The 215,246-nt window shown below is 39.2% G+C and overlaps 1 protein-coding gene and 2 pseudogenes across 1 annotated transcript; all 3 read right to left on the reverse strand.

Annotated features, from left to right (window-relative positions):
- Positions 1 to 25,410: 25,410 nt before the first annotated feature.
- Positions 25,411 to 196,079, reverse strand: Acyp2 (acylphosphatase 2). Its single transcript, XM_052199226.1, has 4 exons — positions 195,805 to 196,079; positions 169,446 to 169,462; positions 168,119 to 168,228; positions 25,411 to 26,969 (listed from the first exon to the last, which is right to left on the reverse strand). Exons 1-4 carry the CDS (start codon positions 195,935 to 195,937, stop codon positions 26,855 to 26,857), a joined length of 375 nt encoding a protein of 124 aa, XP_052055186.1. The 5' UTR covers positions 195,938 to 196,079; the 3' UTR covers positions 25,411 to 26,854.
- On the reverse strand, positions 118,555 to 120,236 carry LOC127696230 (RNA-binding protein 8A-like; annotated as a pseudogene).
- Positions 196,080 to 203,218: 7,139 nt separating the features above from the next.
- On the reverse strand, positions 203,219 to 204,025 carry LOC127696819 (chromobox protein homolog 1-like; annotated as a pseudogene).
- Between the last annotated feature and the right edge of the window lie 11,221 nt (positions 204,026 to 215,246).

The raw sequence follows: 215,246 nt of genomic DNA on the forward strand, positions 1-215,246 counted from the left end.
AGTTCCATCCATATGTCTAAGAATTCCATGAATTCATTCTTTTTATTAGCTGAGTAGTAAGCATTCCATTGTGTAAATGTACCACATTTTCTGTATCTGTTCCTCTGTTGAGGGACATCTGGGTTCTTTGCAGCTTCTGGCTACTTTAAATAAGGCTGCTATGAACAGAGTGGAAATGTGTCCTTATTCCATGTTGGAGCATCTTCTGGGTATATGTCCAGGAGTGGTATATCAGGATCCTCTGGTAGTAGTATGTCCAGTTTTCTGAGGAACCTCCAAACTGATTTTCAGAGTGATTGTACCAGCTTGCAACCCACACCAGCAGTAGAGGAGTGTTCCTCTTTCTCCACATCCTCGCCAGCACCTGCTTTCTCCTGAGTTTTTGATTTTAGCCATTTTGACTGATGTGAGGTGAAATCTCAGGGTTGTTTTGATTTGCATTTCCCTGATGACTAAGGATGTTGAAAATTTCTTTAGTTCTTTAGTTACTCAGTCATTCAGTATTCCTCAGTTGAGAATTCTTTGTTTAGCTCTATACCCCATTTTTAATAGGTTATTTGGTTCTCTGGAGTCTAACTTCCTGAGTTCTTTGTTTATATTGGATATTAGTCCTCATTCAGATGTAGGATCAATAAAGATATTTCCCCAGTCTGTTGGTTGCCATTTTGTCATATTGACAGTGTCCTTTGCCTTACAGAAGTTTTGCAATTTTATGAGGTCCTATTTGTCAATTCTTGATCTTAGAGCATAAGCTATTTGTGTTTTATTCAGGAAAATTTCCCCTCTGTCCATGTGCTCCAGACTTTCCTCCACTTCCTTTTCTATTAGTTTAACTGTATCTTGTATTATGTGAAGGTCCTTGATCTACTTGGACTTGAGCTTTTTACAGGGAGATAAGAATGGATCTATTTGCATTCTTCTGTACCCTAACTGCCAGTTGAACCAACACCATTTGCTGAAAAGGCTATCTTTTCTCCACTGCATGGTTTTAGCTCCTTTGTCAAAGATCAAGTGACCAAGGTGTGTGGGCTCATTTTTGGATCTTAAATTCTATTCCATTCATCTACCTGCTTGTCACTATACCAATACCATGCAGTTTTTATCACCAATGCCCTGTAGTACTATTTGAGTTCCTGGACACTGATTCCTTGAGAAGTTCTTTTATTGTTGAGACTAGTTTTAGCTATCCTGGCTTTTTTGTTATTCTAGATGAATTTGAGAATTGCTCTTTCTAACTCTATAAAGAATTAAGGTAGAATTTTGATGGGGTTTGTATTGAATTTGTAGATTGCTTTCAGCAAGATGGCCATTTTTACTATATTAATCCTGCCAATCCATGAGCATAAGAGATCTTTCCATCTTCTGAGATCTTTTTCAATTTCTTTGTTCAGAGACTTGTTCTTGTCATAGAGATCTTTCACTTGCTTGTGGTTAGAGTCACACCAAGGTATGTAATATTATTTGTGGCTATTGTGAAGGGTGTCATTTCCCTAATTTCTTTCTCAGCTTCTTTATCCTTTGAGCAGAGGAAGGCTACTGATTTATTTGAGTTAATTTTATATCCAGCCACTTTGCTGAAGTTGTTTATCAGCTTTAGGACTTCTCTGGTAGAGTTTTGGGGTCACTTAAACATATGATCATATCATCTGCAAATAGAATTATTTTGACTTCTTCCTTTCCAATTTGTATCCCCTTGACCTCCTTTTGTTGTCTAATTGCTCTAGCTACAACGTCAAGTACTGTATTGAATAGATACAAGGAGAGATAGATAGATAGATAGATAGATAGATAGATAGATAGATAGATAGACAGACAGACAGACAGACAGACAGAGAGAGACAGAGAGACAGAGAGACAGAGAGACAGAGAGAAAGAGAGAGAGAGAGCAGCCTTGTCTAGTCCCTGATTTTAGTGGGATTGCTTCAAGTTTCTCTCCATTTAGTTTGATGTTGGCTACTGGTTTGCTGTATATTGCCTTTACTATGTTTAGATATGGACCTTGAATTCCTGATCTTTTCAAGACTTTTAACATGAAGGAATGTTGAATTTTGTCAAATGCCTTTTCAGCATCTAATGAAATGACTATGTGGTTTTTTTTGCATTGAGTTTATTTATGTAGTAGATTACATTGATGGATTTCCATATATTGAACCATCCCTGAATCCCTGGGATGAAGTCTACTTGATTGTGGTGAATGATCCTTTTGATGTGTTCTTGGATTCGGTTGGCAGGAATTTTATTGAGTATTTTTGCATCAACATTCATAAGGGAAATTGGTCTGAAATTCTCTTTCTTTGTTGAATCTTTGTGTGGTTTTGGTATCAGCGTGATTGTGGCTTCATAGAACGAGTTGGATGGTGTTCCTTCTGTTTCTATTTTGTGGAATAGTTTGAAGAATATTGGTCTTAGGTCTTTTTTAAAGGTCTGATAGAATTCTACAGTAAAACCATCTGGTCCTGTGCTTTTTTTGATTGGGAGAATTTCAATGACTGCTTGATAGGGATCGTGGGACTGTTTAGATGGTCTATCTGATCCTGATTTAACTTTGGTATTTGGTATCTGTCTAGAAAACTGTCCATTTCATCCAGATTTTCCATTGTGTTGAGTATAGGCTTTTGTAGTAGGATGTGATGATTTCTTGAATTTCCTCAGTTTCTGTTGTTATATCTTCATTTTCACTTCTAATTTTGTTAAATTGGATACTGTCTCTGTGCCCTTTCGTTCTATCTTGTCAATATTCTCAAAGAACGAGCTCCTTGTTTTGTTTATTCTTTGTGTAGTTCTTCTGTTTCTACTTGGCTGATTTCAGTTCTGAGTTTGTTGATTTCATGCTATCTATTCTTCTTGGATATATTAGCTTCTTTCTGTTCCAGAGCTTTCAGGTGTGCTGTTAAGCTATTGGTGTATGCTCTCTCCACTTTCTTTTTGGAGGCACTCAGAGCTATGAGATTTCCTCTTAGCACTGCATTCGTTGTGTCCCATAAGTTTGAGTATGTTGTGCCTTCATTTTCACTAAATTGTAAAAAGTCTTTGATTTCTTTCTTTATTTCTTCTTTGACCAAGTTAACATTGAGTAGAGCATTGTAAAGCTTCCATGTGTATGTTGGCTTTCTGTTGTTTTTGTTGGTATTGAAGACCAGCCTTAATCCATAGTGATCTGTAGTGATCTTAATTCCGTAGTGGGATTATTTCAGTCTTCTTTTGGCTATTGAGGTCTGTTTTGTGACCAATTATTTGGTCAGTTTTGGAGAAGGTACCATGTGGTGCTGAGAAGAAGGTATATTCTTTTGACTTAGAATGAGATGTTCTGTAGATCTTGGTTAAATCTATAAGGTTCATAACTTCTGTAAATTTCACTGTGTCTCTGTCTAGTTTGTTTTCCTGATCTGTCCATTGATGAGAGTGGGGTATTGAGGTCATCCACAATTATTGTGTGAGGTGCAATGTGTGCTTTGAGCTTTAATAAAGTTCCTTTTACAAATGTGGGTGCCCTTGTATTTGGAGCATAGATGTTCAGAATTGAGAGTTCTTCTTGGTAGATTTTTCCTTTGATGCATATGAAGTTTGCTTCCATGTCTTTTTTGATGACTTTTGTTTGAAAGTCAATTTTATCTGATTTTAAAATGACTACCCCAGCTTGATTCCTATGACCATTTCCTTGGAAAATTGTTTTCTAGCCGTTTACTCTAAGGTAGTGTTTGTCTTTGACACTGAGATGCATTTCCCAGCAAAATGCTGGGTCCTGTTTACTTATCCAGTCTGTTAGTCAATGTTCTTCTATTTGGAAATTGAGTGCATTGATGTTGAGATATTAAGGAATAGTGACTGTTGCTTCCTGCTATTTTTGAAATCATTTTTATGTTTGTGTGTTATCTTCTTTTGGGTTTGTTGAAAGACAATTACTTTCTTGCTTTTTCTAGGGTGTAGTTTCCCTCCTTGTGTTGGCATTTTCCATCTATTATCCTTTGTAGGGCTGGATTTGTGGAAAGATATTGTGTAAATTTGGTATTATCATGGAATATCTTGGTTTCTCCATCTATGGTGACTGAGAGTTTTGCTGTGTATAGTAGTCTGGCCTAGCATTTTTGTTCTCTTAGGGTCTGCATGAGGTCTTCTCAGGATCTTCTCACTTTCATCATCTTTGGTGAGAAGTATGGTGTAATTCTGGCAGGTCTGCCTTTACAACATACTTGATCTTTTTTCCCTTACTGCTTTTAATATTCTTTCTTAGTTTAGTATATTTGGTGTTTTAATTATTATACAACAGGAGGTATTTCTCTTCTGGCCAGTCTGTTTGAAGTTCTGTAGGTTTCTTTTATGTTCATGGGCATCTGTTTCTTTAGATAAGGGAAGTTTTCTTCTATAATTTTGTTGAAGATATTTACTGGCCTTTTAAGTTGCAAATTGTCACTCTCTTCTATACCTATAATCCTTAGGCTTGGTCTTCTCATTGTGTCTTGGATTTCCAGGATGTTTTGGGTTATAAGCTTTTTACATTTTGCAATTTCTTTGAATGTTGAGTCAATGTTTTCTATGGTATCTTCAGCTCCTGAAATTCTTTCTTCTATCTCTTGTTTTCTGTTGTTGATGCTTGCATCTATGGCTCCTGATTTTCTATCTCTACAGTTGTCTCTCTTTGTGATTTCTTTATTGTTTCTACTTCCATTTTTAGATCCTAGATGGTTTTGTTCAGTTCTTTCACTTATTTGTTTGTGTTTTCCTGTAATTCTTTAAGCGATTTTTGTTTTTCCTCTTTAAGAGCTTCTACCTGTTGACCCATGTTCTCCTGCATTTCTTTAAGGGATTTTGTGTGTGTGTGTGTGTGTGTGTGTTTCCTCTTTAAGAACTTTTATCTGTTGACCCATGTTCTCCTGTATTTCTTTAAGGTCCTTCTTGAAGTCCTCTATCAGCATGATGCGAATCTATTCTTAAATCCAATTCTTGCTTTTCCAGTGTGTTTGGTTATCCAGGGCTTGCTGTGTTGGAAGAACTATGTTTTGGTGTTATCAAGTAGCCTTGGATTCTGTAGGTAGAGTTCTTGTGCTTCCCTTTCACCATCTGGTCATCTCTGGTGTTAGCTGGTCTAGCTGTCTCTGGCTGGAGCTTGTCCCTCTGTGGGTCTATAAGCCTGTGTCCATACTCCTGGGAGACCAACTCTCTTCTGGCAGGGTCTTACACAGAAGGCTTTGGAGCTGCCTGGCTTCCTGGTGCAAATGACAACTGGAACACTCCTGTCCCAGCTGCTCTACTGATTGCATGCCCTGTGCAGTCCCAGCTCTTATCCTCCAGAGAGATATTGGAGCATTGGATCTCACCTCTGTGCTCTCAAGTGGACACACTTTCAAGAGATTACTCTCTCCTGGAGGGCTCTCCGATACTTTTAACATGAAAGGGTATTATATTTTGTCAAATACTTTTTCTGCATCTAAGGAGATGATTATATAATTTTTTTCTTTAAGTTTGTTTATATAGTGGATTATGTTAATGGTTTTCCATATATTAAGCCAACCTTCCATTCCTGGGATAAAGCCTACTTGATCATGGTGAATGATGGCTTTGATGTGTTCTTGGATTCAGTTTGCAAGAATTTTATTGAATATTTTTGCATTGATATTTATAAGTGAGATTGGTCTGAAGTTCTCTTTTTTGGTTGGATCCTTGAGTGGTTTAGGTATCAGAGTAATTGTGGCTTCATAGAATGAATTAGGTAATCTTCTTTCTATTTTATGGAATAGTTCGACGAAAATTGGCATCAGGTCTTTGAAAATCAAGTAGAATTCTGCACTAAATCTATCTGGCCTTAGGCTTTTCCTGGTTGGGAGGATTTTAATGACATCTATTCCCTTGTGCAATATAGGCCTGTTTAGTTTACCTACTCTTGGTTTAACTTTGTTATGTGACATTTGTCTAGAAAATCATCCATTTCTTCTAGATTTTCCAGTTTTGTTGAGTACAGGCTTTTATAGTAGGATCTGATAATTTTTTGAATTTCCTCAGTTTCTGTTGTTATTTCTCCCTTTTAGTTTCTGATTTTGTTAATTTGGATACTATCTCTGTGCCCTTTAGGTAGTTTGGCTATGGGTTTATCTATCTTGTTGATTCTCTCAAAGAACCAGCTTCTGGTTTAGTTTATTCTCTGTATTGTTTTTTATGTTTCTATTTGATTGATTTTGGCATTGAATTTGACTATTTCCTGCCTTCTGCTCCTCTTGGGTGAGTCTGCTTCTTTTTTTCTAGAGCTTCCTGGTGTGCTCTTGTTAGTGTAAGGTCTCTCCAGGTTCTTTACTAGGTCAGTTTGTGTTATGAACTTTCCTCATAGCACCGCTTTCATTGTTTCCCATAAGTTTGGGTATAATGTGTCAATATTTTCATTAAGATTTCAGGAAGTTTTTAATTTCTTTCTTTATTTCTTCCCTGACCAAGTTATCATTGAGTAAAGACTTGTTCAGCTTCCATGTGCATGTGTGTTTTGTGTAGTTTTAGCTGTTCTTGAAGATCAGCCTTAGGCTCTGGTGATCATGTATATAAATATATACTATAATTATAGTTGCTTTTGGAGAAGGTAGCATAAGGTGCTGAGAAGAAAACGTAGTCTTTTGTTTTAGGCTGAAATGTTCTGTAGATAACTGTGAAATCCATTTAGTTCATAACCTCTCTTAGTTTCACTGTGTGTCTGTTAGTTTCTGTTTCAATGACCTGTCCAATGGTGAGAGTGGGGTGTTGAAGTCTCCCACTATTATTGTGTGGGGTTCAATGTGTGTTTTGAGCTTTAGTAAACTTCTTTTATGAATGTGGGTGCCCTTGCATTTGGGGCATAGATGTTAAGAATTGAGAGTTTATCTTTGTAGATTTTCCCCTTGATATATAGGAAGTGTTATATATATATATATATAAAGTGGTCTTCTTCATCGCACTTGATAACTTTTAATTGAAAGTCTATTTAATTGGCTATTAAGATGAACACTCCTGCTTGTTTCTTGGGACCATTTGCTTGGAAGACCTTTTTGCCTCCGTTTACTTTGAGCTAGTGTCTGTCTTTGTTGTTGAGCTGTGTTTCTTGTATGCAATAAAATGCTGGATCTTGTTTGCATATCCAGTCTGTTAGCTTATGTCTTTTTTTTTCCTTACAACTTATTTTTTTCATGTATATTTTCTTTTTTATTTTATTTTCTATATTCTTTGTTTACATTCAAAAAGCTTCCCCTTTCCCAGTTACCCCCCCATATGTCCCATAATTCCTCTTCTCTCCATCCATTCTCCTGTCTTTCCCCCTCCCTTTTCTCTGTCCTGGTACTCCCCTACAATGCTGGATCAAGCCTTTCCAGGATTAGGGCCCTCTTCTTCCTTCTTCATGGGAATCATTTGATATGCTAATTGTATCTTCAGTATTCAGAGCTTCAGGGCTAATTAATATCCACATATCAATGATTGCATTCCATGTGTATTATTTTGTGATTTTGTTACCTTGCTTAGGATGATATTTTCCAGTTCCAACCATTTGCATAAAAAATCATGAATTCATTGTTTTTAATTGCTGAATTGCTCCATTGTGTATATGTACCACATTTTCTTTTTTATCTTAAATATATATTTTTTATATTTTTATTTTCTATATTCTTTGTTTACATTCCAAATGATTTCCTCTTTCCCAGATCCCCCCCTCTGATATGTCCCATAAACCTTCTACTCTCCACCCATTCTCTAATCACCTCTCTCCTTTTTCTCTGTCCTGATATTCCCCTCCAACACTAGATCAATCCTTTCCAGGACCAGGACCCTCTCCATACTTCTTTATGGAATTCATTTGTTATGCTATTTGTACCTTGGGTATTCAGAGCTTCTGGGCTAATTAATATCCACTTATCAGAGATTGCATTCCATGTGTATTCTTTTGTGATTGGGTTACCTCACTTAGGATGATATTTTCCAGATCAAGCCATTTGCCTAAAAATTTTGTGAATTTATTGTTTCTAATTGCTGAGTAGTATTGCATTGTGTAAATATACCACATTTTCTGTACCCATTGCTCCTCTGAGGGACATCTGGGTTCTTTCCAGCTTCTGGATATTATAAATAAGGCTGCTATGAACATAATGGAGCATGTGTCTTTATTGCATGCCGGGGAATCCTTTGGGTATATGCCCAGAAGAGGTATAGCAGGGTCCTCCGGAAATGTCATGTCGAGTTTTCCGAGGAACTGCCAGACTGATTTCCAAAGTGGTTGTACCATCTTACAGCCCCACCAGCAGTGAAGGAGTGTTCCTCTTTCTTCACATCCTCGCCAACACCTGCTGTCTTCTGAGTTTTTGACCTTAGCCATTCTGACTGGTGTGAGGTGAAATCTCAGGGCTGTTTTAATTTGCATTTCCCTAATGACTAATGATGTTGAGCAATTCTTAAGGTACCTCTCGGCCATCCGAACTTCTTCAGGTGAAAATTCTTTGTTTAAATCTGTACCCTATTTTTTTAATAGGGTTATTTGGTTCCCAGGGTTCTAACTTCTTGAGTTCTTTGTAAATATTGGATATTAGCCCTCTATCAGATGTAGGGTTGGTAAATATTCTTTCCCAATTTGTTGGTTGCCATTTTGTCCTTTTAACAGTGTCCTTTGCTTACAGAAACTTTGCAATTTTATGAGATCCCATTTGTCAATTCTTGATCTTAGACCATAAGCTATTGGTGTTCTGTTCAGGAATTTTTCTGCTGTGCCCATGTCCTCAAGGGTTTTCCCCAGTTTCTTTTCTATTAGTTGCAGTGTGTCTGGTTTTAAGTGGAGGTCTTTGATCCACTTGGAGTGGAGTTTAGTACATGGAGATAAGAATGGATCAATTTGCATTCTTCTGCATGCTGACCTCCAATTGAACCAGCACCATTTGTTGAAAAGGCTATCTTTTTTCCACTGGATGTCTTTGGCTCCTTTGTCTTAGATCAAGTGAACATAGGTGTGTGGATTCATTTCTGGGTCTTCAATACTATTCCATTGGTCCACTTGTCTGTCACTGTGCCAATACCATGCAGTTTTTAGCACTATTGCTCTGTAGTATTGCTTGAAGTCAGGGATACTGATTCCCCCAGAATTTCTTTTGTTGTTGAGAATAGTTTTAGTTTTCCTGGGTTTTTTGTTATTCCAGATGAATTTGAGAATTGCTTTTTCTAACTCTGTGAAGAACTGAGTTGGGATTTTGATGGTGATTGCGTTGAATCTGTAGATTGCTTTTGGCAAGATGGCCATTTTAACTATATTAATCCTGCCAATCCACGAGCATGGCAGATTTTTCCATTGTCTGAGGTCTTCTTTGATTTCCTTCATCAGAGGCCTGAAGTTCTTCTCATATAGATCTTTCACTTGTTTGGTTAGAGTCACACCACCATACTTTATATTGTTTGTGGCTAATGTGAAGGGTGTCATTTCCTTAACTTCTTTCTCAGCCGGCTTATCCTTTGAGTATAGGAAGCCAACTGATTTGCTTGAGTTGATTTTATAACCAGCCACTTTGTTGAAGTTGTTTATCAGCTGTAGGAGTTCTCTGATGAAGGTTTTCGGGTCATTTAAGTAGACTATCATGTCATCTGCAAATAGTGATAATTTGACTTCTTCCTTTCCAATTTGTATCCCTTTGACCTCCTTATGTTGTCTAATTGCTCTAGCTAGAACTTCAAGTACTATATTGAAAAGATATGGAGAGAGAGGACAGCCTGGTCTAGTCCCTGATTTTAGTGGGATTGCTTCCAGTTTCTCTCCGTTTAGTTTGATGTTGACTACTGGTTTGCTATATATTGCTTTAACTATGTTTAGGTATGGGCCTTCAATTCCTGTTCTTTCCAAGACTTTTAGCATGAAAGGATGCTGAATTTTGCATCTAATGAGATGATCTTATGGTTTTTTTTTTTGAGTTTGTTTATGTAGTAGATTGCATTGATGGATTTCCATATATTGAACCATCCCTGCATCCCTGGGATGAAGCCTACTTGATCGTGGTGGATGATCGTTTTGATGTGTTCTTGGATTCGGTTGGCAAGAATTTTATTAAGTATTTTTGCATCAATATTCATAAGGGAAATTGGCCTGAAGTTCTCTTTCTTTGTTGGATCTTTGTGTGGTTTTGGTATCAGCGTAATTGTGGCTTCATAGAACGAGTTGGGTAGAGTTCCTTCTGTTTCTATTTTGTGGAATAGTTTGCAGAGTATTGGTGTTAGGTCTTCTATGAAGGTCTGATAGAATTCTGCACTGAAGCCATCTGGTCCCATGCTTTTTTTTGGTTGGGAGACTTTCTATGACCGTTTTTATTTCTTCAGGTGTTATGGGACTGTTTAGATGATTTGATCCTGATTTAGTTTTGGTTTCTGATATCTGTCTAGGAAACTGTCCATTTCCTCCAGATTCTCCAGTTGTGTTGAGTATAGGCTTTGGTAGTAGGATCTAATGATTTTGTGAATTTCCTCAGTTTCTGTTGTTATATCTCTCTTTTCATTTCTAAGTTTGTTAATCTGTATACTGTCTCTCTGCCTTTTGGTTAGTCTGGCTAAGGGTTTATCTATCTTGTTGATTTTCTCAAAGAACCAGGTCCTGGTTTTGTTGATTCTTTGTATGGTTCTCTTTGTTTCTACTTGATTGATTTCGGCCCTGAGTTTGATAATTTCCTGCCTCCTGGGTAAAATAGCTTTTTTTTGTTCCAGGGCTTTCAGGTGTGTCGTTAAGTTGTTAGTGTATGCTCTCTCCATTTTCTTTTTGGAGGCACTCAGGGCTATGAGTTTTCCTGTTAGCACTGCTTTCATTGTGTCCCATAGATTTGGGTGTGTTGGGTCTTCATTTTCATTAAATTCTAAAAAGTCTTTAATTTCTTTCTTTATTTCTTCCTTGACCCAGGTATCATTGAGTAGAATATTGTTCAGTTTCCACGTGGATGTGGGTTTTCTGTTGTTTTTGTTGCTATTGAAGACCACTTTTACTCCATAGTGATCTGATAAGAGGCATGGGATTATTTTGATCTTCTTATATTTGTTGAGGTCTGTCTTGTGACCAATTATATGATCGATTTTGGAGAAGGTATCATGAGGTGCTGAGAAAAAGGTATATTCTTTTGCTTTAGGATAAAATGTTCTATATATATCTGTTAAATCTAATTAGTCCAAAGCTTCAATTAGTTTCACTGTGTCCCTGTTCAGTTTCTGTTTTCCTGATCAGTCCATTGAAGAGAATGCAGTGTTGAAGTCACCCACAATTATTGTGTTAGGTGCAATGTGTGCTTTGAGCTTTAGTAAAGTTTCTTTTATAAATGAGGGTGCCCTTGCATTTGGAGCATAGATGTTCAGGATTGAGAGTTCTTCTTGGTGTATTTTTCCTTTGACCATCAAGTAGTGTCCCTGAGAGTCTCTTTTGATGACTTTAGGTTGAAAGTCAATTTTATCTGATATTAGAATGGCTACTCCAGCTTGTTTCCTGAAAACATTTGCTTGTAAAATTGTCTTCCAGCCTTTTACTCTAAGGTAGTGCTTGTCTTTGACACTGAGATGTATTTCCTGTATGCAGCAAAATGTAGGGTCCTGTTTACGAATCCATTCAGTTAGTCTATGTCTTTTTATTGGGGCATTGAGCCCATTGATGTTAAGAGATATTAAGGAATAGTGATTATTACTTCCTGTCATTTTTGATGTTAGTTTTTAAATTTGATTGGTTATCTTCTTTTGGGTTTGATGAAAGAAGGTTACTATCTTGCTTTTTCCAAGGTGAAGTTTCCCTCCTTGTATTGGTGTTTTCCTCCTATTATCCTTTGTAGGGCTGGGTTTGTGGAAAGATATTAGGTAAACTTTGTTTTGTCATAGAATATCTTAGTTTCTCCATCTATAGTGATTGAGAGTTTTGCTGCGTATAGTAGTTTTGGCTGCCATTTGTGTTCTCTTAGAGTCTGCATGAGATCTGCCCAGATCTCCTAGCTTTCATAGTCTCAAGTGAGAAGTCTGGTGTGATTCTGATAGGTCTTCCTTTATATGTTACTTGGCCTTTTTCTCTTACTGCCCTTAATATTCTTTCTTTGTTTAGTACATTTGGTGTTTTGATTATTATGTGACGGGAGGTTCTGGTCCAGTCTGTTTGGAGTTCTGTAGGCTTCTTGTATATTCATGGGCATCTCTCTCTTTAGGTTAGGGAAGTTTTCTTCCATAATTTTATTGAAGATATTTGCTGGCCCTTTAAGGTGTAAATCTTCACTCTCTTCTATGCCTATAATCCTTAGGTTTGGTCTTCTCATTGTGTCCTGGATTTCCTGGATGTTTTGGGTTACAAGCTTTTTGCATTTTGCATTTTCTTTAACTGTTGAGTCCATGGTTTCTATAATATCTTCAGAATCTTAGATTGTTCCTTCTATCTCTTGTAGTCTGTTGTTGATATTTGCATCTATGTCCCCTGATTTCTTCCCAAGGTTTTCTATCTCCAAAGTTGTCTCCCTTTGAGTTTTCTTAGTTGTTTCTACTTCTGATTTTGGATCCTGGATGGTTTTGCTTAGCTCCTTCACTAGCTTGTTTGTGTTTTCCTGTAATTCTTTAAGAGATTTTTGTGTTTCCTCTTTCATGACCTCAGCCTGTTGACCAAAGTTCTCCTGTATTTCTTTAAGTGATTTTTGTGTTTCCTTCTTATTGGCTTTTGTAGTCTCCTGAATTTCTTTCAATGATTTTTGTGTTTCCCTTGTAAGGGCTTCTAACTTTTGATCCATTTTCTTCTGAATTTCTTTAAGTATGTCCTTCATGTGTTCCTGTACCAGTTTCATGACCAGTGATTTTAAATCCAAGTCTTGTTTTTCTGGTGTGATGGTGTATCCAGGACACGCTGTTAATGGAGAATTGGGATCAGATGCTGCCATATTGTCTTGATTTCTGTTAGTGATGTTCCTGCCATCTAGTTCTCACTGGTCTTGTTGTCAATGCTGAATTCACCAGTGCAAGCTGCCTCTTTCCAGTTGGCCTCTGGTGCACAGCTGACCTCCTGCACTGCCTGGAAACAGGGTGCTGTGGCCCAGGCTGTTCCAGAACCAGAGGCAGAGACCTGAAGGCTCCTGCCAGAGGCCTCAGGACTGGATCCTCTTCTTTGCAGGGTCGGACTCATCAGAGCATACTGACTCCTCCCAGCCGGCCTCCCAGTTGCACAGTTGGTCTCTTGCAGGGCCTGGAGATGTGGTGCTGTAGCCCAGGCTTTTCTGGATCCCGAAGCAGAGATCTGAAGGCTCCTGCAAGAGGTCTCAGGACTGGAACCTAAGCTCTGTGGGGCTGGACCCACAGGAGCAAGCTGTGTCCTCCCAGCCTGCCTCCGGGTGCATAGCAGGCCTCTTTCATTTCCTGGAGACCGAGTGCTGTGGCTCAGGCTGTTCAGATCCCGAAGCAGAGACCTTAAGGCTCCTGCCCGGGTCCTGATGAACTCACCAGAGCACACTGACTCCTCTCAGCCGGCCTCTCGGGTGCCCCTCTGGCCTCTTGCAGGGCCTGGAGATGTGGTGTTGTAGCTCAGGCTGTTCTGGATCCCAAAGCAGAGACCTGAAGGCTCCTGCCAGAGGTCTCAGGACTAGAACCTAAGCTCTGTGGGGCTGGACCCACAGGAGCAAGCTCTGTCCTCTTAGCCTGCCTCCGGGTGCACTGCAGGCCTCTTGCAATTCCTGGAGACCTAGTGCTGTGGCCCAGGCTGTTCAAATCCTGAAGCAGAGACCTGCAGGCTCCTGCCCGGGGCCTGCTGGACTCACCAGAGCACACTGAATCCTCCCAGCCAGCCTCCAGGGAGGTTTTTTATGTTTTGAATTTTCTTTGACAGTTGTGTCAATTTCTTCTATGGTATATTCTACACCTGAGATTCTCTCTTCTATGTCTTGTATTCTGTTGGTGATACTTACATCTGTAGTTCCTGACCTCTTTCCTAGGTTTTCCATTTCTAGGTTTGACTCCATTTGTGTCTTCTTTATTGTTTCTACTTCCACTTTTAGGTTTTTGATCACTTTATTCAATTCCCTCACTTGTTACCTGGGTTTTCCTGTATTTCTTTCAGTGAGTTATTGATATCCTCCCTAAAGGACTCTATTATCTTCATGAGATAGGATTTTAGGACAAATTCCTGATTTTCAGGTGCGTTGAAATATTCAGGGCTTGCTGTGGTTGGAGAACTGTGTTCTGATGCTGCCCTTGTATATTGGCTTCTTTTGCTTATGGTCTTGTGCTTGCTCTTCACCATCTGGATATCCTTGGTGTTTGTTGGTCTGGGTGACTGTCTGAAGATGTCCTCTTTTGTCCCTGGGTTGCTTCAGTTCTCTGGGTAGGCCTGCAGCCTTGGCTGTATGGGACCATCTGTGGGGCCTTCCAACTGGAGCCCCTTGAATGGGGCAGAGAAGCTGCTGATCTGTTGCCCTCACTGCAGTAGCTCTCCTTGGAGGCCTTTGCACTGTTGGGTCTTCAGTGGAGCAGTCAAGTTGTTGTCCAACTGTTTTGCAGCTGATCTTCAACTGCTGAGTGCAGTGGATCCTCAAGTGCCCTGAGTGCAGCTGGTCCTCAACTGCTCTGAGTGCAGCTGGTCCTCAACTGCTCTGAGTGCAGCTGGTCCTCAACTGCTCTGAGTGCAGCTGGTCCTCAACTGCTCTGAGTGCAGTGGGTCCTCTAGACTGGGTAAGGATACTGTGTCTTCATGGAGCAGAACATCTAGGAGTCTGCCCCCACAGAAGGAACCAGGCAGAAGGGGCAGAGGGGAGTGGTCTTTGGGAGGGGGAATTTGGTGGGTGATGGGTCCTGGTTCCACCAGTCTCCCAGCATCAGCTGTGTGACTCTGGAGGTGCTTGAAGGGGATTCTTACCAACTGCTCTGAGTGTAGCAGGTTCTCTGAGATGAGTCAGGATATTGTGTCTTCAAGGGAGCAGAACCATATATTTATATTTTAATTTCAAAAATTATCAGAACTTGATTTTATTCTCAATCACAAGCCATAGCAAAAATTATGGTTCAATCTGTTGGTTGACATTTTGTCCTTTTGACAGTGTCCTTTGCCTTACAGAAACTTTGTAGTTTTATGAGGTCCCATTTGTCAATTCTTGATCTTAGAGTATAAGCTATTGGTGTTCTATTCAGGAACTTTTCCCCTGTGCCCATGTCCTCAAGGGTCTTCCCCAGTTTCTTTTCTATTAGTTTCAGTGTGTCAGGTTTTATGTGGAGGTCCTTGATCCATTTGGTGTTGAGCTTAGTACAAGGAGATAAGAATGGATCGATTCGTATTCTTCTGCATGCTGACCTCCAATTGAACCAGCACCATTTGTTGAAAAGGCTATCTTTTTTCCACAGGATGTTTTCGGCTCCTTTGTCGAAGATCAAGTGACCATAGATGTGTGGGTTCATTTCTGGGTCTTCAATCCTATTCCATTGATCTGCTTGCCTGACATTGTACCAATACCATGCAGTTTTTATCACTATTGCTCTGTAGTAAAGTTTGAATTCTGGGATACTGAATCCCCCTGAAGTTCTTTTACTGTTGAGAATAGTTTTAGCTATCCTGGGTTTTTTGTTATTCCAGATGAATTTGAGAATTCCTCTTTCTAGCTCTATGGATCTTCACCAACCCTAAATATGACAGAGGGCTAATATCTAATATATACAAAGAACTCAAGAAGGTAGAAACCCAGAGAACCAAATAACCCCATTAAAAAATGCGGTACGGAGCTAAACAAAGAATTTTCACATGAAGAACTTCGGAGAGCTGAGAAACACCTTAAGAAATGTTCAACATCATTAATCATTAGGGAAATGTAAATCAAAACAACCCTGAGATTTCACCTCACACCAGTCAGAATGGCTAAAGTCAAAAACTCAGGAGACAGCAGGTGTTGGCAAGGATGTGGAGAAACAGGAACACTCCTCCACTGCTGGTGGGATTGCAAGATGGTACAACCACTTTGGAAATCAGTCTGGCGGTTCCTCAGAAAACTGGGCATGACACTTCCTGAGGACCCGGTTATACCACTCCTTGGCATATATCCAGAGGATTCTTCAGCATGCAATAAGGACACATGCTCCACTATGTTCAAAGCAGCCCTATTTGTAGTAGCCAGAAGCTGGAAAGAACCCAGGTGTCCTTCAATGGAGGAATGGATACAAAAAATGTGATATATTTACACAATGGAGTACTATTCAGCCATTAGAAACAATGAATTCATGAAATTCTTAGGCAAATGGATGGAGCTGGAGAACATCATACTAAGTGAGGTAACCCAGTCTCAAAAGATCAATCATGGTATGCACTCACTGATATGTGGATATTAGCCCAGAAACTTGAATACCCAAGACATAATCCATATATTAAATGATGTCAAAAAAGAATGGAGGAGTGGCCCCTGGTTCTGGAAAGATTCAGTGCAAGAGTATAGGGGAATTCCAGAACAGGGAAGCGGGAAGGGGTAGATGGAGGAACAGGGGGAGTGAAGAGGGCTTATAGGACTTGCGGGGAGTGGGGACCCAGAAAAGGGAAAATCATTTGAAATGTAAATTAAAAATATATATATAAAAAAAGAGAAATGGACAGGAAAAAAAAAGTATGGTTCAGTGGTAGAGAACTTACCTAGCATGCACATGGAATAAAACAAACAGAAAAATCAACATTCCTCATGAAGATCTGTGAGTTAATTAATGAAAAGTTACCTTCTATCCAGGATTCTAAATATTAGGAATTACTATGACTTTTAAAAACATTTAAATTAACATTTAAAATATTTAAAAATTAGCCACTAATTATATATTTGTATTTCTTCTTGCATAATTTCCAGCTTTGTTAAAATAAAAACAAAAATAAGAGAACAGAAAAATAACCTTGGGGACATGAGTCTTTATGGTGGCTACCACAAGACATAAGTATTTGTTGGCAAATTGCTTTTTGTATTGCATGCATGTTCATGATGAAAATGACTATGGTTGAATTTACATACCATGGCAGTCTGACAGAAGCAAAACTCAGAAAACACCTACATTACTAAGCCTGGTGTCTGGAGGTTAAGACTTTTCAAAACTGACTTTAATTATGGTTCTTTAATGTTTGAACCTCCATTTTAGCCAACCCACTACCAGAGGTAGGGGAAAAGAAATGTTAATAGGAAACAGGGATTGTGGACCTGATTTGAAATAGTTTTAGGGGGGGTGATTCCAATCTTTCTTTTTTGGGGGTGTGTGTGAGTCTTTCAATTTCTTAAAAGATATTTTAACATAGGTTTTAAATACAGGAGGTAGGAGTAAGAAAGACTAAGTTATACCTAAGTGTGGGGTATGGGATGCTCTAGGGAGGGTATATATATATATATATATATATATATATATATATATATATATATATATATATATATAAATATGTATATACATATATATATGTATATAAATATATAAATATATAAAGTAGAAATTAAGCATTGGTAACTATGTACCATTTTTTATACAAAATTATATAAAAATCATGTATGTATAATTTTTGATTCTCAATTGGTAAGAAGTTTCCTTATCCAAATTCCTGGATGAGAGCTCCTTATCTTTCCATTGTACCTATGATTTCCCACATTCCTACCATCTATTCCTATTCTCTTTCTTTTTCTTTTTTTAATTGAAAGAGGAAGTAGAAACATTTTATGATAAAATTGAAGATTTACATGGAAAATATTTCTGAAAAATTGAAAAATATAAAGAAAAACATGTTAAAATTGACAATTTTCATGGAAAGTTAAAGAGTAAAATGATAGACATAAAGAACATTGCTAAATTAATTGAAAAAGGAAGTAGAAACATTTTATGACAGAATTGAGGATTTTTGTGGAATTGTCAGCAGTCCAGTACACTAGCAAAACACCAAACAGGAATCAGCTGTGGCAGTCCTGTATACTCAGCCAGCATGAACTCAGTAGCAGCAGCTTGATCCAGAAGAAACCAAGAAGCTCCGCTGATTCTCACAAGTCCACAGAAGTGGCAAGAAGTAGCCAGAATACCGCTAAAAGTTCTCTGGTGTGTTTCTCTCCACGAAGTCATGGCAAACAATGCAAGAGTATTGTCCTTGAAGACCAGCAACAGGGAAACCCAATAATGACGAGTAAATTGTGGCAAGGGGAAAAAATGCAAGAATTTCTGTTGAGTTATATTTATACTCTTACCAAACATCATATGCTCTTTCACCAGGCAGCTTCCAGAACACCACGTGTCCGTTCTCATAAAAACATTCTCTCATGTGTCTGCTTCAGCAAAACATCCTCTCATGAGACAATTTTCAGAAAAATATCAAATGACACAAGTGGGTCTCCAAAAAAAACAGAAATTCTCACTTCAGATGTCTTTGGTGTTTTGGTTTTGTTTGCCTCTCTGAAGTACTGGAGATGGGGTTCAGGCCCACACATGCTGAGCAAGTGTTCTACCTGAGCTGCATCCCTCGGCCCAGGCTTGGCTTACAAAATGTCAGGTATAGTCCTAACATGTGGATAGGACAAGAGATGATGTTGCTCTGGTAAACCCTGATTAAAATCAGCCCAGGGACAAAGTATCAGCCTGTACACATCTTTGGCACAGGACTTCTGTAGATTCCTCTTATCACCCCTGTGTGTCCCCTGGCTCACCTGCATTGTAAATATGTAACTTCTGGACTCTGCAGCTGAGGATCCCAGGACATCGCTAACTAGTCACAGGCTGGGCCAAGAATGCAAGTCTCATGACTAAGTTGATCTCTGCATTTAGTTCACTGAATGAGTCCCAGTTATGAGGAATATTCCTTTTTACAGAGAAGTGAACATCTTTGATACAGGTATCTGCAGTCATGGGAAACTTAAAATTACACCATATTGGCCACACATATACTTCCAAAAATAATCATATGGTACATCAAGTAATAAAACAAAGCAGGATATAGGTTTAGAAAGGAGAGCAAGGGGATGCATGGAAAGGTTTAGAGTGAGGAAAGAGGGACATGATGTAATTAGTGTCAAAAATAAAATAATTTTTAAAAGTCATAATGGTCAGCAGATTCCAACAAAGTCAAATTAATGGACATTATTGCCTGTTTCTCCACTCTAGCTAATCCCCTCCTTTGCTGTGTATCTGTCTAGCTACAAGGTCCTCCTCTGATTTTGAGACCCAATGTTAGATGAACCTTGAGTTTATCTAAACCCTTATGATTTGGCACCCAATGCCCATAATAGAAGCAGCATAGAACTTTCTTCCTCTGCTCTTAGTTATTGCCTGTTAGGTAAGATCCACTCTTTACCATCTGTCCTCCTGTTAACAAGGTCCTACTGAGCTTCCCTTGTTTTACGTATTTGAGTGTTCTGTCTATGTCCATGGAACTGAAGTTACATAAGGTTGTGAGTTGTCATGTGTGGGCTGAGAGCTGAAACTAGATCTTCTGCAAGAGTACTACGTGCTGAGCTAGTGCTATGGCTGCAGCCTATTGACTGAGTATTTCTTAAAAGTAGGAACTTTTATATAAATATGAAAGCATTTTAATTCTCCTGTCAGTAAAAATGCTTGGGATTCTGGTTGCTTAAGGGACAGAGAGTGTGGATATGAGGAGTGTTTAGGCACCAGTTGACATTCACTGAATAAGCATCTTTCCCTTAGAACTTTTTTTAAATGTCTAATTCTGGCAAAACCTTTCTTATTATAATATTTAAATATTGTGTATATGTGCCCTCCCCAGACTTAAGCAGTTTTTTTCCCAGCCCTGAGCAGGCTGAATAGACCTTAAGAGCTTGCCAGAATGGACCTTAACGACCTACATGGCATCATCCACTTTGGTTGCACATGCAACTTCCTATAGGAATTTAGAAGAATAGACTGCCCACTGAGCTTGTTTTGCTACATTATACAACTGAAACAAAAGATGGGTTTTGTGGTTTTCCCTTTATAAGCTTGAGCTGCAGAATTAAACTTTGAGCCTTGATCAGAACCTCGTCCTGGCTTCATCTTTCACATCCCATCCTTTGTCCTTTTCATTTCCAGCCCCCCTTTCAGGTAAACCCAGTTCTTCATGGCTTCTGGATGGCTACATATACAAATTAAAAACCCTCATGGATGTTCAGTATGAAATTTGACAAATTAGAATTTAAGGTGTGTTATTTGATTTCACATTTGCATATTGCTTTATTCTATTTATCTTGCTTCTACCCATTTATATACACCTATTTATCAATCATTACCTACAACATTTCTACCCACTAATAGAGGATATTAATAGGTAAATCAATAGTATGGTGTACTTTGTGAAGATGGAAGATTGTTTCCACAAAATGTAATTTTTTAAAGAGTTAAGAGAACTGCTAAAGGATATAAATAAAAAGTCATGTATCATTGTCACATTTGATCATAGATACATATTAAAATTTGACAAGAACTTCAAGCCTTTGAAGAAAGAAATAGAAGATCTCAGAAGATGGAAAGATCTCCCATGCTCATGGATTGGCAGGATTAATATAGTAAAAATGGCCATCTTGCTGAAAGCAATCTACAGATTCAATGCAATCCCTATCAAAATTCCAAATCAATTCCTAGATCTAGAAAGAGCAATTCTCAAATTCATCTGGGATAACAAAAAACCCAGGATAGCAAAAACTATTCTCCACAACAAAAGACCTTCTGGGGAAATCACCATCCCTGACCTCAAGCTCTACTACACAGCAATAGTGATAGAAACAGTTTGGTATTGGTACAGACACAAGCAGGAAGACCAATGGAATAGAATTGCAGACCCAGAAAAGAATCTGCACACTTGTACAAAGTTCAAGTCCAAATGGATCAAGGAATTCACATATAACAAGACACACTGAAGATTATAGAGAAGTGGGAAGAACCTTGAACACATGGGCACGGGGAAAATTTCCTGAATAGAACACCAATGCCTTATGCTCTAAGAAAAAGAATCAACAAATGGGACCTCATAAAACTGCAAATCTTCTGTAAGGCAAAGGACACTGTCAATAAGACAAAACAACAACCAACAATTTGGGAAAAGATCTTTACCAATCCTACATCCGATGGAGGGTTAATATCCAATGTATGCAAAGAACTCAGGAAGTTAGACACCAGAGAGTCAAATAACCTTATTAAAAATGGGGTACAGAGCTATACAGGGAATTCTCAACTGAGGAAACTTGAATGGCTCTGAAGCACCTAAAGAAATGTTCAACGTTCTTAATTATCAGGGTAATGCAAATCAAAACAACACTGAGATTCCACCTCACACCAGTCAGAATGGCTAAGATGAAAAACTCAGGGGACAGCAGATGCTGGGAGGATGTGGAGAAAGAGGAACACTTCCCCATTGTTGGTATAATTGCAAGCTGGAAAACCACTCTGGAAATCAGTTTGGCAGTTCCTCATCAAATTAGACATAGCACTACCCAGGGACCCAGCCCAGAAGATGCTCCAACATGTAATAAATACACATGTTCCACTATGTTCATAGCAGCCTTATTTATAATAGCAAGAAGCTGGAAGGAATCCAGATGTCCTTCAATGGAGGAATGGATACAGAAACTGTGGTATATATACACAATGGAGTACTATTCAGTTATTAAAAACAATGAATTCATGAAATTCTTAGGCAAATGGATGGAACTAGAAAATGTCATCCTGAGTGATGTAACCCAATCACAAAAGAACACACATGGTATGCACTCACTAATAAGCGGATGCTAGCCCAAAAGCTCAAAATAAACAAATTACAAATCACAGACCACAAGAAGCTCAAGAAGGAGGACTGAAGTGGGGGTACTTTAGTTTCTCTGATAAAGAGAACAAAATACTCACAGGAGCAATAATGGAGACAAAGTGTGGAGCAGAGACTGAAGGAAAGGCCACCCAGAGACTGCCCTACCTGGAGATTCATCCTATAAACAGTCATCAAACCCTGACAGTAGTATGGATGTCAAGAAGTGTATAACGAAAGGAGCCTGTTATGGTTGTCTCTGGAGGGGCCTTGCCAGAGTCTTACACACGCAGAGGCAGATGCTAGCAGCCAACCATTGAACTGGGTATGGAGTCCCCAATGGAGGAGTTGGAGGCCAGACTGGAGGAGCTGAAGGAGTTTACAGCCCCATGGGAAGAACAATGATGTGGGCCACTCAGATACCCCAGGACTCCCAGGGACTAAAAAATCAACCAAGGGGTACACATAGTTCCAGCCTAAAGTGTATCAGAGGAATGCCTTGTCCAGCATCAGTGGGAAGAGAGGTCCTTGGTCCTGTGAAGGCTCAATAGATGTCCCAACAAAGGAAAATCAAGGAGGTGGGAGGTGGGAGTGGGTCGGGTGGAGGGGCATATACTTGAAGGCACGGGTGGGAGGAAGTGTTGGGAGTTTTCAGAGAGGGGGGAAACTGGGAAAACTTTTAGCATATGAAATGTAAATGAAGTTTATATTCAATAAAACAAACAAATAAAAACCTTCCTATGTATTCCAGCATTCCTAAAGAAGTACAGATCTTTATTCCAAACATGAAATGAAGATACATCTATCTTCCACTTTCTAAAGTAAATGGATCCTCAAGCTGTCTGCGAGCTGGGAAGTTGTCTGCTTTTCTTCATGTTTTGCATTCTTTCACAGAAGGAATACTCAAGATGCCCTAAGGTGAGAAAGCATTCAAGGTTGACTCTTCTTGTCTCGAGTGCATGCTGTGTAGATGCTCGGCAGTACTTTGGAGATAGCAATATTATTAGGGTTGGGAGTCCCTAATTGTGGCATGCCACTGATCCCCTCTGAGAGGTCACCATCCCCGCAGGTGCTTCAGGAAGAAAGGTGCAGGTATTTGTGACTGGGGAAAGGGCAGCCTCTTGGCCATTTCCAAAGTCTGAGATAATCCTTTGCTCCCTTAGATCTCAGCATTTCTGTTTCTCTTTTATCCAGTGAAGATCCAGCATGCATCTTCTCCATACCCATAATACAATGGGTGGATGTGGTTCCCTTAACTTATCTTAATGTTAGTTTCAAATAATAGGAATGTGTTTCTCAGAACACCAATAGCATACACTCTAAGATCAAGAATTGACAAATGGGACCTCATAAAATTACAAAGTTTCTGTAAGGCAAAGGACACCATCAAAAGGACAAATCGGCAACCAACAAATTTGGAAAAGATCTTCACCAATCCTACATCAGATAGAGGGCTAATATCCAATATATATAAAGAACCCAAGAAGTTATACTCCAGAAAACCAAACAACCCTATTAAAAAATGGGGTACAGAGTTAAACAAAGAATTCTCACCTGAAGAAATTCGGATGGTGGAGAAACATCTTAAAAAATGCTCAACTTCATTAGTCATTACGGAAATGCAAATCAAAACAACCCTGAGATTTCACCTTACACCAGTCAGAATGGCTAAGATTAAAAATTCAGGAGACAGCAGGTGTTGGCAAGGATGCGGAGAAAGAGGAACACTCCTCCACTGCTGGTGGGGTTGCAAATTGGTACAACCACTCTGGAAATCAGTCTGGTGGTTCCTCCGAAAACTGGGCACCTCACTTCCAGAAGATCCTGCTATGCCATTCCTGGGCATATGCCCAGAGGATTCCCCACCATGTAATAAGGATACATGTTCTACTATGTTCATAGCAGCCCTATTTATAATTGCCAGATGCTGGAAAGAACCCAGGTATCCCTCAACAGAAGAGTGGATGCAAAAAATGTGGTATATCTACACAATGGAGTACTATTCAGCCATTAGAAACAATGAATTCATGAAATTCTTAGGCAAATGGATGGAGCTAGAGAACATCATACTAAGTGAGGTAACCCAGACTCAAGAGATGAATCATGGTATGCACTCAGTAATAAGTGGATATTAACCTAGAAAACTGGAATACCCAAAACATAATCCACACATCAAATGAGATACAAGAAGAAAGGAGGAGTGGCCCCTGGTTCTGGAAAGACTCAGTGAAGCAGTATAGAGCAAAATTAGAACAGGAAGTGGGAAGGGGTGGGTGGGAGGACAGGGGGAGGGAAGGGGACTGATGGGACTTTCGGGGAGTGGGGGTCCAGAAAAGGGGAAAAGGGGAAATCATTTGAAATGTAAATAAATATATCAATAAATTTTAAAAAAAAGGAATGTGTTTCTTTTCTTTAAGGTTATATGGAAGGTCATTTTCCAACATTGCACTGTTATATGTCTATGTGATAATGTTATTATAACCCCCAAGTAAACTTTTCAAGCTAACAAACACCCCATGTTTACCTCCTTTTCTCAGTTCATACCATGTGGCATAGACAAGAGGCCTGGATATAGACTTGTAGGTACAGATCATGCCTTGGGCTATATATAGCAGTGGGATTTGCTTCACAGATAGGATGGTAGTTCTTTCTGTATGTCTTTCTCTTTTCTTGTTTTAAAAGTGAAATGGAAGTTTATTTTATTTTTAAATTTATTCTTCTACAATACATTATATCCCAATCAGTTTTCCCTCCCTCCACTCCTTGCAGTGCCCCCTCCACCTACTGTCTTCCCTAGATCTACTCCTCTTCCTTTCTCTTCAGAAAAGAACAAGCCTCTCAGGGATATTAACTGAGTATGGTATAACAAGTTATGGTGAGACTAGGCACAAATTCTCATATCAAGGCTGGATGAGGCAACCAGTAGGAAGAAGTGTCCCAAGAACAAAAAAGGAGTCAGAGACACTTCCCACTCTCACTGTTAGCAGTCTCCTGAGAACACCAAGCTACAAAACAATGACATATGCAGAGGACCTAACATAGATCCACACAGGCTCCATGATTGCCGCTTTAGTCTCTGTGAGCCCCTTTGAGCCCTGCAGAGTTGATTCTGTAGATCTTGTTCTCCTGTTGTCCTTGACCCCACTGACTCCTACAATCCTTCCTCCTGCTATTCTTTGGGATCCCCCGGCTCTGCCTAGTGTTTGGCTGCAGGTCTCTGTATCTGCTCTCATCTGTTCTAGATGAAATTCTTCTGATGACAATTGGGATAGGCTCAGACCTATGAATATAGCAGAATATCATTAGGAATTATTTCATTGCGTTTTTTTCCCTTCCTGTCAGTTGTGTTTTGTTCTATCTTGGGTCTCTGGTCTCTGCAGCCTCTGGTTCCTAGCAATCCATGGAGTATCCAGCATAGGCTCCCACTCACTGCTAGTGGGGGCCTCAAGTTGTAGCAGTCATTGGTTGGACACTCTCCCAACTTCTATGCTACCACTTCCATCTTCTGAAACCAGGCAAGGTTTTTACTGGTGGGAGTGGTGCATCAACCCAACCATGAAAGCTTCGATCTAAAATCTGTCATGCCTGCAAGATGTTCTAGGATGGTCATTTTCAACTTGCATTCCCAAGGGATTTGATGTAGATCAAAATACAAGGAAGGAGAGACTAAATATGAGGAACCTCTCCATTCCAGTTCAGTTACACCAATTGTGCTAAAACAAAACAAAACATCCAACAACCAACTTCTTTTATTTATTCAGTTCTTCATAAAGCAGTGTTTTATTGGAGGGTTCCATTGTTATTAAAAATGCGAAAATCAGGTCTATGGTGATAAAGGTACTTGAAGCCTGGGACTCAAGGAAGCAACATACAAGATAAGAAAGAAATGACTTATGAAAAGTTGTCCTCTGACTTCTATGCATAAATCATGATGCATTTTTGTATTCACACATAACCGCACATGCATATACACAATAAAAGTAAATAAAATTTAAAATACAAATCTGTTGTGGATGGCACTGGTGCTGTTGTATTTTGATGTTAATTCCGCTTTTCCAGGAGAGGCTGTCTGCAAATACTCAGGTGACTTTTTGAGAACCATCCTCTAATGAATAAAAGACTCAATCACTAGGCCAGTAGGTGGGACTTCTGGGTTGGATAGGGGAAGAGAGGAAGAAGGAGAGAGATAGGGTCCTTTTGGACTGGAATAATGAGAGGGCAAGATGTAGCTACTAGTGTCTCTCTACTTATGGCAAATCCACTAGGATTCACTGCCAGAGGATTTAGGTTTAATATGGCTTACAAGATTAGGATACTAGTTGTTGCACCCAGCAATATTCAATATTATAGTTCAATATTATAATTCAATATTATAATTCAATATTATAATTTAATATTTAATATTATAATTCCATGGTATAGAAATGAACCTTCTCTTCAATACTATGTAGCCTGGTTATCATTTGAAGATCCCCAAATGATAGTTCAAGTTTAGGTGATTTATTTAGACTCTCAGTGCTTTTAGTCATTGGGTAATAACTGAAGGGAGTAGATTAAAAGTTTCAAAGCTTGCTCTACTGAAACTAGCTCTTCTACCTGCCGTCACCAAGCTTGCCTATCCAGACCACAAAACAATGAAGTCCAGGATACAAAATAAGTCCAAATTTGTACTGAATCAGGTTTGAGTGTAAGCAGAATTTTACATACTCTCAATTGCTATTACTTTCCAATTATGTTGATCATCACACAAATTTATTTTAACTATTTTAAAGACTGATCACTCAACTTTAATAGTAAATTATTATTCAGAGGACATTAAAAGTCAGCCCATTAGGCAACATTACCCAAAGATAATTTTAGACAATTTTATTTTATGTCTAGCCAAATAACATATATAATGTAATATAAACAACATATATACTGTAATGTTTTCTGAAATGAATGACTCCATAAGACATGCACTTGAATGTTCATATCAGATAAATTATAATGACATTTTCTTTTATAATATTTAATTTATGCTTGCTAAAACATAGGTGAGTAAATTTTTTCAGCTGCAGACATTTCAGTAATGTATAATTCAAGAACAGAAACTTTCCATTTTTAACTCTCCTACTATTATACACCTAAGAATGTTTTCTATAATATAAGCATTGCAATTGATATTTTCTTCAACTAATATTTAATACTAAAATCAGAGTATTCCAGTTTAGATATTGTTTTTTCATTAGAAAATTCCGCCCGGTCGATGTGAGAACTAGGACTCCCAACCTTGCTCAGCCAGGACTTCCTATAAACAGAAACAAATAGAAATGAGTATATATAGTACACAGAGTTACTAAAATATGCCATAAGGAAGGTAACATTTGCGATGTAACTTTTGTATAAAATATGTTTTATAAATTGGCTAACATGTTGATGAAAATGTCATAATGAAATACATTATGCAATATACCAAACTTAATTAAAATAAGCAAATACATGTGCTTACATTGTATATGCTGCTCTCAGAATATAATATTAATAGTGTAATACATAGTTACACATGAACAAAGAAAGGAAATAATTTAAGCAACTTAGTTCATATTAGAATTATTCTCCCTGCCCCCCCTGCAAACAACAATAAACAAAACCTACCAATCAATCAAACAAACAAACTCTTCAAGGTCATTATTACCTAGCTCTTAATTTTCAAAATATTTTAATAAAGTGGTCAGTAGTAAAAGAAATTCACCGTTCTTTTCATTACCAAGTATATAGTAGACTCATATGTGTGTGTATGTGTGTGTGCACGCACGTATGTATGTATGTGTTTATACACGTTATTTATATAAAGAACATTATGAAAAAAAGACATAATTTCTGTAAAACATCAAATAAAATTAGATGATCTGTCTTTCATATAAAATACTGTTCTTACCATATATATTAGCAAAGTTATTATACTGCATTAAATAATCTAATTGTTCTGAAAACATTTTTCTGCTTATTCAGAGAAGTTGTTAATCCTAGCTTATTAGCAATACCTATGATTTAATTTGTGCATTTGAGTAGTGTGGACACATGACCTGGTCCTCTGATCTTACAGTCTTTTCATTCTGCCTTCTGAGATACTCCTTGGGCCTTAGGTGTACAGATTGCGCTGTAGACATGTCATCTGGGGATGGGTTCTAAAGGTTAGCTTATGTAACCACCTTATTCTGCACCAGCTTTTACTATCAGGCTCTGAGTGGAGACACTAGCATCCAGACTGCCAGGCCTGTTGGAAGAAACCTGCTGATCTTGGGTTGGCTTGCCTTGGCTTTTTGAGGTCTCTTGTTTAAGTGCCTAGTCCTGGCCTTTCTGGGTAACTGGGCACAGAGGGACAGAGGGAATGTTGAAGCAGGAAATAAATTAAAAGAAAAAGGCACACAAGAGAGAGAGAGAAGGAAACATTACCCTTTGATAGACTCTTTAGAAACTCCAAAATCTAAGTAATAAAAATGGAAAAAAAAGTAAGTTGGAAAAATTTATTGACAGAATGATGTTACTTGATAGCCATGTGTCTTCTTCCACTGTGAGGTATTTTAAGTGCTTTGTGTAGAGGTTTTTTTAATGAAACTAGTTTTTGTTTCTTTTTATCTATCTTTATTTCTTTACCAAAGTCACATTGGCTTTAACAATGACACAGTAGCAACAGAAGTATTTTTATTATGGATGTATTTTTTACATGTTTGATGAGGATTATAGATGTTGTGAAAAGAATTTTTAGATCTTGCATGAATGACTTCTAAGCACCTTCAGGCTTTCTTTGCATTATGAATAAACAAAACACAGTGTTGGTAAATATCAAACGATCATGGAAAGAGCTCTTTATCTAATACATTATAATATAAAATAATGCTATGTATTTATAATAATTATTATTATTATGTGTACATGCATGGATGTGTGTATATATTTGTGTGTGTATGTGTATGTCTATGTATTTGTATATGTGTGTGATGTGTGTGTCTGTGTGTCTGTGTTACCATTCAGGCAGTCACCAAACACTGTAGTTTCTGTAATATTCTCTGTGGCAGATGGTGGACATTTAGCCATCAGATACAGCAAGTGCCATACATTCATGGCCTTGGCAGCAACAAAGTAGCCATCTGTGGCCTTTGGAAATAAGCTTAGGATACTATTGACTTCCAAGGGTCAGTGTGAAAGGGCCTTGCTATGTAATAGCATGTGTGTACTTGATGATGTGCCTCCTTGACACGAGCATGCATGCTCTAAGACAGACTCGGTCTTGTTATTAGATTGTGATGTTATTTCTAGATAATAACATTAAAGGAATGAGTGAATGGCTTTTTCAGATCTATAGATCTCATGCTTGATTGGATATTCTAGGTCCTCTACCATCCACATGCAGAAAGAAACCCTGAGTATTGACTCAAGTTTGATTTTTATATCACTTGAAGCAAAAGCCTTTAAAAAGTACTCTTTGAAAGCTAAAAAGAACTTTTGCCCATGGTATTCTTCTATGAAATAACACAAGTAATGGGCATTGCTGTCCTCTCAAAGGTTTCTGGAGGTCTTGGAACCTGATTAATGACACCCATCTAAGCCTGTGAAACAAGGTGATTCATTGCAATTGGTTCATTTATTTTTAACAGCTCCTCCCATTTTTGTTCATTTATTGTGAGTTTACACAGAACAGAAATAAACACAGTGATTGGCTTTACTTGGTGTCCAGACTGATTCTCACAACATAGCAAGGGAAGCAAGTTCATTCTGATCAGAGGATCACATCCAGGACTGTCAGGCAGGAACCTTCCAGTTTCAGTCTCCAGCTTGGGACCAACCTCTGCCACAGAGTGGCTTATCCAGGTGGTGCAGGGAGATAGCTGACCACCCAGGAGTCCAGAGAGGCCAGAGACCACAGGTAGGACTACCCCAGGTGCTCAGAGGAATCAGACCGAAACCCTGAGGACACAAGAGCCTAGGAGCAGCCTGGGACAGGAGTCTTCCGATTTCCATCCATCTGGAAGAGCTGAACCTGGACTACAGAGCTACAAACACAAAAACCACCACAAGAGAGCTGGTCTTTCAGGAGTACCTACATACCTGTGTGCACAGAGAGAATGGGTCTCCCAGGTGCACAGATACAGAGGCTTGCAGAACAGATAAGCCACAGTCAGAGACAACAAGACCACCTAACAGCAGAGACAAACAGATGGTAAAAGGCAAACAAGATTGTTAACAACAGAAACCAAGGCAACATAGCTCCATCCAAACCCAGTTATCCCACAACAATAAGTCCTGGATACCCCGACATACTGGAAAAGCAAGATTTGGATTGAAAATCGCATTACATGTTGCTGATAGAGGACTTCAAGAAGGACACAAATAATTACCTTAAAGAAATACAGGAGAACGTGGTCAACAGGTAGAAGCCCTTAAAGAGGAAACACAAAAATCCCTTAAAGAATTACAAGAAAACACAAACAAACAAGTGAAGGAAATGAACAAAACCATACAAGATCTAAAAATGGAAGTAAAAACAATAAAGAAATCACAAAGGGAGATAACTCTGAAGTTAGAAAACCTTGGAAAGAAATCAGTAGTCATAGATGCAAACATCAACAACAGAAAACAAGAGATAGAAGAAATAATCTCATGTGTTGAAGATTCCATCGAAAACATTGACTCAACAGTCAAAGAAAATGCAAAATGCAAAAAGTGTCTAACCCAAAATATCCAGGAAATCCAGGACACAATGAGAAGACCAAACCGAAGGATTATAAGTATTAAAGAGTTGGAAGGTTTACAAATTAAAGGGCCAGTAAATATCTTCAACAAAATTAGAGGAGAAAATTCTCCAATCTAAAGAAAAAGAAGCCCATGAACATATAAAAAGCCGACAGAACTCCAAACACACAGACCAGAACAGAAATACTTCCCATCACATAATAATTAAAATACTAAATTCACTAAACAAAGAAAGAATATTAAGAGCAGTAAGGGGAAAAGGTCAAGTAACATAAAGGCAGACCTGTCAGAATTATACCAGACGTCTTACCAGAGATGATGAAAGTGAGAAGATCCTAAGCAGATCTCGTGCAGACCCTAAGAGAACACAAATGCCAGCCCAGACTACTATACCCAGCCAAACTTCAGTTACCATAGATGGAGAAACCAAGATATTCCATAATAAAAACAAATTTACAGAATATCTTTCCACAAATCCAGTTCTACAAAGGATAATAGATGGAAAACGCCAACACAGGGAGGGAACTACACCCTAGAAAAAGCAAGAAAGTGATTTTCTTTCAACAAACCTAAAAGAAGATAATCACACAAACATAAAAATAACATAAAAAATAACAGGAAGCAGCAATCACTATTCCTTAATATCTCTTAACATCAATGCACTCAATTCCCCAATAAAAGGATAGAGACTGACAGACTGGATAAGTAAACAGGACCCAGCATTTTGTTGCATACAGGAAATGCACCTCAGACTCAAAGACAAACACTACTTCAGAGTAAAAGGCTGGAAAACAATTTTCCAAGGAAATGGTCATAGGAATCAAGATGGAGTGGCCATTTTAATAACAGATAAGATTGATTTTCAAACAAAAGTCATCAAAAAAGATGCAGAAGAACACGTCGAAACAATCATTCACCACGATCAATTAGGCTTCATCCCAGGGATTCAGGGATGGTTCAATGTACAGGAATCCATCAATGTAATCTACTACATAAACAAATTCAAAGAAAAAAATCACATGGTCAGTTCATTAGATGCTGAAAAAGCATTTTCAGCATCCTTTCTTGTTAAAAGTCTTGGAAATATCAGGAATTCAAGGCCCATACCTAAATGTAGTAAAAGCAATATACAGCAAATCAGTAGCCAACATCAAACTAAATGGAGAGAAACTTGACACAATCCCACTAAAATCAGAGACTAGACAAACCTGACCTCTCTCTCCATACCTATTCAATATATTCCTTGAAGTTCTATCTAGTGCAATTAGACAACAAAAGGAGGTCAATGGGATACAAATTGGAAAGGAAGAAATCAAACTATCACTATTTTCAGATGACATGATAGTATAGTTACGCAAATGAAAAGCTACACCAGAGAACTCCTACAGTTGATAAACAACTTTAGCAATGTGGCTGGATATAAAATTAACTCAAACAAATCAGCAGCCTTCCTATACTCAAAGGATAAACAGGCTGAGAAATAAATTAGGGAATCAACACTTTTGACAATAGTCACATACAATATAAAGTATCTTGGTGTGACTCTAACCAAACAAGTCAAAGATGTGTATGATAAGAACTTCAAGTCTCTGAAGAAAGAAATCGAGGAAGCCCTCAGAAGATTGAAAGTTCTCCCATGCTCATGGATTGGCAGGACTAATATAGTAAAAATTGCCATCTTGCCAAAAACAGTCTATAGATACAATTCAATCTCCATCAAAATTCCACCTCAATTCTTCATAGAGTTAGAAAGAGCAATTCTCAAGTTCATCTGGAATATCCAAAACCCCAGGATAGCTAAAACTATTCTCAACAATAAAAGAACTTCTGGAGGAATGAGTATCCTAGACCTCAAGCAGTACTACAGAGCAATAGTGTTAAAAACTGCATGGTATTTGTACAGTGACAGGCAGGTAAATCAATGGAATAGCATTGAAGACCCAGAAATAAACCCACACACCTATGGTCACTTGATCTTTTAAAAACCATCCAGTGGAAAAAAGATAGCCTTTGCAACAAATGGTGCTGATTCAACTGGTGATTAACATGCAGAAGAATGTAAATCAATCCATTCTTATCTCCTTGTACCAAGCTAAAGTCCAAGTGGATCAAGGACCTCCACATAAAACCAGACACACTGAAACTAATAGAAAAGAAAATGGGGAAGAGCCTCGAGCACATGGGCACAGGGGAAAGTTTCCTGAACAGAACAACAATAGCTTATGCTCTAGGATAAAGAATTGACAAATGGTACCTCATAAAATTACAAAGTTTTTATAAGGCAAAGGACACTGCCAATACGACAAAATGGCAACCACCAAACTGGGAAAAGATCTTTAGCCCTGCATCTGACAGAGGGCTAATATCCAATATATCCAAAGAACTCAAGAAGTTAGACTCCAGAGAGGCAAATAACCCTATTAAAAATGGGGTATAGAGCTAAACAAAGAATTTTCAATTGAGGCATATTGAATGGCTTAGACGCATCTAAAGAAATGTTCAACATCCTTAATCATCAGGGAAATTCAAATCAAAACCCTGAGATTTCACCTCACACCAGTTAGAATGGCTAAGGTAAAAAACTCAGGAGAAAGCAGTGCTGGCAAGGATGTGGAGAAAGAGGAACACTCCTCCACTGCTGGTTGGATTGCAAGCTGGTACAACCACTCTAGAAATCAGTTTGGCTGTTCCTCAGAAAATTGGACATAATACTACCAGAGGACCCCGCTCTACCACTCCTGGGCATATACCCAGAGGACTCTCCAGCATGTAATAAGGACATATACTCCACTCTGTTCATAGCAACCTTAAATATAATGTCCAGAAGGTGGAAAGAGACCAGATGTCCCTCAACAGAGGAATGGATACAGAAAATGTGGTACATTTACACAATGGAATACTACTCAGCTATTTAAAACAATACATTCATGAAAATTTTAGGCAAATGGTTGGAACTCCTGAATGAGGTAACCCAATCACAAAAGAACATACATGGTATGCACTTACTGATAAGTGGATATTAGCCCAGAAGCTTGGAATACCCAACATACAATTCACAGAGTAAATGAAACTCAAGAAGAAGGAAGAACAAAGTATGGATACTCTAGTCCTTCTTAGAAGGGGGAACAAAATACCCACAGGAAGAGACACAGAGACAAAGTGTGGAACAGAGTCTAAGGGAAAGACCATCCAGAGACTACTGCACCTAGTGATCCATCCCATATACAGTTACAAAACCCAGACACTATTATGGATGCCAACAAGTGCTTGCTGACTGGAGCCTGATATAGCTGTCACCTGGGAGGCTCCGCCAGTGAATGACAAATACAGAGGGGGACACTCTCAGTCAACCATTGAACAGAGCACAGGGTCCCCAATGGAGGAGCTAGAGAAAGGACTCAAGGAGCTGAAGGGGTTTGCAGCGCCATAGGAAGAACAACAATAAGAGCCACCCAGGACTCCCAGAGCTCCCAGGGACAAAACCATCAACCAGAGAGTACACAAGGAGGGACCCATGGCTCCAGATGCATATGTAGCAGAGGATAGCCTTTTAGGACATGCGAGGGAGGAGAAGCCCTTGGTGCTGAGAAGGGTAGATGCCCCGGTATAGGTGAATAGGTCAGGGAAGTTGGAATGGGTGAATTGGTGAGCAGGGGAGAGGAAGGGTTAGGGGATAATTTTGGTGGGTCCAGGAAAGGGGACAACATTTGAAATGTAAATAAAGAATATATCTAATAAAAAATTAAAAGACTGTGCATAGCATTTTTGCAATTCTCTCTTCTCAATCAGGTTTCTTTATTCAGTTTTATATTTAGTATAAAAATAAATGTTTAAATGGTATTTTAATAATATGCCTCCAAATTTGTGTGTTGATTATCCAGAAAATCCCACATCATGTATAACCGACCTGAGACTAGATTCTTCATCTTTAAAATGAAGGTACCACTACTCTCATCACAGAGATCCTGAAAAGCCTGAAGAGGGTGTTTGATTGTGAATCACTTAATGGAACATCTATGTCACATAGTAGGTGCTTAATTAAGTCTTAGTGCAGTTAAGTGTCCCCTGCCTTTTCTCATTTATAACTGCTATGCCCAGAGTTACACACTTCTAGGGAAACTCCACTCTTAAGGCCCCTAGCCTTGGCAGAAGCTCTTCTCAGCTATAGTGTAGAGTGTCCCGTCACTCAACATCTTCAAATTAGTAAGTGTGGGAAAGTATCCTGGGATACTTCAGGTCAAAGTTCAAATTTCATGGAAATATCACTGACTGGAAGAGCATAAATTACATTTGAAATCTTAAGTCCAAGGAAAGCCAAAGAAATGTAGCTCCTAACTTTGTTGGATCTGAAATAAAAGAACAGCAGGAGTTTGGAAGTTGCTAGAAGTTAACATAAAATCATATGCTATGAGATTCAGAAGTACTAGATGTCTTTAGTTTGTTACTAGTGTTCAGTTTTAGTCTATAATTTTGCTGGAGCTACCTCCTCATATCTGAAGGAACACCAGCATTGTTGAGTCAGCAGAATAGAAGCAGAAACACACAGGTAAAGGAACTTCCAAATGCTGCTGGGACCAAGTAAAAAGTAATCTGAAACGTGGTTTGGGAACCTAAGCCAGAGAGTATCACTGATGTGGTTGAGGTGGAGACCAGGTTAGAACTGTTTTGGAGGCAAAACTGGAGTAAGAAATGGGCACAGCAAGAACAGAAAAATCCCTTGAGCTGTCTGACTGTAGAAGAGGAGATAGAACAGTTCCAGAGAGCTTCATGGTTCTGTGGATGGCCAGTCCAGTCAACCTAGATTTTGAATTCAGTACCTTTGGATATCCCTGAACGTCCTGTCTCAGAAGTGTACTGAGGAAGGCTGTTTTAAGGACACATAGTTCAGTATGTTCTCTGTCCCAGATACGTTAAGATCTATTCCTACAGGAAGCCAAATGAAAAATGAGTTGGCCAGAAACTCTTGTATTTTCACCCTTTATCCTTACTTTTCCATATCCCTTAAAAATGCTCTTAAGCAAATTGAGGCTATGCCATTAGCAGATGGAGAACATTAAAGAGTTTAGAACTAAGCACAAGCCCACGCATAGCCGAGGCCTACTGTAAGATCTTCATGGCCTTCTTCCTGGCTCGAACTTGTGCTCCTCCCTTATTGTCATTCTTAAGTGTCCTCTCTTTTGTTAGCAGTTTAATATGTTCTTATAAATCATTTTAAAATCTATAGGGACTGAAACATGGTATAATAAATATAATAAAACTGTGGTTGTTTACCTTCCCTGATACTAATTCTGTAACTTTCCTAATGGGAACTCCAGGAGAAGGGTTATCTATAGACTTGTGTTTTGCTACCAACTTTGCTAGAGACCCATTTCCACTAAAAGCAACACAATGTTCTTCCATTACAAAACCATGCATTTTGAGGAGAGTGGTCTCTGCAACTGCAGTCCAGTTCTTGGACTGAGATGCGGTCCAGCGAGGCTGAAGGCAGACTGGACTGACTTTCTGAGGGCTGTGCCTATGTGCACATGGGTGCATTCCCCTGGCAATCAATTACTCTGAAAACAGTTTGCAGACAAATGAATCAGAAGAAAGTTCAGGTGCCTTTGTGCACATCTCGCTGGTCCTTTACTTAGAATCTCATGTCCTAACAGATAGTTTGTATAAGATCATTATGTGCATACTTACTCTTTTATTTTCAATTATTCATTCAGCCCCAAATGTGTCAAGTATCAGGATAAATATGTCATATTCTGCCCCAAATGTGTCATATTCAGCACTAAATGCATGAAATAATGAAAACACAATTTAAGCCCAACATTGAGACAGCCGGTTAACATATGCTTCATTTCCAGGGAACCTTGCATCTCTTGGATAGAAATTATAAAGAAAAATACTAAAAATTCATAGCAAGATAATTTTAGCTCTTTAGGACATAGGATATAAATAAACATATAAACAAAAATCATAAAAAGGATGTTTGCTTGCCTTTCTTTCAACTCACTTGTTCTAAAAAAAAAAAAGAAAATAATTAGCTTGTAGGGTCTAATTACTATTTTTTATAACTCTTTTCAAATGCTTTTAATTGAATTTATGTAGTGGGAAAATACAGAACTTGTAGCATTTTGCACAATCAGTTGATTTTTCTACCAAAGCTCATGGTTTTCTCACCAGGCATTGTGACTCTCATTTGTAAGAGTATGGTCCTAATTTTTTCATTTTAAGCTTTAGTCCATAGTTCCATAGTCTAGAATTAACCCCCATATCACAAAACTGAGCAGAGGAGCTTCTCCAAACCCTCCTGTGACTTCTGCCACATACTGTCGTGCTGCTCTAGTTATAAGTGGAAGTCTCTAGCTTCCACTATCAATTCATCTCTACCTGTCTTAGGTACTGCTCATCTCATAGCCTATTCACCCACATAGTTATGTTCACATAAAGCCTATGAATGATGCATGTGTGAACCATGCATGTGCACTATGGTACCACCATTGATGTACTTTAAATATGCTACTTAATTTGATAAGTTGAATTCGTTTAAGTAAGAAGCTTTCTGAAATCTGAAGCATGAGATTTTTGGGAATTAAACTCGGACCTTTCCTTTTAAGTTGAATCGTCAAGGTTAATTATAACTAGACTCTGTGGTGCCAATGATCCTTCTTAGTGGGAGTTCTTTTTACTTTGCTGAGACCTATGGCTTAATTAATCTCCATCTTTACGCCCCAATTTAGCATGAAAGCTTTAGATAGATGTATGCCCACTGAGCCCACTTGACTGTTCAGACCCACCACCTCCACCTGTTTCCACACCTCTGCCCATCCACATACCCCTTACCCGTGTGTGCTCTTGCATCGTGGAACCTGGCAGGATGCCAGTAGTTATAGGTTGCTAGCCATCTTGCACAGCCCATCAACTTTGGTTTGAATTTTATTTGCATGCCTCTTTTCTTTTTCATCCTTATCACCACTTATGTCAAGCTCTTATCTGTTTGCCAGGAATACAAATTAAACTTGTTTCTTAGCAAGTGCTGTGGAAGATTTGAGATTTGTTTTTTCCTACAAAGAAAGCTCTGAACATCTTTTATTATTGGATCTCAGTGGGTTGTAGTGGAGTCTTAGAAATGAAGGAAAAACCATAATTCAAAATGTGTATATCATCTTTATTACAGTTAAAATTTATCTTAAAACAGCCACAAAAGATATATGCAAAAAGTAGTTTTCGTGTATCAAATGAAAACTACTTAACAAGAGTAATTAAATAACTATTCTGCACTCCACGCGGGGCAAACAAGGTAATGAGGAAGACTGCCCATCCCAGTGTTCTTTAGCCTGGTAGGAGAGATACATGATTATAATGTGACAAGATGACACAATAACAAAGCATGCCTGGCCTGTGGGAGCCCTGGGGACCATCCACCAGGTGCTCATCCTCAGGGCAGTAAGTTATGTTGGCAGATTTGTATATTGAGATGAAAACTTATGATCCCTGGAAAGGATAAATTAGATATTTGCAAACAAGGAGTATGTCTGGAGCATTTATGTTTGTAACCTCTTTAAAGGAATTTTTCTACATAAGGATGGGGAAGGAGAATTGTATAATCATTGAAGTTACAGCTTTCTCTTACAGCAAGGATGTATGCTGTATAAATGTAAATATAAGATATGTAATAAGCAATCTAGCAATTGTTTTATAAGCTTCTGTAGTATGTAGGTCTAAGGATATGCTTGATGTTGCATTTCACTGATTAAGTGTTAATAAGGAATTATGTTGTCAGAACTTACTTGCTCTTATCAAATGTTCTATTAGGCAAGCCAAGCAGGGCTCGGATGTTCGTTAACAAGCAGACTATACTGACACTCTGATCCATGTACACGGAATTCATTTAGTGTGTTAGATTCTATTCTTAGAAAGGTCAGTGTTCAACACTGAACCCACCCATACACTGACAGCTATTGGATTCTCTGGTAGCACAGTCCTAAATGTGCTGAAATGAAACACAGAATTTGCCACTCTAAAAAATATTCTATAATTTTAGGGAAAATTGAAAGAAATGTTTCTCTTGACTTAACATTGAAAACTAAAAGTCTAGTGGCAGTGTTCCACTAGAGTTAATAGCTGCTGAGGCTTATTCATGCCATTTTCCACTGTTTGGGGGAAGGCATGTTTGTACTATGATACCAGTAGTCTGGATCTTTTGTTTCTTGGTTCTGAGACAAAGTCTCATTTAGCCTAGGATGGATGGACGTTACGATGATGCTAAGGCCCACCCAAATTTCTGATTCTTTTGCTTCCATGTCTTAAGTGCTGCAGTTACAAGCATGCATCACCAAGATCTACCAAAAGCTTTCCCTTAGCAAATATAAGGAAAATGGCTACATTAAAGTCATCTAGTAGAGCTGGATCATTTCAAAGCACACTTGATTAGAGTACTTAGTAAAATCAAGTTATTTAGGTCAGGAGGTTCTGTTTTCTTCTTCATATCCTATCTTACAGAGAACTTTAAAAATAGTATTAGGGACCTTTAATATGGTTTAGAGAATTCTAGACCATTTCACTTCAGGTTGCCATGGTGTTATTTTTTTTTAAATAGCTGAGCCCTGTACTTTCTTTGGTACCATAAATAACATCAAAAAATATAAAACAGTACCATATTTTAAATACCTTAATACTCAGATTTAAATAACAAATTTTACTTTTCCTGTTCGTAGACAAGAATGTTTAACACATTAGAATGTGATACACAAATTTTAGCACGTAAAGCCAATTCTTTTTATTCCATTTCCTTTTTTTAATTTTTATCATTGTCAGATTGCTCTGAGTATTTCAGTTTGTCACATTACACTGAAAGCACCATCCCCATGGAAACACAAACTGGGTCTGTGATGTCACCCTCCTCTTTCGTATCTATGTTAGACACTGCTCCTAGCCTCTCTAATGCTTTTTCTTCCCACATATAAAGTGGCTCATATGAAACAGATTGACTCTTTATTGCTCTATTCACTATTATCCATCCATTTTACATAGGAACTCAGTAGGAAAAAATGATATCCTAACATTAGTTCACTTTCAACAAGAAATGTCTAAATCCCCAGGACTTTTCATTTCGTTTAGAGAACAAAGATTTTATGGTCTCAGTACAATGTTGATCTTTATAAAGTTCAAGAGATAAAAAATAAACCAAATCCAAGAACACATAAAAACGATCATCCACCATGATCAAGTAGGCTTTATCCCAGGGATGCAGGGTTGGTTCAATATACGGAAATCCATCAATGCAATTCACAACATAAACAAACTCAAAGAAAAAAAAACACATGGTCATTTCATTGGATGCTGAAAAAGCATTTGACAAAATTCAGCATCCTTTCATGCTTAAAGTCTTGGAAAGAACAGGAATTCAAGGCTCATACCTAAACATAGTAAAAGCAATATACAGCAAACTGGTAGCCAGCATCAAACTAAATGGAGAGAAATTTGAAGCAATCCCACTAAAATCAGGGACTAGATAGGGCTGCCCCCTTTCTCTTTCTCTTTTCAATATTGTACTTGAGGTACTAGCTCGGGCAATTAGACAACATAAGGAGGTCAAAAAGATACAAATTGGAAAGGAAGAAGTCAAACTATCATTATTTGCAGATGATATAAGATAGTCTACCTAAGTGACCCAAAAAACTCCACTAGAGAACTCCTAGAGCTGATAAACAACTTCAGCAAAGTGGCAGGTTATAAAATCAACTCAAGCAAATCAGTAGACTTCCTATACTCAAAGGATAAGCAGGCTAAGAAAGAAATTAGGAAAATGACCCCCTTCACAATAGCCACAAACAGTATAAAGTATCTTGGGGTGACTCTTACCAAACATGTGAAAGATCTGTATGACAAGAACTTCAAGACTCTGAAGAAGGAAATGGAAGAAGACCTCGAAAAATGAAAAAACCTCCCATGCTCATGGATTGGCAGGATTAATATAGTTAAAATGGCCATTTTGCCAAAGCAATATACAAATTCAATGCAGTACCCATCAAAATCCCAACTCAATTCTTCATAGAGTTAGAAAGAGCAGTTCTCAAATTCATCTGGAAAAACAAAAATCCAGGATAGCTAAAACTACTCTCAACAACAAAAGAAATTCTGGAGGAATCAGTATCCCTGACTTCAAGCAATACTACAGAGCAATAGTGTTAAAAACTGCATGGTACTGGTACAGTGACAGGCAGGGGGATCAATGGAACAGAATTGAAGATCCAGAAATGAACCCACACACCTATGGCCACTTGATCCTCGACAAAGGGGCTGAAAACATCCAATGGAAAAAAGATAGCCTTTTCAACAAATAGTGCTGGTTCAACTGGAGGCAATGCAAATTAATCCATCCTTGTCTCCTTGTACTAAGCTCAACTCCAAATGGATCAAGGACCTCCACATAAAGCCAGACACTATGAAACTAATAGAAAAGAAACTGCAGAAGACCCTTGAGGACATTGGTACAGGGGGAAAATTCCTGAACAGAACACCAATAGCTTATGCTCGAAGATCAAGAATTGACAAATGGGACCTCATAAAATTACAAACTTTCTGTAAGGCAAAGGACACCATCAAAAAGACAAATCGGCAACCAACAAATTGGGAAAAGATCAGATAGAGGGCTAATATACAAAACATACAAAGAACTCAAGAAGTTAAATCCCAGAAAACCAAATAACCCTATTAAAAAATGGGGTACAGATTTAAACAAAGAATTCTCACCTGAAGAACTTCTGGATGGCTGAGAAGCATCTTTAAAAAATGCTCAACTTCATTAGTCATTAGAGAAATGCAAATCAAAACAACCCTGAGATTTCACCTTACACCAGTCAGAATGGCTAAGATTAAAAACTCAGGAGACAGCAGGTGTTGGAGAGGGTGTGGAGAAAGAGGAACACTCCTCCACTGCTGGTGGGGTTGCAAATTGGTACAACCACTCTGGAAATCAGTCTGGCGGTTCCTCTGAAAACTGGGCACCTCACTTCCAGAAGATCCTGCTATACCACTCCTGGGCATATACCCAGAGGATTCCCCACCATGTAATAAGGATACATGCTCTACTATGTTCATAGCAGCCCTATTTATAATTGCCAGATGCTGGAAAGAACCCAGGTATCCCTCAACAGAAGAGTGGATGCAAAAAATGTGGCATATCTACACAATGGAGTACTATTCAGCCATTAGAAACAATGAATTCATGAAATTCTTAGGCAAATGGATGGAGCTAGAGAACATCATACTAAGTGAGGTAACCCAGACTCAAAAGGTGAATCATGGTATGCACTCACTAATAAGTGGATATTAACCTAGAAAACTGGAATACCCAAAACATAATCCACACATCAAATGAGGTACAAGAAGAAAGTAGAGGGGGCCCTTGTTCTGGAAAGACTCAGTGAAGCAGTATTCGGCAAAACCAGAACGGGGAAGTGGGAAGGGGTGGGTGGGAGGACAGGGGGAGAGAAGGGAGCTTACGGGACTTTCGGGGAGTGGGGGGCTAGAAAAGGGGAAATCATTTGAATTGTAAACAAAAAATATATCGAATAAAAAAAAAACTCAGGAGACAGCAGGTGTTGGCGAGGATGTGGAGAAAGAGGAACACTCCTCCACTGCTGGTGGGGTTGCAAATTGGTACAACCACTCTGGAAATCAATCTGGTGGTTCCTCAGAAAACTGGGCAGAAGATCCTGCTATACCACTCCTGGGCGTATACCCAGAGGATTCCCCAGCATGTAATAAGGATACATGCTCCACTATGTTCATAGCAGCCCTATTTAAAATAGCCAGAAGCTGGAAAGAACCTAGGTATCCCTCACCAGAAGAATGGATGCAAAAAATGTGGTATATATACACAATGGAATACTATTTAGCCATTAGAAACAATGAATTCATGAAATTCTTAGGCAAATGGATGGAGCTGGAGAACATCATACTAAGTGAGGTAACCCAGTCTCAAAAGATGAATCATGGTATGCACTCACTAATAAGTGGATATTAGCCTAGAAACTTGGAATACCCAACACATAATCCACACATCAAATGAGGTACAAGAAGAGCGGAGGAGTGGCCCCTAGTTCTGGAAAGACTCAGTGCAGCAGTATAGAGCAAAACCAGAACAGGGAAGTGGGAAGGAGTGGGGGAGAGAACAGGGGGAGGGAAGGGGACTTATGTGACTTTTGGGGAATGGGGGGCCAGAAAAGGAAATCATTTGAAATGTAAATAAAAAATTTAAAGAAGAACAAAAAAAAGAATATGAATGAAAAAAAAAATCCATGTGTGCTGAAATTCTTGATTTTAGTTCCTAAAACAACTGCTATAACTATTAGTGATACAACTCTTCCTTCCCTGTTTTCATTGGTTAGGGATGAAACAGATGGTTGGTATATGCTCAAGAACATTAAGGCATAAAGATTTAGCAATATCAAGTAATTATGCCTGAGATAAATTGTGTGTCTCCTAGGTACTGTGTACCTTCCTTTGGAATGTTTTTTGCATAACAGAAAAACATTCTGGGGTCTCAGGAGATGGCAATAAGAACATGAAAGATAAGAAGTGTATGACTGTTATAAGCAATTTGCAATCTTTAAGATATTTAGAATGCACATTTGGCATCTGGTTCAGTCTGTAAAAAATGGATTATGTTATTGAACTCTTTTATATATGCATATTAGGAAGATAAAGTGGCCCAGGTAAACCCTGTCAGAAGCATGACATAACCAGAATGTAGACTCTACCTGCTATTCTGGGCAAGCCATTTGTTCATTATCCAGTATTTAGATAATTTTGGACATGTTACTTAACCACTGAGACATCAAAGAACTGGCACTGTTTGAAGGCAAGGAGAGGGAAAATGCAGACTGCCCTCAGTACTGTCTTCTCTTAGATTTACTGAGACTAGGAAAGGAAGGGACAGATGCTCCTAGAATAAGCTGGCCTGGCTCCTCAATCATTTCCTAGTTTTCAACAGCCTTTAGCAAAATCCAAGGGCGATTGCCCTTTTCTAGTTTCTAGGAAATAAAAAGTCTGCCAGGTCACTGAAGTCTAGAGCCACAGCAATACACAGACACCTCAGTATTCCATTTCTTATGGCTTCTTCAGACCTACCATGGGCAGGCTATACCTGTTAGTATCTATTTCCTCAACCCTGATATTTAATTATTTCAATACAACAGCAACATTAAGAATCATTGATCATGGATCACCTTAACAAATGTAACAATAATTTAAAGACTGAAACATTTTAAGAGTTATCACAATGTGAACTAGGGCTGTTGAGATCTTTCAGTGGGTGAGAGCACTTGCCACCAAACCTAATGAATGAGGATCAGGATAGTTAAAAGAGAGAACCAATTCTTATAAGTTGTCCTCTGATCTCCACAAATGCACTGTGGCATGTGCATATATGTGCACATATACACAAATATAAATGTAAAAGCAAATTCAAAATGTCATACCCAGATACAAATATCCTTTGCACACAAAACATGCCATTGGGGAAATTGTGCTTATGGTTTCATTAGATGCAAAGGTTGACAAACCTCTAGTTCATAAAAGCATAACAAAATGGGGGATGTCTATGTACTTCATAGGCTTGTCATAAGTCTTGATCATGATGGCTTATATGGAATGCCCAGCATGGCACCTGACACACAGGTTAAGAAGGGTGCTTCATAGATGACCTCCTCAGGTAAGGGACTGACAGCCGCATGCAAACTTTCTGACTCTCCAGCCTATTATACTTTCCAGTACATAAACAAGGACCATAGCCATAAAAAGATGAGATTAAAAACATGATTATCTGCAGTATTCTGTGTCTAGAAATTCTATAGCATCTATTAAATTTATTAGCTTATGTGAAAGTAATTTCAGTATTGTGAATTTAACATAAAATTAAGGTCTTTATATTAACTACTATATAATACAATAAAAAGAATAAGAACAAATTCTTTTTAAATTATCAAAATAGGGGCTGGACAGATGGCACAGCAGTGAAGAGCACTAGAACTCCTGCAAAGAACTCAGATTCTGTTCGCAGCACCTCTGTTGTTCAGCATCCTCCACAATTTCTGTCCCAGGGGACTTGACACCCTGTTCTAACTTCTGCAGGCTTCAGGCCTGTATGTGGTACATACATGTATTTGCAGGCAAAATGCTTATATACATAATATAAAAATCAATCTAAATAGGGAGATAACCTACATATAATATTTATAAAATATTTCTTTAAAAATGTATGTGCTATATATAAGCAAAACTCAAAAGTTTATCAATTTTCATTGTGTTATTTACTACTTGTTAAATAATACAGTTTCACCTTAACAAAAAGACTGAGCTAATGTTAGTTTAGCAACTGAGAATTCTGACATAAAGCACACTAATTATTACAATAATTAAATAAGTCATGACTTATTTGGGAGGGCCAAAGGTAGATGCTTGCCTGGGAATGTATGAAATTGTGTTCAATCCCCAGCCTGGAGGGGTGGGAGACAGTATGAGACATGTAGAAATACATTTAGCATATGATCTCTAGTCATGACAATATACTTACTTAGAAACTGCCTAATGGCATGAAGGAGGGAGTTTAGGGAACAATTCTTTACTCTCTCTCTCTCTCCAAATGCTAGATACCCCACTCAAACACAAGTCTACAGATAGGTATGATCCTCTAATTCTTTTTGAGAAGCCAGGGCCAGAAGTACATTTGTTCCCTTTATTTAAGAGATGAGGGAAAAACTACAATAAACATTTTGATCTTCTGGAAATTTTAGAACTTTTTTGCCCTATGCTACCTCCTTTTTAAAGAGCATCACTAGAGATGAGAAAAGTTGTATTTCACAAATATTGCTGTAATGGTTTTTTAGGAGATCAAGGAAATACAAATTGGGGAAAAAAAGTCAGTATCACTATTTGCAGATGATATGATAGTATACATAAGTGACCTCAAAAATTCTACAAGAGAACTTCTACAGCTAATAACCAACTTCAGCTAAGTGGCTGGATATAAAATTAATCAAACAAATCAGTAGCTTTCCTTTTTACAAATGATAAACTGGTCAAGAAAGAAATTAGAGAAAAAAAACACCCTCCACAATAGTCACAAATAATATAAAACATCTTGGGGTAACTATAACAAAACAAGAGAAAGATCTTTATGGCAAGAACATCAAGTCTCTCAAGAAAGAAATCAAAGAATACCTCAGAAAATGAAGAGCTCTTCCATGCTCATGGATTGGTAGAATAAACATAGTAAAAATTTGCCATCCTACCTATTTTTGTTAGGGATTTACTGCTGTGAACAGACACCAGGACGAAGGCAGTTCTTATAAAAACAGCATTTTGTAGGGGCTGGCTTACAGGTTCAGAGGTTTAATCCATTTTCAAGGCAGCAGCATGGCAGCATCTAGGCAGTCATAGTGCAGGCAGAGCTGAGAGTTCTACATCTTCATCTGAAGGCTGCTAGTGGAAGACTATTCCAGACAGCTAGGAACACTGTCTTAAAGCCCATGCCTACATTGGCACACCCACTCTAACAAGGCCACACCTGCTCCAACAAGGTCACATCTCCAAAAAATGCCATGCCCTGGGCCAAGCATATACAAATCATCACACTACCAAAAACAATCTACAGTTTCAACTAAATCCCCATCAAAATTCCAACACAATTTTTCAAAGACATAAAAAGAGAAATTCTCAATTTCATATGGAAAAACATACACACAATTCGGCCATTAAAAACAACAAATTCATGAAATTCTTAGACAAATGGATGGAACTGAAAAATATCATCCTGAGTGTGGTAACCCAATCACAAAAGAACACACATGGTATGTACTCACTGATGAGTAGATATTAGCCCAGAAGCTTGGAATACCCAAGACATATTTCACATATCAAAGGATGTCCAAGAAGGAGGAAGAACGAAGTATGGATACTTGGGTCCTTTGTAGAAAGGGGAACAAAATACCCACAGAAGGCGATATAGAGACAAAGGGTGGAGCAGAGTATGAGAGAAAGATCATCCAGAAACTACCCCATCCAGGGATCCATCCCATATACAGTTATAAAACCCAGACACTATTGTGGATGCTCACAAGTGCTGGCTGATCTGAGACAGATATAGCTGTCACCTGGGAGGCTCTGCTAGTGTATGACAAATACAGAGGAGGACACTCTCAGCCAACCATTGAACTGAGCACAGTGTCCCCAATTGGGGAGCTAGATAAAGGACACAAGGGGCTGAAGGGGTTTGCAGCGCCATAGGAGGAAAAACAATATGAGTCACCCAGTACTCTCAGAGCTCCCAGGGACAAAAACATCAACCAGATAGTACACACCATGCTACACATGGCTCTAGAGGATGGCCTTGTTGGACATCAAAAAGAGAAGAGGCCTCTGGTCCTGGAAAGACTCAATGCAGCAGTGTACGGGAATACCAGGACAGGGAAGCGGGAGGGGGTTGATTGGGGAATGGGGAAGGGGAGATGGCTTATGGGCCTTTGGGGGGGGGGGCACAGTAAAGGGGAAATCATTTGAAATGTAAATAAAGAATACATCTAATAAAAAAAGAAAAATATTTTTAAAAAAGAAAAACAAAACATTCAGGATAGGAAAACAATTATTTTTTCTTTTTCTTTTTCTTTTTTTTTTTTTTAAATAAAGAACAATATTTAATTGGGGTGGACTTACAGGTTCAGAGGTTCAATGGACTTGTTGTCAAGGCAAAAGCACAGCAGTATCTAAGCAGGCATGGTGCCCACAGAGCTGAGGGTTCAGCATCTTCCTCTGAAGACAGCTAGTGGAAGACTTCACTTGCAGGCAACTAGGATGAGGGTCTTAAGTCCAAGCCACATACCTACTCCTACAAGGCCACACCTCCTAAGAGAGTCACTCCCTGAGCTAAGCAAATAGAAACCATCACAACCAGTGAATCAATTTCCGGACTTGAGGCAGTTTGCAGACCCAGAACCCTTTGAATAAGGTGTGGTCAGGTTCCCCTGAGGAAGGATCTTAAAAAGAAAAAAATCCAATACATTTTAAAAAAAAGGAAAATAATTCTTTGTTTTGTTTTGTTTCTTTTTTAATTTTTCTTTTTTTATTGGATATTTTATTTATTTACATTTCAAATGTTATCCCCTTACCTAGTGTCCCACACACACAAACCCCCTATCACTTTCCCCCTACCCCTGATTCTATAAAGGTGTTCCTCCACCCACCCATCCACTCCCACCTTCTGAACTTGAATTACCTTACACTGGGACATCGAGCCTTCACAAGGCCAAGAGCCTCTCCTCCAATTGATGTCCCACAAGGCCATCCTTTACTACATATACGGCTAGAGCCATGGGTCCCTCCATGTGTACTCCTTAGTTGGATGTGTGTGGATTTGTTTATGGGTCTTCAAAGGAGCTAAAACCACCCAGTGGAAAAAAGACAGCGTTTTCACCAAATGGTGCTTGTTCAATTGGCAGTCAACTTGTAGAAGGATGCAAATGGATCCATTCTTATGTCCCTATACAAAGCTCAGTTCCAAGTGGATCAAGGACCTCCAAATAAAACCAGATACACTGAGTCTAATAGAAGAAAAATTAGGGAAGAACCTGGAGCACATGGGCACAGGGGGAAATTTTCCTGAACAGAACACCAATAGCTTATGCTCTAAGATCAAGAATTGACAAATGGGACCTCATAAAATTGCAAAGCTTCTGTAAGGCAAAGGACACTGTCAATAGAACAAAACAGCAACCAACAGATTCAGAAAAGATCTTTACTAATCCTACATCTGACAGAGGGCTAATATCCAATATATACAAAGAACTCAAAAAGTTAGACTCCAGAGAACCAAATAACCCTACTAAAAGTGGAGTACAGAGCTAAACAAAGAATTCTCAACTGAGGAATACCAGATGGCTGAGAAACACCTAAAGAAATGTCCAAGATCCTTAGTCATCAGGGAAATGCAATGAAAAGAACCCTGAGAGTCCACCTCACACCTGTAAGAATGGCTAAGATAAAAAAAAATGCAGTGAACAGCAGATGCTGGAGAGGATATGGAGAAAGAGGAACACTCCTCCATTGCTGATGGAATTGCAACCTGGTAAACCACTCTGGAATTCAGTTCCAGAGTGGAGCTTCCAGAATAGAAGTCCTCAGAAAATTGGACATAGTATTGCCGAAGGACCCAGGTATACCACTCCTAGACATATACCCAGAAAATGCTCCAACATGGAATAAGGACGCAAGCTCCACTATGTTCATTGAAGCTTTATTTATAATAGCCAGAAGGTGGAAAGAACCCAGATGTCCCTCAACAGAGGAATGGATACAGAAAATGTGGTACATTTACACAATGGAATACTTACTCAACTATTAAAAACAATGACTTCATGAAATTCACAGGCAAATACATGGAACTTGAGAATGTCAACCTGAGTGAGGTAACTCAGTCACAAAGTAATAAACACAGTACATAATAAATGGATATTATCCCAAAAGTTCAGAATATCCAAGATACAATTCATGGACCATGTGAAGCCTAAGAAGAAGTAAGATCAAAATCTGGATGCTTCAGTGCGTTTTAGAAGGTTGAACAAAATATACACAGGAGAAAATATGGTGACAACATGTGGAGCAGAGACTGAAGGAAAGGCCATCGAGAGACTGCCCCACCTGGGAATCCATCTCATCTACAACCACTAAACTAGGACGTTATGGTGGATGCCAGGAAGTGCTTGCTGATGGAAGTCTAATATGGCTGTCTCCTGAGAGGCTATGCCAGAGCCTGACAAATACAGAGGTGGAAACTCACAGCCAGTCATTGGACTGAGCTTGGGGGTTCCTGATGGAGAAGTTGGAGAAGGAGCTGAGGGGGTTTGCAACCCTATGGAGGGAGCAACAGTGTCAACAGGCCAGACCCCCAGGGGCTCCTGGGGACTGGACCACCAACCAAAGATTATACATGGAGAGACCCATGGTGCTGGCAGAGGATGGCCTTGCTGGACATCAGTGGGAAAAGAAGTCCTTGGGTCTGAGGGTGTTTGATGCCACAATGTAGGAGAATGCCAGGGCAGGAGGATGGGAGTGGGTGGGTGGGGAAATATCCTCATAGAGGCAGGAGGGTGGGGGCTTGTTTAGGGGGTTTCTAAAGGGAATCCCTGGAATGGGGAAAACATTTGAAATGTAAATAAAGAAAAAGTCCAATAAAAACAAAACAAAACAAACAAAAAATCTGGATATTTCCCCCCAAAGCAGGGTGAGGGGGTGGAGGCTGGGGGCTGAGGGCTGGGGGGTGGGGTTGGGGGGGCAGGGGGGAGAATTTTCAATAAAGGAATATCATGTTTTAAAAAAAAATATTACAACAAGTACATTTCCCAGGTGGGAAAATGCTGCTATTTAGAGATAGAACGGAGTTTTAATAATAACTCCACTAAATGTGTATATTAGGCACATAGGAACAAATCAAAATCACTATATTTTTTCAGAAATAAAATTTTAGCAAAACATTACAAATTTTTATTGTATTTAATATATTCTAGATTTTATTGTATTTCTCAACACATAAGGGAAAACCAGAAGGAAAACAGAAGAAATGAGGTCTGTCTGTACACAGAGGTAAGAAGCTTGCTTGTCCTAGCTCTCACCATGCCAGGATCCCGTGGGCACTCCCGATACCACTTGTGCCTGTGGATCAGGGGTCTTGAGTCAGTATCATCTGTTACCTTCCCCTTTCTTCTTAATGTAAAGAGGCAAACCCCTGGTTCACTTTTTCAGGGGTATCTTAAGATCCTTATGGAATCACATGGAAACAAAACAGGAGGTTTCCTTACAACGCCTAAGTTAAAGATCTCACTAAAATTGGAAGGAAGAAAAAGGGAAAAATTCAGGCACCCAATCAAGGCTTTATGACCTTAATGGTCCAATGGCTTCATTCCAACTAAGAAAAGCAATGGAACAACACTATCAAGATACAGAACTGTTTGATAACACTAAAACTTTATAATATGAAAATGAATCTCAGTTGAAAAGTTCAGGTAGGTAGGAAGGAACACTTTTAAATGAATTTATTATTATGGCTTACATTCAAAGTGACCACAGTAAGCAGAAAACTAAGGATTTTCATCTTTTGCCTTAGACTGTAACAGTAATTGTGCTACAGGCTTTTTGAGTGGTTTTTAACTATAAATTGATGAGTATAACATAAGTCTTATTTGGACTTTATTTGAATTTCATCACGTTTCTTACTGACAAATGCTATTAGAATGAATAGGCCCCAATTCCCAAATAGCACATTTCAAAGCTATTTTTGATTCTGAAATGAGAACCAATTCCAGGAAGTCATTCATTAGCCCTTTTCCCAGCAGCAGAAATAGCTTCTTTTTGTGGCCCCTCTGACCTACACCAAGGAAACTGGATGAGAAGATGCTTTGCCCATGATCCTTTTACCAGAGAATCCCACAAGAAAAAATGTAGGTTGTTAGTTCACCTTCAGAAACTTATTCGTACATTCTCTAGAATTGGGTGGACATAAAGCCATAGGGGACTCATTCCCTCTATCTTAGTCAGGGTTTCTATTCCTGCACAAACATCATGACCAAGACGCAAGTTGGGAAGGAAAGGGTTTATTCTGCTTACACTTCCACACAGCTGTTCATCACCAACTGAAATCAGGACTGGAACTCAAGCAGGTCAGGAAGCAGGAGCTGATGCAGAGGCTATGGAGGGATGTTCCTTACTGGCTTGCTTCCCCTGGCTTGCTCAGCTTGCTTTCTTATAGAACCCAAGACCACCAGTTCAGAGATGGTACCACACATAAGGGGCCCTCCCCCCTTGATCACTAATTGAGAAAATGTCCCACAGCTGGATCTCATAAAAGCACTTCCCCAACTGAAGCTCCTTTCTCTGTGATAACTCTAGCCTGTGTCAAGGTGACACACAAAACCAGCCAATACACTCTCTTATTTCTTTTTTTTATTTCTTTTTTTAATTTACATTGCAAATGATTTCCCCTTTTCTGGGTCCCCACTCCCCGCAAGTCCCATAAGCCCTCTTCCGTCCCCCTATTATTCCATCTACCCCTTCCCACTTCCCTGTTCTGGAATTCCCCTATACTCTTGCACTGAGTCTTTCCAGAACCAGGGCCCACTCCTCCATTCTTTTTGGACATCATTTAATTTGTGGATTATGTCTTGGGTATTCAAAGTTTCTAGGCTAATATCCACTTATCAGTGAGTGCATACCATGATTGATCTTTTGAGACTGGGTTACCTCACTTAGTATGATGTTCTCCAGCTCCATCCATTTGTCTAAGAATTTCATGAATTCATTGTTTCTAATGGCTGAATAGTACTCCATTGTGTAAATATACCACACTTTTTGTATCCATTCCTCTGTTGAAGGACATCTAGGTTCTTTCCAGCTTCTGGCTATTACAAATAGGGCTGCTATGAACATAGTGGAGCATGTGTCCTTATTGCATGCTGAAGAATCCTCTGGATATATGCCCAGTAGTGGTATAACTGGGTCCTCAGGAAGTGACATGCCCAGTTTTCTGAGGAACTGCCAGACTGATTTCCAAAGTGGTTGCACCATCTTGCAACCCCACCAGCAGTGGAGGAGTGTTCCTCTTTCTCCACACCCTCTCCAACACCTGCTGTCTCCTGAGTTTTTGACCTTAGCCATTCTGACTGGTGTGAGGTGAAATCGCAGGGTTGTTTTGATTAGCATTTCCCTAATGATTAATGATGTTGAACATTTCTTAAGGTGTTTCTCAGCTCTCCGAAGTTCTTCATATGAAAATTCTTTGTTTAGCTCTGTACCCCACTTTTTAATGGGGTTATTTGGATCTCTGGGTTCTACTTTCTTGAGTTCTTTGTATATATTAGAGATTTAGGGTTGGTGAAGATCCTTTCCCAGTCTGTTGGTTGACGTTTTGTCCTTTTGACGGTGTCCTTTGCCTTACAGAAACTTTGTAGTTTTATGAGGTCCCATTTGTCAATTCTTGATCTTAGAGCATAAGCTATTGGTGTTCTATTCAGGAACTTTTCCCCTGTGCCCATGTCCTCCAGGGTCTTCCCCAGTTTTTTTTCAATTAGTTTCAGTGTGTCAGGTTTAAAGACATAGACTCACTCTCTTATTTCTAAAATGAGTTTTACCGCATTTTTTAACATTGTTACCTTGGGGAGACTTGTTTGCAGAGTTTATAAAGTGGGCTTATCTATCACTAAATAGTCACTGTTAACTTTCTACCAAATAACATAATTCTTCTAGGAAAGTTTTGGCACCCCCAGCCTCACTCACATCATTGGGTCCTTGTTTTACTGGTTGTAATTCCTACCAGCCTGAAGCAAACTTTGCCTTCCCATGGCTTCCCACATACTCTGGAATGTGCTGAGGCTTTTTCACTCAAAAGACTTTTACTGAGTTATCCTCCAGTATGGACCTATCTTATCTCTTTCCTTTACATCCAAGCTTCCAGAGCTGATGCATTTGCCATTGAGCCAAATGGAAATTCTGACTTAGCTTTCCAGTATAGTAACAGTGACTTTAATAGGGTGCATTTCTTTTTTCTGAAAAATTATTATTGTTATTAATTAATTTTTACACTCCACATTTTATTTCCCCCTGTCCACCCTCCGACTGCTCCACATCCCATACCTCCTCCCCAAACCCCTGTCTCTACATGGATGTCCCCACCCCTCACCCCACCTGACCTCTAAACACCCTGGGTCTTGAGGGTTAGGTGCATCTTAATGAACACAGACCCAGCAGTCCTCTACTGTGTGTGTGTTGGGGACCTCATATCAGCTGGTGTATGCTGCCTGTTTGATGGTCCAGTGTTTGTGAGATCTTGGGGGTCCAGATTAATTGAGACTGCTAGTCCTCCTGCGGTGTCTCCCTTCTCCTCAACTTCTTTCAGCCTTCCCTAATTCAACAACAGGGTCAGTTGCTTCTGTCTATTAGTTGGGTGCAAATATCTGCATCTGACTCTTTCAGCTACTTGGTGGGTCTTCTGGAGTGCTGTCATGCTAGGTCTGTTTTTGTGAGTGCTCCATAGCCTCAGTAATAGTGTCAGGCCTTGGGATCTCCCCTTGAGCTGGATCTCACTTTGGGCCTGTCTCTGGACCTTCTTTTCCTCAGGCTCTTCTCCATTTCCATCCCTGTAATTCTTTCAGACAGGAACACTTATGGGTCAAAGTTGTGACTAAGGGATGGCTCCCCCTCTCCCTCATTTGATGTCCTGTCTTCCTGCTGGAGGTGGGCTATTATAAGTTTTATCTCCCTACTGTTTGGCATTTCATCTAAGGTTTCTCCCTTTTAGTCCTGAGGGTCTCTCACTTCCCAGGTCTCTGGTGCATTCTGGAGTGTCCTCCCAATCTTCTATATCCAGAGGTTGCCTATTTGTATTCTTTCTGCTGGCCCTCAGGGTTTCAGTCCTTTTCTCTCACTCAATACCAGATCAGGTTCCCCTCCCCACCACCACTACTGTCTCCCTGTTCACTTTCCCTCCCAGATCCCTCCCTCCCCACTTGTGACTTCTTCTCCCTCCCAAGTGTGACTGAGGCATCCTCACTTGGACATTTCAGCTTGTTGACCTTTTTGAGTTCTGTGGACTGTATCTTGGGTACTTTTTTTTGGCTAACATCCACTTATTAGTGAGTATATACCATAAATGTCGTTTTGGGTTTGAGTTACCTCACTTGGGATGATATCTTCTAGTTCCATCCACTTGCCTGCAAAACTCAAGATGTCTTTGTTTTTAATAGCTGAGCAATATTCCATTGTGTAAATAATCCACATTTTCTGTATTCATTCTTCTGTTGTGGGACATTTGGGTTGTGTTCAGCTTCTGGCTATCACAAATAAGACTGCTATGAGCATAGTGGAACATGTGCCCCTGTGGCATGGTGGGGAATCTTTGGGGTATATTCTGTGGATCTTCAGGTAGACCTATTTCCAATTTTCTGAGGAACCTCCAGATTGATTTCCAGAGTGGTTGTACTAGTTTGCCATCCCACCAGCAATGGAGGAGTGCTCCTCTTTCTCTACATCCTTTCCAACATGTGTTGTCACCAGTGGTTTTGATCTTAGCCATTCTGATTAGTGTAATTTCAGGGTCATTTTGATTTGTATTTCTCTGATCTCTAAGGACTTTGAACATTTCTTTAGGTGCTTCTCAGCCATTTGAGATTTCTCAGTTGTAAAATCTTGGTTTAGTTCTATACTCCATTTTTTGTTTGTGTTGTTAATTTTTTTGGTGATTAGTTTCTTGAATATTTTATATATTTTGGATATTAACCCTCTGTCAGGTGTGGGGTTAGTGAAGATTTTTTTTCTAAATCTTTTGATTTTCAACTTGTATTATTGACCATATCCTTTGCCTTACAGAAGCTTTCCAGTTTTGTAAGGTCCCATTTATCAATTCTTGATCTTGTAGAATAAGCCATTGGAATCCTGTTTAAGAAATTCCCCTTGTGCTAATGAGTTCAAGGCTCTTTTCCCACTTTCTCTTCAATTACATTCAGTTTATCTGGTTTTATGTTGAGGTCCTTGATCCAGTTGGACTTGAACTTTGTGCAAGTTGACAAACATGGGTCTATGGGTCTATTTTCACTTTTCTACATACAGACATCCAGTTAGACTAGCACCATTTACTGAAGATGTTTTCTTATTTCCATTGTATATTTTTGGCTTCTTTGTCAAAGATTAAGTATCTATACGTGTGTGATTTAATTTCTGGGACTTCAATTCTATTCCATTGATCGATGTATCTCTCTCTGTATCAATACCATGCAGTTTTTATCACTATTGCTCTGTAGTAAAGCTTGAGGTCAGGCATGGTGATTCCCCCAGATTTTCTTTTATTGTTAAGGATTGTTTTCACTATCCTGAGCTTTTTGCCTTTCCAGGTGACTTTAGAATTGCTCTTTCCATGTCTTTGAAGAATTGTATTGGGATTTTGGTGGGGGATTACATTGAATCTATAGATTGGTACGATGGCCATTTTTACTTTGTTAATTCTGCCAATCCATGAACATGGGAGATCTCTCCATTTTCTGAGATCTTCGATTTCTTTCTTGAGAGACTTGAAATTATTGTCATACAGGTCTTTCACTTGTTTGGTTATAGTTACTTCAAGATATTTCTAAGCCGGCGATTCTTATATGGCTTTGTAAAATATTTTCTTAATTAAAAATACACAAAAATAGGACTGTAACAATTCAAATAATACAGAACCAGATAAAGATAACATCAAAGTCTTCCATCTACTTTTGCTATATCTACAACAGATTTTACACACACACACACAGAGAGAGAGAGAGAGAGAGAAAGAGAGAGAGGGAGAGAGAGAGAGAGAGAGAGAGAGAGAGAGAGAGAGAGAGAGAGAAGTTAGGGTTTTACTGCTGTGCTAAGACATCATGACTACAATTCTTATAAAGCATTTAATTGAGACTAGCTTACAGTTTTAGAGGTTTAGTCCATTATCATCATGGTGGGTAGCATGCAAGCAGAAAGAGCTGAGAATTCTACATCTGGATCCACTGGCAGCAGGAAGTGATTGCCATACTGGGTGTTGCTTGAGCATGTGAGGGCTCAAATCCCACCTCCAGTTACCACTTCCTCCAACAAATCCACACATTCTAATAGTGCTTGCTACTCCATATGGGCCAATAGGGACCACTTTTATTAAAACCACCATATTCCACTCCTGACCCTCATAGACTTATCATCATATCATAATGCAGAAATACATTCATTCAAACATCAAAAGCCTCCATAGTCTATAACATTCTAAATCCTGTTTAAAAGTCCAAAGTTTAAAGTCTCTTCTGAAGATTCATATAATCTCTTTACTGTAATCCCCTATGAAATTAAAGTAAAAAATCAAATTACATATTTCCAGCATGTAATGGCACAGGATATACATTACCATTCCAAAAGGGAGGAAAGGGAGCACAGTAAGGAAATACTGAACCAAAGCAAGACCAAAAACCATCAGGGCAAACTCCAAACTCTGCATCTCCACATCTGATGTCAAATTTCTTTTCAGATCTCCAACTCCTTTCAGCTTTGCTGACTTTGACATGTTCCCTTTTATGGGCTGGATCTACTCCCAGTTAGCAGCTTTGCTTGGCAGGTATCCCACAATTCTGGCATCTCCAATATCTTAGAGTCTCCAAGGCAATCTAGGCCGTACCTTTATAGCTTCATGAAGTGGCCGTTCTAGGCCTCCAGGCAGGGATGCCCGTAATATATGCCTGGTCTCAGCAGCTTTTTATGGCCTTGGTGGGAGATTCCACAACCCTTTTACAGCTGCCAACTTCTGCAGCTTTCTACAGAGAGAACATGGTCTACTCATCCAATTACATCTTCACCATCTTTCAGTTTTTGTTGGTTTCCTTCACTCTCTAAGTTTGACTATCCTGAACTGGATCTGTAGACCTTAAACTCAAGAGATCTGCTTGCCTCTACCAATGGAGTGCTGGGATTAAAGACATGTGCAGCTACAACTGGCTCCAGGCTTTTCTTTAATTCCTTTTCACAATTTGGAAGCTTAGCTGGGTGGGGTCTCACCCTGAGGTTACCACTTTCCCTTTATTCTATTTAACATCAGGCTTTTCTTTTATACCTTCTTGAACACAGGATTTAGCTCCATTCCATTTCCTGGTGTCCCTTTTCTCCTTTAACCATACATTTTACTTTTTGTTTGCTCAGTTTACTCCTTTTCATTATAGGTCTTCAAAAGAGTAAACACTAATAACTAAATGGCAGAGTCAACAATAGGCTGTTTTGAAATTTCAAATGCTAATGTCAAAACTCTTTAATTTAGCCTGAGGCAGACTTTTCTTTCAGCAAGGGCAAAAAACAGCCACACTCTTTGACAAAATATCACAGAAACAGTCTCTAGGTCAGTACTGACATTCTTCTCTGAAACCTCTTAACAGGACCTCAGAGTTCAAATCATCCTCATCTTCCACGGTTACACTAGGATGGCTCATTGGGCCCCCCCCTTAAAGCATTCTACTGCTTTCTAAAATCCAAAAATCTAAATTTTTCCAAACAAAAGCATGATCAGACCTATCACAACAAGACTCCAATCCCTGGTACCTGTTTCTGTCTCAAGGTTTCCATTGCTGTGAAGAGACACCATGACCAAGGCAACTCTTATAAAGGCAAATTGCCCTTTGCTCCTGGACAGACCAGACAGGCAACACCAGGTATGCAGAGATATTCCAAAGGTAACATCACCTGGGACATAGCCCGCCAGGTTTCTGCCTGCACCCAAGGCCAGGGCAGCTCTGCGTCTGTGTGTCAGCCCTGTCCTGGGACATTTGCCCTGCAGAGTGATAGGCACTTGGAAAGGGTTCCTGCAGCATCCACCATCTTTGCTCCTGAAAGGGCCAGACAGGCAACACCAGGTATACAGAGACACCCTGAGTATAACATTGCTTGGAGCAAGGCAACCCGGGACCCCAACGGAACCCAAGAGTAGGGCAGCCCATCAGCAATCTGTGCCAGGGGAAACCCAGTCATCCAGTGGTGCAGAAAAAGCATAACAGGCTCACAGGAGGTTCAAGTACCAGTCAGTGACAACAGGAACAATTAATACCAGAGATAACCAGATGGCAAAAGGCAAAGGTAGGGACGTAACTAACAGAAATCAAGGTAATATGGCAGCATCTGACCCCAATTCTCAAACAACATCAAGTCCTAGATACCCCAACATGCCAGAAAAACATGATTTGCATTTAAAAATCACATCTCATGATATTAGAAGATTACAAGAAGGACATAAATAAATCTCTTAAAGAAATACAGGAGAACATGAACAAGGTAGAAGCCCTTACAACGGACACACAAAAATCACTTAAAGAAATGCAGGAGAACTTGGGTCAACAGGCAGAAGTCATGAAAGAGGAAACACAAAAATCTCTTATAGAATTACAGGAAAACACAAACAATCAAGTGAAGAAACTGAGCAAAACCATCCAGGATCTAAAACCAGAAGTAAAAACAATTAAGAAATCACAAAGGGAGACAACTTTGAGATAGAAAACCTTGGGAAGAAATCAGGGGTCATAGATGCAAATATCAACAACAGAATACAAGAAATAAAAGAAAGAATCTCAGATGCCGAAGATATCATAGAAAGCATTGACTCAACAGTCAAAGAAAATGCAAAATGCAAAAACCTTGTAAGCCAAAACATCCAGGAAATCCAGGACAAAATGAGAAGACCAAACCTTAGGTTTATAGGTATAGATGAGAGTGAAGATTTACAACTTAAAGGGCCAGTATGTATCTTCAACAAGATTATGGAAGAAAACTTCCCTAACCTAAAGAGAGAGATGCCCATGAACATAAAAGAAGTCTACAGAACTCCAAACAGACTGGACCAGAACAGAAATACCTCCTGTCACATAATAATCAAAACCCCAAATGTACTAAACAAAGAGAGAATATTAAAAGCAGTAAAAGAAAAAGGCCAAGTAACATATAAAGGAAAACCTATCAGAATTACACCAGACTTCTCACCAGAGACCATGAAAGCTAGGAGATCATGAGCAAATCTCATACAGACTCTAAGAGAACACAAATGCCAGCCAGGACTACTATACCCAGCAAAACTCTCAATCACCATAGATGGAGAAACCAAGATATTCCATGATAAAACCAAATTTACACAATATCTTTCCACAAACCCAGCCCTACAAAAGATAATAGGTGGAAAACGCCAATACAAGAAGGAAAACTACACCCTGGAAAAAGCAAGATAATAACCTTCTTTCATCAAACCCAAAAGAAGATAACCACTCAAACATAAAAATAACATAAAAATAACAGGAAGTAACAATCACTATTCCTTAATATCTCTTAACATCAATAGATTTAATTCCCCAATAAAAAGACATAGACTAACAAACTGGATACATAAACAGGACCCTACATTTTGCTGCATACAGGAAACACACCTCAGTGTCAAAGACAAACACTACCTTAGAGTAAAAGGTTGGAAAACAATTTTACAAGTAAATGGTCTTAGGAAACGAGCCAGAGTAGCCATTCTAATATCAGATAATATTGACTTTCAACCTAAAGTCATCAAAAGAGACATGGAAGGACACTCTTTTTACTGGTCAAAGGAAAAATCCACCAAGAAGAACTCTCAATTTTGAACATCTATACTCCAAATGCAAAGGCACCCTCATTTATAAAAGAAACTTTACTAAAGCTCAAAGCACACATTGCACCTAACACAATAATTGTGGATGACTTCAACACTCCACTCTCCTCAGTTGAACTAATTAAAGCTTTGGACCAATTGGATTTAACATATATATATGTTAAATATATATATATGTCATCCTAAAGCAAAAGAATATACCTTTTTCTCAGAATCTCATGGTACCTTCTCCAAAATCGACCATATAATTGGTCACAAGACAGACCTCAACAGATATAAGAAGTTCGAACTAATCCCATGCCTCCTATCAGATCACTATGGAGTAAGAGTGGTCTTCAATAGCAACAAAAACAACAGAAAGCCCACCTACACACAGAAGCTGAACAATACTCAATAACAACTTGATCAAGGAAGAAATACAGAGAGAAATCAAAGACTTTTTAGAATTTAATGAAACTTTAGGATTAATGAAAATTTAGAATTTAATGGAATTTTAAAATTTAAAAATTAAATGAAGGCACAATATACCCAAATTTATGGGACACAATGAAAGCAGTGCTAAGAGAAAACTCATAGCCCTGAGTGCCCCCAAAAAGAAAATAGAGAGAGCACTAGCAGCTTAATGACACACCTGAAAGCCCTGGAACAAAAAGAAGCTAATTCACCCAGGAGGGGTAGAAGAAAGGGAATCATCAAAGTCAGGGATGAAATCAATCAAGTAGAAACAAAGAGATACAAAGAATCAACAAAACCAGGAGCTGGTTCTTTGAGAAAATCAACAAGATAGATAAACCCTTAGCCAAACTAACCAGAGGACACAAAGACAGTATCCAAATTAAGAAAATTAGAAATGAAAAGGGAGTTATAACAACAGAAACTGAGGAAATTAAAAAAAAATCATCAAATCCTACTACAAAAGCCTATGCTCAACACACCTGAAAAATCTGGAGGAAATGGACAATTTGTTAGACAGATATCAAATACCAAAATTAAATCAGGATCAAATAGATCATCTAAACAGTCATGGAAAAGCTTGATGCAGCATTGTAGGGGAGTACCAGAACAGAGAAGTAGGAGGGGGATGATCGGGGGAATGGGCAGAGGGAAGAGGGCTTATGGGACTTATGGGCAGGGGGGAACCAGGGAAAGGGGAAATCATTTGGAATGCAAACAAAGAATGTAGAAAATAAAGTTTAAAAAAAGGGCAAAGTGCCATTTTATAGCTGTTTGATATTGTTATTTTATTCTTCACATTATGTCTTGTATGAAGAAAGATAACATCACATTCTGCTATTGAGTTTCTACCCTTGTATTTTTGTATGTTTTGTGTTGGTATGTATTTTTAAAAATACCGCTTTGTGCTGGGCAGTGGTGGCGCACGCCTTTAATCCCAGCACTTGGGAGGCAGAGGCAGGCAGATTTCTGAGGTCGAGGCCAGCCTGGTCTCCAGAGTGAGTTCCAGGACAGCCAGGGCTACACAGAGAAACTATGTCTTGAAAAAAAACAAAAATAAATATATATATGCCCCTTTATAAAAAAAAATCACAGTGGTTCTGTAATTATAGCAGCCTCTTCAAGGAACTCTTGTTTAGACAAATGATCAGAACTTTAATGGCTTCCTCAATCTTTCTCCATGATGGTGTCTGGGTTTGTAGAAAGGGAATGGATTAGTGAACTCCTGTCTCCAAGGGAGAAGAAAATTGCATGGTTCTCATCAACTCTGAGTTCCATTGCAAGGTCTTTTCTCTATCTGGATCTTTGGAGCCTTGTTGGCTTTGATGCGCAAGTACTTGACTGACAAAAGTCAGGAGTCCTTTCCAGTTGATTCTGCATAGTTCAGAGAAGGGCTTGGATTCCAGTAATCAATAAATGTCACTACTTACAAGCCTGGGGAAGCTTTATAACCTCCCTGCCCTAGCTTTCCAGCCAGCCTCTCAATTGTGGTTTGCAGCATCTTTTCAGTGTGACAATTAGGGGTAGCACAGAGTACTACCTCAGGCTCCCTCTGTTCAGCAAACTGCAGCTGCTCTGTTGATCCTCTGCTACCTGCGCAAGTGGGAGCAGATGTCTAAGTTTGGACATGATCCCCTGGCTTTCTTAACTCACCCTCAGACCCCCTGTGGAGTTTGACCCAGACAAGGAAAGGCCATCAGATAAGTTCCTTAGTTCTGATTTCTGTCTTCTTCACATAGTCCCTTTGGAGAAGAAAGTAGTAGGAGTCTTCCTGCATCCCCTCTGCTTCTTTAGCATGTGGGTAGGTATGTCACAGCACATGTGTGGTCACAGTAAAGCCTATAGAAGTTAGGTCTTGCCTTCTACCATGTGAGGCAGGGGAATTGAATTCAGACTATCAGATTTGGCAGCAATCACCTTTACCACTGAGTCATGGTACAGTTCCAAGCCTTTTCAGCTTTCAGGCAGAGGTGAATTGCCTGAGGACATTGCTAAGATGCAAGATCCAATTAAGAGAATTCAAGTAAAGCTTAACATTGTACTTTTAAAAAAAACAAGCTCCAGGTAAAGGCAATGCTGCTGAGTTTGGACTACACTTTTAGTAGGGAGTTGCTAGTATTATGCCCCTTCATTTGAGAGCCATCCTTCCTCACTGCCTTTTTCTGTGGCTGTAATGGCAGAATGTTTCTGGGGCAAGAAAAATTACAATAAGATAACATAATCTCTGCAATGCATGTCATCAATTTAATCATCATATCACACTCCTTACAGACAGCATGTATAAAACAGATGAAGAAATCTTAGGGTCAAAGAGGCTAAGTATTTGTCCAAAGTCCAGCAGGTCATACCTGTGTCCTTTCTTCTCTCATTGCTTTTTGTCAATTGCATCATCCGGCTTTAGGAAACAAGACAGTGGCTTTGTGCTTACCTAACACAATCCATTTAGGCCCTGGGTTCAAGCCCCAGGACCACCCAAAACCAAAACAACAAAACAATTTCTTTGGGCCAGTGAGAGGGCTCAGTGGGGAAAAGTGCTTGCTTCCTAAAAAGAGAATAGTGATTATATTCTGACTGTCATTTTAATACAACTTTTTCATACATATACCAAAACACAGAAGAAAGAGTAGGATTAAATGGCTGTGTGTTTTCTGCACGCATGCATTCATTTGCATGTGCATGTGTGTGTCTTGCCAGTTAATATTTACCATATTTGCTTTCATTTCCTTCTTCTCTCCATTAATATGATTTGATTAAAAACCTAATATTCACTGGGGCTGGAGAGACAGCTCAGCAGTTAAGAGCTTATTGCTTTTGCAGAAGACCTGGATTCAGTACCCAGTGTGATTGCTCACAACCTTCTGTAACTCCAGTTGTAGGGGACTCTTCTGATCTCCCCAGGCACCAAGTACACCACGTAATGCACATACACACATGCAGATGCACACACATACATATAAGTAATTTTTAAAAAATCTAATGTTCAATCAGAACTCACATTTTTTTCACTGTACCCAGTATCTTGTATAGATTTCCTGCCTCTGGTTCTGAACCAAAATTATAGATCATTTCAAAACAACTTGCCATCGAAATGTATATTTGCATTTTGTTGCATTTTAAAAGGACTCATTGTTTATTTAGTTACACTTTTGTGAATTCTCTAGAAGGGACAACTGGAATAAAGGCTGCTGTTTGGGCACTGTGTGGGATAAACACTGTAACAGTGTGGCATTTTGCTACTCTATTTTATTCCTGGGAGGAGAACATTGGCAATTGTTACTGCACAAGTCTAGTCAGGGGCTTGTGGCTGTACCTGCCCATGGCTAACTTGGTTTAGGCCTGCCATCTGCCTCTGCCACCATGGATCAGTTTGAAGTTGGCTACTGGTTTGCAGTATATTGCTTTCACTATGTTTAGGTATGGGCCTTCAGTTCCCAATCTCTTCAGTTCCAAGACTTTTATCATGAAGGGATGCTGGATTTTGCCAAAGGCCTTTTCAGCATCTAATGAAATGACCATGCGTTTTTTTTTTTCCTTGAGTTTGTTTATGTAGTGAATTACATTGATGGATTTCCTTATATTGAACCATCATCCCTGGGATGAAGCCTAGTTGATCATGGTGAATTATCGTTTTGATGTGTTCTTGGATTCGGTTGGCAAGAATTGTAATAAGTGTTTTTGCCTCAATGTTCATAAGGGAAATTGGTCTGACGTTCTCTTTCCTTGTTTGGTCTTTGTTAGGTTTAGGTATCAGTATAATTGTGGCTTCATAGAATGAATTAGGTAGTGTTCCTTGAGTTTCTATTTCATGGAATAGTTTGAAGAGTATTAGTCTTAGCTCTCCTTTGAAATCTGATAGAATTCCCCACTAAACCCATTATTAACAACTGCTTCTATTTCTTCAGGACTTATGGGACTGTTTGGATGGTTTATCTGATCCTGTTTTAACTTTGGCACCTGGTATGTATCTAGATACAGATTTTCCAATTTTTTTTAGTATACTCTCTTATAATAGGATCTGATGATTTTTTTGAATTTCCTCAGTTTCTGTTGTGATTTCTTCATTTCTGATTTTATTAATTTGGGTAGTGCCTCTGTGCCCTCTGGTTAGTCTGGCTAAGGGTTTATCTATCTTGTTGATTTTCTCAAAGAACCAGCTCCTGGTTTTGTTGGTTCTTTGTATGGTTCTTTTTGGTTCTATTTGGTTGATTTTGGCCCTGAGTTTGATTATTTCCTGCGGTCTACTCCTCTTAACTGCAAATGGTGTGGGCTTTTGAAACCTTAAAACCTGATCTCATTCACACACCTCTAAGCTTTCTCAAACAGTTCTATTCCACTAGGTAGGGGCAAGGTATTAAAACATAGAGTCTGTGGAGGCTCATTCAAACTACTATAACAATTTTTCTTAACATGAATGATTTTGATATTCTGTAATAATGAAGTTAATGCAGTAGACTAATATAAAAGGACAGTGCTAGTAATACATAATCACTACTTTTGGGGTTGGAGGTAGCCATTGTTGATTTTGTTTACTTTTGTTTTATAGGTTTCACTATGTATCCCTAGCTAGACAGGATCTGATAGTCATCAACCTCTCACTCCTAAGTACTGGGATTATATGCAATATGAATAGTTCCCTGCTTTCTAAAATAAAGAGCCTAAATATCACAACATATTGTCATCAAATTTCTTCTTGATGTCTGGATACTATCCAAAAATGACTGTTAAACACCATAGCACTTATAACACATATACTGCCCACTGAAATCACTTTGCTAAAGGTATCATCAAAGTGGAAATGAGTATTCAGGCATTCAGTGGCTCTGTTGAGGTTTATACTTTTGTTCCAGATAAACCAATAGATTTGAAAGAAAGTATACTTTATCCAGGAAAAGTGAATATCAAAGAAGTCCTTTTGCGTGGGAAAAGAATTATGTCACTGTATAAACATCTCCTTTGATAGGCTTGGCTCCTCAGCAATAGCAGGTTGTGGAGGAGGAATTCACACCCTAAAAGCCCATGACACTAAACAATGCAATTAATAAGATAGGCTATGTAGATGCACTTTTGTAGATAGGATTCAGAGTAATGGGGCTATACTCAAACTTACACTGTGGCTGAGATTGTGAAGTTGATTTTCGCATGAATGACTTTTAACTAAGTACATGTGGTATGTGGCATGAGTCTAGCAATATCAGGAATGGATGTTCATCCTACCCCTTAAGGAGAACCAGGCCATGGAAGTTTCCAGAACCTGGGAAGATTCTAATTTCAGCAGATTGTTAAAGGTAATTCACCAGAAGACATGGCCTATAGCCAAAGGAAGCAGGATTGCTACCTCTTCCGAACAACCAAATTGTTGCTTGGACAGTAAATGCTGTAACTTCTGCTTAGTAATGGGAGTAAATGTATGTTTTCTTTCTGGTTCCTCAAATTAGCTTAAGTAACCAGAAGCCAGAGACTGTAGGAGCCTGAGGTGTAGGGTCTATTTCCTGGGTCACATTGCAGAGAAGGGAAATAGTGGATCTACCTGGTAGGTAGGAGCCTTTAGCACTGGCTGTGTTCCCTAAAGACTCAGTGATCTTTAGCTCCATCCTTTTCAGCTTCCTGCAAAAGCCTCTTATTGAAAAGCCCAGTGAAGTGTATGAATTGGGCTGTGTCTCCTTCCCTTATTGGACTTCATGGGAATACTAGGACTGTTTAGCCTAGCACATGACATACATATAGTGGTTTGAGAATAGGCTTATACAGAAGCCTATAAATAGAAGGGAATATATGAATAAATATATGAATAAATGAAGTTAAATATAGAAAAGTTTAATTTATATAAAGAGAAAGGGGATATAAATATATTTCCACAGAAATATTAATCTCCAAAAAAAGGGAGAAATAAATGGAAATTGATATTAATGATTTATGGATGAATAAATAAATTCAGGACTTCGATCTCAATGCCTAGAAGACAAAAGACACTTATGTTTCTTATGAGTCTGAGAACAACCTAACCTATAAACAAAACAGGATCAGCTCAGGCTACACAGAGAAACCCTATCTCAATAAATAATAAAAATTGTTCTAATTATCAAAATGAAGGTGGTTATAGGTTTAGTTGTTATAATGGTATTACAAATCCTCTATGAGAGAGGTCAAAGTAGAGCAGACCTAATTAAAAAAAAAAGAGACTGGAAAATTGAATCAATCTATACTTTTGATGACTTTGGGTTGGTGAACCAAGGACATGCTATTTTGGGAGAGAGGCTCTGTATTTGTGTTAACAGGAAAGAAAAAAAGGAAAACAGGTTTTGGACTCCTTCCAAAGTAATAAGGATCAGGTTTGACAGACTAAGTCGCCCCTAAGATCTTGACTGTAGGCAGGAAGGAAAAGAAATCAAGAAGACCAAACAGGACAGGTAACATGATTTGCTGATCCCTCTACATGGGAACATCTCTGAAACTGGCTGAGACATAAAAATGTCTCTAGACTGAACTCCAGCTATACATAGCCAATGAATCTTGTTGGCTATAGAGTCTTAAAAAAATAATCATGCCATTCTTTCATACAGCATGAATTATATTACGATTTGGTTATTGATCAAACAAACTCATAAAAAAGACAGTTGTCTTTCACCTGCTCAAACAAGGAGTAAAAATTCAACCTTTACTGATCAGTAGTCCTGACAAGGCTGAAATAACCTATTCCATCTCCCTACTTGATCCTGCCTCAAATGGATGCTGTTTCCAGAGACTTTGCTTCAAGAGCAACTATAGAAGGGGGCTAATGTAGGGGTGGTTCTGCAATTGGTTCTTGATCTATCAATAAAGATGCTAGTGGCCCATGAGCTGGGTGGAATAGGCAGAACTTCTGGGTCCTAGCAGGCAAGTTAACAGATGCAGGAGAGAGAGGAAAGGAGTTTTTGCCATGCATCAGAGGGAGAAAAGCCAACCAGCTATGTGAGATCTCTGGCAGAACGGCCATAGTCTGCTTTTCCAGGTGAGAGCTTGGGGTGTTGAGCTAGTACTAAAGGTGGCTCAACAACTGAAGTTAAGGGCACATTTATGAACTGAGCTGGGAGTACTGGGAAGGACATGCTGGCTGTGGTTTATTGGAGGTACTCAGCAGTTGAGTAAGAAGGCAAGCTAAATTTGAGCAACGTGGGTGTCTATGTTTTTCATCTGGGTAATCCAATATTTTCTGGGTGGGAACTGGTAGCAAGGCCTGTTCCTGGTGTTTAAAGCAGGGTAGCAAAAGCTACACGCTACAGGCTAATCCCTGATGACCTTGGTTTATCCAGCCTTTCCGACTGTTCTAGTTAGGACTTCAGTTAAGCCCTGAACTTTCTCAACACATAAAGACTGGACAACAAATAACGCCAGCTAGCTTTATTTTTACTTAACCATTTTTCCAATTACCTTTTGAGCCCCAAAAGGGGAGTTCTTTGCCCCAATTCGGCAGAAAGCAATTATAAAAAGATCATAATTCTAATCCCTTAAATTGGGTTGGATGGTTTTGATTATTTTATAAATTATAAATATGCTGTCATTTTAAGAGATAATTTAAATATAATTATGGTCTTCAGCAATACATCAAATCCCAAAAACAAAATCTTTTGAGAAATCCAGGGATGTTTTACAAAGCATACTGTATTTATGATATCACTGTACACTAACCAAAGCAAAAAGATTTAAACTTAAAAGCTGAAAATAATAATGATATTTGAAAACAAGGGAGATTATCTTTTTATTAGCTCAAAGTGGGAAAATGTATTACTTGAATTTTAGAGACCAAGAGAAGGTAGATAAATACAACTGTGAAAAAAATCTAAATCTGCACAGAAAAACAATCCATAAAAATGACAGTTTGAGGACAGGTATTGCTATCTCATAGCACAAGGAGCTAATCTTGCTAACACAGGAACACTTAATACATAACTCATATGCGATTATGCAAATTTTTACAATAGTGAAAAAAGATGGCCACTAAAGGGTTGCAAATTAGTAACCCAGAGAGGGAAGTTGTTTTTAGATTTCTCAGTATGTACTTGACTCAAACCATAATTTTATATCATATTAAATATATATGATATATATATACAAATATATATTGTATAAATCTCATCACAACATATGCATATTGACAAATATAATCTTATTTTTTATTTTAATGGAAGAAACCAAAAAATATAATGATAGGAAGCAGGGCGGTATTGGCGCTCTGGGAGGCAGAGGCAGGCGGATTTCTGAGTTCGAGGCCAGCCTGGTCTACAGAGTAAGTTCCAGGACACCCAGGGCTACACAGAGAAACCCTGTCTCAAAAAAAAACAAATCCAAAAAACCAAAAAAAAAAAGGAAAAAAAAAGAAAAAAGAAAAAAGAAAAAATAAAATGACAGTAAGGCCAAATGCTAGAGGAGCTTTCCAAACATAAACACCATCTATGTTGGAAAAGGTCTTTTGGATCCCTAAACTTGGGAAGGATAGTTACTTACTAAGACTAATCATTCTTGTCTCACTTTATTTTTCTATTTTCTTTGGTGTGTGTATGTTTATTATGTGTGCCTGTTATATGTGTACATAAATTTGCAGCTGTGCATGCCTGTAGGAAGCCCAACAGAGAATGTCAGATGTCCATCGCTATCACTCTCTGTCTGAAAACAGGGTCTCTCACTGAGCTTGGAATTAGGCTGGCAGCCAGCAAGCCCCAGGAACCTCCTGCCTCTATGCCACCAGCACCAACACTGAGTGAATGCAACGATGCCCAGGAACCTCCTGCCTCTATGCCACCAGCACCAACACTGAGTGAATGCAACGATGCCCCAGGAACCTCCTGCCTCTATGCCACCAGCACCAACACTGAGTGAATGCAACGATGCCCAGGAACCTCCTGCCTCTATGCCACCAGCACCAATACTGAGTGAATGCAACGATGCCCAGGAACCTCCTGCCTCTATGCCACCAGCACCAACACTGAGTGAATGCAACGATGCCCCAGGAACCTCCTGCCTCTATGCCACCAGCACCAACACTGAGTGAATGCAACGATGCCCAGGAACCTCCTGCCTCTATGCCACCAGCACCAACACTGAGTGAATGCAACGATGCCCAGGAACCTCCTGCCTCTATGCCACCAGCACCAACACTGAGTGAGTGCAACGATGCCCAGGAACCTCCTGTCTCTATGCCACCAGCACCAACACTGAGTGAATGCAATGATGCCCAGGAACCTCCTGCCTCTATGCCACCAGCACCAACACTGAGTGAATGCAACGATCCCCAGGAACCTCCTGCCTCTATGTCACCAGCACCAACACTGAGTGAATGCAACAATGCCCCAGGAACCTCCTGCCTCTATGCCACCAGCATCAACACTGAGTGAATGCAACAATGCCCAGGAACCTCCTGCCTCTATGCCACCAGCACCAACACTGAGTGAATGCAACGATGCCCAGGAACCTCCTGCCTCTATGCCACCAGCACCAACACTGAGTGAATGCAACAATGCCCCAGGAACCTCCTGCCTCTATGCCACCAGCATCAACACTGAGTGAATGCAACAATGCCCAGGAACCTCCTGCCTCTATGCCACCAGCACCAACACTGAGTGAATGCAACGATGCCCAGGAACCTCCTGCCTCTATGCCACCAGCACCAACACTGAGTGAATGCAACAATGCCCCAGGAACCTCCTGCCTCTATGCCACCAGCACCAACACTGAGTGAATGCAACGATGCCCAGGAACCTCCTGCCTCTATGCCACCAGCACCAACACTGAGTGAATGCAACAATGCCCCAGGAACCTCCTGCCTCTATGCCACCAGCACCAACACTGAGTGAATGCAACGATGCCCAGGAACCTCCTGTCTCTATGCCACCAGCACCAACACTGAGTGAATGCAACAATGCCCCAGGAACCTCCTGCCTCTATGCCACCAGCACCAACACTGAGTGAATGCAACGATGCCCAGGAACCTCCTGCCTCTATGCCACCAGCACCAACACTGAGTGAATGCAACAATGCCCCAGGAACCTCCTGCCTCTATGCCACCAGCATCAACACTGAGTGAATGCAACGATGCCCAGGAACCTCCTGTCTCTATGCCACCAGCACCAACACTGAGTGAATGCAACGATGCCCAGGAACCTCCTGCCTCTATGCCACCAGCACCAACACTGAGTGAATGCAACGATGCTCAGGAACCTCCTGTCTCTATGCCACCAGCACCAACACTGAGTGAATGCAACGATGCCCAGGAACCTCCTGCCTCTATGCCACCAGCATCAACACTGAGTGAATGCAACGATGCCCAGGAACCTCCTGCCTCTATGCCACCAGCACCAACACTGAGTGAATGCAACAATGTCCAGGAACCTCCTGCCTCTATGCCACCAGCACCAATACTGAGTGAATGCAACGATGCCCAGGAACCTCCTGCCTCTATGCCACCAGCACCAACACTGAGTGAATGCAACAATGTCCAGGAACCTCCTGCCTCTATGCCACCAGCATCAACACTAGCTGAATGCAACAATGCCCAGGAACCTCCTGCCTCTATGCCTCCAGCACCAACACTGAGTGAATGCAACAATGCCCAGGAACCTCCTGCCTCTATGCCACCAGCACCAACACTGAGTGAATGCAACGATGCCCAGGAACCTCCTGCCTCTATGCCACCAGCACCGACACTGAGTGAATGCAACAATGTCCAGGAACCTCCTGCCTCTATGCCACCAGCACCAACACTGAGTGAATGCAACAATGCCCAGGAACCTCCTGCCTCTATGCCACCAGCACCAACACTGAGTGAATGCAACAATGCCCAGGAACCTCCTGCCTCTATGCCACCAGCACCAACACTGAGTGAATGCAACGATGTCCAGGAACCTCCTGCCTCTATGCCACCAGCATCAACACTGAGTGAATGCAACGATGCCCAGGAACCTCCTGCCTCTATGCCACCAGCACCAACACTGAGTGAATGCAACGATGCCCAGGAACCTCCTGCCTCTATGCCACCAGCACCAACACTGAGTGAATGCAACGATGCCCAGGAACCTCCTGCCTCTATGCCACCAGCACCAACACTGAGTGAATGCAACGATGCCCAGGAACCTCCTGCCTCTATGCCACCAGCATCAACACTGAGTGAATGCAACGATCCCCAGGAACCTCCTGCCTCTATGTCACCAGCATCAACACTGAGTGAATGCAACGATCCCCAGGAACCTCCTGCCTCTATGTCACCAGCATCAACACTGAGTGAATGCAACGATGCCCAGGAACCTCCTGCCTCTATGCCACCAGCACCAACACTGAGTGAGTGCAACGATGCCCAGGAACCTCCTGTCTCTATGCCACCAGCACCAACACTGAGTGAATGCAATGATGCCCAGGAACCTCCTGCCTCTATGCCACCAGCACCAACACTGAGTGAATGCAACGATCCCCAGGAACCTCCTGCCTCTATGTCACCAGCACCAACACTGAGTGAATGCAACAATGCCCCAGGAACCTCCTGCCTCTATGCCACCAGCATCAACACTGAGTGAATGCAACAATGCCCAGGAACCTCCTGCCTCTATGCCACCAGCACCAACACTGAGTGAATGCAACGATGCCCAGGAACCTCCTGCCTCTATGCCACCAGCACCAACACTGAGTGAATGCAACAATGCCCCAGGAACCTCCTGCCTCTATGCCACCAGCATCAACACTGAGTGAATGCAACAATGCCCAGGAACCTCCTGCCTCTATGCCACCAGCACCAACACTGAGTGAATGCAACGATGCCCAGGAACCTCCTGCCTCTATGCCACCAGCACCAACACTGAGTGAATGCAACAATGCCCCAGGAACCTCCTGCCTCTATGCCACCAGCATCAACACTGAGTGAATGCAACGATGCCCAGGAACCTCCTGTCTCTATGCCACCAGCACCAACACTGAGTGAATGCAACAATGCCCCAGGAACCTCCTGCCTCTATGCCACCAGCACCAACACTGAGTGAATGCAACGATGCCCAGGAACCTCCTGCCTCTATGCCACCAGCACCAACACTGAGTGAATGCAACGATGCCCAGGAACCTCCTGCCTCTATGCCACCAGCATCAACACTGAGTGAATGCAACGATGCCCAGGATCCTCCTGCCTCTATGCCACCAGCATCAACACTGAGTGAATGCAACGATGCCCAGGAACCTCCTGCCTCTATGCCACCAGCACCAACACTGAGTGAATGCAACAATGCCCCAGGAACCTCCTGCCTCTATGCCACCAGCACCAACACTGAGTGAATGCAACGATGCCCAGGAACCTCCTGCCTCTATGCCACCAGCACCAACACTGAGTGAATGCAACGATGCCCAGGAACCTCCTGCCTCTATGTCACCAGCATCAACACTGAGTGAATGCAACGATCCCCAGGAACCTCCTGCCTCTATGTCACCAGCATCAACACTGAGTGAATGCAACGATGCCCAGGAACCTCCTGCCTCTATGCCACCAGCACCAACACTGAGTGAATGCAACAATGCCCAGCTTTTTACATGGATTCTGGGAGATATGACCTTAGTCCTCATGTTTATGTAACAAGTACTTTTATTCACTGAGCCATCTCCTCAGCCTTTTTTCATCTTCTTGGTGCTCTATAGGAAATAAAAGTATATCTTCTGTCAAACATAGTTAATATGTGAAGTGTAAATTTATGGTTTCTTTGGAGAAGCCGCTGTGTCATATAATTTTTTTCTGGTATCTGTCTTGTGAGAGGATGTTTTTGTTGAAGTACACTAAGAACAGACTCATGGTGTTTTCCTGGAGGCAGCCTGGGATAAAGGGCATGTGATGTTTTACTAGAGCAGATGTTTGAGAGAACAAGTGATATTTGGAAAGGGTATAAATATAACCAAATGGACATGAACAGTGCTGGATGGTATTAGCATGCCTTTCCATTCTTTACTGACCACTGTTGGACTTTGCTAATGTTGCTCCTCTTTGATAATCCTGGGAAGTATTGGTACCTGTACTGGCTGGTTTTGTGTGTCAACTTGACACAGGCTGGAGTTATCACAGAGAAAGGAGCTTCAGTTGGGGAAATGCCTCCATGAGATCCAACAGTAGGGCATTTTCTCAATTAGTGATCAAGGGGGGAGGGCCCCTTGTGGGTGATTCCACCTTTGGGCTGGTGTTCTTGTGTTCTATAAGAGAGCAGGCTGAGCAAGCCAGTGGAAGCAAGCCAGTAAGAAACATCCCTCCAAATGGACAATTTCCTTGACAGATACCAAATACCAAAATTAAATCAGGACCAACTAGACCATCTAAACAGTCCCATAATGCCTAAAGAAATAGAAGGAGTCATAGAAAGTCTTCCAACCAAAAAAAGCACAGGACCAGATGGTTTCAGTGCAGAATTCTATCAGAACTTCAAAGAAGAGTTAACACCAATACTCTTCAAACTATTCCACAAAATAGAAACAGAAGGAACACTACCCAATTCCTTCTATGAAGCCACAATTATGCTGATACTAAAGCCACACAAAGATCCAACAAAGAAAGAGAACTTCAGACCAATTTCCCTTATGAACATCGATGCAAAAATACTCAATAAAATTCTTGCCAACCGAATCCAAGAACACATCAAAACGATCATCCACCATGATCAAGTAGGCTTTATCCTGGGAATGCAGGGTTGGTTCAATATACGGAAATCCATCAATGCAATCCACTACATAAACAAACTCAAAGAACAAAACCACATGGTCATTTCATTGGATGCTGAAAAAGCATTTGACAAAATTCAGCATCCTTTCATGCTTAAAGTCTTGGAGAGAACAGGAATTCAAGGCCCATACCTAAACATAGTAAAAGAAATATACAGCAAACTGGTAGTCAGCATCAAACTAAATGGAGAGAAACTTGAAGCAATCCCACTAAAATCAGGGACCAGACAAGGCTGCCCCCTTTCTCCTTATCTTTTCAATATCGTACTTGAGGTACTAGCTCGGGCAATTCGACAACATAAGGAGGTCAAAGGGATACAAATTGGAAAGGAAGAAATCAAACTATCATTATTTGCAGACGACATGATAGTCTAACTAAGTGACCCAAAAAACTCCACTAGAGAACTCCTACAGCTGATAAACAACTTCAGCAAAGTGACAGGTTATAAACTCAACACAAGCAAATCAGTGGCCTTCCTATACTCAAAGGATAAGCAGGCTGAGAAAGAAATTAGGGAAATGACCCCCTTCAGATTAGCCACAAACAGTATAAAGTATTTTGGGGTGACTCTTACCAAACATGTGAAAGATCTGTATGACAAGAACTTCAAGACTCTGAAGAAGGAAATGGAAGAAGACCTCAAAAAATGGGAAAACCTCCCATGCTCATGGATCAGTAGAATCAATATAGTTAAAATGGCCATTTTGCCAAAAGCAATATACAGATTCAATGCAATACCCATCAAAATCCCAACTCAATTCTTCACAGAGTTAGAAAGAGCAATTATCAAATTCATCTGGAACAACAAAAAACCCAGGATAACTAAAACTATTCTCAGCAACAAAAGAAAGTCTGGGGGAATCAGTATCCCTGACCTCAAGCAATACTACAGAGCAATAGTGTTAAAAACTGCATGGTATTGGTACAGTGATAGGCAGGAGGATCAATGGAACAGGAGTGAAGGTCCAGAAATGAACCCACACACCTATGGCCACTTGATCCTCGACAAAGAGGCTGAAAACATCCAATGGAAAAAAGATAGCCTTTTCAACAAATGGTGCTGGTTCAACTAGAGGTCAGCATGCAGAAGAATGCGAATTGATCCATCCTTGTCTCCTTGTACTAAGCTCAAATCCAAATGGATCAAGGACCTCCACATAAAACTAGACACTCTGAAGCTAATAGAAAAGAAACTGGGGAAGACCCTTGAGGACATCGGTACAGGGAGAAAGTTTCTGAACAGAACACCAATAGCATATGCTCTAAGATCAAGAATTGACAAATGGGACCTCATAAAATTACAAAGTTTCTGTAAGGCAAAGGACACCATCAAGAGGACAAATCGGCAACCAACAAATTGGGAAAAGATCTTCATCAATCCTACATCAGATAGAGGGCTAATATCCAATATATATAAAGAACTCAAGAAGTTAGACTCCAGAAAACCAAACAACCCTATTAAAAAATGGGGTACAGAGTTAAACAAAGAATTCTCACCTGAAGAACTTCGGATGGCAGAGAAGCATCTTAAAAAATGCTCAACTTCATTAGTCATTAGGGAAATGCAAATCAAAACAACCCTGAGATTTCATCTTACACCAGTCAGAATGGCTAAGATTAAAAATTCAGGAGACAGCAGGTGTTGGAGAGGGTGTGGAGAAAGAGGAACACTCCTCCACTGCTGGATGGGGTTGCAAATTGGTACAACCACTCTGGAAATCAGTCTGGCGGTTCCTCAGAAAACTGGGCACCTCACTTCCAGAAGATCCTGCTATACCACTCCTGGGCATATACCCAGAGGATTCCCCACCATGTAATAAGGATACATGCTCTACTATGTTCATAGCAGCCCTATTTATAATTGCCAGATGCTGGAAAGAACCCAGGTATCCCTCAACAGAAGAGTGGATGCAAAAAATGTGGTATATCTACACAATGGAGTACTATTGAGCCATTAGAAACAATGAATTCATGAAATTCTTAGGCAAATGGATGGAGCCAGAGAACATCATACTAAGTGAGGTAACCCAGACTCAAAAGGTGAATCATGGTATGCACTCACTAATAAGTGGATATTAACCTAGAAAACTGGAATACCCAAAACATAATCCACACATCAAATAAGGTACAAGAAGAAAGGAGGAGTGGCCCCTGGTTCTGGAAAGACTCAGTGAAGCAGTAATCGGCAAAACCAGAACAGGGAAGTGGGAAGGGGTGGGTGGGAGGACAGGGGAAGAGAAGGGGGCTTGCGGGACCTTTGGGGAGTGGGGGGCTAGAAAAGGGGAAATCATTTGAAATGTAAATAAATTATATCGAATAAAAAAAATTAAAAATTAAAAAAAAAAAAAGATACATCCCTCCATGGCCTCTGCATCTGCTCCTGCTTCCTGACCTGCTTGAGTTCCAGTCCTGACTTCCTTTAGTGATGAACAGCAATGTGGAAGTAAGCTGAATAAACCCTTTCCTCCCCAACTTGCTTCTTGGTCATGATGGTTGTGCAGGAATAAAAACCCTGACTAAGACAGAGCGTTTCCTCCCCAACTTGCTTCTTGGTCATGATGGTTGTGCAGGAATAGAAACCCTGACTAAGACAGTGTGCCTTACCATTCTTTACTGCTCATCATTTGTCATGATTTCATAGAGAGAAATGCCCCCAACAAAGCTCTGGTGGTGTTCTGGCAGATTCTTGCCACTTCTGTGGACTTGGGCCTTGTGGTTTCTTCTGGATCAAACCACCATTGCTGATTCATGAATGTTGTTTGAGAGTGGATCAAACTACCATTACTGATTCATGTGAACTGAACTGCTGATATCCTAACAATGCAGATTGGATTTGTTTCAAAGAAATATTTCTGAACAGGTACATATTCTTTTTTGCTCTATTAATCTTTCTTTTCTACTATCTCTGGCTAGAAGGGAGGTTAAAGCATTTAAGAATGCTTATTAAAAGTAGATTTTTGAAAAATCTAAGCCCATGACTTTGCTGTGAAAACAATGTTTATAATGATGTGCATGGATTTGAATAGATTAACTGAAATGTTATCAGCCTGCACTTTGGAACATATTTGATGATGAGATTTGTTGCCAGTTTATTCTTTAAACTAAGACTTCATTTCATTATTCAAAAGAAGGATGAGAGGCTGGAAAGATAGTTCAATGATTAAAGCATGTGCTGCTATTTCAGAGGACCTAAATTTGGTGTTTCAGAATCAACTGTAATTCCAGCTTCAGGGATATCGGACCACTGGTCTCCATAGGCACCTGCACTCACATGAATATACATGTATATATAATTTAAAATAAATAATTTAAAATAATTTAAAGTAAATCTTTTTTAAAAGGTTAGGATTATTCTAATTCTAAAATACAAAGAGTCAGAAGAGAAGAAAAATCCATACAACTATTGTTACTCTAGTTCACTATTTGATGCTAGAGGAACAAAATAATAGCCAAGGTCTCATGGTGTTCTAATTCAGTCTGATAGGGTCCAGAGTATTGTTAATCTTTCTAAGTGTACCATTTCAAGTGTACTTCCTGAGCACCTGAGTACATACTTTAGTACATTTTATTAGTAGAGTTCAAGGTCAATGTCACACTTAAAGAGGCAGTAATTTTAGAATAATCCAAGAACATACTACATTAGAAGATTGTTAGTTCCATGGAAATTAGATGAGGGTCAGTTGGCATCTTTTGCAGTGTGCCAAGATATGACTAAATTAGAGATTAATTCGTTTATAATGGAACTGGCATAGTTGAAAATGCCTTTTTTTATTACTTGTCAATCACAAGCATTTGCGAGGTAGGCAGGGAACGTCCTCTCCTACATCATGTAGGGCTCCTGGGTTGAAGTCAGATCTTCAGGCTTGGCAGCAAGTGCTATTCTGGTATTCGTTACTCAAAAGCTAACAAAAATTTATTCTTTAGACAATGTCAGTAACACTTGCTCTCCAGTTAACCAAAAGAAGAATGGAAAAAACCAAACATACCACAAATAAAGACTTCTGAAAGTGAAGGAGAAAGGAATGGACAAAGCTCATTATCCTAACAAGAGCAGATCCACCCACTCATCTTATCATAAGCACCTCTGTAAACTCCTGAAGGAAAATAAGTTTCCTGCAACTCCCATGTCAAATATGAAAGGGATATTATTTTGGATTTTAAGCCACTGAATCTAGGGACCAGGCTGAGGGACAATGAAGACTACTAGGTAACAGAGACCTCAGGGGCTCCAGTTCTCCTACCTTTGGTGCCACTGTGTTCCTATCCTGTCTTCTGGAGAGTCGCTCAGAACACCATCTAGTTGCTTACCCAATTGTATCCTTGTACACTTGGAGATTTTATTTGGCCACAGGCTTAGAAATGTTAACTCCTCATAGGCTTGATAAAGAAGGGCATACATTTGCTTTAAAGACCAGTCAAAACAAGAGAAGTCAGTGCAGGGAAAGGAGAATGTATAGTGTGCTTAGATAAAGTGCAGGAGTTCTAGCGAGGGACACCTTCAAGGTACAAGAGTCTGATGTGCTATTTTTAGGAGACAGCCTAATTTTTGACTCTCTTCTTGACAAGATAGCTAAATACAACTGTGGATGGGTTTCTGTGTGAAATCCCCTCTAAATAAGCTATTATTCTTTATTCAGTTGGGTGATTGTGAGTAGAAATGCAGTCCTGAGTAGACACTTGGAGACACATCCCCTTTGAGCTCCCTCATCCCACCTGCTGCACTACAGGAGCCCCAGCATCTACTGTCCACACAGGGGAAAGCACAATTAACTTCACCATGAACAGAAATTCCCACCTCTCATGACAAGACTCCAGGTCCTTGAACCATGCAGGTCACAATCTCCTCTAGGAACAACCCTAAATTTTAAAATTGCACATACATGCAAATTTTGTCCTAGAGACATTAGATTTAGGAATTAGAAAAAAGGTATTTCTCAGGAGAAATTTATAAGAAATTCATAGCATTTAGAACTACAGATACATCTTTTTTTTTCTTTATTCTGTTATAGAAATAGCACATTTGACTTTTTGGTTGACCATGAGAGTTTATGTGCCATACCACCTGCCCACATCACAGGGCATCATAGTAAATCTGTGGTGATGCACCTTTATAAGCCTGGTGGCTTAGATAACACCCTAAGCTGCTGCTGCTTCTACTTCTTCTTCTTCTTCTTCTTCTTCTTCTTCTTCTTCTTCTTCTTCTTCTTCTTCTTCTTGTTAGGTATATCTTAGGTAATATATTTTTTAAATTAGAATATCTTTATTTATACTTCAAATGTCCCTTTTCCTGGTTCCCCCTTCTCCAAAAATCCCGTAAGCCATCTCCCTTTCCCCAATCAACCCACCCCCGCTTCCCTGTCCTGGTATTCCTCTATACTACAGAATCAAGTCTTTCCAGGACCAAGGGATTCTCCCCCATTTGGTGTCCAACAAGATCATCCTCTGCTGCTGTGCTGGCTAGTTTTGTGTGTCAACTTGACACAGGCTGGAGTTATCACAGAGAAAGAGTTTCATTTGGGGAAATGCCTCCATGAGATCCAGTTGTGGGGCATTTTCTCAATTAGTGATCAAGTGGGGAGGGCCCCTTGTGGGTGGTTCCACCTTTGGGCTGGTGCTCTTGGGTTCTATAAGAGAGCAGACTCAGCAAGCCAGGGGAAGCAAGTCAGTAAGAAACATCCCTCCATGGCCTCTGCATCAGCTCCTGCTTCCTGACCTGCTTGAGTTCCAGTCCTGACTTCCTTTAGTGATGAACTGCAACATGGAAGTGTAAGCTCAATAAACCCTTTTCTCCCCAACTTGCTTCTTGGTCATGATGTTTGTGCAGGAATAGAAACCCTGACTAAGACAGCTGCCAATATGTCTGGGGCCATGGGTAACTCCAAGTGTACTCTTTGGTTGATGGTATTGTCCCTGGGAACTCTGGTAGTACTTGGTGACTCATATTGTCGTTCCTCCTATGGTGTTTCAAACCCCTTCAGCTCCTTTGGTCCTTTCTCTATCTCATGCATTGGGGACTCTTCTCAGTTCAATGGCTGGCTGAGAGTTTGCCCCTCTGTATTTGTCATAGCCTATGCCCTAAGATCAAGAATTGACAAATGGGACCTCATAAAATTACAAAGTTTCTATAAAGCAAAGGATACTATCAATAGGACAAAATGGCAACCAACAAATTGGGAAAAGATCTTTACCAACCCTATATCTGACAGAGGGCTAATATCCAATATATACAAAGAACTCAAGAAGTTAGACTTCAGAGAACCAAATAACCTTATTAAAAATGGGGTTCAGAGATAAAAAAAAGAATTTTTAACTGATGAATATGGAATAGCTGAGAAGCACCTAAAGAAGTGTTCAACATCCTTAGTCATCAGAAAATAAGCTTCTTATCCTGCCATACCACTCCTGGGCATATATCCAGAGGATTCCCCACCATGTAATAAGGATACATGCTCTACTATGTTCATAGCAGCCCTATTTATAATTGCCAGATGCTGGAAAGAACCCAGGTATCCCTCAACAGAAGAGTGGATGCAAAAAATGTGGTATATCTACACAATGGAGTACTATTCAGCCATTAGAAACAATGAATTCATGAAATTCTTAGGCAAATGGATGGAGCTAGAGAACATCATACTAAGTGAGGTAATCCAGACTCAAAAGGTGAATCATAGTATGCACTCACTAATAAATGGTTATTAACCTAGAAAACTGGAATACCCAAAACATAATCCACACATCAAATGAGATACAAGAAGAAAGGAGGAGTGGCCCCTGGTTCTGGAAAGACTCAGTGAAACAGTATTCGGCAAAACCAGAACGGGGAAGTGGGAAGGGGTGGGTGGGAGGACAGGGGAAGAGAAGGAGGCTTACAGGACTTTCGGGGAGTGGGGGGGGGGCTAGAAAAGGGGAAATCATTTGAAATGTAAATAAATTAAATCGAATTAAAAAAAATTAAAAAAAAAAGAAAATAAGCTTCTTAATCATTAGGAGCTTGGTATTTGTTTTCTAAGAAATACAAATATATTTATATGTAGACAAATATTTTTAAATTATTACAATACAAAGTCAATTGTGTGGGAAAAAGAAGAGAATTAGTGAAAGGTAGAGAAGAGGAAGACGAGACAAAGAAAAGTGGGGTGAGTATGAACAAAGCATGCTATGCATGTTTAAAATAGCTTGTTTAAGCCAATTATTTTGCATAAAGGATATTAGTAAAATATAAAAATATGTGTACCATATGATGTTTTGAATATACATATGGCATGAAATGGATAAATGGAACCAAGCAATTAATCCACCACATCAAATCAGAGTTTTTAATAGTGAAAACTTTTAGCATTTCAGGATACAGTGCATTCTAATCATGTGAAATTTTTCTTTTTACATGTGAACAGTGTATTATCCACATGCCCCAAACTTTGTCATCCTGTACATATTAATTTTGATTAAGAGAATTTTGTACAAATTTACTCATATGTATTGTTTAGAATAATACTCATTGACTTAGATTTTGTAGAGTTGTAGAAAGAGATATTATATTAAATAACACTACTGTGATTTGTATATCCAGTTAACTTGCTGTAAATTTCCTCGTTTCTTTTTTTTAATTTTCTACGTTCTTTGTTTACATTCCAAATGATTTTCCCTTTCCCCAATTACCCCCTGCCCATTAGTCCCATAATCCCTCTTCCCTCCGCCCATTCCCCCCCCCAACCTCCTTCCATTTCTCTGTCCTGGTAATCCCCTACATTGCTGCATCATGCTTTCCCTGGACCAGGGCCCTCTCCTTCCTTCTTCTTGGGAATCATTTGATATGTTAATTGTGTCTTGGGTATTCAGAGATTCTGGGCTAATATTCACTTATCAGTGACTGCATTCTATGTGTATTCTTTTGTGATTGGGTTACCTCACTTAGGATGATATTTTCCACTTCCAACCATTTTCCAGTTCCAACCATTTCCAGTTCCAACCTAAGAATTTCATGAATTAATTGCTTTTAATTGCTGAGTAATAGTCCATTTTGTAAATATACCACATTTTCTGTTTCCATTCCTCCACTGAGGGACATCTGGGTTCTTTCCAGCTTCTATTTCTAACAGGGAAACCATACACTAACAATTCTATCTCAGAGGTGGAGAATGGGAAGTGTAGTGTGTTGGTAGATGATTTGCTCCACAACCTTCCTAGGATGTCTTTATCATTAGATTCTTTCTAGACTAGAAAATATGTGGGTGAGGTGGGTGAGGCTTTCCGTTGATGACTTCATCAGCTCCATTTCTGTTTTTAAACTGGGTGTTTGTTTGAAGTTAGATAAAAGAACAAGACAGAGACCATTCTTGTTCTCTTTATAAAAAGCAAAATGTCACAGTATGGCATATTTTCTTTTTTTCAAGCACGATCCCTTTGAGACATTCCTGAAAAATCAGAATAGCCCATGAAGATCAGTATGGCAGCTGACCTCTGGAAATCTGGCAAAAGACTGAGCGATATTGAGGTCAAAACATGTTTGTCAAGAAGCTTTGATGGCAGATCCCTCTGAGGGCACATCAGTACATCATGTGTAAAGACACTGTGGTGAATTTGTACTTTAGGGATGAGATTTACAAAGATGTTTTTGGAGATCAGAGGTTTTCTTTTCTCCATAAAAAATAGCAAGTCATATGAGTCCCTTAATATATACACACATAGACAGCCCCATAAGTTACAGAAAAAATAGGCCAGAAAATACCCAGGTGCTGCTAATTTTTAGATTTTATACTCTTAATTACTCATATTTCAACAAAGTTGTTTAATGAATTTTATTCATGATGAGAATGAGAAGCCAAAGGAAAATGGAATATCTTCAAAGTTGTTAATACACACACACACTTACATGCACACACACACACACACACACACATATATATATATGTCCCTAAATTCCCAAACTATGAAATTACTCCTTAGAAGCAGAATGGGGAAATGTTTTTCACTTTATGTAAAGAAATTTCATCAACATTCTATATTAACGAGAATATTCAGATCCCAAGTGGAAAAAGTTAAGACATAAAATAAATAAAGAAAAATTAAAGGGCATATGTGGCTATACTTAACAGAATTTAAGTGAAATTATAATTGCTATAATTTTAGGAGATCTTAAGTAGATATTAGATGAAAATATGTCAGTATCATATAACATTTATATATAGTAGACAAAGGTCACAATAAGGAAAACATAATTAGAAATAGGTATATTTAGAAATTAAAAAAAAAACTGAACTCTAGATCAGCAAGAAAACTTAGTAGATGAGGGTATTTGCCATGAAAACCTGATGAAAAGATCAGATGCCACAATGAAATCGAGAATAGACTCTTTATAATTGTCCTCTGACCATATGTGAGCTGCAGCACTTACAGGCCACATTCATGCATATATCAGACACACCCGAGCTTCTGCACAACCCTACACATAATAATGAATGAAAATGAAATTAAAAAGTTGAGCTCCTTAGTAAGGAGACAAGGATGGATCAATTCCCATTCTTCTGCATGCTGACCTCCAGTTGAACCAGCACCAAGGACCTCCATATAAAGCCAGACACTCTGAAGCAAAAGAAACTGGGGAAGACCCTTGAGGACATCAGTACAGGAGGAAAGTTTCTGAACAGATCACCAATAGCATATGCTCTACGATCAAAAATTGACAAATGGGACCTCATAAAATTACAAAGTTTCTGTAAGGCAAAGGACACCATCAAAAGGACAAATCAGCAACCAACAAATTGGGAAAAGATCTTCACCAACCTTACATCACATAGAGGGCTAATATTCAATATATATAAAGAACTCAAGAAGTTAGACTCCAGAAAACCAAACAACCCTATTAAAAATGGAGTAGAGAGTTAAACAAAGAATTTTCACCTGAAGAACTTCAGATGGCCGAGAAGCATCTTAAAAAATGCTCAACTTCATTAGTCATTAGAGAAATGCAAATCAAAACAACCCTGAGATTTCACCTTACACCAGTCAGAATGGCTAAGATTAAAAATTCAGGAGACAGTAGGTGTTGGCAAGGATGTGGAGAAAGAGGAACACTCCTACACTGCTGGATGGGGTTGCAAATTGGTACAACCACTCTGGAAATCAGTCTGGCGGTTCCTCAGAAAACTGGGCACCTCACTTCCAGAAGATCCTGCTATACCACTGCTGGGCATATACCGAGAAGATTCTCCAGCATGTAATAAGGATACATGCTCCACTATGTTCATAGCAGCCCTATTTATAATTGCCAGAAGCTGGAAAGAACCCAGGTATCCCTCAACAGAAGAGTGGATGCAAAAAATGTGGTATATCTACACAATGGAGTACTATTGAGCCATTAGAAACAATGAATTCATGAAATTCTTAGGCAAATGGATGGAGCTGGAGAACATCATACTAAGTGAGGTAACCCAGACTCAAAATGAATCATGGTATGCACTCACTAATAAGTGGATATTAACCTAGAAAACTGGAATACCCAAAACATAATCCACACATCAAATGAGGTACAAGAAGAACAAAAGAGTGGCGCCTTGTTCTGAAAAGACTCAGTGAAGCAGTATAAGGCAAAACCACAACAGGGAAATGGGAAGGGTCAGGTGGGAAAACAGGGGGAGCGAAGGGGGCTGATGGGACTTTTGGGGAGTGGGGGTCTAGAAAAGGGGAAATCATTTGAAATGTAAATAAAAAATATATCGTATAAAAAAAAAAGTTGACCTCCACTCTAGGCAATAATAATTCTACATTTTAATGTCCCTAATAATGTGACCTAAAATTACATATAAAATGATATTGATGAAACAAAACAGAAAAACTCACACTGAGAAATAAAAATATAATATCTTTCAGGTTCATCAGACAAAATTAGATTTGGATATCTGACCCAATATTCATATGTAGCTATACTCTACTTCAAAGTTGCAGAATGCATACATTGCTTTTGAATTGGGATAGATCATTATTGCTTAAAAATCAACCATATGTGAAAGCAAATTGCAACAAATTAAAAAATCAAATTTATGTAAAATAAAAGCTTTAAATTTTTTATTTTCATTTCATCAGTATAAGTAGCTTCCTATATGTATGTACACTATGTGTATTTCTGGCCAGAAGAGGGGATTGGATTCTGTCTTGACTATGGCAAAGGGATGTAGAAATGAAACAAAGACACAGAAAATCTGGGGTCAAATAGCCTGGTCTCTAAAATAGATAAATTACAGCATCCTGGAAGCTCAGCATATTTATTTTACAATGATGAACAGGCAGTGTTATTGAATACATCTGAAGTAAGGTCAGTTATTGCATACAGATAAATAAAGAGGCAAGGTTTGTGTGTGCAGCTGGATTAAGGAATCAGGGTCAGTTCATCTCTACAGGAGAATTTTGTGTAAGGGAGCAACAGTCTCTCTGTAAATATCTGGCAGAGAAAACTATGATGGACATTTCCTCTACATACTACATGGAGGAAGGATTTGCGATTTCCCAGAGCCTAGGGGCTGGGGCTGGGGGACAGCTCAGCTATTTCTCTGAGTCTCAGGTGAGAGTGGGGACAGGCTTTGTCATTTTTATATGGTACTGAGGCTAGGGTCCATAACAGGATAGTAGGTGTAAGAGAGAGCAAAGATTCCCAACTTAAAAGGCCAGTAAATATATTCAACAAAATTATAGAAGAAAACTTCACTAACCTAAAGAAAGAGATGCCCATGAACATACAAGAAGCCTACAAAACTCCAAATAGATTTGACCAGAAAAGAAATTCCTCCCATCACATAATAATTAAAGCACCAAATGTACTAAACAAAGAAAGAATATTAAAAGCAATAAGGGGAAATGTCCAGGACCAGATGGGTTTAATACAGAGTTCTATCAGACCTTCAAAGAAGACCTATTACCAATACTCTTCAAACTATCCCACAAAATTAAAACAGAAGGAACACTACCCAATTCCTTCTATGAAGCCACAATTATGCTGATATCTAAACCACATAAAGACCCAACAAAGAAGGAGAACTTCAGAACAATTTCCCTTATGAATATCAATACAAATGCTCAAGTCCAAGTGGATCAAGGACCTCTACATAAAACCAGATACACAGAAACTTATAGAGAGAAAGTGGTAAAGAACATTGAATACATGGGCACAGGGGAAAACTTCCTGAACAGAACATCAATGGCTTAGCTCTAAGATTAAGAATTGACAAATGGGACCTCATAAAACTGAAACACTTCTATAAGGCAAAGGACCCTGTCAATAGGACAAAATGGCAACCAATAGTTTGGGAAAAGATTTTTTACCAATCCTACATCCAATAGAGGGTTAGTATCCAATATATACAAAGAACTCAAGAAGTTAGACTCCAGAGAACCAAATAATGCTATTAAAAAATGGGGCACAGAGCTAAACAAAGAATTCCTAACTGAGGAATATCGAATGGCTGAGAAGCACCTAAAGAAATGTTCAACAACCTTAGTCATTAGGGACATGCAAATCAAAACAACCCTAAGATTCCACCTCACACCAGTCAGAATGGCTAAGATGAAAAACTCAGGCAAGCATGTGCTGGTGAGGATGTGAAGAAAGAGGAACACAGCCAAAAATGTGGCAGAGGAATGCCTTGTCGGGCATCAGTGGGAGGAGTGGTCCTTGGCCAGGTGAAGGCGCAATAGATGCCCCAATAAGGGAAATTGAGAGGGAGGAGGTGGGAGTGGGTCATGTGGAAGGTCATATATGTGGAGGCAGGGGGTGGGAGGAAGGGTTGGGGGTCTTTGGGGAGGGGGAAATCGAGAAATGTAAATGAAGATTATATTCAATAAATAAAATTTAAAAAAAGAAAAAAAGAAAAAAGAAAGAGGAACACTCCTTCATTGCCGGTAGGATTGCAAGCTGGTAAACCACTCTGGAAATCAGTTTGGCAGTTTCTCAGAAAATTGGACATAGTGCTACCTGAGGACCCAGCTATACCACTCCTGGGAAAGTACCCGGAAGATGCTCCAACATGTAATAAGGACACATGCTCCACTATATCCATAGCAACCTTATTTATAATAGCCAGAAGCTGGAAAGAACCCAGATGTTCTTCAACAGAGGTATGGATATAGAAAATGTGGTAGGTTCATTTACACAATGGAGTACTACTCAGCTATTAAAAACAATGACTCCATGAAATTCTTAGGCAAATGTATGAAACTAGAAAATATCATTGTGAATGGGATAACCCAATAACAAAGAACACACATGGTATGCATTCACTGATAAGTGGATATTAGCCCAGAAGCTTGAAATACTCAAGATACAATTCACAGACCATATGAAGCTCAAGAAGAAGGAAGACCAAAGTATGGATACTTTGGTCCTTCTTAGAAGGGGGAACAGAATACATGGGAGGAGATACAGAGACAAAGTGTGCATCAGAGACTGAAGGAAATGCCATCTAGAGATTGCCACACCTGGGGATCCATTCCATATACAGTTACCAAACCCAGACATTACTGTGGATCCCCACAAGTGCTTGCTGACAGTAGCCTAATATAGCTGTCTCCTGAGATGCTCTGCCAGAGCTTGACAAATAGAGAGATGGATGCTCTCAGACAACCATTGGACTGAGCACAGGGTCCCCAATGTAGGAGCTAGAGAAAGGACCCAAGGTGCTGAAGGACTTTGCAGCCCCATAGGAGGAACAACAATATGAACCATCCTGTACCCCCACAGCTCCCTGGGACTAAACCACTAACCAAAGAATACACAAGTAGGGACCCATATCTCTAGCCACATATGTAGAAGAGGATGGCCTTGTCAGACATAAAGGAGAGGAGAGGCCCTTGGCCCTGTGAAGGCTCAATTCCCCAGTGTAGGGGAATGCCAGGATTGGGAAGCAGGCGTGGGTCAGTTGGTGAGCAGGGGGAGGGGAGAATGGGATAAGTGTTTTTTGGAGGTGAAACGAGGAAAGGGACACCATTTTAATGTAAATAAAGAAAATATCTAATAAAAAAGAGTATGTATTATGATTAACACAACAGTATTCAGTATTCAATGCCTGTTGGAATAGACCACTCTGCTTCTTACTGTTATTCCTCTATTCATTCTTTCAATTTTAGAAATATGTGACTGTTTAGGCTATTTTCTAAACAACGTGGAATTAAGACTCAAGGCTTGATTCCAATAGCTCCTCTAAATTAATTTATTTTTAAATTCCTAAAGGCAGCATAGGATACCAATTAAGAGGGGCTTCTGCTTGCAGGTTCCATGTCTGAAAGCTAGCACGTGTATGTATGACCTTGTGCACATATTTATACACCTTGACCCTTTTTCTTCAAAATGAGAGTAATGGCAGACTCCACCTCATATGCAACGATACAGATAATCTGCAATGCTGGATTAAACACACTATTCAATAACTGTCAGCTGCTGCCATTACATGTCCTTGTTATCCTTGTTTAAGCCCATAAGAGCTTAGCTGGGCAGAAAGTGTTGAGAACTTGAATCTTATCCAGACCTCCCATAGAAATTGGCAGAAAAGTCACTTATTTTGTGTTCCATCTGTTTTATTCCACTATTAAAACGAACACATTAATACTGGCCTCTTTGCTCTCAATTCAGTCATATATAGTATTTTGTAATAAAACCTAAAAATATCAGAAGGAAATAGTATATCTAAGGCTTTATCAAATCACAGTCTTGTTCTCTGTGTGACTAATGGTAGAGAGATTACATAGAACAGAATCATGAAAATGACTAATGTTAGCATTTTATGTTCATACATAGTCATACCTTTAAAATGTATCCATTCATATTTGGTAAGTATTCTCTATGACATGCTAATGTGTATTAATGTTAGTCACAGCTTAAAAATTCAAGGATTGAGATTTAAGGTGACTGTGTAGAAATGAACCAGGCCAGTACTCAAAGCTTCAACCCCAATTTTCTTTGACTTTACATAACTTTCAAATCATGCACTCCAAAAATGAATTCAAGCTGTCCTTCAAGAAAAGCCAAGATGACATGGTGCCTATAAAAGTACCATCTCTTAAATACAGAGTAGGATGAATAGGCTTAGATATTTGACTATAGCCTTACTTCTTGAAAGAAAAAGAAAATAGTGCAAGCAACGAATTGCCTTCTTTGTGTGGAAAACGATCCATTTACTATGCCTTCATTACACAGAAGAGATTTGCATCTTAGAACCAGATCCGAAAGGAACAAATTCAGGGGACCAGGAGATCTCATCACTAAGCTAAGAGATAACAGTGAAGCCTAGGAAACAGGATAACAAGGACATGTAATGGCAGCAGCTGACACTTATTGAATAGTGTGTTTAATCCAGCATTGCAGATTATCTGTATCGTTGCATATGAGGTGGAGTCTGCCATTACTCTCATTTTGAAGAAAAAGGGTCAAGATGTATAAATATGTGCACAAGGTCATACATACACATGCTAGCTTTCAGACATGGAACCTGCAAGCAGAAGCCCCTCTTAATTGGTATCCAATGCTGCCTTTAGGAATTTAAAATAAATTAATTTAGAGGAGCTATTGGCATCAAGCCTTGAGTCTTAGTTCTAAGTTGTTTAGGAAATAGCCTAAATAGCCACCTATGTGACTAAACAATAACTTGTTCATTATTTGAAAAAAGATTCTCTAAATGCATAGGATTTAAAGTCACATATACCACAACACTAATTAAACTTAAAACCCTGAAGCAAGTACTCAATTTTCAAATTGAAGTTAACATTTGATATTTGCAGAATTCTCCAGAAAATATGCACCTTCAATAAAATAGCAATGTAGACAAAAATTTTAAACCAAAATGTACACACACACACACATTTCTCTAAGCATCAAATGGACATACTGGGTTCAGTTGGGTACCAAGAATAATTCATGATTTTCAATATTATTTCAAGTTCCAATCTAGTAGTACTTCTGACCTATGCTGATTTCAACAGTATTGATAAGTGTTTACTCATAGTGCAGGAGTGGGGCATAAGTACGTCACAGGAAAGTAGCCACTGCCCAATTTAAACCTGGGACAGGACTGTGTAATTGTAAAGGACTCTGTTTTCCATTTCAGGGCTGATCGCTGACACTTCCTCCAGTATTTGCTTCTTCTCTCTTTGGTTTCATTTAGGGATTGGTTACTAAAACTAATCTTGTGACTCACAGCCCATGAATTACTTTGTGTTACTTTGCAGGAGCCATCACAGAAAGTACATTCATAGTGGCTTAAAATTAACACTTGTTTCTTATCAGAAATGGCTCTGACTCTTTTCCTGACATCAACACATTATTGAAAGTTCAAGACTGTAAACCCTTTGTCCTGCCTAACTTTGCCCTTTCAAGCCTGCAGCCAGAAACAACAAGGGACTGTCTATCAGAAAATCCAAGTTCTCCCAAATGCATAAAAGTCCCCAGTGCTCCACCTCTTCAAAGATTGGTCCAGACTTATCTTGAAGTTTTGGATCCAAATGTGGGGTTGACTTATCTCAAAGCAACCAGGACATGATATGAATTTATAGTAACATAGTAGGCCACACTCCTGATATGCTTGGATTTCTGCAGCAAATTAAAAAGAATGAAGTTCAGCATGTTTATGTAAGATTTCATTTTCTCACAGACTGGCCCATGTGCTGTCTAAATATTTAGCAGACAATAGGCACCAAAGTACTAACTGTAACCGGATACAGTGGGGAGTTTAAGTCAGTGTTCCCTGATGTGGGCTAGTGCCCTGCTTAGCACCTTTCGGGATGTTTTCTTCCATAATTCCACATACTCCATTTACACAACTGAGAGTTTGTTTTATAAGCTGTCCAGGAAAGAAGTAAAAAAGCAATCCTTAAGGTGTTCTAGAGTCAAAAATGATTACCACTAGTTGGGAGAAGCTCTGGTTTGTAAGTTCTCTTTTTAGTATGAATACTACATTACCATTTCCTGTAAAACCTGTCAGTAACACTTGGGATGTGGCTCAGCATGCAGTAAAACCTTGGTTTTACCCTCTGGAGGTGGGGTGGAGAGGGCCAGAAGTTCAAAGTAATCCTCAGTAAGTTAGAGGCCAACCAGGGCTGCATACAAACAAATCAAACATCCTATCAAAGGAAAGTATTACTAGCAATTTAAAAATAATTTAATACATAATAGGAAGCTAAAATTATGGTCAAAATGTATGGACAATGTAAAACTGCAACAAAAACAAATACATAGAATTTTACTGCAACAATAATGTCTATGAAATGTAAAAAAAATCATATTAAAAATTAAATGTGTCAAACTGTTGAGGGAGACGATGATTCTGCCACTCATTTATTTTTTTAAAGTTATAGAATTTTGTTTGCAACAAACATTTTAAAAATATTTTTCTTTGTTTCTCTCTCTCTCTCTCTCTCTCTCTCTCTCTCTCTCTCTCTCTCTCTCTCTCCTGTCATTTAAAGTCAAAGATGACAAGGAACTAACTATAAATAAACCTTTTCATAGTATTGGGTAATGAGATTTATTTTTTCAAGTTCAACTTTTTAAGGTGTTATCTGCCATAATTTACTCAAAGAAGGGATTAAAGTATAGTAAACGTTCAACACGTCACAAAATAAATTAAATTACTGGGGAAAATATTTATAACATGTATTTCCTCAAAGAATGACAATCAGGGCAGAAGATGGCTGATATAAATATAGACTGGCTTCCAGTGAGCCAGGAAAACTAGGTTATTTACATTTCGTTGAACCTCTTTGTATTGACTTGAAAAGTGAATAAGATAATTTCTTTCTACAGATCAGATTTATCAATTTGCCTTATTGTTACTTTTCTTTTTTTATTTAGTTTTTTAATTGAATATATTCTTCATTACATTTCAAATGTTATACCCTTTCCCAGTTTCCCCCTTCCCAGAAAACCCCCAATCCATCCTCTCACTGTCCCTGCCTCCAAGAATATGTCCCTCCACCTAACCCACTCCCACCTACCCCCCCCCTCAATTTCCCCAGACTGCAGCATCTATCGAGTCTTCATAGGACCAAGGACGTGTTCTCCCACTGATGCCCGACAAGGCATTCCTCTGTCACATTTTTGGCTGGAACCATGTGTGCCCCTTGATTGATGGCTTAGTTCCTGGGAGCCCTGAGGCATCTGGTTGGTCAACCTCATTGTTCTTCCCATAGGGCTGTAAAACCCCTTCAACTCCTCTAGTTCTCCCTCCAATTCATCCACTGGGAACACCACACTGAGCCCAATGGTTGGCTGCTAGCATCTGCCTCGGTATCTGTAAGGTATCTGTAAGACTCTGCCCCAGCCCCTCCGGAAACAACCATAACAGGCTCCTTTTGGCACTTCTTGTCATCCATAATAGTGCTGGGGTTTGGTGACTGTTTACAGGATGAATCCTCAGGTAGGACAGTAGATGGGTGGCCTTTCCTTCAGTCTCTGCTCTATACTTTGTCTCCATAATTGCTCCTGTTAGTATTTTGTTCCCTTTCTCAGAAAAGCGAAAGCACTCCCACTTTGGTCTTCCTTCTTCTTGAGCTTACTGTGGCCTGTGAATTGTAACTTGTTTATTTTAAGCATTTGGGCTAATATCCACTCATCAGTGAGTGTCTTAGTCAGGGTTTCTATTCCTGCACAAACATCATGACCAAGAAGCAAGTTGGGGAGGAAAGGGTTTATTCAGCTTACACTTCCATGTTGCAGTTCACCACAAAGGAAGTCAGGACTGGAACTCAAGCAGGTCAGGAAGCAGGAGCTGATGCAGAGGCCATGGAGGGATGTTTCTTACTGGCTTGCTTCCCCTGGCTTGCTCAGCCTGCTCTCTTAGAGAACCCAAGAGCACCAGCCCAAAGGTGGAACCACCCACAAGGGGCCCTCCCCACTTGATCACTAATTGAGAAAATGCCCCACAGCTGGATCTCATGGAGGCACTTCCCCAACTGAAACTCCTTTCTCTGTGATAACTCCAGCCTGTGTCAAGTTGACACACGAAACTAGCCAGTACAGTGAGAGAATACCATGTGTTTTCTTTTGTGACTTGGTTACCTCACTCAGGATGACACTTTCTAGTTCCATCCATTTGCCTAAGAATTTCATGAATTCATAGTTTTTTTGGTTTTTTTTATTTTTTTATTCGATATAATTTATTTACATTTCAAATGATTTCCCCTTTTCTAGACCCCCACTCCCCGAAAGTCCCGTAAGCCCCCTTCTCTTCCCCTGTCCTCCTACCCACCCCTTCCCACTTCCCCATTCTGGTTTTGCCGAATACTGCTTCACTGAGTCTTTCCAGAACAAGGGGCAACTCCTCCTTTCTTCTTGTACCTCATTTGATGTGTGGATTATGTTTTGGTTATTCCAGTTTTCTAGGTTAATATCCACTTATTAGTGAGTGCATACCATGATTCACCTTTTGAGACTGGGTTACCTCACTTAGTATGATGTTCTCCAGCGCCATCCATTTGCCTAAGAATTTCATGAATTCATTGTTTCTAATGGCTGAATAGTACTCCATTGTGTAGATATACCACATTTTTTGAATCCATTCTTCTGTTGAGGGATACCTGAGTTCTTTCCAGCTTCTGGCTATTATAAATAGGGCTGCTATGAACATAGTGGAGCATATATCCTTATTACATGCTGGGGAGTCCTCTGGATATATGCCCAGGAGTGGTATAGCAGGATCTTGCGGAAGTGACATACCCAGTTTTCTGAGGAACTGCCAGACTGATTTCCAGAGTGGTTGTACCAATTTGCAACCCCACCAGCAGTGGAGGAGTGTTCCTCTTTCTCCACACCCTCTCCAACACCTGCTGTCTCCTGAATTTTTAATCTTAGCCATTCTGACTGGTGTAAGATGAAATCTCAGGGTTGTTTTGATTTGCATTTCCCTAATGACTAATGAAGTTGAGCATTTTTTAAGATGCTTCTCTGCCATCCGAAGTTCTTCAGTTGAGAATTCTTTGTTTAACTCTGTACCCCATTTTTTAATAGGGTTGTTCGGTTTTCTGGAGTCTAACTTCTTGAGTTCTTTATATATATTGGATATTAGCCCTCTATCTGATGTAGGATTGGTGAAGATCTTTTCCCAATTTGTTGGTTGCCGATTTGTCCTCTTGATGGTGTCCTTTGCCTTACAGAAACTTTGTAATTTTATGAGGTCCCATTTGTCAATTCTTGCTCTTAGAGCATACGCTATTGGTGTTCTGTTCAGAAACTTTCTCCCAGTACCGATGTCCTCAAGGGTCTTCCCCAGGTTCTTTTCTATTAGCTTCAGAGTGTCTGGCTTTATGTGGAGGTCCTTGATCCATTTGGATTTGAGCTTAGTACAAGGAGAAAAGGATGGATCAATTCGCATTCTTCTGCATGCTGACCTCCAGTTGAACCAGCACCATTTGCTGCCCCCTTTCTCCTTATCTTTTCAATACTGTACTTGAGGTACTAGCTCGGGCAATTCGACAACATAAGGAGGTCAAAGGGATACAAATTGGAAAGGAAGAAGTCAAACTATCATTATTTGCAGACGACATGATAGTTTACCTAAGTGACCCAAAAAACTCCACTAGAGAGCTCCTACAGCTGATAAACAACTTCAGCAAAGTGGCAGGTTATAAAATCAACACAAGCAAATCAGTGGCCTTCCTATACTCAAAGGATAAGCAGGCTGAGAAAGAAATTAGGGAAATGACCCCCTTCACAATAGCAACAAACAGTATAAAGTATCTTGGGGTGACTCTTACCAAACATGTGAAAGATCTGTATGACAAGAACTTCAAGACTCTGAAGAAGGAAATGGAAGAAGACCTCAAAAAATGGGAAAACCTTCCATGCTCATGGATCGGTAGAATCAATATAGTTAAAATGGCCATTTTGCCAAAAGCAATATACAGATTCAATGCAATACCCATCAAAATCCCAACTCAATTCTTCACAGAATTAGAAAGAGCAATTATCAAATTCATCTGGAACAACAAAAAACCCAGGATAGCTAAAACTATTCTCAGCAACAAAAGAAAATCTGGGGGAATCAGTATCCCTGACCTCAAGCAATACTACAGAGCAATAGTGTTAAAAACTGCATGGTATTGGTACAGTGACAGGCAGGAGGATCAATGGAACAGGAGTGAAGGTCCAGAAATGAACCCACACACCTATGGCCACTTGATCCTCGACAAAGAGGCTGAAAACATCCAATGGAAAAAAGAATTCATTGTTTTTAATAGCTGAATAGTACTCCATTGTGTAAATATACTACATTTTCTGTATCCATTCCTCCATGGAAGGACATCTGGGTTCTTTCCAGCTTCTGGCTATTATAAATAAGGCTGCTATGAACATAGTGGAGCATGTGTCCTTATTACATGCTGGAGCATCTTCTGGGTATATGTCCAGGAATGGTATACTGTCTCCTCAGGTAGTACTATGTCTAATTTTCTGAGGAACTACCAAATTGATTTCCAGAGTGGTTTTTACCAGCTTGCAATCCCACCAGCAAAGGAGAAATGTGCCTCTTTCTCCACATCCTTGCCAGCATCTGCTGTCCCCTGAGCTTTTCATCTTAGCCATTCTGACTGGTGTGAGAGGAATCTCTGGGTTGCTTTGATTTGCATTTCCCTGATAACTAAGGATGCTGAATATTTCTTTAGGTGCTTCACATCCACTCAAGTTTCCACAATTGATAATTCTCTGTTTAGCTCTGTACCCCATTTTTTACTAGGGTTATTTGACCCTAATAAATAATTAGGAGTCTGGATTCTAGCTTCTTAAGTTCTTTGTATATATTGGATATTAGCCCTCTGTCAGATGCAGGGTTGGTAAAGATCTTTTCCCAGTTTGGTGGTTGCCATTTTGTCCTATTGGCAATGTCCTCTGAATTACAGAAGCTTTGCAATTTTATGAGGTCCCATTTGTCAATTTTGTTCATAGAGCATAAGCCATTGGTCTTATGGTTCAGGAAATTCTCCTGTGCCCATGTGTTCAAGGCTCTACCCCACTTTCCCCTCTATAAGCTTCAGTGTATCTGGTTTAATGTGAAGGTCCCTTGACCCACTTAGACTTGAGCTTTGTAAAAGGAGATAAGAATGAGTCAATTTGTGTGTTTCTTTCCTTTTTTTGTATCCTCTTTCATTCTATTTATTTCTCTCCATTTTTTATTTGTAATAAAACTTATTTTTTTCTTTACTGATATATTTTTTATTTACATTTCAAATGATTTCCCCTTTTCTGGGTCCCCACTCCCCACAAGTCCCATAAGCACTCTTCCATCCCCATGTTCCTCCATCTACCCCTTCCCACTTCCCTGTTCTGGAATTCCCTTATACTCTTACACTGAGTCTTTCCAGAACCAGGGGCCACTCCTCCATTCTTTTTGGACCTCATTTAATATGTGGATTATGTCTTGGGTATTCAAAGTGTATAGGCTAATATCCACTTATCAGTGAGTGCATACCATGATTGAACTTTTGAGACTGGGTTACCTCACTTAGTATGATGTTCTCCAGCTCCATCCATTTGTCTAAGAATTTCATGAATTCATTGTTTCTAATGGCTGAATAGTACTCCATTGTGTAAATATACCACATTTTTATATCCATTCGTCCGTTGAGGGACACCTGGGTTCTTTCCAGCTTCTGGCTACTACAAATAGGGCTGCTATGAACATAGTGGAGCATGTGTCCTTATTGCATGCTGAAGAATCCTCTGGGTATATGCCCAGGAGTGGTATAGCAGGGTCCTCAGGAAGTGTCATGCCCAGTTTTCTGAGGAACCGCCAGACTGATTTCCAAAGTGGTTGCACCATCCTGCAATCCCACCAACAGTGGAGGAGTGTTCCTCTTTCTCCCCATCCTCACCAACACCTGCTGTCTCCTGAGTTTTTGACCTTAGCCATTCTGACTGATGTGAGGTGAAATCTCAGGGTTGTTTTGATTTGCATTTTCCTAATGATTAATGATGTTGAACATTTCTTAAGGTGTTTCTCAGCCCTCCGAAGTTCTTCATATGAAAATTCTTTGTTTAGCTCTGTACCCCACATTTTAATGGGGTTATTTGGTTCTCTGGGTCCTACCTTCTTGAGTTCTTTGTATATATTAGATATTAGCCCTCTGTCAGATTTAGGGTTGGTGAAGATCCTTTCCCAATCTGTTGGTTGATGTTTTGTCCTTTTGACAGTGTCCTTTGCCTTATAGAAACTTTGTGGTTTTATGAGGTCCCATTTGTCAATTCTTGATCTTAGAGTGTAAGCTATTGGTGTTCTATTCAGGAACTTTCCCCCTGTGCCCATGTCCTCAAGGGTCTTCCCCAGTTTCTTTTCTATTAGTTTCAGTGTGTCAGGTTTTATGTGGAGGTCCTTGATCCATTTGGAGTTGAGCATGGATACAAGGAGATAAGAATGATCAATTCACATTCTTCAGCATGCTGACCTCCAATTGAACCAGCACCATTTGTTGAAAAGACTATCTTTTTTCCACTGGATGCTTTCAGCTCCTTTGTCGAATATCAAGTGACCATAGGTGTGTGGGTTCATTTCTGGGTCTTCAATCCTATTCCATTGATCTGCTTGCCTGACATTGTACCAATACCATGCAGTTTTTATCACTATTGCTCTGTAGTAAAGTTTAAAGTCTGGGATACTGAATCCCCCTGAAGTTCTTTTCCTGTTGAGAATAGTTTTAGCTATCCTGGGTTTTTTGTTATTCCAGATGAATTTGAGAATTGCTCTTTCCAGCTCTATGAAGAACTGGGCCGGGATTTTTATGGGGATAGCATTGAATCTGTAGATTGCCTTTGGCAAGATGGCCATTTTAACTATATTAATTCTGCCAATCCACGAGCATGGAAGGTTTTTCCATTTTTGAGATCTTCTTCGATTTCCTTCTTCAGAGATCTGAAGTTCTTGTCATATAGGTCTTTCACTTGTTTGGTTAGAGTTACCTCAAGATACTTTATGCTGTTTGTGGCTATTGTGAAGGGTGTCATTTCCCTAATTTCTTTCTAATTTGTGTTTTTCAACATGTTGACCTCCCATTGGTGAAGCACCATTTGTTAAAAATGCTTGTTTCTACTAGATGATTTTAGCTCCTTTGTCAAATATCAAGTGACAGTAGGTGTGTCGGTTCTTTTCTGGGTCTTCAATTCTATTCCATTGACCTTCCTGCCTGTCTCTATATCAATACCATACAGGTTTTATCACTATTGCTCTGTAATACAGCTTGAGGTCAGGCATGGTGATTCCCCCAGAAGATCTTTTGTTGTGGAGAGTATTTTTAGCTATCCTGGGTCTTTTGCTTTTCCAGATGAATTTGAGAATTGCTCTTTCTAGATCTATGAAGAATTGAGTTGGAATTTTGATGGGGATTGCATTGAATCTGTTGATTGCTTTTGTCAAGATGGCCATTTTTACTATATTAATACTGCCAATCCTTGAGTATGGGAGATCTTTCCATCTTCTGAGATCTTTGATTTCTTTCTTCAAGCTTGAAGTTCTTGACATACAGATCTTTCACTAGCTTGGTTAGTCACACCAAGGTATGTAATATTGTTTCTATTATGAAGGGTGTCATTTTCCTAATTTCTTTCTCAGCTTGTTTATGCTTTAAGTATAGGAAGGTTACTGATTTGTTTGAGTTAATTTTATATCCAGCCACTTTGCTGAAGTTGTTTATCAGCTATAGGAGTTCTCTGGTGGAATTTTTGGGGTCTCCTATGTATACGGTCATATCATCTGCAAATAGTGATAGTTTGACTTCTTCCTTTCCAATCTGTATACCGTTGACCTCCTTTCATTTTCTAATTGCTCTGGCTAGGACCTCAAGTACTATATTGAATAGATATGGAGAGAGTGGACAGCCTTGTCTGGTGCCCAATTTTACTGGGATTGCTTCAAATTTCTCTCCATTTAGTTTGATATTGGCCTCTGGTTTGCAGTATATGTTTAGGTATGGGCCTTGACTTCCTGATCTCTCCAAGAATTTTATCATGAGGGATGCTGAATTTTGTCAAAAGTTTTTCAGCATCTAATGAACTGATCATGTATTTTTTTTTCTTTGAGTTTGTTTATGTAGTGGATTACATTGATGGATTTCGGTAATTGAATCATCCCTGCATCCTTGGGATGAAGCCTACTTGATTGTGGTGAATTACTGTTTTGATGCATTCTTGGATTCAGCTAGCCAGAATTTTGTTGAGTATTTTTACATCAGTGTTCATCAGGGAAAATGGTCTGAAGTTCTCTTTCATCTTTGTTTGGTTTAGTTACAAGTGTTATTGTTGCTTCATAGAATGAATTGTGTTTCTATTTTGTGGAATAGTTTGAAGAGTATTAGTATTAGATCTTCTTTGAAGATCTGATAGAATTCTCCAATAAACCCATCTGGTCCTGGGCTTTTTTTGGTTGATAGACTATTAACAACTGCTTCTATTTCCTCAGGACGTATGGAACTATTTGGATGGTTTATCTGGTCCTGTTTTAACATTGGCACCTGGTATGTGTCTAGAAAAATTGTCCATTTCACCCAGATTTTCCAATTTTGTTGAGTTTAAGCTCTTGTAGTAAGATCTGATGATTTTTTGAATTTCCAGTTTCTGTTGTTATGTTTCCCTTTTCATTATTTATGTCCTTCTTGAAGTCCTCTATCATCATCATGAGATGTAATTTTAAATCCAGCTCTTGCTTTTCCAGTGTGTTGGGGTATCTGGTATTTGCTGTTTTAGGAGAACTGTGTTCGGATGGTACCATGTTGCCTTGGTTTCTCTTGGTAATGTTCTTGTGTTTGCCTTTTGCATTCTGGTTATCTCTGGTGTTAGCTGGTCTTGCTGTCTCTGATAGTGGATAATCTGTCCTGCAAGCCTGTATATCTGTTGCCCTGGGATTTCAGTTCTTTCTGTGCACACAGGTATGTAGGCACTCCTGGGAGACCAGCTCTCCTGTGGAGGTGTTTGTGCATGTGGCTCTGTGGCCCAGGATCAGCTCTGTGCTCTCAGGCCTTTTCACAGACCTGGGAGATTAGCTATCTCCCTGTTCCACCTGGATATGGTGCACTGTGGCATAGGATGGTTCCCAGCCAGAGACAGATTCAGGCTCCATCTGAAGGTTCCAGATGAGTTCCACTGAGCAGCAGGGGTCATCTTACCTGCGCTCCCAGTCCTCTTCACATTCCTGTAGAGGGAACAAATTCCCCGAGTGCAGCTGGTTCTTAAGGATGTATCAAGAGACTGTGTGTTCACTGTGGCAGACCCTGCAAGAGAGTGTCCCAGCAGAAAGGATAGGTGGAGTAAGGAGTGGAAGGAAAGGAAGGGAAGTGGTATTCAGGAAGGCAGGGGTTTTGGTGCTTGCTGGGTATTGAGTCCTGCCAGACCCCCAGCAGCAACTCTGGGCCTCCAGTGGTGGGAGGGGTTTCTTAACAAATGCCCTAAGTGTGGCTGGTTCTTTAGGATATATCAGGAGATGGTGTCTTCACTGTGGCAGACCTGACAAGAGTCTGCCCCAGCAGAAAGGACAGGTGGCGGCAGAAGAAGCAGGAGAACCGCACGTATTTTCATTTCTGTAATGAAACTAGGTTGATTGCTCCAACTACACAGATGTGCTTAATGATTTGAGGACTGCCAATTTCCAGCCACGCTATGACAGTGGCTATTAGATAACCTTCTGTTCCACTGTGATCACTCACAGTTTTCATTTTCATCTGATCCCTACCAACACAACAGTTCTTCTTCTTCTTCTTCTTCTTCTTCTTCTTCTTCTTCTTCTTCTTCTTCTTCTTCTTCTTCTTCTTCTTCTTCTTCTTCTTCTTCTTCTTCTTCTTCCTCCTCCTCCTCCTCCTCCTCCTCTTCCTTTTTATTATCTTATTCTTATTATATTTTATGTATTCATGTGTGTGTACTGTGTGTCTCTCTGTGTGTACACACATGTGAGCAAGCACCTTTCCTGAGGCAGGTATGAATGTCTGAGGGCAACTTTCAGGAGTTAGTTCTCTCCTCTCTCCATGTGAGTCCTGACCTAGGCCACCAAGTGCCTTTATCAGCTAAGCCATCTCACCAGCTCCCTTACCAACATTTTTTAAAGGAAGCAGAGCAGCACACTTTGGATTAACATGTCAAGATCGAGAGGTTAAGCATGGCTCTCTTAATATACCTCACATGCAGGATCTGCCTTGTCTTTCTCTGTCTGTTACTTTGTTACTGTTTATATATTCAAATATTCCCAATGTAATGCTTTGTTTAATAAATGGAATAATATTTGCTCAATTAAAAAAACCAGACCTCTAGGATCATGGAATATGAGAAAGAATGAGTTCCTCAAAAATCCAAGCTTAAATTAAAGATAAATAAATTAAAAATATAGTAGATATGAGAGCTAAATCAAGTTCTTTTGGTCAAATGGTAGTCAACTTTCTCCCATTTAAAAAAAAATAATCCTGACAAGAATTAAAATTTCAGTGGCAAATGATGAGATGGTGGGCCTGGTACGGCCAGAGGCAGAGAATAGTTCTTTAGCTATTTTTGAGAGTCTTAGAACAACGTGTTCTACATGATTTAAAATTGTGTCAGTGTCTAAATTCTGGCCTCACAAACAAAGCCGGTTCTCAAACTCACTTCGAATAGCTAATGAGGAATGTGATCTGGAAATGTCAGCTTCAATGAAATGCTGACATCCAGACCAATTCTGTAATTTTTGTAAAAATAAGAGGTGGGAAGCACACAAATTCTAAAGAAGCCTTTTTTTTTTAGTTATGTAAAATCAAGTATCATTTCTAATCTAAGAACAGAGTAGTACTTTCTTATATTAGATGCTTTCTCTTCTCACCATTTAAGGTTAATTGAACAGACAGTCAATGTTGAAAATTCTGTGCAATTCAATTTTAAATTAAAATTCAGCTCAGTTGCAGCTGTCAGACTAATGGACTAATTCCAAATCATGCTCGTTCCCAAGGGTCTCACTGGCTTTGCTTTTACTGAGAATGCACATAAACATGGATACTCCAGTCGGGATGCCAGTCCTGAAGTTGAGTCCTAGACTACCAAGGCTTCCAAAGAGAGTGTTTCTGGAAAACAGAATAGGAATTTGAGGAGGTGAGGACACTGCAGGCCATGGGCAAAGTGTTTGCGATCGTACGGAAGAGGATGAACTGAATGCTGAGGAAATTCTTGATGCCACCTGGATTGTGTGGGATCTTGCTCTCAAATGCTACAAGTATTGCTTTATAACCTATGTCTCCTTAATTCCACTAGGCTGAACATAAAGAATATGATTATAATAATGGGGTGATCTCTTTAGTGAGACATAGTCAGACCCTAAGGCTGCCCTTTCCTAGCTATGAAATTTGAGTCAGTGACCTCTCTCCCCTGACCCTATTTCTCACTTCATCAATCCCTGGCAAACATTAAGTGCTCAGTAAATATGTGCTCACTACTGCACTTCTGTGGGAAGGTACACCACAGATTCTATGTCACTTTGCCCTATGATCATTCATCCTCATGGATAGGATTATTCAAAAAAAAAAAATCAAACAAACAAAGCCAAGTAAGAATAAAAACAATAACTTGTTTCAGGTATTTTACTCTCTGTAAAATTTACAGCTGACAATAGCCAAGAAAAACTCTCAATTAGTGTAATGTACTATCATGTTTCAATTAACTTAGCAGAGCTGATAAGTTAGTAATATGTTTTATCTTAAAAAATATGTGCATGTATTTCAGGATAAGTTTTGGTCAGCTATTGCTACAGAAATCCTATATAATGAGACACACTGAATTCAGGGACTTTAAATAACAAACATTCTCCTCATGGTCACAAGTCTGTATTCTGACCACAGACCAGGCTGTAATTAAATTAGAGACTATGGTTTGATGTACAGGAACTATAGTATGAATGTGTGTGTGTGTGTGTGTGTGTGTGTGTGTGTGTGTGTACCTGGCTGCTTTCTAACACATCTAGTGTCTTCTCTTCATGAGTGGATTGGAGTGGAAGTGGAGTTTAATTTCACCACTACAGGGGAAGGAAATTTCTATGTAAATAGAAATTGGTACATTCCTCCTCCTCTTCCTCCTCCTCCCCTTCCTCCTCCTCCTCCTCCCCTTCCTTCTTCTCCTCCTCCCATGCCCTCCACTTTTCCCCCACATCTTTAATGTATGGAAGCAGAAAGGACCTGCATTTTCCTACACTCAGGATATAAGGTGAAGATGAGGTATGAAAGAGATGGTTAAATCTGAAAAGAAAGAGAGGGAAAGGAAAGTTAAGAGGCTAGTTAGCCTCCACCTGGAAGGGACAAAGAAAAGCCAGAATTCAGGGTTTGTTTCTCTATGCTTTACTGGCTGGAATTGTTTCCTGCTATTCCTTGGGTGAAGTCCTGAGTGCCAGTGGACCCACTTTATGTCCTTGTTATGAGCCTTGGATGAGTATGAATCAGAAATCTTAATGAGATAACTACTAGATTCTTTACTGGCCCCAGAGATCAAACCCCATGTTGAAGCCAGCATTTAATGTCCCCATCTTCTGCTCTGGAAACACTATGCTGGAATCGTGTATTACTGGGCATGAGATGGGGGGTGCAGGTAGAGACAGACCCACTTTCTACTCTTCTGTTTCTAAATACAGTCTGTTGAACACACTGACCCTGAGCCTAGGGAGACTGGGGAATGAGATCCTTAGGTTTTAAGCCCAACCTGACAATACCTATAGGGTCCAATTATGGGTGTTATAGGCAACTTTCCCACTTTCTAGTTTAGAATTCCCCAATCAAGAAAGAAGTTAAAAAGTGTTTCTTTTGCACTGATTACCACCCCAACTCAACCCAGGAGGGGACTGGTACCCTTTCTCATTTGGTTTTGTGGATGTCTCACAGCTGATTCACTAGAGTACAGTGAGGGAACACAGTCTCCTACCTGTCCCAAGATGCCCTTCCCCATCTTGACCATGCTGTGTACACATGTATTCTCTCTCTCTCTCTCTCTCTCTCTCTCTCTCTCTCTCTCTCTCTCTGCCCCTCTCTCATATGTATATATATATGTGTGTGTGTATATATATATATATTATATCTCATATGTATATAATATTAAATACACTGCCACATCTACCCTTTTTGTGATTTTTAGCATTAGCTTGTTGTCTAGGCCGCAGGGGGTGGGTGGGAAGAGAATGCTACAGTAAAGGGAGTGGCAGAACCAAATTGTTACACAGTCCAAACTGAAAAGAAAGCATTTAAAGCACAAACAATCACAACAAACATTACATGTACAAGAAAGCTCTGAAACTCTTTAGAGAAAATTGAGGTTGGAAGCTTTTAGGATATGGGGGCAATGCTTTCCAGGAAGGGGAGGACTAGGTGTCAGACAAGTGAAAATGCTAGACTGGCTAGAGTACCCTCAACTCATAGCTGAGACCAATCTGCCCATCCCTTCTGGCCATTGCTGGAGAAACTTGGCCTAGCATTCAACTTGAAGACTTCAGTTGAAGTCCTGACTGGCTTCCCCTTTAAGAAAGAAAAAGATACTAATACAACTGGGAAAAAGGAGATAAGTATAAATCATCCTTCCATCTGGCATGTTATATGAGAGCAGGAGTGAGATAGTGCTTTTCTTATGGAAGAAACAAGAGAAGAGAAAATGTGCTTTTCAGCAGTTTCTCCAAATGGCAAAAACTACAAACCTTAAATATACTAACCTGCCCTATTATATTCACCTACTCTGATACCCATATGCTACTGTGAGGTTGGTCCTAGCCTGTGCTCCTTTGTCTGTAGTGACCATGGCCTTATTCTAACCCTGGAATAAAGATGACTGACTCAAAACACATGCACACACAAACAAAGAAGAAGTCCCATGGCCGAATCCAGCCTCAGGGCAGTGGGACTAAACAGTAACTCCCAAAAATGATCACTAACATTTTAACTAGCTCAGAATAATCACAGGAAATGTTTATGTAATCTGTGTTCTTACTTTAATTTAAATTCTAATTGGTGAAAGACTGACAGAAAGGTTCTAAGGTAATTGACAGGAAGATTCTGGAAAGAAGAGACATTTGATATTTTGAAAGAAAAGTCTCTGATATTCTAGTTGTTAAAGAAATTTATGTCAGGCTTCAGTTCATTTATGAAGTAATTTTAAGCAAATTTTACATGTTTTCAAATAGTATCTTTACTAAAACCATCAAAGGCAATTGATACCATTATTAAGGTAAAAATGTGAGAAACCTCAAGTACTTTATGTTATTCCCAATTTCATACTCACCCAAGAGGAGTAGAAGGCAGGAAATAGTTAAACTCAGCACCAAAATTAAACAAATGGAAACAAAGAAAACAATACAAAGAATCAACAAAACTAGAAGCTGGTTCTTTGAGACAAACAAGATAGATGAACCCCCTAGAGAAACTAACTAAATGACTGAGAGGCTGTATACAAAGTAATAAAATCAGAAATGAAAAGAGAGACATAACAGAAATGAAGAAAATTCATCAGATTCTATTCTAAAAGCCTATACTCAACAAAACTGGAAAATCTGGAGGAAATGGATGGTTTTCTAGACAGATAACACATATCAAAGTTAACTCAAGAGCAGCTAAATTGTCTAAACCCAGTAAAAAAAAATGGGGTATAGAACTAAACTGAGATTTCACAACTAAAGATAATACCTTATAGCTGAGAAGCTCCTAAAGAAATGTTCAAAGTCCTTAGTGATCAGAGAAATGAAAGTCAAAACAACCCTGAGATTCTACCTTATACCAATCAGAATGGCTAGGATCAAAACCTCAGGTGAGAGAAGATGTAGAAAAAGAAGAACACTCCTCCATTTCTGGTGGGATTGCAAATTGGTACAACCACTTTGGAAATCAATCTGGAGTTTCTTCAGAAAACTGAAAATAGATCTACCTGAAGACCCAGCAATACCACTCTTGGGAATATACCCAAAAAAACGCCCTACCATGCCACAGGGACATGTGTTCCCCTATGTTCATAGTGGCCTTACTTGTGATAGGCAGAATCTGGAAATAACCTAGATGTACCATGACAGAAGAATGGATACAGAAAATGTGGTTCATTTACACAACGAAATACTCAGCTATTATGAACAAAGCCATTCTGAGTCTTGCAGGCAAATGGATGGAACTAGAAAATATCATCCTGAGTGAGGTAACTCAAACTCAAAAGGATATGCATGTTATGTACTCACTAATAAGTGGAATTTAGCCAAAAGAAAAAAAGTACAGAATACCCAAGATACAGTTCACAGAACTCAAAAAGGACAACAAGCTGATGTGCCCAAGTAAGAATGTTTTAGTCCCTTTGAGAGGGAGAGAAAAGCAATCACAAGCAGGGAGGGAGAGAGGGAGGGACCTGGGAGGGAAAGGGGATGGAGCTGGGGTGGGGAGTTTGGGGAGAGGGGAACCTGACATGGCATTGGGGGAGGGTAAAGGACTGAAGCCCTGGGGGCCAGCAGAAAGAATGGAAACAGATAGGTTCTAGGGATAGAATGTTGGGGAGACCTTCCAGAATGCACCACAGACCTGGGAGGTGAGAGACTCTTAGGACTAAAAGGGAGGAACCTTAGATGAAATGTCTGACAGTAGGGAGAGAGAACTTATAGAGCCTACTACCTCCAGAAGGAAAACAGGGCATCAAAAGAGGGAGAGGGAAGCCATCCCATAGTCACAACTTTGACCCATAAGTGTTCCTGTCTGAAAGAATTATAGGGATGGAAATGGAAAGGAGCCTGAGGACAGGAAGGTCCAGAGACAGGCCCAAAGTGGGATCCAGCTCAAGGGGAGGTCCTACGGCCTTACACTATTACCGAGGCTATGGAGCACTCAAAAACAGACCTAGCATGACAGCACTCCAGAAGACCCACCAAGCAGCTGAAAGAGTCAGATGCAGATATTTGCACCCAACTAAGGGACAGAAGCAACTGACCCTGTTGTTGAATTAGGGAAGACTGAAAGAAGTTAAGGAGAAGGGAGACACTGTAGGAGGACCAGCAGTCTCAATTAATCTGGACCCCCAAGATCTCTCAAACACTGGACCACCAAACAGGCAGTATATACCAGCTTATATGAGGCCCCCAACACACATACAGTAAGAGGACTGCTGGGTCTGTGCTCATTAAAAGATGATGCACCTAACCCTCAAGACCTGGGGAGTTTAGAGGTCAAATGGGGTAGGGGTGGTGACAGACATGTGGAGACAGGAGAGTGGGGAGGAGGTTTGACAGGTGGAACAGTTGGAGGGTGGAAGGTGGTGGGAGGAATAAAATATGGAGTGTAAAAATAAATAAATAAATAAATAAATAAATAAATAAATAAATAAATAAACTTTTAAATTTTTCAAAAATTTAAAAATTGGGGGACGTTCTAAGATATCTCACTTATTTTAAATGAATTACAAAACATATTATGGTTGGTTGTAGAAAGGAAAAAAGGAATTTGGATATGGTGGCATATGCCTTTAATCCAGCACTCAGGTGCTCAAGGCAGGCAAACCACAATTTCACTGAATCTGGACTACTAATAAGACCATGCCTAAAAAAAGGAGGAGAAGGAGGAGAAGGAAGAAGAAGAGGAAAAGAATGAAAGAGAAAAGAAAAAGATCAATCAAATAAATAAATAAAAAACTATTAAGATAGCACACACTTTGAAGTTTACCATTTTCAATAAACAAGACTTTAAATAACCGATAACAAAAGCACACTTAGTCAAGATGGCACGAATGTGTTTTCAATAATTATTTTATAAATTATTGAATGTAAACTTAGAAAATGATTTTAATTAAGAAGACTATATTTAGTTATTGATATGAGAAAACAGACAGACAATATTTAAAGTATTTGTCAGAATGATGAATTAAACAAAGAATTGCTTGGTTACTTTGAAGTCCAAGTTTTACAGGAGTCTGTTTCTAGGACTTGACTCACTGTTCTGAAACAGAACAGTCTCAAGCTTCTATGAGAGGAATTTCAAGGCTGAGAACAACAACTGCTTTGGTCAAAAAATACCACAAATTTGACTAATAGGTGTTAATTTCATTTGGGTATTAATTATTATGAATTAATCTGAAAATTATTCTTTTAGGCTTTAAAACTACAGTATCCATGTTCTATTTCTTTACTTTATCCTTCTTTCTAGAACCCTCCAATGGATCTGCTAGTTTAAGTAACTTCAGATGCAAACTCCATGGTGCCTTTCAAACCCCCACCATGTGATTCCAACGTATGTCATCTGAGATTCTTGCAAGAGGTATATATTAAACATACCTTGTTTACATGAGTGTGCATGGCATGCAGAGGCCAGTGGAGGGCACTGAGGGTTGTGGATTCTCTGTCCTATTCCCTTCAGAGATTGCTTGCTGAACTTGAAGCACAATGTTTTGAATAGTCTGGCTGGCCAGAGAAATCCTGGGATCTACTCGTCTCTGCATCTACAGTGTTGGAGTTAAAACTATGCAAGTCTATGCCTGGCTTTTCTACATGAGTGCTGGGAATTCTAACTTAGATCCTCATGCCTGTATAGCAAGCTATATAGACTGTGCCATCTCCCCATCCCTTACTATCTGATCGTTCTATTCCCTCATAATACAAGCATATTATTTTTGCTAAACTAATGTACTGCTTCAAAAATATGTCTCCAGCTTATTATTTTACAATTAAAAAAATAATACAAATGCTTCTGTTTAATAGGTGAACCATCTTTTAAGGGTCTGTTCAAGAACTACCTTTTAAACTGAAGATTTTCTAATGAACATCATTTTTAAAGCAGTTTGCCTACCTCTAACCTTTGGTAATATCTGTGGTTCATCACACAACCATCTTGAATTTTTCACTTTCAGTCCTAAGATCTTTAAGCATAAACTTAATGTATGTGACACATATGCCAAGTTATTCACTGAAGACTCATCTTATTTCTTTTTTTTTTAAATTTACTCGATATATTTTTTATTTACATTTCAAATGATTTCCCCTTTTCTGGTCTCCCACTCCCCAAAAGTCACATAAGCCCCCTTCCCTCCCTCGGTTCTCCCACCCATCCCTTCCCACTTCCCTGTTCTGGTTTTGACTTATAGTGCTACACTGAGTCTTTCCGGAACCAGGGGCCATTCCTCCTTTCTTCTTGTACCTCATTTGATGTGTGGATTATGTTTTGGGTATTCCAGTTTTCCAGGCTAATATCCACTTATTAGTGAGTGCATACCATGATTGATCTTTTGAGACTGGGTTACCTCACTTAGTATGATGTTCTCCAGCTCCATCCATTTGCCTAAGAATTTCATGAATTCATTTTTTCTAATGGCTGAATAGTACTCTATTGTGTATATATACCACATTTTTTGCATCCATTCTTCTGTTGAGGGATACCTGAGTTCTTTCCAGCTTCTGGCTATTATAAATAGGGCTGCTATGAACATAGTGGAGCATATATCCTTATTACATGCTGGGGAGTCCTCTGGATATATGCCCAGGAGTGGTATAGCAGGATCTTGCGGAAGTGACATGCCCAGTTTTCTGAGGAACCGCCAGACTGATTTCCAGAGTGGTTGTACTAATTTGCAACCCCACCAGCAGTGGAGGAGTGTTCCTCTTTCTCCACATCCTCACCAACACCTGCTGTCTCCTGAGTTTTTAACCTTAGCCATTCTGACTGGTGTAGAAACAGAAGGAACACTACCCAATTCCTTCTTTGAAGCCACAGTTACGCTGATACCAAAACCACACAAAGATCCAACAAAGAAAGATAACATCAGATCAATTTCCCTTATGAACATCGATGCAAAAATACTCAATAAAATTCTTTCCAACTGAATCCAAGAACACATAAAAACGATCATCCACCATGATCAAGTCAGCTTTATTCCAGGGATGCAGGATTGGTTCAATATACAGAAATCCATCAATGCAATCCACTACATAAACAAACTCAAAGAAAAAAAACACATGGTCATTTCATTGGATGCTGAAAAAGCATTTGACAAAATTCAGCATCCTTTCATGCTTAAAGTCTTGGAAAGAACAGGAATTCAAGACCCATACCTAAACATAGTAAAAGCAATATACAGTAAACCGGTAGTCAGCATCAAACTAAATGGAGAGAAATTTGAAGCAATCCCACTAAAATCAGGGACTAGACAGGGCTGCCCACTATCTCCTTATCTTTTCAATATTGTACTTGAGGTACTAGATCGGGCAAAGAGACAACATAAGGAGGTCAAAGGGATACAAATTGGAAAGGAAGAAGTCAAACTATCATTATTTGCAGATGATATGATAGTCTACCTAAGTGACCCAAAAAACTCCACTAGAGAACTCCTACAGCTGATAAACAACTTCAGCAAAGTGGCAGGTTATAAAATCAACTCAAGCAAATCAGTAGCCTTCCTATACTCAAAGGATAAGCAGGCTGAGAAAGAAATTAGGGAAATGACCCCCTTCACAATAGCCACAAACAGTATAAATACCTTGGGGTGACTCTTACCAAATATGTGAAAGATCTGTATGACAAGAACTTCAAGAATCTGAAGAAGAAAAGAGAGGAAGACCTCAAAAAATGGAAAAACCTCCCATGCTCATGGATCGGCAGGATTAATATAGTTAAAATGGCCATTTTGCCAAAAGCAATATACAGATTCAACTCAATACCCATCAAAATCCCAACTCAATTCTTCATAGAGTTAGAAAGAGCAATTCTCAAATTCATCTGGAATAACAAAAAACCCAGGATAGCTAAAACTATTCTCAACAACAAAAGAAATTCTGGGGGAATCAGTATCCCTGACCTCAAGCAATATTACCAAGCAATAGTCTTAAAAACTGCATGGTATTGGTACAGGGACAGGCAGGCAGATCAATGGAACAGGATTGAAGATCCAGAAATGGACCCACACACCTATGGCCACTTGATCCTCGACAAAGGGGTGGAAAACATCCAATGGAAAAAAGATAGCCTTTTCAACAAATGGTTCTGGTTCAACTGGAGGTAATGCAAATTAATCCATCCTTGTCTCCTTGTACTAAGCTCAACTCCAAATGGATCGAGGACTTCCACATAAAGTCAAACACTCTGAAGCTAATAGAAAAGAAACTGCGGAAGACCCTTGAGGACATCGGTACAGGAGGAAAGTTCCTGAACAGAACAACAATAGCTTATGCTCTAAGATCAAGAATTGACAAATGGGACCTCATAAAATTACAAAGTTTCTGTAAAGCAAAGGACACCATGAAAAGTACAAATCGGCAACCAACAAATTGGGAAAAGATCTTCACCAATCCTACATCAGATAGAGGGCTAATATCCAATATATAAAGAACTCAAGAAGTTAGACTCCAGAAAACCAAACAACCCTATTAAAAAATGGGGTACAGAGTTAAACAACGAATTCTCAACTGAAGAACTTCGGATGGCGGAGAAGCATCTTAAAAAATGTTCAACTTCATTAGTCATTAGGGAAATGCAAATCAAAACAACCCTAAGATTTCATCTTACACCAGTCAGAATGGCTAAGATTAAAAATTCAGGAGACAGCAGGTGTTGGAGAGGGTGTGGAGAAAGAGGAACACTCCTCCACTGCTGGTGGGGTTGCAAATTGGTACAACCACTCTGGAAATCAGTCTGGCGGTTCCTCCGAAAACTGGGCACCTCACTTCCAGAAGATCCTGCTATACCACTCCTGGGCATATACCCAGAAGACTCCCCACCATGTAATAAGGATACATGTTCTACTATGTTCATAGCAGCCCTATTTATAATTGCCAGATGCTGGAAAGAACCCAGGTATCCCTCAACAGAAGAGTGGATGCAAAAAATGTGGTATATATACACAATGGAGTACTATTCAGCCATTAGAAACAATGAATTCATGAAATTCTTAGGCAAATGGATGGAGCTAGAGAATATCATACTAAGTGAGGTAACCCAGACTCAAAAGGTGAATCATGGTATGCACTCACTAATAAGTAGATATTAACCTAGAAAACTGGAATACCCAAAACATAATCCACACATCAAATGAGGTACAAGAAAAAAGGAGGAGTGGCCCCTGTTTCTGGAAAGACTCAGTGAAACAGTATTCAGCAAAACCAGAACGGGGAAGTGGGAAGGGGTGGGTGGGAGGACAGGAGAAGAGAAGGGGGCTTACAGGACTTTCGGGGAGTGGGGGGGCTAGAAAAGGGGAAATCATTTGAAATGTAAATAAATTATATCGAATAAAAAAAAGAAAAAAAAAGAAAAAAAAAGAATAAATGCTCACTGTGCTAAAAAAAAAAATGCTCAACTTCATTAGTCATTAGGGAAATGCAAATCAAAACAACCCTGAGATTTCACCTTACACCAGTCAGAATAGCTAAGATTAAAAATTCAGGAGACAGCAGGTGTTGGAGATGGTGTGGAGAAAGAGGAACACTCCTCCACTGCTGGTGGGCTTGCAAATTGGTACAACCACTCTGGAAATCAGTCTGGCTGTTCCTCCAAAAACTGGGCACCTCACTTCCAGAAGATCCTGCTATACCACTCCTGAGCATATACCCAGAGGATTCCCCACCATGTAATAAGGATACATGCTCTACTATGTTCATAGCATCCCTATTTATAATTGCCAGATGCTGGAAAGAACCCAGGTATCCCTCAACAGAAGAGTGGATGCAAAAAATGTAGTATATCTACACAATGGAGTACTATTCAGCCATTAGAAACAATTAATTCATGAAATTCTTAGGCAAATGGATGGAGCTAGAGAACATCATACTAAGTGAGGTAACCCAGACTCAAAAGGTGATTCATGGTATGCACTCATTAATAAGTGGATATTAACCTAGAAAACTGGAATACCCAAAACATAATCCACACATCAAATGAGGTACAAGAAGAAAGGAGGAGTGGCCCCTTGTTCTGGAAAGACTCAGTGAAGCAGTATTCGGCAAAACCAGACCGGGGAAGTGGGAAGGGGTCGGTGGGAGGACAGGGGTAGAGAATGGGGCTTACGGGACTTTCGGGGAGTGGGGGGCTAGAAAAGGGGAAATCATTTGAAATGTAAATAAAAAATATATCAAATAAAAAAAATGCTCAACTTCACTAGTCATCAGGGAAATGCAAATCAAAACAACCCTGAGATTTCACCTTACACCAGTCATCTTATTTCTTATAAGAGGAATTCCAATTTTGCTTAGATGGAAAGCATCTAGCTAAAAATACTCACTTTCCTTTCCCTGAGGACTAAGAATGTTGAACATTTTTTTAGGTGCTTCTTGGCCATTCAGTATTCCTCAGTTAAGAATTCTTTGTTTAGGGGAAGGGGGAAAAAAAAAAAAAGAATTCTTTGTTTAGCTCTGTACTTCATTTTTAATAAGGTTATTTGGTTCTCTGGAGTCTAACTTCTTGAGTTCTTTGTATATATTGTATATTAGCCCTCTGTTGGATGTTGGGTTGTTAAAAATCTTTTCCCAGTTTGGTGATTGTCATTTTGTCCTATTGACAGTGTCCTTTGCCTTACAGAAGCTTTGAAATTTTATGAGGTCCCATTTGTCAATTCTTGATCGTAGAGCATAAGCTATTGGTGTTCTGTTCAAGAAAATTTCCCCTGTGACCATGTGCTCCAGACTCTTCCCCACTTTATTTTTTATTAGTTTCAGTGTATCTGGTTTTATGTGAAGGTCCTTGATCTACTTGAACTTGCGCTTTGTACAAGGAGATAAGAATGGATCGATTTGCATTCTTCTACATGCTGGCTGCCACTTGAACCAGCACCATTTGTTAAAATTGCTGTCTTTTTTCCACTGAAACATTTTAGCTCCTTTGTCAAGGATCAAGTGACCATAGGTGTGTGTGTTGTAGAGAGAGAGGAACACTCTTCCATTGCTGGTAGGACTGCAAGCTGGTACAACCACTCTGGAAATCAGTTTGGTAGTTCCTCAGAAAATTGGAAATAGTACTATCTGAGGACCCAGCTATACCAATCCTGGGTACCCAGAAGATGCTCCAACATGTAATAAGGACAAATGCTCCACTATGTTCATAGCAGCCTTATTTATAATAGCTAGAAGCTATAAAAAACCCAGATGTCACACAACAGAGGAATGGATACAGAAAATGTATGACATTTGCACAATGAAGTACTATTCAGTTATTAAAAACAATGACTTCCTGAAATTATTAGGCAAATGGATGGACCTAGAAAATATCATCCTGAGTAACCCAATCACAAAAGAATACGCACGGTATGTTCTCACTGATAAGTGGATATTAATTAGCACAGAAGCTCAAAATACCCAAGATATAATTCACAGACCACATGAGCCTTAAGAGGAAGAAAACCAAAGTGTAGATACGTTGGTCCTTCTTAGAAGCGGGGACAAAATACCCATGGGAGGAGACACAAAGACAAAGTGTGGAACAGAGACTGAAGGAAAGGCCATCCCCACCTGTGGTTCCATCCCATATACAGTTACCAAACCCAGACAGTATTGTGAATGCCAACAAGTGCTTGCTGACAGGAGCCTGATATAGCTGTCTCCTGAGAGGATCTGCCAGTACCTGACAAATACAGAGTGGAATACTCTCAGCCAACCATTGGACTAAGCACAGGGTCCACAATGGAGAAGCTAGAGAAAGAACATAAGGAGCTGAAGGAGTTTGCAGCCCCATAGGAGGAACAGCAACATGAACCAACCAGTACCCTCAGAGCTCCCAGGGACTAAACCATCAACCAGAGAGTACACATGGAGGGACCCCTGTCTCCTGCCATGTATATATATAGCAGAGGATGGCCTTGTTGGACATCAGTGAGAGGAGAGGCTTTTGGTCCTGTGAAGGCTCAATGCCCCAGTATAGGGGAATACCAAGACAGGGAAGTGGGAGTGGGTGAGTTAGTGAGCAGGGGGAGGGGGAAGAAATAGGGGATTTTTGGAGTGGAAAGAGGAAATTTATGTTTACATTTGAAATGTAAATAAAGAAAATATCCAATTGAGAAAAAAATACTCACTTTCTAAAACTCCCTGGTAATTAGTGATGCCCATGTGACTCTAACTTCTGAATAAAGAGATGATCAGGGTCTGTTTGTAGAGACCTTCAGAAAAGTTACCGGTTTCCTCATGGAATAAAACAAAATATGAATGTAAGACCTAAAGGAAGAAAAGCCTCGTGTCATATGAAGGTCAAAGCTGCATAAACAAACGCTTGGACACCAGACACTAGACCATGGGATGATTATAGTAGTGCACAGGGAGCTCAAAGTGGACAAACATGTCCAAAAGGAGCTGCAAGACACTGGGTCAAACCAAGCAGCCATGATGGGCCTCAAGGATGATCCTGGACTTACCAACTACTGTCTCCACCTCTTGAGTGCTAGGATCACAGGCATGGACCACCATGCCTAGTTCATACACACTGAAGATTAAGCCCAAGACTTGATACATGCTAGGAAACTTAACTGTATCCTTGGCAGACAAATGGTAATATGTTCTTCTTTTTTTAAATGATAATTTGAAAAGAAACACATTAAGTACCACTTTCAATAGAGAGGAAACCATTTTTAATTTGGGAGACCAAGAGTAAGTTCTTTTATGGAGGACATATACTTCTGAAGGACTGTAAAGAATTTGTAACATAGGAAATGGGGAAAGAGGGTAAGAAACAAAGAAAAAGAAACTAAAAAAGTAATAACAAGTTTTGGAGTAGAAAAATAGTAGTCATATTAACAAAGATAGAAGCACAGTACAAAAATTAGTTAATCAACACACAATAAAACAACAAATAAAGAGAAAAAGAATAAAAATCAGGAGGACAAAAAAGTGTTGAAGTTTGATCTATATTTGGTTTTACTGACAAAGTAAACAGACAAAAACAAGATTTTCTTCAACTTTCATCTCACGCTAGCCACTACCCTAGCTAAAGGTGTCCTTTGACACCTAGCTAAAGGCACATATTTGACAATTATGCAACATACAATTTCACTGTTACTCCATCAACATGTGAAATCACATTTAAAACTGTCAACATAACTAACAAAGAAGACCTACTGTGTGCTGCCAAAGGAACCTAGAACCTGAGTCTGTTAAAGTTAAAAAAAACATGAGAATTCAGTTTTTCTGTCTAATCAGCCACATTTCACATGCTCAGTAGATACATGCACTGTACAATGGAATAACATCCCATAACTTCAGAAAGTTCTAGTGAACAGTATGACCAGGGGCCTCTTTGAAGTCAGAGATAAGGTAAGCAAGCCCTATGATTGTCAATTCTTTGACACTTTTCTGGACTACGTTTGAACTGAGTATGCAGTGTGTTAGTTAAGAAAAGGAAATCAAGTTGAAGTCATTGAAAAGAATAATTATTCCTTTGGAAAACTCAGAGAAAAAGATCAATTACAAAATATAATCACTAAAAAAATAGAATATGAAACAAATAATCAAGTCTGCATATGTTTACATAAGCAGCCATTATAAAGCCAGAGGATTGCTTCCTCTGAAAGCAGCAATGAGGATGAGCATGCATTCAACTGTGTTCAATGAGATACACAGTGGCTGTGTGACTACAGCTAAAACAAAGCCATTAGGAGCCAAAACCCAAAAGCTGAACATACATACATACATACATACATACATACATACACACATACATACATACATACATACATATATACATACATACATACATACATACACACATACATACATACATACACACATACACACATACACACATACTTACACACATACATATATATGCACACACATACATGTAAGTATATATTTATACATATATGTGGGTGCATATGTATAAGTACACAAATAAATTTATGTGTGTCAATTTCCCACTAAGTCTTTATACTTCAAAGAATTCTAAAAGTTCAAGTTATAAGATATTTTTAATTTGACTAATTTTTATTAAACTTATCTGGAAAATCAATACTCCTAGTAATGGCGGATCAGAGACTAAATCAGCTAGACAATGCTTTTAGCAGTAGGACTGGGGATACCAAATCAGCCACAGAACCTTCAACCAAATTTGACCTACTTCCAAGATACGCTGGGGTTATGGTGGCACAGAATTTGTGGGAGTTGTTAACCAATGGTATGATCAACTTGAGACCCATACTATGAGAGGAAGTTCATGCTTGACACTGCCTAGATGACCAGAAACCAGAGGCCTGGAGATTCAGGAAAGAATCAAACATAACTGGGAGGGGAAAAAAATCAATGAAATGATTACCAATGATGATACTCATAGATTGGTGCTTAACCCAGTTGTCATCATGGAAACTTCAATCTAGCAACTAATGGGAGCAGATGCAGAGGACCATAGCCAAATACTAGGCAGAGCCAGAGGAATCCTACAGAAGACAGGGAGGAAGGAGTGTAGGAGCTAGGTGGTTGAGGACACGCCAAAAGCAAGGCCCACAGAATCAATTAAGCAGGGCTCATAGGGGCTCACAAAGACTGAAGTGACAGTTATGAAGCCTGAATTGGCCTGTATTAGGTCCTCTGTGTATATAATGGCTCTGTAACTTGGTGTTCTCATGAGGCTCCCAACAGCAAAAGTGAGAGTCTCTCTGGTTATTCTGCCTGCTCTTGGGACCCTCTTCATCCTACTGGGCTGCCTCATGCAACCTTCACATGAGGGTTTGTGCCAAGTCTTATTGTAATTTGTTACGCTGTTTGGTTGATATACCTGGGAGGCCTGCTCTTTTTTATTTTTAAAGGAAACAGTAGATCTGTAGGAGATGGGAGGTTGAGAGAGGGGAGGTCATGGGGAGGGGAAACTGTGGTCAGGATATGATGTGAGAAGAAGAAGAGAAAAATAAAAAACTGCTAGATTTTATTAAAATGAGCCCATTTCTATGATCAGGTTATAGGCAATTAATCAATTTTTGCATCTGAAAAAATGTTAAGTTTAATATTTGCCATTATGCACTGGGGACACAGAGACAGGAACAGCAGTCTGAGGCCAATGTGGGCCACATAGGAACTTACACAGAACAAGAAAGCAAATCACAGTTACTACAGACATACCAGAAAAATCGTGTCAGCTAAAAAGTATGATAAAGGGATTACAATGGCTTTATTTATTTGTTTGTTTGTTTGTTTGTTTGTTTTAGAGAAAAGGTCTCTCTGTACAGCCCTGACTGTCTCTGAACTTTCCTATAGACCAGGTTGGCCTCCCAAGTGCTGGGATTAAAGGTGTGCATATTGTTACATAGTACTCAAGCTGGGTTTCTTTTATGGTGTAAGAACAAACAAAATTCATAGTTCTGCTCCATATTCAAAGTAAAGCTGGCTGAGAATCTCAGAGTCCCATGTCTTAATTCTAGGAACCACATAAACTGGGTATGGTGGCCCATGTGTGCAATCTTAGCACCTGGGAGATAAGAGACAAGTATCAGAAGTTCAAGATCACTCTTGGCAATGCAGTGAGTTCAAGACCAGCCTGGGCTGCACAAGACTGTCTAACAGAGAAGCAGAAAAGATACTAATATATCATCTGCTCACAAGAGTATGTAAAAATTCATTCCTTAATGCCATAAGAAAAATCTCATTACCCCTGCTCTCCTCTTCTAAGAAAAGGAAATTCTAAGCCTTTCTAGACACTCAGAATGACAGGCCAGACAGAAGTATCTATAAAAATCTCTCAGAATGCCTCACTGTAATTGTTTAGTTTCCAGACGATAAAATAATTTTAAATGTGGAAAACAAAATGGAACATTTTATTTTTTCTTAAACTCAAAAGCAATACCAAGTAGATAGCAAGGTTCCACCATAGCCCTGTTTATCCACGGCAGCATAACCGAATGGACTCAGAGAGACCACCTGGTCAACAGACGATTTATCAGTGGTGTCTCCAGTCTGGACTCCTGCTTCGTCTTCAGCCTCCTCTCCGCTTGCCCTTTGGTGGACCACGAACAAAATACCAGTCGTCACTGATTGGATGTCCCATCAAATCTTAACCATTTAGTCCCTCCAAGACAGCCTGAGCCTGTTCGTATGTTTCATACTCAACTAGAGTATACTCCTTCAAGTATCCCGTGAGCCTGTCCAAATTAAGGTGGATATTTTTTATTTCCCCAAATTCAGCGAATTTGTCATGGATATCTTCTTCAGTGGCTTCTTTGTGGACTCCAGTGACAAAGAGAAGCCAAGCTTCAACAGAGCCCTGTGGTCCAGGTTCATAGCCATCCTGCTCCACACTGTCATAATCTTCCCGCATGCATGCTTGGGTCACTTTAGAGCCAAAGCCCTTCTGTTTCTTCGCTTTAACTTTTTTTTTTTAGCTCTGTTTATTTTTTTTATCCAATATATTCTTTATTTACATTTCAAGTGAGTTTCCCTTTCCTGGGTCCCCCCTCCCCGAAAGTCCCATAGGCCCTCTTCCCTCGCCCTGTTCCCCAATCCATCCCTTCCCACGTCCCTATCCTGGTATTCCCTGACACTGCTGCACTGAGCTTTTCCAAGACCGGGGGCCACTCCTTCCTTCTTCTTGGGCATCATTTCATATGTGCATTGTGTCTTGGGTATTTCAAGCTTCTATGCTAATATCCACTTATTAGTGAGTGCATACCATGAGTGTTCTTTTGAGACTGGGTTACCTCACTTAGGATGATGTTCTCCAGGTCCATGCATCTGTCTAAGAATTTCAGTAATTCATTGTTTCTAATGGCTGAATAGTACTCCATTGTGTATATATACCACATTTTCTGTATCCATTCCTCTGTTGAGGGACATCTGGGCTCTTTCCAGCTTCTGGCTATTATAAATTGGGCTGCTATGAACATAGTGGAGCATGTATCCTTATTACATGCTGGGGAATCCTCTAGGTATATGCCTAGGAGTGGTACAGTGGGGTCCTCTGGAAGTATCATTCCCAGTTTTCTGAGGAACCGCCAGACTGACTTCCAGAGTGGTTGTACCAGCTTGCAACCCCACCAGCAGTGGAGGAGTGTTACTCTTTCTCCACATCCTCTCCAGCACCTGCTGTCTCCTGAGTTTTTGATCTTAGCCATTCTGACTGGTGTCAGAGGTGAAATCTCAGGGGTTTTTTGATTTGTATTTCCTTGATGACTAAGGGTGTTAAATATTGCTTTAGGTGCTTCTCAGCCATTCAATATTCCTTGGGTGAAAATTCTTTGTTTAGCTCTGTACCCCATTTTTAAGGGGGATATTTAGCTCTCTGGAGTCTACCTTCTTGAGTTCTTTTTATATCTCAGATATAAGTCCTCTGTTGGATCTAGTGTTGGTAAAGATCTTTTCCCGATTTGTTGGTTGCCGTTTTGTTCTTTTGACAGTGCCCTTTGCCTTACAGATACTTTGTAGTTTTATGAGGTCCCATTTATTAATTCTTGATCTTAGAGCATAACCTATTAGTGTTCTGTTCAGGAACTTTTCCCTTGTGCCCATGTCCTCAAGGGTCTTCCCCAGTTTCTTTTCTTTTAATTTGTGGATGCTTTCATCCTCATCCTCATCCATGGCAAAATCCTGGCTCCCTGCCTCATGAAGATCCAGCACATTTGCCATCTTGTTTCTTTTGGCACTTTCAGTCAACTAATTTTTTTTTTTTTTTTTTACTTTCAGGGGATTTTTTTCTATATGGTATGCATTCATGCATTCACTCTTTTTTTTCAAAGTGAAACAAACTTAACTTTTCAACTCTATTTGGGATAGGCAACTATAGATCATATGGTTGCTTATAAAGCAGAATTTGCTGCCCCAGTGAGTGAACTGACTAATGGGGAAACAAGAAACCTATCGCAGTTCTGTGTCCTTGATGTGTGGCCACACTCAGTTGGCTTCAGACGTCAGGAAGGCAGCCCACCACTTAGTGTAAGCACAGTGGGTGCACCTCAGTGGAGGCATGGCTCCAGGACTGCACGCCTGATACACGTGATGCTGTTGTGGAGGTCTGCTTGCTGCCCTCATGTCCCTTGTAATCTAAGAACTGTGAGAGAATTCTAAGGGGCTTCCAGTTCCTCACTGGGGAGGTCTCTGGCGTTCACAATAATAATGCTTGATCTTTTTCAGCATTACTGCTGGAGCAGATTGATAATTCAAATTACCACCCTAGGAAAGAACTTGGAGATGTAGATTGTCACCAATGACCACTGCCCTTACAAAACCTTGGAAAAATAAAATCGTTTATGAAGCTAGGTTAAGATGCTTTTGCTACTGGCTCTGATGTAGAAAATCTTAGGAAACAATTTGAAGTTCAGAAAGGCACACTCCTATTCTTGCCCTCATCTTCCTGATATGACTTAATAAGAATTGCTGATGAGTAGATATGCATTCTGAGGACTTAAAGTTGATATGATTGATTTTTATATGAAAGCTTAGATTTGTGATTCTTTCACAATTCTTATAAGAAGAATTCTTATATATCTTATATATAAAATATCTTATATATCTTATATATAAGTAATAAAGATAATATCTTTATTACTTTTAAAGATAAATAAAATAATTGATCCTTTCTTTGTAACAGCAAATTGCCGCATGTCAGTAGGAGAAACTGGCTGAGAAAACTACCTTGCTTGCATACATTTTGTTAATCTATTACAAACTGCTTAGTTGCTATGGTGGTTTTAATATACTTGGCCCAGGGACTGGCACTATTTGGAGGTGTGGCCTTACTGAAGTATGTGTGGCCTGGTTGGAGGAAGTGTGTCACTGTGGGTGAGGGCTTTAAGACTCTCATCCTAGCTATCTGGAAGCCAGTCTTCTCCCAGTGGCCTACAGATGAAGATGTAGAACTCTCAGTTCCTCCTGTACTATGCCTGCCTGGGAGCTGCCATGCTCCTGCCTTGACGATGGACTGAACCTCTGAACCTGTAAGCCAGCCCCAATTAAATGTTGTCTTTATTAAGAGTTGCCTTGGTCATGGTGTCTCTTTACAGCAATGAAACCCTAAGACAATTACGAGTGGGTTCTTGGGAGAAATTTGTTTTCTTAACCTGTACTACACAATGTCGTATAGGTACTAGGGAGCACACTGGGTTTTTTTCATAGTCATTCACTAGAAGAAAACTAAAACATAATCACACTGTAATTTTTTACTGCCTGAAAGATTTTGCTGAGATATCTAAATTACTGAAGAAAAAATAAAGTGTAGGGTTAGAACACTATTCCTTTCACTCATCAACTATATATATATGTATGAATATATATGTATGTATGTATATATGTATATACGCATGTAATGTGTATGTGTATATATATGTGTATGTTTATGTATATGTGTATGTATACGTATATGTATATGTATATTTATAAAGTTTGTGTGGAAATGTGTTGGAACTCTGTTCTATCCATCAAATCTGTATGTATAAAATGTATAAAGGTTGTCTGGATATATGTTGGAGCTTTTTCCATCTACCAACTGTGTTTGTGAATCTATATCTGTCTGTCTATATGTATGGATGCATGTGTGTACATATGTATTTATATGTATGAATTTATTAAAGTCTGCCTTTTGCTTCATACACTCAGTGTTTACTGGTGTGTAAGAATTTTCTCTCTTTCCTTTCTTTTCTGCTGGACCCTAAGAATTAAGAGTTCAGAAATTTTACTAGCCACAGGGAATCCTAGTTCCCGCAACTTAAATTTTTTTCCCTCAGATAAAAATCTGTTCAATAATTTCTATAATCCCTGGCTATCATAGGCAGCAGCATCTGATATTATCTGGAACCACTCCCCTGTCAAATGCTGTTGGTATTGAGTCCCATCAATTGCCTGCCCCAGTTTACTCTATGGTGTCAAAGCTAGTCTTTAGCAGTAAGTGACCTATATACAGACTAGGGAAGAAAGCTGGGGTTTTTTGTTGTTGTTATTGTTCTTTTATTGTTGGCACTCTTGATGCCAGCAGCACATCCTATGAAATTATCATGACACTGATGCTTCCTTCATAGGAAAGGACAGGGTAAATCTCAGTGAGCTATGCAGGGCAAAGCAGAACATGCAGGAGGTGCCAGGGTGACAGAGAAACTGAAGTATAATTTTGAAAGCCAAGCAAGAAGGAAGTCTGTATATAGTTTGATATACAGCCTAGAAGGACTGTTTCCTGTAATGAAAGAAGCAATCCATCAATGTGGCATTCAGAAGCATGCTCGTCACATCTGCATCAGTCAAAGGAATTAACATTTCCAAGTGATTCTTGCATCTCCCCCAGATTAAAAAAGAAGTGTAGGGAATATGAAGATGTGTACACAAACTCTCCTGCTTCAAACAGAAAACCCAATTTTGATTTTGCTGAAAAACAAACAGCAAAACATCAAAGGAAAAATCATGTTTGGTAGCTGAAATCTGTTCATTCTTTGTATTTTCCTTAATTTGCCTGTAATGTACACTGACTGCATACCAAACACTATGGTGGAAGTTATAATCATCCTGGTCTAATGCAATTATGTTATGCCCCCAGTTTTAAACTCTGTCCCCAACAACTTGGCCAAAAATATGAATTAGGGAGAAAAAAGAGAAATAAAGGGACAAAGGAAGAGAAGGGGGGAGAAGAGCACGGACTTCCCAGCTCCAGGAAGCACAGATTTGTTCTCCTTGAATTTTCAAGTTTTGTTTTGTAGACTGCTTCCATAAGGATAGACATGAGGTATCGTAACATTGTATCTCAGAGAGAGCACCATAGCTGAAAGCTGTGATCCTTGCATCTGGCAGGCAGAGGCAGAAGACCTGGGAGCTCCAGGTAAATGCTACCATGTCTGGCTGGGAATGTGCTGTCATAAGAGTGCGGGGAATCTCGGCTCAATTTTCATGCAGATACAAGTACTTTACTGACAAAGGCATATCTACAATTCCAAAAACAATTCCCTGCTTGTGTGTGTGTGTGTGTGTGTGTGTGTGTGTGTGTGTGTGTGTAAAGAGAGAGAGAGATGTATGTGATTAAAAACCAATAAATAAATAGTCTGGATTAAATAATATCAAGTTTTAAGGCATTATGGTAAGTTCAACCTTCAGTATCATCAACAAAAATTAGAACACATGATATCTAAATCTTGTTAATCCTCCTGGTTTTCCGTGGGTAAATACTTGTCAGAGGCTGAGATTAAATCTATTCACCATGACAAGACGACTACTCTGTGCTTGATCTATGCTGACTTTTAAGCTGTGGAATATTTACAAGAGAAAACAAATTCAATAAAAATCACCTACAATGACTATGAACATCTTAATCACTATTAACATTTTAGTCTTATTATATTTGGATTAAACATCCTTGATTCAAAAATTGAAATCCAAAATGCACTAAACTCCAAACTTTTTGAGCTTCAATATGGAAAGTTCCATACCTGACCTTCTGTGATGATTCACAGCCAACATACAGGCACACTTAAAGATTATGTGTATAAGGTATATATGAACCATAACTGATTTTTATGATTAGAATTGGGTCCTATGGTGTTTTGAATAGGTTTGGCCCTCATAGATTCATGTGTTTGAATGTTTGTCCAGAGGAAATGTCATTACTAGGAGATGTGGCCTTATTATAAGAGGTGTGGCCTTGTTAGAAGAAGTGTGTCACTGTGGCAGCACAACTTTGCAGTCTTTAATACTCAAGCTATGTCCAGTGTAAAACATAGGCAGTCTCCTCCTGGCTATCTTTGTTTGGATCAAGATCTAAACTCTAGGTTCCTGCTGCCCCAAGTCTGCCTGCACACTGCCATGCTTCGTGCCATGATGATAATGGATCTCTGCAACTGGAAGCCAGCCCCAACGAACTATTTGCCTTTATAAGAGTTGTCTTGATCATGGTGTCTCTTCACAGCAATAAATTCCAATCTATGACAGGTCCTTTCTCTGAAGATATCTCAGTATGTAATGCAAGCATTCCAAAACTGGAAAAAAACCTGAAATATATATTCATATATGTGAACTATACAATATATACTGTAGGTCATTCAGATAAATTATTTAGGTTACCTTACACTGATTTATACACATGCGAAATAAGTGATAGTGATATATTTTATGAAGCTGCTAAGATTAAATATCAATGTAATTTAAAAAAGCATATATTGAATTTCACTTAACATTAATGTGACCATGCTATTAAAAAGTCATATAGCAAATAAAGAAGTCAATTCTTTAGGAGTGATTTTTTAATGTGTATTGTAGAAAACTGTATGATGTCTGCATGTGAGTGTAGGAGCCTGCCAAGGCCAGAAGAGGGTATCAGGTTCCCTGAAGCTGGAGTTGTGGAGGGTTTGATTCACCAGGTATAGGTGCCACAAACCCAATGTATGTCATCCGGAAGAGCAGCAATGCTCTTCTGCTCTGTCATCTCTTCTGCCTCCTAATAATGTCTATTTTACCATGCATTGTAATTCATACAGAAATCTCACTGTATAATTTTGCTGTAAAATCTTAATGACAAAAACCTAGGATTCTAGTCCCAGTAGTTTTTCCAAGTGATCATAATTTAAACAGCATTTCGTCTTTCTCAACTACAATTTTTTCATCTGTAAAGGGAATAAGAAAATTAGAATGCTTGTACTGCTTTCTTTTGCTAATATAAATGGAATAATTAATGAACTCAATATAATTTTGAGGGTTGCATAATTTAGCATAAAAAAATCTTAAGATTTAAAGATATCCCATACCTTTCAGATGGCCACATGCAACTGATGTGCATGATTTTCATGCAGGGGTCTGTGTGCACAGCTGAGTTTATGTTAACTGATATCATGGAAATATGTATGGCTGGAAGACCTTATGGTCAAAATAAACAGAGACAGTGGGAAATCTGTCTACAGTATGTGGCACTAATTTATTGAAATGAAACATAATTATAAAGAGGTAAAAAAAAGAACTTTTATCTTCTTGATTTTAGTGGCAGCTGTTTGTTTAATGATACCTGTGTTATCAATTAGGCTGTATTGACTGGTTTCATGCATCAACTTGACACAAGCTAGAGTCATTGAGAGAAAGAAGCCTCGGTTGAAGAAATGCCTCCATGAGATACAGCTGTGAGGCATTCATTTTCTCAATTAGTGATCAGTGGGGGAGGGCCCAGCCCATTGTGGGTTGTGCGATCCCTGGGTTGGTGGTCCTGGGTTCCATAAGAAAGCAGGCTGTGCAAAGTTTGTGAAGCAATCCAGTAAGCAGAACTCCTCCATTGCCTCTGCATCAGCTCCTGCCTCCAGGATCCTACTCTGAGCTCCTGTCCTGGCTTCCTTCACTAATGTACAGCAATACGAAAGAGTAAGCCAAATAAAGCCTTTTATCCGCAACTTACTTTTCGATCATGGTGTTTTTATCAGTAGAAACCCAAACGAAGACATAGTCTAACTTTACCTTAAAATGATGATGTTTTAGAAAGTTGTCATGTGACACATCTTCTATATGTTCCTCTAAGACAACAGAAGTCTGCCAGAATAGACTTCATTACCTCAACATCCCATCAAAAACTTAAATGCACAATATTGTTTTGAGTCACATAGTATGAAAACTGGCATTTGTTGGCTAATTATTCTCAAAATCCCAATGCAGAGTCAGATGAGGCACAGAACTCGGCTGCTAGCAGCACATTTCCACTAAACCTCACCCTCGTAGTCATCAACTGAAGTGCTCACACTGGTAAATCAATGCTAATCTGAACTGAATTACAATACTGAATTAGATTTGAATTGTTATGGTTTTGTAGTCCCATTTGTAGTTAAGCTGTAACCTTATTGATTATATTTTGTTCAGATTTATAAGCATTAGATTATATGTAGTTTTATCTCCACACATAGATAATGCAGTAGTAAAAATAACTGTGGTCAACACTACAAGTCCACAGGAACTATTTATTACTCAAGAGTGTGGGCTGTACACCTACAATAATCAGCTCAGGGACCACTGCTCTATCAAGGATTTTAGAGAAAAGAAGGACAGGAAATGTAGAGGTGACTCAGGGGTGAAGAGATCTTGCTGTTCCTGCAGGGGATCTGATTTATCAGCACCTACATTATGTGACTTATAGCTGCCTGTAACTTCAGCTGGAGAGGATCTGCTAGCCTTGCCAGGAGCATGCACACTTCAACAATAATAAAGTAAGTCTTTTTTAAGAAGAGAAACAAAAAAGAAGCATGGTGCCATGTTGACTTAAATTTTATTTTTTTTTTATTTCAAAGTAGATTTTTCTATGTCCTTGCTTCTGATTTGTTTTCCAACTTCAAAACTCAGGGCAGCACAGACAGTTCTGTCTTTCAAGGGCATTAGAAACACAACCAGAGAAAGGACTCATTTCTGTAACAGTTATGATACTGACTACTGACTATTTTCATTTTTTTCTTAAATAAACTGTCAGTTATTTAGGAGACAGGCTAGTGTCCATGTTTGTTACAAGTGGGAAGCTCAACAAGAATGTTTGCCACATGAAGAAAGCATCCGCGGCTCTATTCACTCACATCATTCCTGTCTGATTCAAAAGAACCAGAGATGCTCTCCAGAGAGGATATTTGTGGACTAGGCAACCACAAGTCCCACTGAATATTAAGAATCAACACCCTGGAGAGAATCCGAATAAGAGCAATTGTAAAACGATACGAACAGTGTATTAAAATGTTCCAGGAAAAAACTGACCATGAACTACTTTTATCTTCTTTGCATGTAAAATACTAACTAAAAAACAACAATCACATCAAACCAAAATGAGAGTTAAACACCAATCTGGAATTAAGTATACACACTGAAAAACACCATTACTTTGCTGGAAATACTAAAATACTACTTAAACATTTAAAATATATTATCTCAAAGTTTTAAACTTAACAGCTGACAAAAACTGAAATGGTATAACTCCCACCATCAAATACCATAATTTAAGAAAACAGATTTTTTTCCAGTTTCTGGGTGGTACAAATCTAGAAGCCAGAAAATATTCCTTGCTTCATTCTTAAGAACTGATGAAATACATCTGCAAAAACAGTTTGAAAAGCTGAGCTTGCCAAAAACAAACAAAAAACAACTTGAAGTGTTTTCTCATTTCCTCAATACTCTTCAAGAGAAAGCAAAGTGAAAGCCAATTAACTTTTTTGAGAAACAGCTTCAGTGACAGTATATTCATCTATACACATAGCCAGAGAGAGCTGTAGTGACATACAGAATCTTAACACCTAAGCAAGTAACAATGCTCCTTTTGCTTTCCCTTTCAACTGGAATCCGGATGAGTTCTAAAAAAGAAAATATCTTTTCTTCCAAGGTATAAACACAGTTTCTTATCAGCAGGCTGTCTAATGAATTAAGCCTATCTCTAGGCCACTACTTTAGTTTAGGCTTCAGCAGTAAGAAGTCTTCAGAGCTAAGAAAGTAATTTCTGTTGTATCTTGCTACTCTGGACAAACTAATTTCCTGCCTAATCACAGAAGCCACGTAACACCAAGTGGAAGGAAGTCAAACTCTGGCAATTAAAAAGAAACACAATAAACTACCACTCACAGTTCTAAAGATCTAAAAGCAAACAAGAAAAACCTTTAAAAAGAAAAATATAATGAAGGCTTCCATGTAAATATAAATGGAGAACAGCTTATTATTATCAATGTTAGGATCATAACTAAGCAAATTTAGGCATTAAAGACAAACAATAGAGGGAGGGTACTACATCTGTAGAAGGAATTTTTAAAATGTCAGTTAAATTACAGAGAATAATGTGAAGACAAAAAAGAAAGCTAGGGGGTGAGGATGCCAGAAAGCCTTTAATTAGAAGGTGGGGGTCAGGATAAAGAGGGGACAGTGTTTCCCTGGGCTGAAGGCACACATAAACCATACAAGGAGCACACCTCATGAGATAAGAGCAGATCTGTGTAAGGTCCTGAAGCATTCTGTGCTGTAACAATTTTAGCATTTCAGAAATCAGGCAGCTAGCTGATTAGTCTTCTCTTTTTTAATCCACATTGTATGTATATAAAATTGGCCAATACAGAATGTGTGCAAATTATGTAACACCCAAGTTTCAAAGAACAAATTATCACAACATTATCGAAAAAGTGACGAATAAACTGATAAGAAATATTGTTTATGCTTTGTGTTTTGTATCTGGTTCATTCACTTCAGAGTACTGAGGTCTAATTTAACATCTTTATTACTGTAGCTTTGTATAGACTATTGAATCCAAGTCAGAAAAAACTCTAGCTCCCAATAGCTTTAATTCAGCCACTGCTACCTTCACAACAATGTATATAAGATGCATTTTATAAGTTTTGTCAACTTGGCTAGACTAAGGCTCTCAATTATTTGATCAAAGTCTAGGCTGGTTCTTACTGTAGAGGTAATTTTTTTATTGCTTAATATTTTTTACAGTCCAGTCATTATCCTCCTCTGACAGTTCCTCATCCCATTCCTCTGCCCCATCCCTGTCTCCAAGAGGATGTCCCCACTTTCCCAATCCCCACCAGGCCTCCTATCTGATTTTCAAGGGTTAGGTACATCTTCTCTCACTGAGGCCAGACAAGGCAGTCCTCTGCTGTATATGTGTCAGCGCCTCATACCAGCTAGTGTATTCTGCCTGGTTGATGGCTAGGTGTCTGAGAGATCTTGGGGGTCTAAGTTAACTGAGACTGCTGAGCTTCCTATGGGGTCCCTCTCCTCATGTGGAGGTACTTTTTGAATGTGACTAACATTTGTAATCAGTTAATGTCTGTACAGAGCCATATTGGGGCAGTCATGCACATGGTCAGAGTTTGACTTTGGTCAAGGTTAACTTCTCCCAGATAGCCAGGATCCTGCTCCACCTAGGGTGGAGTGCTTGAAGTAAAGGTTAAGTTCATTGTTCCTCCAGGTCTAGGAATTCCTGAATTAAGCAGGTGACCCACCCAGCTGCCGGAGCAGTCAAGACGAGGACCTCCAAGAGAAGCTAGACAACTTCCACCGGAACTCAGCCTGGAGTCTGGGGGGAAGGGTTTGCCCAAACTGTTAAAAGGTCTGGCGCCATTAAAGTTTCTGGCTTTGATCAGTGAATATTGTCTTAGCCATACTTCTTTTCGCCCCTTCCCTTCCCTATTTATCCCTCAGCTTCTGTTCCAGAAACCCACTTCGTAATAGCTGCAGGCAGCTATGGAACCCAACAAATGTCCAGAAAAATAAGTCTTCACAATGTGAGGGAAGTTTATCTAATAGGTGAAGAAATCAAAAGCAAAGACATTCTTCTGAGACCAAGAATTTTGTCTCCAGACTGTGACATTGAAATTTTGAGTGTATATTCTTCAGACTCAACACAAAACAATAAATCTTATCTGAACTTATACTCTGGTAGCCAGCCCAACAAATTTCACATTGCCAACCTCACAAAATGAACAAGTCACTTTCTTAAAATAATTCTTTATACATATATTCATATATACATATATATTCATACATACATACATATATATATATACATACATATATATATACATATAAAACAACAGTCTGGGTCTGGAGATATAATGTCATCACTAAACTGCTGACTGTGCAAGCCTGGAGACCTCACTTTCAGTGTTAAGTGTCCACCTAAGTCTAGCTGAATTGGTGTGCTCCAGGCTCAGGGAGAGAACTTTTCTCAATAAATAAATAAAAGAGCAAGCAAGGAAGGAAGGAAGGAAGAGGGAAGGGAGGGAAGATGTGAGGAACAACTGAAGAAGGAAGACATCTAACAACTTGTGGCAGCTGAACATCCATATACATACACATATACTATATGTAAAATTTACAACATGGCATATATTTACACCTCTATTTATAAATTTCTCTTCCTAAAAAAATACATATCATATAGATAGAATAGAATAGATGATAGATAGATAGACAGACAGACAGATAGCTGGATACAGACAGAAAGACAGAGACAGTTAGCTACATACATGTAGATGTAGGTATAGATATAAACCCCCAAGCATCATAGACTACTGCCAGAGCTATTGGTTACTCTGCACAACCTAATGGTAAGGCCCTATTGCTAAGGACAACAGTTATATATGATCTGGTACCTAATTAGAAGCTTCACTCCTACTGACCACTTTTCATGGTACTGGAATGCACTCTGCACACTACCAGAGGGAAAAGGTGATCATCAATCTCTCCCAGGTACAAACCCTGAGGCCTATAACAGTGATCTTTCTACAAGATATACTGATGCAGCAGTGGCACAGATATTATGGAAGTGACCAACCACTTTCTAAAACTTTACTTCATGAAATGGAACCCATAAATGACAATGCTAACATGGCCAAGAACCTAAAACTTGATTGGTCATGTACCTAAGGGGAAATATAATATTATCATTTTGCTAAAAGAACATAGCAATAAAATGACTCTTGATGACATACTGCAATTTTCATAAATTAATAACTTGCTCAGCTGTCATCAGAGAAGCTTCTTCTTGCAGTAAATGGAAACTAAACACAGAGACTCAGAAATGCACAATGTGCAGAGCAAGAAACTTTCAGGAACTTAGTCCTAAATGAGATATCTTCATCAAAGCCATCCTTTCAAGGCTCAGGGATCTATGTGGAAGAGGAGGCAGAAAGATTTTAAGATCCATAAGTACTGGATGATTCCATGGAAGCAGTATCTGTCAGAAACAACAGGACCAATGTACATATAAACACAGAGACCATTACAGTATGTCCAAGGCAGACACAGGTTGAAACTAGATCAGATCACATAATGAAGAGAGGTAAGTAGACACCGGCTCCCATTCCTAACCAAGGTGCATTGACAATGCCCGAAGGAAGTCTAATGACCAGGAGTAGTTGGCTGACACAAAAAGAACTCAGTGGAATTTTTGTAGACTTTTGGTCTCATTTTGCTCTGTTGGGACAGTTTTTGACTTATTGGTCTTTTGCTTTTGCTTATTTATGCTTATTCCTGTTTTTGTGAGGGGCAGTTTTCTTTGTCTCTTTTTTTATTGTCCTGCTTTTTGTTTTTTTGTGTTTGTAAGAAAGAAAATGAACATAAAGTTAAATGGGTAGAGAAGTGGGGAAGATCTGGGAGGAATTGGGGTAGAGGAAAAATATCATCAAAATATATTTGTGGGAAAAAAATCATAAAATTTTTAAAAATTGTCTTTAGTTAAAATTATATAGATTTTTTATTTTGTGAAAAAATGCTACAATCAAATTTACAGTATTTCAATCACTTAAAGAACCTATATTAAGCAACATGGGTAGAATCTAATACAATCTCTTCCATGTTTTATAGCTTCTATTGCATGCATTTAGTGTTTAAAGCAGACTACAAAAACAACAGAAAACCCACATATACACGGAAGCTGAACAATGCCCTACTCAATGATAACTTAGACAAGGGAGAAAGAAAGAAATTAAAGACTTTTTAGATTTAACAAAAATGAAGGTACAACATAGCTAAACTTGTGTAAAACAATGAAAACAGGGCTAAAAGGAAAAGTCATATCTCTAAGTGCCTCCAAAAAGAAAGTAGAGATAGCATACACTAGCAACTTGACAGTGCACCTGAAAGCTCTGGAACAAAAAGAAGCAAATACACCAAGAGGAGTAGAAGGCAGGAAATAAACTCAGGGCTGAAATCAACCAAGTAGGAACAAAAGAGCTATACAAATAATCAACAAAACAAGGAGCTGGTTCTTTGAGAAAATCAACAAGATAGGTCAATCCTTAGCTAGTCTAACCAGAGGGCACAGAGACAGTATCCAAATTAACAAAATCAAAACTGAAAAGGGAGACATAACAACAGAAACTGAGGAAATTCAAAAAATTATCAGATCCTACTCCAAAAGCATATATTCAACACAACTGGAAAATCTGGATGAAATGGACAATTTTCTAGCTAGATACTAGGTACCAAAATTAAATCAGGATTAGATAAACCATCTAAACAGTCCCATAACTCCTAAAGAAATAGCAACAGTCATTAAGAGTCTCCCAACCAAAAAACAAACAAACAAACAAACAAACAAACAAAAAACCCAGGACCAGATAGATTTAATGCAGAATTCTATCAGACCTTCAAAGAAGACCTAATACCAATATTCTTCAAACTATTCCACAAAATAGAAACAGAAGGAACACTACCCAACTTGTTCTATGAAGCCACAATAATGCTTATACCTAAACTAAACAAAGACCAAACAAGGAAAGAGAACTTCAGACCAATCTCCCTTATGAACATCGATACAAAAATACTCAACAAAATTCTGGCCAACCAAGAATGCATCAAAATGATAATTCACCAGATCAAGTAGGCTTCATCCCAGGGATGCAGGGATGGTTCAATACACAGAAATCCATCCATGTAATCCACTATATACACAAACTCAAAAAAAAAAAAACCACATGATCATCTCATTAGATACTGAGAAAGCATTTGACAAAATTCAGCAACTCTTCGTGGTAAAAGTCTTGGAAAGGTAAGGAATTCAAGGCCGATACCAAAACATAGTAAAAGCAAAATACAGCAAACCAGTAGCCAATATCAAACTAAATGGAGAGAAACTTGAAGCAATCCCACTAAAATCAGAGACTAGACAAGGCTACCCACACTTTCCCTACCTATTCAATTCAGTACTTGAATCCTAGCCAGAGCAATTAGACAACAAAATGAGGTCAACTGGATACAAATTGGAAAGGAAGAAGTCAAAATATCACTATTTGCAGATGATATAATAGTATACTTAAATGACCCCAAAAATTCCACCAAAGAACTCCTAAACCTGATAAACAACTTCAGCAAAGTGGCTGGATATAAAATTAACTCAAACAAATCAATAGCCTTCCTATACTCAAAGGATAAACAAGCTGAGAACGAAATTAGGGGAATGAAAACCTTCACAATAGTCACAAATAATATAAAACACCTTGGTGTGACTCTAACCAAGCAAGTGAAAGATCTGTATGACAAGAACTTCAGGTCTCTAAAGAAAGAAATCAAGGAAGATCTCAGAAGATGTAAAGATCTCCCATGCTTGTTAATTGGCAGGATGAATATAGTAAAAAGGGCCAACTTGCCAAAAGCAATGTACAGTACAGATTCAATGCAATCCCCATCAAAATTCCAACTCAATTCTTCTTAGAGTTAGAAAGAGTCATTTGCAAATTCATTTGGAATTACAAAAAACCCAAGATAGATAAAACTATTCTCAACAAGAAAAGAACTTCTGAGGGAACCACTATCCTCAAGCTGTATTACAGAACAATAGTGATTAAATACTGTATGGTATTGGTAAAGAGACAGGCAGGTAGATCAATAGAATGGAATTGAAGACCAAGAAATGAATCCACACACTGATGGTCACATCATCTTTAACAAAGGAGATAAAACCATCCAGTGGAAAAAAGACAGCATTTTCAACAAATGGTGCTAGTTCAACTGGTGGTCAGCATGTTGAAAAAGGCAAATCGATCCATTCTTATCTCCATGTACAAAGCTCAAGTCCAAGTGGATCAAGGACAGTCACACAAAACCAGATACACTGAAGCGTATCTGGAAAAAGTGGGGAAGAGCCTCAAACACATGGGCACAGGGGAAAATTTCTTGAACAGAACACAAATAGTTTATGCTCTAAGATCAAAAATTGACAAATGGGACCTCATAAAATTGCAAAACTTCTGTAAGATAAAGGACACTGTCAATATGACAAAACGGTGATCAACAAATTGGGAAAAGATCTTTACCAATCCTACATCTGTTAGAGGACTATTATCCAATATATACAAAGAACTCAAGAAGGTAGATTCCAGAGAACCAAATTACCCTATTAAAAATGAGGTACAGAACTAAAAAAAAAATTCTTCACCGAGGAATACTGAATGGCTGAGAAGCGCCTAAAGAAATGTTCAACATCCTTAGTCGTCAGGGAAATGCAAATCAAAATAACCTTGAGATTTCACCTCACACCAGTCAGAATGGCTAAGATGAAAAACTCAGGTGACAGCAGATGCTGGCAAGGATGTGGAGAAAGGCCATTGCTAATGGGATTGCAAACTGGTACAAGCACTCTGGAAATCAGTTTGGCAGTTCCTCAGAAAAATGGGACATGATTTAACCTGAGCACCCAGCTATATCACACCCAGAAGATGCTCCAACATGTAATAAGGACACATGCTCCACTACATTCATAGCAACCTTATTTATAATAGCCAGAAGCTGGAAAGAACCCAGATGTCCCTCAACAGAGGAATGGATACAGAAAATGTGGTATGTTTAAACAGTGGAGTACTATTAAGCTATTAAAAGCAATGACTTCATGAAATTTTTAGGCAAATGGATGGAACTAAAAAATATCATGAGTGAAGTCACCCAATTACAAAAGAACATACATGGTATGCACTCACTCATAAGTGGATATTAGCCCAGAAGCTAGAAATAACCAAGATATAATTCACAGACCACATGAAGTTGAAGAAGAGGGAAGACCAAAGTGTGGATACTTCAGTCCTTCTTAGAAGGGGGAAGAAAATACCCATAGGAGGAGATACGGAGACTAAGTGTGGAGCAGAGACCGAAAGAAAAGCCATCCAGACACTGCCCCACTGGGGAATCCATCCCATACACAGCTACCAAACCCAGACACTATTGTGGATGTCAAGTGTGCTTGCTGACAAGAGCCGGATATAGCTGTCTCCTGAGAGGCTCTGCCAGAGCTTGACAAATACAGAGGTGGATGTTCTCAGCCAACCATTGGACTGAGCACAGGGTCTCAAATTGAGGAGTTAAAGAAAGGATTGAAGGTGTTGAATAGGTTTTCAGCCCTATAGGAGGAACAACAATATCAACCAACCAGACCCCGTAGAGTTCCCAGGGATTAAACCACCAACCAAATAGTACATATGGAGTAACCCATGACTTCAGCTACATATGTAGCAGAGGATGGCCTTGTTGGTTATCAATGGGAGGAAAGGCCCTTGGTCCTGTGAATGCTTGATACTCCAGTGTAGGGAAATGCCAGAGCTGGGAGGTAGAAGTGTGTGGGTGGGTGGGAGAACACTCTCATATAAGCAGGGGGAGAGGGGATGTTATAAGGGTTTGGGGGGTGGCTGGAAAGCAGATAACATTTAAAATGTAAATAAAGAAAATATCCAATAAAAGGTTTAAAATTTAAAAAATATAAATCAGACTACATTCTCTGCAGGGGAACACTTAGTTTGCATTTCTAAATTACATTTAGAAGCAAATAAGTGAATTTATTTGCAATGATGAAAATCATCACAGAGAGAATTAGATAGAACTAAATGAAAATGGGCAACACATTTACCTGCAAGGGAACAGAAAAGAAGACACCAAAATCATGAAGATTATAAATGTTAGCAAGCACCAAGTATGCATAATGGCTGACATATGTGAGAAGTCAGGCTTATGTCTGTCAAAGAAGAGTTTATTTTGTTTTGGAAGCTCCTTTTTAGTTCATTTATCTTGAATAAACATTAATAGAAGTATCATTTACAAATTATACATTTAGTGGAGTGATAAGCACCCTAATTAAACGAAAACACATGATAGCACGATTTTAGGATAACAGCATAGGATTTGGAGAAAACCTAATTGGATAGAAAATAGTTCAAATGGCTACTAAGCATGTTCAATGCCACTAAAGAACAAGTCTGCATTGTAACCACTGTGCCTGCTTCAATTCATGTCATTCATTTACTCAAGGAAACTTTTACAAACAAATAAATTGCAATGATACCTTGAACCCAAGATCTTAATTGTCTTCAAGAGCAGAGAAGTAAATAAAAAAAGTTAGGAAGTTTCAAGTATAAGAAGAAAGCGTGTCTCCATTCTTTCCATCACAGGAGGAAACATATTAAACAATGCAAGAAAAATTAAATAATGGAACTGCTCAGAAGAAGGCATTGGTTTGATGGGAGCTCAACAAGCTGCCAGCTTGATCTTTGAATAAGCAGGAGGCATAAATTATGAAGAAAGTGAATTGTTGAAGAGAATATGCACATGCATATCTATGAAACACAAGTCTAAAACTGACCTTCTATTTGATAAGTATGTTACTCATAATTGTTATCATATATTAAACCTTTAAAAAGTTTGTATCATATGAAAAGTACAAAATTAACTGCAGATTAATACCCCTGATTCACCTACACGGGACACTAGTAAATATGAACTTACTGAAGCTCTAAGAAGAAAATTAAATTTCAGAGGACTGAAAAAGAGTTTCTAAAAAAGGGATTTATAAAGGAATGAAACTATCTGGGTAACATTACTAAGAAGGACACACCTGGAGAGGTAACCCTTAGTGACTTTAGAAAGAATGTGGAGACTGGGTACTCAGTGTCTGCCTGAATGGGGAAGATCTGTCTGGGAAGAGAAGACAGCTCAAGCCATCTCAGAAAAGGAGTATATGTGTGTGTGTGTGTGTGTGTGTGTGTTTCGGTGTATATGAATGAGTGTGCAAGTGTATATATATGAGTGTATTTGTGTGTGTGTGTGTGTGTGTCAGGAGCAGATGAGAAGAGAAATACATAAATAGTATAAATTGCACAACAGGCTATGTAAAGATTTTGTGAGAAATCGACAATACCAGAAAATACCAGGTCACCCTGTCAGGACTCAAGTCTATTCTCCATGATAGACTGCTTACTGTTTCTGTGGCTGATCCTCTAGCTGGTCTGTGGTTCATGCACTTTCACATAGTTTGTTTTTAAGACAGGGTCTTACCATGAGGCCCTAGCATGCCTGTGACTCACTATGGAGACAGAATTGGCCTCAAACGCTGAGAACTGCCCACCTCTGTCTTTTGCAGGCTGAGTTTAAAGGCTTGTGCCACTAAGCCCAGACAGTCTCACATTTTTTTTTGACACGGGGTTTCACTGTGTATTTTATTTTCCCTGGAGCTCATCTAAGAAGGATATGGTTAAGTGAGCAAGATTAAGTAAGATTAATCAATTTTTACCCAGGATCTTTCTTTTAAAATGAATGCAACAAACTCTAGCTTAAATAAATGACTTTCTAGAAGAATTGAACATTTATCTTATGTCATAAATTTATAGAAATAACTATGATGTACTCAAAGAGTAACACCAAGTTGTTGTTGTTGTTTAAGACTTATATATTTTTATTTTATGTGTATGCATGAGAGCACGATGTGGATGTATGTGCCTGAGAAGGCCAAAAGGGAGCATCAGATTCTCTGAAATTAGTTACAGATCCATGAGGGTGCTGGGAACTGCAAAAGTAGGATGTGCTTATCCACAGAGCCTCTCTCCACTCCCACATGTAACATCAAGTCTTTACATTGGCAACCAGAGGATCATTTAGCATTAAACTTAAAGACTGTTTTATTTTCATGAGAATATAATAAGATTAAATTATGACTAAAGGTTCAATTCAAAAGGTTAAATTGAAAATGTTCATTCTAATTATATACTTTTAATCACTGTTTTCTAGTCATTACTCATAATTTGCAGTTTATCCTTGACTACTAATAAATCATTTCAAATGTCCTAAGGGATAAACAAAAATGTTTGCCACCATTTTAAAACATTTAAATTTTCAAAATTTTGCAGCTACTTTAATTTCCACTTTTGTTAAAGTATATTCAGACAAAATACAGTTACATATTTTAAATACTTCAGGTAATTACTACAAACAGCAAAAATTATGTGAATACTTTCATCCTAATAATAAAATTAACAATTTTGTTAAGAGGAAAGAGAAATATTATAAAACAAATTATTGTTCATCCATGATTTAGCACTATCACTTCTCTAAAAATGCTAACATAATTTGGACACTTAGACATGCATAATTAAATCTAATTTTAAAATTCTATTTGTATATGCATATATATCCATGTACATGCCTGTGTTCATGTGTGTAGTATGTGTATATTATATGGGTACATCATGCCCTAATGGGTTTGGAGGATTGAATCAAACTGTAGCAAGTATCTTTACCTGCTGAGTTCTTTCACCTGCCTTTGGTCTAATAATTTTAAATTTTTTTCCTAGTTTACAGTCATACAGAAACTATAACTTTTTGACTAATATTTTCAATTTTGTTGTAGTAGAAGGCTTATTTGACAAAGAAGGAATCTAGGATATATTTCATTTACCAGTCAGTTTGTTTAAAAGTAAACATTTGGGGCCAGCAAGATGGCTCCATATGTAAAGAGTAAAGACACTTGCCACTGAGCCTAACTTCAATTCCTGACCTGAATTTGATCACTTATGGATGGAAAGAATAACTCCCAATGCTGTCCTCTGAACTCTACACACAGCATGGCACCTGTGCACACATACTGCTAAATAAATTAATGTAATAAATAGAGATATAAATAAACAAATTAAACATTTGCCAAGTGTTATGGTACACACTGGTAATCCCAGCATTTAGGAGGTAGAAACAGAAGGAAGGATGAGAAATTCAACATCATCCTTAGCATCATTCAAGGGCAGACTAGGCTAAATAAAAGTTTTGTCATCCCTTCCTCCCATGACAATAAAAGGTCAATACTTAAATATAGGTCATTTATGGGCTATGTTAATACATTTGCCTGGACTCTGCAAATATTAGGGAGGTAGCAGATCCTGGGTTGTATGAAGTCCCATTCACAGCAGGAGCTAAACAAATTTCAGGGTGTGGTGGTCACCTAGTGACCACAGCTGGATGTTGTCTTCATTCTACTGGAGTTTCCTATTGCTCCTGCTTAGAACATTATTCTCACCAGACTCATCATGATATCTTGGAACCTAGGGCCAGGGCTGGAGGAGCAGGTAATGTGGTGGCAATTGAAATGAAACTCATCACATTGACCCTAAGGCAGTTACTGAATCACACTCATTACTTTTACTAGTTTTTCAGTTAGTTTTTGTGAGCCTTTCAGATAGATGATGCTATAAAATTCCAACAGTGACATACTGCCTCCTGCATTGTAACATTTACTGTTTATGTTGCATTTTATTACACTGAATCCGCAAGCCAGCTAAATGGCCGTGATGACGGGTGTCCATCTTGTTAGTAGCCTGTTTGGATTTCCTTTCAGCAGTTCAACACTAATTATGATGTTAATGTTCCTCATAATTTCCAAATGAAGTCTTTTGAAAGTCCGGTGGCCAGGTCCCAGGCTCTAGTGAGCTTGGGCATAGGCACTGCCACATAGACAAATAATAGTCCAAGAAAACGCAAAACCAGAAAGTGTGTGACCAAATTCCTTCTTTGTTCCTCTAAGCAAGAGGCAACCTAGGAGAGATGAGACTGAGAAAATATAGTGGCCAGAAATTTTACCATATGGTTTTTGTTTGTTTGTTTTTCTTATTTCTAAGTAAATGATAGAAGTTCAGTGAGCAAAGGGGATGAATATTATCAAAAGATGTTATATACAGTATACAATTGTCAAAGAATAAGTTTTTAATGAAAAAACTTATAGAAATCCCATAACTGATCATTGAGACTTTTGTTGTAGAATGACTGAGATTCTAAGGTTTATGACTAATGTTTTAATGCATTTTGCATGTTTAACTTACTGCACAGTTGAGCATGGTGGCACATATATGCAGACTCACCATTTAAGGAGGCTAAGGCAAGATAGATTCTTTGAGACTGGAGTTATGGACTACACAGTGAGTCTGAGGACAGTATGGACTACATAGCAAAACCCTGTCTCAAAGAAAACAATTTATTTCAGTTCTAAGAAACATTTCACATACTGTGTGCATCTTAATGGAGTGGACAACTGTCAGTACTGCTCAGGGAAAGACTATGAGTCATCAACAAATAAGATCAATAAGTTGATTAGACTGGCACATGATAAGTGTTCAATAAATATTTGATGAATTAATTGATCCAAAGATATATAGACCACTTTCCTCCTCATCCCCCATTTCCTTTAGCCCCAAAAACACTAGAGACTTTTATTATTTTAAAACTGATTGGATAACTCAATGGCTGGGCAAAGAAGAATTTGCTATCCTAATCTAAGCCTTTCCCATCCTTCTTTGTTTCTGCTTCTGGCAGAGGCTACATACTACTATAGGTGCCCCAAGAGACCAACATGTCTGCAGCTTCCTATCTGCTCCACAGCCTAGTCCAATTTTTCTCTCTCCTCCCCTCCTCTTCCTCCTGGGATCCAAAATTCCAGCCTTTTCTCTTCTCCCAGCAATTAGCTTCTGCTCTCTTTTTTGACATAAACAATAATTAGGGAACCAGAATTTAGTTATCAGCTCCTCCCCCTACACCTTCTATCCTGTGAGGACAGAATGATCCCATCCTCCACAGGACACAGCAGCAAGGCACCATATTGGAAGCTAAGATCAAGCACGCTAGAGCTTGTCAGAACCTGCTCTTATACTTCATAGCATCCCGAATGGTGAGAAAATACACTTCTTTACAGATGACTCCACTGTGGATATTTTTAAAAATTTTTATGGGTTGTTTTATTTATTTACATTTCAAATGTTATCCCCCCCTTCCCAGTTTCACCTCCATAAAGCCCCTATCTCCTTCCCCCTCCCCCTGACTCTATGAGAGTGCTCCCCCACCTGTCCACCCATTCCTGCCTCAGTGCCCACCATGGACGGGTATTTTATGTTACTATACCACAAATGGAGTCCAGCAATGAATCAAAGCACTTCAAAGAACAGAGATTTTGGTTTATGCATTGTTTAAGTGAATTACTTTGAGCTATCTGTTAATCAATGTCTGACTGATAAGTACCTATGAGAGAAGCTTTAATAACTCTCCTCTTGGTGATAAAAAAAAAAATTACCAGAGTAAGTCAAGAGATAGACTTTTGTGGAGCTTTCCTTCTGGTAGGAAACAGACAAGAGGCAATTAGAAAAAGAAAGAATTAAGGGAAATAACTGCTTGTGAAAATAGACTGAAGATGGTGGGCTAGGACACTAGTAGGGTTCTTTCTAGAGAATAACAAGTCTGAGCTAAGACCTGAATGAGAGACATCTGTGTGAATATGGGTGAAAATATTCCTGGTAAAGTCTCAAAGGGGTCTCCCCAAACATGGAGTGTTGCAGCACAAGACAGGGAAGGCAGAAGAGTACATATTTACACTCTTTAAAACCCACAGATTACTATGGTCAATCAGAATTGTTTCGAAAATTGGTGATAGCAATAGAAGGGCCATTAATAACTGCTTGGCCAGTCCAAAGAACAAAATCAGAAGGAAAGAAGGCTTTGAGAGAAAGATTTCCCTTGGATCATACTCCAGAAAGAAGCAACAATCATATAACAAATCTTTCCCAAGTCTTCATCTCTTTGTGTGTGCATGTATGTTTGTGTATATACAGATCTGTGTACAAATGCATAAACTTGTGTCTTCAAACATGGGAAGGCCAAAGAACACTTGGTCTTCCGTGGTCACTCTTCATTTTAGTTTTGAGGCAGGATCTCTTACTGAATCTTGAGCCTGCTAATTCCTCTACATAGAGTGACCAGAAAACCCTAGTCCTCCTCTCTCTGCCTCCCAATACTGGTTTTGCAGGTGTGCCTGACTGCACCCAGTTTTTTAATGTAAGTCCTGGGTATACAATCTCAGGCTGATATGGTGAGCACTTTACCAACTTAGCCATTTCCCTAGCCCCCAGCTTTCATCACTAAAGTCCCTCAGAAAACATATAACTGTGTACAAATCCATTAGGATAAGATGTAAAGCTGCCAACATGCAAGGCCCAGGAGCTAAAAACTTATAATATGGGCAATAAGAAATTAATGAAGTTCAGATTTTACTCCCCACCCCTTTCTACTCAAAATCATATTGTTCCTTCTCCAGGTATGGAAGCAAAGCCAATGGGTTTGTCTCTACACCCATTCCCTGCGATGGGTTACATGCACCTTCATGCAACATCAATCAGTGTGGTCAGTGATTTGAAGAGAAGTACTTTCAATGTGGAGTGTCACTTCCGTTGCTAAAATGTACCAGACTGCTCATGATCATCCTAAGATAAAAGCTTTGCCTAGAGCACCCAACTTCTGTGTGTAAGCTCTTTGAAAACATTTCCATAGAGATTTTTAATGGCCATGCATGGAGGGGATATAAATCTTTAAAACCAATATTCCAATTAGTATAAGGGAAAAAACTATATCTTAAAAAAAAGACAACAAGCCTTTCAAACAAGGAAAAAGAAGTGTAATTAGAAATGCATGAAGGACTAAAAGGCTGTTTTAAACTTGTTTCTCAAGAAACCAAAAATAGAACTGACAAGTACAACTTCCAAAAAAGCTAAGATCCACTTACTCTATTATTAAATTTTCAAGTTAAAAATTTTTAGAATCACTGATTTAAGGAGGGGGGAGCATTCTGTGGTTAACTGTTTTCAATGCTAATTCTTATGGAAGCTGATCTTTATGAGCAATTAGACTTAAGTAGGTGAACAGCACATTCAGCGACCATAACTATACTTTGATCCATGACATCTGGCCAATGTTACTATGATGACAAATAATAAAACAGGCAAAACATAACAGGCATAACATAATAGGCAAAAACCCTAATACTATTTTTAATGTATAAATTGAATGATGGGTAATAGGTATTCATTGTATTTTATAATTTATAGTATATATTTTTATAGATATGAAATGTTATAATTTTTTAAGAAAATATGCTCTCATGGAAATAAGTGGACAAATGGGTGATATCTCCCTGAAAGAAAACCTATTTCTTGGGAATAAAACCAGGATTCCCTTCAAGAAGCTATCCTGTGGGGAGGACAGAGTAGGTCCTTGATTAATATGGCCTGGTTTCCTGCTGTTCCCAAGGACACATCTGGAGTGTCTGTATTCTTCCTGTTGATGCTCACCAACTTGCAACATCAGTACCACCTCCTCTGTTAATCCAGCCTAACGTCACAGTCCAGGCTAGGTCCTGACATATGTATGACAAGAGCATGACATCTGGTGGATGTAAAATGAATGTAATGAAATGATTTGGGGGTATGGGGGGGGCACGTTCATGTCTGTTGTAATAAATCTCCAACCCCAATAAGCCTGTGTAAAGAACACACAACCCAATTATTATATTTATAAGCTGTCCACCTAGATTGGGAAGACCTACACTACACTAATCTATTCCACAGCTATGGCTCCCCTTGCTACTTGTGGCTTCTCTAAGCCATGTGGTTCTCTTCCACCTTCCTTCCACCTCTTCTTCCTCTGTCCTTCTTCCTCAGCCTCCTCACCCTTCTTCCATTCTTTAACACCTTTCCCTTCCACTGCCCAACCACAGGCTCTAGCCTTTATTTGACCAGTTAGAATGGGGAGAAGGTTCACATGAGATCACCTAGGTACATGGTCCACTCCTTCTTGGGGTAGCTCCTCTTGAGGAAATAGAATTAACATCAGAGTACAAATAGCACCAGGGCAATGAATAACAGTTCTGGGCAAAAAAACTTACTTAACCATCAGGAATAAAATGTTCCACTTAAGTCAGGATTTTCTACCATTCGCTATTCCCTATATATGTTTTATACACAAAAGTGTATGACTGCAAACTGAGCTTATGAAAGTATTTTTAAAATCCTTTTAGGGAATTTTATGATTTCTGTATCTGGTGATGAACAGATGTGAAGAGAGACTTATATGAACCTTTAGGAATATGAAATTAGCCTATAGGCCTCACAGGGGCCATTCACATCATTCTTCCATTGATAAGCTATAGACAGAGGCAATATGAAATTAACCAGGACAGATACTTCCTCTTAAGTTACTGTTACCAAGGCCTACAACATACAAGTCATCACACAGGAGGCAGCTCAAATACTGTTATGCATAGCCCTCCATATGCTCATTCTATCCTGAGAGAGTCAGCTGTACCAATGAATTCATTCTGGTGTTTCCATTTATAGTATTGAAAGGAACATAGTATTAAAAGGAATTTCATACAATTCCTCACAGCTGTGTCAAAGTGTGGATAATTTCAGGCTGTGGATAAGTACTGAGTCCTACAGTATGTTCCTCAGGTAGAGAAAGAGAATGTTGGAAAATCCTCATCCTGAGAGGCCCTTGGGTCTGAGGGTGTTCGATGCCCCAGTGTAGGGGAATGCCAGGGCGGGAAGATGGGAGTGGATGGGTGGGTGGGGGAGCACCCTCATAGAGGCATGGAGAGGCAGAAGGGGATAGGGGACTTCCGAAGGGATGACCAGGAAAGAGGGAAACATTTGGAATATAAACAAAGAAAATATCCAATAAGAAAGAAAGAAAGAAAGAAAGAAAGAAAGAAAGAAAGAAAGAAAGAAAGAAAGAAAGAAAGAAAGAAAGAAAGAGAAAGAAAGAAAGAAAGAAAGAAAGAAGGAAGGAAGGAAGGAAGGAAGGAAGGAAGGAAGGAAGGAAGGAAGGAAGGAAGGAAGGAAGGAAGGAGAGAAGAGAACAGAACAGAAGAGAAGAGAAGAGAAGAAAAGAAAAGAAGAGACAATCCCCCTCCTGCCTTTCCCTACATCCCAGGAGTCCCCAGGCTCAGTAAAGAGACAAGAATATAAAGCACATCACTCCTTCCTATGTCCACCCAATACTAACCATTCCTTCACAATTCCATCTATAGATATGTTTGTATAGAATGAGAATAGATGGGGTTGTTATGAATCTCAAGCATTTAATGATCCTCTGACCTTATGCTCCCAGGTACTGGGCTTACAGATGAGTGTTACCATGCCTAGCTTCCATTCCCTATTTGTTGAGTAACCACATCATATTCCCATCCCTGGAGATGTCATGGTCTAGCTCAACCACACCATACTCCCAACCCTGGAGATGTCATAGTCTAGCTGGACCATGTCATACTCCCAGCCCTCAAGATGTCATAGTCTAGCTGGAGATATGAAAAAGCTTCTAACCTGAGATATTGGTTATTGTGGGATATATGCTGATCTACTATGTACTTTTGTGATAGAATTTGAAGACAAAACTTTTCCTTTGACCTATAATTGGTAACCATCTATCACTAAGTACTAGCAAATTCCCAAAGGAAGACCAAACCATATGAGCCAGGGTCTTCCTTGTGACATCTTGGAGGAATGGTCAGGAACTGTGTGCCTCTTTCCAGACTGTAGAGAAACAACAGTATTCCACAAGGGCCGACTTGAAAGTGCCATGCTCCTGGCGAACATGAAATTTTGCCTAATAATCAACACATAATCCTACAACTATAAAAACCTGAGGCTTGAGTTAGGGCTTAGTAAGTATTTCCATGCAAGCCTAAGGACTTAAATTCAGATCTCCAACACCTACATAAAAAGTCAGGACGGCAGCTTGTGTCTACGCCCTCCGGATTGAGGTGGACTTGGGCAGATGGCTGAAGTTTGCTGGACATCTGGCCCAGCAGCACTTGTAAGCTCCAGGTTCAATGACACTGTGCCCTCAAAAATAATGTAGAGAGTAACTTAGGAAAAGCCCCAGCGTTGACCTCTAGACTCAACATACATAGGCACACACATGAATATATGTACAATGTTCATAAATAAAGTAAGATAAATTTAAAAGGTTATTTTTCTTTTGCATTTATGTATTTATTTGCAGGTTTTGTATGTCTGTGTCTATATACAGATATTCACCTGTGCCCCGGCATCACAGTGCATATGTGGAGGTCAGAGGAAAACATATGAGAGTTGGTTCTCTATTTTTACCATGTGGGTGGGAACCAGGGACTAGAGGAATGCTCAGGGATGGCATGGAGCCAGAAAGGATGACCTTTGTTTTACATATCACAGTACAATTGTTACCTAGAGTCTCAAAATACTCTAGACTCAGCATTTTCTGACAAGCAATCATGTTTCAATTGTATCTGTTCTCTATAGACACTTCCATCTCAACTATCTTCCCACTGCAATTTTATAATTGCCTGAAGTATTTAAATGAAAGTACAGAAACTATCACATCACACCCAATACTTCAGGAGAAAGTTGTAAAAATGTAAAGCAAAATACATATAATTATGATACTATTTGCATACCTAGTAGGCTTAACACTAAGTCTTTAGTGTTCTTTAATACCCTGGCTATATTCAAATATCTCCAGTAGTCCTCTTGTGCCTCTTACAGCTATCTTACAGCTATCATGGCTCCTTGGCTACACCCCTGAAGGTAGGAGTAAGAAAATAAGAAACAATATGTGACCGGTCACTCCCTTGACTATGAAATAAAGTAGGTGGAGCCATGGCTTCACTGCCATCTGAATTAAGAATAGTCATCTCTGTAATGGGTTGAAAAAAGTTTGATTGGGGGCTATAACAGCCAAACCTTGTAACATAATAGTAATCTACATGGTATTAATTTTGGAGGCATAAATTATTCACATTTGTTTTTCTTTCTTTTCTTTTATTATTTTTTATCCCATATGCACTTTATTAACATTTCAAATGATTTCCCTTTTCCTGGATCCTCCCACCCCAAAAGTCCCATAAGCCCTCTTCCCTCCCCCTGTTCCCCAATCCACCCCTTCCCATTTCCCTGTCCTGGTATTCCCCTACACTGCTACTCTGAGCCTTACGAGAACCAGGGGCCTCTCCTTCCTTCATCTTGGTCATCATTTGATATGAGAAATGTTTCTTGGGTATTCCAAACTTCTGGGCTAATATCTGTTTATCAGTAACTGCATACCATGTGTGTTCTTTTGGGTCAGCTCACTCAGGATGGCATTCTCCAGTTCCATCCACTTTCCTAAGAATTTCATGAACTCATTGTTTTTAATTGCTGAGTAGTATTCCATTGTGTAAATATACCACATTTTCTGTATCCATTCCTCCATTACATGCTAGAGAATATTCTGGGTATATGCCCAGGAGTGGTATAGCAGGGTCCTCCCTTTGTATTATGCCTAGTTTTCTGAGGAACCACAAGACTGATTTCCAGAGTGGTTGTACCAGCTTGCAACCCCACCAGCAGTGGAAGAGATTTCCTCTTTATCTACAACCTCTCCAGTATCTCCTGTCTCCTGACTTTTTGATCTTAGCCATTCTGACTGGTGTGAGGTGAAATCTCAGGGTTCTTTTGATTTGCATTTCCCTGATGACTAAGAATGTTGAACATTTCTTTAGGTGCTTCTCAGCTATTCCATATTCCTCAAGTGAAAATTCTTTGTTTAGCTCTATACCCCATTTTTAATAGGGTTATTTGGCTCTCTGGAACCTACCTTCTTGAGTTCTTTGTATATCTTAGATATTAGGCCTCTGTGGAATGTAGGGTTGTTAAAGATCTTTTCCCATTCTGTTGCTTTCCATGTTGTCCTTTTGACAATGTCCTTTGCCCTAAAGAAACTTTGTAATTTTATGAGGTCCCATTTGTCAATTCTTGATCTTAGAGCATAAGCTATTGGTGTTCTGTTCAGGAAAATTTCCCAGGTACCCATATAATCAAGTCTCTTCCCCAGTTCCTTTTTTATTAGTTTCAGTGTGTCTGGTTTTTATATGGAGGTCCTTGATCCACTTGGACTTGAGCTTTGTACAAGGAGATAAGAATGGATCAATTTAAATTCTTCTGCATGCTGACCTCTAGTTAAAGCAGCACCATTTGTTGAAAAGGCTATCTCCTTTCACTGGATGGATGTAGCTCCATTGTCAAAGATCAAGTGACCATAGGTGTATGGGTTCATTTTTGGGTCTTCAATCCAATTCCATTGATCTACCTGCCTGTCACTGTACCAATAGCATGCAGTTTTTAACACTATTGCTCTGTAGTAAGTACTGTTTGAGGTTGGAGATACTGATTCCCCCTGACTGTCTTTTACTGTTGAGAATAGTTTTATCTATTCTTGGTTTTTTGTTATTCCAGATGAATTTGTGAATTGCTCTTTCTAACTCTATGAAGAATTGAGTTGGGATTTTTTATGGGGATTGAATTAAATCTGTATATTGCTTTTGGCAAGATGGTCATTTTTACTATGTTAATCCTCCCATTCCAAGAGCATGGAAAATTTTTCCATCTTCTAAGGTCTTCTTCGATTTCTTTCTTCAGAGGATTGAAGTTCCTGTCATACAGATCCTTCACTTAATTGGTCAGAGTCACACCAAGATACCTTATATTGTTTGTCACTATTGTGAAGGGTGTTGTTTCCCTAATTTCTTTCTCAGCCTGCTTATCCTTTGAGTATAGGAAGGCTACCAATTTGCTTGAGTTAATTTTATATCCAGCCACTTTGCTGAAGTTGTTTATCAGCTGTAGGAGTTCTATGGTGGAGTTTTTTGGGTCACTTAGGTAGACTATCATATCATCTGCAAATAATGATAATTTGACTTCTTCCTTTCCAATTTGTATCCCTTTGAACTCCTTTTGTTGTCTAATTGCTCTAGCTATAACTTCAAGTACTATATTGAATAAATATGGAGAGAGAGGGCAGACTTGTCTAGTCCCTGATTTTAGTGGGATTGCTTCAAGTTTCTCTCCATTTAATTTGATGTTAGCTACTGGTTTGCTGTATATTTCTTTTTTTATTGTTAGATATGGGCCTTGAATTCCTGTTCTTTGAAAGACCTTTAATATGAAAGGATGCTGAATTTTGTCAAATACTTTTTGTTTTTTTTTTCTTTGAGTTTGTTTATGTAGTGGATTACATTGATGGATTTCAATATATATTGAACCATCCCTGCATCCCTGGGATGAAGTCTACTTGATCGTGGTGGATGATCATTTTGATGTGTTCTTGGATTTGTTTGGCAAGAATTTTATTGAGTATTTTTGCACCGATATTCATAAGGGAAATTGGTCTAGAGTTCTCTTTCTTTGTTGGATCTTTGTGTGGCTTTGGTATCAGTGAAATTGTGGCTTCATAGAATGAGTAGGGTAGTGTTCCTTTTGTTTCTATTTTGTGGGATAGTTGAAGAGTATTGCTGTTAGATCTTCTTTAAAGGTCTGATGGAATTCTGCACTAAAACCATCTGGTCCTGTGCTTTTTTTTGGCTGGGAGATTGTCAATGACCATTTCTATTTCTTTAGGTGTTATTCAACCATTTCGATGGTCTAGCTGATACTGATTAAACTTTGGTAGTTGGTATCTGTGTAAAAAATTGTCCATTTCATTTATATTTTGAAGTTGTGTTGAGTATAGGCTTTTGTAGTAGGATGTGATAATTTTTCTAATTTGCCTGGTTTCTGTTGTTATTTCTCTGTTTTCTTTTCTGTATTTGAAAAGATTTATTTTTATTTAAAATTAAAGATTTACATGGAAAATATTTCAGATAAACACATTAAAAGTGACAATTTTCATAAAAATTAAAGAATAAAGTGGTAGGCATGTAAAACATTGCTAAATTAATTGAAATATGGGATAGAAACTTTGTATGATAGAATTGAAGATTTATGTCAAAAATATTGCTGATAAAATTGTAGAAAATGGTCCCTGCCACCATCTTCACTCCCAGTCAGACAGGATAAGTGGCCCCAAGTACCGAGATATCCCAAGTTTAAGATCTCTGGGGAGGCAGACCAACGAGCTGCAGGCTGCTGCCTGTGCCCAGGACCTGGGCAGACCGGTGGTTCATCTGTGTGCCAGGCAGGCATGGGTCCTGTGCCCTGCAGGGTGCCTGCAGGATCCCTGCTGCCATCTTCACTCCCTGACTGAGCAAACAGGAAGCACCAGGTTTGGTTTACAAAGACAACCTGAGTATAACATTGCTTGGGGCAGGACACACTAGGGCTCCAACAGCACCAAGAGGAGGGCAACATATCAGCAATCTGTGCCAGGGGAAACCCAGTCATCAAGTGGTATGGAAATAGCCTTACGGGATCACAGGAGGTTCAAACTCCAGCCAGTGACAATAGAAACAACTAATGCCAGAGGTAACCAGATGTAAAAAGGCAAACGTAGGTACATTACTAATAGAAATCAAGGCAATATGGCAGCATCTGAACCCAATTCTCTGACAACAGCAAGTCCTGGATACCTGAACACACCAGAAAAACAAGAGATGGATTTAAAATCACTGGTCATGATGTTGTTAGAGGAACACAAGAAGGTCATAAATAAATCTCTTAAAGAAATACAGGAGAGAATGGATCAAAAGTTAGAAGGGAAACACAAAAATCATTTAAAGAAATTCAGGAGAATATGGGTCAAAAGATAGAAACCAAAAGGAGGAAATGCAAAAAATCACTTAAAGAAATACAGGAGAAGTTGGGTCAATAGGCAGAAGTCATGAAAGAGGAAACACAAAAATCTCTTAAAGAATTACAGGAAAACACAAACAAGCAAGTGAAGGAACTGAGCAAAACCATCCAGGATCTAAAACCAGAAGTAGAAACAACTAAGAAATCACAAAGGGAGACAACCTTGGGAAGAAATCAGGGGCCATAGATGAAAATATCAACAATAGAATACAAGAGATATAAGAAAGAATCTCAGATGCCGAAGATACCATAGAAACCATGGACTTAACAGTCAAAGAAAATGCAAAATGCAAACAGCTTGTAACCTAAAACATCCAGGAAATCCAGGACACAATGAGAAGACCAAACCTAAAGATTATAGGCATTGATGAGAGTGAAGATTTACAAGTTAAAGGGCCAGCAAATATCTTCAACAAAATTATGGAAGAAAGCATCCCTAACCTAAAGAGAGAGATGCCCATGAATATACAAGAAGCCTACAGAACTCCAAACAGACTGGACCAGAATAGAAATACCTCCTGTCACATAATAATCAAAACCCAAATGTACTAAACAAAGAAAGAATATTAAAGGCAGTAAGAGAAAAAGGCTAAGTAGCATATAAAGGAAGACCTATAAGAATTACACCAGACTTCTCACCAGAGACCATGAAAGCTAGAAGATCATGTGTAGATATCATGCAGACTCTAAAAGAACACAAATGTCAGCTAAGGCTACTATACCCAGCAAAACTCTCAATCACCATAGATGGAGAAACCAAGATATTCCATGACAAATTTACCCAATATCTTTCTACAAACCCAGCCCTACAAAGGATAATGGGGGAAAAACACCAATAAATGGAGGGAAACTATACCCTGGAAAAAGCAAGATGGTAACCTTCTTTCATCAAACCCAAAAGAAGATAACCACTCAAATATAAAAATAACATCAAAAATGACAGGAAGTAATAATCACTATTCCTTAATATCTCTTAACATCAATGGACTCAATGCCCCAATAAAAAGACATAGACTAACAGACTGGATATATAAACAGGACCCTACATTTTGTTGTTTACAGGAAATACACCTCAGTGTCAAAGACAAACACTACATTAGAGTAAAAGGCTGGAAGACAATTTTACAAGCAAATGGTCTCAGGAAACAAGCTGGAGTAGCCATTCTAATATCAGATAAAATTGACTTTCAACCTAAGTCATCAAAAGAGACTTGGAAGGACGTATCTTGCTGGCCAAAGGAAAAATACACCAAGAAGAACTCTCATTTCTGAACATATATGCTCCAAATGCAAGGGCAACCTCATTTGTAAAAGAAACTTTACTAAAGCTCAAAGCACACATTGCACCTAACACAATAATTATGGGTGACTTCAACACTCCACTCTCCTCAGTGGACCGATCAGGAAAACAGAAACTCAACAGGGACACAGTAAAACTAATTGAAGCTTTGGACCAATAGGATTTAACAGATATTTATAGAACATTTCATCCTAAAGCAAAAAAATATACCTTTTTCTCAGCACCTCATGGTACCTTCTCCAAAATCAACCATATAATTGTTCTCAAGACAGACCTCAACAAATATAAGAAGGCTGAACTAGTCCCATGCCTCCTATCAAATCACTATGGAGTAAGAGTGGTCTTTAATAGCAATAAAAACAACAGAAAGCCCACATGCACATGGAGGTTGAACAATACTCTACTCAGTGATAACATGGTCAAAGAAGAAATAAAGAAAGAAAACAAAGACCTTTTAGAATTTAACGAAAATGAAAGCACAAAATACCCAGTCAGAATGGCTAAGTTTAAAAACTCAGGAGACAGTAGGTGTTGGCGAGGATGTGGAGAAAGAGGAACTCTCTTCCACTGCTGGTAGGATGGTAAGATGGTACAACCACTCTGGAAATCAGTCTGGCGGTTCCTCAGAAAACTGGGCATGACCCTTCTGGAGGACCCTGCTATACCTCTCCTGGGCATATACTCAGAGGAGTCCCTGGCATGCAATAAGAACACATGCTCCACTATGTTCATAGCAGCCTTATTTATAATAGCCAGAAGCTGGAAAAAACCCATATGTCCCTCAATGGAGGAATGGATACAGAAAATGTGGTATATTTACACAATGGAATACTATTCACCAATTAAAAACACTGATTTCATGAAAATTTTAGGCAAATGGTTAGAACTGGAACATATCATCCTAAGTGAGGTATTCCAATCACAAAAGAATACACATGAAATGCAATCACTGATAAGTGAATATTAATTATCCCAGAAGCTCTGAATACTCAAGACACATGTTTGAGAGTCTAGGGAGGGGTTTTTAGGTTGGTAAATGCAAGTTATGAAGGTTGGAGGACATGAAAAGCTTGAATGGTGATGGGAAAGGGAGTTGCCATATGGGGGAGGTAGGAGAATGTTTCAGATTTTTCCTTGTTGTGCTTCTGTTGTATTGAGACTTCACAGTTCAGAGCTTTGACATTAATCAATAGAGTTCTTGTAAGTTATTAGTCTAACTCTGATAAAACAGTACAGTAGACATCCTCTAACATAGTCACAAAATCAAGATTTTTTTTGTAAATTTTAAAATTTAAAAGTGAATTCACTTGAATCCACTTCTCATAGGTCAAAAGGATTCCAGATAAGTACTGTCAATCAACATCCTGTTTCTCTCCCCATCTGTCTATTCCTGAGGGTAGGATCTATTCCTCTTTCCCTGGTTCTGGGAGCACCCCACTCTGACTACTAGACTAAAAGTTTCAAATGTACAACCAAGAAAGTTTTTATCCTAAACTCCTTAACTTTATCTTCTGCCCTAACACACACACACACACACACACACACACACACAGAGAGAGAGAGAGAGAGAGAGAGAGAGAGAGAGAGAGAGAGAGAGAGAGAGAGAGAGAGACTTGTTCCAGCATCCTGCCAGGTCCAGGTGTTCCTTCAAAGTCTGCATACAGGACAGCTTCAAAAGCAGATAGACCCAGATGATACCACAACCTGAACAAGTTAAGCAGCCTGCTTTTCCCAGACTTGGCCAACATTCCAGCTTTTTGGACTCCCTCTCCAATAATGACACCCCAATGTCAGCATGAAGTAGTCACAGATGGTCACAGTGCCCCTTATTCATTATTATCAACAAAAGGCTGAGATGTTGGGATTCTGACCTGAGGGGAAAATGACTGAAGTGCACATTTTACATACCAGAGTGGACCTGGCCTCCAGGTTCTCCAAATATCCCTCAGTCCCATCCTGCCTGTTATAGGGCATAGCTGGCAAACTTCACCGTCCATGCTGAACTTTCCTAGGGATGGGCTTCCCTTCCCTTAGAAGCTCTTCCCTTTCTAATTAAGACATTTTCATCTCTTTCCCTCTCTTCATTTTCTCTCCTTGCAAGTGCATGCTCTTTTTCTCTTTTTCTTCCCCTCCCATGGCAACTTACCTGGCCTTCTTCCTTGAGACCATTGAACCTGCCTGGAAGCTGCTTCCCAGTAAATCTGCCTTTACATCCTCTAATCTGGTTTGAAGTGGCTTATTTCATCAGCCAAAAATAACTAAAGACAGACTAAGTGTCTTCAGCACATGGCAGGACTGATATAATTATCAACTCATAATAACTGTAGCTGCCTGCATAAGACCTACAAAATATCAACCTGTTCAACATTTTAGGATGGTGGGATATATTGTTATTGTTCAATTGCTGTGAAGAAACACTATGACCAAGGCAACTCTTATAAAAAGAAGCATTTAATTGGGGCCTGCTTACAGTTTCAGAGGATTAGTTCATTGTTATCATGGTGGGAAGCAGACAAGCATGACCCTGGAGAAATAGCTAAAAACTTTACATCCTGATCCAGAGGAAGAAGGCAGAGAGAGCCACAGGACCAACTAATGACATTCAAATATATGAGCCTATATGGGCTGTTCTCATTCAAACTACCACAAGAGAGGAGGGGCTCGTGAACTCCATCTGACTGACACTTGATGGCTTCAGGAGGAGGGAAAATTAGTTTTCTTTATACATTTGATAGGTTGACTATACTCCAGCAATGACCCTACCCCCATTAGTTTATGGGCTAATTATTTTAAGTCCCACAAATTGGACTTAGTGGTTTATATAAAAGAGTGCACAGAATGGGGAAGGGTGGATGAAATAATGGGTCTGAGCAGAGTAAAGTGAGGAGTCAGGGATACTGTGAACAAAGTATATTGTATATGTGGACAAATTTCTCAAAGGATTAAAAAATTGATAAAATATTTTAAAAATTTTAGACTGCCCTCAGGAGAGGAAATGAAGGCTCCACGGAGGTAGCAATGGAGCAGTAAATGCAGCCTCAGTATTGCTGGAAGAGTGTCCGGACAGCAATGGGAGGAATGGTGTCATCTGAGTGCTGTGGTGAGTTGTACTCTCTGCAATAAGTCAGGTTCAGGGGCTCTTACTCACTACTCCAATGTGGATTTGTAGTAATTTTAGAAAGATAATATGAAATACTGGCTAGTAATTATTGATAAAGTGTTTCCTGGATTTTCCGCCTAAAGGTTCATTAGTCTAGGGTCTAGGGTACACTGGCTTTAAGGTACAGCCAAAGATGAAGACTTACTGGGAGACCATTTCAAACAGCTGATTGTCCCTTGGTTAATTATCTACATGCATAATATTTTCTAGCTTCGTTCATTCTAAAGACTAATGCAGTAGCCTGTTATGTTTCTGCCTCCATTCTATTACTTCAACTCATCCTTCACATTAATGATTGTTCTTAGGGAGAAACCATTTTGATAGCCTCTTCCAGAGAAAAGCATTCTTGAATGAATCCTTTCAGCACAAGAACTGTTAATATTCCCAAGCCTAGCAGGTAGCATTTGCTTTTAATATCTTTAACCAATAAATCAAATTGTATATAATATGTTTCCATTTCCTATACTTACACATGGTTCATTCCTGGATGCCACTCCTCTCATATAGAGCACAGTCCTCCTTCCCTATACTTGAAAAATCTACTAAATCCTGAGCCAGATTCCATATCTTGAATATCTTCAACCTTTAGCTAATCTTCAGTCCATGGAGGTCACCATGACTCCTTACAATTTGTCAAAATTCTGGTAATTAATTTATAGTCAAGGACACCTGAGTGGACACAGGTTGTCTTGTCTAGGACACTAATCTCCTCAAAAATTAAATGACTTTGTCATTTTTTTATAATTAATTTCTAACACTGTGCATAATACTTTAAACAGCAAGAGCTCAATAAATAGTGAAAAGTCAATGCAGGATCTCAAACATTTATATAACTCCTCTTGTTGTCTGAAAGTATCTCCAAATCCTCAGGATCTTCTCTCTAGTTCATGATGCTATGAATTGCTTAGACTCTCTATTTTGATTGTGATATTTATGTGCTCCTTGCTGGTTAATAACAGACACAGATCTTCTCAAGCAACCTCTTGTTGTGGCAATTAGTAAGGGTGAGTCAGTTTAAAGCAGACAAGTGAACATTATATTCCAAAAAGTGTCTGGTCCTACTGTTAGCTTCCTGCTAAAAAGCTACATTTCCCAGAGTCCTTTGAAGCCATGCAAGACAAAGGAGGCTACATGCAACAAACATTTACTTCACCCCACCCATCATAAAGAGTAGCAGCCATTTTTTCTACTGGCAGTTGGATCAGCTTCCCACAACCTAGGGAATCCCCTTGCCATGAGAGGTCAGATGGTTCTTTTCTATCTTCTGGAACATCTGGAGCTCCAACAGGCAGCAACAAGCCTTATGGAACCTTTTAACTTCCTTACTATCCTTGCTAATGCTTGGGATCTGTTCTCTCAAGAGCACAGACACCCAATAAGCTCACTATATAAACTAAACAGCCACCAGTCTACCTGGGACCTCTGGCTTGTACGGCTCCTATCTCCATGAACAAAGTCACTAATGTAGATGAAGCCTCTAGCTCTGTGGGCTTTATTGGTGTTCTGTGTAAACCCAGGCTGGGACACTGGGTAGGTCTCTTACAGGCAATCATTTCTTTTCACTCTCTATGTCTGCCCTTCTCTCCTCTCACTTTCCTCTGTCATTCTAACACAGTCTGCTCTTTTAGGCAGGAGGCCATGTTCCATTCAACAATACCACACATGCAATACTGCCAAAATACAGGACAAGGTAACCCATGGAACCCAACGATGAGGCACCACAGTTTAGGTCTCATGGGCTCCTCTATTCTCATTTTGAAACTCACTTGGTTGAAAGCTGGGACTTTCCACCAGCTGTAAAAAGTGTTTTGTCTGGGAATTCTGGGAATTCTCTCCTCTGGACAGTGTGACAAAGCTTTCCATTGCCCCTGTCATCTCTTGACCTTACCTTCCAGATGTGTTTGGTCAATTCAAACTTGGTGAATGCTTCAAGAGGCTGGACTCTTACCCCTGTTTTACTTTGGTCCTGAACCCATCATATTTTATAAAATATGTGTAAAATATGCAGACAGGGTTGTCTGTCTGCATCTTCAGTTACTAGTTGTTCATATGGGCATCACTGAGTTCAGTCTTATAGGGATTAAAGTGTTTTCTGGATATGGATAGCATCAGAAAGTGACTATAATGTCTTCTGGGTATGGATATCAGGAAGTGATTAAAAAAATCTTCTAGAGATGGATAATAACAGAAAATTGTCACATGGTGTTCTAGTAAACTGGAATCTGGCTCTGGACACGGATTAGGCTTGCCCACCTTAGATCTAAGACATTTTGTCTAAAAGTTTCCTCTAAGTCCCCTATCCTGGCTCTGGATGGATTCTCTTGCCTAGAGGAGGATTTTAAAGTCTTCACATACATTCTAAATTTCTAAAACAACTGAGAAAGTTTTCCATGTCCTTGGTGTCTCCTGAACTAACATATGAGGATGTTGTAAACAGGAAACCCTTGTACCTAAGCCTTCCACCAGCTCATATGTGCTGTCCATGCTAGTTCAATTGGCCTTTCCCTTTACACTGGCATTCAGTTCTTCCTCTTAGCAAAGGTCGATAAGAGAACCACCCATGTTCACTGATGAAGAGGCTGCCAGATCATCAAATGCGTAGCTTTGGAAAGTTACTCAGACTATCTGAGTGATGACTTCTGAACTTTGCTAGACAATCCTATAAAAATGACTCAAATAAGATTCTATTTCTTTTTTAAATTGTCATTCAGAAACTGAATTTAACTGACTTCCTTTACAAACTTTCCAGGTTCTTGTTCCTTCTGCAAGAGTCTAATATATATATAAATTATCTTTACCTTATCCTTCTACAGAACGCTGGTACAGGGTCCAGCCAGATATACAATTGCATTTAACCTTATGTTACCTTTATATTTAACCTTTTATTAACTTATCTAATCACGATGTAAACATTTCCCTCATTAACTTTGTCTCCTAATGTTTCCCATAAAGTTGTATAACTATTACTTCCTGGCTCATGTCCTGAGTCATCTATTAAGTTTTGTTGTGGCCTTGTGGATGACTCTCTTTTGAGGTACTCTAACTGTTGCCCCTTCTGCATAGCCCATTTGCCAGCTTGAAGCAGTTACAGTGAGCTTGGTATCCCCAAATCACTGAAAGCAGTTTGGGTAACCCTGAAAGGGGAACTTATGAACCATGAGCCACTCAATTCACCTCTCTTCTTGCCCTTTTGGGTATTGTTTTTAGGACTTAGAACTAAGACACGTAGACTAAAGCCTCCTTTGCATCAGTTAACCTTTCTGCCTCATCGACTCTCAAAAAAATCTTGGTTAAACATCCTTAACAGATCAGCTTAACATCCTTCAGAAGTAACTCCATTTTTGTTTTCCAGCTGCAGTACTCTGACTGGATATAAGTACCATTATGGATGGAATTTGTGCTGGCCTCCAAGAACAATGCTGCTTCCACACCAACAAATGCAAGGTGCTCTAAGATGGAGTCTCAAACACAGGAACCAGATAAAATTTCAACCAAAAGTGTCCTAATGTACATGTATCTGGCCCCTCCTTCTTGGCTTCTCCCTGGCTTACTTCATTCTGCTTAACTGTCCTTATATTTATGTTCTCACATTATATGGCTCTCACATATAATACCTCCATTTATTCCACTTTTTCCTGTTACATCTACAAAAGGGCCTTCTACATACTGTTGAGAAACTGGCTACAAAGAAACTTCATCCTTTTCACCCCAGACCAAACACAATTCTTTATAATAGTCTTTTTTTTTCTGTTCCTTTTCTTTCATGTTATGTAGTTCCCTGTGACTACTGTTAACTCATTTTGATACAGCAGTCCTGACCAGTCATTGTCACCCAGAATCAACTCTACCACCACTTCATTTTACTGGTTCACTCCATCTTTCCCATTCTACCCCCCTCCACCTTTCTGGGCAATCTCTCAGTTTTAATTGGTAACCAAATCATCTGCTTATAACTCTCTAATGATTATTTTTTAAAATGCTCCAAAAAAGTAGGACAGGAACTGATCAAGATTCCTCAGTTAAGTGGACAGACGACCCCTGTGAGGGCTAAAGTTGTGGTTTAAGTTTTAATTATTGTGCTTAAAAAAGAGTTGTAATCAAAATGCTTCTAACTTGAAAGCTACACTTGCCAAAGGACAAATAACTTCCTGGAATGCTTGGGGTTGTTCATGTAAGATAACAAGCCATTTGCTTTCCTTCAATAAACAAGGTTGGTTGACCCAATTGTGCAGAATGTGCTTGATCACACATAGGTAGGAGGTAGTAGACAGAAAGTATGTTAGGATGTATGCTTGCCCTGATTGGTAAAAGGCAGGAAGTATATAACCTTTTTAATTTTGCCTTTATAATCACACAAACCTTTCATGGATTAAAAAATAATTATTTTGTAGTAAGTATATTGAAATATGCTTTAAGAGTTTGGAAAATAGAGAAATCTTTTTAAAATTTGTATGTTCCCATTATTATACTATAAATTTATATACACACATACATATATGTATACATACACATATGCATACACATACATATATGGCAAGATGGTACACATAGCCCCTAGAAAGCTAAAACAGGAAAATCAGGAACTCAAGGCCAACCTAAGACACACAGCAAGACCCTGTCTCAAAACACTACATGAACAACAACAAAAATTGTACAAAAATAAAAAAGTAATAACTATTAAGTTTTGTTTTGTCTTATTTTTTAAGACAGTGCATCTGTATCCCAGGCTGGCCTCAAACTCATAAGAATCCTGTTTCAGCCCCCAAGGATTTTAGGTGTGAACTACGACACCTAACTCACAGTAACAGGTTTTAGGAAACTGAAAGTAGGAATGTAGTTCAAGTGGCAGAATGTATTCTTACATGAAGTCCTGGGTTTCATCTCTAAACAACAAAAAAATATATATTAATAATTTGGTAGTAATTAGCGTATAATTGAGAAAACTTTTTTGTTTGTTTGTTTGGTTTGGTTTTTCCAAGATAGGGTTTCTTTGTATAGCCCTGGCTGTGCTAAAACTCACTGTGTAGACTAGGCTGGCCTCGAACTCAGAAATCTACCTGCCTCTGCCTCCCAAGTGGTGGGATTAAAGGTATGTACCAGCAAAATTAAACAAGAAGGTTTCCTTCAATAAGAAGCTATGGTATACACAAGGAAGGGCATAGTATTCAGCAATTAAAAGTAAGATGACTATCAAGCCATAAAAAAATATGAAGGACTCTTAAGGTTTTCTGATTACTGGCTCAAGGATATGTTGATTTGGGGGAAAGGTTTTGTCTTTGTGCTTTTGGAAAAGGTGATTAAGGTATTTACACCTTCCAGAATTATATGGATCAGATATGATGAAGGGAGACCTTCAGAGGACTAGATTCCAGAGAATCAAACAAATATATATATATATATATCTTGGTGATACTAAAATTTTGTTTTGAGATTCATATATTACAGAATATACAGCCTTGGTGAATTTCCTCTTCAGACATGCTGAACTGACTTGCTTGAACTCCTGATTCCTGGACTTCAGCTGAATCCAGCGAGATCAGAGACTAATCAATCCTATTTTCCCTACTCTTTGTCCCACCCCCTTCATAATATCTCAATGCCCATATTCAGCTTGAAGAATTTATGAGGAGTCATCAGTCCAGTTCCCTGGACTTTGGGGCTAGAAATGGTTATTAATAAGTATGTATGTGGAATGTAGAAATGGTCATATTCAGAACAGGGAGGAAATGATTAGAATTGATTGTATAGCCATAATCTCATTTGTTAGAAATTTTTATAATTGTTACTAAGATGAAGTCATAAGTTTTTATTTTGATACAGAATTTATTTTGATACAAAATCAAGGTTTTCATTGGTATAAATTTCTTCTATTGATACCAAAAAATTGTAAGCACAGAGCTTAGACCTAGTCCTTCTATTGCTATTTTGGATTCCTGCCAGAGAGCTGGCATGGTGGGGCCTTGAGCGCTGACAGGCCTTCAGGACCACTAGAAATAAAGGTTAGCAAAATGCTTTGAGATTCTCTCAAAGGAAAAAGCCTGGAAAAATCATAATTAGTTTCAAAGAAACTCATGCCATAAATACTCTACCCGGGAAAAAGCTTTTTAAGTGCTAAATAACTGAACCAAATACCATCTAATTGTTCAAAGAAAAAACCACTATTGTTTAATTCCAATTTACTACTGCAGCAGAAACGCAAAACAATGTCATATACTGGTTAAAGCAGGATATTGGTTTTTTTTTCATATTTTATACAGTGTTACATGTCCATGGAAGAGGTACTAAACTGGTGACTACTGATATACTAATTTGAGTTTCAACTGGGAATTCATGCAAGTGCATATATATTGTTAAAACTATAGAAGCACAGAATCCTAAGGGGACAGGATACTAGAGGGCAACTAGGCAAACATACTATGCAGGATGTTTGTTCTTTTGCAACAAAATATCTACATCAGAGTCAAAAACGTTTATATTTCAAGTCCTAGATAGTAAATATTTTAGGCCATATAGTCCTCTAGACTGCAGCAACTTGACTTTGCCAATGAGTCACATAAAAAGCATCTATAAACATAAATAAATGTTTGTGGCTGTGCAAATCTTCACTTGCAGCACAAGCAGAAGGGCAGATCTGAGGCCCAGGCTGGAGGCTGCAAAGCTTTGACCTAGCCAACTAGTTTCTGAGATAGTTTTACTATTAAAGTGTTGTTGGCTAGTGAGCCAACAGGATCCCCTGAAACACTTCTTTTTCTTTAGCTACCCAGCCCCCATGCTGTCAGGCATTCCTTGTATTAAGAGGCAGCTTTCCAGATCATGGAACCATTTGATCATTCCCTCAGACAGATAAAGAATCCTTTTGAAGGGAGATATGTGACACATGGCTTTAAAAATATGTAGCAATCAAGATGTAATTTTAATTCTAGAATTTGGCTCGCTGTCTCCAAGTGTAAACATTCTTTGTTTACAAAAATACTATTTTGAGTTTAAGAAAAAAAACATATTTTAGAAGGATTTAATAAACAGTTCATGTCCACTGTTCTAACTCTCTATATTAACTTAAAACAATTAGTAAAAATATAAAAATGTTTGACCCAAAATCTAGGTTTAATAATAGATTCAAATGGTTCTTTTTTTTCAGATTTAAGCTTAGAATTTAATTTAAATTTAAATTTAAAGTATAATTTTAAACCGTTAAAACAAATAGTACATATACAAGTTCATATAATTAAACAGTTATAAGCATTTATTCATTACATTGTTTTCAATTTAGTTGCTACTATAGTAATCACAAAATCTGTAAGAATCATGAAAACTTTAAATTTAAATTCAGAATGACACTAGTGTATTAAGAACTTACCTCTACAATTGGAGTTATATGATCCAATTTTCAAAACAAACAAACAAACAAAAAAACAGAATATTCTATTCTGAGAAAATAAAACAAAGAATGAGAAGAAAACAGGCACACATCTGCAGTGTGACCTCAGGCTGCTGGTTTGTTAGAGAATGCAGCAGGGAGCAGGAGCTACAGCCAGGCCTCTGAAGTCCAGGACCCAGCTGTGTTCTACATTTCCATATCTTAGGATGAGACAAAAGACACTAAAGATGCCTTAGCCCTCAGAACTATCAAAATAGTGTCTTTTCCTTGTTCAATAACTTGAATACAATGGGATACTATGAACATAACCACAATTAAGTCTGGACTTTCTAGAACATCTTTTAGTATGTTTTGAATTTCTGATAACTTAGTGTGTCTTACCACAGGAACGAATTCATTCTTTTATTCCAAATATGTTCATTTGTGATAACATCATAATTTGTGATGGTGATTAATCTTAGTTAGCATTCAGTACTGTCATCTTCCTCCTGCTTGGATATCATTACACAAACTCTTCTTGGTTAATCCTCATTAAGTGTCAATTATATTATCATGTAAGTAAGATCACTCTAAGACAGCATTTTCAGCTGGTGGTTAGGAGCTATGGAAGTTTATGGAAGTTAGGGGCTCATGTATTTGCCTGTTCACTCCTTAGCTGTAGAACTAAGAAAGATTAGAGGGTGTAGATGGTGTGGCCTTGTTGGAGAAAGCATGTCACTGGGAGTGGACTTTGTGGTCTCAAAAGTCCATCCCAAAGACAGTGGCTCCTTAAGTCCTGCTGCCTACAGCTCAGGATGTATCCCTCAGCTACTCGTCCAACACCACATCAGCCTGCCTGCCTGCTACCATTCTCCCTATCAGGATGATAATGGGTAAAATGTCTGAAACTACAAGCAAGCCTCCGATGAAATGCTTTTCCATGTATAAGTTACCTTGGTCATGGTGCCTATTCATAGCAATAGAACACTCAGAGAAGGAACAGTATAGTTTTATACATAAATACAAATATAGAGCATACACAAATAAATGAAAAATCTAAGAGTTTAGTCATTATAAACTTACTGTTGAATGTGTATCCAATGAGAACATGTTACTGACAATGTGACTGAGTTCCAGTGAGTAATAATAAATAAGATATTAATTACAAACATATACTTTAAGAAGACTAGAGAGATGGCTCAGTGGTTAAGAAGACTGATCATCTTTCAAGAAGTTCAAGATAGGGTTCCCAGGAACCACCTGGAGGTTCACAACCATGTACAACTCCAGTAATAGTGGATCCAACCCCTCCTCTGGCATCCTTGGCACCAGAATGCATATGATATGAAGGTATACATTTATGCAAAACACCTGTACACATAAAAATAATTTTAATGTACGCTTAAATATTTTTGAGTAAAGAAGAAACTGTTGAAGGCCACTGGGACAGGTTCCGTTCAGGGGAAGAAAGCAGGAAGAGCAGGTGACTAACTAGTTTTACCTCCATATCACTCCATCCTACTACCATGCTTTTCACAATAAGAAAAATATTAATTTTGAAATATGAAAACAGTAAAACATAAAGGTAACACAAACATATACAAATCATAAATAAAAGAAACTATGACTTAGTACCTAACTCATAGTTTGTTGCAAAGAATATATAATAATTCATGAAAAATGGTAACCATGAAGCAGAAAAGTAAAAGCCTTTGAAAATGGGATTGTGTGACTCAGGTCATTGTCACCCCCACTGCTAAGTCTGCTCTTCTTTAGACGTCGAGAGCTTATACTACAGCAACAATAGCACTCATTTTTTTCTTTTTATTCTTAGATATTTTCTTTATTTACATTTCAAATATTATCCCCTTTCTGGTTTCTCCTCTGAAAACACCCTATCCCATTCCCCCTTCTCCCTGATTGACAACTCATCCACTCCCACTTCCCTGTCCTGGCATTCCCCTACACTTGGGCATCAAGCTTTCTCAGGACCAAGGGCCTCTCCTCCCTTTGATGTCCAATAAGGCCATCCTCTGCTAAATATTCAGCTGGAGCCATGGGTTTCTCCATGTGTATCCTTTGGTTAGTGATTTAGTCCCTGGGAGCTCTGGGGGTACTGGTTGGTTCATATTGTTGTTCCTCCTATGGGGCTGCAAGCTCCTTCAGCTCCTTCAGTCCTTTCTCTAGCTGCTCTATTGGGGACCATGTGCTCAGCCCAATGGTTGCCTGTGAGCATCCACCTCTATATTTGTTAGGCACTGGCAGAGCCTCTCAGAAGACAGCTATATCAGACTCCTGTCAACAAGCACTTGTTGGCATCCACAATAGTGCTTGGGTTTGGTAAACATATATGCTATGGATCCCCAAGTGGGGCAGTCTCTGGGTGGCCTTTGCTTCAGTATCTGCTCCACAGTTTGTCTATTATCTCCTTCCATGGCTGTTTTGTTCCCCCTTCTATGAAGTATGAAATTATCCATACTTTGATCTTCCTTCTTTTTGAGCTTCAATTGGTCTGTGAATTGTATCTTGGGCATTCCAAACTTCTTGGCTAATACCCACTTATAAGTGAGTGTATATCGTGTGTATTCTTTTGTGATTGGGTTACCTCACTTAGGATTATATTTTCTACTTCTATTCATTTGACTAAGAATTTCATGAATTCATTAGACTTGGAAAGATCAGGAATTCAAGGCCCATACCTAAACATAGTAAAAGCAATATGCAGCAAACCAATAGTCAACATCAAACTAAATGGAGAGAAACTTGAAGCAATACCACTGAAATCAGGGACTAGACAAAGCTGCCCTCTCTCTCCATATTTATTCAATATAGTACTTTAAGGTCTAGCTAGAGCAATTAGACAACAAAAGGGGGTCAAAGGGAAACAAATTGGAAAGGAAGAAGTCAAACTAGCACTATTTGCAGATGATATGATAGTATACTTAAGTGACCCAAAAAACTCCACCAGAGAACTCCTACAGCTGATAAAAAAAAAAAAACTTCAGCAAAGTGGCTAGATATAAAATTAACACAAACAAATCAGTAGCCTTCCTACACTCAAAGGATAAACAGGATGGCAAAGAAATTAGGGAAATGACACCCTTCACAATAGTCACAAACAATATTAAGTATCTTGGTGTAACTCTAAGCAAACAAGTGAAAGATCTGTATGACAAGAACTTCAAGTCTCTGAAGAAAGAAATTGGAGAAGACCTCAGGAGATGGAAAGATCTCCCATGCTCATGGATTGACAGGATTAATATAGTAAAAATGGACATCTTATCAAAAGAAATATACAGATTCAATGCAATACCCATAAAAATTTCAGCTCAATTCTTAATATAGTTAGAAAAAGCAATTTTCAAATTCATCTGGAATAACAAAAAACCCAGGATAGCTAAAACTCTTCTCAACAATAAGAGAACTTCTGGAGGAATCAGTATCCCGGACCTCAAACAATACTACAGAGCAGTAGTGATAAAAACTGCATGGTATTGGTACAGTGACAGGCAGGTAGATCAATGAAACAGAATTAAAGACCCAGAAATGAACACATATACCTATAGTCACTTGATCTTTGACAAAGGAGCTACAACCATGCAATTAAAAAAAGATAGCCTTGTAAGATGATACAACCACTTTGGAAATCAGTCTGGCGGTTCCTCAGAAAACTGGGCACGCCACTTCCAGAGGACCCTGCTATACCTCTCCTGGGCATATACCCAAAGGATTCCCCGGCATGCAATAAAGACACATGCTTCATTATGTTCATAGCAGCCTTATTTATAATAGCCAGAAGCTGGAAAGAACCCAGATGTCCCTCAAAGGAGGAATGAATACAGAAAATGTGGTATATTTACACAATGGAATACTACTCAGCAATTAGAAACAATGAATTCACAAAATTTTTAGGCAAATGGTTTGATCTGGAAAATATCATCCTAAGTGAGGTAACCCAATCACAAAAGAATGCACATGGAATGCAATCTCTGATAAGTGGATATTAATTAGCCCAGAAGCTCTGAATACCCAAGGCACAAATCGCATAACAAATGACTCCCATGAAGAAGTATGGAGAGGGTCCTGATCCTGGAAAGGATTGATCTAGCATTGGAGGGGAATATAAGGACAGAGAAAAAGGAGGGAGGTGATTTGAGAATGGATAGAGAGAAGAAGGTTTATGGGACATACGGGGAAGGGGGATCTGGGAAAGGGGAAATCATTTGGAATGTAAACAAAGAATATAGAAAATAAAAATATTTTTTTAAAAAAATATAGCCTTTTCAACAAATGGTTCTGGTTCAACTGGTGGTTAGCATACAGAAGAATGCAACTCGATCCATTCTTATCTCCTTGTACAAAGCTCAAGTCCAAGTGGATGAAGGACCTCCACATAAAATCAGACACACTGAAACTAATAGAATAGAAAGTGGGGAATAGCCTCAAGCACATGGGCGCAGGTAAGATTTCCCAAACAGAAAACCAATAGCTTATATTCTAAGATCAAGAATTGACAAATGGGACCTCATAAAATTACAAAGCTTCTGTAAGTCAAAGGACACTATCAATAGGACAAAATGACAACCAACAAATTGGGAAAAGGTTTTTACTACCCTACATCCAACAGAGGGCTAATATCCAATATGTACAAAGAACTCAAGAAGTTAGACTCCTGAGAAACAAATAACCCTATTAAAAAATGGTGTACAGACCTAAATAAAGAATTCTCAACTGAGGAATACCAAATAGCTGAGAAGCACCTAAAGAAATGTTCAACATCCTTAATCACCAAGGAAATGAAAATTAAAGCAACCCTGTGATTCCACCTCACACCAGTCAGAATGGTTAAGATCAAAAACTCATGGATTAGCACTTGCTGGTGAGGATGTGGAGGATGAAAAATACTCCTCCACTGCTGGTGAAATTGCAATCTGGTACAACCACTCTGAAAATCAGTTTGGTGGTTCCTCAGAAAATTGGATATAGTACTACTGGAGGACCCAGCTATACCACTCCTAGGCATATACCCAGAAGACGCTCCAACAGGTAATAAAGATACATGCTCCATTATGTTCATTGAAGCCTTATTTATAATAGCCAGAAGCTGAAAAGAACACAAATATCCCTCAACAGAGGAATGAATAGAAACTGTGGTACATTTACACAATGGAACAATAGTACTCATTAAACAATTCTATTATATAAAAATGAAACTGCAATTAGGTAAATATTGAAAAGAGATGGTGATTTTTTTGCTTTGAAGGCTTCATAAGAATTTCAAGAACCATCTAAAGGCACTGTGCTCAGTCCTAACATTTGAAATGATGAAAACTTAGGTCCTGTATATGGTCACCATGTTGGGGGAAACTTGAGAGGACAGATTGCTTAGCAATACAACAGCTCTTCTTGAATCCTGCCCACGAGGTAAAAGTCTATTCCCAGAAACTATGGCCTGCCTACAAATACTCCAACCTATTTACAATCCATGAGAACTGAATCTGGCCATCAGTACTGCTACCAGTGAAAATCAAATTATGAAAACAGCTTCAAAAATGTTGTAGACAAGTTGGCTTTACTACTCACATGGAATTGACCTTTTCTTCGTGGCCTTGTACTTGACCTATCACTGTGCCTTTGCTTGTGTTCTTCACCCAGCCAACCAGACCTTTTTTCTTAGCTTCTCCTTCTGTGTACTGGTTTCAGGACAAAACAAGCGAGTTCACGTCCATTATTAGAAGTCTATACTCATAACACAGTTCTAACATTCAAAAACTGTTAACCTTGTAATATTTATTTATTTAATTTCTAAAATGTAGTCTACAGAATAGAGAGATGGCTCTATGGTTAAAAGCACTGGCTGCTCTTGCAGAGGGCTAGGGTTCAATTCCTAGCAACAACATAGTTGCTAATAACCAATGGTAATTCATATTCCAGGAGATCCAGTGCCTTTTTTGGCCTTGTGGGCACTAAGAATGCAAGTAGTACATAGACACACATGTAGGCAAAGGAACAATACATACACTATAAAATAAAATAAAATAAATAAAATAAAATATAAAATAATCCTATGCAGTTATGTAGCTGACCTACAATGATACCACCATTTATAATATCAGTGAAATTAGAGAAAATAAACCAACAGTGAGAATTGTTTCAGAAGTAGTTCTATTACATTTCTCAGGTCCATAAAATTCTACTGTGTTTTCCTCACATCCATTAATGATGATTTCTAGTGCTAATCTGGGCTTCAAAATTTGATGAACCCAGGATTCTCAATCATTGACTTTAAAATATCAGTTTGCAATCAACATAAAATACATGCAAGCAGAAATTGACACTGAATCATTTCAAAAGTTCCAATAAAAATACAGATAATTTTAATAATAAAATCAAACCATCAAGAATACCCAGGGCTAGCACACAGTCAGAGGTTCTGGTGATAGGGTTAGCAGCCAGAGATTTAGATCATGATACCAAGTTCAGAAACGATAACTTATAACTTTTAGGGAAGGGGTGCTTTTAAAATAAAACCAAAGCGTATGTGGAGAGACTTACTACTAAGATGTGAGATGCTAACACACTTCACAGTGAGAGATGTGACCCTGGCCTGAAAGGGCTTCTATCTAGAACACAGCAGAGAAACATAATTTTATCTAGTAAATTACACAAATGCCTAGTTAGAACCACTTACCAGAATACTTTTTAAATTCATAGAAAATGCTAACTAAAACTCAGGAGGGCTGTAATTAAACTTTAAAGGCATTTTTAATAGAAATCACAATCAGCAATTTCAAGAAAATATCAGTTGTCAAGGACAGAATACAAGAAGTAGGTTAGAACTGGGTAGCAAATGGCTCTGTGATTAAAATCAGTAATAAAGAAAGATATAAAAATGACAGATTTCACTTACCATTCTGAAGCAAACACCTGAATGAAAGGACAAAAAGAAATATCAGCTTGTTTGCCTCTTATAAACCATGCATTTTCTGCCATAACTTGCCTCAACTAAAGGGTGAGTAGCAAAATGAAACTCAGTATCTGAATGTACTCAATGGGTCTTCTTAAAAATTATTTTCTGGTTTTTTTTCTTTCTTTTTTTTTTGGTTTTTTTTTATTCAATATATTTTTTATTTACATTTCAAATGATTTGCCCTTTTCTAGCCCCCCACTCCCCGAAAGTCCCGCAAGCCCCCTTCTCTCCCCCTGTCCTCCCACCCACCCCTTCCCACTTCCCTGTTCTGGTTTTGGCGAATACTGCTTCACTGAGTCTTTCCAGAACAAGGGGCCACTCCTCCTTTCTTCTCGTACCTCATTTGATGTGTGGATTATGTTTTGGGTATTCCAGTTTTCTAGGTTAATATCCACTTATTAGTGAGTGCATACCATGATTCACCTTTTGAGTCTGGGTTACCTCACTTAGTATGATGTTCTCTAGCTCCATCCATTTGCCTAAGAATTTCATGAATTCATTGTTTCTAATGGCTGAATAGTACTCCATTTTGTAGATATACCACATTTTTTGCATCCACTCTTCTGTTGAGGGAAACCTGGGTTCTTTCCAGCATCTGGCAATTATAAATAGGGCTGCTATGAACATAGTAGAGCATGTATCCTTATTACATGGTGGGGAATCCTCTGGGTATATTCCCAGGAGTGGTATAGCAGGATCTTCTGGAAGTGAGGTGCCCAGTTTTCGGAGGATGTGCCAGACTGATTTCCAGAGTGGTTGTACCAATTTGCAACACTCCTCCACTGCTGGTGGGGTTGCAAAATTATTTTCTTTTAAAATAAAGACTTTTTTGGAAAAATATTTGAAACCAAAGTATATACTGAGGTGCTGAGTTAGAGTTGTATCATATTTTAAAACATTTATTTAAAACACGGGCCTGCAATCCTGACTACTTGAGAGGCTGAGACAGGATGACAAGTTTAAGTCAAGTCTAGGCAACACAGAGAATTCAAGACCAAACTGGGCAACTTTGTCTCTAGATAATAAGGATAAGAATAGAGAAGAGGTCATCTATGCATGTAGCTTAGTGATACTTTTTCCCAGAATATACAAAGCCCTTGACAGTCCCCAATTCTATAAAACTTAATTAAAAGTTAATGCATAGTTGAAGTGATATAAAATTTACTTTTCCCCAGTTTTTAGAATCTTTTTTTTAATAGAAGAACTTAACTCAAATTTAAATAGCTTAAATTGTTTCTAGTTATAGCCAGCATCAGGAAATGAAATGTGCTTCCAGGTGTCTCCTCATTAATGGAAATTAATACCAATGAAAATGATCCCTGTAGACTCTCTGGTGTAGCTGATATTCCATGCATAGTGTGGATCATGTGATTGAGTAGTAGTGTTCATGTTAGTTATGTTTTCTCTTTCTAGACCCTGGCAGACAAAGCTGTTCCATTTGTGGTTTGGGGGTTTGGCTCAGTAGCAAGGCACTAGTATAGAGAATGATTGAGGAGCTAGGTTCCATCTTTACTGACATAGTTACATTTGTATATAGATACAGACAACCATCCTCAAAAAGAATGCTAGAAATTTTATATCTCATGTTTTATATCTACAACCAAATGGTGATACATGGAGAACTGGTTTTTTAATGGGAATAAAACAAGATGATAAATAGTTCCAAATTATCAAGGATATATCCCGAAGACTTGGATCTACCACAGAAGGCCTAGTACACCTGTCCTAGGAATAATGAAGATCCTAAACAACAGATCTCAAGCCAACCCCTCAAATTGCAAATATGAAGATAACTGATTAATTGTCCTAGACAGGATATATGTACCATGGCATGTATATTTACAGAAATACATAAAATAAGTAAATTTAAATATTTTTTAAAAGTACCAGGCTAAAAAATAACCCTGCCAAACATGTAACACACACACACACACACAGACACACACACACACATACACACACACAAAACGACTACCACCACCACCACCACCACAGTAGGTCCACCCAATAGAATACTATTCAAGAACACAAGTACCACCATGTACTTGCATAAGAACTGAATGCAGTGTGCTAAGCAAAAGAAGCCAAACTTACACATAATTACATTCTGAAAAGGCAAAGTTACAAAGGCTGAAAATAGACTGTTTCTAAGGCCTGGGAGGGAAGACGGTACTACCAAGTGGTTCAAGGGAACTTTCTGGGGCCATGGAGCTATTCTCTGAACTGTCCTGGTGATTCCATGACCTCACGCATGCCAAAACAAAAACAAAAACAAAAAAACTAAAATAAAATAAAAAAAATCGAGTGTAAAAAAGGCAGAAATATTACCAATTGTAAATTATGCCTTGGTGAAAAACAATTAGGAAAATTTTGATTGGGAAGTCACCAGGAACAAATCAAACCACCTCCAAGGAGGTGAAAAGATGGAGTTTGCATTCAGAAGCAAACCCTAGGTAGGAGCCTGTGAAAGCTCAGAAAGGTGTTTTATTAATCTGCCATGTCTCCTGATGGAAGTAGACTGTAGAATCAAATGGGACAAAAAGAGCAGTAAGGGAATGAAGACAGTGTGTTATCACCACCAGAATTTTCTGAGACTATACAAATATTTTTAAAATACACGTAGAGTGGGGAAGTGATGTGTGTGAAGAATTAATGAGAAGAAGAGCCTGAAGGCAATCGTGGAGGAAAAGATGACAGCCTGTGGACACACAAGGAAACAGCAGAAAGCCACACTGCAGTTCCACAGCACAAGCCAGGTGCCTCAGAAAGTAAGTGCTTACCGAGTACACAGCCGGATAGATCCAGGCTGTGTTGAACACAATCCTCTGAGCTACTCAACCTCAACAACCCTGTGTATGAGCACCGTGAGAGGAAAGGTCAGGAGCAACTGAAGCAAATAGGACTTGGAGGCCTGGGGTTTGCTGAGGGACAGAGTAGTCCTAACATGCACAGGGCTACCAGGTTCAAGCCTCAGCATAATGAAGTTTTTAAAAATGACATGATCTCTTTCTTAGGTAAGGCAGAGTCTACAAACCACCAGTCACTGGGAGTGTTCTTAAAGATAGCACTTCAGATTCACAGAACTCTGTGCTTAGAATCTAGGGACTCCACTGTTACACAGTAAAACATGCAGCCAATAGCTGGGAGGCAGGTTTGTGGGACGCTTGCAAAGGGTTTCTACTTCAGGTCAAGAGTCACATTACAGGACAGGTATGGAGTCTAGCAGTACAGCATTTGGCTATCATAATCAAGACTCTGTGTTCAAGTCCTAGTGATGGCTGCCCATCAGGGTGGTTCAGTTGGTATGAATAAGAAATGATATACTCACTTGTAAAGTCTGCCTTACTAGCTTGCAAATCAGTAGTGCACAAGAAGCCTTGAATGATGGATATCAAACCCTAAACCTGTACCCTATCGTGACCTAGTGTTGGAGCTGTCCAAGGTTGCTCCCTTCACCCTTAATACTGCTCTAGAAAGGGAGTGCATGTGTCACTTCTTGCACTAAAAAAGAGCAACATCCTTTCAGTATTTATGAAAAACAAGGACAATTGAAGGCTTATAACTCAAACAGGGACAGAGCATGTCTCAGTCAGTAAAATGTTTGCTAGACAAGCAAGAAGACCAGAGTTTGGATCCTCAGGACCCATGTAAAAGTATGTATCCTATTCACACCTGCAAGCCCAGCTCCAAGAGGAACAGAGACAAGTGGACTGCTAGATCTTGCAAATCCTGGGTTTAGGAAAAAAAATATTGCCTCAAAGGACAGATGGTAACAAAGAAAAAAAACAAATATTTTCTTTGGTCCACCATGTGTGCACAAACACACATGTACAATACATTCACACATATAAATAAACAAATCCTTAAAAAAAAAAGTTAGACAGGGGCTGGACACACAACCAAAAAGGCTAGGCACACAACAAAATAAATAAATAAATATATACATACATACATACATACATACATACATACATACATAAATAAATAAATAAGACTGAAGGTAATAGAGGAAGAAACCTGACATCAACTTCTTCACACAAACAAACTGAGACATGTATGAAAATGCCATCAGGAAACATGTTATATCTGCGCCCAGAGCTGATCCTGTGCCATAGCTCTCCATGCCCAAATACCTCCAAGAGAAAGCTGGACTCCCAGAAGGGCTGACATGCCTGTGAGCACAGGTAAGATCACCACTTCTGCTCAAATTCCTGGCCCAAGAGGGACCTGCCCAGAGCCATCAGGACACAGGAATCAAGGAACAGCCAGGGACAGGATCCATCTGCACCCCGAAGCTGACCCTATACCACAGCTCTCCATACTCAAATTCCTCCCAGAAAAGCGTGATCTCCCAGGCGTACTGACACACAGGCTTGCAGGAGGGAAAAGTCACAGTCAGAGACAGCAAGACCAGTTAACACCAGAAATAACCAGATGGCAAAAGGCAAGGGTAAAAACATGAGCAAGAGAAATCAAGGCTGCTTGGCATCATCAGAAGCCAGTTCTCCCACCACAGCAAGCCCTAGATACCCCCAACATGCCAGAAAAGCAAGACTCTGATTTAAAATCACATCTCATGATGCTGATAGAGGACTTCAAGAAGGACATAAATAACTCCCTTAAAGAAATACAGGAAAACACAGGTACACAGCTAAAAGCCCTTAAAAAAGGAACACAAAAATCCCTTAAAGATTTATAGGAAAACACAATCAAACAGGTAAAGGAATTGAACAAAACCATTCAGGATCTAAAAGTGGAAATAGAAACAATGAAGAAATCACAAAGGGAGACAACTCTGGAAATAGAAAACCTAGGAAAGAGATTAAGAGTCATAGATGCAAGCATCACCCATCACCAATAGAATACAAGAGATAGAAGAGAGATTCTCAGACGCAGAAGATACCATAGAAAACACTGACACATCTTTGCTCCTATGACTGAGCAGGTGAATACAGCCAGGAATGCAGCAAACACCTCAGTGTCAGAACAATTGGGACACAGTCCACCAGGGCTTTCTCATAACCACTTGCAACCAGGAGCTGGGAAGCATCACAGCCATCTGTGCACCTATCCTGCCAGGGGACATCTGCTCTGCAGAGAGTCCCTCATTTAGAGGGAGTCCCACTTTTAGAGGTGAGGCCACCATCCTTGCTCCTGGGATTGAGCTGGGTGGGTACAGCCAGGACCGAAAGGAAGACCCTAGTGTCAGAACAGCTGGGACAGGGTCCACCAGGACCTTACCTGCACCTAGGAGCTGGTCAGTGCCATAGCACTCTGTGCCTGGGGAGAACTGGTCACCCAGGGGTGCTGGGACAGGCTTGCTGGCACACAGAAGGGACAAGCACCAGCAAGAGACAGCAGGAGCAACTAACACCAGAGATAACCAGATGGCAAAAGGCAAACTTAGGAATGTTACTAACAGAAATCAAGGAAACATGGCACCATCCAAACCCAATTCTCCCACAACAGCAAGCCCTGGATACCCCAACACACATGAAAAGCAAGATTTGGAGTTAAAATCACAGATCATGATGCTGATAGAGGGCTTAAGAAGGACATAAATAACTCCCTTAAAGAAATACAGTAAAACACAGGTAAACAGGTAGAATCCCTTAAGGAATTACAAGAAAGCACAACCAAACAGGTGAAGGAACTGAACAAAACCATACAGGATCTAAAAATAAAGGAATAACCAATAAAGAAATCACAAAGTGAAACAACTCTGGACATAGAAAACCTAGGAAACAAGTCAGGAGTCATGGATCCAAGCATCAACAACAGAATACAAGAGATAGAAGAGAGAATCTCAGGTGAAGAAGATACCATAGAAAGCATTGACACAACAGTCAAAGAAAATGCAAAATACAAAAAGCTCCTAACCCAAAACATCCATGAAATCCAGGACAAAGTTGGAAGACCAAACTTAAGGATTATAGGAAGAAAAGAGTGAAGATTGCCAATTTAAAGGGCCAGTAAACATCTTCAACAAAATTATAGAAGAAAACTTCCCTAACCCAAAGAAAGAGATGCCCATGAACATACAAGAAGCCTACAGAACTCCAAATAGATTTGACCAAAAAAGAAATTCCTCTTCGCACATAATAAATAACATATCAAATGCACTAAAAAAATGAAAAGAATATTAAAAACAGTAAGAGAAAAAGATCAAGTAATATATAAAGGTAGACTTATTAGAATAACACCAGACTTCTCACCAGAGACCATGAAAGCCAGAAGATCCTGGGCAGATGTCATACAGACCCTCAGGGAACAAAAATGCCAACCCAGGTTGCAAAACCCAGCAAATCTCTCAATTACCATAGATGGAAAAACCAAGGTATTCCATGACAAAAACAAATTTATACATCTTTCCAAAAATCCAGCCCTTCAAAGGATATTGAATGGAAAACACCAACAAAAGGAGGAAACTACACACTAGAAAAAGCAAGAAATTAATCTTCTTTCAACAAACCCAAAAGAAGATAACCACAGAAACATGAAAATTACATCAAAAATAGCAGGAAGCAACAATCATTATTTGATAATATTTTTTAACATCAATGGACTCAATTCCCCAAGGAAAAGGCATAGACTAACAGACTGGATACATAAACAGGACCCAGCATTTCATTGCATAGAGGAAACACATATTGGTGTCAAAGACAAACACTACCTCAGAGTAAAAGGCTGGAAAACAATTTTCCAACGAAATGATTCTAAGAAACAAGCCAGAGTAGCTATTCTAATATCAGATAAAATTGACTTTCAACCAAAAGTCATCAAAGAAGACAGAGAACACTTCACACTCATCAATGGAAAAATCTACCAGAAAAACTTCTCAATTCTAAACATCTATGCTCCAACTGCACGGGCACCCTCATTCATAAAAGAAACTTTACTAAAGCTTAAAGAACACATTGCACCTCACACAATAATTGTGGGTGACATCAACACCTCTCTCTCCTCAATAGACAGGTCAGAGAAACACAAACTAAACAGAGACACAGTGAGACTAACAGAAGTTTTGGAACAAATGGATTTAACAGATGACTATAGAACATTTCATCCTAAATCAAAGGAATATAACTTCTTCTCAGCATTTCATGGTACCTTCTCCAAAACTGACCATATAATTGGTCACAAAACAGACCTCAACAGATATAAGAACACCAAACTAATCCCATGCCTCCTATCCGATCACATTGGAGTAAGGATGGTCTTCAATAGCAACAAAAACAACAGAAATCCCACATACACATGGAAGCTGAACAATGCTAGACTCAATGATACCTTGGTCAAGGAAGAAATAAGGAAAGAAATCAAACACTTTTTACAATTTAATGAAAATGAAGGGACAACACACCTAAATTTATGGGACACAATGAAAGCAGTGCTAAAAGGAAAACTCATAGCTCTGAATGTCTCCAAAAAGAAGCTGGAGAGAACATACACTAGCAGCTTAACAGCACACCTGAAAGCTCTAGAACAGAAAGAAGCTAATATATCCAAGAGGAGTAGAAGGCAGGAACTTAGGGTTGAAATCAACCAAGTAGAAACAAACAGAACTGTAAAAAGAACCAACAAAACCAGGAGTTGGTTCCTTGAGAAAATCAACAAGAGAGATAAACCCTTAGCCAGAATAACCTTAGCCAGAGGGTAGAGACAGTATCCAAATTAACAAAATCAGAAATGAAAAGGGAGATATAGCAACAGAAACTGAGGATATTCAAAAAATTATCAGATCCTACTATAAAATCCTATATTCAACACAACTGGAAAATCTGGATGAAATGGACAAGTTTCAGGACAGATACCAAATACCAAGGTTACATCAGGATCATAACCCTTAAAGAAATAGAAATGGTCCTTGAAAGTCCCCTAACCAAAAAAAGGACAGGAACTGATGATTTTAGTAAAAACTCTATCAGACCCTCAAAGAAGATCTAACACCAATATTGGTCAGACTATTCCACAAAATAGAAATAGAAGGAACACTATCCAACTTGTTCTATCAAGCCAGAATTATGCTGATACCAAAACCACACAAAGATCCAACAAAGAAAGAGAACCTTAGACCAATTTCCCTTATGAATATCGATGCAAAAATACTCAATAAAATTCTTGCCAAACAAATCTAAGAACACATCAAAACGATCAATCACCATGATCAAGTAGGCTTCATCCCAGGGATGGTTCAATATACAGAAATCCATCAATGTAATCCACTACATAAACAAACTCAAAAAAAAAAAAAACACATGGTCATTTCATTAGATGCTGAAAAAGCATTAGACAAATTCAGCATCCGTTCATGTTAAAAGTCTTGAAAAGAAGAGGAATTCAAGGCCCATACCTAAACATAATAAAAGCAATATACAGCAAACCAGTAACCAACATCAAACTAAATAGAGAGAAACTTGTAGCAATCCAACTAAAATCAGGGACTAGACAAGTCTGCCCTCTCTTTCAATATTTATTCAATATAGTACTTGAATTTCTAGCTAGAAGAATTAGACAACAAAAGGAGGTCAAAGGGATACGAATTAGAACGGAAGAAGTCAAATTATCACTATTTGCAGATAATATGATAGTATACTTAAGCGACCCAAAAATCTCCACCAGAGAACTCCTACAGCTGAATAACAATTTCAGCAAAGTGGCTGGATATAAAATTAACTCAAGCAAATCAGTAGTCTTCCTATAGCAAAGGATAAACAGGCTGAGAAAGAAATTAGGGAAACAACACCCTTCACAATAGTCACAAACAATATAAAGTATCTTTGTGTGACTTTATCCAAACAAGTGAAAGATCTATATAGCAAGAACTTCAGGTCTCTGAGGAAAGAAATTAAAGAAGACCGCAAGAGATGGAAAGATCTCATGCTCATGGATTGGCAGGATTAATATAGTAAAAATAGACATCTTGCCAAAAGCAATCTACAGATTCAATGCAATCCCCATCAAAATCCCAACTCAATTCTTCATAGAGTTAGGAGGAGGAATTTTCAAATTCATCTGGAATAACAAAAAACCCAGGATAGCTAAAACTATTCTTAACAGTAAAAGAACTTCTTGGGTAATCAGTATCCTGGACCTCAAACTGTACCATAGAGCAATAGTGTTAACTTGATCAATGGAATAGAACTGAAGACCCAGAAATGAACCCACATACTTATGGTCACTTGATCTTTGACAAAAGAGCTACAACCATCCAGTGGGAAAAAAGATAGCCCTTTCAAAAAATGGTGCTGGTTCAACTGCCAGCTAGCATGCAGAAGAATGCAAATCGATCCATTCTTATCTCCTTCTGCTAAGCTCAAGTCCAAGTGGATCGAGGACCTCCACATAAAACCAGACACACTGAAATTAATAGAGAAGAAACTGGGGAAGAGCCTCGAGCACATGGGCACAGATAAAATTTCCTGAACAGAACACCAATAGCTTATGCTCTAAGATCAAGAATTGACAAATGGGACCTCATAAAATTACAAAGCTTCTATAAGGCAAAGGACACTGTCAATAGGACAAACCACTAACCAACAAATTGGGAAAGGATCTTTACCAACCCTACATCCAACAGAGGGCTAATATCCAATGTAAACAAAGAACTCAAGAAGTTAGACTCCTGAGAAACAAATAACCCCATTAAAAATGGGTTACAGAGCTAAACAAAGAATTTCACCTGAGGAATATCGAATGGCTGAGAAGCACCTAAAGAACTGTTCAACATCCTTAGTCATCAAGGAACTGCAAATCAAAACAACCCTGAGATTTCACCTCACACCAGTCAGAATGGCTAAGAGACAGCAGATGCTGGCAAGGATGTGGGGGAAAAGGCACACTCCTCCACTGCTGTTGGGATTGCAAGCTGTTACTACCACTCTGGAAATCAGTTTGGTGGTTTCTCAGAAAACTGGGCATAAAACTATGGAGGACCCTGTTATACCTACCACTCCTGGGCATATACCCAGAGGATTCCCCAGCATGTAATAAGGATACATGCTCCACTATGTTCATAGCAGCCCTATTTATAAATAGCCAGAAGCTGGAAAGAACCCAGATGTCCCTCAACAGAGGAATGGATACAGAAAATATAGAATATTTACACAATGGAATACTACTCAGCTATTAAAAACAATGAATTCATGAAATTCTTAGACAAATGGGTGGAACGGGAAAATACTATCCTTAGTGAGGTAACCCAATCACAAAAGAACACACATGGTATGCACTCCCTGATGAGAGGATATTAGCCCAGAAACTCTGAATACCCAAAACACAATTCACATATCAAATGATGCCCAAGAAGAAGGAAGAACAATGTATGGATATTCAGGTCCTTCTTAGAAAGGGGAACAAAATACCCACAGAAGGAGATACAGAGACAAAGTGTGGAGAAGAGTCTGAGGGTAAAACCATCTAGAGACTATTTCACCTAATGATCCATCCCAGATACAGTTATAAAACCCAGACTCTATTATAGGTGCCTACAAGCACTTCCTGACTGGAGCCAGATATAGCTGTCACCTGGGAGGCTCTGTGAGTGCATGACAAATACAGAGGGGTACACTCTCAGCCTACATTTGAACTGAGCACAGGGTCCCCAATGGGAGAGCTAGAAGCTGAAGGGGTTTGCAGCACCATAGGAGGAACAACAATATGAAACATCTAGTTTCCCCAGAGCTCCCAGGGACAAAACCATCAACCAGAGAGCACACATGGTGTTACCCATGGATCCAGATGCATAGGCAGCAGAGGATGGCCTTGTTGGACATCAAAAGGAGAAGAGGCCCTTGGTTCTGGAAAGGCTTGATGCCTCAGTGTAGGCAAATACCAGGACAGGGAAGCAGGAGAGGGTTGATTGGAGAACAGCGGGAGGGGAGATGGTTTATAGGATCTTCAGGAAGGGGGGCAGAAGAACCAGGAAAGGGGAAATCATTTGAAATGTAAATAAAGAATATATCTAACAAATTAAAATAATAATTAATAATAATAATAATAAAGAAAACACTGAAACAGTCAAAGAAAATTCAAAATGAAAAATGCAAAAATCTCCTAACCCCAAACATCCAGGAAATCCAGGACAATGAGAAGACCCAACCTAAGGATAATAGGTATAGAAGAGAGTGAAGATTCCCAACTTAAAAGGCCAGTAAATATCTTCAACAAAATTATAGAAGAAAGCTTCCCTAACCTAAAAAAAGAGATGCACATAAACATACAGAAGCCTACAGAACTCCAAATAGATTGGACCAGAAAAGAAATTCCTCCCATCACATAACAGTCAAAACACCAAAATGCACAAAACAAAGAAAGAATATTAAAAGCAGTAAGGGAAAAAGATCTAGTAAAATATAAAGGCAGACCTATCAGAATTACACCAGACTTCTCACCAGAGACTATGAAAGCTAGAATATCCTGGACAGATCTTATATGGACCCTAAGAGAACACAAATGCCAGCCCAGGCTATTATAACCAGCAAAACTCTCAATTACAATAGATGGAACCAAGATATTCCATGACAAAACCAAATTTACACAATATCTTTTCACAAATCTAGCCCTATAGAGGATAATAGATGGAAAATTTCAATACAAGAAGGAAAACTACACTCTAGAAAAAGCAAGAAAGTAAAGGAAACATGTTATTTCATGGGCTACTTTCAAAAATAAACTAATAATTTTTAAGTAAGTTTTTGAAAGCTCAGACTTCATTCATGAGTAATAGTTAGTATGCTGAGAACAATATATTACAGATGGAATATATGCTCAGAGGCCCAAAGCTAGGATTATCACACACAACTAAATGTGCAAAGCTATATATGGCCTCAAACTGTACTGAAGACTTACTAAAGAACAGCTGAGTCATGCTCCAGCTGTTTCTACAAGAAATTGTATTTTCCACCCAAGGTTTGTATCTTTAAACTTATCTACCACAAGAACCTCCCAGTCTCCTGGCACCCAGTTCTACTTTCTGCTTACTCCTCACAAACTAGGTGAGGTGGTTTTCTTCCCTGAAGCAAAACCAAATCCCTTTATTTCCAAGTATAAAACCCTCTAGGGACTCCTCAAGATATTGAAAATGATGGATTCTGGTCATTACATTCTCCATGTCTTTGCCAACCACCTTTCAGCATGCCATTCTCTTCTGTGGTACTTGAAAATGGACCCTCATAGCTTCATGTACTTGAATACTTGGTCCCTGGCTGGTGCTATTTAGAGGGGGAAGTATGGAATCTTTAGGAGGTATCACCTTGCTGGAGAAAGTATGCTGCTGGTGTGGGATTTGAGGATTTACAGCCTCACTTTCCAGTTCACTCATTCTTTTTCTGCACTTCCACAGTTCCTGTATAGGCATGGCACATGGATGACCATACACCATTATATACACTTAGCCATTCATTTTTTATTTCTCATCTTCATAGTAAATGGTACGTTCCATGAAGGCAACATCTTTCTGCTACACCAGAGCTCCATACATAGGTGTTACATAGGTACAAAAAGAATAAAAGAGCTAGTTAAAGAAACTCTGTAACAGTTCATTATTAATATTATAAATATACATATAGCCATATCAATTAGAATTTAAGCTCACTTTCAACATAGGGATGCTACATTTATTGCATTCAAAGATCTGGAATGAATCTTAAGAATTCTACAATGATTCTAGCAAAACCTTACATAAGTAATAACAGCCTGAATGCATAATACGTATCTGTGTGTTTACTTATATTATAATGTATACATCTGTATAAAAACATGATTATATGCATATGACATAGAAGATTACAGAGTTACTAGATAATATCTACATTGATATTATCTAGGTATAGAACACTAGGTATATACATATATATTGTACATATATAAGTACAACATGTATATACACAAAAAAAAAATCTTTGAATTGGGAGTTTTATAAAACAGAAGATTTGGGGTAGGAAACTTGGCAAGATATGGTGGCTACTAATTTCCACTAGTTCTTTAATAGTGATTTGTTATAAATCCAAGCACATATGTGAATTTAATTTAAACTCCCAAAGTTTTACATTTAAAAGTATTTTTAACTATGAATGGTAGGGACACAGACACACTCTCACGCACATACATACACATGCACATATAAACATAAATATCACACACATATATATACATATATTGTGTGTGTACATGCCTGTGTGCATGCATGTGTTTTAAGAAAAGATGTGTGTGTGTGTGTGTGTATAGTTTATGTATATATCTATATATATAAACTATAGGACCATTTAAGAGACATAGTTTCAGTCCAATTTCATACTGCCTAACCAACTGGTCAAACCCATGTTACTGCTCAAGCAGTGATGTTTGCAGGGGGAAAAGAACAGTTTAATCACATATGAAAAATGTGTGAAATACGTAATATAAATTTAGGTTGTCTTGGTGGCATATCTAATGTTTGAGGCCTTAGACCATATAGTTGTTCTGTAGCATCTTTAAATGTTGATTATGTTTATCTGTTATATGAATTCTTGTGACAGTTGCTGCTAGCTCCCTATACAAAACTTTCTCCCTTTCTTTCTAACAGAACTCTAATTTTCACCTATGAACAGCAAATGACCTTTATTTCCCAGTCTTCCTACAACTTACTTCATAGTGGTGGCCAGTTAGACAAGTGAAGTTATCAGTAGTCAAGGCTTAGCTTGATAGCTCTCCCACTTGGGTTGACAGAGAATATATGACTAGAGTGTCAGTAGCCACTTTGTAGACATGAGGCCTTGGAGCAGCTGACTTGCTAAGAACTTTAATATGCCAGGAAATGGGGGGCAAAGGACAGGATGAAATGAGAATCAGAAATGAGAAGTGGTCTTTGGCAGAGGTAGTGTGGGGAAGTAGTAGAAATAATCTGGAACTAGAAAACTTTAACAGCTTGAAATACTGAATATGCTAAGAAAGAATGCCATATGTTTAACATAATATGAAAATGTGTCAATCTCTAAAAATCCTACAAAAATGGAAGGACAAAGACAAAACAGAACTGTAGTGTAGGCCTTTCTACCTTTACTTGAAGACCAAGGGATGTGCAATGACTCATGTCATCATACAGGGCCACATGGTGCCCTGATCTAGTGCCCTTGAGGGTATTGAATTTAATCTGCAATGCTGATCACTATAAAGCTTATTATATGCAAGTACCTGGTACTTCCCCCAAACTCTGGTATCTTTATTCCCTGACAATGATTCAGAGAATGAAGGAGGATATTATTTATTGGGCCCTTTATTTTAAAGCCTTAGAAGGAATGTGTCAAGTAGTCTCAAGATGTCCAACTTAGCACAAGTCATATAGAAATCATCAAAGTTTCATTGCCCATTTGAATCTTCTAGAATCTTTCCAAAAGGGCTGACCTCTAGTTTGCTGTATGTAATGGAAAACATATGAGTAGAAACAAAAGACAAATGCAGAGACATGTTTCATGCAGTTTATCAGTTGTGGCTAGAACAGAACATTCCAGTCAGGGCCTCTGTTGGAGAACAGACATCTATTGAGTTTTCACAGTTCCCTGTCTCCACTCTGATTCCACTTGATGAAGAGGAGAGCTATTGTGACACACTGCTCTAGAAACTGGGACAAGCATAGCCCATTCAGCCATGAGACACCCAAGTGCAATATGTTGCTCAGTCAAGCTCAGCTCCTTAATTGATAGAAAGAGACAGAAAACAAACGTGAGAATTTGCAAAGGAAATATCCTTCAAATCTACAAGGAAACATTGACATTCAAAGAAAGCATATGATGAATCTAAATTCTCTTTTATAATGTATTTACCTATGAATGCATGCCTTCATCTTAGGATATGAGTGCATATCTCATTCTGAATACAGAGAGTGAGCTAGTTACTGCTCTACAAATAGCCTTTATGATTTCAAAATGGTGCTCACTAATTACATAAAATGTGTTTGTTTATGTGGTTTCACGCGTGTACTTTGGATATGGCAAAACCTTCATTGCCCTTCTTGTCCCCTCCCAACTTCCCCTTCCCTTAATACATTTTAGTATCACTAATTGCCAAAACCAGTGTTCCTTCTAAGAAGGAAAATTCTGCCTAACCTTTCTCCATGGCCAAGGGTCTGTTCTCTGGGACTACATGACACGGCAGCATCTTTCAAACAGTTACTACCTCTTCTCAGAGCTAAGTATCACTGCACTGCAGTTTAATGCAAGACATGTTTGAAGTCCTTACCAGAGGCAGCAGCCCAGTGCGAGACAATATAACAAACCCTCAATCTGACCTTCAAAATATTATCCTTCCTGAGACAGCGAGGGACACAGACCTGGGAACACAAATAACTGTAGCAGAAAACAGCATAGATGAAAGAAAATAAAAACAGACATTGTGGAAGAACTGTCAGCAAACTGAAGAACAACACAGGTGTGAGGAGGAATTAGAGTCAGCACACTTACGCTTCTTGACTCTGATGTACTCCTAAAATCCAAGTTTTCTTTCTATTTGTCTATTTGTCTATACATGATTTATACATATGTATAAATCATGTGATAAGGCCATTAGTAATTCATCATGGTTTATATTTGAAGTAATATTTCTTTTCCTTTTTCTTTCTTTTCTCTCCTTCAGCATCCTTCCCTTCCACCTTTCTTTCCTTTGAGGCAAGATATCACTATGAAGCCCAGGCTGGCTTTGGTTTTGTGATCTTCCTGCCTCAGCCTCCCAATTACAGGTATGTACTACCATATCTAGCTTAAACAAACTTTGAAAAAAAAACACTACATCAGTATTCCAATAAGCTTGCCCTATCTAATAACCCAGGTACTACTATCAGAACAAAGTCCAGCTCTTCTAAAGCAAATGTAAAAAGACATGGCCAAGGTACCTTTCCAAGAGTGTTAGTATTTACCAGAAAGATGGCAAAGCACCAAAAAAAAAATCTGTTAACTGGTTTCCTTTTCTTCAGTCTATTATTCTCTGAGAAAAATGTAACTAAACATCCATAGAGACATTGTAAGCCAGGCCACAGCTACAAATGCTATAACAAAGACTCAGTGTCCCGTCAGGAGTCTGAAAGCCTTTCCCACTACCTCTCTGCTAATAGAAATTCACAAAGAAAACAAACATCGTAGAACTTTTATGGAAGGGGGGATTTGTAAAAGGGAAAGATAGAAAAGGATAAAATGTTAAAAAGCAACTTTCCAGGAGAGAAATCAGCAAACACTATCTCTGGAAATCAAGGTCAACATGAGCTATGACTAGTCTCCATGACACCTGTCACGCACAATAGAAATGGGACATGACCTCTGTGGTCTTTTGTAGTCAAATCCATAACCTAGTCTTCTCATGTCAAAATTACTAGATAAACCACCTGGCAAGGTGGCTCACAGGAAAAGACTTCTTTAAGGCTGATTATTGAGTTCAATCCACAGGACCCACATGGTAGAAAGCAAGAAACGAATTCCCTGGGCTGAAGTAATGGTACAGTGGTTAAGTGTACACATGTACTATTTGTCTAACAAACCTGAGTTCAGATTCTAGCAGCCAAGTTCAGTTATCTCACAAATGCCTATAACACCAGTGCCAGGTGATCCAATGACCTCTTTGGCCTCTGAGGTTATCCACACTCACATGTACACACTCATACACATACATGCATATCCATCATTTAAAATAAAAATACACATTTTAATCATTTAAAGATTAAAATTAGATCTTTCTTAAAAAGGAAGTGACTTCCCCAGGTCCCCTCCATGAATGCCATGGAGTACACAAAACCAAATACTTTCATCTGGGCTTTGCCTCCACTCTCATATTCTATATACTGTGTTTCAATGACTTATTGTGGCATATATGAGTCATGGTTCCAGATGTACTCAAGTTGACAACCAAAAGTAGCCATCACAAGTCCACCCTTGACACACCTTATGTTATGATTAACTTACAAGTGAAAAAATAATTAGGCCATAATTATGCCTAAATATGATATAACTATCCCATATACAATTGCAAATGCATTATATATCTAATAAGGTCATAATTATACCTAATATGCTATAATTATTGTTCATACAACTACAAATACATTATACATTTTAGAATAGGTGGCAATATCTCTTAAGTGACATTCTTTTAGCATCTCTGTTATGATTTGAAAAGGCTTTGCTCCCATATATTCATGCATTTCAATGTTTGGCTCATAGGGAGTGGGACTATTAGGGGGTGTGGCCTTATGGGAGGAGGTGTGGCCTTATTAGAGGAAGTATGTCACTGTGGAGGTGGGACTTCGTGGTCTAAAATGTTCAAATTATGCCCATGGTGAAACACATTCAGTCTTCTGGCTGTTTTTGGATCAAGATACAGACTTTCATCTTCTCCAGTATCATGTCTGCCCACCTGCTGACATGCTTCCTACCCTGATGATTACGGACTAAACCTCTGAAACTGTAAGCCAGGCTCAATTAAATATTTTCCTGATTAAGAATTGCCTTGAAGAGACCTGATGTGCCAGGGTGAAGAGGATACCTGGGGCAGGTGGTGGTGGTGGGGACCCTCTTCTCTCAGAAGAGAAGGGGGAGGAGGAGGGGGAAGACTTATGGGAGAGGGGTACTCAGTGGAGGGACAGCAATCAGGATGTAAAGTGAATAAAAAATAAATAAAAGAGAGTTGCCTTGGTCATGTTGTCCCTTCACGGCAATAAACCTTAAGTATTCTCAAACTTAAATATGATAATCTTTGATATTCTCTTAATGTTACATCACATGATAAAGAAGTTGAGGAAGGAAAACACAAATATCTGTACAAATGCATTCTTAACAAAATATGACAGAAACACTCATGACAATTAAATCCTTGTTTCTGCGAATGGTCATGTGGCTTCATCTGGTAATTAAAATTACCTTTTTCTACTACCCTTCTGTATTTCCCCAATACTCAGCAAATGCCTCAGCAGATCTTGGCTCTTTTTCTGGGAAGAGTGATCCAAGCCATCAATCCTGATGGGGTCTACACTTACCTACTTGATTACTGAACTCCTCCTCAGAAAAAGTCACTTTTTGATAAACAATTACGTTGTTCACAAGTATCTTCACATCCATCACCCATTTGGAGAGATCTGTCCATATACTTCTTTGCCAGATGTCTTTCTCACCAATATTCCAATCATACTCTTCCCAAGTCCTAACCATTCAGCCAGTCTATCTGCTACAGTCAGATTTTAATCAGTGTAAAAATGCATATCTAGCCATTTCTTATTCCAAACAAAATGATGACTTGTACTGCCTGATGTTCTGCCACCTGGGAAGGCTTCCCTTGGTCACTGTCTTTCAGGGTTGCCTCAGAAAGGAATTGCAATGTTGCAGCTGTCCGTTTCTAGGAGGTTCCTGCATTATATGCAGACCTATCACCAATTAGACCCTTGTCTTCTCTTCCTCGATCAATCAAATGTAGGGCACACCCATAAGGCTGGAGGTGCATGTTTGACAGCAGACAGCATTGTAGTAAAAATAGAAACCACAGGCATTTGGGCAGCTTCTCTACATAACTTGCTTGTGCCTTCAGGAGCTGCTCAGGCCTGATACATAACTACTTCCATTTGATAATAGTCAGCTGCTTGCATGTCCTACTTAATAACTTGATCAGTCATGTTGAAGGACATTTCCTGTCCAATAACACTGGAACAGTGGAAGACCTGTGACTAGATCAGAAAGGTAAGGTGGAGCTAAAAGTGGAAGAGACAGGGAGAAGTCCACAGACGGGGAAGAGGAATGGCAGCCAGCATCAAAAGGTTAGAAATATTGGGATAAAGCTTTATCACTTTTAATTGGCTCTGGATTTACTGTATTGGCATCTTTTAATTGTGTTTAAAATATACATGAATCTAACTGACTAACTAAATAAGCATTAAGAGTAGTGTTTCTACTGGGAATTTGAGGTGAAGAGGTGGCAGACCAGGGGATCTGTGGACAAGTGAGTGAGATGAACCGACCAGAGATATGGCCAGGCCAGCAGGACTGCTGGGGAGCTGGGGTCAAGGTAAAGCATGATCCCGCTGTGGTGTTATTCCAAGGTGGGGCAGGAGAGTTGGCAGTATTTTTTAATATTTCTGAAACACAGATAATATCAGCTTATGATGGACAGTTCGGGTTGCATGGGAACTTGGTGGCCATTATAAACATTCAATTTCCATTAATGCCCAACAGCAGACCAAAGCTGTTTTTAAGAGGCAGGAAATAGTTGTCTGCAGATGGTGCAGATGGAGCTTTGCTCAAAAATCCCAAAGGTCTCTTTTGTGATTCACTTATAGGAGCCTGCCAGAAGCTTCAAATAGCATTCCTGTCTGCTACTGACACTTAAGTATCATCGAGCTTGCTTGATCATATGCTCCAAGTGGTAGAGTGGCCTGCACAGCAGCTTGGAACTGATAAAGAACCTTCTCTTGTTCCAGGCCCTGCAAAAAGCTAGCAGCTTGCTGAGTCACTTGGAGTATGGGCCAGAGTAGCACACCTAAGTGAGGAATGAGCTGCTTCCAGAATCCAAATAGGTCCACTAAACATTGGGCTTCTTTCTTGGTTGTGGGAGAGACCAGGTGCAATAATTTATCTTCAGAAGAACTATCTCTGCATGCCCCACACCAATGGACTTCTAAGAAACTCCTTGAGGTAGAAGGCTCTTGAATTTTGGTTGGATTTATTTCCAATTCTCTGATGCCCATATGCATTACCAATGAATCTAAAGTGGATGCTACCTTCTGCTCACTTGGTCCAACCAGCATAATGACATTGATATAATGTACACATTTATATTTTGTGGAAGAGATTGATAATCAAGATACCATTTAACTAAGTTATGACTCATGGCTGAAAAAATAATATGTCCTTGAGATAAAACTGTAAAAGGTGTACTGCTGGCCTTGCCAACTATAAGCAAATTACTTCTAGTGGTCCTTGTGGACAAGTTCGAAGAAAAAAGCATTTGCTAGATCAATAACTGCACACCATGTACCAGATGTGTGAATCTGCTCAAGTAAGGACAACACATCTGGCATAGCAGCTACAATCCCAGACATTACTTGACTGATTTTTCTTTTTCTTTTTATCAATCATATGATTTATTATTTATTATACTAAAACACATTTATTTTAACAATCTCATCATTTCACTTGGCATGTACCATTTCTCTCTTAAATTCTTAAATAATCATATTCAATGGTAAACGATTAGAAGAAAACATGGGCCTATCTTCCTAATTATCATCTACATTAAAAAGTCGTGCTCTTTGAAGCTAAAACCACTGTTTTTAGTTTTAATTGTTTTTCTAATTTTATTTTTATTATATTCAACACAATATATATTTTATACCAATCATTAAAGTAATGGACATGTTATTAAATGAACATAAAGAGATAAAGTCTTTTTGTTTGTTTGTTTGTTTTGTTTTTAGTAGGGCTTAAAATCTTGGCTCTTACTGTGGTATAAACTCAAAATACAAACAATTTTTAGACATTGGAGTTCACTGTAATAAGGCTGTACTTCAATGTCCCTCACATCACCAAAGGACTTTACCTCCATAGTAGCTAAGCTAAGAGTTGACAGTTCTGTTGCACCAAGGAACAATTATTTGGATACAGATTTCCTGCTATGCTCAAAGCTATTTGACTTGAGTGATTGTCATCATTCTCAGCCCACAGGGAACAGGTTATATTCATATAAGAAATGATGCCTGTATTAAGATGGTCTATCCATGAAGTCATTCATCAACTATTTCAATGAACAATGGTTCTGCTTGGAGGGTGGCTCAGACATTAGGTGAGAGTAAGATTCTTGTTTATTGGCTGTGATGATTTTGAAAAGCATTCATCTCAGAAAAAGAGTAACTTATATGGTCCTCTTCTTCAAAATTGATGTAAAAATTATAAATATCAGCAAAACATTCAGTCTCACTCTTTGTTGTTTTCTTACAAGCCACCTCCCAAATTAATTGTCTGTTTCTTTTGACTGTATAAATAATTTTGAAATATGTAAGCTGTTCTTAAAACCATAGTATAGTGTAAAAACATCAAGTAAACAATCTTACTAATAGAGAGGCTGAGATAGGAGAAGCATAAGTTCGACACCATTATGTGGGACATGGCAAGACACATACAAACATGCAGAACATTTATATGGATTGTACAATATTGAACATATCTCTCCAATTACCAAATTAGAGAGACCACTGGGTGACAGTCAACGAATTTCTAATTCCTAGTATTTTTAAATTTCAATAGATTAGGATATGTTGGTAATATTAATTTTCATATTAAGAGATATTAAAGAAAAGTGATTACTTCCTGTTATTGTTGTTAGGAGCAGAATTATATTTGTGTGGGTTTCTTGAAGGGTTACTTTCTTGCTTTTTCTAGTTTCCTTCCTTGTGTTGGTGTTTTCCATCTATTATCCTTTGTAGTGCTGGATTTGTGGAAAGATACTGCGTAAACTTGGTTTCGTCATAGAATATTTTGTTTTCTCTGCCTATGATAACTGAGAGTTTTGCTGGGTATAGCAACTTGGGCTGGCATTTGTGTTTTCTTAGGGTCTGTATGACATCTGCCCAGGATCTTGTAGCTTTCATAGTCTCTGGTGAGAAGTCTTGTGTAATTCTGATAGGTCTACCTTTATATGTTACTTGACCTTTTTCCCTTACAGCTTTTAATAATCTTTCTTTGTTTTGTGCATTTGGTGTTTTGATTATTATGTGCCAGGAGGACTTTCTGCTCTGGTCCAGTCTATTTGGAGTTCTGTAGGCTTCTTGTATGTTCATGGGCATCTCTTTCTTTAGGCTAGGGAAGTTTTCTTCTATAATTTTGTTGAAGACATTTACTGGCCCTTTAAGTTGGAAATCTTCACTCTTTTCTGTACCTATAATTCTTAAGTTTGGTCTTCCCACTTTGTCCTGGATTTCATGGATGTTTTGGGTTAGGAGCTTTATGCATTTTGCATTTTCTTTGACTGTTGTATCAATGCTTTCTATGATATCTTCTTCACTTGAGATTCTCTCTTCTATCTTTAGTATTCGTTTGGTGATGCTTGCATCTATGACTCCTGACTTCTTTCCTAGGTTTTTTAGCTCCAGGGTTGTGTCACTTTGTGATTTCTTCATTGTTTCTAGTTCTATTTTTAGATCCTGGATGGTTTTGTTCATTTCCTTCACCTGTTTTCCTGAAATTCTTTAAGGGATTTTTGTTTCCAGCTGTTTACCTGTGTTCATCTGTATTTCTTTAAGGGAGTTATTTACACCTCAACTGGGTAGGTGCAGGCTGGATTATATGCTCATGCCAGCTGGCCCTTGGTCTGGTGCCAAGGATTCATTCCAGGGCTTGGTGACTATTAGGCAAGCACACTACTGAGTTACATTTCCAGTCTCAAAAAGTTTTCTTCTTTTAAATGGATAGTGATATACATTATTTAGTTGAAGTATTTATACTCCATTAAATAATTTTCTCAAGTGCATAAACCAGGCTGGTCTTGAACTAAAATGTCCACCTTCTTATGCCTAAAGACTTCATGTACTACCATGCTGTCAAGTTGCGTTAGAAACATTTAAAAGAATTTTTTATCATTTTAATTTACAAATGTAAAGATTTAAAATAAGTCAGACATTATATCCTATGCATCTATTTAATATTATAATCAAACAAAAATTGTAAAACTTCATTTAAATGGCCTGGGCGGGTCGTTCAGTAATCTAGTGCGCAAATGTAAGACTGTATAAATATATAAGGTTCAACATTTCATCCTAAAGCAAAAGAATATATCTTTTACTCAGCACCTCATGGTACCTTTTCATGTCATGGTCTATTTATTAACTGGAAGAAGGCCTACTTTTACGCATACTGTAAGAAAAAAATAATGAGGGGCTGGAGAAGAATGATTTAGGGCACAGAAGAAAGAGAGGACATCTGGTGGGGATGCTGGCGACAGGCTGGCAGCAATTGGAGGCATCTTATGGCCTTTTTGGAATGCTGGTTCTTCTCTAACAACCTCAGGTGTTTATCTAAGATAAGAACCAGTTGGTTCCCATAATCATCCTTGTAAAAGAGGCTTCTAACAAGGGGTCAGCAAAAGGGGATTCTCAAGATGGGGGCTATTGAAAATCTGATTTCCCAGCTTGGTCTCCTACAATTTCATCCTAAATCAAAAGAATATACCTTTTTCTCAGCACCTCATGGTACCTTCTCCAAAATCGACCATATAATTGGTCACAAGACAGACCTCAACAAATATAAGAAGATCGAACTAACCCCATGTCTCCTATCAGATCACTATGGAGTAAGAGTGATCTTCAATAGCAACAAAAACAACAGAAAACCCACATACACATGGAAACTGAACAATACTCTAAATGCTCTACTCAATGATACCTCAGCCAAGGAAGAAATAAAGAAAGAAATCAAAGACTTTTTAGAATTTAATGAAAATGAAAGCACAACATACCCAAATCTATGGGACACAATGAAAGCAGTGCTAAGAGGAAAACTCAAGCCCTGAATGCCTTCAAAAAGAAATTGGAGAGAGCATATACTAGTAGCTTAACCGCAAACCTGAAAGCTCTGGAACAAAAAGAAGTTAATTCACCAGGAGGAGTAGAAGACAGGAAATCATCAAACTCAAGGCTGACATCAATCAAGAGGAAACAAAGAGAAGCATACAAAGAATCAATAAAACCAGGAGCTGGTTCTTTGAGAAAATCAACAAGATAGATAAACCCTTAACCAGACTAACCAAAGGGCTCAGAAACAGTATCCAAATTAACAAAATTAGAAATGAAAAGGGTAATATAACCACAGAAACTGAGGAAATTAAAAAATCATCTGATCCCACTACAAAAGCATATACTCAACACTACTGGAGAATCTGGAGGAAATGGACAATTTCCTAGACAGATACCAAATACCAAAATTAAATCAGGATCACATAGATCATCTAAACAGTCCCATAACCCCTAAAGAAATAGAACGGGTCATAGAAAGTCTTGCAACCAAAAAAAGCACAGGACCAGAAGGTTTTAGTGAAGAATTCTATCAGACCTTCAAAGAAGATCTATCGCCAATACTCTTCAAACTATTCCACAAAATAGAGACAGAAAGAACAACTTGATCTATGAAGATACAATTACGCTAATCCCAAAACCACACAAAGATCCAACAAAGAAAGAGAACTTCAGGCTAATTTTCCTTATGAACATCGATGCAAAAATACTCAATAAAATTTTTGCCAACCAAATCCAAGAACACATCAAAACGATCATCCCAGGAATGCAGGGATGGTTCAATATACAGAAATCCATCAATACAATCCACTACATAAATAAACTCAATGCAAAAACCACATGGTAATTTCATTAGATGCTGAAAGAGCATTTGACAAAATTCAGCATCCTTTCATGCTAAAAGTCTTGGAAAGAACAGGAATTCAAGGTCCATTCCTAAACATAGTAAAAGCAATATACAGCAAACCGGTAGCCAACATCAAACTAAATGGAGAGAAGCTTGAAGCAATCCCACTAAAATTAGGAACTAGACAAGGTTGTCCCTTCTCTCCATATCTTTTCAATATAGTACTTGAAGTTCTAGCTAGAGCAATTAGACAACATAAGGTCAAAGGGATACAAATTGGAAAGGAAAGTGTCAAACTATCACTATTTGCAGATGATATGATAGTCTACTTAAGGGACCCAAAAAACTCCACCAGAGAACTACTACAGCTGATAAACAACTTCAGCAAAGTGGCTGGTTATAAAATAAACTCAAGCAAATCAGTAGCCTTCCTATACTCAAAGGATAAACAGGCTGAGAAAGAAATTAGAGAAATGACACCTACCTTTCACAATAGCCACAAACAGTATAAAGTACCTTGGTGTGACTCTAACCAAACAAGTGAAAGATCTGTATGACAAGAACTTCAAGTCTCTGAAGAAGGAAATTGAAGAAGACCTCAGAAAATGGAAAAATCTTTCATGCTCCTGGATTGGCAGGATTAATATAGTTAAAATGGCTATCTTGCCAAAAGCAATATTGAAATGCAATCCCCGTCAAAATCCCAACTCAGTTCTTCATAGAGTTAGAAAGAGCAAATTCATCTGGAATAACAAAAAACGCAAGATAGCTAAAACTATTCTTAATAGTAAAAGAACTTCTAGGAGAATCAGTATTCTGGACCTCAAGCAGTACTACAGAGCAATAGTGTTAAAAACTGCATGGTATTGGTACAGTGGCAGGCAGGTAGATCAATGGAATAGCACTGAAGACCAGAAATGAACTGACACACCTATGATCACTTGATCTTCGACAAAGGAACTGAAAACATCCAATGGAAAAAAAAAGATAGCCTTTTCAACAAATGGTGGTGGTTCAACTGGAGGTCAGCATGCAGAAGAATGGGAATTGACCCATTCTTATCTCCTTGTACTAAGCTTAACTCCAAGTGGATCAAGGACCTCCACATAAAACCAGACACAGTGAAACTAATAGAAAAGAAACTGGGGAAGAACCTTGAGGATATGAGCACAGGGGGGAAATTCCTGAACAGAATACCAATAGATTTTGCTTTAAGATCAAGAATTGACAAATGGGACCTCATAAAATTACAAAGTTTCTGTAAGGCAAAAGGACACTGTCAAAAGGACAAATTGGCAACCAACAAATTGGGAAAAGATCTTCACCAACCCTACATCTGACAGAGGGCTAATATCCAATATATACAAAGAACTCAATAAGTTAGATCCCAGAAAACCAAATAACCCTATTTAAAAATGGGGTACAGAGCTAAACAAAGAATTTTCACTTGAAGAACAACTTCGGATGGCTGAGAAGCACCTTAAGAAATGTTTAACATATATATATGTATATGTATATGTATATGTATATGTATATGTATATGTATATGTATATGTATATGTATATGTATTTCAATCTCCAAAACCCAGGAAGGAAAATTGTTAGTTGAAGAGGGACTACAACCTCTGATAAAGTAAATCACCCAGTATCATTCAGGTACCCTTGTTAAGACCAAAAACCTCTGCTTTTCCGCTGCACTTGGGCGTTCCCCCCCCCCCCCCCCCCCAGGCTTGCAGCGGCCCCTTGGGGTACCCAGGGTGACCGCCTCCGCCCCACGAATGCGCATGCGCACTACCAGTCCTCCTCCTCCTCCACCGGGGTTGCTGTGTCATGCCTGAGCGGAAGTCGCTGCCTAATGGAGAAGACCCATCCCTAAGATGGATGGTTTAAGCTTCCTCCTTTTCCTCCCTTGGCCCGTCTTGGCCTCTCAGGTCAGGCCTTACCTTGCACTCTCCCGAACACTTCGTAGTCCACAGACTTGAGCGGCTCCACCATGGCGGCCAGCCTTCTCGCGAGCAGCCTTAGCGGGCTGTGTGGCGCGGCTAGCGCGACGGCCGCCAGGGGATGGAGGCTCATGGGCGCTGGGTCGGCGCCCGGAGGTCGGGCTGAGCGGACGGCAGAGCGGCAGGCGGATGACGGAGGAGGGCAGATGACCTCAGTCCGCGGGCTCGGCGCGACACCGGGCGCTCGGGCTCCCCTCTGCGTTCCCCAGAAAACAGAGGCTAGTGCCAAGGTCGGACATTTGGGGGGATTAAGCCAGCTAATACAGTCATCTACCTACCGATGTTTATTTGACACACAAAAACGGGTTGGTTTTTTTGTTTGGTTTTTGTTTTTGTTTTTTCCTGTAAAGATGAAAATAGGAGGGCAACTTGTTGGGAGGACAGAGGGGTAGAGTATGAATGCGTAGGGATGAAAAGGATAATAAGGGATGAAAATTACCAAAATTCATTATATACAGGGATAAAATGTCAAAAAACATTTAAGTTTTAGGTGTTTTTATATAGGTACACTGTAAAGAGTACATAGCCTACCCATATAAGGAAATTAGTTCAAGCTAATTAACTTTCATCTCATATCTAATTTAATTTAAGATTTCAACAATTTCTTAATTTAAGATTTCTTAATTAGTGATTAATGGGAGGGTGGGGCATTGGAAACCCAGCCAGTTGTGGGTGGTGCCATCCCTAGTCTAGTTGTCCTGGGTTATATAAGAAAGCAGGCTGAGTAAGCCATGTGGAACAACAAGTCAGTAACCAGTCCCACACCCCCAGGCCCCAGTGCCTTTGCATCATCTCTAGGTTCCTGTCCTGTTTGAGTCCCTATCCTGATATGGACAGAGCTGTGGAAGTGTAAGCCAAGTAAACCCTTTCATCCCCAAGTTGTTTTTTGTTCCTTGTGTTTCATGACAGCAATAAAAAACTGACAACTGCCAAATCTGTGGTGATTCTGAGCTAAACCAAAGTTAGACTTGATCTTTTCATTCAGGATGCTGAATCAGAAAGGTCTATGCCTTGTGGTGGTTTTACTAGCTTTTTGGCTGTACAGTGTTGACTGTGTTGGAATACTTGGGCCCATTGGGAGTGGTACTATGAAGAGGTGTGGCCTTGATGGAGGAAGTGTGTCACTGTAGAGGCAGGACTTTGAGGTCTCCTATGCTGAAGATATGCCCAGTGTGGAATCCTGCCACCTCCTGGCTGCCTTCCGATAAAGATGTAGAATTCTTAGTTCCTCTAGCCCCATGTATGCCTTCATGTTGCCATGCTTCCTACCATGGTAATAGACTAAAGCTCTGAAACTGTAAACTAGCCCCAATTAAATGTTTGCTTCCATAAGAGTTGCCTTGGCCGCGATGTCTCTTCACAGCAATGGGAACCCTAAGAAATGCCTCAATCTCTATTCTAAGTAGATGTGATACTGTGTAAGATGAGAATTTTTAACAATCTTATCTAATGCTAATGGAAACAGACTTAGGTCATTTGGTCAGTTGTTTAACAGTTTTGATGTCATGGTCTTGATTATTGTTCAGAGATATTTCAGATGCCTGGGACAGTTAAGATAGTCTAAAGTATTTAGTTTCCTAGTGAGTTATTCAATCTTACCTTATAGTAACCCATCACTCCAGATAATCAGGATAGAATTTTTGATAATCTGCCTTCTAAATTTCAAATACTTTTACATGTAAGAATTTGCATTTCTCTATTTGTTGACCTCAGTACCTTTATATTTCTTTGCATCTGTCCAAACTGAAGAATCTACTACAACTTGATTAAATACTATGTGCCATTTCTATCTGGGAACATAGACACGCACAGAGACAGAGAGAGAGGGAGGGAGGGAGAGAGGGAGGGAGGAAGGAAGGGAGGGAGGGAGGGACGGACGGACAGACAGACTGATGGAGAGAATTTCAGTTCAGAAATTTCAGTCCATTATCATCATGGTGGGAAGCATGGCAGCATCCAGGCAGACACAATGCTGGAGAAGCCAAAAATTCTCTATCTTGATTTGAAGGCAGCCAGGAAGAAAAAAAAGGGTATCTTGCACTGTGGGTAAAGCTGGAGCATTGGAGCTCAAAACCCACTCTCTCAGTGACCCACTTCCTCCCACAAGTCCATGCCTCGTAATTGTGCCACTTTCCATGGCCATATTCAAACTGTCACAACTATGGGATCAACAGATTTTAAGTCATTCTCAGATATCTTTAAATTCTCTCCATTACATTCAGAACCAAATCTAAGGTCTCCAGCCTCCACTAACCTGCAAATCCTGAAGGCAGCCCACTGTCAAGAATTCTCAGTACAACAAAATAAGATCTGTGAAACCTATGTTGCCTGGAATGCTCCCATCCTCCCATTTTCCCTGTGGTGCTCTGGAATGCCTCCAGAGCCTGCAGAACTTCCCTGCGGTGCTCAGTTGTTAGACTCTGTCCTACTCATTCAGTGCATTGTCCCCATTAGTTCTTTATCTTAAAAACCAATGACTGGAAAGGAGACATTTTCCTTTTCTTAATCAACCCGTAACTTCTCTCCACATTTACCCAGGAGTGCCTTGCCAGCTATTATGCACTCTATTTTAACTTTAGAAGTGCTATAGCAACAATTGACATTTGCTTAGCTAGAAGACGTACTGTCTGCCAACAGCTGAACATTAGCAAATTGAAATTTTTATGTACTATTTCAGCATGGATTGTTAATAAAATGTGATTCTAAGACTGTAGAATTTTAAACAAATATTTCTAATATTAAGAAATTTTAAATAAAAATTAGAAAAAATTAGAAAATAAAATCAGTCATCCATGATCTTAACACCACTAATACATTTTCTTTGTCTCCCATGTGTGTACATATATATATATATATATATATGCATATGTGCATGTGTGCAAATACATATATATTTAAATCCTTACAGCATGAATTCAACTATAACATGAATATAAAGTATGCATGCTTTAAGTATGAATTGAATTTTTGTTCTGTTTTTCATAAAATAGTCTTTTTAATCAATATTTTAATAATTTTATGATATTAAGTATATATGACCATGAATTAACCCACAAAACATGTTATTGCACATTTGAGCTGCTTCTCATTTTTCACAAAAATTATAAAAATCATAAAAATATTATAAAAGAAACATGTATGTGGCTTCCTTTCTTTCTTTCTCTTTAGCATAGACCTGACCTCAGAAGTCAGGTTTCACGGTGTAGCAACCTGACCTTAGATTCTCAATCCTCCTGCCTCAGCCTGCCTAGTATGGGATTATGGATATGTACTACTATATCCAATCTAAAGCATTGTTTTTTTCTCCTTTTTATTTTGTTTTATTTTGTTTTTTCTTGTTTGTTGGTTTGTTTGTTTGTTTGTTTGTTTGTTTTTAAGACAGGGTCTCAATATGTAGCCCTGGCTAGCTTGGAACTTGCTGTGTAGACAAGATGGCCTGGAATTCACAGAGCTTTGCCTGCCTCTGCCTCCAAATGCTGGTGTTTAAGGCATGTACCACTATGACTAGCTGCATGTATTATTTTCTCTTTAAAAGATTTATTATTTTTATTTTATATATATGAATGATTTACTTGCCCATATGCCTATGTGTGCATGCCTAGGGCTTACAGAGGCCAAGAAGAGAGCACTGGATTTTTTGAAATTGCAGTTAAGTGTAGTTATGTATTGTCATGTGGGTCCTGGAGACCAAACCCGGGTCCTCTGTAAGAACAATAAGTGTTTTTCTCCACTGAGCCATGTCTCTAGCCCTGCATATATTGTTCTTAATACATATTCTCGACTTGTATGTATTATATAAGAGCTATACCAAGTTAAACAGACTCCTGCCAATCCTGTTTATAATTGACACATTATACAAACAAATATATCCAGGATCTTCACATATGGAGAGGATTAAATTATATGAAAAGTTTGGATTTCATGATCTGAGCAAGAGCTTTACAATCAACAAGGAATAAATAGACTCTGTGTTAGTACATATTGAAATTAGTATTTAACTGAATCATTCCCTTGACACAAACTTATAAAGGAATCTGTGGGTCAGGAGTGGTGGCACACCCCTGTAATCCTAGCACTTCAGAGACTAATGGCTTGAATGTGAAGCATCTCCTGTAGGTTCATATATTTAAACACCTGGTAGGCACCTGGTTGGTCCATTTATGAAATCTTTAGAAAGTGGAGCCAAGCTAGAGGCAAGGAGAAAGTTGAGGTTTATAGCTCAAACCTGTTTCTGCCTCTGCCAGCCTCCTGTTCCACTGAGGTGTGAATGAACAGCTGAAACATACTCTTGACTACAGTTGTTTCTTACCATGCTGTCCCCGCCATGATGCACAGTATTCCTTCAAACCATGAGTCAAGATAAACCTTCCCTCACTTAAATTGTTCCTTGTCACATATTTGGTTACAGAAATGAGAAATGTACCCAATACAATAGAATAGGTTAAGTTAGTAGAATCTTGAATTTGAGGCCAGCCTGAACTACATAGAAAGAAACTGTCAAAAAGGAAAAGAAAAGGAAGGGGACACACAGGAGGTTAAGAAGGAAGATGTGAAGAGTGTAAAAGGCACCTTATTTGTGGTGTAGGACCAAGTTAGGATAATACACAAGAGATGGGAAATCTGCCTGTGATGTAGGACCATGGTAGGGTAATACACAGAGAAGAGAAATCTGCCTGTATTGTGAAATTTAAGTGAGGGAGAGCTAAGAGTGAAATTGTCTTACCTCTTCCACCTTAGTGCTGCTAAGGCTAGAGACAGGGAAGGTTTGGTTGATTGTGCCCCTTTTTCTAATACCCTGTTACCTGAGAATTAGAAAAAGCAAGTGCCAGTGTGGCTCTCTGAGGTTGACAAATGTTAAAAGAGCACCCACATTTATAAAAGAAACATTACTAAATCTTAAAACACACACTGAACCCCACACATTAACAGTGAGAGACTTCAACACCCCACTCTCACCAAGGAACATGTCACTGAAACAGAAACTAAACAGAAAAATATTGGAACTTCCAGATGTTATAAGATAAATGGACCTAACCTATCTACAAAACATTTTACCCAAACATAAAAGAATATGCTTTCTTCTCAGCACGTTATAGAACCTTCTCCAAAATTGACCATATACTCTGTCACAAAGCATGCCTCAACAGATACAAGAAGATTGTATCTGTTGATACAGTCCTTTCTCAGAGGAGAAGGGGAGATGGGAAGGAGCCCTGTGAGAAGGAATCCAGGATTGTGATTGGGATGTAAAGTGAATAAATAAATTAATTAATAGAAAAACAAGAGTTGCCTTGGTCATGATGTCTCTTCACAGCAATAAAATCCTGACTAAGACACTGTCTAAGTACATCCTTTTTTCCCCTGTAATTTAAACCTTGACTATTACAATGCCTGGGGGCAAAACCTTCACAATACAAATAGATCAAAAATTAAACAGAATGGAAATTCACATATGCCATACCCTCATGTCAGATAAGAAGCATTAATAAGTTCAGTACTTAAAAGAGGTAGAATAAAGACTGATGAAAAAATCCAAAAGCCAGGCATGGTGGCAAATGCCCATAATCCCAACACTGAGGAATAAAGCAGGAGAGTCAGGAGTTTGAGGTCAGCCTCCATTTTGTAGCCAGAGCCTACGGGTGTGGATCTGAGACAAAGGTAAATAATAATAAACCTAACCCCCCACCTTTTAAAAGCCAATTTGTTGAAGTATTATAGGACAGAGACTTACGCAGACTACAGTACTTGTTGTCTACTTCATTTGCAGATATTTTATTTTTATAAATTAATGAAACATAAACATTAAGTGGAACCGTTCTGGCTGGGTACAGTGTGGTACATGCCCTTAATCCCTGAACTAGGGAGAATCAAGCAGTGAGATCACTACAAAGTTGAGGCCAGCTTGTGTTAAATGAAACCTATCTGTCTAAATCCGACTAAACCAAGGACCTTTACGTAATGCTGCTTAGCTATAAAGCATAATTTCTGTTCTCTTGCTGCCACCTACCAACCATCCAAAGCAAGGCAGGCTCTGAGCATTGGATAATTCTTTCAGGAATGTTAGCAGCAAGAGAACCTTTTGTTTTTCTTTCTTTCTTTTTAGAAAGCTATAATTTTTTAAGACAAAAAAATGACAGTATGGTATGAAGTTTAAACTTAAACAAATTTTTACATACATCTTAACACATGCTGAAAAAGATTTTACAATGTAGTTCTATTTGTAGGTCTAGACAATACTAAAAATTGATGGATCTTATGATGCAAGACAGTATTTTGAACATCAGTTAATCTGAAGATTTTGTATTCTCAAGTGAACCACTACCCCAATATGAAAGTTAATCTCGTGAGACCAGGGCTTGTGAAGTCATTCAGTCCTTGAATTGACTCAATGGAATTTGTGCTGTTAGTAACTGAACCTGCCACAAGTAGTTTCAGGTTCAAAACTGGAAAAAAAAAACCAGAAGAAATAAATCAAAACAAAAACAAAAAGAAGGGGGCTCCGATCGTTTTCACCCTGAGGGCAGAGGCTCTCCTCTTCCATCTCCCACAGACTTCCCTGCAATACTTGAGCCAATAGCTTAGATGGACAAACTGATATTGTAATTCTGTAATTAGAAAAAGGGTTTTTTTTTTTTTCTCCAACTTCAAGAATTAAAACCCCTAAGGCAGAGCAGTCTGCCTCTATATACTCGCCAATACCCTCTCCCTCTCTCTCCAGTCAGTTTCCATCATCAAATGTAGCTTTGGTAACTCAGAACTGGCTTTGTCCTTTGTGGGTCACTTTGAGCTCAGGTTGGGAGAACCTTGGCTGTAGGTTTTAGGATTAACAGACTTTAAAAAAAAATAGTCTTTCATAGTCTTTATTTATGGTGACAATGAAATTTTTTTTGAAAAGGCAAAATAGTCTGGACATAGAACCAACTGATTCTATGCTGTCCTACTGTTCACCATTTCTCCATTCAGGCCCCAAATCTTAATCAAAATGATTCTACCATCTCCCTTCCTCCCTGTCCCAGCCCTCCCATCCAATTAATATACCAGTAATAGCCAAAAACTACACACAGTCTATAAAAATGCAGTTAGCACTATTAGGAAAAATGCTGTGGGTTGTAGAGATGCTCTTTGAAGATCGACAGTTTCTTTACTTTCCCACACCCCAGTTCTGCTGGGGAAATTCCATGAATTTTGTCCTTCATGGAAAGCCCACTGCTTCCTTAGCAAACGCAGAACAGGTTGCCTTGAAACACCCTTTCAAGAAAGGGATGAGTGTTCAAACTATACAGCTTGAACAATTTAAAGCACTTGTGCTGTTGCAAGATACACAAACTATGCTGGCTCTTCAAAGGACATCTTCTCAAGCCACTTCTATGGTGTCAAGACAAGTACAACTCCTTCCCTCCCCCTTGAAACCCACCGTCAGAGGTGACAGGGGCTGGTACTCAACCTGGCTAATCTTGCTGTCTTTTTTGTCATCAACCTCTGAGGGGTAGGAATGCCATGTCAGCCTTTCCTCATAGAAGGATATGACAACCTGTGGGCACTTGACATTGGCTTCCTTGTCAGGGACCAGGTCAGCCTCATCAGGGGTTTTCCATTTCTTCAGGAACATGAGCTCTCCACTGGAGTCAGTAGCTCCAATAGTCCCTTCTGGTTCCAAATCCCAGGCAAACGCTCGTGGCTTTCCTGACTCTTCCTTCTTCTTTGGTTTACTTTCCTTTCCTTTATCTTCAGAATCAGAATCAGCTTTGCACTTGCCTTCCTCTGATTTATCTGTCTCATGAGCTATTTTCTGGGATTGTAGAAACTCAGCAACAAGGTCAAGGCAATCCAGATTCTCTTCTGGCTCCCAAGTTTTCTCATCTGAGAAAGCCTTCCACTTTAGAAGCTATTCCACCTTGCCCTTGACAACTCGCCGATCAAGAACCTTTTCCTCTTCTTCTAGTACCTCCTCTACTTTCTTCTTGTTTTTTTTTTTCCCATAGTACTCGCCAGCTTTCTGGTGTGAAGAGTGACACTGCTCGTAGCAGTGCCTGAGAGTTGAGGACTCTGCCGCACTGCACTCCTTGTGCTTTGTGTTGGGCAGCAGCATACCACAGGCCCTGCCAACGGCCCTCCCCTCAGTCAAACAAAAGACCACAACAACCCTGTCAATGGCAAGCATCTTTAAATGCTGTTAGGGTTCTTTACTCAACAGGTGGCTTAAATATGAGTCAACCATGCATTATTATTACATATGGGTGTTATAGGAAAAACAGGTTACAGAAATTCATTTAACAAATGCTGGTTAACTCCTACAATATATCCTTTAAGATGGTTTTAATTACATCTGTCTGTCCATCTATCTGACTGTCTGCTATGAAGCATCCACATTCAGTATTTCTGTACAACATGTGAACATTGATGAACTCCTACCATGTGGGTTCCAGCGACTAAAATCAGGTCATCACATTTGGTGACAAGTGCCTTTATCTACTGAGCCATATTGCTTTTATACTGCATCCACTAAAATGTGTCTTATTGAAACACAATGTGTTTCAGGGGCATTTGTTATATAAGTAAGATGGGTTTGTTCCAGCACAGGAAAGGTTTTGCTACATTTCATCTGTAATTATTTACCTTTCAGTTATAAAAACCTCATCTTAAAACTGTTGGCAGTGCAATGACTATGGCATTGCAACAATAATGAATATTTTTGTCAGGTCCCAAAGAAACCTGGGACAAGTCTCACCTGTGGCTCCTGCCAGCACTTCTCACACTAGCCCCTGTTAAGTTTCAAGAATTGCTGAAGGAAGACTCCAGACTCAAATAGTATGCAAAAGTAACGAAGTTTCTTCTGCAGAAACAACCAGCATGCAGGGAATCAGCCATTCATGGAAATGTCAACCAGCAGAGATGCTCTCGGGCTCCTTTATATGGGGTTAGGGGGACTTTTCTAGCAGCAGTGAGATTAGTACAATTTTAATAGGTTGCTATGTTAGTTCTACCGTTTTCTTGGTGAAGCCTTGAAGAATTACAGGAACTGACTCAGCTCTGGGCTTGTTACCTCCTTGGGCCAGATGTCCCAGGAACTGACTCAGCTCCAAGCTTATCCTCAGAGCTATCAGTGATTAATGACCTATTACCAGTGGCTTTTTTCCGAGGAGTCTAATTGACTTTTCTGGGGAGCTGAAAAAAATTTTATTCCCACTTTCAAAACCTCTCACGTCTACCTTAAATCTCTCCAGCCCAGAAGCTGGGCTTTCATTCTCTTCCACTAGGCTTCTTCTTTTTCCCGTGTAATCCAGCTATTTCAGCCCATGCACGTGCTCGCTCTCTCTCTCTCTCTCTCTCTCTCTCTCTCTCCAAAAACTGATATAGTTATTTTATTTACATCCCAAGCACTTTCCCCTCCTGGTCCTCCCGCCCCACAGTCCTTCTCCATTGCCCATCCTCTTCTCCTCTAAGAGAGTGCCCCTCCCTTAGGTTTCCCTATAGGACCTCCCTCTTATCTGTCTCTCTTGCTTTCTCTCTCACTCACTCCTCTCATGACAGTGTTGAGTCTGAACTCTGGCCAGCCTTAACTTACTGGAGACCCCCTGAGTGAACAACAAGGAGCCAGGAATTGATGCAAAAAGCAAGAGGAATTTATTATTCCAACTCGTTTGGGTTTTCCCATACCTGAAGGAGAGGTAGTGACCCCACACAGCCTGTTTGATCAGTTTTTATACAGTTTTCACAGCAGCAGCCATTATGCACAATGTGACTGGCAGAAAACTGTGACTTTTAAACTGATTGGTCTTTAGGGAATGAGGTGGCAAGGACTTCCCTTGTCTGTAGATGGCCAACAGTCAGTCTGTCCTGTGGAATGTGTCTATGTGCTCTGGGCCTCCCCCTCTCGCAGGTGACCAATGGTTAGCCCTCCCCACCCCATTATGGTCTGAGGAATGTTAATTAGCCTCTCCCTTCCAGAGGTGAAGGGTGCATACGTGTTCCATGACCTTTCTCTTCCTGGAGAGAAATTCTCCAAAGTTCCTGAGCTGACCTCTTCAAAACCTTACCCCCAACCTTGGAGAAATCTTGTCCTCATTTTTATTCAAACTTAAAGCAAATTCCTCCTATTTACTTTACTTTACAGAAACCAGATTGACTAAGTAAGACAAATACTATAAGAATTTTATAATCAAAGCCGGGCCTGGTGGTGCATGCCTGGAATCCCAGCACTTGGGAGGCAGAGGCAGGCGAATTTCTGAGTTCGAGGCCAGCCTGGTCTACAGAGTGAGTTCCAGGATAGCCAGGGCTACACAGAGAAACCCTGTTTCAAAAAAACAATGAATAAATAAATAAACAAATAAACAAATAAATAAATAAATAATCTTAGTCAAATAAATAGTCTCAGAACCTTTAAGAGACTGTTCACATCGCTTCTTGGCCTTTTGGCTAAGATCAAGTGAAGAGACTGTTCACGATCACCAGGAACAGAATCCTACATCCTACACAGAACCTGACCTTTTGAGGCACATCTCACCTTCTGATGATCTTTCAGTCACTTGTTAGCAAATACTATAGTAAGATGAAAGTATGCCATAAGTGGATATTGAGAATATGATGTTCCATGTAAAGATTGGATGTATGTTAGGGAGAGTCTGAGGAAACCGTCCCTAATGACTAAATAAAAGCAAATCCTAAGAGAAAATAGGAGGTTTGAATACAGGCAAAGGGAATAACAAGAAGATAATCCAAATTCCCCAGTGTCAATGCCCAAAATATTCCTTTCCCCAAAGGTTGGCATTTCAACAAAGCCCAACACTCCCTCAGGGACTTGAAAATAGTTCCTACTTGTTAAAGGGAATTGTTCTACTTATCTCTGGCAAAAGGAACATGTAACTCTCCCATTAACATGTGACTGTGATGCCTATTATTAGCACATTAAGATCAATACTAGCTTCTAGGTTCCCTCATTCCCTACAAAAAAGCCCCCACCCTAACTCACAGTCTCTTTTCTTCCCAAGTACTCATTCCCTTGTGATCCTGGAGATCCCTCTCCCATCCCCCAACCCATCCCAGCACTTCTCTATGCTTTCTCATGAGACAACCTAGGCAATTTGGAATAAACTTCCCCCTTTTCACCCACAGACCAGCTATTTTGGTTTCACTACTGTGCCCATTTCACTTACCTGGTACTCAAAACCTGGGAGGGTCATATATGAGCCCCCTTCCATGAAGTTCAGCCTTTCCTAATTCAACTAAATTGTCATCCTTTCTGGCAGAGAATCACTTGTTCACACTGGCTTCTACCATCCACTATATTTGACTCTGAATTCTAGAGTTTTACTTTCTAGAGCCACTTCTTCCCTCTGCCTGTTCTACCTATCAATCTCTTCTCTCCTTCTCAGTAAATGGTTCCTCTATGGCTCCTGGAGCCTACTGTGCCCTCCTGGGCACCTGTCACCTGGGCATCTCTCCATTTCTTTTGATCCTAAAGATAACTATGCCCTCCAGGGTGTCCACTACATGGGCATCTCTCTACTAAGATGCTAACCACCTTTCCTCAATTGAAGCCCTCCTTTCCCCCACAAAGCCTTTCCCATTCCACCTCTCCAAATGTTTTTCCTCACCTTCTCTAACCTATACTCATCTCTACCATACTAGGTTTCACTCCAGAGTTTTGTCTACAATTACTATGAATTCCACATCTGTGTATCAGGATGCTCCTATAATCCTACTGGGCCCCCATCACACAGAAAGGGATCGTCTCCTCTGTGATTTAGGCCATTTCTATCTAACAAGTCTGAGTCTGCTCACGGGACACCCAGATTGGAATTCACATTGCAGCACTTGTCCTTCTCTGCTCTTCCTCTAAATCCTGGATGGAACTAAGAATGTTTCACTTCCCCCTGATCTGCCTCTCTCACTCATTAGCCTTAGGATTTTCCCACTCAAAATCTAACACCTCAACTCTGCTTGCTTGTCTACTCAAGTCTCTACCCACCCTGGGACTTAGTGATGTCCTTAAGCCTTGCCACCTTGTTTTTACTGCAATATGGGTCAGCCACAATACAAACTTGAAAATCAGTTTCAGTGGGCAAAGAATGGCATATTTGACATCAAATCCTCACTGATCTTGACAAACACTGCCACTGCATGGGCACGTGGCCTGAGTCCACCTATGTATGATGGCTTTCTTCACTCTTCATTCTCACTCTTCCCTCTGTACCTCACACCATGTTCACCAGGTTCTGGAAAAAGCAAGCCCCTTTCTGAAACTGACCAGGACGTAGGGCCCTCTGTTCCCACTCTTTTAGACTTCAATATAAAGGATGAAGCCTGACCCCAGGCACCTCTTCAACTTAACTCTTTCTCCAGTGCTCTCCATCTCCCTATCCATCCCTCAGCTTCTGTTCCAGCAAGCCACTTCATAATAGCTGCAGGCGGCTAAGAAATCCAACACATAAGGAAATTTTGATAAACTGAAAGACAGCACCCAAAATCTAGATGAAAACCCTGCCCAGGTCCTCATCATACTCACACAATCCTTCTTATAGTACACAAAACTAGATCATCCTAATTCTCAAGGATAGATTTTCCTCAATTCTCACTTTCTGTCCCAGTTAGCTCCTAATATTAAAACTTAAAATGCTGGATAATGGACTCCAAACATCCCTCTAAGAGATCTGCTCACTATAGCATTTAAGATATTTAATGGAGATGTACAGGAAAAGATAGAAAAAGCTTCCCATGATAGAGTTCCAGCTCATGGCAGTAGCCCTTAGATCTTTTCCAACAATGATGAGGCAAAGAAGAACTTCACCTGGAGCTTGCTTTAAATGTGGCAAGGCCAGAGACTGGATAAAATTCTACCCTTTATTCTGCCTGCCACCAGGACCCTCCCCAAACAGTGGACAAACACAACACTAGAAAATTGACTGCCCCTTTTTGCCTAGACAAAGTGGATGTGTCCCCCAACTTCCTCGTCCACAGAAAAGTCTCTTGGATGTTCTGGCCCTGGCAGCTGAAGACTGATGCTGCCCTAGAACTTTAGGCCCAATGAAGTCAAACTACCACGGAGGAACTTAAGGTAAGTGTCCTAGTAGCTGGTAAGTCTCTGTTATTCTTAAAAGATTCTGAAGCTATTTGGTGATACTCCCTGCTTACTGCAATGAAACTTACCCTTCTCAGATTATCATGATGAGTGTTCAGTCAGCCCCATCATCCAAGGGCTACAGCTCCCCTCCTCTGATCCCTCTGTGGCCACCTAATAGCCAACTCCTTCCTCATCATACCAAGTTACCCCACCCCATTATTGGGCAAAGATATCATAATAAAGCTACACGTTTCCTTTTCTTTTAAACCAACTCCCTCTAGAGTTTTTCATCTACTCCTAGTGTCTGAGGAGCCCTAATATGCACTGACTAACATTAATGCTCCACCCTATCCCCTACCAGACTCCCTCATTGACCCAAAAGTATGAGACAGTGCCTGTCTCTTTCAATGGCGTCCATCACCCTCCTGTTAAGATCCTGCTCCAGGCTAAGCAGTTTTGGTGCATGCCTTTAATCCTAGCACCCAAGGAGAGGAAAAGAGAAAGGGAAGGAGAGGAGGGGAAGGGGAGGGGGATGGGTGGAGGCAGAGGCAGAAGGAGAGGGAGAGGCAGAGGGAGAGGCAGAGGCAGAGGCAGAGGTAGAGGTAGACGTAGACAGAGCTCTGTGATTTCATGGTCAGCCTGGTCTACAGAGTAGGTTCTAGGACAGCCAGGGCTACATAGAGAGACCCTGTCTGAAAATGGTATACTACCAGCCCAGGAGGGTTCTAAACTCATTTTTGATCATCCTTTCTATGTCCTCTCATCACACTAGCTCAAGGATCTCCTATCACAAAAGAGTCTCTTCACTCTGCCCACATATGAGCTTCAGCTTTTTCACATCATCTTCCTAGAAAACTCCAATATTGCATTTGATTCCTGCCCTCTACATAGCCCTGCTACAATCCTTCCCAAGGTCACTGCCTTACCCATTCCTGCCTAGAGTCACTTGATACGCTTACTTACAAAAATCTACTACTTCCTATTTTCCCTCTGCCACAGCCTGACTATACTTGGATTATAGGTGGAAACTCATCTCTCAGCTCAAGTGGCTTCCTCCAAGTAGGCTATGCCATAGTTTCCCCTTGGACAATCTGCCATTCTACCACCAGGCACTACTTATCAGAAGGCAAAGCTCATAGCTCTCATTAGAGCCCTCACCTTAGTGTGAGATAACCCCATCAACATCTACACAGATTATAAGTATGCTTTCTACACTCTGCATCACCATTCTTCCATTTGACAGGAGAGAGGTTTTCTTATCACAAGAGCCACATCAGTTCATGTTGCAGGATGTTGGATGACACTATGAACCCCAAGATTGTGTTATTTAGTGGAAACCCTGTTTCTAGTTGTGATTTGGCTCAACTTTGGCACCCATCACTAATCCAAGAGCTTTCTGTTTATTGTAAACAGGCTTAAATAAAGACAACCAAAAATCAAAAAAAAAAAAAAAAAAAAAAAAAGAGCAAGCAACCAGTTTACATAGAGTAAACATAGGAAAAGAATATTGAGAGTAAGAGTAAGTCAGAAGGACAAAAAGTGAAATGCACAGGAAGTAGAAGGGAGGGACATTCAGTTTGAAGGGTTTTTAAGAAGCATAGAGAAGGAGAATTTCCTTTTGGGATATTGTTGAGGAAGGTCAGTTGGGTGCTTTCTCTGCCTCACTGAACTAGCAGGCTTTCACCCCACCATCTGGCTCCCAAGTCTTCACTGGTAAAAATCAAACAATTGAGGTTTTGTTAAAAACAACAAATTACCAATGGGTTTCTAATCTTGAAGCTGCTAAAATACTCTCCTCTTCCCAAGCAGACATTAGTTATTTACTGATGTGGTCACTGGGCTTCTACTAATGACAATCTTGGGAAATATTTTTGCTGACAAGACTCAAGATGCAAGACAACATTCCTACCCTCCTTCCTCTATTCTCCTCCTGGCTGCTCCAAGCCTAAGCCTACCCACTCTGAGTCCCAATGATGAGCCCTCCAAGCTATAGGAGCTGCCAAGGGTCTTTAGGGCTCCTTCTACAGGACAGTTACTCCCTGGTCCACAATAAAGTCCTTCCTGATGGCTATTTACAATTTTTTTTTCACATTGGGGCTCAACCTCTCTACCAGTTCTTCCAATCCCTTTTCTTCCATCCCAGCCCTTTTGCCCTCCTTAAGGCTATCACCCAGTAATATTCCATTTGCACTCCTGCACAGCTGGGGATTGTCACCCCCCTCCTTACTTTAACCCACACCAATTTAGGGGCAGTTTTCCATGGGGGTTTTGGCACATTAAAGTCTTTATACATGCCTCCAAACAAAACACATAAATGTGTGACTGACTATGGTGGATGCTTTCTCAGGAGGATAGACGCTTTCCCTGCTGCAGCTGAAACTGCAGAAGTGATGTGTTCCCACCCCATGAATGATAATTTACCCATATTTGGACTTCCTAGATCCATGCAACCATATAATGGCCCTGCATTTAAAGTAACTCAGTTTTTAAATCCTTAGGGATAGAGTTGTAACTCTAAATTCCCTATTGATCATAATCCTCTGGAAAGGTAGTAAGGGCTAGGGGAGTTATTAAGTCTCATTTATCAAAACTATCTTCTGAACATCGCTGTCCTTGAATTCAACTTTTACCTTATGCTTTCAAGCCATACCCCTCCTTTCATAGCCTTTTCTGAGTTAATATATAGCTATTCCTTTCTTCTAGGAAATTTACCTCCTCTGGAACCAGCCCCATTCTGTGACTATTTACCCTCTCTCCATCTCTCAAGATACCTTCTCTAAGAACATGATGATCATGTCTTCTCTTGGCCATCCACTGATCCTATTGCCCAAAACATATTGCCAAGAGATTGGGTTTATTTGAAAGCCTCTTGCCCAGAGGCCTTTAACCTATACTGGTCAGGTCCACATCAGGTCATCCTCACCAATGGCTGCCAGTCTTCAAGAAGTTACAACATGGATCAATATGTCCCATGTCACACAGTCTCCTGACAGCATATCTGATAACTACGACTGCCAGTATATGAGACTTTCAACCCCCAAGCGGCCTATTTCTACAACTGTAGAAAGAAACAGTGCAGCTTCAATCTCTGTGACAACCTTGAGTACCTTTGTCTTCTCCAAGACTAAACCCAGCCTATACTGATGATCCCTCCTTGAGTGGGTCCTCATATTGGTGCTGTAAGCACCTTTACTCTGAACCAGGGTTAGGTATACAGCATCAACAATTCCACCATGGGGGGCTGGAGAGATGGTTCAGTGGTTAAGAGCTCGGACTGCTCTTCCAGAGATGCTGAGTTCAATTACCAGCAACCACTGCTGACAACCATCTATAATGAGATCCGATGCCTTCTTCTGGTGTGTCTGAAGGCAGCTACAGTGTATTCATATAAATAAAATAAATAAATCTTCTTTTTTTAAGAAAAAAATAAAAGGACAGTTCTACTATGGATCTATTCCAGGTTGGTAACCTTCCCCATTCTTACTTCTGGGATATAAAAATGGGTCCAAGGGGGTTTGGGGGATAGATCTCCATGGCAGGGGCTAGCCCATCTCACAGAGGGAGAGTCATAATCTTGAGATCCCTTGAAGAAGCACCTGGTACCCTTCTGTATGATAGAGTAAAGGTTAGCTATTCAACGGTCTGAAATCATTCTACAGTACAATCTATGAGATTTTTCTCTTAGCACAGCATTTTGGGTTCTTTCTAAGTTTATTCCCTGAGTTTTCTCTGCATATATGGCAGTAACTGTGGGCCTTATAATATAACTTTATGCTTTCTTTGTGCTCTCTTGAAATAATCTCTGGTGGCAGCTATCACCCTCATTCATTTAACCCTAACTCTGTATTTTGTAAATCCCTTACCAATCACCTCCAGTGCCTCTATATTCTCTGCAAACACAAGATTACTGTCCCTTCTACAGCCACTCTCAGTCTTTCCCTTAATTATTACATACTAATAGATCAATTTCTGAAACATTACCAGTCACAGAAGGAACTCTCTTTTGGTGCCATTTTAAGTTTTAGTAGTGTATAGACAAATCCATTCATGATCTATAACTCCCCATTCTGTTACTTCCCCAATTCACCCAACACACAGAAGGAGAAATCTGTACTTGCTCCCAAGTCTTACACAGGAGCTAAAGGGCCTTAACCCTCCAAGTTTTCATCAGAATTAGTCTGGCAACCTCCATGGTTGCTTTGAATTTGCTCTCAGGCATCTTGAGTCATAGTCTATTTCAGAAGGTATACGCCCAGCTAGCAGAGGAATAAACCTCGGTTCTACAACTATTCCCAAGCTAGCTCATTTCTCTGACCTCTAAAATTGAAAGTTCCTTCAAGTACTACATGGTCTCTTCTACCATGAAGAATGAGGCTACTATGTAAACAATCTAGCCAGGTGGAAAAAAACCACATGAGCTGGAAAAGTCTCTATGGCTTCCAGAGACCAACTGTTTTGCAGAACTCTCATTTTGGTCTCCCTTGGGCATTTGGATCTTATATCTCCTTGGTCCATTGATTTCCATATTCCTTGTAATAATGATCACTGCCTGTCTCTTCATGTTCTTTCAGGAAAGATTTAACAAAACCACCCAATGATTGTTAAACTAGATGCTTCTGATGGGAGTTCCCCAAGCCTCCTACCATTGCCTATCATCTGAGTTTTTGGTTTGGAGAAGCATTCCAGACAAACTCAAAGTACCTTGTACTTTCCTAGCCTAAGAGAGCCTTATTCAACCTGGAAAATGAACAAAATTCATGTTTCTGGCAACTGCCTGACTACTCCTTTTCCCAGCCTTTTGACCTAAATTCTAGTCTTGCTGGACCAGGACCTTGATGCCCCAATTTCAGCTAAGAAACAGTTAGAGAAGGGCCTATATCACCCCTTATCATCAACAAAAATCTGGAATGTCAGATCCCAAGAAACTCCCTTTCCCAATGTCTGGCATTTAGAGAAAAGCTAACCTTCCTTCAGGGGCTTGAAGATAGCTTCTACTTGCTAAAGTAGTATACTTATCTCTGGCAAAGAGCTTATGTAGCTCTTCTAGTAACATAAGATGTTGGTGCCTATTAGCATGCCAAGGTCAAAGCTTTCTCTAGGCTTTCTTAGTCACTACTCACAAGCTCCCACCCCAGCTCACAGGCTCCATTCCTCACAGCTACCCATTGCCATGTAACCTCTCTCTCTCTCTCTCTCTCTCTCTCTCTCTCTCTCTCTCTCTCTCTCTCTCTCTCTCTCTCCCTCTCCCTCTCTTATGCATGCACACATGCACATGCTCACACACATGCACACACACACACACACACACACACACACACATATATATACCCCTTCCCCATCACTGTTCTCAGCTTTCTCAAAAGGCAACTTCGGCTGCTGCAGTGGCCCCAATGAAATCTGTAAAACAAAATTTTACAGACTGAGGCGAGAAATGTCTCTTGGGGCTCTCTGGAACACCCTATTTAGAAGCCGAAAATCTCACTTGGCAATTTACTATACTTCCAAGCTCTCCTCCTTCCTAGTAGCTGGGACTAAGAAAAACCAAACAAATTAAGATGTAAAAGAATCCATCTTGTAGTAAGCCACTAGTCGGAGAATTCTGCAATGCTTTGCTCTAGTCGTTTATGTAATTACATTTACCTCCCAACAGGATATATATGAAGTATGGCTCCAAATATGGTATAAAAAGCATTAATAGCAGGCAATAGAATTTTTCAGGAACCCTAAAATTACAGGTTCCTTTTGTTTTATACTCACCCTTGCAGTACAGGTGGATTTGGGCAATAGGCTCAGATTAGAAGATATTTACATTTGAGGAACCTCATACTATGTCCTTGCCTAACAGTTGGACGTTGGGAAAATTAGAAAAAATTTACATTTGAGTTGGTGCAAAGCTCAAAGCTTCCTCCCCGACCCCAGAAGCCAGGCTTTCTGTCTTTTAAGTTGCTAATTTGCAAATGAATTGGATACCTCAAGGACAACTGCAGACAAGAGAATCCAGTTCCACCTTTAACTCTTGACCTTGTTTGTTAAGCAGACAGGCTGTCTCCACCAAGCTCACCTGGATAGAAAGATCCAGTGTCTGTTAAAGACACTTGCAGGCCCCACCTAGGGAGTCTTTGGCCAAAACATTCTTAACTTATCTAGGTGTGATTTGCCTCAGTGGAAGCTTGTGAGGGACTGCTTTTGTTTTGCAGACCCCACCTAGAGAGTCTTTGACCAAAACAACATTCTTAGCTTATCCAGGTGAGATTCATGATATAGGTCATACTTTTTACTCACAGAGACTCCCAGGTTAGTTCATCAGGCTGGGGCTAGGGAC

Source organism: Apodemus sylvaticus, chromosome 11 (genome assembly GCF_947179515.1).
Source record: "Apodemus sylvaticus chromosome 11, mApoSyl1.1, whole genome shotgun sequence".
Classification (NCBI taxonomy): domain Eukaryota; kingdom Metazoa; phylum Chordata; class Mammalia; order Rodentia; family Muridae; genus Apodemus; species Apodemus sylvaticus.

Excerpts from the sequence above, each read along its gene's own strand:
- Acyp2 (XM_052199226.1), bottom strand. The coding sequence starts at position 195,937 with ATGAGCCTCCATCCCCTGGCGGCCGTCGCGCTAGCCGCGCCACACAGC. Across the intron at positions 26,970-168,118 it reads GAAGAAAAGGTCAATTCCAT|GAAGTCCTGGCTGAGCAAGG; the intron begins GTGAGTAGTAAA and ends TTCTGTTTATAG.